This window comes from Hypanus sabinus, chromosome 3 (assembly GCF_030144855.1).
Source record: "Hypanus sabinus isolate sHypSab1 chromosome 3, sHypSab1.hap1, whole genome shotgun sequence".
NCBI lineage: Eukaryota > Metazoa > Chordata > Chondrichthyes > Myliobatiformes > Dasyatidae > Hypanus > Hypanus sabinus.
This window is the reverse complement of record NC_082708.1, coordinates 161,950,651-162,189,924: the sequence shown is the minus strand read 5'-3', so window position 1 is coordinate 162,189,924 and position 239,274 is coordinate 161,950,651. Positions and strand designations below refer to the sequence as shown.

The following is a 239,274-nucleotide window of genomic DNA, read 5'->3' as shown; positions in this document are numbered from 1 at the left end:
TTCCCTCCAGGAATAATTAAGAAAGGGAGGGTTTAATCTAAGAATAAGGGGCATTCATTTATGAGAATATTTCTTCTGAGAAAGTCTTTGGAACTGCTTGCAAGAAACGGCTATAGAGACAGTCACTCTTTGTACATTTCTGGCCCATGAATCAAGGCTAGGAATGTGTGATCAGCTGTTATCCCATTGAATGGGCTCTGAGGGCTCAACTACTGTTCTCACATCTTATGGTTTCATTTCCAGGTTGTTTTAGATTTTGCTCTGATGTATTACAGAACGAAGCCGTGATATTCATGTTAACCTACTATTATGACACCTCGCTTTGCAAAAAAAAAAGTTGCCATCAGTGCAATGTATTCCGGGAAACCAATTATCCTGATTCCATCTCCTGTTTGCCACCTGGCGGCGCTCTAGAGGCATTTCTATGCAATGGCCGAGCTCTCTGTCGGCACTCCAAACATGCGCATGCGCTGGGAATTTGTACTCTTATCAGCCCTCTGAAGCTACGCCTGCGCAATGGGTGCACGCCCCCCCCCCCCACCGCAGAAGGCGGCGAGCGGAGCGGCAGAAGCCGAAGTTCTGTGTGAGTGCATCGGTGGCCGTTTCCCTGGCGGATTGTGCGGCAGATACGTGCGCAGCCTCGGGGCGGGAAGTAGTTCCGGCAGCCGCCATCTTGTGGCGAAAGATAACGGCGCTGCAGCTACCGGACAGAGTCCGCACCGAATCCGCGCTCCGGCCCCACGGGCTGGGGGAGCCGAGCAGCCGCGGCACCGGCGGCACCCACAGTAGTTAGCCGCCCTGATTCGCCCTACTCGTCAGTCCCGACAAAGAGCGGGAGGTGCCGAACCGCGGGATGGCAATGAAGCGGATTACCAAGGTAGAGAGACGGGGCCGGGCCTGGAGCGTGGGGGGGGGGGGGTGATGCGGGCCCAGACTCGATGCTTTCCCTCACACTCGGGCAGCGGGGAGACCAGGCCGCCGACTCCGCTTCTCCCAGGCTCGGTGGGTATTGTCACTTTGCCCAGGAATTGCGGGAGATGTTGCGTCGGGAACGAGAAGTGAGCGATTACTGCTGTCGGCAGTGTCCTTGTCCATTGAACCCCGGCACAGACCCCTCGTCTGGCCTCCCACCCCACCCTCGACTCATCACATTCCACCTCCTTCCTTTCGCCCCCTCACCTCACCTACATGTCTGTATTCTAGCCCTCATCACCACTCCTGTCTCCTTATCTATTGTTTTCTTTTTTGCCTCTCACATCTGGGCATTAGTTTATTTTAATTCACCTCATTCCCTTCCCCCCATATCCTGGTAAGGTACCAAAGATCTCCAGGGAATATCCAATGAAAGATCTCTTGAAGCTGCAATGTTAACTTTGTTTCTTTCTCCACAGATGCTGCCTGACGAAGTGTATTTCCAGTTTTTTCCTGATTCTCTTGCATATTTCTGACACCTGCAACATTGTTATCTTGGGAAATCCGTATGTAATAATGACCAACCCAAGAAATTCTGCAGGTGCCGGAAATCTAAAGCAACATATATAAAATGCTGGAGGAGCTCAGCAATTCAGACAGCATCCATGGAAGTGAATAGCTAATTGATGTTTCAGGCCAAGACCCCTTGTCATGTTTGTTCATTTCTATGGATGCTGCCTGACCTAATGAGTTCCTGCAGCATTTTGTGTATAAGGCAAAACATTATATTGAAGCCAATCAAAAAAATGCATTAACTTCCTCTTGAATCAGAGCTGAAGTATAGAGTTCAGTTAATATCTTGCTTTCAGGAACTTGTTCCTGCTGTTTTTTTAATTACTTGGTATGAAGGATTAGATCAAACGTTTGTCTACAAGGAGTGACCCATAGACTGTAGAAATTGATTCAGTTTTGCCAGTGCATTGAGCATTATTTCATCTATATTTCGGTTTGCTTGCACTTTCTGAGTGGATAAGGTTGCTTTCAATTTGGGTTAAAAGATTTTGGTATGGTCTATCTTGGTTTTCTAAGGGTAGTATTGGATCTTACTTTGTAATTTAATATCTAATTTATTTGAATTTTTAACTTCATTATAAACCCTTGCAAAAACTGGTTACAGCTTGAAATTGCGATAATTTTTGAAGTGAGCAGTAATGTGGAAATTAAGGATTTTTGGATTACTTTGATGTTTTATTATAGAAAAAATATTCACAGTAAATACCTAAAAGTCTTTTAGGCTTATCAGTTTGATTCCCTTAGTGGATTTTGTGTCTTTTCAACTACTTTGAATAAAAATGTAGCAGAACCCATGTGTCAAGTCAACTGTTTCAGCAGATCATGGGTAATATTTTGCTTCAGTACCACTTTCTTGAAATAATCCCATGTCCCTGAATTTCCCTTAAATTTAAAAAAATCAGTTGATCTCTTGAATGTATTCATAGACTGAGTGGCCGCAAACTTGGGGAAGGAATTCTGAAGATACAGTAGCTTCTGGGTAAAGATTTTTCTTGTTATTGCTGTACCTGTCCTAAGCCTGATAGGGATTTTGTATGTTCCTCTGAGATCTCCTCTCATCTAATATCTGCAAAGTATAGATTTTAGCTTCTCTATCGTTTCCTGAACTTTTCTACCATCACTTAAATATTTATGAACTATTATGGAATTTAAACAAACCTGCCTGGCTTCTACAGAAGTATTATAACCAAACAATTGAAGAGAATGAGAAAATTGCATTTGTGCAGTATTAAGTTCATGTAAAAAAAAAGGTCAAACAAGTGTGATTGTGTTTCCATACTAATAGAGCATAAGTAGGTTATGTAGTCCTTTGCAGCTACTAGATTTTCCCAATATTCCTCAATTTTGTGATTTTGTCTTAACTCATTTTGAACATGTACTGGCAGATTAATTAGCTGTTGGAAATCACATCTCAGAGTTCTATGTAGAAATGAATCAAAGGCAGAAACAATCAGGATAGACAGGAGCAAATATGAGGAAATCTGCAGATGCTGGAAATTCAAGCAACACACATAAAATGCTGGTGGAATGCAGCAGGCCAGGCAGCATCTATAGGAAGAAGCACTGTCGAGGTTTTGGGCCGAGACCCTTCGTCAGGACTAACTGAAAGGAAAGAGGACAGATTAGGAGAATGGGCAAAGATATGGCAGCTGGAATAGTGTTGGGAAGTGTACGGACATGCACTTTGGTAGAAGAAATGAAAAGGTTGATTATTTTCTAAATGGAGAGAAAATACATATAACTGAAGTGCAAAGAGGCTTGGCAGTTCTTGTGCAGGATTCCCTAAAGGTTAATTTGCAGGTTGAGTCTGTAGTGAGTAAGGCAGATGTTAGCATTCATATCAAGAGGTCTAGAATATAAAAGCAAGAATATAATATTAAGACTTTTATAAAACACTGGTGAGGCCTCACTTGGAGTATGAGCAGTTTTGGTCCCCTTATCTTAGAAAGGATATACTGAAACTGGAGAGGGTTCAAAGGAGGTTCACGAAAATGATTCCAGGATTGAATGGCTTGTCATATGAAGAGTGTTTGATGGCTCTAGGCCTGTATTCACAGAATTCAGAAGAATGGGGGATGACCTCATAAGACCTGTTGAATGGTGAAAGGCCTCAATAGAGTAGATGTGGAGAGGTTGTTTCCTATGTTGGGAGAGTCTAAGACCAAAGGGGCTTCCTTTTAGAAGGGAGATGAGGAATTTATAATATATATGTGGAATTCTTTGCCACAGGCAGCTGTTGAGGTCGTCTTTATGTATATTTAAGGTACATGTTGATAGATTCTTGATTGGTCAGGGCATGAAGGGATACGGGGAGAAGGCTGAAGTTTGGGGCTGAGGGGTAAATAGATCAGCCATGATGAAATGGTGGAGCAGACTCGATGGGCCAAATGGCCTAATTCTGCTCCTATAGCATATGGAAGTTAATAGGCTTGTGAGAGAGAATAAGTGCAGAACTGAAGGGAAATGAAAGATGATTTGGTTGAAAAATTGGATGGTCTAATTAATGGTGATAGAAGACAAATTTGGCTTGTAGATATTGAAGAAGATTGTAAAACCTACGTAGAGCAGCTTTCAGTGAGTCACAGTGCACTCCTGTAGAGTTGTTGTTCCAGGTCCTTGGTCAGGCAGGAATTAATTCTAGCCCCAACCAACCTACATATAAAGCAAATGGCAGGATCCTTTGAGCACTAATGAACAGAAGAATCTTTGAGTGCAAATTTGCAACCAAAGTAGATAGGACGATGAAGGTGAACAGTATCTTGTCTTCATCAGTCGGGGTATGGAGTATAAAAGTCAATAAACCATATTGCGGCTAAGTTAGTATTTGACTTTTCTGCCCTGGAAAAAGATTTTGATTATCTAACCTATGTCTCTCATATTATCCTTCCATCACGTTGCCCCTGAGACTCCGACATCCAAGTCTGTTCAGTCTCTCCTTGTAGTTAATGTACTTAAATTTAGGCAACATCTTGGTGAACCTCATTCCGCTCTCTCTCCACATTCTTCCTGTAATGTGGCAACCAGAACTACACACAGTGCTCCAAATGTGGTCTTACCAAAGTTCTATACAGCTGTAACGCGAGAGAATATGAAACACAAGCTGAATTTAATTGGACACTAAGGTACAAATTATCACTGGTTGTATCTCAAAAGGAAGTTCAGAAGAGGGAAGGAGTTGAGAGCTGGAGACTGCATTTTGTGTGCCATACCACCAGTATTTAAATAGCAATGTTGAAAGAGCGGTGAGAATTCTCAGGCTGTGAAGAGACAAAGAATAATAGTGAGGTAGGGCTGTGGTCCCCAACCATCGGGTCGCAAAGCATATACTACCGGGCTGCGAGAAAACTGATTTGGCGATATGAGACAGCTGCACCTTTCCTCATTCCCTGTCACGCCCACTGTTGAACAGGAGGTCATTACGCATGTGCAGTTATTACCTACAAGAGGTCATCAGTCACCTAAATGTAGTGATACCCTCATGCCAGGGATCACTGGTTGGCCTCAGGTAACTGGTGGCCTCGTGCGGCCGGCAGGAAGTGCTGTTGCTACTGGCCTGGAACACAGACAGATGGGCGCCGCCTCTAAACCTGTTTAGCAACTAAATGTTCGTGGGAAACCCGGTGCTAAAATATTCACAGACGACCTAATTCAGGCTCAAGGTTTCGTAAGTAGTAGAGCAGCTACCTCGCTGTGATCTACTGCAAGTCATCCCTCGAGACAAACTTTTGTCAGCCGATCCTACAAGGAGGGCATGCCCTCTGTCGCACTCCTCGCTCGGTCAATCACTCTCTATGGACTGCAACCGCTGCAGCCCCGTACGGGGACTTCCGGCCCTTACCTTGTCTTCAATGTGTGTTGCAATGATTTTATATGTTCATACAAGGAAAATATGCGCCGTGTGTTTAATATCCAAAAGTTATTTAAAATATTATGATGCTATTGACTTATAAGTGAGTTGCAATTGATTTATCACTATTCATGCGAGGAAAATATGCGCTGTGTGTTTAATATTACATTCATTAGATAAACCCTTTTAGAAACAAAATTGAGTGTATTAATTAGCCACTTGTAGTTGACTTATTACCTATATTCCGGTTGTGATTAACACCCCCGGTTGGCCGGTCCGCAAGAATATTGTCGATATTAAACCGGTCCACTGTGCAAAAAAGGTTAAAAGGTTGGTGACCCCTGAGGTAGGGCACTGCCATTCTGCTTGTATATGGTGCTGGATTTTCTAGTCCTCTTTGACTGTGGTAAGACACATCTGTGGTTATGACCCTGAACTGTAATTCCGAAGTTGTGATTTTCAGCCATTTTAGATTTTCTGAAAATTTGCTGCCTTTGCTACTCCAGGTAGTGGTTTCCATAACATAGAACTTTTTCTTTGAAATTAAAATCCCACTGTTCCCAGGTGTGTGATATACCAACATCAGATTTGTGTACATGTATTTCGAAATCCTTTTTTTTTAGCTGAATTCTGTTCATTCATGCTTTAAGGTAATCAAAAAAAATCAGAATCAGGTTTATTGTCACTGACCTAAGTGATGAAAACTGTAGCAGCAGTATGCCTGTAACAAATTGTTAAAACAGCCTTTAGTAATTTGTTATAGACATTACAAGTTACTATAATTCATAATCAAAATAAATACTTATTAGTCTATATTGGTCAGGGACAGCCATGGATGCTGTGTCCTAGTTGTCTACGTTGTTTGTGCAGTGCCATCAGTTGGTATGCAAACCAGGGCAGAACAATATTGAGAACAAGCTGTTGCCCATGCAGCTGGTGAATCCAAAGGAATGGCAGAGACTGATACCGTTTGGCACCAGTGGTGTCACAGGAGTTGCAAGTCATCGTTGAATTCAGTGTAGGACTGCCTTAGTGACTCCAGCTCCAAATTTTCCCCTTGGGGGTTTACTCCCAATGCCTTTCTCATGAGTGGGTATAGCTGCAAGGCTATGGAGGTTTGAATTAAGTGTTTTCTTTCTGGTTGAACTTCCAAGCCCTATCTGCCAGAACAACTGGTTTTAAGCCACCAATAACCAACCTTTGTGCCTTCTTTTGTCAGTAGAAATAGTTCCGCTGGGCTTAGCTAAGCCATGTGCGAAGGCCAGGAGCTAGACTTGGTGTCAATGGCTATTTGAGACGCCCACCATTTAAATAGTGAGCTTATCCCTACTAACCCCATCTCAGTTACAACAACCTTAAGGTTGGGGGAAGGGTAGTGAGGATAAGTCCCACTACCTATTAAATGCTTGCAATAGTGCACATCACAAATAAATAGGTACTACAAAGGAGTTTTTGGAATACCTTTAAACTCAAGCCACTTCAAACTGCGTCATCTCCTGTTTCCACTGCAATAAATTTGACTTTGATTTCCCCATTTGCCTTTCTCCTTTTAACTTTGCTGCTATCCCATATCCATACTACAGGCATGGCATCATGCTTCTAATTTCAAAAATAACTTCATAACAATGAATTTAAAAAGAATAACAATCTGTCAGTGATGAACAGGTATTGAAAGAAATGACCATGGACCTGGCAGAATACAAGTTCTGTTACTGCTTTATACTGGCTAATCAATATCACAAATTCACAGGATGAATTTCTAATATAGTAGCTTTAAAATTTCTGACAAGCAATGTCCAACAAGCACTTTTACAGACTTGATTTTTTAAAAAATTACTGAACTGTAACTTTTCATTTTTAAATCTAGGAGCTAAGTGATTTGGCTCGTGATCCTCCAGCACAGTGTTCTGCAGGCCCAGTTGGCGATGATGGTGAGTATTTTAGATGAACTGTATGTTAATAAAGCAAATTGTACTGACAATAGTATTATTTAAAATCAATTTTTAAAAAAGATTGCTCAGTGGAAGCATCCAGTGCTTAAGAGCCATGCACAATTCCATCAGATATTTTACTCTTGGTTTTTATGTTTACCTCCCGAATCCTCACCATATCCATTAGTGACGTGTGTAGTTCATGTGAAGTTATACCTTCACTAACAATCTTCAGTGAAGAATAAAAAGCTATTGCTCCTTCAGATCTGCAGCAAATTTAGGAACTTTTACTTGGGTTGGGTCAGTCAGCACTTGGTGGAAAAGTATTGATTTGGGTAGGTTTTGATGTGACAATTTTGTTGGTGAGTTTTGACAGATGTTTAAGGATCTCGCAAGTTACATAACCTACTTTCAAATCACGAGCTAGCTCTAAAACCACTTGTATGAGTTTTCATCAGCCAGAAAGCAGTTAGTATCGTTTGAGTCTTCGATGCACATATCTTTTCCAAATTTTCAGTTTGCAAGCCCACCAATATATTTAAATTGTAAAATGTATCTATTCTGCTGGTCTTCCAAGACACTCAATTGTGTGTACAGGCAATACACTTTTGTAACATTAAATAATTTTGAAGAATTTAGGACCTGTAATGCTTTGAATTGTTTAAAAAAGGTATACCAATTAATATTTTAATTCTTATCTTCTGAAGTTCTGGTGTCTCAGGTGGTTCTTGCAGTTTGGAGGATGGCAGATATAACCACACTTTCAGAAATGCAGGATTGAGAAAAGATATTTATTTTATTTAGCGATACAGCACGGAATAGGTCCTTCCCTCCTTTGAGCCACGCCAGCCCAGCAGCCGCACAACACAGATTTAACCCTAACCTAATCGCAGGATAATTTACAATGACTATTTAACCTACCCAGTACTTTGGACTGTGGGAGGAAACCACAGCACCCAGGGTAAACCCACGCATTCCATAGGGATGACGTACAGAGACTTTTTACAAAATGGTGCCAGAATTGAATTCCAAACTCTGGAATGCCCCAAGCTGCAATAGCATCACGCTAACTGCTCCAGTACCATGGACGGTAGTCCTCACTTATTTGTTTACCATCAGTAGCGGGGAGAAATAAGTCATCAGTAAGAGGTGTAAGAAAATAATACCTAGAAAAGAATATTAGGATTTGGCAGCTACTGTATTGAAATACTTTGAGGATATCCTAATAGAGTTTAAAATAAAAGTGAACTAATCTAGGTGGCGTATTCGGATTTTAAGAAGGGTTTCAATATGATCCCATGCAGGAGATTGGCCAACAAGATTAAAGCACACAATACTGAGGGTAATGTCTTGGCATGGATTGAGAATTAGTTGACAGACCAATTAAGAGGGGCTTGGAAGGATATGGTCTGGATGAAAGTGTATGGGATGAGACAAAAGACCAGGTCAGCATAGACTGACTGGGCCAAAAGGCCCATTTCAGTGTTGTATTATTTAATGGGATTACCTGTGTTTGTCTTGGATTGAAGGGTGTGTCCAGCAGTGTAACACAGCAATTGGGGACAGTTTTAGAAAATGGTTTTGAAGTAGAAAATCAGCTCAGATTCTGTCTTCACTTTCAGCACTGCTTTTAGCTTTCTGGATATACCACTAAACTTGTCACCTAACTCTTGGAGTCTGTGGGCTCCAAATTAACACATCAATAATTGAGATGTGCAATTATGTCTAAAGTTACATTGTTTTTGGAATTTATGGGAAGATTTTTAATGCTATATTTTGAAGATTGTTGATTTAAAGTTGCCCATTTTCCAAAGGCAAACAGTTGTCAATCTTTGTGTTGTTAGTAGTTTTGTACTGATTTGTACCTGACATTCAGCTGGATTACAAGTTTAACCAATTTTCAGTTTAAGTGTCTCTGAGAGCAGACCCTTTGAGCAGCAATGTCTGTGCTGACCATGACATCTAATGCAAGCTAATTCTATTTGCCTATAGATGGGCTACATCTCTAGATGGCTTGCCAGTTCACGTTTGTCTAAATGCCTCTTAAATATTGCTATTGTATCTGCTGCCATCCCCAGCAGTGTGTTCCAGGCACCTTGCTGTCTTTGTATATTAAAATTACTTGCTTCATAAATCTCCATTGAACCCATCCCCATCCTCACCCCCACTCCACCTGAAACTGTTCTCTACTATTTGACATTTCTACCGTATCTATGCCTCTCATAATTTTATATACCTCTATCGGCTCTCTTTAGAAGGCCATTTCAACACACATGGGTATTAGATAAAGCAGCCTATGGGATTGTTGCCTCAATGCCAGAGATTCTGATTCAATCCTGTCCTTGGGTGTTGTCCTTACGATGTTTGTATGGTCTCCTTGTGACTGCATGAGATTCTTCTGGTTGGTCCAGTTTCCCTGCCACTGCCCAACCTCCATGTATGCAGGTTGGTAGAAAAATTGGTGTCTCTAAATTGTTCCTAACATGTAGGTGATTTGTATAATCTAGGGAAGGTTGAGGGAGTGTTTGGAGAATAAAATAATCAGATTATTGTAAAATTTGTGATGGTTGGTGTGGACTTGATGCACCAAAGACCCTGTTTCAGTGCTGTATTACTCTGGGACTTTGGAAAGTTCCAGAGTGTTGAACTTAATCTTCAATGTGTGAAGAAATTGGGCCTCTGTGATAGTGGAAACTAAATGCTGCAGGTAATGTCTGCAAACTAATCTTCATCTGAATAGTTCCAAAGAGCTTAGCATTCTGTGAGTAATTTGGGCCTATGAAATGGCAGGTTCTGAGCTTCTAAAGTTGTCTTCTGGAGAATGTGTTCTGAGGCAATTTGAGTGAAGTTATGGGAGCTATGGCTTTCTGAAGGTGGCTTATTATTTGAGGTGGATTTAAGTTTTAGTGCAGTTCCTTTTGACTGAAGTAAAAATCAGGTCTAGCATTCTTTCACCTAAAAATTTGAAAATGCTCATAGCAGGTCAGGTTGTATCTATGGAGAGGGAAACTAAATTAACATTTCGAGTTGAAGTATGTAGATTAGATTAATATATCATGTTCTTTTATGGTTTTTTTTTGGGGGGGGGATTGATATGGGCAGTCCCTCCATCATCATTTCAAATGTATAGAACAGAGTAATTAAACAATTGTGGACAGGCAAGAAATGAAAGTTTATCGCAGCTGGATGGGAATACAAATACAAAGCCTTAGCCTTATGAAATGGCAAGACTTGAGGGGCTGAACAGTTTACACTTGCTCTCAATTGATATGCTTTGTGTTATTGTAGATCAATATGTTGAATGGCAAACTAGTGACTTGAATTAGAATTAATTACTTGATTCAGAATTCCTTGGGTTATTTTCGTTTTGCATCTTCTAGAAGCTTTGGATGTGGTATTTCAGATCTTCAACAAAAATAACATATCTAACGTAATGCTTCTTGGTATATAGGGTTATATTAAGGAGAAAAAGATCTTGACACTACTAGGTCATAACAAGTTACAGTTCATAATTCTGGCTTGGGCAGGACCACCTGAAGTATTTAACACACAAATCTTAGTTGACAATAGTTTCCTTTTATGTATGGATTTCACAGTGGTACAGTGATGTGCATTTTGGAGATTTATTTGGCTGATTGAGGCCTTTTTCATTACCTCTACTTTGGTTACACTATATGCCGCTTATAGTTGAGCCAGCCTGTCCACTTAGTTCTGTCCTTCGAAATGCATTTATTACATTTTACTTATAGGCATGAATTTGCTGGGTTGGATTTTAATTTTTTTTTCCATTGTAAGGTTTCAGTCTTAAATTTGTCTGCTCAAATTCTAAATTAATTCCTGCATTCTGGCTTTGTTACACTTACTGATTCTGGTTTGGTGAGTGTTTTTTAAGCTGTCCCTTGTTGGTTATCAGCCATCATCGACTTGGAGAAAAATGAAAGTTAGTGTGCCCATTTTTAACCACCTTGCAGCAATGTGTTTTTGTTAGTATGACTTTAGACCAAAATAAAGGTAGAAAATCTGGAAATATTCAGTGCGTCAGGCGGAAACTGTAGAAAGTGTTGAAGACTCATCTCTTTCATAGATACTACCAGATCGTCTGGTGATTTCCAGTTTGCTTCTCAGTTTTATTTTATCTGCCTTTAGGCTAAGCTTTGATTATCAAATGTAATTGTATAAATGTATTAATTTGTTTTTTTTTTCTGTTTTTGATTTAAATAATCAATTTTTCTTTCTTCTTTAGCATTTCACTGGCAAGCAACAATCATGGGACCTGTAAGTATTTGTTCAAAGTTTGATAATACAGATTTTTATTGTTTGAAGGATTATAAAATTAGTTTTATTTTTCTCTGTAGAATGACAGTCCATATCAGGGTGGAGTCTTTTTCTTGACAATTCACTTTCCTACAGACTATCCATTTAAACCACCTAAGGCAAGTACAGCTGTTGTCGCCTATTATGATTAATTGTTAAAGTGTTGTCATATTTTGTACTACTTGAGCACTGACAGATTTAATTAATAAATTTAAAGATTTGAATGATAATTGGTTTTTCCCCCAAGCAAACTGCCAGGTCAAGGAACATGGAATTTCCTCTTTGCCTAGCCACTGATTCACATCTGAATGTCTACCCCTTGTGCATTTTGATAAATTAGAGGAAATACATTTCACATTACTATGTCCTTTAGGGAAGTTGTTGAACTATAAAATTAACTTTGAAGGTAGATAGTATACTTTCAAATGATTTGCATCTACCTTTTCAATTCATCTTTAAAAATGCAGACACAAACTATTTAACCTTTCTTAATAGGACAACCCTCTAATCTCAGGAATTTCCTAGTGAATTTCTAATGCAATATCTTTTTTTTTGGATAAGGGACCAAATCAATACACAGTATTATTCCAAGTGAGGTCTCACTAAAATACTGTGAAATTGCAACAAAACCTCTCCAGTTTTACATTCCAACCCAGTTGCAACCTGTCTGTCTTCACCATGTTAGACTAGGTTCATGCAGTAAAACACCTAAACCCCTCCGGGTTTCATTCACTTACAATTTCTCCCCATTCAGATAATATTCTACCTTTTGATTTCTCTTCAAAGTTCAGAATCTTTGAACTTCAAAGTAAATTTGTTATCAAAGTCCATGTATGTCACCATACACTATCCTGAGATTCATTTGCTTGCAGGCATTCTCAGTAAATAGAAAGAAACAACAGAATCAAATGAAAAACTGCACACGACAGAGACAGATAAATAACTAATGTGCAAAAGACAACAAACTGCAAATACAAAAAGAAAAGAAAAACTAATAAGTATCGAGAACACAAATTGTTGTGTTCTTAAAAGTGAGCCCGTAGGTTGTGGAATCAGTTCAGTATTGGGATGAGTGAAGTTATCCCCTCTGGTTCAAGAGCTTTTGTTGAGGAGTAATAACTGTTTCTGAAGTTGGTGGTGTGGTACTTGAGGCTCCTGTACCTCTTGGCAGCAGTTTGAAGAGAGCACGGCCTGGATGGTGGAGACCCTTTATGAAGAATGCTGCTTTCCTGTGACAGTACTTACTGTAGATGTGCTCAGTAGTGGGAAGGCCTTTACCTGTGATGGATAATGGTCTATCCGCTACTTCTTGTAGTTTTTTTTTCCCCCCATTCAAGAGCACTGGTGTTCACACACCAGGCTGCGGTGCAGCCAGTCAGTATATTGTCTTTTGTGCATCTGTAGAAGTTTGTCAGCATTTTAGATTGGATGCTGAATCTGTGCCAATTTCTAAGAAAGTAGAGATGTTGCAGTTACATGCTGGACCCAAAACAAATTCTCTGAAATGATAATGCTGAGGAAGTTGACTCTTTCCACCTCGAATCCTCTGGTATGAACTGGCGCATGAACTTCCAGTTGCTGACATTGACTAAAAGGTGGTGGTTATGGCACCATTCAGACAGACTTTCAATCTCCGCTGCAATGCCAAAAAAGTATTAAGCCCCTTTGAAGTTTTCATGTTTGATTGTTTTACAACATTGAATCACAATGGATTTAATTTGGCTTTTTTGACACTGATCAAAAAAGACTCTTGTGTCAAAGTGAGAATAAATTTTTACAAATTGGTCTAAATTTATTACAATTATTAAACACAAATAATTGATTGCATAATTACTCCTTTCAAGTTAGTATTTACAAGATGCTCCTTTGGCAGCAATTACAGCCTTGAGTGTGTGTGGATAGGTCTCCTGTCAGTTATGCACATTTGGACACTGCAATTTCCCCATATTCTTCTTAAAAAAACTGCTCAAGTTCTGTTAGATTGCAGGGGGATCGTGAGTGAACAGCCCTTTACCAGTCCAGCCACAGATTCTCAATTGGATTGATGTCTGGACTCTGACTTGGTCACTCCGGGACATTAACATTTTGTTTTTAAACCATTCTTATGTAGCTTTGGCTTTATGCTTGGGGTCATTGTCTTGTTGAAAAATAGATCTTCTCCCAAGTTGCAGTTCTCTTGCAAACTGAATCAGGTTTTCTTCTGGGATTTCCCTGTAATTTGCTGCATTCATTTTGCCCTCTACCTTCACCAGCCTTCCAGGGCCTGCTGCAGTGAAGTACCCCACAGTGTGATGGGCCTCATAGTAGGGATGGGGTGTTTTTGATGATGAGCAGTGTTTGGCTTGCACCAAACATAGGGTTTAGTCTGTTGGTCAAAAATCAATTATTTTGTGTTTTTAGAGTTAGTTTGGATTGCTCTATAGAGATTTGTTTTCACTTTGACACAAAAGAGTCTTTTTCTGTTAATCAGTATAAAAAAAAGCCAAATGAAATCCACTGATTGATTCAATGTTGTAAAACAATATAACACGAAAACTTCTAAGGGGTGAATACTTTTTGTAAGCACTGTATATGGAGGGCTGAATTAGTTTTAGTTTGGTGTTTGACACTGATTGAAATGCTCCATTTTCACTTTTGAGTGAATCATTGCTCATTGTGTTATTCCAAAAATTGTATGAGGTAAACTTAAATTGTGTTGTTATGTACCTTATCAACTGAAAAAAAATTCTATGATTTTTTTATGCTTTCAGGTTGCATTTACAACAAGAATTTATCACCCAAATATTAACAGTAATGGCAGCATCTGCCTTGATATTCTAAGATCACAGTGGTCCCCTGCATTAACTATTTCTAAAGGTACAGTGACATTAAGTTTTTTGCACATTTCAGACCAAATGACTGTCTTCTCCTGAACCCAAGGGGTGTCAGGATTTAAAGTTGATCAATCAACTAGGCTATTAGCTGCACTTTGTATTTTAGTTTTTTTGAATGTGTGTTTTATTGTAAGGGCAGATTTTGTTAGTCACTGATTGTCCTTGAAAGAATGGCAATGAGTTTTGATAGCAAAAGCCATGGGACATAGATTTATAAAGAAAATTTTGTACACCTCAGTTAAGCCTCTTCTGCTCCAGTGGTAAAAAGCTCGAGCTATCTGACCTTTCCTTGCAGGGTGCTTGGCAACATTGTTCTACACTCAGTGGCCACTTTATTGGATACACCTGTACACCTTGCTAATGCAAATATCTAATCAACTCAATGCATAAAAGCATGCTGACATAGTCAAGAGATTCAGTTGTTCACCCCAAACAATAAGCATCCAGTGAGCAGCATTTCTGTCGGCAAAAATGCTTTGTTAATGAGAGAGATCAGAGGAGAATGGCTAGACGGGTTCGAGCTGACGGGAAGGTGACAGTAACTCAAATAACCTCTTGTTACAACACAAAGTGTGCCAAAGAGCATCTTTGAATGTACAACATGTTGAAATAAATGGGCTACAACAGGCAAGTTACACTGGGTTCCACTCCTGTACCTAATAAAGTGGCCACCTAGTGTATCTCTCCTTTGACTTGGTGTGTTTACTTGTAGTGTGGTGACCACTGCGTACAGCTGTGATCTAATCAGTGTTGTGTTATGGCTCTTTCATAATCTCCCTGCTCTTGTGTTCAGTGCCTTAACTGATAGAAGTCATATGCCTTTTTAACCACCTTACTGATTTGTTCTGCTACTTTAAAGATCTGTGGTGTCTATGCCACTCATTAAATTCCCTGCAGTTATTCCCTTTGTTGCTTCAATCTCCTTATCCACCATCACATAGAAGTAGACCCTTTGTTTCTCCTCCTCACCCCACTCTCCACCCAGAGTGTTCATACCAGCCTTTTTGCCCATCAACACTGATCCTATTTTTACACATTAGGTCTGTATCCACAATATGTTGCCTATTCAACTGTCTGTCTAAATGCCTCAGCTGCCAGCTCTGGTAATGTGTTCCACTCCATGAAAAATAAATAAAATGAACCCATCAGATCCCCTTTAAAATAATTCATAGCTTAAAACTCTGCCCTCTGGGTCTGGAGATATTTGAAGGGGAAATGTTTCCCATTATATACTTCTATCAGATGTTTCTCCTCACTTCTACCCACACCCTTTTTCAGTGTACTCTTCAGTAAAGGAAATAAACCATGTACATCCAACCTCTCCTCACAGTTGAAAGGCTCCATCGTTGCAGGCCAAGTTTCTTCAGCAACCTTCCAATATAATCATATCCTTTCTCTTAGGTTGGTGAACTGCACAAGGACTCTAGCTGTGGCCTACTTTGTACAGCTATTTCATTACCTCACTACCGTTAAATTCTATGCCACAGCAAATAAAGGCAATACCCTGTATGGTACCTTGTTTGTATGTGCTGTTACCTTTTGGCATCTTTTAACATTTACTTGGAGGTTCTTCAGTTCATCTGTACTCTGTGGGACCCATTCATTCGTGGTGTGTGTATACCTGCCTCGTTAGTGCTTCCAAAACTTGGGTTGAAAATTGTGCAGTGTTGAGCTTCATTTGTCATTTTTCTGTCCCTAAATCAATATAATTGTATATCCAAAGAATACCCTTTGGCTGTCCATAATACCACCAATCATCATGTCAGCTGTAGGGGATAAGATTATTAAGTTCACAATTACATCTTGATTTTAATGTCTATATCAAACTTGGGGTCACAGCGTCAACCTCTGTGATTTGCCAGTGGTCATCAATTGCAATTGAATAAATAGCCTTTGTGTATTGTTAAGCTAATTTCAAATCTAATTTGTTCAAACCGCATTAAACATAGTCATAGAGCACTACAGCCCTTTGGCTTATCCAATCCATGCTGATCTATTATTCTGCCTCATCTCGTCGACCTGAACCGTAGTCCTCCTTACCCCTCCCAACCATGTACCTATCCAGATTTCTCTTAAATGTTGAAATCAAACCTGCATCCACTACTTCCACTGGCACACACTCACCACACCCGAGTGAAGAAGCTTCACTATTCCTATTCCCCTTAAATATTTCACTTTTCACCCTTAACCCATGACTTATAGTTCTCGTCTAACCCATCATCAGTAGAAAAAGCCTGCTTACATTTATGCTATCTGTTGCAGTCTATGATGCAGTAACAACTATAAGTTGGAATGAGTTGAAGCTTGAAGAGGGAATTAGATGAGATACTCTCATACATCTGTTTTTGGAAAGTGGATGCTGTAGAGGAAACTTTCAAATAGCTGAATAAAAATGATGAATGCGTGTTACGTTTGCTGTATATTTCCACCCTATTTTTGTTGTGAATGCCTAAGCTCTTGTATTGTTTTTTCAAAATGCTGTTTGTTTGTCAATATCAAGAGGTCTATAAAAGAGGTCCAACACACGAAATAGCTGCTGGAGCTCAGCAGGTCAGGCAGCATCTGTGAGGGGAATAAACAGTTTTGGGCAAGACTTTTCACGGGGACTGAAGGGATAGAAACCAGAATAAAAAAGGTGGGGGGAGGGGAGGAGATGTACAGACTGCCAGTGATGTAAAAGGAGCTCTAGTACAGGATTCTCTAAAGGTTAACTTGCAAGTTGAGTCAGTAGTAAGGAATTCAAATTGAATGTTAGCATTCATTTCAAGAGGATTAGAATTAAAAAAGCTAGGATGTAATGCTAAGACTTTATACGGCATTGGTCGGACCACATTTTGATAATTGAGAGTAGTTTTGGGCCCCTTATCTAAGGGAGAATGTGCTGGCATTAGAGTCCAGAGGTGGTTTATAAAAACAATCCTGGGAATGAAAGGGTTAATGTATGAGGAGCCTGTACTTGCTGGAATTTAGAAAAATGATTGGGGAATTATATTGAAACTTGCAGAATATTGACAGGCCTAGATAGTGGATGAAGACAGGATGTTTCACATAGTGGGAGAATCTAGCACCAGAGGGTACAGCCTCAGAATAGAAGGACATCACTTTAGGGCAGTGATGAGGAGAAATTTTTTTAGCCAGAAGGTGATAGAGTTCATTTCCACAGATGGCTGCAGAGGTGAAGTCATTGGCTATGTTTAAAGCAGAGGCTGATAGGTTCTTGATTTTTTAAGGATGTCAAAGATTACAGGGAGAAGGCAGGAGAATGGCATTGGAAGGGAAAATAAATCAGCCATGATCAACTGGCTGAATATACTTGATGGACCAAAAGGCCTAATTCTGCTCCTTTGTCTTATGGTCTTGTACAATACTCATAGTTCCACTTAGTCATGTCCTCAAAAGCATTCAAGGAAATTCAGGCAGGAAACCTTAACAAGGCCTCCTGATCATTGCTGTTCAATTCCTGCTCCTTTAAATACATATTGATCCTGCCCCTCAGCATTTTGTCCAATAATTTCTTTGTCATTTATGTTTTGTGACTAGCTTTAGTTACTTGGCTTATACCGACTTCACATCCTGATAGAGATAACTTTGCTGCCTTCTAGTCATCTGATATGAGTTAGAGAAGATATGAAGACATTTGTCAGTACCAGCAATCTGCTCCCATGCTGATCATACTACCCTGCAATACAACGGCCCTTTGGATTTTTCCAACTTTAGGTCTGCTAAGAGATTCAGTGCCTCCTTTTTGGTAGAATTCCATTGTCCTCTTTATGAAATTTTCCAACTGCAATGTCTTACTCCATAGTAAATCTATTTTGATCAAATAATCACAACCCTAGCTCTCTGTTAGTACTAGATTGTCATTGTAAATTTTTGTGTTTAATTCTACTTGGTAAGAATCTAACAGGATATATACAAGCAGTAATGTTAAAATTGGAGTTGTCAGGTTTGAGCACTTTTTAGTTCAACTAACCAGTTAGCTAAGGAACTTTATATTGTAATTTGAACCTGAGCGATATCAGAAGTATACAGATGATGCGTTAATTAGCCATGCTAAATTGCCTGTATTGTGTAGTTGAGTAGAAGAGTCTGAGGGGTAATTCATGGAATGTTCAAAGAATAACGTGGGTTGGGTGTTTGGTGTTGCAGACTTGGGCTGCAGGGCCTGTTTCCATGCTGCATCTCTGAAAATCAATGTTATATAGTGTTTTCTCATCTAATTTACTATTCCACAATCACACAGTTTTTACTTATCCATTTGTAGCAATGGTGCCATTAATTTATAGATCTTTCATTTAATAATTTCCCACTTGGGATCAATAAAGTACTTATTATTATTAAATTCAGTGCCTCAGTCCCATGTTTGTGGGGTGAGGAGAAAGAAATATAAATAAATATAGCTGCAACAGTGAAAAAAACAGTAAATTTTCAAGTTTTAACATGTTGGTAATTTTTCATCTTGGTCCTCTTTAGTTTATTCTGAACTACAATGGCCTTCTGAATATCATGCTGCTCTATATAAATTTTCCTTGCAAAGCTGGTTAGATTTCTTTGAGTAAGGTAATTTCAATTAGAGCAAAATGAATGTTTGAGGTATAAGGTAAAATACATTGGTTGAAGAACAAACCCTAAATTTCTTGTTACTTCTTTTCCAGTTCTATTGTCCATTTGTTCACTCTTATGTGATCCAAACCCTGACGACCCACTAGTGCCAGAGATTGCACGTATCTACAAAACAGATAGAGAAAAGTAAGTATCTAAATATCCCAGTTTTGCAAAGCATAGGTGACTGATTAGCTTGGGTTCTGTGACATTTTTTCCAAGTTTATTTATTCAGAAAATGTGGCAGAGCTTGTAGATCACACTAATTGGTTTGGAGTTGTATACATAGGCTGAACTGAATTAGGATGGCAGATTTTCTTCCTAGGGTTGACCTTGTGGGATTATAATATAGATTTAATTATTAGAATTTTCTGCTAGAATTTGAAGTTGCATCACTGGAACAATGATCCAGAGCTTACTTGGGCTACATATTAACATGATGCGTAGAAACCGAAAAGATGCTGTTACTGAATAAAACAGGCCTTTTTTTTACTCCAGGGAAGTAAAGCATTATGCGGAACAGGTATGAAAATGGAGTTGAGGCTAAGGTTATATTAGCTTCTCACACACAAAATGCTGGAGGGACTCAGCAGGCCAGGCAGCCTGCTGAGTTCCTCCAGCATTTTGTGTATGTTGCTTGGATTTCCAGCAACTGTAGATTTTCTTGTGTTTGTGATCATATTAGCTCAATTTTTTTTTAAATGGTAGACAGGGCTTTAGAGTCACATGTACTACTTCTAATATGCAGAGAACAGAGGGATATAGGCCATATGCAGGCAGAAGGGATAATATGGTCATTAGCTTAATTAGATTGGCACATTATTATGGGCTGAAGTGCCTGTTCCTATGCTGTACTGTTCTTCGTTCCTTTTACTTGTGCTCTGAGGAGAAGCATGTGACTTTGTAGGTACTAGTCAGTATAACTTTGGGTGAGTAAGAGATTTTGGAGACTTTATCTGTAAAAATGAATGCTATTGTTTCTTGCCAGGGTTCCCAGCCTTTTAGGTGCCATGGACCCCTAACATAAACCGACGGGTCCATGAACCCCAGATTGGGAACCTCTGTTAGTGGTTTATGAGGCAGTCTTTATTCTAGTACAGTAGAGATAATTAAGTGATCAGGACCTGTCATAACTCTCCTGTATTTACAAACCCCATTTCCAGAAAAGTTGGGATATTTTCCGAAATGCAATAAAAACAAAAATCTGTGATATGTTAATTCAAGTGAACCCTTATTTAACTGACAAAAGTACAAAGAAAAGATTTTCAATAGTTTCACTGATCAATTTAATTGTATTTTGTAAATATACACATTTAGAATTTGATGGCTGCAACACAAAAGTTGGGACAGAATTAAAATAAGATTGAAAAGTGCACAGAATATTCAAGTAACACCGGTTTGGAAGACTCCACATTAAGCAGGCTAATTGGTAGCAGGTGAGGTATCATGACTGGGTATAAAAGTAGCGTCCATCAAAGGCTCAGTCTTTGCAAGCAAGGATGGGTCATGGCTCACCCCTTTGTGCCAAAATTCGTGAGAGAATTGTTAGTCAGTTCAAAAGGAACATTTCCCAACGCAAGATTGCAGAGAACTTAAACATCTACAGTACATAATACTGTGAAAAGATTCAGAGAATTCAGAGACGTCTCAGTGTGTAAAGGGCAAGGTCGGAAACCACTGTTGAATGCGCGTGATCTTTGAGCCCTCAGGCGGCACTGCCTAAGAAACCGTCATGCGACTGTGACAATTATAGCCACCTGGGCTCGGGAGTACTTTGGAAAACCATTGTCACTTAACACAGTCCATTGCTGCGTCCAGAAATGCAACTTGAAACTCTATTACGCAAGGAGGAAGCCATACATCAACTCTATGCAGAAACACCGGTGAGTTCTCTGGGCCCGAGCTCATCTCAGATGGACTGAAAGACTGGAACCGTGTGCTGTGGTCAGATGAGTCCACATTTCAGCTAGTTTTCGGAAAAAACGGGCGTCGAGTCCTCCGTGCCAAAGATGAAAACGACCATCCTGATTGTTATAAGCAGAAGGTGCAAAAGCCAGCATCTCTGATGGTATGGGGGTGCATCAGTGCCCACGGCATGGGTGAGTTGCATGTATGTGAAGGTACCATTGACTCTGAGGTGTATATTAGGATTTTAGAGAGACATATGTTGCCATCAAGGCGACGTCTCTTCCCAGGACATCCATGCTTATTTCAGCAGGATAATGCCAGACCACATTCTGCACAGGCTGCACCAGCGTGGCTTTGTAGACACAGAGTGCGTGTGCTTGACTGGCCTGCTGCCAGTCCAGATCTGTCTCCTATTGAAAATGTATGGCGCATCATGAAGAAGAGAATCAGACAACGGAGACCACAGACTGATGAGCAGTTGAAGTCTTCTATCAAGCAAGAATGGACAAAATTTCCAATTGCAAATCTTTTACAATTAGTATCCTCAGTTCCAAAACGATTAAAAGGTGTTATTAAAAGGAAAGGTGATGTAACACAATGGTAAACATGCCTCTGTCCCAACTTTTGTTGGGTGTGTTGCAGCTATCAAATTCTAAATTTTTGTATATTTACAAAATACAATTAAGTTGGTCAGTAAAACTATTGAAAATCTTTTCTTTGTACTTTTGTCAGTTAAATAAAGGTTCACGTGAATTTTGTTTTTATTGCATTTTGGAAAATATCCCAACTTTTCTGGAAATGGGGGTTTTTATATACTTTAGTACTACATTAGTAAATGGTGTATTAACCAAATATCCTCAATACCTTTCTAAGTAGGGGCAGTTGTGGTTCATGTGTTGAAGTAAGATCTGTGGATTCCAAGTCTGCTGTCCATTGTTCAAGTTTAGCCTGGCACCTCTGCTAGTATTATGGGTTTCCGCCTATATTCCTTGCTAAAGAACCCAGGAAAGTTATGACGGGTCCTGAACTCTTAATCACCTTTATTAGAATAAAGACTGCCTCTCAAACCGCTAACTATTTCCCAATCTTGGGCCTGTGAACTCCTCAGTTTATGGTAGGGGTGCATGGCATAAAAAAGGCTAGGAACCCTGGCACTACAAGCGAGGCCACTTGCTTTTTCACTTTATTTCCCTGAATACCTAAACACAAAGATTAAGAGTAGGAGTAGCCCTTTAAGCTTGTTCTGCTATTCATCAAGATGATTTCTTATCTAGGTCAGCATCATTGCTATTTTATTTATCAGAAATCCTTTTGATCATTTTTTAAGGGAATTCAATGATCAAACCAACACAACTCTTCAACAACTGTTCACCCTTGTATAACTGTATCTCAGTATTAAATGACCTACCCTTTTACTTGGTCATTGAGTTATAGAATTATACATCATGTTAACAGGCTCTTCAGCCTAACTCATCTATGCTGAACAAAGTGCCTACCTATGCTAGTCCATTTGCTCATGTTTGGGCCGTATATCTCTGAACATTTCCTATCTGTGTACCTGTGCAAATATCTTTTAAATGTAATTGTACCTGCATCTGTGTATAGGCTGAAGGACCTGTTCCTATGCTGTACTAGTACCTGCAAAGGATCACATACCTCTCATAAGAGTACATGTATTATATGTAGAATAGTACGGCATAGGAACAGCACTTTCAGCCATAATGTTGTGCCAAAATAGTTGGCTTAATTTACCCATCACCCTGTGTGTAGAGAAAGTTGTTTCTCAGATTCCCTTTAAATATTTTTACCTCAGTTTGTTAAAGATTCATCTGTTAATTGCTGGAGGCTGGCTATTGGGAGAATTGTGTCTAGCCAGGAAATTCTCTAATGTCTACTCTTCCCATCAAATCAGCCCCCACTTTTCCACATCACCCTCTCCAAATTAAAGAATATACATATTGCCATTGTTAACAGGTGTTTTGGGATAATCCCCTCTGTTACGGTATACCTTCCAAATTCAGGTTGTTTTTGTGTACTATGAAGAGAGATTGCACACTACTGCTTTGACTGATCAAAATTTAGACCATTATCTCAATATAGAAGTCCTCCAGCTGATGTTCATTGCCATTACATAATCCTGGCACTGAGGTATAAACAGTCCATCCATAGAGGAATGTTGGCTGAATTGAAAAACAAGAGTGACCCTATGGCAATTAGTTGTTGGAATGTTTTCCTCTCTCTCCTTAATCTCCTTACCTGCCCATCACCTCCCTCTAGTGCTCCTCCCTTTCCCTTTCTTCCATGGTCTTCTGTCCTCTCCTATCAGATCTCCCTTCTTCAAGCCTTTATTTCTTTCGCCAATCACCTTATCTCTCTACTTCATCCATTTTCTCTCTCTCCCAGTTTCACCTATCACCTGCCACCTTGTACTTCATCCCCTTTCCCCACCACCTTATTCTATTTGTTGACTTTTTTTCATTTCTACCAAATCTGAGTCTTTATTCTTTGGTGATGGGAGGAGATTTTAACTGCAGGTTAGACCCAGTCTTAGACCAATCATCTTCCAAACTAGTGTCTCTTAACAAATCAGTTTTGTTTATTCAGTCTTTTTATTGAAATGTGGTATTGTTGATGTTTGGCATTTCTTACATCCTTTAGATAGGGAGTATTCGTTTATTTCCCCATGTTCATCATACATATTCCAGGATTGTTTATTTTAATATATTAATAGATGATTTCATCAGTTCATTCCTGTTAATATAAAGAAATTGCTGTTTCAGAATCACACTCCTGTATTTCTATCTTTAAATCTCCCTGGTTTTCCTCAAACAGACAGAATTTGGCATTTTAATACAACTTTGTTATCTGCTAAGGAATTTTTTAAATTTCTAGAGAGGCATTTTTTTTTTGAAGAGAATAATAAGGAAGAGACTTCTAATATTGTATGAAACACTTTCAAGGCCTATATTAGAGGACAAATGGTTTCTTATACTGCAAGTGTTAAGAATAAAGCTATTAAAGAATTGAATTAGCCAATCAATTGAAACAATTTGATCAAAAATATGCTATAGTTCCAGATCCTGTTTTATATAAAAGATGTGTTGAAGTTAAAAGTAAATATGATCTTCTGTTAACATATCCAATTGAAACTCAACTTCTTAAAGATAAAACTCAATTTTACATTCACAGAGAGAAATCAGGCAAAGTATTGGCCAACCAATTTAAAAACTTCAGTAGCTAAACGACAAATTAAAGAAATTTGCAAAACTAATGGTGATAGGACAACTGATCACTCTGAAATAAAAGTCTGCCTTTTATAAAAACCCTACTTAAATGTGGATAGTTGCTGTTTTATCAATGCTTCATTGGCTTAACTAAGCAAATTATGTAGTGATTCTTAAACATACTCCTTCATGACTCATGGGGAAATATGTAAGACAGAACTGATGAAGGTGGGTTTAAGTCTGAAAAATAGTTTCATTTCTGGTGGTGAGATGGGAAATAAGCAAGTGGGAGACAGCAGACCAGGCCATGCCTGTGGAAGGAGAAACAGGTAATGTTTCAGGTTGAAGAGGGAAAACATTTTTTTTAAATTGCAAATAATGTGAGTGGAGGGGTAGCTAGGCCAAAAGTAATATCTAAAGGGTGAGACCAGAATTAGGAATAAGTAGCAGCTAAGATGTTTAATAACAACAATTTGATAACATAAATAAATATAAAATATTAAAAATGGATATGCCCATCATGTGGAACTGTTACTGGAGAGAGAAAACCTGAGTTAATGTGAAAGATCACATGGTAGAAATGGCCAGTTATGATAAGGGAGAATTACTGAAACATTTGTACAGTTATTATGAGTTAACTGGACTAAAAAGTATAGAAGAGTTTGAACAAGATCAAGCTTGTGTTGTACAAGCTTTAAGAGTTTTAAATTTCCCTCTTGCCTTTGGTAACTAATTTGCCTACTCTTTCATGCTGATTTGCATTTTGTCTTTCTGTTAAGAATTTACGGAGGAATGTTATAAAGAGACAGATCTATGAATGTCACTTTAAATATCTGCTTAAAAAGGGGTGCATTTGTATTTTGGCTGGTTTCTTGAATCTGAAAGTTCTCAAGCATAAGTTAGACATTTTAACCTTGAGAAACCAATCTAATCAGAACAAATATTTATTTTCATTGTTAACATCAGGAAAATTTTGATTCCACATTGAATAAAAGATTCCAGTTAATTTTAACAAGGTTCCTGCAACAGAATAGGAATTTGTCATACCTTGAAATAGTTGAAATGGGCTTTGCTACATTGCCTGCAGACTTCATAATCACTTTTCAATGCAGGTAAAAAATTGTATTTTATCCATCAAATATGTGTGCTTAGTTGTTTATACTACAAAGCTAACCCATTTGGCATACTTTCCCGGATGCTTAAAATATGCCACCTACTCTGCCTCTGACTAGTGATGGAAAGTAGGATATCCTTGTATATAATTTCCCCAGAATTTGTGTTCAGACTTGCCTGGGTAGTCCACGGAAAGCCTAGTTGATGCTTCATTATTAACTTGTCCTCTAATATTTGTTTTGTTGTTATAAGGGTCAAGAAAAAATTTGTCCTCATCTCCCTCCTGCTCTTTTTCTTTTAGCACATAGCCATGTACACAAACTATTGTGTTTGTATACACACTACTTAAACCATGCTGATAAATTGCAAAAGAAACTGGCCTTTGATTTGAACAATTTGCGGTCAGAACCTACAGCTCAAACCTACCCATTTGCAACCTAGGATTTTTCCCCAAGAATTTGCAAAGCAGCCACAGAAAGGAGGTAGACCTATTCAGTCTTAATGTGTTTTGGTGTCTGATTACTTTGGACAGCTTGGATGGTCATGGATGCTTTCACAGAAATGACAAGGAATGTTATCAAGATTTGTGATTGCATGATGTTGTAGATGCTACAGATTAGTATGTTGGTACTGTATTCAGTTTGGCTCCTGAACCTCTTTTGATGTACTGGACAGGTGAAACCTGTTCTTTGGGTTTGGGAATTCAACTTGTATGATATTGGATGTTGACTTTTCTCTATTCCCAAGAATGATTTAAATAAACAGGACTTTGGGGTGGAAGGAATTTTTTAGCCAGCTTACTAAAGATAACCTTGTTAACTTTAACAAGGTTCCTGCAACCCTGTAGTTGACACAACACTTCAAATTAGGCCTCATCTACGTCTTATTCTAGAGATTTGTCAGTAACTGTAGGACTTGCTTGCGTGGTGAGCAGTAGGACACTGAGGAGTGTGGTGGAACAAAGGGGTCTGGGAATATAGATCCATAATTCCTTGAAAGTGGCGTCACAGGTAGGTAGGGTCATAGAGAAAACTTTTGGCATTGGCCTTCATAAATCAAAGTATTGAGTGCAGGAGATGAGATGTTGAAGTTGTAAAAGATGTTGGTGAGGCCTAATTTGGAGTGTTGTGTCACCTACCTACAGGAAAGATGTCAATAAGATTGAAAGTGCAGAAAAAAAATTACAGTTGCGTTGCTGGGACTTGAAGACCTAAGTTCCAGGGAAAGGTTGAATAAGTTTGGACTTCAGGAAATTTGAAGAATGAGGGGAGGTTTGACAAGTACAGTGCTGTGCAAAAGTCGTAGGCACATGTATATAGCTTGGTTGCCTAGGACTTCTCACAGTACTATAGTAATGCGTGCACTGTACTGCCACAAAAAAAAAACAAATGTAATGATGTGAGTGATGATAAACCTGATACTGGTCTCTATTGTGGACTGAGAGTGGGAAAGGGGATAGGAAGAGGGGAATCATTGTTGGGGAAGGGAGAGGGGAGGAAGCGGTAAGCACAAGAGGGGCATTCTGTAGTGATCAATAAACCAATTGTTTGGAATCAAATGACTTTGTCTTGGGGCTGAGTGTGTCTACACTCACACCACCCCCAGCCACTGGCACTCCTCTGCAATCTGTCCCGCAGTGCTTCATCCTTGCCATTCCCAACATACTTTTCTCCACCAGATTTACTAATCCACTCTCTGCTCTTTGTTGATAAATACAAAACTATGCAAAAGTATTGAGAACCCTAGGTATAAATATACAAAATTATGATAGGTATAGATAGGGTAAATATGAGCTTCTTTCACAATCTCCATCAGCACAGGTGGACCACAAGGCCATGTGCTTAGCCCCACTTGACACTATGACTTTGTGGTTAAGCACATCTTCAATGCCATATTTAAGTTTGTGCGGCCTTTTATTGTGTAACACTTACCCAAAAGGCTGGTATATGTCTAGGGGAAACGGAGTTCCAGCAACTCACCAACCCACCTCCCGTACACGCAGGTGCTATGAGAATCGAGTTTATGCCTCGCACCCGCCAACAGTATCAAACCCACAACAAATACCGTTATGAAATACACTTTAAAGAGTTTACTAAAATTAAAAGAGTAGTAGGCAATACAATATATATAAAAGGAAAAAACCAAAAGGTGCCCACTTATCAAAGTTCAGTCTGTTTAGTGCACTCGTTGGAGCTCAATCAACGAACCAATCGACCCATCCGACCGCCACGCCGTCGCACCTGGGACCACCCCGGTGGTCTTACAAGCAGTCCAGCACACGTCCACCTTCCTCGGCGTCTTCCTCGACCTCTCCTTCACACCAAAAACCCGCGAAAGCCCCTCCCCCAAGTTCCCAGCATCACAAGACACAATAACATTCCCCATTGATTAACAAATGAATACAATTACCATATCAGCCATTCTGAAGCGAAACAACGGCGAGAGAAACACTTATCCGACAAAGAAGCATTCCTGCTCGTAATAAACCAAAGAAGCCATTTTGAGTAACATACACAGGACATTGTACAATTGATTGTATTGAGTATGCCTGCAAGAAAATGAATCTCAGGGTTGTATATAGTGATGCTATATGTATTTCGATAAATTTACTTAGGACTGCATTACTCTATGACCATGATAAGATGTGGAATGAAGTTAAATAGCATGCAGCATAGAAATAGGCCAGTTTTGTCCAGTTAGTCCATGTAAACATTTGAGCCTCTCCCATTGTTTCTTATCTAATTATTTTAGTGTTATCCCGTTGCTTTTCTTCCCTCTGTTTACACAATGTCTCCTTAAATGAATGCATCCCTGCTTTTTATTTACTTCAGGAGCTATTTCTTAAATCTCAGTCAGTCGCTGGGTAAGGGTTTATGAATTCCTTATCTGGTTCCTTGATTACTGTTTCATTTTATATTTTTGTTTTTTGCTCCTCTAAATGGGAACCACTTTTAGTATGAGTTCTATCAAAAGTTACAATATCAATTAGCATGATAGAGTGGCACTATTTCAGCACTGGCAAACTGGGTTCAATTTCACTGCAGTTGGAGTAAGGAATTTGTCCATTCTCTCTGTGCATCTCGTTTGGGTGCTCCTGTTTATTTCATTCCAAAGAGTGAATTTGGGCTAGTAGGTTAATTAGTCATATGGGTGTAATAGGGCTGCATTACTCTTGGAGCTAGAAATGCCTGTTTTCAAGAGGAGAGAAGACTCCAATCTACTTATCCTTTTTGAACAGTCACAATTCTAGTCGCATTTTAAAAAATCTTGTTTGCACTTTACATTAACCTAACAAGGTTTAATTATTTTCAATCACTTTCGAAATGAATTTTGATAGTGATTGTTTCTACTGCTTTACTAACCTTTTCCCACTGCAATATATGTATTTGTTCTTTTGCACCCTGTTCAGATTCTTGCTTTAGAATTAGCATGTAACCTTCCTGTTTTTTCCTACTAAAAATGGAATTTCTCTCATTTGTCATGTGGAATTTCATCCTGATAGGTGGTAATTTATTTCAAGAGCAGTAAGGACATAGAGTAAATGGGTGGGACCTGAGGCGGTTAGCACAATGCTATTGCAGCTTGTGAGTGTCTTGAGTTCAATTCCCAATGATCTCTGTGTAAGAAGTTTGTATGTCCTTCCTGTGAGCACGTGGGTTTCCTCCCACAGTCCAAAGATGTACCAGTTAGTAAGTCAATTGGTAACTATAAATTGTGTGATTAGGCTGGTGTTAAGTAGGTTGGTTGCTGGGTGGGGCAACTCTTTGGGCCAGAAGGGGCTGTTCCATGCTTTATCTCTGAATAAATTAAAAAATAAAATGTCGATGTACAAGGAGACCTTGGGATTTGCAAGCACTTAATCGCTGAAAGTTATGACAGGGTTGATAGAGTAAAGACGAGAGTATTTGGTGTACTTGTTTTCATAGGCTGAGTCATTGCATATAAGAGTTGTGGAGTCATTTTGCAGCTATATAAAACACCAATTAGAGTGCACTTATGTGTTACTGTATACAGTTGTTGTCATATACTACAGGAAGTAAATGGTAACAATAGGGAGTGCAAAAGAGATCCAGCAGCAAATGTCTGGAATGGAGGACTAGTTTTAAGAAGAGATTGGGTAAGCTGGGTTTATTGTGACTGGTACATAGAATGGGGGGTGGGGCGGGTGGCAGGTAAACTTGCTGGATATTGATAAAATTGAGGCGTTGAGATAGGTTAGAAAGTTGATTTTCCCCCCCACCCCAGGTAAGGGGATCCAGAGCTGGAAATCATGGTCTTAATGTGAGAGAGGAATAATTAAAGAGATCTGAGGGGTAAGCGTTTTGTGTGTTGCTCAAATTTCCAGTATCTGCAGATTTTCTCTTGTTTGAGAAGATGGCGAATTGTTGTGGGTGAAGGACAGTGGAACCTCTGGACTTCTTGACATGCATTTCCTAGCTGTAATGCTATTGCTTTACAAATTACTCTGCTGAAGTAGGACATGGCTGTGAAGACATCTCAATCTGAAGAAATAGGATACCCACACAAAATACTAGAGGAACTCAGCAGGCCAGGCAACATCTATGGAAAAGAGTAAACCGTTGACGTTTCGGGGCAAAACCCTTCATCAGGACTCAATGATGAAGGGTCTTGGCCTGAAGCATTGACTATTTACTCTTTTCCATAGATGCTACCTGGCCTTCTGAGTTCCTCTAGCATTTTGTGTGTGTTGCTTTGACTTCCAGTATCTGCAGATTTTCTCGTCAAACAGCATACACAGATGCTTTTCTGATCATTGTGGGATTTTCAACCAGGCCAGCTTCAAGAAATCTCTGAATTACTGTCGCCAGCGCATCACCTGTGGAATCAGAGGAGCCAACATACTTGCCTATTGTTAGGCCACCATCAAGTATGCTTACTGTGCCATCCCATACCCACACTTTTGGAAAATCTAATTACCTGGCTGTAATTCTACTCCCTGCATGTAGGCAGAGACTAAAAACTGCATTACCAATGATGACGACCAAGAAAATATGGTCAAGGGAGGTGGAGGAGTGCTTACAGGACTGCTTTGAATTGGTGAACTGGACAATATTCAGGGATTTGTCTTCAAATCTGAATGAATACGCCACAGATGTCACTGACTTTTGTGGATGAGTATGTGCCTTCAAGAAAGTACCGGACATGCCCAAACCAAAAGCCGTGAATGAAACGGGATTCATAGTTTGTTGAAGGTTAGATCTGTAGCATTCAAGACTGAAGATCCAGGACTATCCAAGAAGCCGAGGTACAACCTATGAAAACCTTGCACTGACATCTGTAATACCAAGGAATTAATTGTGGACTTCAGGAAGGAGTAATTGAGGGAACACACCAGTCCTCATCGAGGGATCAGCAGTGGAGTGAGCAATTTCAAGTTCCTGGGTATCAATATCTCTGAAGATTATCCTGAGCCCAACATTGATACAATTACAAAGACTGCGGCTATATTTCATTAGGAGTTTGAGGAAAATTAGTATGTCACCGAAGATGCTGTCAAATTTTTGCAGATGTGGAGAGCTGACAACTGGTTGTGTTACCATATGGTATTGAGGGGCCACTGTACGTGATTGGAAAAAGCTGCATGAAGTTGTTAATTCAGCTAGCTCTATCATGGGCATTAGCCTCCCCAGAATCGAGGACACATGAAAAAGGCAATGCCTCAGAAGTGTGGCATCTATCATTAAGAGCACCTGTCACGCAGGATATGCCCTTTGGAGCGTGAAGACACACATTCAATGTATCAGGAACAGCTTTTTCCCCTCCGCCATCAGATTTCTGAATGGACCATGAATCCATAAACACGGCCTTAATATTTTGTTTTACGTTTAATTTTTTTAAATATTCTTACTGTAATTTAGTTTTTAAATTATGTATTGCAATGTACTCATACTGTAAAACAACAAATTTCACCACATATACCAGTCATATTAAATTTAATGCTGAAGAGGAAGTGTTGGAACTTTCAGCTTTTATCTTTTTATAATAGTATGGTAGATCAAAATTCTGTCTTGAACTGAGAGATTACAATATCATAAAAGGAAGCAGTGGGGTGATTTTAGAAATGGAATCTAATCAATTCTTTCTGTTGTGAAAATAATTATCAGAATTAATTTATCTATTTTGCTAACCTGTTAAATGAGGGTCTAATTTGAATGAGGGTGTAATACACTGAATTCACTGTGGTTTGTGTGAATATTTCTAAGTTAACATAGGTCTGAAATCTGCTAGCCATTTGGGATTTTTGGTAATGTAGTCTATTTTGCATGTTGCAGGGCTTTGAGCAGTTAGGTACAATGTATTTGTCATTAAGACTTGCTGGGGATTACTTTGACATGTGACCTTATTTGATTTTTGATCACTAGAATTCAACTTGTTGGCTTTAGTTGGTTCAAATTGGCAGTACAAAGAAACAGACTAAATTATATGCAGTTAGGGAAACACCCTCTAAGTTCACCTTGTCAAGACCCTCCTCAGGATTCTATGTTGCAGTCATCACACATCACCTCATTGAATGCAAACCTAGCCTCCATTCATCTCCCATTATAGGAATAACTTAGAAATCTGTATTGCTTCCAATGAATTTGCATCATTAAATATGGAGACCACCATCTTAGGTATGCTCTGACCATTGCCTTTCATAACTGGCATCACCACTCTGCTTTTTATTAATGAATTGAGAATTTGTAACTTTACAGAAAATACCGGAGTGGGGAATACGGTAATTATATTTGTGTTGGCAGACTGTAACTAATGGGATTATCCAGGGATTTGTACTTAGGACCCCATTTCACTGTCTGTATCCATGTTTGTTGAAGGGGCTACCAAATGTCATATTCTCAGGTTGTTGTCAAAAGCAGATAGGATTATGAGGAGGGAGGATGATGTAAGAAGGCTGCAAGGGCATATAAAAGAACTAAGTGGATGAGACCATGGACAGATGTATAGGAAAATGTGAGATCATTCACTTTGCTTCATTTAACAAAAAAGTAAATTATTTTAATAGTGTTTGATTGGGTGGTGTTGCCATACAAAAAGAACTTAGCTGTATGTGCCTACAAATCACGGAATATCAACATCATTTGCATTTGCACCAAGTGATTAATAAGGCAAATAATTAACCATTTGTGTGGTACATTTCAGCCTTTAGGTCAAGAGTGTAGCAGTGTTAAATATGAAGTTGAGCAAGTACAATCCTCCTAAGGACTGGACTGAAATTGTAATGCAGGGATTCTCACGTTAATAAAAAAACAATGCTGGAGGAACTCAGCAGGTCAGGCAGCATCTGGGAAGGGAAATAAGCAGTCGACATTTCATATCATCTGGGACTGACGTCGTCAGCCAGCATTTAGTGTGTTGCTTCAGATTTCTAGCATCTGCGATCTTGTGTCTCCATTCTCAGGTAAAATCAAGCTTTTAAGGTTTGAGGAAGGTTTCCAAAATTCCAAGAATTGGGTTAAGTTAGCATTGTCTTCATTGTCACTGTTGGAATGTATTTACGATGCACAGATGGCAATTCAGTCTATTGAACCAACTCTGACTCAAACCAATTCAGTTCTATATCCTGATTATTTTCTTGTAGCCCGTTCTCCATACCCACTTATTCCCCTATGAATCCACTATGATAATTTACAGCTGGCACTTAACGTAAGTGTTTAGGTTGTGGGAGAAAAACAGAGCCCCTGGGGAAATTCACATTGTCGCAGGGAGCACGTGCAAACTCCACATATGGCATCAGTATCTACTGCTCTGCACTACAGTGCCAGTAATGTGGGTTCAATTCCACTGCTGTCCGTAAGAAGATATTGTTTTCCCCATGACCGCATGGGTTTCCAGCCACATTTCAAAGATACGTGGGTTAGTAGGCTAATTCGCTACGTGGGTGTAATTGCAGCCTGTTATTGTACTTTCTCTGAAGATAAAAAGGAAAATCAAACTTTAGAATTGTATGTTTTGGTGTTTGAAGAAATATCTGATTCAGGCACTATGATGGTCCATGGCCAAACTGGTTAAGTTCCTTGTTTCAAAAATAAAGTTGAGAAGGTCTTTCTATTGGTTGGGCTTTATAAGGTGCTGGTGAGACTACACCTTGAGTGTTGTGAACAGTTTTGGGTTCATCTAAGAAAAGATGTGCTGTCATTGGAGATGGTTCAGAGGCGGTTCACAAGGAGATTTCAAGGCTAAAAAGGTTATCATACGAGGAACGTTTGTACTAGGTTGGTACTCGCTGGAATTTAGAAGGATGGGGGGGGGTGGAATCTCATTGAAACCCTTTGAATGTTGAGAGGCCAATACAGTGTAGATGTTGAAGGGACATTTCCCATGGTGGGTGAGTCTAGAACAAAAGGGCACAGCCTCGGGATAGAGGGGCATCTATTTAAAATAGATGTGGAGAAATTTCTGTAGCCAGGGTGTGTGAATTTGTGGAATTTATTACCACAGGGAGCTGCGGAGGCCAGGTCATTGGGTATATTTAAGGCAGAGCTTGATAGGTTCTTGATTGGACGTAGCATCAAAGGTTACACGGAATGGGGCTGAGGAGTGGGGAGAAAAAAGATCAGCCATGATTGAATGGCGGAGCAGACTCGATGGGCCGAATGGCTTAATTCTACTCCTATATCTTATGATGAGGGGGGAAATGATTGGAACGAAAGTGAAACCGTTTTCAGGGATTCTCAATAGAAATTATGTGTTGAGTTTGTTGAATGGTAGCCTTGTATAATTATCATTTGCAAATGGTCAAATATACAACTAGTTGTAATAAGCCACATTACTTTTGTGTGTAGATGCTGCTCATTTACATTGAAGAGTAATTTTTCTTTTATCTTTATTGAAGTTGTTTTTTCATTTCATTTTTTGGAGATGAACATACAATGTCTTACTCACCTTTTGTCCATCCTGCATAAACATGATCAAAACCTTAAGCTACAATTGAAGTCAGCAACAGAAGCTTAAGAATATTTCCCTGTGTGCCCCTAATGTGCCCTTACAGTTTGCTGAATAGATGATTTCCTCCTTATCTGTTGGTACTTAAACATGCTTCACTTCCTTGATGTGCTTTTGTGTTAATGGCCAATGTCAGTTTTTTTTTGTCTTGTTGTGAATAGTGTCTCTGTTTTCCATACAAGTGCATCAATATGTAAATTAATGCCTCTCCTTTTTATTTGCAGGTACAACAAAACAGCTCGGGAATGGACTCACAAATATGCAATGTGAAACCTGATACCTTGGAGTTCAAATATCTTGCATCATAGCTGGAATAAACTTTTAAATTACTGATTTATGATTTTACTATTTGGCTGCCCCCTTGTAAGATCACATCTTTCATACCCCTCTTCCCATCCCTTAACCTTATCCTCTCCTCATTCCTCCTCCTTCTCCTCCACCCCCATTCACATGTTCTTGTGAGAAGGCAGTTTAGTACTTCGTGCTTGGAAAGACCACTGGATTTCTAATGTAGTTTCATCAATCATCTGAAATTTTGACCTCCTTTATATATGGAGCATGTGTTAAGTGGCCAATACCTTCATAATAACTTGGTTATGAGATTAAAACCATTCTGTATTGAAATAAGTGCTGATTTTTACCTGAAATTAAATGGGTCAAATTCTTTTCTTTAAAGATTGCTGTATTAATGGGGCAGCATCTTTCATTTTCCCCTGATAAAATAGTATTTGAGTCTATTTACTTCATGCTCATAACTTTGTTATGAATGGTGGATTGGTTCAGAACGTTATAACGTCGACATTAATTAAAATATATGCTGTATTTTATGCATGTTAATAAAAGGAATGACTTAAGGTTTTTGTTGGTTTTACGCAGAATGGAAATGGAAGTTACTGTCTCTTAATCTTCCTCCCCAAGCGAACAAACTCAAATCATTTTGTAAATTTCATTTACAGTGCTACTTTTTACAAAACAAAATGCAACTATCAGTTGATCTGTTTACCACAACACTTCTACATGGCACTGAGTAATGGTTCTCATTTCACGGTAGACCGATCAACTAATAGCTTGTATTCATTGGGTTTTTCTTTTAATAAAGTTGCATAAACCAATGTTTGAGCAGCCTGGATGAATGGAGTACAACCTTTTAAGGTACAGCTATGTTGAAGTGATGATAACTTTAATTGGTAGCTTTTCAAGGTTATTTATGAAAACAGTTTTGCCAAACAATTTAAATCAGTAGTTTTAAATGCTTTAGTGCTCAATCTTGGTTCTCTGAGCACTCTATATAGTGTCCATGTTCACATAGGACTACAATGATTATTTTTAGTTGAAATTTTAAATTAAAATATAGTTCCAGAAATTAGTCAGCTTAGTTTGAATTTGAGTATGGGTTGAATGATGTGTAACATGCAGACATCTGCAGCTATAAATTATTTTATATACTTAAAGCTATCTTGTGGGATTGTTGCTAATGTTTACAGTCAGTTTTGTTGAGAGACTAGCTGTTATATAATTTTAAATATTGGAAGCCAGAAACTGTAATTGAAATGAATATGTCCCCATCTTAAACATAGTTTCTCATTTTTTTGACATTTGTTTACAATCTTAAGACTTTTGTGATTTCATTCTTTTAAGAGAAAGAAGGGTTAATTATGAAAATCAATGTGCTTCAATTTTCAAACTTTTCAGTGTGTAGATGTAATTCGTAAGAATTTAGAATGATTTTTATATAAACTAAATTTCAAGGCAGTAATTAATGTTACTACAATAAAGTTACAGCAAGAGTTTAAAACTAGAAGGAATTCTGGACTACAGCAAAATTGGATTTCACTTTCAAACTTTTTAAATGATTAGCCTTAATTTTCTAGAGTTTTAACTTGCATTTCTGATTTTATTCTGTTCTAGCAGTTGAGTCTATTGTTTGATGTAAACTTGGCTCTTGTTTCAGACATTTAATCTTGCTGGAATATTTGTTGATTTTTAAATTTATGAACAATTCTGAAGGAGGTGGACTGTGAAAAGGCGACATGGTAGTTTACAGTAGCAATTGACAATTTCTCCCATGTGGTAAGTATCCCTAGTGCAAATCCAGAGAGCGCTCTACACATATAATAAATTGCACTTTAGTATTCTACAATTCTATACAACATCAAGTACAATGAAATATTTTGGTGACATCTTGGGCTTAAATTACTTGATTTGTTCGAATCAGGCTAAATTTGTCAAATGTATGGTATTTTAATTCCTTGCAGTCTGTGATTCTTGCAAGACTCAGCATCCTCTTTTCATTGTTTTACATGATGCCAACAATTTGCTTTGGGCCGAATTAATTTCTTCCCTACCCACCTCCACCCTCCTAAACTGACGATTGTCTATAACCCTATTTCATATCTTCCTTATTTTGGTACCAAACCACTAGTGATACAAGGCTGGCTTCTGATAATTTGAAAGCTGAATGATAGATTAGTGGCTCTGCTAATTTCAGGATGATGATTTGACCGATCAGTTGTTTGTTTTTCTATTTCACTTGACCACTTGCACTCACTTTTGGAAATCCATTTTTCCATCTTGTGTGGAGAAAAGGTTTTCAGATATACCCTCAATCAGAGAACTTGGTACTTAAAATTGTGTGTTTGCATGTGCGCACACAGGTGCTGTCCATAAAACAGTACAACACAGGAACAGGCCCCTTGGCCCACAGTGTAGTGCCAAACCAGCTAAAAAGCAAATCAAAAATGCCCAATCCCTCGTACCTATACAATGTCCATATTCCTCCATCTTCCTTGCATCTATGTGCCTATCCAAATGTATCTTTCTTTCCACATTTCCATCAGAACTAGTATGTTACTGACACCATAGTTGGATTGTGTGCTTGGAATGAGGTGGTGAAGTGAAAAGGGTTCTACACATCACTGAAGTTATGAACTGAAATACACAATTGGACTTGATGCATAAACAAAGAGAAGCTGAGCCATTTAAAGTTGAACTGTGTTAGGCATACTTTAAAATAAAACCTGTGTGTGAGTGAGTACTTTTGTTATTTGTAGAATAAAGTGGAAAATGTTGCTGAAGACCAGTAGGGGTTATCTTGTGGCAGAGTGTCCAGATTGAATCCAAGTATTCAAATCAGTTATTAAATGTTATTGTAACTCAGACCTGTGAAGAAATCGTATATTATGGTAGTCCAAAAACGAGCTCTCAGCCATCCATAACTCTTATTAACCTAAGGTATAGAAAAACTAAATACTTGTGCGTGTACTTGTAATTTTGTCATAAACTATTTTCATATTATTTGTTACTCTTGAATTTCTAGTATAAATCAGTTAAATCTATTTTAAGTCATGTGCCTTGAGTTTTAAATCTGCATCATTCAGGTGACCAAGAGTTTTAATTTTTAGGATTAGGAAATGCTGGGATGGTTAGTATCTGTGCACATAAATGTAGTTATCATTTGAGGTGAAGGTCTCAGATCTGAAGCAGTCACTTTTCAGTGCCTCCAGTTCATTTTAAAATGTTTTGATGTGGGTTATTTTAACAGAATTTCAATGGAACATTATTCTGAAATGTTAACATTAATGCTACCCCTGTTTAATCTCACAGTTCCAGTATCTGCAGCATGTTTCCCTAATTTATTAGATTTGATACAGTAGACTGAAAGAGGAATACTTGATCCTGCTGGATTTTAATAACTACCTTGTATTTCAAGCTTTGTAACATGCTGGGATTTCTTGAACCATGGAAACTTTGGTTTTCAGTCCTTTCCTCTCCACCATTTGCTTTTGTAATATTGCCTATCTAATTTCAAGTAACCAACATTTTCTTTAATCAAGGGATAGAAACAATCATCTTGCTTGCCATGTAATCTCCCAGCTCTAATCTAGGGACTACACCAGATTGTAATCGTTTGACCATAAAAAGTAAAATATGGCTGATGTTAGAAATTTGAGATAATTATGGAGGTGCATGCCAGTAGTAGTTAGATAAAACAGCATAAATGGAAAGATTTCTTATCAATCTGAAACAGTCACACCTGAAATGCTAACTGACCATTTACTGTTTTGATTCTTACTTCACACACCCCTAATCCTATCTTTACAGCCATTAGTTGCTGAAATATTACTTCTGTATTCCAATAATTCTTCTGGCTGCTAAATTTGTACTTATCCCAAACATTGAAGTTGACACTTTGCACCAGCCCCATTTGCCTATCTCCCTAAGCTTGCACTATGTACCTGCTAGTCCACGTGATTAAAATTCTTGTCCGAATTTTCAGATCTCTACACCATCACACACTCTGGACCTAATGGTTCTCTTGCTCATTTCTTCCAGGCCTTGACTAACAACCATGCTTTCACCTGTATGAATCCTAAACATGAATAACATCATCATCATCTCTCCCCTCCAAAAGAAAAATCTTCCCCTCTATAAATTCTGTTCATGTGAATATTGAATTGTTCAATGATGTACTTTTTCCAGGCAATTTTAATAGGTAATGAATTGGACTGAACCCATTCAACAAAAACTGCTGTTAAAGCTGCATTAAATATGTTCTAATAAAAGATTCATGTGCAAATTATTCAAGTAGAACCATGATCACAAACTAAATTGTTTTGTGCTACTTGCTTCTGTTTTTGTGCCATTCATCCCTCATTTCCCATATGAAAGTAAAAATATTAAATCATGATGCTGAAAATCTATGACCGTTTCACTCTAAATTTTAAAATAGGCCTGCCCTTGATCTCTTTAAAGATTATGGAATTTTATAGTAAAGGTTGTTATTGAATCCATTGACGCTGTGCTGTGTCTGAAAAGGAGCTATTGCATTTGTCTGTTCCCTGTACTTGGTGTTTACTTATAGAAAATACCTATTTGGGAATTAATAATCTTTTCATGAGATCATAGCTATCAACAGTATACTCATGCTGCTTGATTTTCTTTAAATGTGACTCCACCATGGATATCCAGTCTGAATTCCATGGAGCAAAGTCATATTTGAAAAGTATTGTAGTATTGATCTGTCAATATTTAAATAGTTTTAAATTTAATTTTAAAAGATGTGGGACAACTTTATGCAAGTAATACACCTACATGGGATCTGCTAACTCAGTTTTCAATGTATTTGGACTGGAGAATAGTAAACGATTATTAAACTTCATAAATCTAAGAAAGCAGGAGGGTATTTATCTCATGTATGCTGAGTGATGTGTACTTGTTTTAAAGAAGTCAATAGAGAAACTAATTTTGTAAATTTTTTTGCAAAGTTATTTTGTATCATAATAAAAACATGACAACCTGATTCATATCCATGTAGATTTCTATTCCATGTAGTTTATAACGGCTACTGTTTAATTTCAGTAAGTGATGCAGGAAACGTTCATTAAAGAGCTAAGATCATGGTTTGTGTCAATAGTTCATTGTATACAAAAAAATACATCTGCAGGCACAGCTATCCTTTTGGTTCCTTACATTTCGATCACATACCATAGCATGATCACTAACAGACGGGTGAAGCTGCAATTGTGTTTTAGCATTAAAGGAGTAATGGCGTTCTCTCCCAGTGTTCACTCGCAAATCCACGCCGGTACCCTGATCGTCACGAGTTACAAGCGAATGTCCAAGGTCGGGGCAAGGCCTATTCCAGAATGATGGGCCGAGGGAGTGCCGCACGGTGGGAGGGCCGAGGGAGCATCGCACTGTGGCGCAGGAAGAGCGACCTCGCGTCTGACGTTTCACTAGCCGCTCGGCCTTGGCACCATTCCGTGCGCACGGTGGCGAGGCCGAACGCTTACGGTGATGCCGGCGCCGTGCCCAAGCGTGATCACTCTGCTGCTTGCTGCCGCCACCGCCACCGCCGTACACGCCCAGCTCTACAGCCTGAGTGGAAGCTTCTGGGAGGTCCGCAACGGTAACGGAAGCGTGCGCACGCCCGCCACGGTTCCCGGGAACGTCCACAGCGCGCTGCTTCATGGCGGCGTTATTCAGGTGAGGTCCCATCGTCTGATCCCGGTGCGGGGAGGATGGGAAGGTTTTGGGCATGTGTTCCCACTGGAGGGAACACAGTGGTGGAGGGCGACGGGGCCGGTCGGTGCAGGGAATGGCCGGTATTGAGGATGAGGGCAGTTGGGGGGGGAGGGGGGAGTTTCCAGTGTAGGTTGTTAAGGTGAGGTGGGGAGTGACCAGTGCTAGGGGTTAGAGCAGTTTCGGGAATGACCGGTGTTGAGGGTTAGAGTGATGCTTGTGTTAGTGTGGGGTGTCCAGTGCCGGTGGTTAGGATGGTAGTGGGGAGTGATCTATGCTCGGGAACAAATTTCACGTCACATGCCGATGATAATAAACCTGACTCTAGCAGTGTTGGGAGTGACCAGTGCTGAGGGTGGGGTGGGGAAGAGCATATGGGGTGGGGTATGTGCTTAGAAGGGGAACAAATCTCCACCAGGATTGAGTCAACTCTGGTTGGGCAGGGTAACAATAAGTGGTATCTGAGGTGCAGCCCTGTGGATAGCACTCATTTTTGAGTCACAAGTCTGCAAGTGGTTGCACAATCTGCAGAATGTAATTTAGCAAATGTTACTGTTCTGTGGGCCATATCGGTGGATTTCAGATCAAACTGCAAAAGCAAGCCTCATCTGAGTTTTTAAATATACTCCTGGTGCTCAGCCTCTGAGCAGGTTCAGACTCCATTCCTTATACCTCCCTAAAGCTATTCAGGCACAACTTTACAGAATATTCTCCTCTTACTGGGTGACTTTAGCTTTTGGTACTCTCAAGGAGGTGTGGGATCCAAGGGAACATTGCTTTGTGGATCCAGAACTGGCTTGCCCACAGAAGACAGAGTGGTTGTATTCTGCATGGAGGTCGGTCACCAGTGGTGTGCCTCAGAGATCTGTTCTGGGACCCTTATGTTTGTGATTTTTATAAATGACCCAGATGAGGAAGTGGAGGGGTGGGTTAGTAAGTTTGCTGATGACGCAGAGTTTGGAGGTGTTGTGGATAGTGTGGAGGGCTGTCAGAGATTACAGCGAGACATTGATAGGATACAAAACTGGGCTGAGAAGTGGCAGATAGAGTTCAACCCAGATAAGTATGAAGTGGTTCATTTTGGTAGGTCAAGTATGATGACAGAATATAGTATTAATGGTAAGACTTGGTAGTGTGGAGGATCGGAGGGATCTTGGGGTCCGAGTCCGTAGGACACTCAAAGCAGTTGCGCAGGTTGACTCTTTGGCTAAGAAGGTAGATGGTGTATTGGCCTTCATCAATCATGGAATTGAATTTAGGAGCCGAGGGAACAAAGCTTAGCAGTTTAAGAAAGGAGCTCCATGGCTTCTTCAGGGCAGTTAAAGATGGTGATAGATACTGACCTCAACTGTTAAAAACATAATGTGTCTCAGAGGGTAGCACTTTCACCATTGAGCTAGAACTTTTAAGGATATAGAAAACACAAGATGCTATCTTGTTTTGTACTGTTGCGAGTGCTTAATTACCAACAACTGTATCTAACAGCATTTTGGGTGTACTCACTCCTCAACTTCCTGTAGATCAAGAAAACATCTGACACTCGCCTTCTCTGGGACATTTAGTGATGGGCAATTAAATTTGGGCTTGGATTGTAAAGTCCACATCCTATAATTAAAAATTATTAAAGCCCTTGGCTTGCTCAAGGTAATTGCATTAAGCCAGGGGTTCCCAACCTGGGGTCCATGGACCCCTTAGTTAATGGTAAGAGTCCATGGCATTAAAAAGGTTGAGAACCCCTGCATTAAGATCTTGTGACACTTTTTGGAAAATTTTTATCAAGATGTCAGTAAACTCTAAAGTACTTCACATTGAATCAAGTATTTTTGAAGTCTTGTCACAATCACAACTTGGTAGCTGATTTCAGGCAGTATGTAAGAGAATTAAAAGGACAGCATGAAGTTGTTTTGATCATAAACAGGGAGTTAAACTTTTAGTAATGAAAATGGAACCGATTAAGTCTTGCACAATATTTGTCCTCCTTCTCTTCCTCCCTCCCCAACTCCAAAACAGAGACCATAAGATATAGGTTCCCATCCTTTTATTATGCCATGAACCTCTACCATGGGCGGACCCCAGACTGGGGCCCCTGCCATAAGACATAGGAGCAGAATAGTGTTTACTCCGCAATTGCATCATGGCTGATTTATTAACCCCCTCAATCCCATTCTCCTGCCTTCTCTCTGTAATATTTGACACCCTTATTAATCAAGAACCTATCATCCTCCACTTTAAATATACTTCCACAACTGTTGGCAATAAATTCCACAGATTCACCACTCTCTGGCTAAAGAAATTCCTCATCACTTTCCTAAAGAGATGTCCGTGTATTCTGGTTCTCAAATAAACATTCTCTCCACACCCACTTTATCTTGGCCTTTCAATGGGATTCAATGTGATTCCCCCCTCATTCAGAGAATGTCAGTATTCTATTGTGTGTGTCAGGAAAAGTTTCAGGCCTTAGCCCAATACATATAGAGTAACACATCACAGTAACAAGTCAATTTTGCCCATCTGCACTAATCCCATTTGCTCATTTTAGGACTGATTTCTTCAATGCCTTGCCTATTTTAGTGCTTGTCTTTCACTCCCACAGAGAGTCAGTAATCAACTTGGGAATAGGTGGATTTAAGGGAAGGTTGGATAGGTGGCGGGAAATAAAGGAATGAAACCATTTGCTGAAATGAGTGAGATAAAGAAAACAGGAGTGGGGAGAGTTGCCTGGATTATGACCATTATCACAAACTTGTGTAGGCACTGTGAATTCTTTAAGTATTTAATTACCTTTACTAAACAAGCAGTGTGCTAGAAGAACTCATCAGGTCAAGCAGCATGTGTGGAAGGAATAGAATTATTGACTTCTTGGGTCAAAACCATCAGGACTGAAATGATTTTCCCAGGAAGAACGGACATAGGCAAACCTGACATTTATTAACCATTTTGAACTGAACTCAAGACGGTGGCTACCTCAAATTGCTGCCGTCTCGATGACAGTGCTGCTGCAGTATTGCAGGGCAGGGAGATCTCAGCACCTGTACCCATTAAACTGCATGCTGTAGGCTCAGGAGATGATGTCCTGCATTTAGAGATAATCTTAAATACAACTGGCTTCAGTTCATTTTTGAAGAATAATCATTAGGTGCTAAAAAAGAAAAGCTTTTTATGTATAGAAATCTTACTCTTGTTTTTTGAATTATAGGATCCCTACTATAGGTTTAATGATGTGGCCTACAGATGGATTGCTTTGGACAACTGGACCTACAGCCGGACTTTCACATTGCCTCCTGATGTGAGGTTGGTTGGTTTAGTAGGGTGAAAGATGCATTTCCTCAAAACTGAGTACCTTCTGAGAGTGGGTGATAAGATGTCCTAGAATTTGATATATAATGGCAAATACTGCAACTGAGATGTTGTAATACTTAACGAAAACCAGAAAATACTGGGAATGCTGAACATTTCTGAATAGGGAAATACATTCAAAGCACTGAGCTATATACGTTAACTTCAGACAAGTGCAATTAAATCTAGAAATCAAGATGGTGGAAATTTGAGATAAAAGCTGAACTCTGAAAATGCCCAGCAGGTCAGGCCACATTAAGGGGATCTGTTAAGACCATAAGTCATAGGAGCAGAATTAGGCCATTTGGCCCTTCACGTCTGCCCCACCATTCGATCATGGTTGATCCTTTATTTCCCCTCCTTAGCCTCACTCCCTGTAACCTTTGATGCCATGGTCAATCAAGAACCTATTAATCAAAATACACCCAACGACCTGGCCTCCAAAGCTGCCTGTGGTAAAAATTCCACGAATTCATCACCCTCTGGCTAAAGAAATTTTTCCACATCTCTGTTTTAAATGGATGCCCCTGAGGCTGTGCCCTCTTGTCCTAGACACGTCTCACCATGTTTAACATCTTTTCCACATCTACTCTGTTGAGGCCTTTCAACATTCGAAAGGTTTCAATGAGATCCCTCCTTGCCCATCTAAATTCCAGTGAGTAAAGGCCCGGAACCATCACATGTTCCTCATATGATCACCCTTTCATTCCCGGAAACATCCTTGTGAACCTCCTCTGAACCCTCTTCCAGCACATCTTTTCTTAGATAAGGAACCCAAAACTATTCACAATACTCAAGGTGAGTCCTCAGCATTGCCTTATTAAGACTCAGCATCACATTCCTGCTTGTATATTCTTGATCTCTTGAAATGAACATAACATTGCATTTGTCTTCCTCACCACTGACTCAACCTGCAAGTTAACCTTTAGACTTTTCTGCACAGGGACTTCCAAGCCCTCTTGCATCTTAGAATTTTGTATTTTCTCCCCATTTAGAAAATAGTCTACACATTTATTTCTTCTCCAAAGTGCATGAATCTGCATTTTCCAACATTGTATTTCATTTGCTAGTTTCTTGCCCATTCTACTAATCGGTTATCATCACTGGCGCACCTCAGGGGTGTGTGCTTAGCTCGCTGCTCTACTCTCTATATACCCATGACTGTGTGGCTAGGCATAGCTCAAAGACCATCTATAAATTTGCTGATGATACAGCCATTGTTGGTAGAATCTCAGGTGGTGACAAGAGGGCATACAAGAGTGAGATATGCCAACTAGTGGAGTGGTGCTGCAGCAACAAACTGGCACTCAACGTCATTAAGACAAAAGAGCTGATTGTGGACTTCAGGAAGGGTAAGACAAAGGAACAAATACCAATCCTCATAGAGGGAGCAGAAGAGCAGAGAGTGAGTAGTTTCAAGTTCCTGGGTGTCAAGATCTCTGAGGATCTAACCAGGGCCCAACATATCGATGTAGTTATAAAGAAGACATGACAGTGGCTACACTTTATTAGGAGTTAAAAGAGATTTGGCATGTCAACAAATACACTCAAAAACTTCTATAGATGTACTGTGGAGAGCATTCTGAGAGGCTGCATCACTGTCTGGTGTGGAGGGTGGGGGCTACTGCACAGGACCGAAAGAAGCTGCAGAGGGTTATATATCTAGTCAGCTCCATCTTGGACACTAGCCTACAAAGTACTCAGGACATCTTCAGGGAGCGGTGTCTCAGAAAGGCAGCATTAATTATTAGGGACCTCCTTAATGAAAAGGCATGCCCTTTTCTCACTGTTACCATCAGGTAGGAGGTACAGAATCCTGAAGGCACACACTCAGTGATTCAGGAACAGCTTCTTCCCCTCTGCCATCCGATTCCTAAATTGACGATGAACCCTTGTTCACTACCTCACTTAAATTTTTTAATATACAGCATTTCTGTTTATTTTTGCATGTTTTTAAACCTATTCAATGTACGTATACTGTCATTGATTTACTTTTTTTTCAAACTTTTTTTTCTTTATTATGTATTGCATTGAACTGCTGCTGCTAAATTAACAAATTTCATGTCACATGCCGGTGATAATAAACCTGATTCTGATAACAAAGCTATCCATTTCATCATCTAAATCATTGACATACAGCATAAAAAGCAGCAGTCCCAACACCGACTGCAGCCAATAGTCACTGGCAGCCAACCAAAAGTGGATTGTTTTATTCCCTCTTGCTGACTCCTTCCTATAACCCAATGCTGTAACCATACTAGTAACTTTCTTGTAATATCATGGGCTCTTAACTTGGTCAGCAGCCTCATGTGTGGCACATTGTCAAAGGCCTTCTGAAAATCCAAATGTACAACATCCACCGCATCCCCTTTATCTATCCTAATTTTAATCTCCTCAAAGAGTTCCAAATGGTTTGTCAGGCAAGATTTCCCCTTAAGGAAACCACGCTGACTTTGTCCTATCTTGTCTTGTGTCACCAAGTAAATGACTCCAACATCTTCCTAACCACGGAGGTCAGGCTAACTGGTCTATAATTTCCTTTCTGCTGCCTCCCTCCTTTCTGAAAGAGTGGAGTGACATTTACAATTTTCCAGTCCTCCAGAATCACGCCAGAGTCCAGTGTTTCTGGAAAGATCTTTACTAATGCCTCCACAATCTCTTATGGTCTTATCAGCCAACAAACAAAAATTGTCCTAGAAAATTTTTTGATTTTTGCTAAGCCATGATTCTTAAAAAAGTTACACGTCCCTATTCTTAGACTCATCTCAGGTGTAGTTTTAACAGCAAGAATCCCATGACAGGAGATAGAAAGGAGGTCCCTTCAGTGCTTGGGGCTGATTCAAACACTCATCTCCCCCCCCCCCCCCCCCACATTGCTTATCCACCAGCCTCTCCTCACCGATTCTCATCTTCATTCTTCTTCCTCAGCCCACTCCCCACCCTTAGAACATTTAAGGTCTGTATAATGTCTTATCATTTCTTTGTTTTAACAGGAAGTGGAAGAGAATAAACCTAGTCTGTGATGGTCTTGACACTGCTGCTACAATCCTTATCAATAATGTTACAATTGGAACATCTAATAACATGTTTCACAGATACGTGAGTGAACCCGCACAAAACTTATTTAGCATCAACAGGCCATATTGAGAATTTTTAACTAGTAATAAAAATATTTTCTTTTGAGTTACACACACAAAATGCTGGAGGAATTCAGCAGGCCAGGCAGCATCTATGGATAAAAGTACAGTTGATAATTCAGGCTGAAACCCTTCAGCAGGAATTTTCAGTTACAATTGTTTTGTTAATTAGTAAAATATTCAGGCAAATGCTTTATTCAAATCATGCCAGATGATTTGAACCTGGAGATGATGTCCTGCGTTTATTTCCAGGATAAATGCTTACTATTTCCAACAAGCCATCAAGAAAAGAACTTAGTTTCTTTCTTCAAGTTTATTTGGCATCAATAATTTGAAGGGAATTTTGTGTACAATATTGTTAAAAGTACTTCAAAGACTGAACTGTTTGTAAATATTAAACCTTAATATTCATGCATTTTAACATCTTTGATTTTGGTTCATTCATCATTTTAGACTTTCGATTCTACTAACGTGATTAAGGAACAAAACTACATTGAGGTGCGCTTTTTATCAGCAATTTCTTATGCAGCACAGCAGAATGCTCAGCACAAGGCATACTCAGTGCCTCCTGACTGCCCTCCACCTCAGCAAAATGGCGAATGTCATGTCAACTTTGTGAGAAAGGTGATCATGAGGCTCTGAGAATTGGCAACATTTTGTCTTTTGTTTTAGGATTCAAGCTTTTGATCTTTATAATGTGTTATCTGGAGAGTAAATATTTTCAGTCCATCTTTGTGTGATGAAATCTGTTTTCTCCAGCTCCTGCTAAAGTCCGGAATCGGAATCAGAATCACTGACTCATATGACTTGAAAGTTATTGTTTATCAGGAATGGTACAGTGCAAAGACATAAAATCACTATAAATTACAAAAATAAATAAATAATCCAAAAAAGGTAGAATGGGGTTCATGGACCGTTTAGAAATCTGTGGAGGGAAGAAGCTGTTTTCAAACCATTGAGTGTGGTCTTCAGGCTCAAAGAAATAAATAGACGTATGTAGATTAACAAATTTCTTGTTTATGCAAATTAAACAATGAGGAAACATGAAGTTAAATTTAAGTTGAAAATGTGCAGATTATGTGTAAGGACAAAGGAAGCAGATGCTGCAGTTATCTCTCAGTGCTCACCTGTTCTGCATTGAATCTATTTTAAAATCCTACGCCTTTGTGTAGATTTTGTTAGCGAGATCAATATAATTCAGTCAAAAGGAGAAGTTGAGAATGCAAGAAATAAATTAGAAATACTGATAAAACTGTGACTGGTGAGTTAACAAAGCAAGGACAGACACAAGAGTCTGCAGATGCTGGTACTTGAAGCAACCAACAGTCTACTGGAGGAGCAACACAATTTGTTGGAGGAACATCAACAATCAATATGAATGCATAAAGAGAGACTGAGAATAAGATTGGTTCTAGAGATGAGTGGAGAGATTGAGTGGAGTGGAACTGTATTTCCTTCTGTTTACACGAAAGAGAGTAGATCTCACTGATGTTTACAAAATTCTGATTGGCATGAGAGGCTTCATGCAGGAAGGATGTTTGAGGAGTGCAGAACCAGGGGTCATAGTCTCACAGTAATTGTAAGCCATTTGTATCCAAGGTGAGGAGAAATTTCTTCGCTTGAAAGGCAGTGAGACTTCTAAGTGTTCTGTGGAAGATCAGTTGTTGAGTTCATTTGAAACAATGATTATTTCTAGATGTTAGGGGATCATAGAGTATGGGCAACACACACAAAATGCTGGAGAAACTCAGCAGGCCAGGCAGCATCTACGGAAAAAGTACAGTCGACATTTTGGGCTGAGACCCTTTGGCAGGACTGGAGAAAAAAAGATGAGTAAATTTAAAAGGTGAGAGAGAGAAACACAAGGTGATCAGTGAAACTTTGAGGGGGAGGGGTGATAAAGAGCTGGGAAGTTGATTAGTGAAAGAGATACAGGGCTGGAGAAGGGGGAGTCTGATATGAGAAGACAGAAGCCCATGGAAGAAAGAAAAGGGAGGGAGGAGCACCAGAGAGAGGCGATGGGCAGGCAAGGAGATAAGGTGAGAGAGGGAAAAGGAGATGGGGTGGGGGTGGTGGCATTACCAGAAGTTCAAGAAGTTGATGCTCATATCATTGGGCTGGAGGCTACCCAGATGGAATATAAGATGTTGTTCCTCTGACTTGAGTGTGGCCTCATCTTGACAGTAGAGAAGTCCATGGATTCACATATTGGAATGGGAATAGGATGTGGAATTAAAATGGGTGGTCACTGGGAGATCCCACTTCTGGCGGACAGAGTGTAGGTGCTTGGCAAAGCGGTCTCTCAATCTATGTGGGGTCTCACCGATATACAGGAGGCTACTGGTACTGGGAGCACCAGACACGGTATATGACCCCAACAGACTCTGAGGTGAAGTGTCGCCTCACCTGGAAGGACTATTTGGGACTCTGAATGGTGGTGAGGGAGTAAGTGTAGGGGCAAGTGTAGTACTTATTCCGCTTGCAAGGATAAGTTCCAGGAGGGAGATCAGTGGCAAGGGATGAATGGACAAAGGAGTCGCATAGGGAGTGATCCCTGCGGAAAGCAGAAAGGTAGGGGAGGGAAAGATGTGCTTGGTGGTGGGATCCCATTGGAGATGGCAGAAGTTCCGGAGTTTCGCTAGATGGAGGAGAGTGGCTACGTGGAACAGTCTATCTTTCAAGCCTACACTGGCTACTGTCCCCAATTTTCCTACTTCAACAGAACTTCTGCTATCTCCAATGGGATACCAGCACCAAGTATGTCTTTCTGCACCCCCCCCCCCCACTATCTGCTTTCCACAGGGATCGCCTCCTACGTGACTCCCTTGTCCATTCGTCCTTCCCCACTGATCTCCCTTCTGATACTTATCTTTGCAAGCGGAACAAGTGCTCTGGTGTGGCCCCCTGTAAATTGGTAATGCCCGACGTTTCGCCAAGCTTCTATGCTCTGTACACCAGAAAAAGCAGGATCTCACAGTGGCCACCCATTTTAAATCCACTTCCTATTCCTATTCTGATATGTCAATCCATGGCTTCCTTTACTGTCGAAGTGAGTCCACACTCAGGTTGGAAGAGACAACACCTTATGTTTTGTCTCGGTAGCCTCCAACCTTATGGTAGGAACACTGATTTCTCAAACTTCTGGTAATTCCCCCCCCACCACCCCTCTCCTTCACCATTCCCCATTTTCTCTCTCACCTTATCTCCTTCCCTACCCATCGCCTTCCTCTGGTGCTCCTTCTCCCCCCCCCCTTCTTCCAGGGTCTTCTGTCTTCTCCTATTAGATACCTCCTTCTCCAGTCCAGTATCTCTTTCACCAATGAACTTCCCAGCTCTTTTACTTTATCCCTCCCCTCCCTGGTTTCACCTATCACCTTGTGTTTCTCCCTCTCCTCCCCCACCTTTTAAAATCTATTCCTCATTTTTTTCCCCAGTCCTGCTGAAGGGTTTTGGCCCAAAATGTTGACTGCACATTTATCCATAGATACTGCCTGGCCTGCTTTTTCTCCAGCATTTTGTGCATGTTGCTTGGATTTCCAACATCTGCATAAACAAGAGAAAATGGGTATAGTGCTGGAGAAAATCAGCTGCGATCTTGTTGAATGATGGACCAGCTGAAGGGCTGAAGTGGCTACTGCTCCTATGTTCTTATGGCTATCTCTTATGTTCTTACTGTAGGTAACTGAAATCTTTGTTCTTAACATTAGTTGACTTCTTTTATCTGCCTTTCATTTTTTACCGGGGCTTGGCTAAAATGAAATGGTAATAGTTTTAATAACCTAGAAATTATAGCCTATTCAAACACAGAATCAAAATTTCTACAGCAAGATTTCCACTCTTCAATGTTGGCTCAGGTATTTACACGTGGCACCTCAATACATCTTAAATATTTGCCATGTACCCTTCATTGTGCCTTAAGCAACAGAGCGTCCAAATTGTTACTCCACATTCTGGCATCTGCATTCTCTTTTACTGTGCTGAAACTCCTTGGATGTGGAAACTGACAATGGGGCTTGTCATTTTTCTCTAACATTTTGTAGATGTTTTGACAGACGAAAGAATACTTTTTAATAGGTATTGATGTGCTTGCTGTGAATCACGCTTATGCCGACCTGAAATTGTAAAGATATAAATTAAATGATTTTAAAGGGAAATAGCAAAGCAAGGGATTGGAACTGAGAAGATATCATGAAAGACAGCTGTCTAATTCTAAAGTTAGATCATCTATTTTAAACTATTTACAAAGGCTGTTTACTGATCTGCTGCCAAAATATTGTTTTAATCGTTCATGCAATGGAAGGTTTGCATTTAAGTGTCTATGCAAAGACTATGTAGGATACCAAAGTATTATAACATAGAACGTAGACATATAGAGCACATTTACAGGCCCTTCATCCCACAATGTTGTGCTGACAATGTAACCTACCCTAGAAACTAGCTAGAATCTCTCTACCATATAGCCCTCTAAGAGGCTCTTAAAAGACCCTATTGTATCTGTCTCCATCACTGTTGCCGGCAGTGCATTCCACACACCCACCACTCTCTGTGTGAAAAACTTACCTGTGACATCACCTCTGTACCTACTTCCAAGCACCTTAAAACTGTGCCCCCTCGTGTTAGCCATTTCAGCCCTGGAAAAAGCCTCTGGCTATCCACATGATCAATGCCTCTCATCATCTTATACACCTCTATCAAAGCACATCTCATCTTCTGTTATTCCGAGGAGAAAAGGCCAAGTTCACTCAACCTATTTTCATAAGGCATGCTCTCCAATCCAGGTAACATCCTTGTAAATCTCCTCTGCCCTCTTTCTATAATATCCACATCCTTCCTGTCGTGAGGTGACCAGAACGGAACACAGTATCCAAGTGGGGTCGAACCAACTTGTAGATAACTGTAACATTGCCTCACAGCTCTTGAACTTTATCCCACAGTTGATGAATGCCAACACACCATATGCCTTCTTAACAACACAGTCATCCTGTGCAGCAGCTTTGAGTGTCCTGTGGACACAGACCCCAAGATCTCTCTGATCCTCCACATTGCCAAGAGTCTTATCATTAATATTATATTCTGCCTTCAAATTTGACCTTCCAAAATGAACCACTTCACACTTATTAGGGTTGAACTACATCTGCCACTTCTCCGCCCAGTTCCGCATCCCAACAATGTCCAGCTGTAACCTCTGACAACCCTCCAGACTATCCACAACACCCCTCAACCTTTCTGTCATCAGCAAACTTACTAAACCACCCTTGTACTTCTTCAACCAAGTCATTTATAAAAATCATGAAGAGGAGGGGTCCCAGAACAGATCTCTGCAGAACAGCACTGGTGGGCGACCTCCAGGCAGAATAAGAACAATCACCTTTTGCCTTCTTTGGGAAAGCAATTCTGCATCCACAAAGCCAGGTCTCCTTGCATTTCTTACTTTCTTAATGAGCCTTGCATGGGGAACCTTATCAAATGTCTTACTGAAATCTATATTCACTACATCCACTGCTCTACCTTCAGCAATGTGTTTTTATAAATCCTCTAAGAATTCAATCAGGCTCCTAAGGCACAACCTGCCCTTGACAAAGCTATGCTGACTATATTGGCAGGGATTGATATTTACTGCTGAATTGATACTACTGAGTGGCTTCATGACAGTGATAAGGGCCAATAGTCTTTAACTGCAGTATTGTGCTAAAGTCTTAGACATATATACTGTTGAAAGCTAGGGTGCTAGGCTTTTGAACAGTATTATCTTCGTCAACGTGAAGCAGAGAGCAAGTTTGTAAATTTGGCAGGAGTAAAAGATGTTGGGAATGGCAAGGGTGGAGTGCCTTGGAAGGGGTGTGGGATAGGTGGCAGAGAAGGAGTGTCAAGGTCGGTGGGTGGTGTGAACAGACACACCCAATTCTGGGACACCAGGCAAGGTAATTTGATTCCAAACAATTGGTTTATTTATCATTACAGAATGTCTCTCTGGTGCTTATTGTTCCCTCCCCTCTCCCTTCCCCTTTTCCCAACCATGATTCCCCTCTCCCTGTTCCCTTTCCACTCTCAGCCCACAATAGAGACCCATATCAGAATCAGGTTTATCATTACTCACCTAGCTCATGATATTTTTTTTAGTGGCTACGGTACTGTGCAAAAGTCTTTATTTATGATTTTGTTAAAATAAGTGAGGAATAGGCCCTTCCAGCCCTTTGAACTGCACTCCCCCAGCAATCTCCCGACTTAATCCTATGCTAATCACGGGACATTTTACAGTGAACAATTAACCTACCAGCAGGTACATCTTTGGACTGTGGGTGGAAACTGGAGCACCCAGAAGAAATTTGCATGGTCATGGGGAGAATGTACAGGCAGCAGAGGGAATTGAACCCCGGTCACCTGTATTGTAAAGTGTTTTGCTTACCACTACGCAACCAGGCCGCCACATATATATGTGCCCAAGACTTTTGCACAGTACTGTATGTTAAAGAAATCCAGTGAACTTCTCAATATAAGGTGCAGCATAAGCTAATGTGAGGAGCATTTTATTTGTGCCAGACAGTGGATTGGACCATTTGGAGCACTCCGAATGCTGCAGGCTCCTTGTGAACTGAGCTCTGAAATCGACAGAGTTTGTTTTACAACCTGAGCAATTCTTTCCCACTGTGGAGGTTTACTGGTCGGTGGTTCCTGAAGGCAGTAGTACTAATGATAGGCTTATTTATAGAGGCAGAGCTTGAAGTTCTTGTAGGGGGATGGGAAATTCTTTCTCAGCTACATATAAAAGCCCTTCTAGTTCCCTGGAAAAAATCAGAAGTATTTCTGTGACAGGCAATATGATCTTGAATATATGGTCTGAGGTTATGTTTGGAATGATTCCGTGTCACTGGTTTAAAGTAGCTGTTAGAGCCACTCAGTGTGTCAAATACTTTCTATTTATATTGCACAAGAAATTCTGCAGATGCTAGAAATCTTGAGCAACACTCACAAAATGCTGGAGGAACTCAGCTGGACAGGCTGGTCAGGAGTATAATACACAGGACCCAACGAAGGGTCTCTGCCCAAGATGTTGTCTATTTATTCCACTCCATAGATGCTGCCTGAGTTGCTGAGTTCCTCCAGCATTTTGTGTGTGTTGCTATTTATATGGTGTCTTGTCACTTCCCACAGAAGCATCCCAAAAAAATTCACACTTCGTTAGTTTCTGAAACATGGCCACTGTTATATCTTTGAAATCCAACTTTTTAACGTTAATACAGCTCTTTTACTGTTTAGAAAATTTTTGAGGGTTGAGAAACATTTGACCGGACCACCTTTCAAATAGTACTTTAGGATCTTCATGTGAACATGGTTTCAAAGCAGCATCACTGAACTGAACTATCCACCTGAGTTATATATTCAGAACCAGTGGGGATAACTTCACTTGCCCCATCACTGAACTGTTCCCACAACCTATGGACTCACTTTCAAGGACTTTTCATCTCATGTTCTCAATATTTAGTTTTTATTATTTTTTTTCCTTTTGTATTTGCACAGTTTTGCACATTGATTGTTTGTCCATCCTGGTAGGTTCAGTCTTTCTTTGATTATAATATGCTTCTTGGATTTACTGAATATGTTTGCAAGAAAGCAAATCTTAGGGTTGTATGTGGTGACATATATGTACTTTGATAATAAACTTACTTTGAATTTGTGCAGGTTTCCCTAAAGGTTAACTTGCAGGTTGAGTCAGTGGTAAGGAAGACAAATGCAATGTTAGCATTAATTTCAAGAGGACTAGATTATAAAAAGGAAGAATGTAATGCTGATTGGTCAGACTGTGTTTGGAGTATTGTGAACAGTTTTGGGCCTCTTATCTAAGAAAGGACTTAGTGGCATTGGAATGGGTCCAGAAGAGGTTCACAAGAATGATCCTGGGATTAAAAGGGTTAAAGTATGAGGAGCGTTTCATGGTTCTGGGCCTGTACTTGCTGGAGTTTAGAAGAATGAAGGGTATCCCATTGAAACCTATGGAATATTGACAGGCTTAGAAAGAGTGGACATGGAAAGGATGTTTCCTGTAGTTGGGGAGTGTAGGACCAAAGAGCACAGCCTCAGAATAGAGAGATATCCATTTAGGACAGATGAGGAGGAACTTCTTTAGCTAGAGCTGAGGAATCTGTGGAATTCACAGCCCCAGATGACTGTGGAGCCCAAGATATTGGGTGTATTTAAAGCCAGGTTGAAAGGTTCTTGATTAGTGAGGGCATCAAAGGTTACAGGGAGAATGCAGGAGAATGGGATTGAGAGGAATAATAAATCAGCCATGATGTAATTGCTGAGCAGATTCGATGGATTCTGCTCCTCTGTCTTATGGTTGTATGCCAATAGTGCGCCTGCCGGTCAGCAGCCTGAGCTTGGACAATGTTTGGGATTGGAGTGATGGATTCAGTGTATTAACTGAGTCTTTGAAACAGGCCCAGACGGAGTCAGTACCACATCCTGTGAACTGTGATAATGTAGTGCTGAGCAGCTCAGAATACACTACAGCATTTTAACCACATAATCTGGTTTATGTATAAAGTAACTCATAAATATGTAAACACTTCCCTCTGTTCTCTAACAAGTGACTAAAGCATAGTCTGGTTTTTCCTTCTCATTTTAACCAACAAATGCTTAAGAAGTTTAAAGTTTGAATGGCCTGAGCCCGTGCTGTTGGCTGTGTAATGGATGTACACTGGATGAATATGAATGGAGCAAGGAAATGCAGTGAGTGAATGCTGATGATTTATGTTGCATATTTCTGCATCATCCTCAGGAACAGTGCTCTTTCAGCTGGGACTGGGGCCCGTCCTTCCCTACACAAGGCATTTGGAAAGATATACGGATTGAGGCTTACAACATCTGCCACTTGACGTATCTCACGGCAACCTCTGTTTATGGTATGGGTATTGCCAGTTTCTGAATGAGGTTTGAAGCCAGTTTTTCTGTTTGAGTTTATTTAAGCTATTTAGTTGTTCCAAATTACTGAATAGCAAAAAATAATTAAGCCCGAGAGCCTCCAAGGCCTTTGACTTACTATGGCAAAGATGGCATGCCCAGCTGGCCTTACAGAATCCAACTCATGAACATCTGGAGACTGGCATCTAAATTGGGAGAGCTGTTTGAGATCCTGGCCGACTAATGCCCTGATGTGTTGTTGGTAACCATGTTTTTTAGATTCATCTGCCTGTGTGCAACACTGTATTTTCTTCTTCTTTGCTGCTTAATTTTTCATCGCTATTCGCAACTGGATAGTGTAACCACTGTAGTTTGTCCTTTCCTCTTTTATTCTCCTTGTCTCACCAACTCTATCACACTATCTCTATGCCCTCTCCCCCGCCTTCTCCCTCTCTTTACCACCCACACATTCCTACCACTGGTTCTCCTCTCCACCTTCCTCCCCTACCAGTTTCATCTTCTTCAGCTGCTTGTTATTTCCATCTATCCTCTCCCAGCATCTTATATCATTCCCACTCTCCCCCACATACCCCACCTGCCTATCACCACCCCCACCCCATGGATCCACCTGTCAGCTCTTGCCCCTCTTTGTTTTCAACCCTGATGAAGGTTCTTGACCTGTATACGAAACCCCTACTGTCCATTTCCCTCCATAGATGCTGCCTGACCTGCTGTGTTCCTCTAGCACAGGCATGGGCAAACTCCATATGCGGCCCATTAAGCTTTTTAATCCGGCCTGCAGAACTTGATGAAATTATATTAATAAACCTTGTTAATGTTTTTTCCCCACAATTCTGGCATTTTCCCAATAGATGACGCACTCTATATACATTTGTGGCGACCCATTTCCTGGCACATCCGAACCGGCTCACAATTAGCCAGCGTTCCGGCTAAGGGAGATAGCCTGCGGGGATTTGTGAGCACAGAGCTTTGGAGCCTCTGCGCAGGGGGGCAGGTTGAGGGAGGCTTAAAAGTGAGGCTGGGGATTTCGAATAAAGTTTTTCTCTTCGACTGCAGTTACCGACTCTGTGTCGTAATTTTAGCGCTGCATGTAGAACACCGCTACACATTGACCTTTGTTGAGGTGCAGCGTATTACTCCACATTTGCGCTTTACTCTTTGTTCGGCTCGACCTATTTGTGTGAACAGGCGTTCAGCGTCATGAACATCAACAAAGCCAGCCACAGATCCAAGTTAACTGACCAACACCTCAGATCCATCCTGAGAATCGCCACAACAAAACTAAATCCAGACTTTGATGCGCTGGCTAAAAAGGGAGACCAACAACACTGTTCCCACTGAAATTAAAAATAAGTTTCTTCGTTGTGTTATGTAAAAAATGCATTTGAAAATATTTTTTTCAATAAGCCTTACATGTTACATGTCATTTCTGTTAAGTGATGGACATGAGTAGTGCGCAGGTGCACGTACGTTCTCAAAATAAAAAATGCGCTCCAGATCAAACAACGCGCTCCGCATACTGGCGCGCTGTCACTGTTCTGTCTTTGTGCGGGTCGTTGTTGAGTTTTGGCACAGGGGACAATTGAATAAGAAGGAGCAGGACAAGTAGACCTGCATCTCCTACCGTTTTTGAAATAAAGGCAGGCAGGAGGAGAGTGATGATGATAATATCTTGAAGGATAACAGAATTTTCAGTGCTTTAAAATAATAACTGTTACTATTAAAAAAAGCTGTATTTTATTCATTTAATTTTCAGTGTTTTAAAAGTCATTTCAATAAATAGCTAAATACCATGGGACTTCAAAGGCAGATATTTTGTTGTAATGCATTTGTTCATTTTCAATTGAAATTAAAGCACATGTTTTCTACATATCCCATGATATTTTATTTTCTCTTATGAGGTGTATTACCAAAACACTTCGTCCATCTGCTCCTGGTCCGGCCCCCCTGTCAAATTTTAGAACCCTTTGTGGCCCTCAAGTCAAAAAGTTTGCCCACCCCTGCTCTAGCACTTTGTCTGTTGCTCACAACTGAATGTGAAAGGACTGCAGATCTTTGAATCAATTCATTTGATAGTGAATTCTGTAACATGCTGCATGTGCTTAGCACAGATTGTAGAACTATGTTGTGTAGGCTAGCACTTATTGTGAGATGTCAGGTCTGATACTGTACGATCCTGAGGGGGCGTGACATGGATGGAGAGATGATGGTTCTTATTATGACAGGTCTTAGAACAAAGGTTTATGGTTAAATGCCCATTTGGAGCTGGGCAAAATTATTTCCTTCACAAATCTTTGAAACTCTTCCTTGTGGTAGTGGAAGCAGAAACTTTGACAGTCAAAGTCAAAGCTTATTGTCACGTGAATTCACAGACAGATAAGGAAGCATAATGTGACCAGTCAGCTCATGGAGTCTGCTCCACCATTCCATCATGGCTGATTTATTCTCCCTCTCAACCCCATTCTCCTGCCTTTTCCCCATGACCTTTGATGCCCTTACTAATCAAGAACCTATCAGCCTCTACTTTAAATATACTCAAGTGCTTCCACAGCTGTCTGTGGCAATGAATTCCACAAAGCAGCACCACCTGGTTAAAGAAACTCTTCCTTACATTTGCTCTAAAGGGATGTCTTAGTATTTGTTGCTATGCCCTCTGGTCCTAGACTCCCCCACTATAGGAAACATCCTCTCCACACCTATTCTATCTAGGTCTTTTAATACAGTATTCAAGATTACAACATAGTTGCAGTGAAAAATTTCCTTGCAGCAGCATCACCTAGCATGAGAAACACAGCATTCACAATAGAAATAAAAACTATACACAATTTTTGCAAGAAAGAAGAGAATTGGAACAAAAAATAAACTCCATTGTAGTGCAAAGTGGTGATATTGTTGCTATATTGACGTAGTGATTAGGGTTGTACAGATTGGTTCAAGAACTGGAAGTGCTCACTCCTGATTTTACCGAGTTTGGGCCTAGGTTCCAGTACAATGGAAAATGACTAATCACAAAATGAGCTTTTTCATGAATAAATATTGTTGAATTGTTACCAAAGTAGCCAAATTCGCCAGTATAAAGAAATGTATTTGTTTCCATCTACAGATAAGACAAAACAGAAGTGGTCTGTGGAAATAGAGAGCTTTTATGATATTGTTTCCTCAATGCCGGTTGAAGGTGAATTGACTGCCAACATTCCCTCTCTACACACACATCAAATTTACAAAATACTTCTTGGGAAGGGAAAAGAGAGCAGCAGTAAAGTCAGACTGTACATTAATCAGGTAAGATGTTTATTATTGGATACATGATTTGGGAAAATGAACCTTATTAGATCACAGTATTACCCTGTGAAGATTAGCAATAGTGAAATGGCAGTGGTATGCCGTCGGCTTCAACATTTCAGAATTTGCAACTGGTGCCCATCGTTGGAATCTATGTTCACTGTTCATTGGGGATCCTTTATTTAGAACTGAGGCTGGTGACTATCATATTGATCAGCTGCAGCACCTAGATGGCTTTAGGGTAGTAATGATTCTTTCTCTTTGTTCCTCTGTATCAGAATCAGATTTAATACCACTGACTCATACAATGTGAAATCTGTTGTTTTGCGGCAGCAGTACAGCTCAAAGCCATAAAAATTAATATAAATTATGTACAAAACAAACAGTGCAAAAATAAAGCAAGGTACTGTTTATGGATGCATGGGACAATCAGGAATATGATGGTTGAGGAGAAGAAACAGTCCCCTAACTGTTGAGTTTTCAAGCTTCTCTACTAGAAGAAGGGGCCATTTCCTGGGTGCTGAGGTTCCTTCATGATGGATGCTATCTTTTTGAGCCACTGCCTCTTGAAAATGAATCTATGGCTATTTCTTGAGCTGCAGGCTGATTTTCTGTCACAGTGCTGACTGTTTCAGTGATGATTGTATCTCATGCCTTCAAGTGCCAAGGCAATAGCTGTCATCCAGATTGTTGGAGGGTTGAAGTGTGTATATAGTCTATAGCATTGTTTGTAATGTCTGTACATCAGAATAACCAAAAGGTTCACGTTATGTTTTTACTGAATAAGGAAGAGAGACTTGCCAACATCACCAGCAGATCCTGTTCTACTGTGAATTACTTGTATGTCAACAATTCCTTATTTTCTTTCATAATGCTTACATTATCACACTGGCTGTAGCACTGTGGAGTCTCAGGCATGAAGCTGTTGGTAGGATCAATATGGCAACAACCCGTCACTAGAAAGCTGGATAAACCATTGAGAGGGAAAGGGGACACTAGCAAGGGTAGAAGGAGGCATGTGTGGGGGCACAGAGGCTAGTTTGAGCAGATGGACTGAATACTGAGTTTCTTTGTCCTGATGAATTGAGCACAAACAAACACCCAGCATGAAATACCAGCTTTGTGTCAGGAGTGGTCAAAGCAAACACAGACACTATTCCTTCTTGCTGAAGTCTGGTCACAATGTCAGATTTATTACTGTGGTTGTGCGCATCATTCTTGATTAGAATGCGTAGATGCATAAAGTTATAATCTCTCCACACTCACCTTTTTTTCCAGAATGCAACTATTCATCCTTGGTGGCCCCATGGATATGGCAATCAGACTGGTTACAACATGACTGTAACTGTCACTGTCGCAGGAGAGTATCACATTGAAAAGTCCATCATGGTCAGCTAATGTTATTTGAATATTTGTAAAATTCTTCATAGTCTGTTGGGTGAGGTTTTGTGAAAGCTTTTGATGAATATAATCTTTCTCTGGGTGAACACATTTTAAAGTACAATACTTTGGTCATCAATCAATAAATCAGTTTTGACATTTTGATTTCATTTTCTGAAATAGGAAAAGAAGTAATTCCCAAATCAAACTCTCGACTGTAACACTCTCAACAGTTAAAGTCTAGGACATAACCAAGGCAAAATCAGAATCAGGTTTAATATCACTGAGATATGTTGTGAACTTTGTTGTTTTGGGGCAGCATTACATTGCAATACAGTGGATTCCATTTAATTGTTTCACATCAAGACCAGTATATTTTTGCCCAGTTAAGCAGCTGCCCCAATTTGTTGAAGTTTCATGGAAATAGTTCAAAGGTATAAAAATCATAAACTACTGTTCAACTGAGTACAGTACAAATTTATGTTTTTAAATGAAATACAAAGCAAGTTAGAACACTACTAATTCCTCTACAGTACCATAAGACTGTGTATTAGTTCCTAATAGTTTTTGATGCAGGTATTCATCTGCCATGTTCTTGTGATTGACTGTAAATGAATAAAATCAGCTCAGATACCTAATGCAAATAATGGACTGTCCTCATACAGTTCTTTTGACAATTAGATCCTCCAAATTTTCATCTTCATTGCAACATTCAAGATTATAGTCGATACCTTGAAATTCTTCATAATTCCTAACTTGTTGAAGTAGTGAAATTGTTTTGTTTTTATTTTCACTCCTGGCTGTTTCTGGCATCTCCAAGCCTGAATGCTTGAAACTGCAGTGAATAAAACAGTTCCAAGTTGTCTGACTGCTTATTTCTCGCCAACTATCAGTGACAAAAAATCACTTCTTTTTGACACAACTGACGCTATTTAAAAAAAACTGATTGCTCTAAGCACAGTGTATTGTCTAGGCAAATACAACACAACTGGCGCTAATTAGAAACTGTACGGCAACAGTCTCCTGTCCCAGTTAAGTAGCATAGTGCCCTAAATAAACAAAGGGACCCGGGCTATTTTCTTGATGTAGATTTTGTTCTTTAAGAGTTGTCCCAAATATATTGGCTGCCCCAATTAACCAATGGTCCAATTACCTGGAATCCACTGTACATAATAAAAAACTATAAATTATAGTAAGAAATATGTATATCGATTAGGATCAGTGTACGTTCCCTAAACTTACCCTTCCTGAAGTCCACAATCAATTCCTTGGTCTTACTGACATTGTGTATGAGGTTGTTTATTGTGACACCACTCAACCAGCTGATGTATCTCGCTCCTGTACTCCTTGTCACCATCTGAAAATCTGCCAACAATAGTTGTGTCATCAGCAAATGTGTAGATGGCGCTTGGGCTGTGCCTAGCCATACTGTTGTGGGTGTAGAGGGAGTAGAGCTGTGGGCTAAGCACACACCCTTGAGGTGTGCCAGTGTTGATTGTCAGTGTCAATAATCAATAATCTTGTTTTATGTTTTGGACAAGTGAGTTTTGGTGACATAATTAGGAGTACCAAGTGTAGAAAGGGTGTATGCCAATTAAATACTCAGCAATTTAGGTTTGTGCTTGGTAGTCCCAACTATAAGTCACCATAACTCACCAGTCCAAAACATAAATGAAGCTTATTGACTATTGACACTACAAAACTAAAACAGGCCCTTCAGCTCATCTACTCCATGGCAAACTGTATTGCCGTCTTGTCCCATTGATCCTCACCTGGATACATTGTCCAACAGATCACAGCTCCAAGTTCTCCCAGGTAGCTTTGAAGTATAACGTGGGCTTTTACAACACCATTTCAAGCTGTCAGTTCCACTGTTCTTTGATTGTAATATATTTTGTGTACTTCCTTCTCAATCTTACACATCTTATTTCAAATTTGCTAATTGATCTTTCAACCAAATTATACATTAACCTGCCTGCTTTTAACATCTTTGTGTGAATCAGTAGAAGATAATCCTGTTGCAGCGACATGGTTGGGATTTGAACTTTAACTTGGCTGTGGGGGATTCATGAATCAGTCTTCTAAATCTTGTAAAGAACTAGTTTGAAATCACGTTATGTTCTATAACAGTTATCAAATTGATAATTGTATTCCGTTTTTGAACCAGTTGAGACTTTTCAATGTGTTTTCTCCAGGTCTATTTTAGGACTGTAGAGCTGATTCAAGAACCTGTACCAGGATCTCCTGGTTTAAGCTTCTATTTTAAAATCAATGGGCTCCCTATATTCATCAAAGGTTCGAACTGGATTCCTGCAGATGCATTTTTGGACAGAGTGACATTTAATGTGTAAGTTTTTAAAAAATTTCAAGGTGAATATTAACTGTAACATTGCTAATTTAAATAAATGTAGCAAGGTCAGTAGGTTGGGCAATGTGTGTGGAAAGAGAAACAATTAACATTTTAGGTTAAAGGCCCTTCGTCAGAACTGGAATAGAGAAAATTAGTATCAAGCTGCATCAATGTACAGATGGGACAACAGGGGTTTAGACCAGGGTTGTTCTGGGAATAAACTATAAATGAGGCCATCTGGTTGATGGGTTAATGGAAGTAATTAAAGAAAGAAACCTATGGTCATAAAAGCTCTAAAATCATGTTGATCCCTGAGGATGCAGCACGCACAGACTGAGGTAGGGTTCTGTTGGGCATGGCTCAGTTAACTAGGCTCTGTGCGATTTAAAAATCAGGCCATGGATCAAATAACCAGGCTCAATGCATTGTAAACATTAGGGCTTTGGCATTTCAGCAAAGGGATAGATTTCTAGAGGAGCCAATGTTTTTAGTTTTTTAGTTGGATCAAATACATTTTTAAGTATTTAATTTTCAATATGTTCTACTCTTCTTATTACTGCCAAAAGTTCAAAGTAAAATTTATTTTCAGAGTACATGCATATCACCAGATACAACCCTGAGATTCTTTTTCCTGCAGGCATACTTAGCAAATCTATAGAACAGTAACTGTAAACATGATCAATGGACAGCAAACTATACAAATGTGGATATAAATGAATAGCAATAAATAATGAGCATGAGATAAGATAAAAGAATCCTTACACAAGTGTAGTTATTTCCTTTTGTTCAAGAGCGTGATGGTTGAGGGGTGGTAATTGTTCTTGAACCAGATGGTTTGAGTCCTGAGGACCCTGTACATAGAAACATAGAAAACCTACAGCACCATACAGGCCCTTTGGCCCACAAAGTTGTGCCGAACACGTCCCTACCTTAGAAATTACTAGGCTTACCTATAGCCTTCTATTTTTCTATGCTGCATTACCTATCCAAAAGTCTATTAAAAGACCCTCACATCATGCAGGATTAACTGCTCTCCCACCCCTGCTTAGTCTGTACGTGGGTTTGGTTTGTTTGAGTCGCAGCTACATTGCTCATAATCCTCCAAGTGTGATCTGACCAATACTTTATAAAGTCTCATTATCATTGAGATACTTGACATGAAATTTGTTGTTTTGCAGCTGCACTACAGTACAAAAACAAAAAATACTGTGAATTATAAACTAAAATAGTGCAAATTAAAAGGAATAACAAAGTAGTGGTCAAGGGTTTATCGGTGGCTTAGAAATCTGATGCTTGAAGATTGTTCCCGAACTGTTGGGTGTGGATCTTCAGGTTCCTGCACCCCCTCTCCCTAATGATAGCAATGGAAAGAGTGCATGTCTGGGACGATGAGGGATAGAAGAGTTGAATTCCAGCAGGTTTCACCCCTGTCATGGATGGCTCTGTAAGACATCTTGCTTCCTTTGAACCTGATGTCAACAAGCAGCTTGAGTAATTGTTCTGTAAAATCTCTGCCTTTGTCAATCATTGAGGATAAATCCAACTCTCTTATATTTTCTGTGACCTCTATTTTGTTGCATCAATTGTCGTATTTGCCTTCCTTGTTTCCACTCCAGACTTGTGAGTTCTGAGTGAGCTCATGGGAGCAGTTTGGGATCTGCAGACCGTACCACAGATGGGTCAGGAGGTGCTTGATAGGTGGATACCTTGTAAAATGGCGCACTCCTTCCATAAATTAGATTGCAAAGAAAATTTATGAGTATGCTGTCAGGACTCGAGGGCTTGGATTATCAGGGGAAGTTGGGCAGGCTATGACATTATTCCCTGCAACGTAAGAGACTGAGAAAAGACCTTATAGATTTGTTTTAATTATGGGGTGTAGATCAGGTAAATGCACGCAGTATTTAAAATTTGAAGACATAGGTTTAAGGTGATAGGAACCTGAGGGGAAATTTCTTAATGCAAAGGGTGGTGAGTATTTTGAATAAGTGCCAGAGAAAGCAGTTGAGATGAGTTCAATATCAGCAATTACATGATATTTGAATAAGTAAGTATATAAGAAAGGTTTAGAGGAATATGGACTAAATTAGGCAGATGCAATTAGCTTGGGTAAATGGGGCAATCGGACTGAAGGGGCTGTTTGTATGTTGTGTGTCTACAACTGGGAAACAACTGTTTTGGACCTCTTAGCAAAGGAGGACTAAAAGATTGATTAAGAAAGACAAGATAATACAAGGGGGTGACTGGCAAGAAACACAAAAAGGGACTTTAAGAGCTTCTTCGGGAGTGTAAAAAGGAGAAGACTGGTAGGGGCAGATAGGGGTCCTAATGGGGACTAAATAAATGGCAGAGGAATAAAGCGACAACTTCATCTTTGTCTTTGCCTCAAACTTGCCGGGAATATTAGAGAACCAGAGGTTTAACGGAATGAGGAAGGAAGTGTTCATGAAATTACACCAGAGAAGTTAGTGAGCTTAAAGGCAGAAAAATCCAAAGGCTCTGTAGCTCTACATCTCTGAGAAGGCTTTAGCAAACACTGGTTATCATCTTACAAAATTCTTTAGATTAAATACATCTTGGAAAAATATGAAATTATCATCTTTGCACAAGATAGAAAAGCAGTTTTTTTTAATAGTGAGAGATTGGGTCCTATGAATGTTCAAAAGGATCTGATTGTACTGGTATTGAGAAGGCCAACATACAGGTGCAACGTGTGATTAGAAGTCAATTTCCACAAGGAAGGAAGTCTCACTGCCATTACATGGGATAATGATGAGATTGCATTGGAGTATTGTGGAAAGGATGAGAAATGTGTCTAGGAAAATTTCATGAGAGTCCTGCTCAGGAGGGCACAATACCAGACCTTCTCTTAGGGAATGGGGCAGGGCAGGTAACCAAAGAGGCAGTCAGGGAGCACTTTGACTCAAGTGACCATAACTGTATTAGATTAAGAGTAATGGAAAAGGATAGGACAGGTCCACGGATTAGGATACTAAACTGGAACAGAGCTAATTTTGGGAGAACTAGGCAGGATCTAACACAGGTCAGTTTCTGTTTAGAGAGAAAGGAACAAATAGCAAGTGGTTGGCTTTTAAGAGTATTATCAAGAGTCCAGGAGCAGCGTCTTCTTGTTAGGAAGAAGGGTAAACCTGGTATATTAGGGAACTTTGGCTGACAAGATATTGAGACTCTGGTCCAGAAAAAGAAGGATGCGTACATTGAGTTTAGGAGGTTGGGGAGGATGAATTGCTTGACTGTGAAAAGATTAAGAACACTATTAAAAGAGAAACCAAAAGAGCAAAATGGGTATCTGATGGATCCAGCAGGGAAGATCAAAGAAAACCCCAAGAGCTACATGAAGTGTAAAAGGGTTGCAGGGAAGAGAATAGGTCCCCTTGGAGATCAGCAGGGCATTGAGGGCAGCCTATGTCTTGAGCTGTTGAATATGGATATGGGTGGGATTTTTAATGAATAGTTCTCCTTGGTATATACTGAAGAGAAAATAGTGGTTGCTCAAGAAATAATGGAAACAAGTGGTGATGTTTCAGAGGACATTTATATTACCAGGGAGGATGTATTTGCAGCCATACAGCACATTAGGTGGATAAATCCCCAGGATATGAATAAATTTATCTTGCTTAACAAGATAAAATCCCATGGCATTACAGGAATGAGACTGGCGTGAATAGAGAAATGGCTGACAGGCAGGAGGCAGTGAGTGGGAATAAAGGAGGCCTATTCATTTTGGTAAAAGGAACAAAAGTGAAGACTATTATCTAAATAGGGCGAAAATTCAAACATCAAAGTGCAAAGAGACTTAAGGGGCCTTGTGCAAGACTCCCAGAAGGTTAATTTACTGGTTGACTCTGTGGTAAAGAAGGAAATTATCTCAGAAAGGATGTGTTGTCTTTGGAGAGAGTCCAGAGGAGCTTCACGAGAATGATTCTGGGAATGAAGGGGTTAACATATGAGGAGCCTTTGGCAGCTTTGGGCCTGTACTCACCGGAATTTATAAGAATGTGTGGGGGGGGGGGGGGGGGTGGAATCTCATTGAGACCTACTGAATGTTGTAAGGACTAGATAAGGTAGATGTGGATAGAATGTTCCCTATGTAGGGGGTGTCCAGAATTAGCAGACACAGCCTGAAAATTGAAGGGTGACCCTTTAGAACAGAAGTAGGAGGATTTTTTTGGCCAGAGAGTTAGTGAATCTTTGGAATGATCTGCCATAGACAGCTGTGGAGGACAAGGCCGTGGGTATATTTAAAGTGAAAATTGATAGTTTCCTGATTGTTCAGGGCATCAAAGGATATGGTGAAAAGGCAAGTGTATGGGGTTGAGTGGGACCTGGGATCAGCCATGATGGAATGGTGGAGCAGACTCAGTGGGCTGAATGGCCTAATTCTGCTCATATGTCTTGTATTATGGAGTGCATCCTCGCACTTTGCGAGTGGCTAGAGGAGAAATTGCAGAGGGCTTTGCAGTGATATTTGCTTCATTGTTAGCCACTGTGAAATTCTCAAGGACTGGAAGGTAGTTAATGTTCCATTCTTTAAGAAGGTTAGCAAGGACAAGTTAAGGAATTGTAGGCCAGTCTGTCTCAATCATTAGTGTGGAAGTTCCAGAAGAAATTCTGAAAGGACAGGATCTACTAACACTTTAATATCCGGAGTCTGATTGTGAGGAATCAGCTGGTTTTGTGATTGGATGTTGCCAGGACTAAAGGCCCTGAGTTATAGGGAAAGGTTGGCCAGGCTCTGTTTTTATTTCTTGAAGCATGGGAGAATGAGAGCTGACTTTATAGATGTTTATAAAATCATGAGGAGTATACATGAGGTAGATGGGAGCAGTCTTTATGCCTAAGTAGAGGCATTCAGAACTAGACAGCATAGGGTGAGAGGTGGAAGACTTAAAACAGACTTGAGGAGAAAGTTTCTCCTTGCAGAGGGTGGTAGGTATATAGAATGAGTTACCAGAGGAACTGGTTGAAGCAGATGCAGTTGTGTTATTTAAGAAGCACAAGATAAGCACATGCAGGGGCGGAGCTTAGAGGGCTCTGGGCCAAATGTAGGAAATTGGGATTAGATGGGTGGACATTTTGGTTGGCATGGACTCATTAGGCTGAAGGGCCTATATCTGTGTTGTATTGATCTATGACTCTTCTTATAATTCAAGTCCTCCAATCCTTGCAACGCCCTTATGAATATTTTCGGCACCTTTCTAGCCTAATTGCATGTCCTATGGTGGCCAGAACTCTTCACAATATAAGATTAATATTTAGGAAGCATAAATGTGAGTAACAGAATCATTATCATTTGCTTATAATACTGAAATGCAGGGAGGAATTCAGGAAATAATCACTGCAAAAAAGGTACTGAGCACGTTGTTAGAATGTGGGCTGATAAGTCTAGAACTGAGTGGTCTAGTAAAACCCGAAATGTACATTGGTGAATCAGTACTCTTAATTTTTTGCAGCTTGATTATACTATTGACAACAGCTTGCATCATTTTGCTGATGATTGAGATAGACTAATTGGATGATAATTGACTGGATTGAATTTACATACAGTACTTGTTGGATAGATTGACATGTTGTAACCGCACTGGAACTATTGAATAGAGGAGCAACTAGTTCTGGTGTGCAGGTCTTCTGTACCACAGCTGGGATGTTATCAAGTCCTTTAGCCTTCCTGCATCCAGTGCACTCAGCCATTTTATTGAAGTCATCTGGTGTGAACTGAATTGCCTGAAACCGGACTTATGCATCCCTTGCTGCTGGGAGAATCGGTTCTTTTCCACTTGTATGGGACTTCACAGATTTAGCAATGAGCAATGAGTTGCAGTGTGAAGCATGCAGATCATCAGTGTTTTGTTGTGAAGTGCTGCCAAACATGTTTTGAAGTGTTTTGTGTTTTTGTAAGTTTTCACAAAGTGATTGAAAATAAATCAAGTTCCTGTTTGCTTTTCCGACACCTCCCTACCCTTTCTTGATCTTTCTGTCTCCATCTCTGGAGAAGGCTTATCTATTGATATCTACTATAAGCCTACAGACTCTCACAGCTACCTGGACTATTCCTCTTCCCACCCTGTCTCTTGCAAAAATGCCATCCCCTTCCCACAATTCCTCCATCTCCACTGCATCTGCTCTCAGGATGCTTTTTATTCCAGGACGAAGGAGATGTCTTCCTTTTTTAAACAAAGGTACTTCCCTTCTTCCACCAACAACTCTGTTCTCAAACGCATCTCTCCCATTTCCTGCACATCTGCCCTCACCCCACTCGGGATAGAGTTACCCTTGTCTTCACCTACCACCCCATCAGCCTCAAGGTCCAACATATAATTCTCCATAATTTCAGCCACCTCCAATGGGATCCCACTACCAAGCACATCTTTCCCTCCCCCTCTCTGCTTTCCGTAAGGATCATTCAGGGCCCCAGACAGTCCTTCCAGGTGAGGCGACACCTCACCTGTGAGTCGGCTAGTGTGGTATACTGCGTCCGGTGCTCCCAGTGTGGCCTCCTATATATTGGTGAGGCCTAACGCAGACTGAGAGGCCGTTTCGCTGAACACCTACACTCTGTCCACCAGAGAAAGCACGATCTCCCAGTGGCCACACATTTTAATTCCACGTCCCATTCCCATTCTGATATGTCTATCCATGGCCTCCTCTACTGTCAAGATGAAGCCACACTCAGGTTGGAGGAACAACGCCTTATATTCTGTCTGGGTAGCCTCCAACCTGAATATTGACTTCTCTGACTTCCTTTAATGCCCCTCCTCCCATTCTTACCTCAGCTCTGATTTATTTATTTTCCCCCCTCCCCTTTTTGTTCTGTCTCTGCCCATCACTCTGCCTGTTCTTCATCTTCCTCTGGTGCTCCCCTCCCCCTTTCTTTCTCCCTAGGCCTCCCATCCCATGATCTTTTCCCTTCTCTAGCTCTGTATCCCTTTTTCCAAACACCTTTCCAGCTCTTAGTTTCACCCCAACCCCTCCGGTCTTCTCCTATCATTTTGTATTTTCCCCTCCCACTCCTACTTTCAAATCTCTTACTATCTTTTCTTTCAGTTAGTCCTGACGAAGGGTCTCGGCCTGAAACGTCGACAATGCAGCTTCTTCCTATAGATGCTGCCGGGTCTGCTGTGTTCCACCAGCATTTTGTGTGTGTTTCCTGTTTGCTTTATCAAAGTATTCTCTTCAAATATTCAAGGAGCTTGGATGGTTTTGTTGCCTTATTTGGTTGCTTGGTGCTGGTATCAATCCATATTTCAGATACTCCACACTATATTGTTTACACTTTTGTGTGTGTTTCCTGTTTGCTTTATCAAAGTATTCTCTTCAAATATTCAAGGAGCTTGGATGGTTTTGTTGCCTTATTTGGTTGCTTGGTGCTGGTATCAATCCATATTTCAGATACTCCACACTATATTGTTTACACTTGATTTTCATTTGGTCTGTTTCTGCCGTTTTTGTTACAGAGTAACAACCACAGTCATTTGCTTATTGTTTAAGTCCTACTTCAAGCTCTGCAATCAATAAAGGGGAAACTTGTGATGTCATCATAGCTTAGGCAAGTCAGATACGAGAGAAAATCTGCAGATGCTAAAAATCCAAACAACACACACAAAATGCTGGAAGAACTCAGCAGGCCATACAGCATCTATGGAAAAGAGTAAATTGTTGACATTTCAAACTGAAATCCGGATGAAGAGTCTTTGCTTGCAGCATCGATTGTTTACTCTTCCATAAATGCTGCCTGGCACGCTAAGTTCCTCCAACATTTTATGTGTGTTGCATGCCTCAAGCAAGACCTGAATCTTTGCCTGAAAGTACATAAAGTAGGGCAGCAATATCTTGGTTGGGCCGTGGGATAGAGAAATGTGGTGAAAACCATTCGAAAGGGCCAATTCTGAAATTTACCCATTGAATGCCATCCCCTAATTCACAGGAATTACATCATTGTGTGATTAGAATATGGGAATGGTGCCAGCTAAGTAGTGACTAGCAATAATGTGTGGGCTAGGCCCTGGAATAACACTGTTTCTTCAGTCCAGATTTCTCTTGAATGTATATTACCAAAACGTTACATTGCTTTTCAATAAATATAATGCACTTCAAGCAAAGTCTAAGAGAACAAGAGATGAGGTGATCATACTGAAGATCAAATGCTTATAATAAGTAATTTATTTCTTAAGTTAGGCCTGTAATCCTTCAAATGTCCCCCTTGCTACCAAGTCCCCCCCCCCATTGCTACCCCCAGGGAGTGGGAGACAATATCGCCCATTTTGGGAGCGCCTGATTTAGAGTCTAATGTATTTTTGCAGATGTGCATCAGCGATCTATTTATGCTGAGTTATTAAATGTGTCCTAATACTTCCTTGTTGTGAAATTAACAGATTACAGAACTTGTTACAGTCTACAGTTGATGCCAATATGAACACTTTACGGGTATGGGGAGGAGGCATTTATGAACAAGATGAATTTTATGAGCTGTGTGATAAATTGGGGATCATGGTAAGAAGATTACTGTTTTTCTTTATTTGAGTACCTGAACAAGGTGCTCAGAATCCTAGAATCAGATAAGATTAACTTTAATGATCACATTTACATCAAAACACACAGTGCATCGTTTGCATCAATGACTAACACAGTCCACACCACGCTCACAGCTTCCTAACCCTAACCTGTAAAGCTCTGGAGTATGGGAGAAAACCTGAGGACCTGGAGGAAACACATGCAGTCACGGAGAGAACGTACAGAGAGCAATGGAAATTGAATCCCTATTGGTGATTACTGGCACTGTAAAGTGTTGTGCTAACTGCTACACCATTGCTGCCAAGCAGCACACAGGGGCAATGTCTGGCCATGCCTGTGCGAGCTCCTTGAGGGTAGCCCTCCTCCCACCTTTTCCTCAAGCTCTGCAGTTTCTCCCCCTGAGAATCTGTTAATTTCCTTTTTTCGAATGACTGAATCTGCTTCAGCTCCCTTCCAGTGTGAATCCCAGGTCATCTCTTTCACTGGTTCTTTTGCCAGTTCCTGTAAACATGTGTCTCAATCTTTCCAGCTGTGGAAATTCATTTTGTCCAAACCCTTAGTGATTTTTATCAAATCTGCTCTCAGTCTGTCGGCTGCAGGGCCAGCTCCTCCAATATATTACATCACTGGGCGCACTCTTCTACCCCCTAGGACTTTCTCATGTGTTGACCAGAAGTAGCTCTAGTACCCTGATTACAATTTCACTCATACTATGTAGAGGTTCAACAAAATTTCCTTGTTTTTGTACACTATCTTTATTATTAAGCTCTGAATTCTTTCTGACTTTTTGGAACATAGGATATTACAGCACAGGAACAGACTCTTCGCTCTATAATATCTGTGCCAACCATTATGCCAGTATAAACTAATTCCATTTGCCTGCACAGGGTTTCTATCCCTTCATTTCTCTCACTGTTTCATGTTTTGTCCAATGCTGCTTGAACACTGAAATTGTATCTGCTTCCACCACTTCTGGCTGCATGTTCCAGGCACCTACCACTCTCTATGTGAAGAAAAAAGCTTGTTCCATAAATCTATAAATCTGTTTCATAAATTCCCCCTTTTCTGCTTAAAACCATGCCCTCTAGTATTTGAATTTTCAATCCACTCTGCTATCTACAAAACCTGGTGCACACCTGGATCTCTGTTCCACCATTCACTTTAGAAATGCCTCCCTTAGATAGTTATCTTTATTGTTCTTCCTACCATAATGTATCACCTTGTGCGTTCTGCCCATTACATCAAATTGTCCATGTCTGCCTGAAGTGTGTGCTTGTCATTGTGCAATATGCTAACTGTGTTCTCGTAATCTGCAAATTTCGAAATGGTAATTGGTCTTGGTGTATTGTTGTCACGTGTGCTAAGACACGGTGAAAAACCTTTGTTTGCATGCCATCCAGACAGATCATTGCACACATAATGGTGCTCTGTGCCCTCAATTACTCATTATTTATAAAAATCAAGAACCATGCTGGTGCTTGTCCAAGTCCTTGGACATCAGTGAATAACTTAGTCCATTTGGAAACTGACTGTCCTCCAATAATTCTGCTGCTTCCAATGTAGGTTTCCTATCCCTGCTGTCACTACCTCACTGTATTCAAGTTTACTGACAAGTTTCCTTCGTGGCACATCCCAAAGCAGGCTTTCAGGTCAGATTGGGAATCAAATTCTATTTTCAAGTTTTGGGACATTGTAAACTGTTGAAAGATGAGCAAATGTGGAAGGTGTTACGTATTCAGGCAACAATAAATATATGAGTTCGGCAAGGGTTTCTTATAACAAACAACACGTTTATTAAACACCGAAAACAAACCCCCCAAAAGTAAACAAACACTACCGTAACCGGAAACAGCTGCTGAGCGGCTGTTCAAACAGTTCGTAAAGTGATATTCCAAAGCAGTTCTTTAAAGTGGTATTCCAAAACAGTTCTTAAAGTGATATTGCCAAAAGTTCGATATGCTCACAGTCCATTTAAAAGGAGAGACTTTACAGGACGATTTAGGTTCTCTTTCACGTCGCTTGCTTCGATCCCCGACGTCGAACTTCCCACGAAGAATTTACGAAACAGAACGGCTTAAAGGCACTGACTTTTCCTTCCTCACTATCCTCAATCCTTTCTGGTAAACCCAGGGATTAACACGAAGATAGTCAACGAAATCCTTCCAAATAAGGATCAAACAAAGGTCGCCCCCGTTTCACCGTAGAAAGCGATTCCCCTCGATCTTTAACTTCCAACTTTGAATCTTCACTCTCCTCTAATTCTCAAACTAACAGAATCATAAAGAACCTGCTGGCAATGACCTTTTAAACTTTAGGCATTAAATAAAAACTTCATCCTTCAACTAAACTGCGTCATCACTTCAAACACGCAGTGGCATGAAGTCAACCTGGCAAATCCAGCCACGAACTGCCCCTCCTCACAGGGTGGGGTCTACCTTTTATAACCTGTAAAAAAAAACCCGTCACATGATCTCTACTGGCGGGAAAATGACGTCATTCCACCATCACCTCAAGTCCAGTACAGCTTCAACCCCAGTCACATGACAAGGGCACCACTGTCATGTGTCACAAGTACGTAACACCTCCCTCCAAAAAAACATTTTTGGTCTGACAAGAACAAAAATTTTTAACAATTGCTTACAAGAAAAACAAAGGTATAAATTTTATAACATACACAATACACAACACCATCATATAACAGCTTATAAGTCACAATACAGTAGGAGTGTTACAATTGAAAAAAAAACCACTCCATAAAAAAAATTACAGTGCACATTCAACATCGAGATAGACAATCAGCAACCACATTATCTTTACCTTTAATATGAGTCATCACAATATTGTACTCTTGTAACATCAAACTCCAATTTAATAACCTTCTGTTTTTGTTTTTCATCTTACTCAGAAAAACTAACGGATTATGATCAGTGTAAACAATAAGTGGTTTCTGATTTGTACTAACATATACCTCAAAATATTCCAAAGCTAAAACAAGAGATAACAATTCTTTCTCTATTGTTGAATAATTTCTTTGATGCTTATTAAATTTCTTAGAAAAGTAAGCTACTGGATGATCAACCTCATCACCCTCATTCCTTTGCATTAATACTGCTCCTGCAGCCTCATCACTAGCATCCACAGCCAATGAAAAAGGTTTTCCAAAGTCAGGTGCCTTAAGCACAGGTTGTTGACATATCATTGTTTTCAATTTTTCAAATGCTTCTTGACAAGGCACCATCCATACAAACTTCTCATTCTTCCGCAGAAGGTTAGTTAATGGAAGGGCAACATTAACAAAATTCTTACAAAATTTCCGATAATATCCTACCATTCCCAAAAACCTTCTGAGAGTTTCTTTCCCCGTTGGAGTGGGAATCTCTAAAATTGCCTGAACTTTTGCCTGAACAGGAGCTACCTTACCTTGACCCACAACATAACCAAGGTAAGTCACAGTGGCATGTCCAAATTCACTCTTAGCTAAATTAATAGTTAAGTTAGCTTTTGAAAGCCTTTCAAACAATTTCTCCATCGCAATAATGTGTGCTTCCCAAGTATCATTTCCTGTCACTAAATCATCAATATAAGCATCAGTATCTTTCAATCCCTGAATCACAAAGTTAATCATCCTCTGGAAAGTACCTGGGGCATTCTTCATCCCAAATGGAAGAACATTATACTCATATAACCCAGATGGAGTTACAAATGCAGAAATCTCTCTACCTCTGTCCGTTAATGGAACTCACCAATACCCTTTCAATAAATCAATCTTTGTAAGGAACTTTGCCTTTCCAACTTTATCTACACAATCATCTACTCTAGGAATTGGATATGCATCTGTTTTCGTTACAGCATTCACCTTCCTATGATCCGTACAAAACCTAATACTACCATCTGGCTTTGGCACCATAACACATGGCGAACTCCAATTCGAGTTAGAATGTCTAATGATATTATTCTCTAACATATATTCAATTTCTTTCTCAGCAAGTTCACATTTTTCCTTGTTCATCCTATATGGATGTTGTTTAATAGGTTTGGCATCCCCAACATCTACATCATGTGAAGCTATAGTAGTCCTTCTCGGAACATCTGGAAACAACTCCCTATATTTAAAAATCAACTCCTTCATCTGTTGTCTCTGCTCTAACTGTAAATGTGCTAATTTTTCATCAATATTTTCCAGAATGGTTGAATTTGGTAACCTAACAGAAACAATGTTGGATTTAGAATGAAAGTCACATGAATCATCTATCATGTTCCTAGTTAAATCAAACTCATTCTCACTAACCACAACAGTCACAGTATCAGATTGTTTCTCAAAATACGGTTTCAACATATTTATATGGCAAAGTTGTGTTGACCTTCTATGATCTGGAGTTTTTACCACGTAATCCACATCATTGATTTTAGACACAATTTCATAAGGACCATGAAATCTAGCTTGTAAAGGATTTGTCTGCACTGGGAAAAGAACCAACACCTTATCTCCAGGCTTAAACATCCTCATCCTAGCGTCTTTATCATACCAAGTCTTCATTTTCTCCTGAGCCAACTTTAAATTTTCCTTAGCTAAGCTACAAGCTTTATGTAACTTGTCCTTAAATTTCAACACATAGTCCAACAAATTAGTGTGTACTTCCTTATTAATCCACTGTTCTTTCAACAAAGCTAAAGGTCCTCTAACTCTATGCCCAAACACAAGTTCAAATGGACTAAAACCTAAAGATTCCTGTACCGATTCCCTTACTGCAAATAAAAGTAAGTTTATACCCTCATTCCAGTCACTTTCATTTTCCACACAAAATGTCCTAATCATTTTCTTGAGGGTAGAATGAAACCTCTCCAAGGCACCCTGCGATTCTGGATGGTATGCAGAGGAAGTGATATGCTTAGCTCCCAATTTATAAACTATCTGTTGAAACAATCCAGACATAAAATTACTGCCTTGATCAGTCTGTATCTCCTTAGGTAATCCAAAATAAGTAAAAAAATTTATAAGGGCCTTTGTCACAGTCTTAGCTTTTATATTCCTAAGTGGTACTGCCTCTGGAAACCTAGAAGAAGTACACATGATAGTCAACAAATACTGATAACCAGATTTTGTCTTTGGTAATGGACCAACACAATCTACAATAACTTTAGAAAATGGTTCACCAAATGCTGGGATAGGTTGTAATGGAGCTACTGGTGTAACCTGATTTGGTTTACCCACAATTTGACAAGTATGGCACGTTTTACAAAACATCGCCACATCTTTTCTTAGACCAGGCCAGTAAAAATGTTTTAAAATCTTGTCCACAGTTTTCCTTACCCCTTGATGTCCACCTAAAGGCACACTATGAGCTAAAGTCAAAATCTCATTTCGATAAGCTTTTGGAACAACTACCTGGTAAACAACATTCCAATCCTCACTTGCAGGAATTGTAGGCGATCTCCACTTCCTCATCAACACTCCCTTTTCCAAGTAATATCCTACTGGCACCTTATCAATTTCACTATCTAGTAAAACCTGCTCTTTTAATTTTATAATCTCAGAGTCTCTATTCTGCTCTGCTATCATCTCCTTCCGAGACAAAGATAAATCTTTATAGTCAGACTTACTCCCAGAATCTTGTTCAAACAACGAAGATAAGAAAGTCTCTGACACATCCTCAAAACTCGAATCCTGAGTTGAACAGTCCTGAATAACAACCTCATTCTGCGCATCAATCTTTTTAGCCATAGCTCTAGTCACAACACAGGAAGAATCTGTGTTAGAATTCAACTCTGATTCCTCTGACTCCATTGTCAAATGCACTTCAGGAAAAACTTGTCCACCTGCCAAGTCATTACCTAACAATAAAGAAATACCCTTCACAGGTAAGCTATGCTGTAATCCTACTTTAACAAATCCAGTAACTAACCCCGACTTTAAATTTACTTTATGTAAATGTACAGGCATAAAATCACTTCCAACACCTCTTATGTAATTTACCTCACCAGTATCAGACTCTTCATTAAACTTCAACACACTGTCTAACATCAATGATTGAGAAGCACCAGTATCCCTAAGGATTTTTATTGGCACCAGAGTAGGTCCTTCCTTCAAGGATACAAACCCTTCAGTTATAAAATGATCATATCCCTTTCTAAATTGGTCAGACTCTAACAAAGCCTCATTTGTTTTTATCAAACCCTGTAACTTTACAGGTTCTTCAGTATGTTGCACACAAGCATCTGGAACTGCTTCCTTCTCTTTCTTTCTCAATTTGAAACAGTTAGCTATTACATGGCCAGGCTTCTTACAATAGTTACAAGTAAGACCAAACTGTCTTTCCTTCACAGGCTTTCCTTTCTCATCAACTTTCTCATTAACCTCCGATTTAATTTCAAATTTACCTGGAGTCTCCGTGTTATTTTTCCTCTTAAAAATTCTGCCCTGAGGAAATTTGTTCTTATGGATCAAAACATACTCATCAGCTAATTTAGCACAGTCCTGCAATTTATCAGTATCCTTCTCATTTAAGTAGGTCCTTACTTCAACAGGAATGCTTCTTTTAAATTCCTCCATTAAAATCAGCTCTCTCAATGTATCATAGTCCCCATTTACATTTTTAGAAGAAACCCATCTCTCAAAACACATAACTTTATCATAGGCAAATTCCACATAAGTTTTTTCCACAGACTTTTTCAAACTTCTGAATCTTTCCCTATATGCTTCTGGGACTAACTCATATGCGTTTAAAATATGACTCTTTACAATATCATAATCAAGAGCTTGTGCAGCTATTAAAGCTGTGTAAACTTGTTGTGCTTTGCCTTTAATTACACTCTGTTACAACACTGACCATTTATCTTTCGGCCACTCTGACATCCGAGCAATAGTTTCAAAATGTTGAAAGTACCTTTCCACTTCTGTTTCACTAAATGGAGGGACCAATTTAATTTCTTGACTAGCAACAAACGTGTTTTTAGAACCAGAAGACTGATTTCCTCCATTGCATATGCAAATTCTCTCTTCTTTTGTTCCATCTCCAATTTACACCTCTCCAAATCAGCTTTACTTTGTTACAATTTCATTTGTTCGATTTGCAACTGCATCTCCAGATTACTTATTTGAAACGACTCTAAAATCGATTCATCAAAACACCCGAATCCACATAGTGTGACGCGATTTTTCTCTGTATCACAGCCTTAGAAGTAGTTTGCAAAATACCTTTAAGTCGCAATCTACTAGCTAGCTCAAACACCTCAGTTTTTTCCGCCTTCGCCAACACCTCCGCAGCTGGCGAAGCCAGAAACTCATCAATATTCATTGCTGCCGAATACCACAACAAGCCAAACAAAAGAACCGAGTAATCCCCGTTTCCAAAACACCAATTTAAAAGTCAGCAAGCATGTAAACTCAAAAGATTCAATCCCGGACGAGCCCCCATATTTAATGTTACATATTCAGGCAACAATAAATATATGAGTTCGGCAAGGGTTTCTTATAACAAACAACACGTTTATTAAACACAGAAAACAAACCCCCCAAAAGTAAACAAACACTACCGTAACTGGAAACAGCTGCTGAGCGGCTGTTCAAACAGTTCGTAAAGTGATATTCCAAAGCAGTTCTTTAAAGTGGTATTGCCAAAACAGTTCTTAAAGTGATATTGCCAAAAGTTCGATATGCTCACAGTCCATTTAAAAGGAGAGACTTTACAGGACGATTTAGGTTCTCTTTCACGTCGCTTGCTTCGATCCCCGACGTCGAACTTCCCACGAAGAATTTACGAAACAGAACGGCTTAAAGGCACTGACCTTTCCTTCCTCACTATCCTCAATCCTTTCTGGTAAACCCAGGGATTAACACGAAGATAGTCAACGAAATCCTTCCAAATAAGGATCAAACAAAGGTCGCCCCCGTTTCACCGTAGAAAGCGATTCCCCTCGATCTTTAACTTCCAACTTTGAATCTTCACTCTCCTCTAATTCTCAAACTAACAGAATCATAAAGAACCTGCTGGCAATGACCTTTTAAACTTTAGGCATTAAATAAAAACTTCATCCTTCAACTAAACTGCGTCATCACTTCAAACACGCAGTGGCATGAAGTCAACCTGCAAATCCAGCCACGAACTGCCCCTCCTCACAGGGTGGGGTCTACCTTTTATAACCTGTAAAAAAAAAACCCGTCACATTATCTCTACTGGCGGGAAAATGACGTCATTCCACCATCACCTCAAGTCCAGTACAGCTTCAACCCCAGTCATTACTTGTTTTGACAAGAATGTTTTTGTTCTTGAATTAATGCTTATCTAACCTTGAGCAAGAGTCATTGAACTCTAGAAATTGTCTTTGTTCAGAGTGCTTTGAGCCAAAATTGAAGATTGCAGCTCCTTATCAGCGAATAGCCTTTCACCCTTGTCCATTCTGTAATCATGGCCAGATATGCTTGAAGATCTGATTCTGAAACTTGTTACTGGAGCTGACCACAGGGGCTAATGAAAGTGAGTTTTAACCAGTACTCTGCCTTTTTCCTCCATGTCTTTTTTAGATCTGGCAGGATTTCATGTTTGCTTGTGCACTTTATCCAACCAACAAAAAGTTTGTTGATTCAGTCAGGGGAGAAATTGTTCACCAGGTAAGGGGAAGAAATTATTTACTGCTTCAATTTAAATATTCTTTTAGAATGTGATGTTATTTGTATTATTTACTGCTAACTATAATGTCTGAAGAGGAGGCAAGCCATTGCTTCTCTAATTTTGATAATACAACAAGCCCCTTATCATTTGCCTGGATGTAGTGATTACATTATTGCTGTTGCAGAGCTATTGATACCCAGTATCAGCAGGACACTGGAACAACAAACAGTTAGATGGAGGAACACAGTGGGTTGAGCAGTATTTGTGGAAGGAAAGGAAATGTTGACACTTCAGGTCCAGTCCTAATGCAAGATTTTGACATGAAACATGATTCCTTTCCTCCCACAGATGCTGCTCGACCTGCTGATTTCCTCCAGCAGATAGTTTGTTGCTCCAGACTCCACCATCTGCAGCACCTTGTGGCTTCATCAGCAGAACAGTACTGGCCCATTGAAGTTGTACCAATTCTTTACAGAGCAGTTTCCATTCCAAATCAGGTTAAGCTCTATTCCACAGTTGTATGAAGAAGCTTGGGTTTGTGCTTCAGGTAGTAGCAAGAGGTACAAAAGTATTCCATAGACCATAAGATATAGGAGCAGAATTAGGCTCCGCTATTTCATCATGGCTGATCCATTTTTCTTCTCAGGCCCAATCTCCAGCCTTCTCCCCGTATCCTTCATGCCCTGACCAATCAAGAATCTATCAACCTCTGCCTTAAATATACATAAGGACTTGGCCTCCACAGCTGCCTGTGGCAAAGAATTCCACAGATTCACCACTCTCTGGCTAAAGAAATTTCTCCTCATCTCCATTCTAAAATGATGATTCTCTATTCTGAGGCTATGTCCTCTGGTCTCGGACACTCCCACCAGAGGAAACATCCTCTCCACATCTACTCTATCAAGGTCTTACGCCATTCAATAGAATTCAGTCAGGTAACACGTCTTCCTTCTGAATCGCAGAGCTATCAAGTGCTCTTCATATAACAACCCATTCAATGCTGGTATCATTTTTGTGAGCATCCTTCGAATCCTCTTCAGTTTCAGCTCATCTGTTTCTAAGATCAGGTACCCAGAATTGCTCACCATACTCCAAGTGAGGCCTCACCAGTGCTTTATAAAGCCTCAACATTACATCCTTGCTTTTATATTCTAGTCATCTGAAATAAATGCTAATATTGCATTTGCCTTCTTCACCACAGACTCGACCTGCAAATTAACTTTTAGGGAATCATGCACAAGAACTCCCAAATCTCTTTGTGGCTCAGAATTTTGTATTTTCTCTCCATTTAGAAAATAGTCAGCCCTTTCATTTCTTCTACCAAAGTGCATGACCATACACTTCCTGACACTGTATTCCATCCACCACTTCTTTGCCCATTCTCCTAATTTGTCTGAGTCCTTCTGTAGCCTCTCTGCTTCCTCAAAACTAGCTGCCCCTCCACCTATCTTCAGATACTGTCTTGGATTGGTTGTTGAACAAAAGTCCTACCTCTTCTGGTGGTTGTGAAATATCAGAAGTCATTATTTGTAGAAGAAGAGGAAATTCTGTCCAGCTTCCCTGCTTAGGAGTCCCCCAGAGACCCGTTCTTTTGGTCTTGAGCCTCTATTTTTTGCCCATTGGTAAGACCACCATCTTTTGCACATGAGCAAGCACACGAATGCACAATGATACTAATACACATGTGCACACAGTTGCGTAGACATGGACTCACATGCATGCACACACACGGATGATCTCTGGAGGGGCAGTGATGGACTCTGGGTGAGCTACAGCAGCTTTCAAAGACAAGGTCCACTGCTTCCATTTCACTGCCTCCTTCACTCTTTTTCACCAGTTATTTGTTGCTCTTTTAATCATCTTCCTTTTCCTGCACCACCTTGCCTTCACCTCATTCTTTACCCCTTTAACCCTCCTTCCCACTGTTGTAAATTTAAAACAGTCATTATTGTACTTAATCTCTATAATCCCATATAACCTTATAACAATTACAGCATGGAAACAGGCCACTTTGGCCCTTCTAGTCCGTGCCGACGTTTACACTCACCTAGTCCCACTGACCTGCACTCAACCCATAACCCTCTATTCCTTTCCTGTCCATATACCTATCCAATTTTACTTTAAATGACAATATCGAATCTGCCTCTACCACTTCTACTGGAAGCTCATTCCACACTGCTGCCACTGAGAAAAGAAATTCCCCCTCGTGCTACCCTTACACTTTTGCCCCCTAACTCTCAAATCATGTCCTCTTGTTTGAATCTCCCCTACTGTCAATGGAAAAAGCCTATCCACGTCAACTCGATCTATGCCCCTCATTATTTTAAATACCTCTATCAAGTCTTCCCTCAACCTTCTACTCTCCAAAGAATAAAGACCTAACTTGTTCAGCCTTTCTCTGTAACTTAGGTGCTGAAACCCGGGTAACATCCTAGTAAATCTCCTCTGTACTCTCTCTATTTTGTTGACATCTTTCCTATAATTTGGTGACCAGAACTGTACGCAATACTCCAAATTCAGCCTTACCAATGCCTTGTACAATTATGACATTACATCCAACTCCTATACTCAATGCTCTGATTTATAAAGGCCAGCATACCAAAAGCTTTCTTCACCACCCTATCCACATGAAATTCTACTTTCAGGGAACTATGCACCATTACTCCTAGATCACTCTGTTCTACTGCATTCTTCAATGCCCTACCATTTACCATGTATGCCCTATTTTGATTATTCCTACCAAAATGTAGCACCTCACATTTATCAGCATTAAACTCCATCTGCCATTGTTCAGCCCACTCTTCTAACTGGCCTAAATCTCTCTGCAAGCTTTGAAAACCTACTTCATTATCCACAACGCCACCTACCTTAGTATCATCTGCATACTTACTAATCCAATTTACCACCCCATCATCCAGATCATTAATGTATATGACAAACAACGGTGGACCCAGTACAGATCCCTGAGGCACACCACTTGTCATCAGCCTCCAACCTGACAAACAGTTATCCACCACTACTCTCTGGCATCTCCCATCCAGCCACTGTTGAATCCATTTTACTACTTCTCCCCACCTCACATTCCTTGTTCCTCTGACTCTACGCTCTTATCCTTATTCCCAGTAATCCTGGCTACAGTCTGGGAATACTTCCCTTTGCCTTCCTGCCTCCTCTCCAAGCAGGGTTTGGGCTCATTCCCGACGCTGACTGAATTGAGATAGTAGCCAGTAATTCTCTGTTGCCTCAATGAAGTGCTGCGGTACTCTCCAAATGGAAGTTGTTTACTGAGCTTTATACGTGTGCTAGGGGAGTTCTAAAGGACCCAGTGTACTCTGTCAGCTGATGAATAAAAATGAACCTGGCTCTGCTTCCCTGAGCAGATCCTATCCTTGAGGGTCACAGTTCTGTAAGTCACGGAGTGAGAGACTTGAAGTTCACTCCAATGATTATCCAGATTGACAAGGAGCTTCAACAGGAACAGGAATAATGGAAGTAGCACATTATAAAAGTGGCAGACAAATCCTAACCTGAAACAGCATACGGTATTGCAATATGGAATGATAATCATGTTGACTACTGTCCACTTAAAGCTTGTGTTACTTTTTTGCACCCACATTGTAGGACCAATGCTCGCATATTTTAGGGCTTTACTTCAACATGAAGCTCCCTTTCTTTTCCCACTCTGCCTCCATCTGCCTTCCAGCCAAACATCTAAATGTACCAAGGGAAAGTCACCTGTTGGTTCAATATTGGTTTTTTTCCACTTTCACATATTCCTATCCACTACAGTTGCAGTCTTTAACTCTTTTTTCAGTTTCTAATTTGGTCTTTGACTAAATTAAAATTTAAAACAAAAAGAAAATGTTGCAGCAGGTTCGGCAGCATTTGTAAAGAGAGAATAATCGAAGTGTTGTTTCAAGTTGATGATCTATCATTAACTTAATAGACCTCAGTGTTAAAACTCTATTATTCTTTTGTCACAGATACTGCTATTCTATTTTGTTTCAGATTTCCTACATTTCCACTTTTCTCTTTTGCATTTAAGATTGTTTGTTTTTGTCTTTAGATCTGGAGATTAAAATCCCATCCATCCATCATAATCTGGAGTGGAAACAATGAGAATGAGGCTGCACTTGCAGTTAACTGGTTCCATGTTTCACCATCAAACATGACACTGTACTTGGATGACTATGTACAACTCTATGTCAATACGATTAGAGAAATAGTACTTCAGGTAAGAAATATATTTAGACAGCTACTCGTTTACTTACTGGACACTGCCTGGCATCTAAGAAATGTTATCAAAAATTTAAATCTGTAAAAACATGTTTTAGGCTGCATAACCTGTTATGAATTTCTGAAAACATGAGGGACTAGTTTATCAGCATTTGTGTGTTTTCTATTTAAGGGGCACTTTACTTTCTGGTTTATAGAATCTGAAGGCATGCGTATGAAGATAGATATATTGAATTGTAAATGAAAGCAGGGGGCACAGTCAGTGTTTGGAAGAACAGGTACAAGAAGTTCTCCTCCAAACATCTTCCACCAATTGAGAACATACTGTAATCTATCCTCTAGTGTCTTTTTTCCCCAAACTTTGCAGTTTCCTATTTGATTCCTGGGCAACGTAGACTGTTGTAATGTAGAATATTGTAACTCCTTGGTGTCCTGTAGTCCCCTGGTTCCTCAGTGCTCTATTCAGTCACAAGGTGATCTACACCTGCTTCCCATTTCATTCACTGTTTTATCTGTATTCAACTATTAAATATAAGTTTTGAAATTTGATATTGTTCAAGTCTTTAAACATGCAAAAGTTGACAATGATTGTCGTAGGAGTAGGCTGTTAGAAAGAAGTTTACTTTCCTGATTATGTATTTTAAATCTCCAAAATGACTTCCTGAATCAGTGTATGAAGCCAGGATAGAGAGATTGAAAGCAGATACAAAGCAGCCTTGAAGCTCAACATCGACACAACCCTCCTCCTGAGTCCCCATTCTCCTCTCATTTGCTCAACTTCTCTTCCACTTGTCCTATTCTTCACTTTCCTTTCTTATCAGATTCCATAGTGAGACTAGCTTGGATGGCATGGACCAGCTGGGCCAAAGGGTATGCATGCATAATGTAGAATTATAAACTTACAAATTCACAAGTGAGCTTAGTAAATTCAGAAAAGTAGTTTTTACAGATAAGTTTTAAACAGTTTGGGCTCAGTTCCTCTTTGATTTTCCAATGTATGTAATTTTATTCAGCATTAAAAAGATTTTACCAGAATATGTTTCACAGCTCTTGTAGAACATAGAACAGTACAGCATATTACAGGCCCTTCTGCCCACAATGTTGTGCCGACCCTCAAACCCTGCTTCCCATATAACACCCCACCTTAAATTCCTCCATATACCTGTCTAGTAGTCTCTTAAACTTCGCTAGTGTATCTGCCTCCACTACTGACTCAGGCAGTGCATTCCACGCACCAACCACTCTCTGAGTGAAAAACCTTCCTCTGATATCCCCCTTGAACTTCCCTCCCCTTACCTTAAAGCCATGTCCTCTTGTACTGAGCAGTGGTGCCCCGGGGAAGAGGCACTGGCTGACCACTCTGTCTATTCCTCTTAATATCTTGTACACCTCTATCATGTCTCCTCTCATCCTCCTCCTCTCCAAAGAGTAAAGCCCTAGCTCCCTTAATCTCTGACCATAATCCATACTCTCTAAACCTGGCAGCATCCTGGTAAATCTCCTCTGTACCCTTTCCAATGCTTCCACATCCTTCCTATACTGAGGTGACCAGAACTGGACACAGTACTCCAAGTGTGGCCTAACTAGAGTTTTATAGAGCTGCATCATTACATTGAGACTCTTAAACTCTGTCCCTCGACTTACGAAAGCTAACACCCTGTAGGCTTTCTTAACTACCCTATCTACCTGTGAGGCAACTTTCAGGGATCTGTGGACATGTACCCCCAGATCCCTCTGTTCCTCCGCACTACCAAGTATCCTGCCATTTACTTTGTACTTGTGTAACAGTTTACAATTTATTACAACACCTACGTCAGGATGCTGTTCATCAAATGCTGCTCAGCATTTAATACCATCATTCCCACAATCCTAATTGAGGAGTTGCAGAACCTGGGCCTTTGTACGCTCTGTAACTGGATCCTCGACTTCCTAACCAGAAGACCACAGTTTGTGCGGATTGGTAATAACGTATCCTCCTCACTGACGATCAACACTGGCGCACCTCAGGGGTGTGTGCTTAGCCCACTGCTCTACTCTCTATATACACATGACTGTGTGTCTAGGTGTAACTCAACAACCATCTATAAATTTGCTGATGATACAACCATTGTTGGTAGAATCTCAGGTGGTGATGAGAGGGTGTACAGGAGTGAGATATGCCAACTAGTGGAGTGGTGCTGCAGCAACAACCTGGCACTCAACATCAGAAAGACAAAAGAGCTGATTGTGGACTTCAGGAAGGGTAAGATGAAGGAACACATACCAATCCTCATAGAGGGATCAGAAGTGGAGAGAGTGAGCAGCTTCAAATTCCTGGGTGTCAAGATCTCTGAGGATCTAACCGGGTCCCAACATATCAATGCAGTTATAAAGAAGGCAAGACAGTGGCTATACTTTATTAGGAGTTTGAAGAGATTTGGCATGTCAACAAATACACTCAAAAACTTCTATAGTTGTACCATGGAGAGCATTCTGACAGGCTGCATCATTCTCTGGTATGGAGGGGCTACTGCACAGGACCAAAAGAAGCTGCAGATGGTTGTAAATCTAGTCAGCTCCATCTTGGGCACTAGCCTACAAAGTACCCAGGACACCTTTAGGGAGCAGTGTCTCAGAAAGGCAGTGTCCATTATTAAGGATCTCCAGCACCCAGGACATGCTCTTTTCTTAGGTAGGAGATACAGAAGTCTGAAGGTACACACTCAGCAATTCAGGAACAGCTTCTTCCCCTCTGCCATCCGATTCCTAAATGGACATTGAACCCATGAACACTACCTCACTTTTTTTTTAATATACATTGTTTTTTGCACATTTTAAAAAATCTATTCAATATACATAATTGATTTACTTGTTTATTATGTTTTATTTTATTTATTATTATTTTCTCTCTCTCTGCTTGATTTTGTATTGCATTGAACTGCTGCTGCTAAGTTAACAAATTTCACGTCACATGCTGGTGATAATAACCCTGATTCTGAAATGTAATTCTGACGGACTTTATTTACATTATGAATTTTACAAGGATTGGTTGTGTGCATCTGCAGTTTATTTAGCTCCTTTTATAAGACTCCACATCATTACTTTGCTGGGCATTTAAATCATAGGTAAATTAATTCCTGAGGGAAAATAAAGTTAAAGAACAGCATAAGCTGAATGGTAGAAATAAACACCAGCAGAGACTCAGTGCTCAGAGTCTTAGAGTTCTACAGCCTGCCTTTTTGCCCGTCTAGACTCATCACATTGACCTGTGTGAAGACCATGTTGTCAATAACTTGCCTATTTAAGTGTCTGTCTTAATGCTTCATAATCATAGTAATTGCATCTGATTTTATTATAATCTCGGACAGCACTTTCTAGGTTCTAACTACTCTATCAACTACTTTCCCCTTAGTTTGTCTTTCAAAACTCCTTTCCCCCACTTTAGACTATAAGACATAGGAGCAGAATTAGGCCTTGTAGCCTATCAAGTCTACTCTGCTATTCAATCATGGCTAATCCTTTCCCCCCGTTCACAGCCCTATTCCCCGGCCTTCACCCCATAACCTTTCCAATCAAGGCCCTAACAAGCTCTGCCTTAAATACACCCATGACCTGGTATTTAACTGAAGTACACCCAACAAATCAACGACTTTAAATCTGGGTCCTCTTGTTTTTCCTACCACAGAAAAAAGATTCTGATTACGTACTTCTCTACCTTATATACTGTATGTTTCATTGCACTTCATTGCCAGGTCACCGTCTGCCCCAAACGCTTAGCTTCCTATTGTCCAGGGAAAGCAAACCTAATCTCTTCCCATAACTAAAACTTTCAAGTCCAGGCAACTTCCTGGTGAATGTCTTCTGCACTCCGTCCAGCAACTTAATCATATGCTTCCTTTTGCATGCAGTCTAGAAAATGCAGCTTAACCATGTTTTTGTAAAGTTGTAACGACACTTATCTTCTACGCTGCAACCTATGAAGGCAGTCATGTGCCCTCTTGACCACTCGTGTCTACCTGTGTGACCACTTCTAGGGAATTATGGAATTAGACTACCATTCGTAAATATTCCTTAGCACCTTGCCGTTCCTTAGTATCCTACTCTTATTTAGTTTCTCAAAATGTATCACCTCTCATTTGTTGTGATTAAATTCCATTTGCCAACTTTTCACCTGATCCATATGCTGCTGTGGCCTTAGACAACCTTTTTCGTATTCCACACCAATGTTCATGTCATTCCTAAACTTGGTGATCGCACATTCACATCTAGGTCATTAATATGGATCACAAACAGCAGGGGTTCCGTATTAAACCTGGTGGTACACTGTTAGTCACACAGCAGTCCCGTCAGAAATGACCCCTGCTTCCTAACACCAAGCCAATTTTGGACTGAACTAGCCAAGTCACCTTGGATCCCATGTGCTTGGCAGTAAAGTTCTATCAGTCCTAACAATAAGTAAAACAAGCTGCACAATTAGTTTGCAGAGACACAATGACAGGTGGAATTGTGGACTATGTAGAAGGTTATCAAAGGATACAGTGTGATTAGATAAGTTATGAATATGGGTAGAGAAATGGCAGATGAAGCTAAATCTGAGCAAGTGTGAGGTGTTGCACTTTGCTGTAAAATATCAGGGGAGAGTATACTGTTAATGACAGGACTTTTAACAGCATTGATGTACAGAGAGAGCTCGTAGTTGAAGTCCAGCTATATAAAACTTTTGTTAGGACACACCTGGAATATTGTGTGCAATTCTGATCACCCCATTACAGACAGGCTGTGGAGGCTTTGGGAAGTGGATGGAAGGGTTTTAGTACAATGTTTACACACACAAACAAGCTGGAGGAACTCAGCAGGTCAGGCAGCATCCGTTGAAACGAGCAGTTAGCGGATGCTGCCCAACCTGCTGAGTTCATCCAGCTTGTTTGTATGTGCTGATTTGACCACAACATCTGCAGTGTACTTTGTGTTTAGTATGATGGTGCCTGGTTTAGAAAGCATGGGCTGAAGGAGAGGTTGGACATACTGGGGTTGTTTTCTCTGGAGCGTCAAAGACTTGAGGGGAAAGAAGTATATAAAATAATACAAAGTATAGACAGAGTAAACATTCAGAATGTTTTTCTACTAAAGGGTATAGTCTACTACTAAAGGGTATAGTTTTAAGGTGAGAGGAGAGAAAGATCAAAGGAGATGGGCAGGACAGGATTTTACACAGAGATTGGTGGGTGCCTGGAACAGACTGCCATCCGTAGTGGTATAACTGGCTATGATATTGGTGTTTAAGTGACTCTTAGATGCATGAATATGCAGGATATGGATCATGTGCAGGCAGAAGAAATTTAGTTTAACTTGGTGCAGTCATTGTGAGCAAAAAGATTTGTTCCTGCACTTTACTGATATATGTTCAATTACTTTAATATACTTTGGTTACTTAGTAACAGTCTTTGGGAAGCAGTGAGTGATTCTATATATAAACTCATGTAATAAAGAATGTGAACATCTCTCACACTAGTTTGATAAGGTGGAAAACATCATATTAAATTGGAACGTGTACTGGGCTTGGGGCCAAGGCAACAAAATCAGGGTTCTTAATGAGGGAAATATCAGTAATTCAGTAACCTAATAGAATGCATAGAATACAGGCAAGCATATTTAAATTCTCTTGAGTGAGCTGCATGTCTCAGATAATATTCAGCTATATCAGCATGGAAGAAGGTTGCTTGATCTGAGCAATGTATACCTTGTGTTGTTTTCCAGTCATGAAAATTAGGTAATGTTCGAAAAATAGACGGTGTTTGCAACAGGCACAAACCTAAAACAAAACATGGTGTAATGTTTGGTGCTTTGTGTCATTGGTGAGTTGACTGCATGGATTTATAAATAGATTTATGGGAAGAAGTTAAACAGGAACTACATTCCAACGTACCTGTTACCTTTCTGTGTTCTCAAGTATTTGCAAATATCTTCCTTGTAGCCCTTGTATCTGTAAAACCTTCATTCCATAGCTGATTAAGCCAGTGGCAGTAAAGGCAGTTTAATCCACCATGCATAACTGGTTGCTCTCAGTCAGATTTCAAGTCATTATTGTTGCTTTTAAGCAATATGACTTACTATTTTTATTGTTAATTTAATCCCATGCTGGCTAATTATGAAGTGAGCATTGATCATTGTGTAAGGGTATAGCTTGGGTTCTGAATCTGTCTGAGGCCTCTGTCAGTCAAGAGTTGACCATGGATATTGCATCCTAGCTGTCTAGATATGCAAGCCTGGGCAGTACGACATGGAGAACAAGCTGTTGCCCATGTAGCAAGCTCCCCCTCTCCACGCATCTGAAGAACCCAAAGGAGTGGCAGAGGCTGATACAGATTGGTACCAGCAGCGTCGCAGGGGTTGCCAGTCAGCACTGAACTCGATGTCGGATTGCCTTAGGGACTCCAGCTCTGGATTCTTCCCTTGGGGTTTACTCCTAAAGGCTTCTCCAAGTGCATATAGCTGCAAGGTAGGGGTGGTTTGAGATCAGAGTTTTCCTTCTCCTAGATGAGCTGCCAACAACAGCTGATGAGCCCCATCTGCCTGAATCTACTGGTCTTAAGGCACCAGTAACCTGCCTTTGCACCTTTTCCTGTCAGTAGAAGCAGTTCCGCTGGGCTTAGTAGCTAAATCACACATGAAGGCCAGGAGCTAGACTTAGTTGTCAGAGGCTATTTGAGGCACATGCCATTGTGAGCATTTAATAGGTAGTGGAAGCTTGTTCCCATTACCATCCCCAACTATAACAACCTTGAGTTATTATTAAGCTTTAACGAGTTTTTATAAATGGCAGATTACAGTCGGCCCTTCTTATCTACATATTCCGTATGCGCAAATTCAACCAACTGCGAATCGAGAAAACCCGGAAGTGCTATTCCAACATTCGTTGCTCGAGCATTGTTCGCCTCGCATCTTGTTCGTTCGCTACTTTGTTCCTGTGAAAAAATGGCTCCTAAAAAGCAATTACATGGTCAAAGCAAATCCTCAAAGGCTAAGAGGGAGCATAAAGTTTAAGGCTAGTAAGGGATGGCTGGCTGGCTATGTAAAGCACTACAGCCTCAAGAATGTAAAGATCATGGGAGAATCGGCATCATTCGTTCACTGCTTGTGTTGTGAGTGAGAGGAAGGTGTACAGTTTTTTTCTTGGCAATATTCCCTAAACATTATAGTATAACAACTATTTACATAGCATTTACATTGTATTAGGTGTTATAAATAATCTAGAGATGATTTAAAGTATGCGGGAGGATGTGTGTAGGTTACATGCAAATACTACGCCATTTTATATACGGGCCTTGAGCATTCGTGTTTTTTGGGAGGTCCAGGAACCAATCCCTCGCGGATAAGGAGGGCCGACTGTATAAAGGTACACACTAGGCATAATCTTGTTTTATTGAAAAGTGGTGTAATCAATTCTCCTTTCAACCTCCATTACTGCTCTTGCAACCTTCCGTCTGTAATTTTTTGTGACCCCAAAGCTCAGGCCTGCTGTCCCCGTGGTGCCTGGCACCACATAGATATAGAAAGACTGCTGACTGGTTAATTGATGACCAGTCCCACTAGTCTTGGAAACGCTAATGTGAAGAAAATTCAGACAGTATGTAATTGGCCCTTGACAGGATCCAGTACATTGATGCCCATGGTAATGGTGGATCGGACTGCCTGCTAATGAAGTTGTGTCCAAAGGTGAAATTCCCTCCTCTCATTCCAGACAGTAGATGTCTGGCAATTGGCAGCTACTTCATTGAAGGGCTGATGAAGCTTCCTGCTCCCCTCCAGCACTCGTTGTATTAGCAAGCCTTGTAATGCAAGGCTGTGTGCTCACTACTTCTACAGTAGTTCCTATTTCAATGATATTTATTTCAACAACATAACGTCCATCAACCTGAGATAAAGAGTGGTGTGGTAAGTCTATACACAGAAGTCTTCTGTACTGCGGCTCATAACGTTTCTGAGCCATTTCACAGACTTCCAGAGAAACATGGTCCTCTGTTGAGGCTATGGATACAAACAGGGTTCTGCCAGTGTACGATTTACACAACATCTGCAAGAGATTTAAACACATGTAAAAACATGTAATAATGATCATCAGTAATAGATAATGATATAGAAACATATAAAATTATGACAAAGGTAAATAAGATAGAAGTAGGAAAGTTGTTTCCACTGGTAGGTGAGATTAGAATTGGGGGATATGGTCTCAGGATTTGAGGGTGTAGTTTTAGAATGGAGATGAGGAGGAACTGGTTTTCTCCAGAGAGTGGTGAATCTGTGGCATTCTCTGCCCATTGAAGCAGTGGAGGCTACCTCAGTAAACATATTTAAGACAAGGTTGGATAGATTTTTGTATAGCGAGGGAATTAAGGGTTCTGGGGAAAAGACAAGTTGGTGGAGATGAGCCCATGGCCAGATCAGCCATGATCTTATTGAATGGCAGAGCAGGCTCAATGGGCCAGATGATCGACTCCTGCTCCTGTTTCTTATGTTCTAATGTTAGGTACCTTTGGCAGCATGTGATGGTGAGACAGTATTTGCTGCTCTATTTCATTCAGATATTTTAATGTGATTTTTCCAGTTGAGTTGGAATGGGCTCAACAGGATAAACAAACCCCTGGGAGCAGGAGGAAGCCATTCAACACTTTAAGCCACAAGGCTGTGTGCTTAGCCACTGCTCTACACTCATGACTGTGTGGCCAGACATAGCTCAAATACCATCTATAAATTTGCTGATGATACAAGCATTGTTAGCAGAATTTCAGATGATGACAAAAGGGCGTTTAGGAACAAGATATAAAAGTTAGATGAGTGGTGCCGCAGCAACAGTCTTGCACTCAACATCAACGAGACTAAAGAGCTGATTGTGGACTTCAGAAAGGGTAAAACGAGGGATCACAAACCAATCCTCAAAGAGGGATCAGAAGTGGAGAGAGTCAGCAATTTCAAGCTCTGGATGTTAATATCTCTGATGAACCTAACTTGGACCCAACATATTGATGCAGCTATAAAGTAGTTATATCTCATTAGGAGTTTGAGGAGACTTGGTTTGTCAACTAAAACACTTGAAAACTTCTTCAAATGTATTGTGGAGAGTACTCTGACTGGCTGCATCACTGTCCGGTATGGTGGGGGGGCGGGGGGAGGTGGTGGTGGTGTTGCATAGCTACTGCAGAAGATCAAAGTAAGTTGCAGAAACTTGTAACATTGGTCAGTTCTATCATGGGTACCAGCCTCCATAGTATCCAAGACATCGTCAAGGAGCGATAACTTAGGAAGGCAGCATCCGTCATTAAGGATCCTCACCACTCAGGACATGCTCTTTTCACACTGTTGCCATCGCAAGGGAGCTATAGAAGCCTGAAAACACACATTCAGTGATTCAGGAACAGATTCTTCCCCTCCACCACTCGATTTCTAAATGGACATTGAATCTATGAATGCTATCTCACTACTTTTCTATTTCTATATTTTGCACTACTTTAAAAGACATATGTATACTTAATGTAACTCAGTTTCTTGTCTATATTTATGTCATTGTACTACTGCCATAATGTAAACAAATTTCATGACATATGCCAGTGATATTAAACCTGATTTTGATTCAGATCACTGAAATGGTATTCTCAGTTTATTTTCTTCCAAGCCCTTATCAGCCTTGCCTAACAAAATTCCAGAGTCTTTTTGTGATGTTTTCACTTGCCTGGTGGTAAAGGTCCTCACACTCTGTGTGACAAAGAGCTTCCTAATCACTTCAATGTCCTGGCTCTAATTTAAAGGTTCAGCTTCTTCCTAGGCTCCCTGTATCTAGGCAAATAGTTTGTTTTCTCACTATGTCGGTTCCTTTGATCATCCTAAATATCTTCTGTAAATCATCTCACAACATTCTAACAGTCACTATATTCACTACACAATATGTTTGCTCTTTTAGGAAATTTTTAAACGTTTTTCTCTGGCATCCAAATTTTATTTATGGTGGGATATTTTCAGCCCCAGAGCTTTGTTGAAAGAGAAGAAACAGCAAGGTTGACTGGGTGACCAAATCAGTCTCAGTGCTAGTTTGTGTGGGCTTCATTCAGATTCATACACATGATTCATCTGGCTGTTTTGAGAAGGTTGAGCTAATACCTCACATTAGCTAATACTAACGTGGTTGTCCTTGAAATGTGGTGCATCATGAGGTAGTACCCAGCATGTCAGGCAGCATCTGTGGGGGGTCAAGGGATGCTAGACGTTTCAGGTATAGATCATACATCAGGACCGAGAGTGCAGAGTGGAGAGAGCCACCATAAAGAGTTCAGAGGGAAAGGTGAGGCAGGGGCTAGCATGTTAGAGGTAGAATCAGGCGAGGAAGGAGATGATGGGCAGCTGGAATCAGGGAGAGGAGAGTGGAGGTGGAGCCAGGCTGGAATTACAGCATCTTCAGTCTCTCGTAGCTCAATTTCACATCAGGGCTTGTTTCTTGAAGAATCAAGGAATGATTTACCATTTGAAGTTGTAGTAAGCCAATATAGTATTTTTAGAAAAGAAAAATATACTTGATGTGAAAATAAAACAGAAAATACAGGAAAACACAACAAATCAGGAAGCATTTGTCTGAGAATTTCAGACAAATGGCCACTTATTAGAACCACCAACTTTGATTTTCTCTGCACTGATGTCCCCAATCTCTGAATATCACCAATTTTCCTTTTGGTACTTTTATGATTGATAAACACTTACTTAGAGTAATTGTTTGACTAACACTTGAAATCTGTTCTCAGGAGGATAGAAATCGCCCATATATTACCTCAAGTCCCACCAATGGGGAGGAATCGGTTCAGGAGCACTGGGTTGCCAAGAACCCATATGATGACCACTATGGTGATGTTCATTATTATAATTACAACAAAGACTGCTTGGACTGGACATATTTTCCAAAGCCAAGATTTGCATCTGAATATGGCTTCCAGTCTTGGCCTTCCTTCTCAACACTGGAAAGGGTTTGTGATATCACCTTTGTTGTTGCATGAATGAAGTCACCGGAGAGCTTACTGTTTGCTATTGTTGTTAAAAGTACTTGCTGTTTAAAACAATTTTTAAGCCCCCAGGGTGTGTTGAAATCACTTCACTTATAAAACCTTTTCTTCAGAAATCTAAAATACCCTTTGAAGGCCAATGCCAGCAATTTAGTGGTATATCTATAGCTGCCTTTCTTCTGTTTCATACAAAAGTAGTTATTAATTTTAAACAAACATCAGTTTTTCTGTGCAGAAGCAATGAATCCTGTTGCTATGTAATGAGAATCTTGTGAAACAGCTGGGTGATTCACTCTTTTAGTATCACACATGAAGCAATTTATGATCAGAGTGATAGGGTCATAGAACAGACTCATAGAAACATAGAAAATAGGTGCAGGGTAGGCCATTCGGCCCTTTGAGCCTGCACCGCCATTCAGTATGATCATGGCTGATCATCCAACTCAGAACCCTGTACCTGCTTTCTCTCCATACCCCCTGATCCCATTAGCCACAAGGGCCATATCTAACTTCCTCTTAAATATAGCCAAAGAACCGGCCTCAATTGTTTCCTGTGGCAGAGAATTCCACAGATTCACCACTCTCTGTGTGAAGAAGTTTTCCCTCAACTCAGTCCCAAAAGGTTTCCCCTTTATCCTTAAACTGTGACCCCTCGTTCTGGACTTCCTCAACATCGGAAACAATCTTCCTGCATCTAGCCTGTCCAATCTCTTTAGAATTTTATATATTTCAATAAGATCCCCCCCTCAATCTTCTAAATTCCACTGAGTATAAACCTTGACGATCCAGTCTTTCTTCATATGAAAGTCCTGCCATCCCAGGAATCAACCTGGTGAACCTTCTCTGTACTCCCTCTATGGCAAGAATGTCTTTCCTTAGATTAGGGGACCAAAACTGCACACAATATTCTAGGTGCGGTCTCACCAAGAACTTATACAACTGCAGTAGAACCTCCCTGCTCCTGTTCTTAAATCCTTTTGCTATGAATGCCAACATACCATTTGCCTTTTTCACCGCCTGCTGTACCTGCATGCCCACCTTCAATGACTGGTGTACAATGACACCCAGGTCTCATTGCATCTCCCCTTTTCCTAATCGGCCACCATTCAGATAATAATCTATTTTCCTGTTCTTGCAACCAAAGTGATAACCTCACATTTATCCACATTAAATTGCATCTGCCATGAATTTGCCCACTCACCTAACCTATCCAAGTCACCTTGCATCCTCTTAGCATCCTCCTCACAGCTAACACCGCCGCCCAGCTTCATGTCATCCGCAAACTTGGAGATGCTGCATTTAATTCCCTCGTCTAAATCATTAATTTATATTGTAAACAACTGGGGTCCCAGCACTGAGCCTTGCGATACCCCACTAGTCACTGCCTGCCATTCTGAAAAGGTCCTGTTTACTCCCACTCTTTGCTTCCTGTCTGCCAATCAATTCTCTATCCACATCAATACCATACCTCCAATACCGTGTGCTTTAAGTTTGCACACTAATCTCCTGTGTGGGACCTTGGCAAAAGCCTTTTGAAAATCTAAATATACCACATCCACTGGCTCTCCCCATCCACTCTACTAGTTAAATCTTCAAAAAATTCTGTAAGATTTGTCAGACATGATTTTCCTTTCACAAATCCATGCTGACTTTGTCCGATGATTTCACCTCTTTCCAAATGTGCTGTTATCACATCTTTGATAACCGACTCTAGCATTTTCCCCACCGCCGATGTCAGACTAACCAGTCTATAATTCCCCGGTTTCTCTCTCCCTCCTTTTTTAAAAAGTGGGGTTACATTAGCCACCCTCCAATCCTCAGGAACTAATCCAGAATCTAAGGAGTTTTGAAAAATTATCACTAATGCATCCACTATTTCTTGGGCTACTTCCTTAAGCACTCTGGGATGCAGACCATCTGGCCCTGGGGATTTATCTGCCTTTAATCCCTTCAATTTACCTAACACCACTTCCCTGCTAACATGTATTTCCCTCAGTTCCATCTCACAAGACCCTCGGTCCCTTACTATTTCTAGAAGATTATTTATGTCCTTCTTAGTGAAGACAGAACCAAAGCAGTTATTCAATTGGTCTGCCATGACTTTGTTCCCTATGATCAATTCACCTGTTTCTGACTGTAAAGGACCTACATTTGTCTTGACTCAGATGATCAATTTTCTATACTGATTGTAAGAGCCGGTGCTTTCTAATGTTTTAGCTGCTCTGACTTTGCTAAGATATGAAAATTAAAAATCTGTAGATAATGGAAATCTGAAAAGAAAACAGAAGATAAGAAAAGCATTTATCAGGTCAGGCAGCATCTGTAGAAAGTGAAAGAGTGTTAAAGTTTCAAGTCAAGATCCTTATCAGTATCTACAGTTGATGCTTCAGGTATGTAAATGCTAGTTAGTAACCAGATCTTTTTTCATGGGTTTGTAATAATTGGAATCATGGAAGTGGATGCTCATATTCACGCAATGACCTGTTGTCTTGCTAAACATTTCTCCACCTCCTCCGTTGACAGCTGTGTCACCACTGCTCCTGATGTTAATCTGTACAAATGCTCACACACTTAAATATTCAGGCTCTCACATTCATACAATCTTGTGCATGTATACACAAGGTTAGAACATCTCCCATATTTATGCTAATGTATTTGCTTACACACAAAATGCTTGCACATGCACATTTTCCAAAACTTCAACATGCGCTCTTGGCTAATATATTAATCTGAATTATTGGGTGATAATAAAATAAATTGATAAGACATTATGTGGCATTAGTTGTACCACTAGGTAAGCTAAATCAGTGCAGGTTGAGGTCTGGAGGTGTGAATTTCTCACTGGTTCAAAGTTATGTTCATTAGTTTACCTCCCTTGGTGACTTAATCTTCAAGGTATGTGAAAAACCAGGCCAATTCAGGTTTGTGCTGTTCCCAGTGCATTTTTTTTAAAAGCTAACTAGTTAGAAAACTACTAGAAATCTTCCCCATGTCCTTTTATTTAAAATAGTTCTCATATTAAAAGAAAACAACAGTGTTGCCACGTTACAATCTAAGATTTCCATGTTAACTTCATTGTTAGAGGAGCAGCAGTATGTTGCATCATTGAGGAAAAGCGAGTGTTCCTAAAATATCTTTTCTTGTTGACCAGGTTTCTTCTGCTGAAGACTGGAATTTCAACAGTTCTTTTGTTAATCACCGACAGCACCAAACTGCTGGCAATGCATTGTTCCTGAAGCAAATCCAACTCCACTTTAAACTTCCTCAGTCAAAAGATCCCCTCCAAAACTTCAAAAATACACTCTACCTTTCTCAGGTTAGACCAATCACTCCAGTGTATCAGGATAATAGTGTTTGGAATATTGCAATTACAAAAATAGATTTCATTTTTGTTAAATGTGATTCTGGAAATCTTGTGCGACACACACAAAATGCTGGACAGTCAACGTTATGGGCTGAGACCCTTCATCAGGACTGTAAAAGAAGGGGGGGGGGGGAGGGAAGGCATACAAGCTGGCAAGTGAGACCAGGCAAGGTGGTGAGTGGGTGGGGGGAATGAAGGAAAAAGTAAGGTGATATGTGGAAGAGGTAAAGGGCTGAAGGAGGAATTTGATAGGAGAGACAGTGGACCTTCAAAGAAAGGGAGAGGGGCACCAGAGGGAGGTGATGGGCAGGTGAGGAGAAGAGAAGGGGTGGGAGGGGAACTAGACTGGGGAATGGAAAAGGAGAGAAGGGGCAGGGGGAGAAATTACTGCAAATTAGAGAAATCTATCAGTTTGGAGACTACAGAGACGGAACATGAGGTGTTGCTCTTCCAACCCGAGTACTGCCGCTTCACAGCAATAGGGGAGGTGACAGACTGATTTGTCAGAACGGGAAAGGGAAATCAAATTGAAATGGGGGCTACCGGGAAACCCCATATTTTGTGCCAGGTGGAGCAAAGGTGCTTGATGAAGCAGTCCCTTACTCTACATCGGGTCTTACTGATGGAGTCTTACTAGAGGAGTCTGCACTGTAAGCACAGGATACAATAGATGACCCCAGTAGACTCACAGTTGAAGTGTTGCCTCACCCAGAATGACTATGAGGAAAGAAATATAGGGGTAGGTATAGCTGTAAATTAGTGGGGACGGATAACTGATGAAGGGAGTCATGTCGAGAGAGATCTCTTAAGAAAAGCAGAGATTGGGCATATGGGAAAGATGTGCTTGGTGGTAGGATCCTGTTGGAGATGGCGTAAGTTACGAAGAATGATGTGTTGGATATGGAGGCTCATGGGATGGTAGGTAAGGACAAGGGGAACCCTATTCCTGTTGTGATGGCAGAAGGATGGAGTGAGGCCAGATGTGTGGGAAATGGAGATGTGAGTGAGGGCAACATTGATGGTGGTGGAAGGGAAACCCTTTTCTTTGAAAGAAGAAAACATCTCAGTTGTTCTGAAATGGAAAGCCTCATCTGAGAACAGATGCAGTAGAGATAGAAGGACTGAGAAAAGGAATAGCATTTTTATAAGAGACAGGATGGGAAGGGATTTAGTCATGATAGCTGTGAGAGTTGGTGAGCTTGTAAAAAAAACATCAGTAGATTGTCTGTCTCCAGAGGTGAAGACGAAAATTGAGAAAGGGGAGAGAGGTGTCAAGAGATGGACCAAGTAAATTTGATGGCAGTGTGGAAGTTGATGAAATTGATGAGTTCATTTTGGGCACAGGAAACAGCATCAATGCAGTTGTCAGTTTTATTATTTCTGTTATCACGATTGTAAGTTTATAATTGTATCTGCATAATACTGAAACTGGAATAGAAACGCAAGTTAAAGTGAAGAAGCGAAAGAGGGTTTATTGATGTTCAGTACAGCCACTGAGAACTCAGACACAGAGTTCAAGATCACATATTTGCATTTATTGGTTTGAGGAGCTAATCACATTAAGAAAGTAAATAGTAAAGCTGAGAATACCAGGAGTTACTGGCACATTTCTGTGGTAGTTCTGTAAGAATTAGAATGGTCATTGCAACTTCTTATAGTCTCAGCTTCTGGATGTCACCCATTCTTGGTAGGGCTTGATGCATAATACCAGGCCATAAGAGGAGTGCATAAGCGCAGTCTTGGAAAGCTGATACAGTTCCTTGCACAGCTGCAAGTGCATGCCGATTAGCAAGTTAAGAAATAGGACTGCCCGCGGTACGAAGGAGCACGGCAGTCAACTGAACACATACTGTGGACGGACTTTGTAAGAATGTGAATTGTTTCCCTTTGATGGATTAAGCAGAACTAATAGTCAGAGGAATCTTAAATTTTAGTGGGTGTTGCTTTTCCGTGGGTTTCAGTGGAAGTGATGTCTCTGTTTTAATCCTTCAAAATCTGAAAAGCTTGGACTGAAGGGAGGAATTTGGGAGTTGAGATTAGGATAATTCAAACTAGTGACTAAGTCTTTTTTGATTTGATAACATTGATGAGATGTTTGCAGATTCTAAATCTGGCCTCATTTGCAAACAGGTGATGCAAGCACAATGTGTAAAAACACAGACCGAATTTTATCGGCGAAGTCAGAGTGAAGTCATTGATGGGAAAGGTTTTACAATGGGCGCATTGTACTGGCAGCTCAATGATATCTGGCAAGCCCCCTCCTGGGCCTCCATTGGTATGAACCCTCCAATAACAAATGTCATCTTTTCAGCCACTGTAAGCTGTTTTCATACAAAGAAATAAGAATGTTGAAATGTCAGCTTTGTACAGGTGGTCTGAAACATTAAATTGAGTGGATATCCCAAGGTTGGATGAGTGAATCCATTTTCACAGCACTTTTCATTGTCTTACACATCCAAACATGCTGTTCAGAGAGTGAGGTACATTTTAAAGTAGAGCTCTATTGGCCACACACAGTAATGTGATAATGACCAGATAGATATTCCATTTCAGTGGTGTTACCTAGAGGTAAAGGACTGACATTGCAGCAGGGAGATCTCACAGTAGAGAAATGTGCAAGATCTTTATTCCCTATCTGTGATTAACAAGCCTTAGATTAACATTATATGAAAAATCTGTACTCTGCATTCAGGGTACTGTTTGTATTGCCAGTGTAGATTTTTAAGGAAAGCTCTCAAGTCTGTGGAGTGGGTTTGGAGTCACAGCTGTCCCTGGATGACTGGGAATCCCATCTAAAAATGCACAGGTATTTTGTTTTTCTCTTGTTCATGGGCTACTCTCTGAGATTCCTTCTTGCTAGCTAGTCTAGTTTAGGCTACTCTAAATATTCCTGAACAGAAACTACTGGAACTACACACTTATGATGATGGAAATTTGTTAAAGATTAACAAGAACTGCATGTGATATATTATTTGCTTAAATGAATAAACTATAAGGTACAGTCTAAAATTAAACTTTGTGCCACATGAATTTATGAGACTTTAAAATATACATGCTATCTTAGAGCAAGTCTAAGTTTGAGAAGTGATTTCCCCTTTGGTTTCAGATTTGCAATTTAATTCTTGTAAGCTAATTGCCACTTCCTAATAAGGGAAATAATCCCATGCAATGAAGTAGATATCTTTACTGTTTGAATATTTGAAATCAGTTCCTTGCTTTGGAATGTTGAGGTACCAGTTGTAAAAGGGCCTGTTGCACTGCTTTCATCTTAACTCAGCTCATTAGTATGTGCCACTGGTGTCTGAGAGCAGCAAGATACCAGGAAATTTCCCCTCCATCTGAGCCTAGAAAATCCTTAGCCTCAAAGTGACCTTTATGATCCAAGATAAAGAATCACTGAGCAGAGACAGACAGAAGTGTTGGGTGAAATGTGGTCTGATTGATCATGAGCAACCATTCCCACAGTCTTCAGTGAATTGATGTACGGAGGGTCTTGGCTTCCAAGTTCAAACCTCCCTGGAAGTAGTAATGCATATAAATGGAGGGCCGATGATGGGTGGCGTACTAACCTTCGTCACTAGGGGCAGAGTGCAAGAATGAGGAAGTTATGTTGTAGCTGAGGCCACACTTAGACAATTGTGTGCAGTCCTGGTCACAACTCTGTTGGAAGGATGTAGAGACTTTGGAAAGGGTGCAGAAAAGCTTCATCAGCATGATGTCTGGATTAGAAGGTACGAGCTTTTCTATTATTTTGTCATATCTGTGGCAGAATAAGCGCTCTAGAATTAATAAAATCCATCTCCAAAAATCTAAAAAAGAGGGTGGCATGGCTTTATCTAACTTTCGTTTATATTATTGGGCAGCTAATATACGTTGTGCTACCTTCTGGTCTTTCTTTCATGGCCAACCCGAGTGCCCTAACTGGGTGGCGATGGAGCTGAGCTCCACTAAAGAATTACCTATCTCTGCACTCCCGAGTAGTCTGCCCAGATCAATAGCTAATCCTCTTGTTAGACACACTTTGCGTATATGGGCTCAGATCAGAAAATGCTATGGTTTCCAGGGGTTTTCCGTTTCCAGCCCTATTGCTCATAATCACCTTTTTTTACCTACTACATACGATTCAGCATTCCAGGTTTGGTATAGGAAGGGCATTAGACATTTTGAAGATCTTTTCATTGATAATCGCTTTGCTTCTTTTCAGCAGCTCTCTGTTAAGTTCAATCTCCCCAATGCTCATTTTTTCAGATATCTCCAAATCCGACACTTTATTGCTCCTTTAATTCCTAACTTTCCTGAAATGCCTGCGAGAAATGCTATGGACCTATTTCTTTCCATGAATCCACTAGGTAAAGGCTTAATATCAATCATCCAAGATAAACTAGCAGCCTTACGACAGGCCCCCATGGATAAAATCAAAATGGCCTGGGAGCAGGATTTAAATATCTCCTTATCTGAGGAGAGCTGGGATTGAGTTCTCAAATCGGTTAACTCAACCTCTCTTTGTGCTCGCCACTGCCTTTTATAGTTTAAGATTGTTCATAGAGCCCATTTGTCTAAATCTAAACTATCTCGATTCTACCTTAGCGTTAGTCCGCTCTGTGATAAATGCAAGAGGGGCGTGGCCTCTCTCATCCATATGTACTGGTTCTGTCCTAGCTTGGAGAAATTCTGGAAAGATGTCTTCACTACGTTATCGTGTATTCTGAATCAGCACCTAGAACCAAACCCCTTAATTGCTCTGTTCGGTTTTTGGGGTGAGACAGATTTATGTCTGGGTCTGACCAAATGCCGAATATTATCCTTTGCCTCTCTCCTGGCTAGACGCTTGATCCTCCTCAGATGGAGAGATGTTACCCCGCCCACTCATGCTCTATGGCTTAACGACATCATGGCCTGTTTGGACCTCGAAAAAATTCATTATTCAGTTCTCAATTCGGATCTAAAGTTCCATAAGGTCTGGGGACCTTTTATCGAGTACTTTCATAACCTTCCTCTTGACTAGGGTTTTTTTTTCTTTTCGGTCCCTTGCTTTCAGCTCCTTTTTTTTTGTGGTAGAAGGCATTATTATCCTCTGTTGCTGAGTGTATTCACAGTCTGGGAGTTTGGCTGTTCTGACTTATACTCTCTATATTGTGTTGTGGTTGGTCTGGAGTTGCTGTTGTTTTTTCTTGTGTTATGGGGCTTGGGGAGGACACTAAGCTTACTTGTCTTTAATTTAGGTGCTTTTTTTTTGCTAAATTCTCTTCCTTTGTAGCATATTGTTATTGTATGCTTAATTTTGCACTGTTTTAATGTTCCTCATTGGGATTTGGGGTTTTTAATTTGTAAAATGTTTTGAAAAACTAATTAAAAAAATTTTAAAAAAAAGAAGGTACGAGCTTTAAGAAGAGGTTGGATAAACTTGGGTTGTTGTTCCTCCCCTGGCCATTCATTGGCATCAGCTGGTCTGGGGCATTTTGGACCCCTCTCCCAAGTTATCTTTCCAAATACACAAAATTTAAAGCTTTACCTTCGACAGAATTTGACCACCATTAAAAATATAACTCATTCTAAAGGAACCCAAAGTGATGCTGGACAGTTCTGGGAATGTTGTACGTTGGAGCTGTTGTCTTTCCAATGGGACTTCATACCAAAGCCTGTCATATGTACATAAAAGGTGTCATGTTACTCTGTTGAATTACTCCCAGTGTTATGGCATGTCCATCACAAACCCATTCCCAGTGAGTCCACCACTGACCCAGAGCCGAGGAGGGTGAAGAAGATAAAATAGCAATAATTAAAGCCTTTAGACAGACACATGAAGAGTCAGGCAATGCAGGGATATAGACCCTGGGGGTAGATGGAATTAGTTTGAATGGCATCATGGTCAGCACGGACAAGGTGCATCGAAGGGCTTGTTTGAGCACTGTACCTTTCTACATTCTTAATTGAGATGTGCAGAGTTATGAAAAGCTGGATAGACCATAAGACATAGGAGTAGAATTAGGCCATTTAGGCCATCGAGTCTGCTCCGCCATTTAATCGCAGCTGATCTTTTTTTACCTCTTCATCCCCATTCCCCGACCTTCTTCCTGTAACCTTTAATGCTGTGTCCAATCAAGAATTTATCAAGCTCTGCCTTAGATACACCCAACAACCTGGCTGTCTCAGCTGCCTGTGGTAATTAAATCCACAAATTCCCCACCCCCTGGCTGAAGAAATTTCTCTGCATCTCTGTTTTAAATGGATGCCCCTCTGTCCTGAGGCTGTACCCTCTTGCTCTAGACTCCCCCACCATGGGAAGCATCCTTTCCACATCTACTCTGCCTAGGCCTTTCAACATTCGAAAAGTTTCAATGAGATTCCCCCCCCCCCCCCTTCTAAATTCCAGCAAGTACAGGCGCAGAGCTATCAAATGTTCCTTGTATGATAACCCTTTCATTCCCAGAATCATCCTTGTGAACCTCCTCTGGACCCTCTCCAATGCCAGCACACCGTTTCTTAGATAAAGAGCCCAGAACTGTTCACAATACTCAAGGTCAGGCCTCACCAGTGTCTTATAAAACTTCAGCATCACATCCCTGCTCTTGTATTCTAAACCTCTTGAAATTAATGCTAACAGTACATTTGCTTTCCTCATCACCAACTCTACCTGCAAGTTAACCTTTAGGGTGTTCTGCACAAAGACCCAAGTCCCTCTGATTCTCAGATTTTTGTATATTTACCCCAGTTAGAAAATAATCTGCACATTTATTTCTTCTACCAAAGTGCATGACCATGCATTTTCCAATGTTGTATTTCATTTGCCACTTTCTTGCCCATTCTCCTAATCTGTCTCAGTCCTTCTGCATCCTTCCTGTTTCCTCAACACTACCTGCTCCTCCACCAATCTTCATATCATCTTCAAACTTGGCAACAAAGCCATCTATTCCATCATCTAAATCATTGACTTACAGCATAAAAAGAAGTGGTCCCAACACCAATCCACGCAGAACACCAGTAGTCACTTTCAGTCAACCTGAAAAGGATCCTTCTATTCCCATTCGCTACCTCCTACCAATCAGCCAATGTTCTAACAATGCTAGTAACTTTCCTGTAATGCCATAGGCTCTTAATTTAGTTTGCAGCCTCGTGTGGCACTTTGTCAATGGCCCTCTGAGAGTCCAAATATACAACATCCACTGCAACCCTTTTAACTCTCCTATGTGTAATCTCCTCAAAGAATTCCAACAGGTTCGTCAGGCAAGATTTTCCCTTAAGGAAACTATGTTGACTATGCCCTATCTTGTCCTGTGTCACCAGTTTACTCCATCCTTAACAATTGACTCCAACATCTTCCCAACCACTGAGGTCAGTCAAACTGGTCTATAATTTCCTTTCTGCTGCCTTCCTCCTTTCTTAAAGAGTGGAGTGACATTTTCAATTTTACAGTCCTCTGGCACCACTGCCAGAATTTAATGATCTTGAATTCTGGCATGGTGCAGTTCATCTGGTGCAGGTGACTTATGTACCCTTATGTCTTTCAGCTTTTGAGCACCTTCTCCCTTGTAATAGTAACTGCACTCACTCCTCTTCCCTCACATCTTTCAACATCTGGTACACTGCTAGTGTCTCCCATGGTGAAAACTGATGAAAAATATTCATTTAGTTCATCCACCCCGTTATTATTTATCTGGCCTCATTTTCTAGAGGTCCTATAACAACTCTCATTTCTCTTTTATTTTTTTTTACATACTTGAAAAAGCTTTTACTATCTACTTTGATATTGTTTGCTTGCTTGCTTTCATATTCGTCAGTACTGACGAAGGGTCTCGGCACGAAACGTTGACATTACTTCTTCCTTTAGATGCTGCCTGGCCTGCTGTGTTTCACCAGCATTCTGTGTGTGGTGCTTGCTTTCATATTTAATATTTTCCTTCCTAATAATTCTTTTAGTTGCTCTCTGTAGGGTTTTAAAAGCTTCCCAATTCTCTGTCTTCCCATTAATTTTTGCTTTGTTGGATGCTCTCTCTTTGACTTCCCTTGTCTGGCACTGTTGTAGGCATTCAACAAACCCACTCTCTTGTTGAAGTCTGCTATGACTACCATAACGTTGCCCTTTTGATATGTCTTTTCTACTTCCTGTAGTAATCTGTGGTCCACATCCCAGCTACTGTTGGGAGGCCTGTATATAACTGCCAACAGGGTTCTTTCACCCTTGCAGTTTCTTAACTCAACCTACGAAGTTTCAACATCTTTCAATCCTGTGTCACATCGTTCTACTGATTTGATGCCATTCTTTCCTAGCAGAGCCATGCCAACCCCTCTGCCTACCTTCCTATTCCTTCGATAACAACGTGTAACCTTGGACATTCAGCTTCCAACTTCAACCATCCTTCAGCCATGATTCAGTGATGGCTACAACATCATACCTGACTTGAGCAGAGGGGTCAGTAATTTGGAGGAAATGTTTAAGTTCATAGGACTGGAGGTGTTGAGGTGTTTTCCTCTCAGTTTATGATGGGAGTCTATTGAAAAGGTGTAAGACAGGAACCCTCAAGCCAGCTAAAGCAAGTCATGTGAAAAGAATTTGAAGAGCTGTGAGTGAGAGTAAGCCTTAACAGCTCCATTTTTAAACAACATAGACACAGTGGACTGAATGGCCCTGTGCTTCATAAATCTCCTTAATCTCACTATTGTATTGGTAAAAATTGTTTTAATGACAATTTAAAAAATCTTTGTTCTTTCAAATCATGATTTCAAAGCAAACTAATGTATATCAAGTTCCAGTTATAGATAATCATTAGACTGATCTGTGGAAATGTTTGTTCTTTTCCTTCCCAGAGTACGGTGGTAAATGGAAGATGCTTCATTACTTTGCACAGAATTTCTTTGCTCCTGTTCTGCCAGTAGCTTTTGAAGACCAAGGTACACTGATAATCTATGGAATTTCTGATCTATCCAAAGACCTCCAACTTGTTCTTCAGGTATGTTTAGACTAGAAAGCTATTGGTTCAGGTTAAGTTACTACTGGCTACCACTTTGTACATTAATCCCAGTAGAGATTTCTGACTACTTTGGTTTCTGGTTTCCTGATGTAAGATTGCTTTTCTGACTGGAAATCTATGACCAGTGGTGTACTGCAGGGATAGATGGTGGATTGTTGTTTGTCATAGATAAAAAGAAAACTTGGATAAAATGGATTCTGATTTTGATGAGTAAGTCTGTTGATGTCACAAAGTTTTTGGAGTTGTAGATAACAAAGATAGCTGTCTAAGAATATAGAGGTCAACTGGAAAATTGGACAGTGTGATGTGAAATAGAATTTAATCCAAACAAATCTAAGGTAATGCACTTTGGGAAGTTAGATGTCAGGATGACACAGAGTAAATTTCAGGGATTTCAGGAGTGTTAAACTTTATGCTAGAAGAACTCAGTTGGTTATGCAACATCTCTGGGAGGAAAGAAATTGTCAACTTTTATGTACAGAGAGACCTTGCTTGCTGAAAGTGGTGACATAGGTGGGGCACCGAATTTAAAAGTTGGGTCATTACAGTTGTACAAAACATTGGGTAGACCACTCTTAAGAGTATTGTATACAGTTCTGGTCACATACTACAGACAGGATGTGGTAACAAGAGAGAGCAAAAGAGGTTCATCAGGACTGTAGTTTTAAGCAGGGATTGGATAAACTGGGTTTATGCTGAGTATCCCCCCACTGGGGATAACTGTGTCTTCCCCCCCACACTTTGGTAACTGTCTCTCTTCTTCACACATGAGGACCTGCCAGTGCTCCTATTACTGATGGGTAGTATGCTTTTAATGCAGCTCTTGTGTGCTGAGGTCCTGTGGTGTTGTTTCACATCTCTGTAATCGGAAATTGACAGGAAACATTCTAGTCCTGTTACAGCCACAGGCGGAATCACTTTGCTTATTCAGCCTCAACCGTAACAACGTGCACTGCCTTGGAATTGAATAAGTGGAATTCATAGACAGAAGTAAGTTATTGACTCAGCCAGTGGGTGATTCTCAGCAAAGTATACTTTTCTTCATGAAGGTCACTTGAGAGATTGCCTACTGCATCTCTGAGATGAGGAGACTTGCCAATATAATGCTCCTGAAACGGAATACGTTGCAGTGATGGTTTTGTTTAATTCTGAACATGTTTGTTGTGTAGGTTCAGCTTTACCAGTGGAGTCTCATGGAACCAGCATGTGTTTTCCACACCAAACCCTTCACATTAAAGGCAAGCAGTGCAGCCCCCATGTACAAGGAACTGACGGTTGATTTGCTGAAGCGTTGTAGCTGCAGCCGATCTCACTGTGTCGTCACCTTTTACCTTGAGGCTAACAGCCAGCAGCTGGGACCAGCTAATTATTACCTGCTGACATCTTTCAAGGATGCTCAGACACTGAGAAAGCCACAAATTAATGTAAGTAACTACAACGTACATCATCACTCACTCGTACCTCACAGACAGGTAAATTATCCATTTTGCTGATGAATTACATTCAGTGGCCACTTTATTTGGTACCACCTGTGCCTAATAAATTGCCCACTGAGTGAATGTTTGTAGTCTTCTGCAGATGCAGCCCATCCACTTCAAGGTTCATTCAGAGATGTTGTTATTCACACCAGTATTGTGATGCATGGTTATCTGGTTACTATTGCCTTCCTGTCGCATTCCCATCAGCTTGAACCAGTCTAGCCATTCTCCTTTGACCTTTCTCATTAACAAGGCATTTTCGCATTCTGTCTCATTTCTTCCCCATTCTGATGTTTAGTCAGACAACAACTAAACCTCTTGACCATGTCTTTGTGCTTTTATGCATTGAGTTGCTGCTGCTATGTTATTGGCTGATTAGATATTTGCATGTGTACATTTGTACGTAATAAAGTGGACACTAGGTATATGAGTGTGGGGACATCTCAGTCAAGACCAAGTTATCCAAAGGCACCTGTCTCTATGGATTAGGACAACACTATATACTAGCAAGGATTTAGAAAGTTTATCACTCGTTAAGTCCTTCCCTGGTCTAAAAACACAACAGATCACACTCATCTGAATTAAATTTCATTTGCCTTTCCTTGGCCCACTTTCTGCCTGCTTGTAGCTGCACCCTGGCACTGTACTACAGCTGGGAATAGTGGGGTATACATTGAAATTGGAGGGGTGTACAGGGTTTACAGGATTATGGGAATGGGGCAGTGGGTTACATGGGGAATTGTGGAGTTATAGCCAGATGTGGTAAGGCATATGTGGGTGGTGAAGTATACATGGGGCATTTTGTGCAAACACAGATCAGAGTTTCCCAAAAATACACTAAGAGATTATTATATCTGTGTATTTGTCCCATGAGCAAGTTTTACATCTTGAGTTCCATTGTTTCCTAGGTCACCATAAGCCAGCAAGGGGACATATACATGATTAATCTACAGACCAACAGTATCGCTCCTTACGTCTGGTTGGATGTTGGGGACATCTCAGGGAGGTTCAGTGACAATGGCTTCCTGATGTGGGAGAAGAACAAGCAGCTATCCTTCATCCCGTGGAGTTCCACCAGCATGTCCAAACTGAGGAAGTCTCTGACCATCTACACCCTCCAAGATGTATACTAACCGTTCACATCTTCAGGTTGATTCTCCCAATAACTGAATGAACATCTGTCTGTGTGAGTAATGGTCACCACACTCAGGACACTGTTGTTAATGTCAGTTGAAATCAATGAATATTGGACTGTGATGTACATTCATTATGGTGGGCCATTCATCTAGTTTCTTTCAAGAAAGGGTGCATTCAAACCAAAGACAAATCAGGAAGTCAGGATTGAAACTTTCAACTCAGGATCTTTTGATAACTTTTAATAATTTGGATTTGACTCCTGCCAGAATAACAAACATTGCTGTGGTCTCTCTGATTTTGACAATATTGCAACATACCTTTATTGATACAACTTCTATGCTGCAGAATTTTTGCTCACTTCTGTATTATTGGTTGAAGCCCATCTCAGAAATATTATTATACTTTTTATAAATCTGTGCTTCAATTTTGTTCATATGTGGCCTCTCTGAATGGGTGAACTAAGGCAACATCATCGCCAGAATTCATGAATTTTCGGATCAAACTAATTGTTTAAAAAGACAATATTTAATTTGAAAATATTGAGGAAGAATTTGTTTTCTCATGTTAACAGTTCTGCAAATCTAATTTCATTTCAAGGATGCACTGATTAAATTTATATTTACATATTCATATTGAGCATCATGGTGTATAGAAATCTTGCTTATTGAAATATACCTAATGAATTGGAGGGCTTGAGGAGAGTATGGATAGTCTGGGACTGCTTTCACTGGAGTGAAGGAGGCTAAGGGATGACCTTATAGAAGTTTATAAAATCATGAGGTGGATTATCAGTCATTAGTCTGAAATGTGTGTCAGGGCCCAGAGTATAGCAAGGGTAAGGGGCCAGGATCTGGAACAGGCACCTGGAATTTGCCAGGGTGGGTGGTGCATGTGGTGACAACCAGAATTGGGATCCTGAGATCATAGATTCCTGCCCCCTTTAAACTCACCAAGTTCACTGGAAAATTTATTAGTGAAATGTAAAGAACATGAAATAAACTGTGTATTAATAGAATAAGGTCAATTTGTCTGGAAATCTACCGGCAATCCCAGGCATTCTGAATTATTTTAATTTTTATCCCCTGTAGTAGTTTCCTCTAGTGTAGTGTTAACTTCGTTCATCACAATGGCAAGTCATGACTTTACTACTTGGTATGTATCTGAATACTTCACTCCCAAAAGAACACAGTTTATTTGAATTATAGGTTATACAGCATGGAAACAGTTCCGTTTGGCCCAACCTGTTTATTCCAACCAAGATTCCATTCTAAACTAATCCCGTTTGACCAATGGCTTTCTAAACCGTTCCTGTATGTTATGAAAGTTGTTAATGTATTTATCTCAATCACTTCCTCTAACATCTCATTCCAAATACTCAGTGAAAATGTTGCCTCTCAAATTAATTTTAAATCTTTCCTCTCTCACCTTAAAATTTTCCATTTTTTGTTCCCATATCTTGGGAAAAAGATTGTGTGCATTCATCCCATCAATGCCCCTCATGATTTTATACACCTTTATAAGGTCACCCCTCAGATCCTATGCTCCAGTGAAAGAAGTTCTAACCTGCTCAACTGCCCTTTATAACTTAGTCCGTCTAGACCCGTCAACATCCTCATGGAGCTCCTCTGTATTCTTTCCAGCTGAACACAGTATTGAAATGCAGCCTCACCAATGTCTTGTGCAGCTGCAACATAACATCCCAACTTCTATACTCAGACTGATGAAGGCCAACGTGCCAAAAGTTTTCCTTCATCATGTGACACCACATTCAGAGAACTAGGTACTTTTAACTGCCTGGTCTCTCTGTTCTACAACCTTCCCCAAGGCCTGACTGTTCTTCGCGAAAGTCCAACATTGATACAGGCATTCCTCGGGTTACGAACGAGTTCCGTTCCTGAGTCCGTCTTTAAGTTGGATTTGTATGTAAGTCGGAACAGGTACATCCGGTATTATTTAGCATCAGTTAGTCAAACGTTTGTCTTAGTATATAGTATATATTTGACCTTTCTATGCATATAAAACACTTAAGAAACATATGTATTTCAATAATTAAACCACTGCATTGCTAGTAATAATTGTAGCTTTTATCAGGGCAGGGCCTTTCACATGCTCTATTATTCACTTTATCCTTTACCTGTATCCTTTAAAGTTGTTCTGATCGTTGACCGACTGTAGCCTAACGCGTTTCCAATGACTGATGGCATTTCACCTCTTTCCAATCGCTTTATTATTTCCAGTTCATTTTCAGTCGTGATCGCTTTCCGTCAACGGAACAGTAAAATGCAGATTCAGCAGCAGCCACAGATCCTCTGCTGCCCCAGGTCCTGAAGTCCACCCACACTGAGACAGGTTAAATGGGACAAGTGGGGGCGGTGCTGACTGGAAAAGGGGGATGTCAAGGTGAATCTTGCTAAGAAATATTTAAGCCAAATGCAAAGTTATTTCTCAACACAGTGTTAACGGCAATGACTTAAAATGGCGGACGGTGTCATGATCCGATTTAAAATGGTGGACGGCGTTCTCTTCCCTATGTTCGTAAGTACGAGTTGTTTATAAGTCAGACGTTTGTAACTCGGGGACCACCTATATGTCATTCCAAAATGCATCATGTCGTACTTTGCTGAATGAAACCCCATTTACCATTCCTCAGCTCACTTGCCCAGCTAATCAGGATCCCACTGTAAATCCTGATGCCAAACGTTTGTTTGTTCTGCTTAAAATATATGAAATAGTAGGAAAAGCCAAATCAGTTGCTTGTGTCTGCTCCACCATTCAAAAATATCATGATTGCCATTTTCCTGAACTAACTATATTTTTTGATTCCATTAATATGTATGATCTGCTTTGGATACACTCAATGCCTATGCCTCTCTCAACTTGAGAATTCCATGATTCACCACCATCAGGTAAAGAAATTTGTTCCTATCTTAGTCCTGAATCTTGAATGGCTGACCACGTCTTTCTGAGACAGTGACCCTGTTTCTGGACTCCCCACCAAAGCAACGACAGCACCAGCTCCAAACCCTGTAAGAAATTAATACGTTTCAATAAAATCATCTTTTACTCTTCTTAAACTCATAGCGCCTGGTTCCAATCTGTTAAATTGTCCTCACAATACCAGGAGCCAATTTGATGACCTTTACTGCACACACGTCTGCTATGCTTTAGAGGAGACCAGTCTTGTCAAGCCAGAGCAGTGTACCTGCAACAAAGGCCAACACAGCAATTACTTTTCTGCTGGTTAACTGTCGATGATCAATCTACAAGGATGTTAATCACTGAGAGGGGTTCTGAAGTGGCTTGGACCTTAAACATTAACTCGATTTCTCTCCACAGGTGCTGCTTGAACTGCTGGACATTTCCAGCATTTTATTTTGCTTTAAAGATTTAAACAATCCTGAGACTTGTGCAGATCCTCAAACCCAAGTTCAGAAATGAAGATTGCTATAGTCATTGATTGGTTTTAATTGTTTATTTAAAAAAAGCTTATCATTTCAAAGTACCTATTTCAAGCAAAAATATAAATTTTGGAACTCCTGCTGCTGGCAGTATTTACAGGATCAGTTTGGAATGTGTAAATGATTAATGGTGAGCTGCTCCTGTATGAAAACTCCAGTTCTTTATAAAGACAATCTGCAGTTTGGCTCATCAAGAATCCAGAACCCCCAATACACACTAGTTCTTAGCAGAAATAAACAGCTCCAAGGAAGGTGACGGAGGAGAGACCCAAAGGCGAGACTTTGTTTAGCAGATCTGTGTACAGTGCTCTCACAAAATCCAGAGCAGAGGTTCCCAACCCAGGGTCCACGGACCCCTCAGTTAATGGTAGGGGCCTATGGCAAAAAAAGAGAGGTTGCCAACCCCGGCTCTAGAGCCAATGACGTTTCTGAAACAGACACTGTTGTAATACAGGAACTACTGCGGTCAAAGCATGCACAGCAAGATCCCAGAAACAGTGCTGTGATAGCGACCACATTGTCTGTTTTAGATCTTGGCAGGAGACTGAGAAAGTCTCCTCTGATCTCTGCAACAGTACCCCAGAAACTTGTGCATCTGCCAACACCTTGGTACACCCTCAGTACTGCACTGGGAATGACAGACTGCCTTCTGCACCCAGGTTGTAGGATGGAAATATTGGCAGCCTCAGTAATATGTTGGCCTGAACATATTTTAAAATAAAAATAATAATAAAGCTGAGTGTGCCGGGTATATTCCATAGTTTTGAGAACTTAATTAATTTGAAGCACTGGCTTTCAGATATTTAAAATAATTATGCCTTAAGGCAATAATCAAACTGAAACCACAGTGACGGTCTGGGTTTGAATAGAATTTCTCTCATTCCAGTAAGTTCAGGTAATTGGTGGAGATTAGCTTGTTGGCCACTTGTCAGGGCTCACATTTTCAAAGAAGTTTCGTTGTTGAAAGACTCCGATGTCAGATGGCTGAGTTTCCTAAATGAGGTTTCCACACCGCTGTCGTACACGCTGTCACAGTCCTGGGACTTGGCGTCAACCTGTAAAGCTGGGTGAGAGCAGTGAGAGGTTTCAATTCTTTACTTGAAAGCCTGTGCAAAAACTCAACACCTTTAATTGTTCTGATTTAGTAGAATACGATTAACATTTCGACTCATCTTGAATCAAAAACCAGTGATTATTTTAAACACGCTGTTCTCAATTTGATGCAGAATCAGAATCAGGTTTATTATCACTGTTGTGACATGCGTTGTTTGTGGCAGCAGAACAGGGCAATATATAAATATGCTTTAAAATATAAGAAAAAATATACACATTAAATAAGTAGTACAAAAAGAGAACAAAAATGGTGAGGTAGTGTTCATGGGTTCATTGTCTGTTAAATTTGATAATGAAGAGGAAGAAGCTGTTCCTAAAATGTTGAGTGTGTGCATTCTTAATTTTTGTTAAAAATCTTTTAGGATGCAAGTATTCCTACTAATGATGATCTGAGACAAGTGTTAGGGATGATAAACTATTCACTGTTAAGAGAATGCAGCGGTCAGCACTTGATGGAACGCTGCACACAAGATTTATACAGCCTGTGATTAAAACCTGATCACTGAAGATCCCTTCCTTTCCTGTGATATCAGCTGTCCATGGCACAGAAAAATCAGTATTAACCCTGCTGCAGGAAAGTTTTAGTTCTTTTCACAAACTTACTTAAAGTCAAAGTAAATTTATTATCAAAGCATGTATATGACTATACTACTCTGAGATTCATTTACTTGCAGGAATTCACATGAGCAAAGACTGAGAAGCAACCGATGTGCAAAAGACAAGCTGCAAATACACACACAATAAATAAATAAATAAATACTGAGAACATGAGTTGATATAATCACAGACAGGAATTTGTATACTTTGGAAAGAAAACAACAGATCTTGCTTTTTTGTAAAAAACATAGCGTTGGGGAAGGAGTAGTGCTTGATAATTGTTCCTTTACTGCCAGGAACTGGGTTTGTATCGATTACAACCTGAGAGAATAAAATGCCCTCTTCCTGGATCCAACCCCAGCCAGGAGATCTCTTAACAGGAGAACCAATAAGAGAAGTTCAGCAGAATGACTGTAATGAGAGGGATTGCCATTGACAAAGGCGTGGTTGCAGCACAGGAAAGGAAGGTTTATTTTGTATCAAAGCCAGTGATTATACATCACTGATTTGATAAACATTTCAATGAATCAGCTGTGGAGTTTTCACTGTTCGTCACTGAACATGTTATGATTGAACTGTAAAAATGGAGGGAATGAAGGGGATAGGGTAGTTAACAGGAGGAATTCAGTGTGATTCAGGTTAAACAAGTAAATTTTTGGAAAAGCAGAGATGTTTAATGAATTGTAGGAAAATACTTCAGCCCAGCAGTCTCTATTCTTCAGCAGGGATAATTCCCAGTAGATTTCTGTAATAATTTACCAAGTGTTTGGTGGGGTGGGGTTGGTCAGACAGCTTAAAATACAGTAGACAATTAAACCCTAGTATTGTCAGCAAACCTGCTGAGAAAGCAAAAACCTACAGATACTAAAGTTCTGCGATAAACAGAGAGAAGGGCAGTGTTGATGCTTCAGGTCAGTGACTCACCAACAGTGCCTTTGGTGTTTGGTGGACTATAACCCCCACCTGAATTTCCCCTTAGAGATATGTGGCCTCTGGTCTCCAGGTCCCTCAACTCCACACAGTCCTCCCCAAGAACCACAGGCAGGACTATACCAGGAAACTCTTGTTTTCACTTGAACCTGTCATACACAGCAGCTTTCTTCTCTCCTTAATGCCATAAATTCTCAACCAGCCCCATCCCACTTCTGTTGGATGCCTCTGATACTCTCCCCACCCTTTGACAGCCCAACCATGCTACCTCCATCATGGAGACCCACCATCACCTGCACTTCCATCCCACATCAGGAGGCTGTGATAGCCTCCATTTCTTCCTTGAACAGAGTTCTGGCTACTACCCCCAGCTCCCTCAAAAAAACATGCTTAGCTGACATCAGTGAATGATTCCTATGTCTCTAGATCAAGGTGTTGATGGGAGAAATTGTATGGGCTCAAGCCAAAGCCATCTCTTAGCAACATGCACAAAATGAGCTCAGTCTCTACCCTCACCTATCAGAAACACAGAAAACCTACAGCACAATACAGGCCCTTTGGCCCACAAAGCTGTGCCAAACATGTCCTTACCTTAAAGCTACCTATGCTTATCCATAGCCCTCTAATTTTCTAAGCTCCAAGTAGCCATCCCCAGGAGTCTCTTAAAAGACCCTATGTTTCCTCCTCCACCACCGCTGCTAGCAGCCCATTCCACGCACTCACCACTCTGCGTAAAAAAAACTTACCCCTGACATCTCCTCTGTACCTACTTGTAAGCACCTTAAACCTATACCCTCTTGTGCTAGCTCTGGGAAAAAGCCTCTGACTATCCAAATGATCAATGCCTCTCATTATCTTGTACACACCTTATCAGGTCACCTCTCATCCTCCATTGCACTAAGGAGAAAAGGCCGAGTTCACTCAACCTATTCTCATAAGGCATGCTCCCCAATCCAGGCAACATCTTTGTAAATCTCCTCTGCACCCTTTCTATGGTTTCCACGTCCTTCCTGTAGTGAGGCGACCAGAACTGAGCACAGTACTCCAAGTGGGGTCTGACCAGGGTCCTATATAGCTGCAACATTACCTCTCGGCTCTTGCACCATATGCCTTCTTAACCACAGAGTCAACCTGAACAGCAGCTTTGAGTGTCTTATGGACTCGGACCCCAAGATCCCCCTGATCCTCCGCACTGCTAAGAGTCCTGCCATTAATGCTATATTCTGCCATCATACTTGACCTACCAAAATGAACCACCTCACACTTATCTGGGTTGAACTCCATCTGCCACTTCTCAGCCCAGTTTTGCATCCCACCAATGTCCCGTTGTAACCTCTGACAGCCCTCCACACTATCCACAACACCTCCAAGCTTTGTGTCATCAGCAAACTTGCTCACCTCCTCATCCAGGTCATTTATAAAAATCACAGAGAGTAGGCATCCCAGAACAGATCCCTGAGGCAAACCATTGGTCCAGAATGTGACCTGTTTACAACCACCTTCCGTGGGCAAGCCAGTTCTGGATCCACACAGCAATGTCCCCTTGGATCCCATGCCTCCTTACTTTCTCAATAAGTCTTGCATGGGGTATCTTATCAAATGCCTTGCTGAAATCCGTATACACTACATCTACAGCTCTTCCTTCATCAATGTATTTAGGCACATCCTCAAAAAATTCAATCAGGCTCGTAAGGCATGACCTGCCTTTGACAAAGCCATGCTGACTATTCCTAATTATATTATGCCTCTCCAAATGTTCATAATTCCTGCTCTCAGGATCTTCTCTATCAACTTACCAACCACTGAAGTAAGACTCAATGGACAATAATTTCCTGGGCTATCCCTACTCCCTTTCTTGAATAAGAGAACAACAATAACCCTCCAATCTTCCGGAACTTCTCCTGTCCTCATTGATGATGCAAAGATCATCGCCAGAGGCTCAGCAATCTCCTTCCTCGCTTCCCACAGTAGCCTGGGGTACATCCTGTCTGGTCCCGGTGACTTATCCAACTTGATGCTTTCCAAAAGCTCCAGCACATCCTCTTCCTTAATATCTATATGCTAAAGCTTTTCAGTCCGCTGCAAGTCATCCCTACAATCACTAAGATCCTTTTCCAAAGTGAATACTGAAGCAAAGTATTCATTAAGTACCTCTGCCTTCTCCTCCGGTTCCATACACACTTTTCCATTGTCACACTTGATTGATCCTATTCTCTCACATCTTATCCTCTTGTTCTTCACATACTTTTAGAATGCCTTGGGGTTTTCCTTAATCCTGTCCACCAAGGGCTTCTCATGACCCCTTCTGGCTCTCCTAATTTCATTCTTAAGCTCCTTCCTGCTAGCTTTATAATTTTCTAGATCTCTATCATTACCTAGTTTTTTTGAACCTTTCCTTCTTGACTAGATTTACAACAGCCTTGGTACACCACGGTTCCTGTATCCTACCATCCTTTCCCTGTCTCATTGGAATGTACCTATGCAGAACACCACGCAAATATCCCCTGAACATTTGCCACATTTCTTCTGTATATTTCCCTGAGAACATCTGTTTCCAATTTATGCTTCCAAGTTCCTGCCTGATAGCCTCATATTTCCCCTTACTCCAGTTAAACCTTTCCCTAACTTGTCTGTTCCTATCCTTCTCCAATGCTATGGTTAAGGAGATATTCTTGATACACCAGTGACTACGTCGGTATGGCTTCATGCACTTACTTCAAAATTATATCACTTTGTAGCCAATTTCCACCCTGCTTTCCCCATTGTACAGGCTATCTCCCTCTCTCCCCTTACCTTATCTTTTTCCTAGACCCCTCTTCCACCTTCACTCATACTACTTTCCCAGAGGTGCCACACCTGTCCTTTCACCTCTTTTCTTCCACTAAAACATTAACTCTGTCTGTATCTCCACAGATGCTGCCTGACCTGCTGTGTGTTTCCAGCATTTACTGTTTTTATTTCAGATATCCAGAAGTTTTCTAGATTTTTAAATCACATTAGAGGCTACTGTTAAAACACATCCATAAGGATGCCAGGCATAACAAAGATGCAGTTAATAATGGGTTGCACTGAACAGTTCAGCTGTTTCTGTTGAGCCAATAAAATCTTCCATCAAGCTACATTAAAGGAATCTGGGCAGGGAAGCAGTCCCGATCAGAGCTTGGTTCAGAGGAGGAAAGAGAGGTGGTTTCTGGAGGGAGTCCAGGCAGTTCAAAACACAGTATCAATGGAAACAGAATGTTGGGGATGATGACTGAAGGATAGATGAAGAATGAGGAAATGACGAGATGGAATCTCTGAGCATAGGGGTTCGACTGGATTACAGAATTAGGATAGGGGTGTGATTTCTGATTTCCCCTTTCCCCACTGAAGTTAACTTTGGAAATATTCAGTGGTCTTTTCAATCATAAACCAGTTTAATAGAACATAAAGCATTAAGCACAGTACAGGCCCTTCAAGCCCATGATGCTATGCCAACCTTTTAACCTACTCCAAGATCAATGTAACCCTTCCCTCACACATGCCCCCCCCCCTCTATTTTTCTTTCATTCATGTGCCTAAGGGTCTCTTAAGCAATGTTAGTGCTTAAAGGAGGTGAGGGGTTGAAGGAGAAAGGTTTGATCTGGTGTTCAGTAATTAAAGGGGATCATTCAGAATACTCAACACACAAGTGAAGGTGGTTTGCTTACTGTTTTGCTCAGCAAGGGATGATGAATTCAACTCTTCATTCACTTTTGTGGTTGCTGATTTGGCCATTGCTTTACCAAGTACTGCCACTGCTTCTCTGTAACCCATGGTCTTCAGTGATTCCAGAATCTCCAACTGTGTACCACCAGATACCTGCATTGTGCAAGGAGATTAACAAGGGTCAACACCATTTGCAAGGCAGTAACTTCAATAACAGTGGGGAGTGAGGAGTGGGAACACGGACAACTGGGAATCTTCTTGCTGATGAGAAGTGTGACCAATGAACAGCATGTGTCAGGATGGTAATACAACTTTATTCTAATGATGCCCAGCCCAACAACCCATCAATCATATTGTGCCAGTCCTAAGAGTTCTCCACAACACTGCAGATGTCAGTGTTTGTGGAGGGCAGATTCAGCTCACCTCGTAGTTATCCAGCAGGGATTTTGCAGGAGAATGGCTGAGTTTAAAGACATTAATCAAGATACCAAGACCCAGTTTCTGTGCTAGAGTCATCCAGTTCAGGCCTGGTTCAGTCACTTCCAGTAGTTTGCACAACTCCAGCCTCGTTTCTATGTCCAGTTGTCCTAGGTCACCTGTTAGACAGAAACATGCCAGAAGTCAGTGCAATGTCAGCATCACATCACCCTGCAGAATGTTCCAAAGGATGCATTAGAGATACAAAAACTTCTCGAGCTTTTTCTCCTCACTGGAGCACTGATGAAAGAAATTTCATGGGTGTCCCTGCCCAAAATGTTCCATGCTTCTTCCCCTCCTCCAGCACCAGTGTGGTGAGTGACAGTGAATGGTGTGACTAGATCAGCTTTTGGAGACAAATTCTACTCTTCCAGTGTGCAGATGGTCAAAGTAAGTCAAGTTAAGTATTGTCATATGCACTGGTACAATGAAATACCTACTTGCAGCTAGATCACAGATAACATCAGATATGCATTCAAAAGAAAAAATACAAATTATGCATGAGTTTTACAAGAAGGAACTCAAAACAAAAATGTTCATTTCAGTACAAGGTGATCAAGATAGTCATAACATGGCTAGACTAGTGATTCGAATTCTGCTGTTGATTCAAGAACAGAACGGTTGAAGGATAGTAACTGTTCTCAAACATGTGGAAATAAGATCAGATCTTGAGAATTGCAACGTTTTGATTTTCTTTCACAAGAGATATATGAGCATGAACTGAGAGAAGCACAGAAATCAGGAATGAGTGATTGGCTGACCCAAGGTGGCAGAGACTTACATAAGGGAGAAAAAATAATTGTTAATCCAGATCCAGAGCAGCAGAAAAAATAAAATTCAATAAGATAGAGAATGCAATAATAATAAAATTTGAAATTTGATAGGGAGGAAGTAAAGTCTGACCTAGCAGTATTTCAGTGGAGTAAAGGAAATTGCAGTGGTAAGAGAGAGGAGTTGGCCAAAGTAAACTGCAAGGAGATGCTGGCAGGGATGACAGCAGAGCAGCAATGACGTGAGTTTCTGGGAAAAATGAGGAAGATTCAGGATAGATGTAAACAAAGTAATACTCAAATGGCAAGAGGAAAACTGTGGCTGACAAGGGAAGTCAAAGCTAATGTAAAAGCAAAAAGGAGGGCATACAACAGAAAAAAAATTGGACTCTGCAATGATGCCAGAGGACCGGAGAACTGCAAATGTCACTCCACTCTTTAAAAAAGGAAGGAAGGCAGCAGAAAGAGAATTATAGACCAGTTAGCCTGACCTCAGTGGTTGGGAAGATGTTGGATGACAAAGTCAGCATGGTTCCCCTAAGGGAAGATCCTGCATGACGAATGTGTTGGAATTCTTTGAGGAGATTACATGTAGGACAGATAAAGGGGATGCAGTGGATATTGTATATTTGAATTTTCAGAAGGCTTTTGACTAGGTGCCACACATGAGGCTGCTTAACAAGAGCCCATGGCATGATAGGAAAGTTACTGGCATGATTAGAGCATTGTCCTATTCGCAGGAGGCAGCGAGTGGGTATAAAAGGATCCTTTTATGGTTGGTTGAATGTGACTGGTGGTATTCTGCAGGGGTCGATGTTGGGATCACTTCTGTTCATGCTGTATATCAATGATTTAGATGATGGAATAGGTGGCTTTGTTGCCAAATTTGCAGATGATATGAAGATTAGTGGACGGGCAGGTAGTGTTGAGGAAACAGGTAGGATGTAGGAGGTCTTAGGAGAATGGGCAAGAAAGTGGCAAATGAAATACAATTTTGGAAACTGCATGGTTTTGCACTTTGGTAGAAGAAAAAAATGTACAGACTATTTTCTAAACGGGGAGAAATTCCAAAAATCTGAGTTTCAAAGGGAGTCCTTGTGCAAAACACCCTAAAGGTTAACTTGCATGTAGAGTTGGTTGTGAGGAAGGCAAATGCAATGTTAGCATTCATTTCGAAAGGGATGTGATACTGAGGATTTACAAGTCCCTGGTGAGGCCCCACCTTGATTACTGTGAACAGTTCTGGGCTCCTTATCTTAGAAAAGATGTACTAGCATTGGAGAGGGTCCAGCAGAGCTTCACGAGGATAATTCTGGGAAAGAAAAGGTTATCATACGAGAATGTTTGATAGTTCTGGGTCTGTACTCACTAGAATTTAGAAGGATGGAGGGGGGGGGGATATCATTGAAACCTTTTGAATATTAAAAGGCCTAGACAGAGTAGATGTGGAAAGGATGGTGAGGGAGTCAGGGGGTCTTGGACAAGAGGGCACAGCCCCAGAATTGAGGGGTGTCCATTTAAAACAGAGATGCAGAGAAACCAATTTAGCCTGAGGGTGGTGAATTTCTGGAACTTACTAACACAGGCAGCTGTGGAAACCAGGTTGCTGGATGTATTTAAGGCAGACCTTGATAGGTTCTTGATTGCACACAGCATCAAAGGTTGCAGGGAGAAGACAGGGGAGTGGGGCTGAGGAGGGGTAAAAAAGATCAGCTATGATTGAATGGTGGAGCAGATTCAATGGGCCAGATGCCCCAATTCTGCTCCTATGTCTTACGGTCTAAAAACACAATAAATATAAATTCATAGATAGATTATATACATAAATTGATTGTACTGTATGTACATAAAGTGACGCTCAGCACAGGGATGTCTGTACATAAACTGACCGACAGGAAATGATAAACAATGGTGGTTGGGGATGTGGAGAGATGGGCTATTGGGTGGAGGTGTTGATTAGCCTTATTACTTTGGGAAAATAACTTTTTGAGACTGGTGGTACTGGCATGGATGCTATAGCCTCCTCACTCATGGGAGTGGGACAAACAGGCCATGAACAGGGTGGGTGGGATCCTTCATGATATTATTGGCCCTCTTCCAGCACCTTTTGGTATACATGTGTCCTTGATAGCGGGTAAGCTGATGCACTGGGCAGCTGTAGACCCTTTGTGTCTGCCAGAGTGCAGCTTCCATACCTCTATCACCTCGGGGTCAGAGAATGTTGAATCTTTGTGGGTGGAGTTAAGAATCTGCAAGGGTAAAAATAATATTATGGGAATCATATATAGGCCTCCAAATAGTAGCCAAGATGTGGGGTTGAGATTGCAAAGTGAGCTGGAAAAGGCATGTAATAAGGATAATGAGATAATTGTAATGGGGGACTTCAACAGGCAAGGGGAGTGGGAAAATCAGGTTGGTATTGGATCGCAAGAGAAGGAATTTGTTGAATGCCTACGAGATGGCTTTTAAGAACAGTTTGTGCTCGAGCCTACTTGGGGAAAGGTTATCTTAGATTGGGTGTTGTGCAATAACCCTGCTCTTATTAGGGAGCTTAATGTAAAGGAACTCTTAGGAGACATTGATCATAATATGATTGAATTTATCCTGCAATTTGAGACGGAGAAGCACAAGTCCCATATATAGGTATCACAATGGAGTAAAGGGAATTACAGAGGTATGAGAGAGGAGCTTGCCCAGGTGGACTGGAGGAGGATACTGGTGGGGATGACGGCAGAACAAAGATGGCTAAAGTTTCTGGGAATAGTTTACAAGGCATGGGATAGCTATGTCCCGTAGAAGAAGTTGTTTTCAAATGGCAGGAATAGGCCACCGTGGCTGACAAGGGATATTATGGACTGCATAAAAGCCAAGGAAAGGGCATATAAGGTAACAAAAGTAAATGGAAAGTTAGATTATTGGGAAGCTTTTAAAGTCCAGCAAAAGCTATAAGAAAGGAAAAGCTGAAATATGAGGGCAAACTAGGCAATAATATAAAGCAGGATACCAAAAGTGTTTTCAGATATATAAAGAGTAAAAAGGAGGTGAGATTTGATTTTGGAGCACTGGAAAATGATGCTGGTGAGATAGTAATAGGGGAGAAAGAAACAGCAGATAAAAATTAATGGGTACTTTGCAACTGTCTTCACCGTGGAGGATACTAGCAGTGTGCCAGAGGTCTGTGAGTGTCAAGGAGCAGGAGTAAGTGCCATTGCTATCACAAAGGATAGCAAACTCAAAAGCTCTTAAGGTGGATAAGCCACTTGGACCAGATGGACTACATCCCAGTCCTGAGCAAGGTTGCTGGAGAGATAACTGATGCATTGGTGATGATCTTTCAAGAATCACTTTATTCTGGCATAGTCCCGGAGAACTGGAAGATTGCAAATGTCACTCCACTCTTTAAGAAGGGAGGAAGGCAGAGGAAAGGAAATTATAAGTCAGTTAGCCTCACCTCAGTGGTTTGGAAAGCGTGGAGTCTATTATTAAGGATGAGGTTTTTGGGTACTTGAAGACTAATGATGAAGTCAGTCAAAGTCAGCATGACTTCTGTAAAGGGAAATCTTTCACATTGTTTGTCAATGATTTAATTAATGGAATTGATGGCTTTGTGGCAAAGTTTGCAGATGATAGGAAGATAGGTGGAGGGGTAGGTAATGCTGAGAAATCAAATGGATTGCAGCAGGACTTAGACAAATTGGAAGAATGGGCAAAAAAGTGGCAGATGGAATTCAGTGTTGAGAAATGTATGATAATGCATTTTCGTAAAAGGAACAATAGTGTGGACTATTATCTAAATGGGGAGAAGGTTCAAACAACAGAGGTGCAGAGGGATTTAGGAGTCCTCGTGCAAGACTCCCAGAAATTAATTTACAAGTTGAATCTTGTGGTAAAGCAGGCAAATGAAATGTTGGCATTTATTTCAAGGGAATAGAATATAAAAGCAAGAAAATAATGCTGAGCCTTTATAAGGCACTAGCCAAGTTGCACTTAAGAGTATTGTCAACAGTTTAGGGCCCTATATCTCAGGAAGGACGTGTTGTTACTGAGAGAGAATCCAGAGGATGTTTCTGGGAAGGAAGGGGTTAACATATGAGGAGCATTTGGCAGCTTTGTGCCTGTGCTACTGAAATTTCGATGAATGCATGGAGGTCTCATTGAAACCTACTGAATGTTGAAAGGACTAGATAGGGTAGATGTAGAGAGGATATTTCCTGTGGGGGGGGGGGAGGGTATCTGGACCTAAAGGGCACTGCCTCAAAATCGAGGGGTGACCTTTTAGTACAGAGTTAAGGAGGTATTCTTTTAGCCAGAGAGTGGTGAATCTGTGGAATGCTCTGCCACAGACTGCAGTGGAGGCCAAGTCTGTGGATATACTTAAGGTGGAAGTTGATCATTTCCTGATTGGTCAGGGCATCAAAGGATATGGCGAGATTGCAGGTGTATGGTGTTGAGTGGGATCCAGAATCAGCCATGATGGAATGGCAGAGCAGACTCGATGGGCTGAATGGCCTAATTCTGCTCTTATGTCTTATAGTTTTATGCAATGTTGCAGCTTGTTAGGATGCTCTTTACTGTGTATTTGTAGAATGGCACAAGTACAGATTTGCATAATCTATCTCTCCTCAGAAAGTAGAGATATGATCTACAGATGACCAATAGAGGAACAAAACAGAATGCTGTTGTAAAACTGGGAGGCAAGGGCATGACAGGGTTAAAGAGAGAGTAGGAACTGATTGATAGAGTAGAAGATCAGACAATGTGGAATTATTCACTGGGTAAGGAGAACAGAGAAACAATAATGATATTTACTGATGTTTGGGGTCCCAGTGAAATAAAATCACAGGAGCAGGAAGCATTTGTCAAGGTCAGTGCCTAAAGTCCAACTTTTGGTTATGCAATGAGACCAGCAGTTAATGAGAGTTGGGCTAGAACCTTTCTCACCTGTTCACTGAGGTCATTTTACCTCCCAGGTCTTTCCTGCACTAACCCCATACTTCTTGATTCCTTTAAGATCCAAAAAACCTGTCCATCTCCTCAGGGACCAAGTCCCCACAGCCTCGGAACATCTACTGAAGAGATTTTTTTTCTCAGTTAAGTCTTGAGCTGCTGGTCCCTGGCTCTGAGACTGCTACTCTTAGTTCTAGACAGCCCAGCTAGGGAAGCATCAACCTGGCCTCTACTGTCAAGATCCTTTAATATTTCCATACACATTCAGTGGCCACTTTATTAGGTACACCTGCTTAATAATTTAAATATCTAATCAGTCAGTCATATAGTTGCAACTCAGACATGGTCAAGAGGTTCAGTAGTTGTTCAGACCGAACACTAGAATGGGATGAAATGTGATCTAAGTGATTTTGACCATGGAATGATTGTCGGTGCCTGAAAGGGTGGATTGAGTACCTCAGAAACTGCTGATCTCTTGGTGTTTTCACACACGTCTCTAAAGTTTACAGAGAATGGTGTGAAAAATGAAAAACATCCTGTGAGTGGCAGTTCTATGATTAGAAAATGCCTTGTTAATGAGAGGGGTCAGAGGAGAATGGCAACTCGGTTTATGCCGACGGGAAGGCGACAGTAACTAAATTAACCACATGATACAAAGTGGTGAGTAGGAGAGGTTCTCTGAACATGCAACATGTCGAACCTTGAAGTGCGTGGGCTACGGCAGCAGACGACTGTGAGCATACACTCAGTGTCCACTTGATTAGGTACATGGGATAGCTAATGAGATGTCTACTGAGTGTATTTCAATGCGATCCTCTCATTCTTCAGAGCAAGTACTACCTTGTCTTCCTAATGAGAAGACCAACATGAACAACTCTGCTGAATAGGTCACGTTATTCGGATGCCCAACTTGCATCTTCCCAGATAGTTTAGAAAGGAAATGTTTCAAAGGTAACATCAAAATCAGCCTGAAGAAATCCAGCATTACATCTAAAAGCTGGGAAGACATTGCACTCAATAGATACACCTGGAGGAAATCTGATCAAGAGGGAGCTGTGCCGCAGAGAACAAGCAGCAGCAGCAGCTAAAGAAGAGACTAAACAACCAAAAGACCCAACCACTGACCACAGCCATCACTTACTCGTCCCCACACTACAACAGATCGGCCTCTACAGCCACCTGAGGACCCACTCGTGGACGACCCCTCAGGAGAACATCAAACTCAACTCGAGTGATTGCATTACTACTCCTAGGATACATCCCAAACTTTCCAGGTCAGGAACAATCTGACCCTTTATTATACCCTCTCTATTCAAGGAGGTCTCAAGGTCTTCTTCAATTGCACTCAAATCCTCTTGTAACAATGACCAAAACTCTGCTCCCCTTCCTGATGTCTGCTGAACATCATGCTAACTTGCAGTAACTTGTGTACAGTCCTGGCAATCTATCAGCATTAATTTCTCCAGTACTGATACACCTCAACCACCCAATTCTCCACTATTTCCAGAGGAGTTCTCTCTTCTATGAAGACAGACAAAATATTGGTTAAATTTCCTGGCTAATTCTTTACCCCACATAATTCCTCCAGCATCAGTGGGCAAGGGACCCACCTGTGTTGTTTTTTTACGTAGCTCAGTCTAGTTTTTGTACTGTGTCATGTAACACCATGGTCCTGAAAAAACGTCGTCTCATTTTCACTATGTACTGTACCAGCAGTTATGGTCGAAATGTCAGTAAAAAGTGACATGACTTGACGAACTTCGTCCGAACTTTTCCTTCCATAGGTTGAAGAGACAGATCGGAAGAAGCTCTATTTCTGCACAACTTGCCTTAGGGAGGAGGCACAATGAAGGTCTGCTGGGTTTGATTCCTGGGACCAGGAGCTCCAGGACAACCAGCTTGCACTCTTGCGAGCTCAGAGCGAAAGCCAGACTTGCCTCTCATTAGGAAAGGGATTGACAGGGTGTGTCTCCAGAAACAGACAACGGATGTGATCCCTCTTACTGAGCAGACATTCAGCACTCAGAGTTAGATTGGACCAAGTGCAGGAGTCACTTCCTCTGAGAGGAAGGTGGTGAGCTACGGTTAATCCTGATGGACTCTGTTCCTCATCCTGTTGACCAGAACTTTGGATGGAGTCAGAAAATATTGAAGGATTGCAGAAATAAAGGATTACCTTGTGGGAAAGGAGCAACAGACTCAGCTTTGGATTGGTACGGTTTGCCTGTTAGGATGTCATAAACCTGGAACAAAAGGTAAATCGATAAATTAGTTAATGAGACCGAATTCCCGACTCCCTGAAGTTACACCAGGCAAAGGAACCAGAGAGAGGACGAGGGAATTATTTTTTCAAATGTAATGAGTGGCTCTCATCTGGGATCCAGGCTGTTGGGAACATTCAGAGGGAAAATCTATGCCTTGTTGAAAGAGAAAAGGTGCAGGGTTATAAGAGGGAACAGTGAAGGGGGTGAGAGGAGTGAGGAGAGGAAACAAGGAGTGAGGAGAACAGGGGGAGCTGGGAGTGGGGAGGGAGGTTGAATTGGTTCTGACCATTTTGAGGTGACCCGAGATTGTCAGATTGTGCTGCGTGCTTTAGATATACACGCAGTGGTCACTTTATTAGGTACATCTGTGCAGCCGGTCGTTAAAGCAAATATTAGACAATAATGTGGCAGCAACTCAAAATATAAAAGCATGCAGGCATGATCAAGAGGTTCAGTTGTTTTCCACATCAAAGATCAGAATGGGGAAGAAATGTGACCTAAGTGACTTTGACTGTTTGGTGCCAGACAGAGTGGTTTGAGTATCTCAGAAACTGCTGATCTTCTGGGGTTTTCATGCACAACAGTCTCTAGAGTTTACTGAGAGTGGTGTGAAAAACACAGAGACATCCAGTAAGCAGCTGTTCTGTGGACGAAAATGCCTTGTGAATGAGGGAGGTCAGAGGAGAATGGCCAGACTGGTTCAAGCTGACAGAATGGCAACAGTAACTCTAATAACCACATTTTACAACAGTGATATGCAGAAAAGCATCTGAATGCATAATACATGAAACCTGGAAGTGGATGGTCTACAGCAGAAGACAATGGCCATGATCACTCAATGATCACTTTATTAAGTGCAGGAGGCCATTGAAACCATCCGATTCTTTCCTCCAGTCACCCAAGTTCTCACCTCCTCTGTGGCCGACATGTCCAGAGGTGTGGTTCCACGGAAGATTCCTTCGTCATCGGCATCTTCGAGGTGTTCATCACTTCTGTCATCCAGCGGTTCATGGTTCTCAATTAGTGGGTCTGCACCTGGACGTTGCAGAGCATTTTACAAGAAACTTACTACACTGACAACAACAAAGACATTTAAAATGAACAACATCATGAGGATCCCTGGATACTCAGCCTCATGGCCCTCGGCTACTGACCCCTCAGGCTGACCACAAAGGAAAAACTTCTTCTCCCAGAGAGTTGTGGGGGTCTGGAATGCACTGCCTCGGAAGGCAGTGGAGGCCAATTCTCTGGATGCTTTCAAGAAGGAGCTAGATAGGTATCTTATGGATAGGGGAATCAAGGGATATGGAGACAAGGCAGGAACTGGGTATTGATAGTAGATGATCAGCCATGATCTCAGAATGGCGGTGCAGGCTCGAAGGGCCGAATGGTCTACTTCTGCACCTATTGTCTAAATCTTTTTCCCTCAGCAATAGTTTTATTGTTTTTTTTAAATCAAGAAAGCATAGTACAAAGGAGGTTTGTGCAGTACATGACAAATGTACAATTCACATCTATGAAAGAAATGCACCCATAGTACAATCATGCTTTGGTTGCCTCCCTGCCCCGACCTACCCCTCCCAATCCCCATCTCCAAGCCATCATTACATTCGCAAAAAGGGTTAAACAGAACCCTAATCCTCACAGAGCTGCATTGGTACAGAGAAGGTGTGTTTTCCTAACATGAACTGTTGTATATTTACCCGTCTGAGTTCGGAGAATTTTACCGGAGAATGCTGAAAGTCAGGGAGTTATGTGCAGAGGAAAGGAAGAAGGGATGAACCTTTAGTTTGGCTGGGAATTCTGAAAATATTCAAGCAAGGGTCCCCACATCTTTTGGAACTTTTTGTCCGAATTGAGGATTGAGTAGTGGATCTTCTCAAGGTGTAGTCTGGACATGATGTCCCTGAGCCACTGAGCGTGGGTGGGCGGGGCAGCATCCCTCCACCTGAGCAAGACTGCGCGCCTGGCCAACAGAGGCAAAAGACAGTATGTGACATTTGGTTGGACTTAGGTGTGTGTCCCCCTCTCTGGAGGTGCCAAAAAGAGCAATCAAAGGGTTGGGTTCCACATTGTAATTAAGTATTTGGGATACAGTTTGGAAAACATCTCTCCAGTATTTTTCCAAGCCAGGGCATGTCCAGTACACGTGAATAAGGGAAGCCTCGCCCCTTTTGCATTTGTCGCAACAAATATCTGAGTAAATGCGAGATAATTTAGTTTTAGACATATGGGCCCTGTGTACGACCTTGAACTGTAACAGGCAGTGGTGGGCACATAGAGGTTGAGTTAACTAACTTGAGAATTGAATCCCATACATCGTCTGACAGTGAAAAACTTAAATCTTGCTCCCAGGCAGTTTTAATTTTGTCGGGGGGGGGGGGGGCTCACCTCAGAACTGCTAGCTTGTCACAAATAGTAGATATTTGACCTTAACGCAATGGATTCATGCAGAGGAACATATCAACGACATTTATGTCGGAAGTTCAGGGAAGTTTGACAACAAAGAGCTGATAAAATGTCTAATTTGCAAATATCTGAAGAAATGAGTGTTGGGTAAGCTAAACTTTGCAGATAATTGTTCAAATGATGCAAAGCAGTTGTCTATAAAAAAAAATCTTTACAACACCTGATGCGCTTTCTATACCAGTCTTGAACTGTTGGATCACGTACAGAAGGCTGGAAGAGGTGATTATGTAGAATAGGACTTGAAAGAGAGAAGCCATAGAGACCACTATACTTACTGAACTGAACCGAACCCATACTCTCAGGGTGTGCCAGATAACAGGATTAGCAATTGGTTTAGGCTTAAGAAGAGGGAGTGCAGATCCAAGAAGGGCAGAAATAAAGACATTCTTAATAGAGTTCAGCTCCATTGCCACCCATATTGGACAGTCACACTGGTCGTGGAAATGAGACCAAAAGACCAGAGCGTATGTTAGCTGCTCAGTATTATAAGCAGAAATTGGGCAGAGTCAGGCCCTCGACACGTCTAGATTTTTGAAGATGGACGTTATTCAGTCGGGGACGCTTGCCCTTCCATATGTAGGATGATATGACTGAGACTAGCAAGTCAAAGAAGGCTTTAGGAATGAAAATTGGTATGGATTGAAGAAATACAAGATTTAGGAAGGATGTTCATTTTGACAACATTAATTTGGCCCATCAGGGACATGGACAGGCTCTATTTTGTATGATTTAACAAATTAGTGAAATTTTCTCCAAAAAGACATTGAAAATTCCTTGTTACTGTGACGCCAAGGTAAGTAAATTGGTTATTCACTACCTTAAAAGGGAGGTTATGGAACTTTGAGGCTTGTGCTTCTCCATTTATTGGAAAAAGTTCACTCTTGTGTAAATTAAGTTTATATCCTGAAAGCAGGCTAAACTTGTTAAGGAGTGAGACCGTGGTGGGTAAGGAGGTGATCGGGTTTGATATAAAAAGTAAAAGATCGTCAGCATAAAGGGAAACTTTGTGCTCACCTCCCTCCAAATCCCCGTCAAATCTGCACAACTGAGGAATGCAGTCGCCAGTGGCTCTATGGCCAGATCGAAAAGTAATGGGCTTAAGGGACACCCTTGGTGGGTTCCATGTTTGAGATTGAAAGGTTGAGATTGCTGAGAGTTGGTGAAAACAGAGGTTGTGGGACACAAATATAACAGTTTAATTGATGACACAAATCTTTGCCTACTTACCCGCTGCCATCAATAAGGCACAAAGTTTGGTTGCGCCTCTCCCCGCAGCTATGTGAAGAGCGGTCGATCCATCAAATGTGGTTGCATCAACATCTGTACTCGCCTGAAGACCAAAGCACACACGCGATGTCAACACACTGGCTGTTCACAGATTGGTCACTGTAGTGTCAAACCAGGGCTGTGTGAGTCACTGTGAAGTGTTTTTGGGAATCTTGAAATTGTGAATGGATCAGAGAAATGCAATTCCTTCTATATGCTCCATACAGCTCCGTAGAAGTTAGATCTTTTGTGATGTTCTGGGGAGGGCATGGTCAACAGTCCTCCCCTGAATTTCTAATGACCAGCACTGTTTATTGTTAAGATGCTTTTGTGGGATTACGGCGGGAAGTTCCACTTCATTTACTGTTACATTTTAGTTTGGGTTGTACAGTTAGTCACTTGTATATTTGTGGGTCATCTAACTGTAACCAGGGTGTGTGATGGTCACCTCCCCTGTCTGTATGAGACTGGTTGGGTTCACTCTCCGGGTCACGGTGCCCAGTCTGTTTTGTGTTGTTTGTGGGTCACCAAATGTTCGCCTATATTATATATACTTACACACACATATACAGACCACAGGATAGAACTTGTCACACAGTAAATGGCAGGGCACTGGAGGGTATTGTGGAACAGAGTGACCTAGGTACATTGTTCCTGAAAGTGGTGACGCAGTTAGAGAGGTACTGACCTCCACCTGTTGACTCATGGCTGCTGAGACCCCTCACAGTGACCCTCGGCTACTGATCCCTTAGTGACCTTCAACTACTGACCTAGAACATGGTGACCCTCAGCAACTGACCCCTCACAGTGACCATCAGCTACTGACCCCTCACAGTGACCATCGGCTACTGACACCCTTCACAGTAACCTCGACTACTGACCTCTCATGGTCATCCTCGACTACTGAAACCAAACGTTGACCCTCGACTACTTAATCCTCACAGACACCTAAGCTACTAATCCCTCACGCTGACCCTCAGCTACTGGCCCCTCACGATGCACCTCAGCCACTGTGCCCTTATGTTAACTCTCGGCTACTGACCCACTCACACTGACCCCTCACGGTGGATGCCTGACAGGTGCAAGTTCACACTGTGAGACCCCTCACAGTGACCCTCGGCTACTGACCCCTCAGTGACCTTCAACTACTGACCTCGAACATGGTGACCCCCAGCAGCTGACCCCTCACAGTGACCATCGGCTGTAAGGTGATGGTTCGTGCCACAGAGCAGCAGAAAGCTGGATGTGGCAGACATATGGAGGGGTCCTGGGGCAGGGCTTCCAGGGGTGATGTGGAGGGGACCGATGGCTGTTTGCCTGCACTGTAAACCACAGCACAAGCCAACACACATGCCCACAGTACTCTCAGAGTTGAATTTATCCACAGACTGGTTGAGGGTGCCAGTGTACAGTAACTGACCCTGGTTATCAGGTCATTATAACGTAGCTGTCTGTGGGAGTTTGCTGTGCATGAGGTGACTGCGACGTTGGCTGGTGAGCGCCATGATGCTATTGAGGTGCTATACAAATGCGTTGTTTGTCCTGCTGCACTGACCTCAAGGAGAAGGTTTCCGACCAGCGAGATGCTCTCCTGTTCGACGGAAAGGTGCAGTGCGGTGCGCCCCGAGCGCTGTTCCGGGGTGTTCACATCCACTCCAGCTGCCAGCAGCTGCCTCAGGGCAGACAGGCTGTTGGCCAACACTGCCAGGTGGATGGCACTGAACCCTGTGGATAACACAGCAGGCTGTTACATGCTGGCCACTCCACCCTCGATCCTCCAGCAAACTTTCAAGGCATAACAGACACCACAAGCCCTTGGAATGAGCCCACTAACAGCACCTCTACAAAATCTTCCCACCAGCCTCTGTCCCACCCCTCCCTCTTATGTTCTTAATGAACAAAGTTTAATCAATGACTACAATATTAAAACATAAACATTTATACAACTGCAGCAAACTGTCAGGCCAGCAGAAAAGGTCTGTGGCCATCACTCCAGGACTTGTATGTGTCCAGGACAAAGGTGAGGACAGAAAAATATCATTGTGAACGTTATCCACCCTGCAAACTGCCTTTTCCAAAAGCTTCCTTCTGAAAAGCACTATAGGGCTATTGAAACAAAAACTTCACGCCAGCTTAAAAGTTTCTACCTTCAGGCAGTTAATCTGATCAACCATTCGAGTTAGCCCCCCACCATCTATAACCGTTGCCACTGCACTGTAAACACTTTATTACAATGCTGTTTATACGTTGTAAATGCAGTACGTGCTGGTTTTATGTAATATGCATATTTTATTCCATATCCATCATTTCACTTCTAACTTTATTTTTATATGCAGTAGATTTTTGTTAAGTGGGACACATCAGGACTAGTACATTTTGGCCTAATTAAGTGGCTGCCCCAATTAGCAGAATTTTCATAGTTAAAATAGTTAAAAGGTATAAAAAGCCAAACTGAGTAACAAATTAAATATCTAAATGAAATACATAACAAATTAGAAAACTACCAATATGTTGTTCACTCACCACTGAGATAGGATAAAGCCAAAACTTGAAATACTCCATTATTCAATAAAACAAGTAAATACAAATGTCAAACTCAAAAATTCAACTGTATATCCCAAAGCACGACTTTTTCAATGGTTTACCCAAAGAACATTCAAGATGGTGTTGGGAACAATAATCAATTAATGGAAGTCAGGCCGAGATTAGTTGTCAGTTGACCAATATGCGTTGGTTGTTTCAGCTCATTGTAACACAATAATTACTGCAGTATTACAAATCTGTATTAGTTCCTAATAGTTATTGGTGGAGGAATTCATCCAGTGGCTGCGACGAACAAAATCAGTGCAAACACCTAGTGCAGATAATGGACTGCCTTCATACAATGCTCTCGATGATTGAATACTCCAAATCTTCATTTTCATTGTAACATTCAAGATGATTGTTGATACCTTCAAATTCTTTGTGGTTCCTAACTTGTTGGAGTAGTGAAATTGTATCGTTTCACTCCCGGCTGTTTCTGGCATCTTCAAGCCAGAATGCTTTGAAACCACACTGAGCAAAACAGTTCTGAATTGTCTTACTTCTCATTTCTCGGCAAATATCAGGGACAAAAATCACTGCTTTTTGAACACAAACACACACAACTGATGCCGTTTAAAAACTGTTGACTCGAAGCACGACGTAGCGTCTAGTGGCCACACAAGTCCATGCTACTAATGCTAGTTAGATCCTGTTCGGCAACAATCTCCTGTGCCAATTAAGTTACATAGTGTCCCAAATAAATAATGGGAATCCTGGCTATTTTCTTGATTAGTTTTCGTTTTTTTTTAAACAGTTGTCCCAAATAAACGGCTGTCCCAATTAACTAGAATCCCACGTAGTTCTTATTCTTTATAACTGCTGAGTATTCTTTTTTGTTGCACCAATACACCATGACAAGTTCCTAATACATATAAATGTATATGGCGAATAAAACTGTTCCTTGACATACACTGTACAAAAGTCTTTGACACATTTAGATAAATAAGACTTTTGCACAGTACTGTAGTAATTTTGTATTGTGCTGTATTGTTGCCGCTGATGTGCAAAAAACAAATTTCATGACATAGGTGAGTGATGATAAACCTGATTCTGATATGGGTCTCTATCGTGAACTGAAATGGGAAGGGGGCAGAGAGAGGGTATCGTGGTTGGGAAAAGGGGAGGGAGCGGGAAGCACCAGAGAAACACTCTGTAATGATCAATAAACCCATTCTTTGGTATCAAATGACTGCCTGGTTTCTCATGGCTGGGTGTATTTGCATCCATGCCAACACCCCCCCTACCCCTGGCACTCCTCCTTTGCCACATAACCCACACCCCTCCCAGGGGCACTCCACCCTCACCATTCCCAACATCCTTTGCTCCCGACAGATTTAGATGCTCCACTCCACTGACAGTATTGTGCAAAAGTCTTGGGCACCCTAGCTTAGGTGTGTGTGTGTATTATGTATATATCTAAGATTTTTGGACAGTAGTGTACAGTATTTCAGTCTACATAAAATATACTATTTACAGTTTCAAATTAAAATACTGCTCTTACTACCAACAACACGTTTGAGCTCCATTGGGACTCACCATTCCCATAATTCCCCTTTTGTACCCACAGATACCACCAGATGCACCTTCTCCAGGGACACCTGGACATCCCTCCCTCTTACTGTTACACCCTGGGAAACATCCCTCTTTCCTTTCAGGGGCTTCATCTGAAATGTCAGCATAGGTCTTCTGCCCCACTAGACAAAGCTCAAGCCCCTGAGTTCTTCACACACAGGGTGATGGGTACATGAATCAAGTTGCCAGAGGAAATAAGACCATAAGACCTAGGAGCAGAATTAGGCCATTTGGCCCATTGAGTCTGCTCCACCATTCAATAAAGGCTGATCCTTATTTCCCCTCCTCAGCCCCACTCCTCGGCTTCTACCCGTAACCTTGGATACCATGGGCAAACAAAAACATATCAATCTCCGTCTTAAACGCACCCAACAACCTGGACCCCACAGCTGCCTGTGGTAACAAATTCCGCACATTCACCATCCTCTGACTAAAGAAATTTCTCTGCAGCACTATTTTAAATGGACATCCCTCTATCCTGCGGCTATAACCCCTTGTCCTGGACTCACCCACCATAGGAAACATTCAAAAAAGGTTTCAATGAGATCCCAACTCATCCTTCTAAATCCCAGTGAGTACAGGCCCAAAGCCATCAAATATTCCTCATATGATAACCCTTTCATTCCTGGAATCATCCTTGTGAACCTCCTCTGAATCCCCTCCAATGCCTGCTCATCTTCTCTTGTTCACAATTCTCATGGTGAGGTCTTGCCAGTGCCTTCTAAAGCCTCAGCATCACATCCCTGCTCTTATATTCCACACCTTTTGAATCAAATGCTAACATTGCATTTGCCTTCCTCACCACTGACTCTTAACCTTCAGGATGTTCTGCACAAGGACTCCCAAGTCATTTTGCATCTGAAATTTTTGGACTTTCTCCCTGTTCAGAAAATAATCTGCGCATTTATTTCTTCTACCAAAGTGCATGACCATGCATGTTCCAACACTATTTCATTTGCCACTTCCTTGCCCATACTCCTAATCTGTCTAAGTCCTTCTGCAGTCTTCCTATTTCCTCAACACTACCTGCTCCTCCACCAATCTTCATATCATCTGCAAACTTGGCAACAAAGCCATCTATTCCATCATCTAAATCATTGATATACGTACAGGAGAAAAAGAAGCAGTTCTGACACTGACCCCTGTGGTCACTTTCAGCCAACAAGAAAAGGATCCTTTTACTCACACTTGCTCCCTCCTACTAATCAGCCAATGATCTCTCCATGCTAGTAACTTTTCTGTAGTACCATGGGTTCTTAACTTGCTAAGCAGCCTCATTTGTGGCACCTTGTCAAAGGCCTTCTGAAAATCCAAATATACAACATTCATTACATCCCCTTTATGTATCCTACTTGTAATCCCCTCAAAGAATTCCAACAGGTTCATCAGGCAGAATTTTCCCTGAAGGAAACCATGCTGACTTTGTACTATCTTGTCCTGTGTCACCAAGTGCTCCATCATCTCATCCTTAACAATTGACTCTAACATTTTCCCAACCACTGAGGTCAGGCTAACTGGTCTATAATTTCCTTTCTGCTGCCTTCCTCCTTTCTTAAAGTGAAGTGACATTCAATTTTCCAGTCCTCTGGCACCATGCCAGAGTTCAATGATCTTGAAAGATCATTACTAATGCCTCCACAATCTCTACTAGTACTTCTTTCAGAAGCCTAAGGTGCAGTTCATCTGGTCCAGGTGATGTATATACCCTTATGTCTTTCAGCTTTTTGAGCACCTTCTACCTTGTAATAGTAACTGCACTCCTCTTCCGTCACACCCTTCAGCAGTGTCTTCCACAGTGAAGACAGTTGCAAAATACTCATTTAGTTCATCTGCCATCTCCTTGTCCCCTGTTATTATTTCTCTGGCCTCATTTTCTAGTCGTTCTATATCCACTCTCATCTCTCTTCTACTTTTTATACACTTGAAAAAACATTTTCTATCTACCTTGATATTGTTTGCTTTCATATTTCATCTTTTCCCTCCTAATAATTCTTTTAGTTGCTTTCTATAGGTTTTTAAAAGCTTCCCAATCCTCTGTCTTTCCACTAATTTTTGCTTTGTTGTATGCCCTCTCTTTTGCTTTTAAATTAGTCTTGTCTTCCCTTGTCAGCCATGATTGTACTATTTTGTCATTTGAGTATTCCTTTGTTTTTGGAATACATCTATCCTGCACCTTCATCTTTTCTCCCAGAAACTCAAGCCATTGCTACTCTGCTGTCATCCCTGCCAGCATCTCCTTCTAATTTACTTCAGCCAACTCCTCTCTTATACCATGGTACTTTATGCCACCGAAATACTACTGGATCAGTCTTTACTTTCTCCCTATCAAATTTCATGTTGAACTCTATATTGTGATAACTGCCTCCTAAGGTTTCCTTTACTTTAAGCTCCCTAATCACCTCTGATTCATTACATAATACTCAATCCAGTATTGCTGATCCCCTAGTAGGTTCAACAAGCTGCTCTAAAAAGCTATCTTGTAGGCATTCAACAAACTCACTCTCTTTAGATTCATTACCAACCTGATTTTCCCAACCAACCTGCATGTTAAAATCTGCCATGACTATCATTCCATTGCCCTTTGACACACCTTTTCTATTTCCCATTGTAATCTGTGGTCCACATCCCAGCTACTGTTGGGAGGCCTGTATATAACTGCCACTGGGGTCCTCTTACCCTTGCAGTTTCTTAACTCAACCCACAATTATACAACATCTCCCGATCCCATGTCACATCTTTCTAATGATTTGATGCCATTCTTTACCAGCAGAGTCACGACACTCCCTCTGCCTACCCTTCTATCCCTCAAATACAACATGTAACCTTGGACATTCAGCTCCCAACTACAACCATCCTTCAGCCACGATTCAGCAATGGCCACAACATTATACCTGGCAATCTGAAATAGTGCAACAAGATCATCCACCTTAATTCTTACACAGTGCTCTGTGTACTGAGATATAACACCTTGAGTACAGTATTTGCTACCCTTTTTGATTCTGCATCCCTAATGCCCTGCTGGCTGCAATTTGTCCCATCACCTGCCTCCCCTCCCTGACCGACTGACTGCCTGCTATTTTTGCTTTTTTTAAAACTATCTGTCCTATCCTGAGTCCTTTCACTCTGGTTCCCATCCCCCTGCCAAATTAGCTTAAACCCTCCCCAACAGCTTTAACAAACCTGCCCGCAAGAAAATATCGGTCTGAGAAATGGTAGAGCTAGGTGTAATTACATTGTTTAAAGACATTCGGAGAAGTACATGGATAGAAAAGGAGCAACACACACAGTTCTGGAGAAACTCAGCAAGTCAGGCAGCATCTAGTTTGAGGAATATATTCAATGTTTTAGGCTGAGACCCTCCTCAAGGTTTAAGGGAATGTGGGTCAAGCCCAGGGAAATGGGACTAGTTCAAGCAAGCAACTTGGTCAGCACGGACAAGTTGGGCCGAAGGGTCTGCTTCTCTGCTGTACAACTCTACTGGGATCACCAGCCACCCGAGGCAGAGGACCGGATAAATCAATACAGAACCATTCCTGCCAAAGTGTCCACATCAGGAAAACCCATAACAATCCCGTTGAACTGTAGGTCTTTTGTCCCAGATGAGAAAGTCCAGCAGGTTTGCCCTGACTGTGCTGTCAGCTTAAGTACAACCACTTGATAAACAGGGTTGCCTCTTCCTTCAGCCACGTGCTTGCCTTTAAATCGTAAGTGCCCCTATATGTCACACACAGTAACTGCCTTCTCTGTGGGTGGCTACAGCTCCAGGGGCTGAATTAATTCTTTAATTTTCCCTGTTTTACACTGGCTGTACATTGGGCAACAGTGTTTGTAGTAGCACAGGCTCCGGGGGCTGGAGTTCGACCCAGCTAACAGTGAAGTGGTTCATTTTGGTAGGTCAAATATGATGGCAGAATATAGTATTAATGGTAAGACTCTTGGCATTGTGGAGGATCAGAGGGATCTTGAGATCCAAGTCCATAGGACACTCAAAGCAGCTGCGCAGGTTGACTCTGTGGTTAAGAAGGCATACAGAGTATTGGCCTTTATTAATCATGGAATTGAATTTAGGAGCCGAGAGGTAATGTTACAGCTATATAGGACCCTGGTCAGACCCCACGTGGAGTACTGTGCTCAGTTCTGGTCGCCTCACTACAGGAAGGATGTGGAAGCCATAGAAAGGGTGCAGAGGAGATTTACAAGGATGTTGCCTGGATTGGGGAGCATGACTTGAGAGAATAGGTTGAGTGAACTTGGCCTTTTTTCCTTGGAGTAATGGAGGATGAGAGCTGACCTAATGGAAGTGTATAAGATGATGAGGGGCATTGATCGTGTGGATAGTCAGAGGCTTTTTCCCAGGGCTGAAGTGGCTGCCACAAGAGGACACAGGTTTAAGGTGCTTGGAAGAAGGTACAGAGGAGATATCAGGGGTAAGTTTTTTACTCAGAGAGTGGTGAGCGTGTGGAATGGGCTGCTGGAAATGATGGTGGAGGCAGATATGATAGGGTCTTTTAAGAGACTTTTGAGTAGGTACATGGAGCTTAGAAAAATTGAGGGCTATGGGTAAGCTAGTAATTTCTAAGATAGGGACATGTTCGGCACAACTTTGTGGACCGATGGGCCTGTATTGTGCTGTAGGTTTTCTATGTTTCTCCCCAGAGGCTTGAACTTCACCAGTAATTAGTGGCTTTAAGTTTGAATGTGGCACAACAAATTCACTGGAAGGAAAGTACCAAGCTGCGGTGGATAAACATTGGAAAAGTACTGCCACGGCGTATGAAATTTCAGCAAGGAGAATGAAATGACAGCAATCAGCCATGACTACACATGCACAGCCAGCGCTCATGAGCTCAGATCTCAAGACCATAAGACGCAGAAGCAAAATTAGGTCATTCAGCCCATCCGGTCTGATCATCACTATCCCTCTCAACCCCACTCTTCTGCCTTCTCCCCTTTGCTTTTTATGCCTCTACTCATCAGGAGCCTCACAAGGGTGTTGGTGAGGGCCTAGTTTGGAGTATTCTGTGCAGCTTTGCTCACTTACCTACAGGAAAGATATGAATAAGATTGAAAGAGTACAGAGAACATTAGAAATGTCTAGCCTCGTTCTAGGAGAACCTCTTTGACTTGACTTGAACAGCCTTGAATCTTTATCCAAGTGAAGAAACACCACAAAGCATTTTACTTTCATGGTTATTATATTATGTGGTGTAAAGTTTATAAAAAACACAAATAAATATAGAAACTTTGTCACTCATTTGGCCTCCTGAGGGGACGTTGGTCCAGGGGCTTCCCAACACTATCCCTCTATGAGCAGCTGGCAGAAGAAGCCTCGTCTGTGGTCCTTCTCCACAGACCCTTAGCACAGCTGCACTGAGTTTAACTGTGTGTCCCTGGGAACGGCCCAGAGATCAGATGCTGGGGAGGAACTGGGGCAGAGACCCTTGCACACGTCTCTACGTACTCCTTGCAAAAATATAGGTGACGTTGTCTTTCCAACCACAGCCAGCCTGAGGGCAGCGAGTATTGAGGATGATACATCATCTGGACAGGAACAAACCGACTGTGAGGCTCCTGTTCACTGCCAGCCTGGTGCTTGTTGGTGAGATCTTGTGATGAGGCACTCTGCCAAATGGTTTGGGTTCATCACATCCCACTGAGATGACCACTACCTGATGGACTTGCAGCCAAAGGTATTTAGTAAGTACCTTTCACAAAGGATGGGCAGTGCAGCAACATCCAACCGCCTGGGACACTGCACAGTAACAGGAGCCAGGCCTACCTTCTGCAACAGCAGGGACAGCTAGAACCTCAGTAATGCTTCTGCAGTCTGACTCAAGCTGGCTTCAATTATACTGGTGCCCAAGAAGAATATGGTAACATGCCTCAATGACCTTCATCCAGTAATATTTATATCCACCCTGATGAAAAGCTTTGAGAGGCAACTCCTGCCTGAGGAGCGACTCAGATCCCCTGCAATTTGCCTATGGCCACAACAGGTCAACAGCGGATGCCATTTCATTAACTCTTCACTTAATCCCAGAACAACGGGGCAGCGAAGATTCCTACATCATTAACAACTGTTCTGCATTCAATACTATCATCCCCTCAAAACTAATCAAAAAACTTCAAGGCCTTGGCCTAAACACTCACATGCAGGCCCCAGTCAGTTCAGATTAGCAAGAACATCTCTGCCACAACCATCATCGGAACAGGGACACCACAAGGCTGTGCATTTTGCCCCCAGCTCTACTCGCCTTACACTTATGACTGTGAGGCTAAGAACAACTTTGATGCCATGTTCAAGTTTACTGATGACACCACTTGTCGAGGGCTGATCAAAGGTGGTGACAAATCAGCATATAGGAGGAAGACTGAAAATCTGGCTGAGTGGTTCCACAGCAACGGAGTGGTGATTATTGACTTCAGGAGGAGGAAACGGAGGTCCATGAGCCAGTCCTCATTGGGAAGTCAGAGGTGGAGAGGGTCAGCAACTTTAAGTTCCTCAGTGTTATCACTACACAGGACCTGTCCTAAGACCAGCATTTAAGTACCATTACAAAGAAGGCAGGACCATTTCTCTATTTCATTAAAAGATTGCATAGATTTGGCTTGTCATCAAACTTCTATAGACACGCAGCGGAGAGTACACTGAATTGATCGCATCGTGGCTTGGAATGGGAACACCGATAAGCTTGAATGGAAAAGCCTACAAGAATTAGTGGATACGGCCCAGTCCATCAAAGGTAAAGGCCTCCCCACCATTGAGCATGTTTACAAGGAGTGCTGTCGCAGGGAAGCAGCGACCATCAGCAAGGACACCCCCACCCCTACCATCATCCAGACCATGCTCTCTTCTCGCTGCTGCCATCAGGAAGGAAGTCCAGGAGCCTCAGGACCCACACCACCAAGTTCAGGAACAGTTATTACCCCTCAACCATCAGACTCGAATCAGAGAGGATAACCTCACTCATCCCAACACTGAACTGATCCCACAAACTATGGATTCGCTCTTAAGGGCTCTACAACTTGTGTCCTGAATATTTATTGCTCGCTTGTTAGTTTTTTGTTTATTTCTTATTTGAATTTTTTTTTTGTAATTGCCGCTTGTTGTCTTTTGCACATTGGTCATTTGTCCATCTTTGTCGCATGTAGTTTTCATTGATTCTATCGTGTTTCCTTTTACTGACTGTAAATGTCACCAGGAAAGTGTTGTATATGGTGGCATATATGTACTTTGATAATAAATTTACATTGAACTTTGATGCAGTGCCCATGTCCACTCACCACCTGATACGAGGTATTTCTATTCTTTCTTACAAAGCTATATGCTTTTGATTTTCTAGTACAAGCTCTCCCCCTACAAAATACATTTGTGATGCATAAGCCAAGCTTTAATGCTACTTCCTGACCACAAGGTGATGCAGCATTTTTAAGGTCCATCTCCTTTAAGTTCCTATTATCATCTCTGGAAAGCAGATAATTCATGTTCACTTTCTATGTTGTTTGTCTGCAGCTTTGATTTTGGTGATATCCTCTGCCCCGAAGTCTTATTTGAACACATTTAAAAAAGGAAACCGTGCTGCTATTCACCATCTAGCCAAGAGGCCATTTCTGAAACTAACCACAAGGTGTTGCTATGGAGGTGGCTGGGAGCTTTGGGGAAAGTCCCAGAGGCAGAACAGAACAAGGCCCCACCTCACCCCATTCCTGGCATGGGAGGATGTGATTGGAGAGGATGCACTAGGATACTCCTGTGATATTTCAGTTATGGCAGGATACTCTGGGTTTGGTTTCCCTGGAAAGGAGGCTGAGTAGTTCTTGATAGAGATGTACAGAATTATGAAAGATATAAATGGGTAGATAGCAGAAAATGTTTTCCCACAGCAAAGCTCTAGTCCCTGTAGCAGAGCAACACCATGATCACTTTGCACTAAAATAGACCTCCCCTTACTAATTGTGTTCTTTCTCATAAAACTGTGTATAATTTATGTTTTTCTTCTTCATTTCTAGGTTATGTGAATGGGCCTTACATTTTAGGTGCTGCAATTCATTGCACCTGTGTGTACGTGTGATTGCACATTTGACAGTAAACCTGACATTGACATTGAACTCCAGAGGGCAGAGGTTGAGGGTAAACGGTTTAGAGGCAATCTGAGGGGCAAACTTTTCTCCCAAATGGGAACTGGATTCTCATACACACTAGCTAAGAGGGTGCTGGGGACAGAGATTTGGAAATGAGTTAGTTACAATGGTCAGCATGAACATAGTGGGACAAATGGCCTGTTCCTATATCCAAGAGTCCTTTAATGGGGCCTCATCCTTATTTAATACCAGGGGTCCTTTCAATCTAGTCTGTCAGCACAGTAGTTTTCTGTTCTAACTATCACCATGTGAGACACTCTCCCTCTGGGTCCTCACACAACTCCTGCAAACATTTGGGGCAAAGTTCATGGAGTTATTGGTGCTGGAGCTGTCACAGAGATTCAGCTTTCCGATTCTTTTATTTATCACATGTACAACAAAACATGCATCATTTGCGTTAACGACCAACACACCCAAGGATGTGCTGGAGGCAGTTTGCAAGCATTGTCATGCAGACTGGCACCAATGTAGCATTCCCGAAGCAGGACTCCTGTCCCAGGTGTGGTGCAAGGCACACTGGGCAACTCCAAAAGCAGCCACTCCTACACGGCACACACCACCAAACCCACAGCCTAGAGTGGTGATGCTTTCGAATTACAGGGAACTCATGCAGGTGGAGAAAGTGGACTAAGCACTCCAAAAATTCCAATGGGAATCCCAAATGACCTTCCTTTCCTGGGCAAAGTCCTCAAACCCACCTTACTGCACAACGGTGTGGTCATATTTTGCCCTTAACCCCACCGTAGTGGGTCATGTCTCAAAGAACGATAGGTAGGACATAGTCTAGGGACAACAACTTTTCCCTCGATGTCAGCAGAATGAAAGAGCTGGTTATTGACTTCAGGGAAAGGAGTGTTGTATCCCTGTATGTATCAATGCTGACTGACAATTTCAAGTCTCATTTATTTCTTCTCCCCCCTTCTGATGGGGCAGAAACTTCAGAACACGTACTGCCAGGCTGAAGGACTGATTGTGTCCCTTTGTTCTAAGAGCACCGGACAGACCTCCGAGACAATAAAGAGGAATTCTTGACCTTACAATCTACATTGCACCTTACCGCCTTTCTCTGTAACATGGAACCTTTGGCCCAATTCCTGGGATGTCCAAAACGCCAAAACCTGAAGATGCCCGAATTTTCCATTGTGGTCAGTGGTCAGCACTCCAGGTTTTACCTTACCCCTTGTCTAAGCCAAGTTGCCATCTCTAAACCTCACCCTCCTAGTCTGATATGGACCCCATTCCACCTCCCCCTCCCTCCCACACCGTGATATCTCCACATACTGGACCAGGAGCTTTGTTGAAGCTAGGATACACAGGTTAACATCTTCCCACCAACACCTGCTTCTCTGAAGTGGTGAAGCATCCTGGTCTGTTCTGGCCACTCTCCTAACCTTACTTTGCACTGCACAGTGCAGACACATCTGGGCCAAGTGCAGCACTGAAACTGAGAGATGTCCCAGGCTGGGAACCGGGTGTGTGTCAACATCCCCACTGTCCAAAGTTCAAAGTAAGTTTATTATCCAAATACATATATGTCACCATATACAACCCTGAGATTTATTTTCTTGCGGGCATACTCATAAATCCGTCAAATGAAAGAACACACCAAACTAATGTGCAAAAGACAATAAGCCATCCAAGTACAAAAAGAAAGATATATTCATAATAAATAAATAAGCAATAAATAAGCATCAATCCTTGAAAGTCCTTGAAATGAGATGAAGAGTCCTTGAAAGTGAGTCCATTGCTTGTGGGAACATTTCAATGATGGGGCAAGTGAATTTGAGGGAAGTTATCCCCTTTGGTTCAAGAGCCTGAAGTTGAGGGGTAGAAACTGTTCCTGAACCTGGCGGTGTGAGTCCCGAAGCTCCTGTACCACCTTCCTGAGTGTAGCAGCAAGGAGACAGTATGTCCTAAGTGATGGGGGTCCCTGATGGTGGATGCTGCTTTCCTGCAACAATGCTCCATGTAGATGTGCTTAACAGTGGGGAGGGCTTTACCCATGATGGACTGGGTTGTATCCACTACTTTTTGTAGAATTTTCCTTTCAAGGACATCGGTGTTTCCATACCAGGCTGTGATGCAGCCAGTCAATATACTCTCCAGCACACATCTATAGAGGCTTGTCAAAGTTTTAGACGTCATGCCGAACCTTCGCAATCCATGAACCCCAAGCGGAGTTACCTTCCTCTACACTCAGACTCGCTCCTTCCCCCTTTGGCTTCACAGCTTAGTCCAGTGTGAGTGAAAACCGCTCTCACCCGGGACCAGGTGGTTTCATCACCCTTCTCTGGATCCGACCCCCTCTCTTCCCCCAGCTTTCCCTTCCTTCGCCCTGCATCCAAGGCCCCTCTTTTCCCCATTTCCCACCAGCCAGCTACCCTCTCCTACTTCTGCCCTCCTGGAATCCATCCTTCCCTCTGAGATCCAGCAACCACCTTTTCTCCCATGCCCGCCTGCTGTCCAGCCATCTCTTCATGTCCCAATCAATTCCATCAGATCCTTTCAATCTTTCTGAGCCTTTCCGTTACTGAAGCCTTGCGAAGCCATCAAAACTTTAAATGCAGCTAACTTACAGACCGTTAAGCCAATTAAAACCATGCCCAGGGTCAAACCTGAGAGCATCAGTGGAGAATTGTAGAAAGTAGAACACTTTCACAGTCTCACTATACCCTGCATTCCGCTCTCCCACCTACGACCTCGATGTACTGACGTGATGACGCGATCCTTATGGACGGTATGCAAAACAAAGTTTTTACAGAGCCTGCAATAAACAAGTTTCTGATTGTCAGAGACCAGCTGCCCCACACCCAGCCCAGCGCTCAGTGCCCGTACACACCTGCGTTGTTTGGAAGGGGTAGAAGATCCATCACAGCCTTGTTCTTTCCTCTCAGCAGCACACTGAGCACCTTGACATCCCCCTGCTCTGCGGCCAGGTGAAGAACAGAGTTGCTGTGGCAGTCCAGCAGGGTGGGATCAGCCCCGGCCTGCAGCAACAGCTCCACCACCTCCGCCTGCCCGGTTATAACAGCCAGGTGCAGCGGAGTCTGAAAAGAGAAGCAGCCGTCAGGCAGGGTTACGGAACGCCGGCAGTCTGCCCTGCGGGAGGAGATCTCCTCTGCCTGTGGTCGGGCTGGGAATGGTGGAGTCCAGCTTTAGCCCTGGACTAGGAGCAGCACATTCCTGAGAACTGAGTTGAACCCTCTCTGGCCACGGGCTGACCTCAAGCAAAGGGAGAAGGTTGTGATCAACCATCCTGGCCTCAGGACCGCCCCAGGACGGTGTCCTCGACCCGGCCACCTTCAGCTGCTTCATCAATGACCCTCCTCCCGTCATGAGGTCAAACTGGGGTCATTCATGGACTTTGGCACAATGTTAATTCCATTCCCAACACCTCAGTATATGAAGCAGCCCACTCCTGCGTCCAGCAAGACTTGGGTGACATTCAGGGGAGTGTTCCCGCACACAAGGTGCCAGGCAGTGGTTGTCTCCAACGAAAGATAATCTACCCATTTGCCCGTGGCTCTCCAGGACATGCCCATTATTGAATCCAGTGTTTGGCAGTCACCACCGGCCAGTCACGGAAACCCTGTAAGAGCAGGCCAGGGGATGGACATCCGAGTAACTCAGCTCCTGATACCACCAGGCAGTTCAGCCCTCTGCAAGTCAAGAGTGTGGTGCAACAGTCTTCTTGCCTGGGCAAATGTTGCACCACTGACACTGACCGAGAAGCTGGACACCTCCCCGGACAAATGAGCTGGCTTGACTGGTGTCTCACCCCCACCTCCCCAAACACTTATTCCTGAACGAAAGAAATGCAGACAGCTGAAATGAAACAGAAAGTGCTGGAAACACTCAGCAGGTCAGTTAGCTTCTGTGGAGAGAGAAACCGTTCATGTTTCAGGCTGAAAACCCACCAGAGCTCATCCTGGTTGAACATTTTCTGTGCAGGGGGTACGTTTGAAGGAGATGTCCTGGGCAGGTTTTTACTGTGTTGGGGTGCTGGAGGAGGCAGGCACGACTCAGACAATTAGAAAGGATCATGCACGGACGGAAGAGATTATTTTAGTGACACGTTGGTTACTAAGTTAATTAGTTTGGCACAAGATGGTTCTCAGAGTTGGATACAGACAAGCATGTACCTGATAGAGATCGTTTCTCATGTTGATGATGTCCTGGCCAGGGAGGCTGACGATAACATGCAGAAGGTGTTGCACCACAGCTGGCTGGAGGTGAATGATTGCTAGATGTAGTGCCCTGATATTTCAGAAGAGAAAACAAGGTTCAATAACACGGCCCTTCTGACAAAGGATTTATGCCTCTCAGTAACTAGCACGCGCTGTTTCCGCAGTACTGGTCTTCCCATGTCCGGCTTCACATTTCCTGACACATTCCATCCTTTCTTATTGTGGTTAGAAAATCCATGTAACAGTGAAGTTGAACAAACAGTTGCTATGTCCCACTAACCATCAGAAACCATGTGTTTGCTGACACAGGATCCACACACCCTCCTTATTTCCTCCTGTTCCTGTGAGATATGACTGAGCCTGAGCAAGGACAGGCATCTGTCTAACATGGTCACACTGACCGGATGTCTGTCCCATTACACTGACTAGACGTCTGTCCCATCACAATGACTGGACGTCTGTCCCATCACACTGACCGGGCATCTGTCTAACGTGGTCACATTGACCAGACGTCTGTCCCAGCACAATGACTGGACGTCTGTCCCATCACACTGACCGGACGTCTGTCCCATCACACTGACCGGACCTCTGTCCCATCACATTGACCGGACATCTGTCTAACGTGGTCACACTGACCGGATGTCTATTCCATCACACTGACCGGACGTCTGTCCCATTACACTGACCGGACATCTGTCTAACGTGGTCACACTGACCGGACGTCTATTCCATCACACTGACCAGACGTCTGTCCCATTACACTGACCGGACGTCTGTCTAACGTGGTCACACTGACCAGATGTCTGTCCCATCACACTGACCGGACGTCTGTCTCATTACACTGACCGGACATCTGTCTAACGTGGTCACACTGACCAGACGTCTGTCCCATCACACTGACCAGACGTCTGTCCCATTACACTGACCGGACATCTCTCTAACGTGGTCACACTGACCGGGTGTCTGTCCTGTCAGACTGACCGGACGTCTGTCTAATGTGGTCACACTGACCAGACGTCTGTCCCGTCAGTCTGACCAGACGTCTGTCCCATTACACTGACCAGACATCTGTCTAACGTGGTCACACTGACCGGGTGTCTGTCCTGTCAGACTGACCGGACGTCTGTCTAATGTGGTCACACTGACCAGATGTCTATCCCATCACACTGACCGGACATCTCTCCCATCAAACTGACCAGACATTTGTCCCATTACACTGACTGGACATCTGTCTAACGTGGTCACACTGACCGGACGTCTGTCTAATGTGGTCACACTGACCAGACGTCTGTCCTGTTAGACTGACCGGGCATCTGTCTAATGTGGTCTCACTGGCCGGGAATTTGTCTAATAAGGTCTCACAACCAGGCATCTGCCCCTTTCACACTGACAGAGCACCTGTCCTATCACACTGGCCGGGCGTCTGTTTCTCACTGCACAGATACTGCCTGACCTGCTCTCTCCTTTGAACATCGTTTAGCCCATCCCGAATCTGAATCAGACCTTCCTTTGCCGAAATGACAGCAGCTTCTTTGTCCTTGGTAGACTGAGCTTTCATTTCTACCTTGGCTCTGCTCTCTGGTGTATTCCACCCTCTTCCTTTTCACATGTGCAGAGAATATTTTTGGCCCTTCGAACACTTGCTGCCGTCCTTTCTCAAGCACTCTCATTACCTTTCATTTCCTTTTTTTGTTGTCCTATTGATCTTCCTGTTACCACCCCAGTTCTCACTTGTGCAAACACCCTGACATCTGTCAGCGAGCTTTACTGTGTGTGACTCGGGAGGGTGGCAGGGTTGGGGGGGGTACAATACCAGGGTGGGGGAGGGGGTTACAGAACCAGGGCAGTCAGACAGTCAGTGAAGGGGTTGGGGGACACGTAAGGCTGAATGAAGGGACAGACAGGGCCAGGTTAACAAACATGAGTGGACTTAAGTGTAGTTGTTTCAGTGCGAGGAGTATTTTGGAGAAGGCAGATGAACTCAGAGGCTGGATCAGTATAGGGAACTACGACTTGGCTGAGAGTACGGCAGACTGGTAGCTCAGTGTTCCAGGATTCAGATGTTTCTGACACAATAGAGAGAGGTGTGGCACTTAGAAATAACATCCTGGAGGGCACATTCCGTGAGGCAGGGTGATACAGTTGAGGAAGGGTGCAATCTCATTAATTTTTATACTGGTGGCTCCCCCCATAACCAGACAGAGATAGAAGACCAGGTAAGCAGCTGACGGAGGGTTGTGAAACCCAGATGCTGTGCCTGACCATGTCGTTAGACCCTGTAGGAAAGCATTGGCAGGGGTATTTTACGTCTCCCTGCTTCAGGCTGTGGTACCCTCCTGCTTTAAGAACACCTCTATCATCTTGGTACTCAAGTACGAACAAGATAACATGTCCTATGTTGAACATTTGGACTATAATAAGACATTTGGCCAGGCCCCTCATGTAGGCTGATTTAGAACATGAAGGCATGTGGAATCCATGGTGACTTGGCCGACTGGATTCAAAACTGGCTCGGCCAGAGAAGACAGAATGTTATCCTAACTAGAGAATTCTGACCAGCTGTGACTTCTGTACATATACATACATAAATAAACATAAAAGTTTGCAGATGACATAAAATAGTGAGGCAGGTTCAGCAGGATAGAGACCATTTGGAAATAAGGACAGAAAAGGGACAGGTGGACAGGTTTAAGGCAGACAAGTCTGAGGAGTTGTATGTTGGGAGATCAAATACAAGAGGGAACTGTACAGAAAATGGCAGGATCTTTAGGAGCATTGACATTCAGTGGGATCCAGGGGTTTACATTCATATATTCCAGAAAGTGGCAACACAAGGAGACAGGGTGATAATGAAGGTGTCGGGGAAACTTGGCTTCAGGGTTGAGGTATCTAGTGTAAAATGGTGAGAAGGCAGGTGCATGGGGTTGAGTGGGATCCAGGATCTGCCATGATGGAATGGCGGCGCAGACTCGATGGGCTGAATGGCCTAATTTGCTCCTATGTCTTCTGGTAAAAGTTAGTGAGGAATGCTGTAGCTGTACAGAACAAGCCACATTTGGAGTACCGTTTGCAGTTCTGGTCACCACACTACAGGAAGGACATGGGGGATTTGGAAGGGGTGCAGAAGCTCATCAAGATGCTGCCTGGATTAGAGATTATTAGCCAGAAGAAAAGGTTGGACAAGTTTTCCGAGAGTGCCAGAGGCTGAGGGGTCTCCTGTTACAAGAGTATAGAATTCTGAAAGGGTAGTCAGCCTTTCTCCCAGGACGAAATGTCAAACACTAGAGGCATACAGCTTCAAGGAAAGCTGGGGGACGTTTAAAAGAGACTTTGGATGCAAGTATTCAGTAGATAGTGCTGGGTGCCTGGAACATGCTGACAAGGGCTGGTGGTAGAAACAGATACAATCACAACATTTAGATAGACTCGTGAACCGGCAGGGAATGGAGGAATATATGACTGTGTAGGCAGATAGAATTAGTTTAATTTGACATCACGGTCAGTATAGACACTGTGCCGTACTGTTCTCTGTTCTTTCTGCAGCCTGATGCAGTAGATTTATAATGCAATAACTAATTTCAAAAATTACCCGTGAAGTGCTGACTGAATCAAAACTCCAAATAATCATTGAGCTTTCTGGAGCAGCAGGGACATAAAGATGATACTGCCCAGCATATTAAAAGACAGCCTTGACTCCTGTATCTTAATTAGAGAAACGTTGCTAGTTTGTGTCTTGGTATTGCCCAAAAGAGTGACTAGACCGGTGATAGGCTCATGCTGGTACCAAGGACCACCAGCAATTGATGTCATGCTCTGTGGGAGGGGCCTCCCAGATTCATTCAGATTTTCCCTGAGGGCGCTTTCTCTGGGGCTCTCATCACCCCGACGTAAAATGGAGGATTTTAGATGTGCAAGAAATCATGAGTTACATGCAGGAGAACGGCTCGTGATTTGGCCATGATCAGATGAGATCAAGGGGCGGCGTTAAGATCCGGGGCAAAGGCAAGGGTCATGGGGTGATGGGGAATGTCGAGGTGGCGGAATGACTCTCCTCCCAGCTCCCACCTCTCCTTTCCGGTCCTCAGACGACTTACGCGTCTCCGTTCTGGTCCTGGGCAGCAGTGAGGTGACGCTGCACCGCCAGCAACATCCTGGTGTCTCCCGACATCGAGTAGTCCAGTAGGGCTCTCGCATGCCTCTCCGCCAAGTCCAGAGCTTTCTCCAGGAACAACAGATCTGGAAGCAAAAAGCAAACAGCCGGGGGGGGGTGGGGTCAGCACCTGCAACGTTGACATGGCTCATCACCCACCGACTTTCACAGAAAGTCAGCCTCTGACAGAGAGGGAGCATCAGTCATAAAGCGGGTGGGCAAAAAGGGGTTAGACGCAGAACTACTTCTTTCATAGAGTACTACAGCAGAGAAACAGGCCTTTTGGCCCATCTAACCTAAGCTGACCGAATCTTCTGCCGAGTGCCACCTACCTGCATCCAGACCACATCCCTCCGTACCCCTCCCACCCAAGCTTCTCTTCAACATGACGACTGAACCCACCATCTATCACCTTGAGCATGATCGACACGAGCGACACCTCCTGAATGGAGAAGATTGCCGTTGAGTATTCCACCTCTCACCCTAAACCTACGGCCTCTGGGTCAGAGGCCTTTCTTTACAGGACTGCCAGTAGCAGCAACAGTGAAAGGCAGGAAGTAGGATGGTGGAGTTCACTGCTCTGTGATGTTTGTTTTTCATTGATTGACAGGAAGTGGGTTTGCTGGTGAAGTGGGGGGGCAGCTCACTGCTCAACCTGAAATACTCTGGAGAAGCGAGGGGAGGGCCACCTTCAGCCTGTGCAGTCTATGAGGGGAAGGTGCTCCGACAGTAATGTCCAGGGGCACGTCCCAGGATTTGGACCCAGTGACAGTGAAGGGCCAGCGTTACTTCACCAAGTCAGGGTGCTACACAGCTTGAGCAAGAGCTGCAGGTGCAGGTGCTCCGCTACCCCCTGCCCTCGCCTACGGAGGTCACGAGTTGGGTGGCACGGTCGCATCGCGGCTAGCGCAGCGCTGTCCTTGCAGTTCCCACTGCTGTCTCCACTTTCTCCCCATGACTGTGCGGGCTTCCTCTGCCATCCTCCCATAGCCCAAAGTACAGGTTCGGACTAAAGAGATGCAGCATATCAGAAGCATGGCGAGTGACACTTGCGAACCGTCCCCAACACATCCTCGGACCACGTTGGTTGTTGACGCAAAACAAAAATATTTTGCTGTATGTTTCAATGTACGTGGGGTAAAGGAAGTGAGTCTTTAACTCAGGACAGAGCGGGCTGCTGTGCTCCGACTGGTGTCGAGCTTATCGAGGGTCTTTGGAGCCGCGCTCACTCAGGCAAGCGGAGGGGGCTCTGTCACACTCCGCACTATGCCTCGCAGATGCTGGAAGGACATTGGGATGTCAGGAGGGAAGTTACTCACTAATGGATTCCCAGTTCCTGACTGTCTAGTCGTGGTCAGTGATGAGCCTAGGCTGTTGATAGTGGGACTCAGGAACACCAGAGAACGTGACCAAACTCTCCCTCATTCCTTCAGTGAGCAAGTTAAGCCAAGCACAAAATTCTAAATGAGACCCTGAGTATCATTACCCAGACAGAAGAACCTACTTGGGTCCTGAGGCGGCTGGTTCAGTCTGGGGGAGGTGATGTCGGCCTCTGTCGAGGTGTCTCCAGGCTGTGTGGTGGGTTGGTGGGAAGATGTGGAGCTCTCCTCTGGAGGGTGTCCAACACGGGGAGACGGCGAGCTCTCTGATAGGGACTGTCCAGGCTCCACTGCGGCTACAGATAACACAAGTTCTTCAATGGCTGCACCAGAAGGATAGAGTGGCCCACCCAAAGCCACCAACCTGTACACCCACCATGCACCAGCTGCTCACCCACTCTACACCCACCCAACACCTGTCCAATCCCAGACTGCTCCTCCCCTTCCACAGCTTCATCCTCCACCACAGACTGGCCCAATCCTCCATCCCCTTCTCGACTGGGACCTTCGTAACCGGTGAGAAGGTCCAGGACACACACTACACACAGGTCCAGGTACAGGATGTTTGGATGCACTGAGGCCCAACACCCAGAACAGGACCCAGTCAAATCACCCAGCAGAGTGGCCCTCGCAGTCCCAGCCACTGACTGGCCCCAGCGCAAGGAGTGGTCCAAATCACCTGGAAAAACGGGCCAGAGTTTGGACAGCTCCACTCCTTCCAACAGTCTTCCCTGTAGTCAGCCCCAGAACCGAGACAATCGTAGTAAACTTCCACATTCTCCACCACAGTGACATCCCTCCTGAACTGAGGGGCCCCATGCTGGCCAGAACTCTCCAGTACTCCATTGTCCCATTGCACTCCACACACTTCCTCTGCACCATTGTCCCACCAAATCCACATGTCCTGCCCCCTGCAGCAAAGACCCGGCCAATCAGTCTCCCTTGGATATCAGTGATTACCATGTTTCATGCCCGGACTGGAGTTGGTGGTTCCTGGAGGGTAAGCGTAATTTCCAAAGTTGGTGTATCCTTGAAATCCTGTGAAGTAATTGGAACCTATATATATAGATTGGGGAAAAAAACGACATGATTGAAGAAAGTTGTGTCTATCCCTTCTCACAATCGACATATTCTTGTGAAATGTGGTCACTAGCAGTGGACAACGTCACAGCAAAACCTTAGAAACACCACGTTCAGACTTCCACATAGAACCGTTAACATCCCGACAGCCATTGGACCCTGGGCTTCCTATGTTCTGGATGTGGGAGCTTGTCTGCTTGTCTGGCCCTCACGCCAAACGTTAAACAGTCACACTGAAGGGAAACAGGCCCTTCAGCCCAACGGCTCCATGCAATCCTGTGGCGATGCTCACCGAGAGCACACCTTTCACCAGCTGGCTGCCTTGATCAAAGAGTCAACTCTTTAGAACAAAAGCACACAAGGAATATTCTTCTCCGGATGTTAGTACCAGCGTTTCCATTCATTGAAATGGACTGACAGTAGTTCTAGGCACGCTAGTCACTGAGTTAATCAAAATGGAAACAGATCCTTCGGCCCATCTCATCCATGCTTACCAAGGTCTACTTAAATGGAACAATCTGGGGTTAACAGAGGATAAATCACAAGGACAGATTCTCTCTCCCACATTGAAAGGTTTCCCCATGTACAAATCCACCCAGGACCTACACATGAAAATGCATCTCTTCACATTTCTCTGAAGTACATTAATCTGCACCATGTACTCACCCCCACCGGCTCCACCCCCTCCTCCGTAAAGTCCTCCACCTGACCCTGCTCCACCTCCAAAGTGATCTGAGAAATTTGGCAAAAGCTTCAGTCGTTTCCTCTGTACTTCCTCCTTATCTGTGGGGCAGGAAGTGCACACGTTGTAGATTAACTAGCCTCCCGTGCTGAGGCAGGGCCTCCACACATAAATCACTGAAGACAAGCAATTCATAACGGCAAAGGTGTTTCCACTCAGCTAGGCCACAATGGGGAGGAGTTAGGAGAGGGGTGAAAGGGAAAGAGTGGGGAGAACGGGAGAAGAGAGGGATGGAAGACAGAGAGGCTGTGAAGGGAGCAGGGAAGAGGGGGAGGGAGTAGTAGGAGAGGGGTAAGAAAAAGGAGTGTTGGGATAGGGGATACGGTGGAGGGGAGGGGAGGAAAAGGGGACCAGAGAATGGGTGAGAGGGGTGTGAGAAGGGTGAAGGGGGGGAGGAGGGAGAGGGGGAGACTGAAATGTTATTTTTTTGTTTAAGTTTTTCTTTCCTAAAAATATTGCACTATTTTTATCATATCAGCAAGGAAGATGTGGATCGAACATCCTGAGGGAGGTGCATCTGAGAGCAGCGGTGAGAATGGACGAAAGTCACCTTTAATTAGCGGGTAGTACGTGAAGGGCTTTGGTTCACTTGTCTCGTTGTCGGATTTCCTGCGAAGTTGGACAAACACACTGGCAGGCTTGGAAATGTCCACATCCCGGTACTTTGGAGTTTTAAAGACGATAGCGAACTGGGAGAGAGAGGAATGTAGTACGTTTTACTTTCATCGCGTTAATGGTCCCCCGGAACCCAGACAATATTTATTTATTGAGACAGAGAGCAGAAAGGCTTTTCCGGCCTTTCGAGCTGCACCGCCAGCAACCCCCCAATTCAACCCCAGCCTAATCACGGGACTATTTACAATGACCAATTAACCTACCAACCAGTACGACTTTGGAGTGTGGGAGGAAACCGGAGCAACAGGAGCACTCACTGCCAGCACTGATCTCCTTTAGGTTTGTGTACTGAAGAATGACATAAACAATCCTGAACCTCAAATTCTGATCTTGTTTTCCCTTGTTCTCACTAAATGCACCATTGCAATGAAATGCCCTGTATGGAAGGCACGCAAACCAAAGGTATTCACTGCACCTCAGTACGTGTGACAATCATAGCCCACTTCAACTATTTACCCAGCCAGTTTCTCTGCACATAGGATGGAAAAGCAGGGGCACAGCACATACCACTGGAGTGATAGTCACACCACTGCTCTCTCCTGACAGCTGTGATGAAAGCGAGACCACTGCCAGCCCCTCTGCCTCTCTGAGAAGGTGCAGGGGTGTCTGTGAGATTCTCCTGACTGTAGCACATATCAGACTCTGCTGTGCAGGCTGTCCTGAGGGGCACACACTGAGACAAGTACCAACGGCTACTGGACAACCATCAACTCGGGGAAAGACAGTCCTGGCCGGAAGCTCACAGGTCTTCCTGAGCAAGGTGTTGTCCACAACTGAAGCTACACATTGGCTAGTCTCTGGGCCAGGGTCACCTGCTGTGGGAGGTTCTGAAGCTGGGTGCAGTTGGGTTGCAAATAACTGCCAACTCCCAATGCACTCACTTTTAATAAATGCATTATAAATAATGCCATTTAAGAGGGCCTTGGACATGTGGATGACAGTGAAATGGAGGGACGGCTTAGGTTGATCTGGGAGTATGATAAAAGCTCAGGACAACATTGTGGTCCAAAGGACCTGTAATACACTGTTCTACGTTCTAGGTAGAATAATGTAACTCGTAATGAAAATCTTACCATGAATGTTCCATATTAATTAATTTGAAAGTCAAACTATAACTAAAGTATATTTTGAAATCATGTAAAACCTGGGCCCCCATTCATTAAGACCACTGTCGATCCTCAATCTCAATACCACTTCCCTGCCTATCTCTTGAAAGCTGGATATCTATGGTTCCCTACTGTGAGCAAACTCAGATCAAGCATTCACAGTTACAGAACAAAGAACATTACAAGCACAGTACAAAGAACATTACAAGCACAGTACAGCCCACAATGTTGTGCCAACCTTTTAACCTACTCTAAAATCAATTTAACCCATTCCCTCCAACAAAGCCCGCCATTTTTTTTATCATCAATGTGTCTATCTGAGAGTCTCTTTAAAGCCCCTGAAGTATCTGGCTCTACCACCACCACCCCTCCCCCCCACTGGCAGGCATTCCAAATGCCCTCCACTGACCTCTGACATCTCCCTATACTTTCCTCCAATCACCTTAAAATATGCCCTCTTGTATTAGCCACATCTGCCTCGGTGAAAAGTCTCTGGCTGTCCACTTGATCTATGCTTACTATCATTTTGTATACTTCTATCAAGTCACCTCTCACCCTCCTTTACTCCAAAGCTCACGCAACCCTTTGTGGGGAAGAGAATTCCAAAACGGCATTGCCCTCTGAGTGATGGAATTTCTCCACACCTCAGTTCGCCCCTTATTCTGAGACTGTGTCCTTTCCTCAGACAGAGAAACATCCTCCCATCCTTTCAAAAGAGCCTTATTAAAGTTTAACTGAGATTGCTAGAGGATCCTGTCCCCCCCCCCCCTCTCTCTCTCTCACACACACACACAGCAAATGTCACTGGGATGGTTCTGATGAAACTGTACCGCAATCCTTCTGCGGCAACTTAAGTAAGGAAACCAAAACTGAACACAGTTCTCCTGGGTGTAGTCAAACCAAGGTCCTACATAATTACAATACTCCTTCCTTCTCGAATGAAGATCAATATATCACTGGCTAATTACTTATTTGTGTTTTCAGTGCCTTGTGTTCGCACCCTACATCAATGTTAACCAGTGTGCCTCAGTGCGGAGGAGCCCCCATTTCTCCACATTTTATCCTACCCTCTATGTTCTCGGCCACACCTCAGCTCTTTTACACAGGTCCAACTGGAACTTGGACTTTAATCTGGGGATAGCTCAGAGAATGGTGGAAGAGGTTCTTGACCACTGTGAGATGCTAGGAGTTACTGTGTGAAGACTAGAGTGGTTAGAAAGATGCTGAAGTCCATTATTAAGGATAAGGTCTGGGGTACTTGGAGGAACATGATAAAATAGGGTGCAGTCAGCACAGCTTTCTTAAGGGAAATCTTGCCTGACAAATCTTATGGAATTCTTTGAGGAAATAACAGACAGAATAGATATTTAAAAAAAGTCACTGGATGTTGTTTCCTTGGACTTTCAGAAGGCCTTTGACAAGGTACCGCACATGAGACTGCTCGACGTGTTAAGAGCCCATGGTATTACAAGCATGGATAGAACGTTTGCTGACTGGCAGGAAGCAAAGAGTGGAAATAAAGAAGACTATTCTGATTGGCTGCTGGTGACTTGTGGTGTTCCACAGGGGTCAGTATTGTGACAGCTTCTTTTTACATTATATGTCAACAATTTGAATGACTGAATTGAGGCTTTGTGGCCAAGTTTGCAGACGACATAAAGCTAGGTGGAAGGGCCAGCAGTGTTGAGGGAGAAAGCAGTCTACAGAAGGACAGATTGGGAGAATGGGCAAGTAACTGGCAGATAGAAGTGTTTGGTCATGCATTTTGGTAGAAGGAATAAAGGAATGGTCTGTTTTCTGAATGGAGAGAAAATTCAGAAATCAGAGGTGCGAAGGGACTTGTGCAGGATTCCCTAAAGTTTAATTTTCAGGTTGAGTCTGTCGTGGAGACAATATAAAAGCAAGGACGTAATGTGAGGTTTTATAAGGCATTGCTCAAACCACAGTTGGAATATTGTAAGCAATTTTGGGCCCATAATCAAAGAAAAGATGTGTTGGCATTAGAGAGGGTCCAGAGGAGGTTTGTGAGGTTTACTTATGAGGAACATTTGATGGTTCTGGGCCTGTACTCACTGGAGTTCAGAACATGGGAAGGGGAGGGAATCTCTTTGAAACCTTTTGAATACTGAAAAGTCTTGATAGACTGGATGTGGAGAGGATGTTTCCTAAAGTGGAGTAATCTAAGACCAAAGGGCACAGCCTCATTATAGAGAGATGTCCATTTAGAACAGAGATGAGGAGGGTATGAGTCTGTGAAATTCATTGCCATAGACAGCTGTGAGGTCATACCTTGTTACATACCCGTGACACGTGACAGTGGTGTACTTGTCATGTGACAGGTGTTGAAGCTATACTGGACTTGAGGTAATGGTCTTCTTGTGATGGAGTGACGTCATTTTCCCGCCAGTAGAGGTCATGTGACAGGTTTTTTTTTACAGGGTATAAAAGGAGGACCTCTCCCTGTGAGGAGGGGCAGTTCATGGCTGGATTTGTCATGTTGACTTAATGCCACTGCGTGATTTAATGTTATGACGCAGTTTAGTTGAAAGATGGAGTTTTATTTAATGCCTAAAGTTTAAAAGGTCATTGCCAGCAGTTTCTTTATAATACTGCTAGTTGAGAATTAGTGGAGAGTGAAGATCGGAGTTTGGGAGTTAAAAGATCGAGGAAAGTCGATTTCAACGATGAAACAGGTTCGACCTTGTTTGATCCTCATTCGGAAGGATTTCGTTGACTGTGCTCGTGTTAATCCCTGTGAATAGCAGAAAGGATTGAGTACAGTTTTGTAAAGGAAAGGTCAGTGCCTTTAAGCCATTTCATTTTTCCATCTCCGTAAATTCTTCGTGGGAAGTAGTTCGACTGGGAATCGCAACAACACGACGTGAAAGAGAATTTAAATCGTCTTAAAAAGTCCCACCCTTAAATGGACTGTAAGCATTTTGAACTTTTGCAATACTACTTTGAAGAACTGTTTTTGCAACATCGCTTTAAGAACTGTTTAAGCTGCCGCACAGCAGCTGATTTCCGGTTACGTTAGTGATTTGTTAACATTTGGAGGTTTGTTTTTCAGTGTTTAATAAATGTTTTGTTTGTTATCAAAACCCTGCCTCACTCATATATTTATTGTTGCTGAATTCGTAACACTCTGGGTATATTTAAAGCAGAGGTTGACAGTTTCTTGATTAGTCAGGGTGTTAAGGGTTACTGGAGAAGGCAGGAAAATGGGGTTGAGAGGGATAATAAATCGGCCACAGTGCAATGGCAGAGCAGACTCGATTGGTCCAACTCTGCTCCTACATCTTATGGTCCAATGATTAACACTGTTAATGCACTCTGGCTTCAGCAGTTGTGTGACAGACCAATTAACACTGGTTAACTCTGCTCAAAGTTAGAGCTGGGACTCATTCACAGACCAGCAGCACTGGACCACCATTGAGGTTAAAGCCCAGAAAGCCCTCAGGGGTCAGGAGAAATCAAAATGTCACTCACCTGTCGATGAACATCTGTTGGACCAAAGTTCCCAAATGCTTCCCAAATCCCTCCATTTTCATCCTCTTCATAGAAGCGAACTTGGATGTCATCTGGATAGAGATGGTACAGCAGAAGACTGGGACTGAGAATATTGTTCGTCAGTTGTTCAACAGCAGGAACACAGTCAATCAGTGGCCCTTCAGCCCATCGTCTGTGGCAGTTCCTGGGACAGCATGCCCATCAGCCCATCCACCTCCCCCATTTCCCTACAGCTCTGCAGCCTACTCTCTCACATTTTTCCACCAACACCCCCCACCTTCCTCATGCCACCCACTTACCCTCTCAGAGCTATTTACAGCAACCAGTTGATCTTACGATGTGGGAGGGACTGGGAAACCCCACGCAGCCGTGAGGAAATTCCTGCAAACTCCTCAGGAACAGCACACAAGAGCCGGAGGCAGCAGAACTACCTGCTGATTAGAACCTGGTGCTAACCACAGCGGCGTACAGTTAGCGGAATACTATTACAGTGTCAGCTGCAAGATCGATTCCTGCAGCCGTCAATAAGGAGCTGGTACATAGTCCCTCCGTGTGTTCCGGTTTCCGCCCACATTCCAAAGGTGCACGGGTTAGACTTAGTGAGTTGTGGCCATGCTACGTTGGGGCCAAGAGCACAGTGACACCTGCAGACTGCCCAGCGCAATCATTGCTGATTTCATTTGAAGCAAACAACGCATTTCACCGTTTTGACGTAAGTGGACAAATAAAGCTCATCTTTAATCTATTGACAAAGTGGCAACACGTTATGGGACATTCCAAGCCAATAACATGCAGCATAACTCCTTTTAAATATTGCAGGAGCTGAAGTGACTCTGGTGTTGGGGTGGAGAAATTGATCCTTTGGAGCTACAGAACTTTGAGCCTGCTGTGGATGTCCGGGGCAGGTGATGAACAGGGGATTTTGTTCCTACTTCAGGGGATTTATTGGTTCACATCTTCCCTTTCAGAAACTTTAGGCAAATGTATTACTTTTGGATTCCACTACTGAATCATAACAAAATGGCAGGAAAACAAAATAATGCAGATGCTGAAAACGCTGGGACTCGTCATCGATGGAGCAAGAACAGGAAACAATGTCATTGGAGATATACTCAGAATCAGATTTATTGACACCGATGTACCGTAGGTCAGATGGGAGCGGATGGGGCACGTCAGCCTACCTTGGCAGCTCATCTAGGAGAAGGAAAACTCTGGTCTCAATCCTCCACTATCTTGTTGCTATACCCACTCGTGTGGAAGGCTTCGGGAGTAAACCCTGAGGGCAAAATCTGTAGCTGGAGTCCCGAAGGCAGTCCTACTTTGAGTTCAACACTGACTGACAACTCCTGTGACGCTGCTGGTGTTAAACTATATCGGTCTCCGCCGTTCCTCTGGGTTCACCAGTTGTGTGGAGAGGAAGAGCTTGCTACACAGGCAACAGCTTGCTCTCCATATTATACTGCCCGTGCCTGTGAATCTAGACAACTAGGACACAATATCCATGGTCAACTCTGACCAGTGGAGGCCTCACACTTAGATAGTGTAGGTGATGAGATTTGCTGGATGGTGACAGCAGGACAGGGCAGGACATAAAACATTACCAGTGGCAAACGAGGAATAGTGAGGTAGAGTTCACGGGCTCACATACCGCTCAGAAATCCGGCGGCAGAGCGGTAGAAGTTGTTCCCGAGGTGGAGAGTGTTCAGAGTCCTGGCTTGCAGCTTGCAGATGGTGGATGCAGTGAAAGGACTGCACTTGTGGCTCACTCAATCCTGGAGCCCGTCCGGACCTGTGGCTCCCCTGGTTTGACAGCATGGCAGAGTGAGGCCACACCGGCCCGCGAGGTGACAGACTGAGGGATGAACTGATGGTCCGCAGCACCTCACGGAGTTGCCAGGTCTGTCCTGAGTCTGTGTCACCCCTTTCCCCTGCTCAGGATCGAGGGAGAGTTGCTTCCACTCCAGTTTTTAGAGGCCAGGGGTAATTGGCCACCTCCTGCCCAACGTCTGAGCTCCTGAGCTCTAATCACAGTGTCCATCACTGTCAGGAGTGTCCACAAGGGTCCAGAATCCCAGGTCCCAGTTATCACGAGTGTAGTCCACACGTTATGACAGGGGGTGCTCTCAGTGTGAAGACAGGACTGTGGCACCACAACGGTCCCCTCTACCAGTACTCGCAGGGACAGAAGTATCTACCACAGGGAGACGGGTGAGCACAGGCCCCAGTGTGTTTGTCCCTGTTGCTGCAAACCCAGTCGGTCTCTCATTCTCCTGGACCCAGACTCTTGGGTCAGTAGTGGCATCATCACCCCACTCAGTGATGGATACTGAGGTGCCCACCCAGGGGACATTCTGTGTCGCAGCTGCTCTCAGTGTGCTGTCCAAGAGGGGACTTATTGCCTTGCCACAAGTGCCATGGTCTTTGATCCAGTTCAGCCAGCAGGCCCCAGGTGTTGTGAGAAGGACTTTGCCAAGCGTGAACTTGGTCCTGAGGTCCTCACCCAGCCTTATTCAGTATCTGTCTCTGTTCATCTGGGCCACTTCAGAGAAGCTGCTCACAATCCCAGGTCCTCATTAAAGTTGGAACTTCCAAGGATTTGTCCTTCCAGGGTCACAGAGCATGCTATGAGTTCCGTTATGGACAATGTGCACATAGTTCCTGTAAGCTGCCAAAATTGCCTGATGTCATTACTGGGGAAACCCACAATCGTCAGGGTCAGTTCCTCAAATCCGCCAGTCCTGACCAATCAGGAGCAAGGCTGTCCTTTCGGTTGGAGAATAAACTCACCACTCAGATTCCAAACAAGGAACTGCACAAGATAGTCAGGCCCTCACATCCAATCCATAGTGCTGGCAACAGCAAGTATCTGTGTATAGCAGCACCTTCCTCAGAGTAAAAGTCCCCGAGGTATTTCAAGAGAGAAATCTCAGACAAAACGGGCCAGTGAGCTGCAGAGGAAACTGACAGGAAGCAGGAAGTCAAAGAGCCAACAAAAACTGTAATTAAAAAATATGAGCGAGTTTGAGGGAGGGAATTCTGGAGCACGGCGCCCACGAAAGGCCTATCTGCTGAGGGAATGATTGCACTGGGGGGTGGGGGGGAGCCAAGAGATAGAACCGAAGGTATACCTAGCCTGGAGAGGGTTACAGAGATAGGGAGGGGTGTAGGGATGGAGGGGGTTACAGAGACAAGGAGGGGTGTAGGGGATGGAGGGGATTAAATGTTAGGGCTGGAGGGAGCAATAGAGACAGGGTGAAGGAGCCTGCAGGGATTACAGAGATAGGGAGAAGTGTAGGGGCCAGAGGGGTTACAGAGACAAGGAGGGGGTGTAGGGCTGGAGGGCGGTTACTGAGATAGGGAGGGGTGTAGGGGCTGGAGGGATTACAGAGACAAGGAGGGGTGTAGGGGATGGAGGGGGTTTCAGAGGCAAGGAGGGGTGTAGGGGATGGAAAGGGTTACTGAGACAAGGAGGGGTGTAGGGGATGGAGAGGGTTTCAGAGGCAAGGAGGGGTGTAGGGGATGGAGAGGGTTTCAGAGGCAAGGAGGGGTGTAGGGGATGGAGGGGGTTTCAGAGGCAAGGAGGGGTGTAGGGGATGGAGAGGGTTTCAGAGACAAGGAGAGGTGTAGGGGATGGAAGGGGTTACAGAGAGAGGGAGGTGTAGGGGCCAGAGGGTGTTAAATGATAGGGCAGGCTGGTAGGGCTGGAGGGAGCAATAGAGACAGGGTGTAGGAGCCTGAGGGGATTACAGTGATAGGGAGAAGTGTAGGGGCTGGAGGGATTACAGAGACAAGGAGGGGTGTAGGGGATGGAGGGGGTTTCAGAGACAAGGAGGGGTGTAGGGGATGGAGGGGGTTTCAGAGACAAGGAGGGGTGTAGGGGATGGAGGGGATTAAATGGTAGGGCTGGAGGGAGCAATAGAGACAGGGTGTAGGAGCCTGAGGGGATTACAGTGATAGGGAGAAGTGTAGGGGCTGGAGGGATTACAGAGACAAGGAGGGGTGTAGGGGATGGAGGGGGTTTCAGAGGCAAGGAGGGGTGTAGGGGATGGAGAGGGTTTCAGAGACAAGGAGGGGTGTAGGGGATGGAAGGGGTTACAGAGAGAGGGAGGTGTAGGGGCCAGAGGGTGTTAAATGATAGGGCAGGCTGGTAGGGCTGGAGGGAGCAATAGAGACAGGGTGTAGGAGCCTGAGGGGATTACAGAGATAGGGAGGGGTGTAGGGGATGGAGGGGGTTTCAGAGGCAAGGAGGGGTGTAGGGGATGGAGGGGATTAAATGTTAGGGCTGGAGGGAGCAATAGAGACAGGGTGAAGGAGCCTGAGGGGATTACAGTGATAGGGAGGAGTGTAGGGGCCAGAGGGGTTACAGAGACAAGGAGGGGTGTAGGGGATGGAGGGGGTTTCAGAGGCAAGGAGGGGTGTAGGGGATGGAGGGGATTAAATGGTAGGGCTGGAGGGAGCAATAGAGACAGGGTGTAGGAGCCTGAGGGGATTACAGAGATAGGGAGAAGTGTAGGGGCCAGAGGGTGTTAAATGATAGGGCAGGCTGGTAGGGCTGGAGGGAGCAATAGAGACAGGGTGTAGGAGCCTGAGGGGATTACAGTGATAGGGAGGAGTGTAGGGGATGGAGGGGGTTTCAGAGGCAAGGAGGGGTGTAGGGGATGGAGGGGGTTTCAGAGGCAAGGAGGGGTGTAGGGGATGGAGGGGATTAAATGTTAGGGCTGGAGGGAGCAATAGAGACAGGGTGTAGGAGCCTGAGGGGATTACAGTGATAGGGAGAAGTGTAGGGGCCAGAGGGATTACAGAGACAAGGAGGGGTGTAGGGGATGGAGGGGGTTTCAGAGGCAAGGAGGGGTGTAGGGGATGGAGGGGATTAAATGTTAGGGCTGGAGGGAGCAATAGAGACAGGGTGTAGGAGCCTGAGGGGATTACAGAGATAGGGAGAAGTGTAGGGGCCAGAGGGGTTACAGAGACAAGGAGGGGTGTAGGGGATGGAGGGGGTTTCAGAGGCTAGGAGGGGTGTAGGGGATGGAGGGGGTTTCAGAGGCAAGGAGGGGTGTAGGGGATGGAGGGGGTTTCAGAGGCAAGGAGGGGTGTAGGGGATGGAGGGGATTAAATGTTAGGGCTGGAGGGAGCAATAGAGACAGGGTGTAGGAGCCTGAGGGGATTACAGAGATAGGGAGAAGTGTAGGAGCCTGAGGGGATTACAGAGATAGGGAGGAATGAGGAAGTGTAGACATCTGAAAGCCAGGATGATCATTCTAATACTGAGCATTCGTATTTCCACGAGGTCAGGGGTTGATGAATGCGGAGGCAGGTAAGGTGTGAGACCCTGTGCCCCTGATGTTAACCACACTTTCATGATACTGACCTGTCTCCTGTCGTCTCCCAGCATATGGTGTCTCTGGAACCAATCAGTTCACCAGTATTGAATGTTTACCACTGCATGCCCAGCGCTAAATGAAACTCACCTTTCTGGACTTTATCACAAAGCAGGTAGACCTCATCGCCCCCGCTAACACACCCAGCCGTTCGATCCATCCGTACTATCCTCAGGTTCGATGCGTTCGGTGCCTCTGAAACATTTGAACAGAAGGTCAGTACTCTGAGATCTCAAGGCAGATTTGCCTGTCTCTGGGGGAATGTGTCTTGTCATGACCGATACGCTGGGTAAAGCTCACACTGTAAAACACCAGCACTGTACTCCCATTGCACCCACAGTTTCAGGACAGCCATGAAACAGAGTCACTCAGCAAAATGGCAGCCAGTCTGTGCGCAGCAAGCTCCCACTAACAGGATCATAGCACTGACTAAAGGGATGTGTTCTGGTGAGGGTGACTGGGGTATAATCGTTATTAGGAATGTTGATAGCCCAGAGGAGCCGACTAGTGAAAGCCTTCACATCCCTGAGACAGCAGGAGAAAGTTTAACATTCAGCAGAATGACTGTATTCCCAGGGCAGCACCCTCCCTCAGCACTACCATGGGCACACCAGCACTGTTCTGTGCCTTGCTCTCTAGCGGGAATGTATTTTACCCAGCACTGTGGGTCGATGTGGAGGCTGGTTACTGACAGCAGTCTTGGCCCTTAATACATAGGAGCAGAATTCAGCCATCTTGCCCAGCGGCTGCTCCACCATTTCATCATGATGGGTTTATTTTCCCTCTCAGTCCCGTTTTCCTGACTTCTACCCATAACCTTTGACACTCTTACTAATTCAGCTCTGCATTAAATATACCCAATGACTTGGCCTCTACAGATATCTGTGGCAATGAATTCCAGTTCAAGTTCAATTTCAATTTTATTGCATCTGTTTGCACAGATACACACTAAACACACACACACACACACACACACACACACACACTATAATATTTTATATATAAAAATTTAAGAAAACAAATGAAACAATGCAACACACACAAAATACTGATGGAACACAGCAGCATCTATAAGAAGAAGCACTGTCGATGTTTCAGGCCGAGACCCTTCGTCAGGACAAACTGAAAGAAGAGATAGTAAGAGATTTGAAAGTGGGAGGGGGAGGGGGAGATCAGAAATGATAGGAGAGGACAGGAGGGGGAGCGATGAAGCTAAGAGCTGGAAAGGTGATTGGCAAAAGGGATACACAGCTGGAGAAGGGAGAGGATGATGGGACGGGAGGCCTAGGGAGGGGAGCACCAGAGGGAGATGGAGAGCAGGGGGGGAGGAGGGAGAGAGAGAGAGAGAGAGAGAGAGAGAGAGAGAAATAATAAATGAACGAACAAATAAATAAATAAATAAATAAGGGATGGGGTAAGAAGGGGAGGAGAGGCATTAACAGAAGTGAGAGAAATAAATGTTTAAGCCATCGGGTTGGAGGCTACCCAGATGGAATATAAGGTGTTGTTCCTCCAACCTGAGTGTGGCTTCACCTTGACAGTAGAGGAGGCCATGGATAGACATGTCAGAATGGGAATGGGACGTGGAATTAAAATTTGTGGCCACTGGGAATTTATTTATTTGTTTGTTCATTTATTATTTTCCCCTTTTTTCTCTCCCTGTCCCTCTCACAATCACTCCTTGCCTGCTCTCCATCTCCCTCTGGTGCTCCCCTCCCTAGGCCTCCCGTCCCATGATCCTCTCCCTTCTCCAGCTGCGTATCCCTTTTGCCAATCACCTTTCCAGCTCTTAGCTTCATCGCTCCCCCTCCTGTCCTCTCCTATCGTTTTGGATCTCCCCCTCCCCCTCTCAAATCTCTTACTATCTCTTTTTTCAGTTTGTCCTGACGAAGGGACCCGGCCCGAAACATCGACTGTACTTCTTCCTATAGATGCTGCCTGGCCTGCTACGTTCCACCGGCATTTTGTGTGTGTTGCTTGAATTTCCAGCATCCGCAGATTTCCTCGTGTTTGTGAAATGGAACAATGCTTCTCCAGACCCTGGTGTACCCACAATACATATATCACACTGAGGGTTATGTTTTGTAACTGCAAAATATAAAACTGATTGAAAGAACAACACGGAGCTGGGGATAAATTATGTACATTTTGTTTTTACTGTTGCGAAGCACGCACTTATGATGTCAAGGCATAATGACGTATGCTATTCACGTGCTTTTATATATAACCTGTAATGAATTATGTAAGCAACAAAGGAAGCATAATCAAACAACATTATTCAATTATCACTGAAATATTAAATACACAACACTCCTTCCTGCTTGGCTATAAACTCCAACACTATATAGCAAGCAGCTCAACTCAAACGTGTAACTGTACTGCTCTCTAGTATACTGTATATATTGACCACGTGACAGGACAGACTTGTGGCTATGAAAGAGGCCTCCTCCGTCCGTGGCGGCTGTAGCGGTTGTCCCTTAGACTACAAGAAGAGGGTGTGACAGCTCTGGACATCTTTCTTTATTAACAATTGACTGTGCTCCTCAACTGAGATGTGATGTGTGGTTTCCAGACAACAGCAGATGCAACCTCCAAGGTGTAGGAGAGTGATCCAGTTCTGTCCTTAATCTTTCCAAGTGCCCACTTTTGGCCAACTTTCCTCAGCTGATCTCTGTAGTCTCTCGCCAGGTCTACTTGTCCAGGAGTGAAGCTCCTGGTTAAGATGATTTTCCCATTTTAAGATGGTGCTGGTGGCTCACGAAACAAAGAAAGCAACTAAATACTTTGTTGCCCACACTTTTTCTGGCAAATGATCATCGTAAGTAATAGTCTGTAACTTCCTTTTTGACTTGGAGGCAATTTGATGTGGCAGAACCGAGGCAAGGTGAGGTGGCAGGTCCATTGCTGACAGCATGGAAGAGTGTGAAAGGTCGGGCACAGGTTGAATCATAACTGTGGGGTCCAGGCTCAACAGTGCTACTGAACACGATGTTCAGACAGAGATTTATAGGCCGAATTGAGGTGGCAAAGTCCTGCCTATCCAAGCGGCAGAGTCTGTTGTTTGGACAGAGCTTCACAGGCCAAATCGAGGCAGCGAAGTCCAGCATTTCCAAGTGGCAGAACCTGTTGTTCAGACAGAGATTTACTGGCCAGCAAAGTCCTGCACATCCAACCGGTAGAACCTGTTGTTCAGATGGAGAAGGTCAGGGTGGCGAGGAGCAAGCCGGTTCAGATCACTGTTCCAAGCGGTCAAACCCGATGTTTGGACAGAGCTTTAAGTGCCAGACCAGATTGAAAAGGTCTGGGTGTAGGGGCCCAAGGCAAGGGGGGACTGGTTCAGATCGCTGCTCCATGACATTTATTCAGCTCTGTGCTGAACTATGGGACTGTCTCGCAGACTTCGGTTCAGAAACACTATTTGCTTACAGTTACTATTTGCATGTTTTTTTTGTCATTGCACATTGGGTGTTTGACGGTCTTTTTATGGGTTATTTTATTCTTTCTTTTGTGGGTTCTTTTTTATGGTGTAATGACCTGGTTCATATTTTTACTGTTATGCTGTATGTATTTCATTTAGCAGTTCTGTACGAGCAGTCTGTTCTATTTTCAGCTTGTCTGGATTATTGTTGAAGATAAGGGATGAGGAGAAATGTGTGCCACCCAATTAGGATGGTTGAATTAAGGGGGGGGGGTTCTCTGGTGAGGGACAGTAAGGTTGGGCCTGGGGCTTTGCTCGAGAAGAGATGAAGAGGGTAGACGCAGGAGAGAAGAGGTATAAGATTCAACCCAGAGAGGGAACACGATTTGACGAAGCCAGGGGCGAAATTGATTGAGGATTGGTGACTATGGGGAAACTTTGAGCTGTTCAATTAAAATGGGCCCTCTTATTTATTTTTTGTTCTTTTCTTTACTAACCCTTTAGTCAAAATAAGATTTATAAATATAATCTTTAATCATATGCGGTGTATTGTCTGTTATTTCATGGCACTAATCTGTAAAGGGGCAGCAAATTACACAGCAAACTGGGGCTTGGGGTGGGATTACAACTCAATCTCGCAAGTTTATACAGTTTTTATTGAAGAAATTATTCAGTGTGCACATATTGTTCTCTGGGCAAAAATTGCACAAGATTTTTGCACACACTGGTCATTACAAATTAGAGGGAACACTGTGGTTGATGATTGGTAGTGAGGGTAAAGTTTCTCCCATATAAGTAGTGGTTGAAATGTTTTAGATCCTAAACCAGACTCAAGGCCTCTCTGAGCAATTTTTCTTTGCGGCAGTAAGAGAACGTGATGCAAAGGCTATGGAGAGTTCACATCCATCACTAATAACATGTGACATGACTACACCTTTACTGTTGGGCAAGGCATCACAGACAAGCTTCACTGGACAATGTGGATCATATCTGTCAGTACGGTGTCTGACGTCATCATTTCCTTTACCTTTTAGAAAGCCACCCCACACTGCTTTGTCCATTGCCATTTCGTCCCGATCTGTAGTAATGAGTTCAAGGGGTGCAGCACAGTAGCCAGGCTTGGCAGGAACCTGTTAGAGTAATTGACAGATACTAAAAAGGACCACAACTTTGACAGATCCTTTGGCCTTGGGGGATCCATAATTGTTTGAATTTTCTCAGCATACTTGTGTAATGCTCGTGCGTCACTGGTGTGACCACAGTGAGCGATGCTTGGTTTAAAGAAATGTTGTGTCGTACTCTGAGCCCATAATCTTTGTAACACAGTCTTTAGATTTTGGAGATGTTCTTTGTCATCCTCACTGGTAACAGTGATGTCATCCCTGCGCAGTCCATTTATTTCTGTCTGCCCAACATGCTCTTTGTATGTGTCCTACTTTGTTGGATTTTCCGCAAGTTTCACCTTTAAACCTGCATTGGTCTGGTGTATGTGAGCCCCTGTCAAAATGGTAATGCGATTTGTTCAGCAAGGCAGGTTTCTGTTTTGATGTCGCAATTTTGTACATGCTTACTTTCATTCCCGATTGCAACTCCATTGAGTCACTGGCTGCTATTTCCATTGATACAGCAATTTCAGCTGCTCTTTTCAAATGTAAGCTGTGCTTCAGTTAAGAGTCGACTTTAAATGTTTTCTTCTAAGATACACAATCTAAATGATCTCTCAGTACATCATTAAGCCCATTACTGAACTGGAAATGCTCAGACAATTTCTTCAATTCAGCCACGTAAGCTGAAATAGACTCCCCTTCCTTTTGATTCCATTTATGAAACTTAAAGCGTTCTGCAATCAACAATGGTTTTGGTTTTAAATGTTTCTGATTATTTCCATGATATCTGCAAAGCTCATTCCAGCTAGTTTGGTTGGAGCAGTCAAACTTCTAAGCAAACTGTAAGATTTTCCAACCATTACACTCAGCAAAACTGGCACTCAGTTCTCATTTGCTCCAAAACACTGCGTAATTCATTGAATGTACATGACTCAGTTATCTCCTATGCAGTCAAATGCATCTATCTTTCCAATGTAGACAACCATTTCTGCTTTTTAAAAATTTATTATTTTATCATCATCTTGCACTGTTTATGAGCCCATGAATTTCCTCCATTTTCTGCCTTTTAAAAAATTTGATCGTTTCTCTCTCCCTCTTCTGAAAAAATGTGTGCTGCGCCTCTTTTATACTCAGTGTTTCCCTCCTCTTGTGAAGAGTGTGCGCTGTGCTTTTTTAAAATCTCGAATGTCACAAACAGAGGCGGCAGTGCCCAGTGATCCACTCAGTGCCGTTTCCTATTTTCTGTAGGGCCTTGTGGCCTGAAGTCCTGCAGACTGCGTACCACACAATGGCGCAGCCAGACAGAACACCCTTGATGGTGCTCCTACAGTAAGTTATTAGGATGGGGCCAGGAAGCCTTGTACACCATAATCTCTGCTGCAAGTGTAGACACTGCTGTGCCTTCTTGACTAACAAGGAGCTGTTGTGGGTCCAGGTTAGACTGTCTGTTTTGTGCACACCAAGAAACTTGATACTCTTCACTCTCTCCAGTGACGTTCAGTGGAGAGTGGTCGACATGTGCCTTCCTGAATTTCACAATCATCTTTTTTGTCCTGTTCATGTTGAGACTCAGGCTGTTGTTCACACACCATTTGACAAACCTCTCTAACTCCTCTCTGTATGCTTACTCATTATTGTTGCTGATGAGGCCAAGCACTGTCGTATCATCAGCGAGCTTGATGACGTGGTTTCAGCTGGTTCTGGCAATGCAGTTGTGAGTCAGCGGCATGAACAGCAGCAGCCTGGATCCACGGATTCACCACTCTCTAACTAAAGAAATCACTCCTCATCTCTGTTCTAAAGGAACGTTTTCTACCCAGGCTGTGCCTTCTGGTCCGAGACTCTTCCACTATAACATCCTCTCCACATCCACTCTGTCCAACCCTTTCAATATTCGGTAGGCTTCCCATTCCATTCTAGGCTACCCCCCCCATTCTTCTAAACTCCAGTAAGTACAGACCCAGAGCCGTCAAATGCTCCTCACACATTAACCCCTCAGTGTTACAATGAAAGACTAGTCACTTCTGAGTTGGGACTCTAATTTCCAGGGTTGATTCTGGCCTGACCCCAGGAGTTCCTTCTGTCTGAGAACTGAGACTGGTACAGAAACAAACCACTGCAGCCCACTGTCAGTCAGGCCCTTCAGCCCAACTCATCCATGCTGACCAAGATGCCAATCTAAGCTAGTCCCAGTTGCCTACACTTGGCCCATATCCCTGTAAACCTTTCCTGTCCTTGGACCTACACACACGGAATGCTGAGGAGCCCAGTGGGTCAGACAGCTTCGGTGGAGGCAAATGAATTGTGGACACCTTTGGATAAGACTCCTCATCAGGACTGGAAAGGAAGAGGCGAGGGGAGGGAGAGGTGCTTGAGGTTGCAGTGATAGATGAATTCAGGTAAGGAGGGGAAGGCAAGAGGGTTGTGGAAGGGGTTGGAAGGGGAATGATGTGATTGGTGGGAGGTAATAGATGGAAGAGGCAAAGAGCTGAAAACAAGAAATCTGATAGGAGAAGACCGCAGACCACGGAGGACAGAGGATAGGGATCGAAGGGAACTATTGTAGCTGGAGGACTGTGATCAGTGGTGTTCCACAGGGATCTGTACTGGGACCTCTGCTGCTTGTGATGTATATAAATGACCTGGATGAAAATGTAGATGGGTGGGTTAGCAAGTTTGCAGATGATACGAAAAGTGGTGGTGTCGAGAGCACAGAAGACTGGCAAAGAATACAGCGGAATAAAGATCAGTTGTACATATGGGTGGAGAAATGGCAGATGGAGTTTAACCCACAGATGGAGTGATGCACAATGTAAAGAGACATGATGGGTAGAGGGATCCTGTGGTCCAAGTTCATAGCTCCCTGAAAATAGCAACACAGGTTGATAGAATGGTTAAGACGGCATAGGGCATGTTTGCCTTTATTAGTCAAGGCATTAAGTTCGAAAGTCAGGAAGTTATGTTGCAGCTTTATAAAACTCTAATTAGATCGCATCTGGAGTATTACATATTGTTCCTGCCACTCTGTTATAAGAAGGATGTTCAGGCTTTGGAAATGATGCAGAAAAGATTTACTAGGAAGGTGCCTGGATTAGAGGGCATGTGCTATAACGAGAGCTCAGATGAAGGTGGTTGTTTTCTCTGGAGTGGTAGAGGCTGACAGGAGATCTGATAGAAACTTATAAGATTATGAGAAGCACAGACTAGAAAGACATCATCTTTTCCCCAGGATTGAAATGTCTTAATACCAGAGGGCATGCATTTGTGGTGAGGGGGGAATGTTCAAAGGAGATGTGAGCGGCAGGTTTATTTATACAGAGAGCAGTGGGTGTCTGGGGTGCATTGCCTGGGATGGTGGAAGAGGCATATACATTAGCAAGCAATACACACAAAATGCTGGGAGGAACTCAGCAGGCCAGGCAGCATCAGTGGAAAAAAAGTACAGTCGACATTTCGGGCCGAGACCCTTCGGCAGGACTGGAGAGAAAAGGCTGAGGAGTAGATTTAAAAGGTGGGGGGAGGGAGAGAGAAACGCTATAGGTGAAATTTGGAGGGGGAGGGATGGAGTAAAGAGATAGGAAGTTGATTGGTGAGATGAGGTGAGAGAGGGAAAAGGGGATGGGAAATGGAGGTGGGGGCGGGTTGGGGGGCATTACCAGAAATTTGAGAAATCGATATTCATGCTGTCAGGTTAGAGGATGTCCAAATGGAATATAAGGTGTTGTTCCTCCAACCTATGTGTGGCCTCATCATGACAGTGGAGGAGGCCATGGATGGACATATTGGAATGGGAATGGGAAATAGAATTAAAATGGGTGGCCACTGGGAGATCCTGCTTCTTCTGGCAGATGGAACATAGATACTCGATGAAGCAGTCTCCCAATCGATGTTGGGTCTCACTGATATACAGGAAGCCACACCAGGAGCACCAGACACAGTAAATGACCCCAACAGGTGAAGTGTCAGTGGTGGTGAGGGAGGGAGGTGTAGGGGCAGGAGTAGCACTCGTTCCGCTTGCAAGGATAAGTACCAGGAGGGAGATCAGTGGGGGGGGGGGGGAAACAAATGGACAAGGGAGTTGTGTAAGGAGCGATCCCTGCGGAAAGTAGAAAGTGGGGGGGGGGGGGGAGGGAAAGATGTGCTCTGTGGTGAGATCCCGTTAGAGGTGGTGGAAGTTACGGAGAATTACATGCTGGACGTGAAAGCTGGTGGGGTGGAACCCTATCCCTGGTAAGGTGGCAGGAGGATAGGGTATGAGCAGATGTGCATGAAATGGAAGAAACGCTGTTAAGGGCAGCATTGATGGTGGAGGAAAGGAAACCCCTTTCTTTGAAAAAGGAGGACATTTCCTTATTTCTAGAATGAAAAGCTTCATCCTGAGAGCAGATGCTGTGGAGATGGAGGAATTGACAAAAGGGGATGGCGTTTTTACAAGTATTATGGTGGGATGAGGTGTAGTCCAGGTAGTTGTGAGAGTCTGTGGGTTTGTAATAGATATCGGTGGATAAGCTGTCTCCGGAGATAGAGACAGTGAGATTGAGGAAGGGAAGGGAGGTGTCTGAAATGGACCAAGTGAATTTGAGGGTGGGGTGGAAGTTGGAGGCAAAGTGAATGAAGTTGACAAGTTCAGCATGGGTGCAGGAAGCAGTGCCAATGCAGTCGTCAATATAACGTAGGAAAAGTGCGGGACGGTCACCAGTGTAGGTTTGGAACATGGACTGTAGCCGACAAGCAGGCAGGCATATCTGGGACCCATGCGAGTGCCCATGGCTACCCCTTTTGTTTGAAGGAAGTGGGAGGAGCCAAAGGAGAAACTATTTAGAGTGAGGACCAGTTCTGCTCTGTGGAGGAGAGTGGTGGTGGAGGGGAACTGGTTAGGTCTGGCGCCCAGAAAACAACAGAGAGCTTCCTGGTGGGGGTGGAGGTCCGTAGTAAAAATGGGGCCAGGGAACTTGAAATCCTTGAAAAGATCAAGAGTGTGTGATGTGTCACGGATGTAGGTGGGAAGGGACTGAACCAGGGGGATAAAACAGAGTCGAGGTATGCCGATATGAGCTAAAACAATGGGTCTACCTGGACAAGTGGGTTTCTAAGTGTTGGGTAGGAGGTAGAAACGGTGGCTGCAGGAACTATGAGATTGGTGGCAGTGGATAGGAGATCCCCAGAGTCTATAAGGTCGGTGATGGTGTGGGAGATGATGGCCTGGTGTTCCTTTGTGGGGTCCTGTTCGAGGAGTAAGTAAGAGGAGGTGTCTGAGAGTTGGTGCTGGGCCTCGGCAAGGTGGAGGTCAGTACGCCAGGCTACTTACTACAGGCACCTCCCTTATCTGCGGGTTTGATGGTGAATTGCGTGTGCGCGCGTGTGTGTGTGCGCCCTTAACTCCTGGTCGGGGCACCATCATGACAAGCTTTTTGCACCAATCTTTTTGGTGTTTGCTCATTGTACGGCGTGTCTTTGCCCATCCCTCTCCAGGTTTTTTTTTAATGAGATTGAGTTGATAGCTCAACAATCAACCCAAGCACAGATGGAGAGCGAGCAAGGGAGGCGGCCGGATTCAAACCGCGAAGTCCAGCGCTGATGCCGCTACGCCACCAGCCGGAGTGTGTGTTGCTTGGATTTACAGCATCTGCAGATCTTCTCTTGTTTGTGGTTTGACATACATGAGCGATTTTTCAGGGATGTTTAGATAAGCATGTGAATGTGAGGGAGATGTAAGGACATGGACGTTGTGTAGGCAGAAGGGATGAGTTTAGTTGGCCGTTTGGTTACTAATTTAATTAGTTTAGTACAACATTGTGGCCTACTCCTGTGCTGTACTGTTGTATGCGCCACCTGAACAATTTCCTCTCATCATTGTTACAGATAGTCACTGCCCTCTGTGTAAAGTTATGGCCCCTCTAGACCCCTTTAAATCTTTCTGCTCTCATATTAATCCTGTGCCCTTGAGGTTTTGATTCTCTCTAGCTAGCAAACTGCCCATTCACCATACCTAGGCCACTTGTGATTTTATGCACCTCTAAGAGGTCACTTCTCAGTCCCTTACTTTTGATGAATAAAGTCCTAGCCTGCCCATCCTCTCCAAATAACTCAGTCCCTCGAGTCTAGGCAACATTCTCAGAAATCTGCGATTTTCCAGCTTTATTATATCTATCTTATAATGGGTAACCAAAGCTCAATAAAATACCCCAAGTGCAGCCACAAAATGTCTTGTGCAACAGCAGCATAACGTGCCAAATTCCATGCTTACTGCCCTGACTGATGAAGGCTAACATACCAAAAGTCCTTTTCACCACCCTGTCTACCTTTAATTCATCTGCATTCCTGTCTGTTCTGCAGCACTCCCCAGGGCTCCACCATTCCTCGTGAAAGTCCAAGCCTCATTTGTATCCACACAATGCAACGCCTCACACTTATCTTCAATAAAAACCGTTTGGCGTTTTACTGCCTACTGACTCAGCTGATCAAGAACACCCTGCGATTTTGGCAACCCTCTCATTGTCAACAATAGCATCTATTTCATATTGGTCCAGTCTGATGTCAGTCCGCGGCGAGGAACAATGAAACGAAAGCCCTTTAATTTTCATAATACCCTTTCATTTACACTCTCTCTCCTCAATACTGTACTGTCCTTTCTCCTTGTTGTTACTGCAATGTTCTCTCAGCCCCTCCCAGAACTGTGACCCTCTTTCCTTCACCCACACTGTAACATTCTCTCTCCCTAGGGGTCTCTCCATCTCTGGCACACTCCTCTCACATTCCAATCTAATGTCGGGGAGACTTTTGTGTTTCCAGCACTTTGACTAAACTGTGCTGTTAACCCAGTGACTGCAATACTTGAGGTGACTGGGAGTTACAAGTGAGTAATAAAGGCTTCAGTTAAAAAGTGACAGTAAGTTTCCATTACTGAGGAAAGAACGGCGATGACTTTCAGTTTTGGTGAACTACCAGTCCAAAGGTTGCTCATCCTGAACAAAGACTCCCCCATGGAGACATGTGGAAAACCCCAGCTGTCCATGGGCTTCTAGCTGCAGGTTTGTCCCTGTTTCCACCTGGCACCAACAAACATATTCCGCCAGGAGGCTGTAACACAACTGGCTTTTCAATACACTAAGATTGAGAGTGTTTTCTGTCTGGCCCTCACATCCTCCCTGTCTCTGTTGGCCCTCCGTCTTCAAGCAGATTTTGGCACTGGTTAGTAGTGGGCAGCTGACCACCAACTTTGCAAGGGACGCGCGTGCGCTCGCACACACACACACGCACGCACGCACCCGCACACAGACAGACACACACACACACTATTGTACTCCATCTGGGTAGCTCACCGCCACCCCTGCAGTCCACCAGTAACAGAATGTACTGCTGAAACTACCCTAGCTGGTCACATCACGCGTTGCTATGGCAATCTGGATTTGCAGGAACTGAAGAAGCTTCAGAGAGTAGTGGACTCGGCAGAATACATCACAGGCACACCCCTCCCCACCATCGGTGGTATCTAGTGGTCTCACCAAGACAACAGCCATCATCAAAGGTCCCTGGTACCCGGGCCATGCCATCTTCCTGCAGCTACCATCAGGTCAAGTAGCTTGAGGTTTCACAACTCCAGATTCAAGAACAGCTACTTCCCTTCAACCATTCAGATCCTAAACCAAACGGCAAAGCCCTAATCCTGAGCTCAGTGTAGCAGCTCTTTGATCTCTTCGCACTAAAATGGACTTTGTTTTTCTTCTGTTCTTTGGTGTATACTTTATGTTTGATTTACGTTTTCCTGGTGAACGTTCTGTATCTGACGCCCTATGCCTGTGATGCCGCTGCAAATAAATTTTTCATTGCACTTCCCCCACTAACTCACAGCCTCCACTGACCATCACTACATAAAGCCCCACTGATCATCACTGCCCCTGCTCCTCACTAACCCTGCCCCAATGACTATCACTGCCCCTGCCCCACTGACCACCACTGCCCCTGCCCCACTGACCATAACTGGACCCAGTAACCACAATTACCTCCACCATCCATCGTTGCTCACAGCCCCACGAACCATCACTGTCCCCTCTGACCTTCACAGCCCAATGCCCCCACCACCCACCATTGCCCAGTGGGACCACACGTGGAGCCAGCGTTAAGGACTGACCCCAGACCCAGAGTCTCCACCTTCTGCTAAACTGCGGTGATACTGGACACACCCACTCGGCTCTTGTGCAGCAGTCTGGGCCTGGGGCAGTGCCCGGCTCCAGCGGGACGTTCTCCCTGGCTCTCCCGCTTCCGGAAGGCGGGAGTTCAGCAGCTCACCTTCACCCCCATGCACCGAGCGACCAGCACACCCCCCCTCCCCATTCTGGCCTGTAACTCACTGCTGTCATAGATGGGGTCGGAGATGACAGGCTCCAGCTTGCGGGTGAACCGGCAACTGCTGTCGGGCAGGAGGGCGGTGAACATGAGGCGGACCACACTCAGATCCATTTCCTTCGCCTGCTGGATGGACGCACTGTGGATCAGCTCCTTCTCCCGCTCTGCAAACAGTAAAACAGGCCCAGTCACCGCAGACCGCTCAGAAACAACCCCCGTCCCCAACATTGGGCCCATCAGGCCCGTGCTTTCCCCCGTAACTGACCTGTCAGCTCCATCGGGCCGTAGCCATCGCTGTGACGGTGGTTGAGCTCCGGGTGAATCACCACACCGTTGTTGTAACCCATCAGGTAGGCCTGCATCATCCTCTGCTCCAGGGTGCTGGCCACATTCTTCTTGGTCACGTGGAGGATGCCAAGGTTTGGGAACCTGCAGAGGTGACAGCCGTCAGGGGTGGGGAGGCAGATTGCCTTCAACACCCTCCCCCGGACCACCCACTCACCATTCCTGGGGCCACCCACACCCCTCCCAGGAATACTCACACCCTCCCCTCCCCAAGACCACTCACACCCTCCCCTCCCCGAGACCACCCACACCCTCCCCTCTCTGTCCACCTGCACCCTCCCCTCCCCAAGACCACTCACACCCTCCCCTCCCCGAGACCACCCACACCCTCCCCTCTCTGTCCACCTGCACCCTCCCCTCTGAGACCACCCACACCCCCCCCAGGAATACTCACACCCTCCCCTCCCCAAGACCACTCACACCCCCCCCCAAGGAATACTCACACCCTCTCTGTCCACCTGCACCCTCCCCTCTGAGACCACCCACACCCCCCCCCAAGGAATACTCACACCCTCCCCTCCCCGAGACCACCCCCACCCTCCCCTCTCTGTGACCACTCATACCCTCCCCTCCCCGAGACCACCCCCACCCTCCCCTCTCCGAGACCACCTACCCCCCCAAGGAATACTCACACCCTCCCCTCCCCGAGACCACCCCCACCCTCCCCTCTCTGAGACCACCCACCCCCCCAGGAATACTCACACCCTCCCCTCCCTGAGACCACCCCCCCCTCCTCTCTCCGAGACCACCTGCATCCTCCCCTCCCCTCCCCGAGATCATCCCCACCCTCCCCTCTCCGAGACCACCCACACCCCCCCCAGGAATACTCACACCCTCCCCTCTCCGAGACCACCTGCATCCTCCCCTCCCCTCCCCGAGATCATCCCCACCCTCCCCTCTCCGAGACCACCCACACCCTCCCCAGGAATACTCACACCCTCCCCTCTCCGAGACCACCTGCATCCTCCCCTCCCCTCCCCTCCTCCAGACCACCCCCACCCTCCCCTTTCTGAGACCACCCACACCTTCCCCAGGTATACTCACACCCTCCCCTCTCCGAGACCACCCACAACCCCCCCAGGAATACTCACACCCTCCCCTCTCCAAGACTACCTGCATCCTCCCCTCCCCAGGAATACTCACACCCTCCCCTCTCCAAGACTACCTGCATCCTCCCCTCCCCAGGAATACTCACACCCTCCCCTCCCCAAGACCACCTGTACCCTCCCTCTCCAAGACCACCCACAACCCCCCCCCCCCCCAGGAATACTCACACCCTCCCCTCTTCGAGACCACCTGCATCCTCCCCTCCCCAGGAATACTCACACCATCTTCTTTCTGGGACCACCCTTACTTTCCCTGAAACCCCCTCACCACTCGTCCCGAGACCACCCAAACTGTCCTCTTTCCTGGTCCACCCACACACTCCCCAGGGCCCCAACACACCATTCCTAAGACCACTCAAACCTTTCTCGTTCCAGGACCACCCGCACTCTTCCTCCTCACCCTCCCATGTCCTTCCCCTCCCCGGGACGCCCACACCTTTTCCCTGGGAAACCCCAGGGAACCCCGTGCACCCCTTCCCTCCGCAGGAACAGTCTGACTGGCAGGAGTCAAAGAGGAAATAAAAGGGGCCTTTTCTGGTTGGCCACTGGTGACTGGTGGCATTCTGCAGGGGTTGGAACCACTTCTTTTCACGTTAAATGTCAATAATTTGAATGATGGAATTGATGGCTTTCTGGCCGTTTTCGAATGACAGGTGGAGGGGCAGGTCATGTTGAGGTGTCGGGAAGTGTATCTTCATGCACTTTAGTAGAAGGAATAAAGGCAAAGGGGTGAGCAAATTGAGAAATCAGAGGTGCAAAGGGACTTGGGAGTCCTCATGCAGGATTCCCTGAAGGTTAACTCACACGTTGAGTTGGTGGTAAGGAAGGCAAGTTTAATGTTAGCATGCATTTCAAGAGGACTAGAATATAAAAGCAAGGACATAATGCCGAGGCTTTATAAGGTGTTGGTCAGGCTGCATTTGAGCAGTTTTGGGCCCCTTAGCAAAGAAAGGACGTTCTGGCATTGGAGAGTTGAGAGGAAGTTTACGAGAATCACCCCAGGAATGCAAGGGTCAACGTATGTGGTGCTTTTGATGGCTCTGGGTTCATATTCGCAGGAGCTTAGAAGAATGAAGGGATATCTCATTGAAACCTATTGAATATTGGAAGGCCTAGATAGAGCAGATATGATGTCTCCTATAGTGGGGGAGTCTAGGACCAGAGGCCACAGCCTCAGAAGAGAAGGACGTCCCTTTGGAACAGAGATGAGGAGGAATTTCTTTAGCCAGAGAGTGGTGAATCTGCGGAATTCATTGCTGAGTACGGCTGTGGAGGCCAAATCATTGGGTATATTTAAAATGGAAGTTGATAGGTTCTTGATTAGTAAGGGCATCAAAGGTTACTGGGAGAAGGCAGGGAGAATGGGGTAGAGGGGACTAATAAATCAGCCATGATAGAATGGTGGGGCAGAGTAACTGTGGGAGAGTGGGTGAGGCTGACAAGGGTTGAGGAATAGGGATTTGAGGAAGATCAGATGTGAGGGAGAGAGGGTGAGGGGTTGAGGAAGACATGCAAGAAACTAGGTAACTGAGTATGGGAGGGATGGGGCAAGGGAGATTGGCAAGAGAGTGGGGAAGGCTGCAGCAGGAGTGGGGACAAGGGAGATTGGGTACATGGGGCAAGAGGTGTGGGGTTAGCTGGAAAATGCTTTGTAAGAGTCAGCAGGGGCATGATAGGCCGAAAGTCTCTTCCACACCGTCATCTTCAATGAGAAGCAGGTCCAATTGCCCAGGCGGCAGAGGGTACTGAGGGAGGAGCACATAACGATTTCACTCACTGGTGAGGGGATGGAAGGTGGAAATGGAGAGTTGAGAGGATGGAGGGGTTTTGATGGGGGAGAGGGGAAGGATGAAGAAAGGTGGGCAGGAGCAGGGTTTTGGTGGGGAAAGAAAGAGCTGAAAGGGGTAAGGGAGTATGTGGAGAAGAGGGAATGAGGTGAAGAGGAGGGAATGTGGGAGGGGTAAGGAGGGGCTTGGTACTGAGGGGTAATTGGGACAGGGTAAGGATAGGGAAGTGGGGTTTGCTACTGGGGTTAATGTACTGAGGTTGGGGATTGGATTGAAGACTTTGTATCATATAGGATGATCCTTGTAACAGAGGAACCTTGAATCTGTGACATTCCCGAGGCAACCATCCCTAGGGTCAGAGAGGGCCCACCAGCAGAGGACTCACGTTGTCGTCATCTCCTTGGGGCCAACCTGCACCACACAGATCCCCTTCTCGCACTGCTTGCCCACCAGGCTGTGAGCGTGGAGGTGAACCGTGTCCCGACCAGAGGTCACCAGCTGAACCACTATCTTGGCGTGCCCGACATAGTTACAGATCTGAACAGGAGAAGAGTGAATGAATGAATGAAGGCACAGAGTGCCGGCGTTATCTCGAGTGTGGAGCATCGACAGGGAACAGAATCCATGTCACTTCTGAGAGCCGGTCTCATTATCCCAATCTCTTAATGAGTAAGTGTCATCTGGTTCTTGAACCTTACCCTCTGACACAAGTTAAGATCTGTGTTAAGATTTTCCCACTTCTTATAGGAGACAGTGAGAAGTGTTGGAGGGCTGATATTCTGGATGGAGGTGACTGGAAGTGTTCCACAAGGATTTTGTTGGGTCTACTACTTGTGTTATGCATCAATGATTTGGAGAAGATATCAAGACTGAAAGAGCTGTAAAGGATTATTAAAGAATACAGTAGGAATAGATCAGTTACAGATAGGGGCTGAGAAATGGCAGATAGAGTTTAATCTGATGAGGGTGAGATGTTGCACTTTGGGAATGTCAAATGGAAGGGGAAAGTATACCATTCAGGGAAGGTCCTTTAGTAGCACTGAGGTACAGGACCATAAATCACTGGAAGTAACTACACAAATGAACAAGGTAGCAACGAAAGCCTACGAGGAGTGATTGATAGGTTTGTGGCCTAGGTAGAAGGAGTCAATTTTAGAAAACCTAGCACATTCAGTTTAACATAGTCCCCTCCTACATGTACACACTTAGTCCAGTGGTCGTGGAGCAAACAAATCCCTTCTTTGCAGAAGTGGTCCACAGCAGGGGTGATTGATAAGTTTGTGGCCTAAAGTAGAAGGAGATGAATTATTAACTTCAAACGCTGCATTATCACTCAAAGAGTTGACCTGCACATCATGTAACAAGAGTGTCTTGGACCTCCAGGTGGTCCACAGCAGGGGTGATTGATAAGTTCGTGGCCCAAGGTAGAAGGAGACGAGTTATACAGCTCTCGTTACATGCACGTGCAATTCAACTCTTTGACTGAAAATGCAGAAAGTTCGGTCTCATCTCCTTCTACCTTAGGCCATGAACTTATCAATCACCCCTGCTGTGGACCACTTCTGGAGGTCCAAGATGCCGACTTCTACAAAGAAGGGATCCGTATGCTTCACGACGGCTGGACTAAGAGTGCAAATGTAGGAAAAACAAACGTGCTAGGTTTTCTAAAATGGACTCCTTCTACCTTAGGCCACAAACTTATCAATCACCCCTGGTATGGCATTCTTGTCTCCACTGGGAGGAGTATTTAGCAGAAGTGTAAGAAAGTCATGCAAAGCTTTGTTCACACCACATGCCATACTCTGTGCACTTCTGGTCACCCCGTTGTAGGAAGGATGTGAAGAGTGTGGCCAGGGTGCAGAAGAGCTTTTCCAGGCTGCCTGGATTAGGGAGAAGGAGCTAGAAGGAAATATCGGACAAACTCGAACATTACAGGCTGAGGGGAAACCCTGGAGTTTTTTTAAAATTATGAGAGGCATAGATAGGGTAGACAGTCAGAATCTTCTTCCTGGGGTAGAAAATGTCAAACACCAGAGAACATGCTTTTAGTTTAGAAAGGGTGATGTTGAAAGATGACGTGAGGGACAAGTTATTTTTTATGCTTAAAGTGATCGATGCCTGGAATGGGTTACCCAGGACAGTAGTGGAAGCAGACAGTCTAGAGGAGTGTAAGAGGCTTTTCGACAGACACATGAATAGGGACTAGAGGATATAGATTGAGATATTTAGGATAAATAGGCATCAAGACCAACACAGTATCATGGGCCAAGTGCCTGACCAATGCTGTACTTTTCTCTATTCTAATAGGCTGATCTACAATCAGTGAATCACACATTGTACACATTGTCTTAGAACCATTAAAAACTTACAAACCAAATGCTATTCAGCCCACCATGGCTGTGCAGGTTCGGAGGAATTCCTCGGTCTAATCCCACCTTCCAGCCCTGAAGGTCACAACTCTTCAAGTACAAGAGTGAGGGTTTCTGCCTCCCCATCCTCTCAGCAATGAGCTCCAAAACCGCACTCCCCCCGGACTGAAACAATGCCCCCCCACCCCTGCCCGGACTCTCTGTAAAGCTGCTCCAACACAAAGACCATGGGCAGCACACACAGAACGGAGGAGCTCAGCAGGCCAGGCAGCATCTGGGGGGGAAAAAAAAGTATAGTCGGCGTTTCAGGCAGGACTGGAGAAAAAAAGCCAAGGAGTAGATTGAAAGGTGGGGGGAGGAACGCCAGGTGACAGGTGAAACTTGGAGGGAGAGGGACTAAACAAAGAGCTGGGAAATTGGTGAAAGAGATAGAAGGCCATGGAAGAGAGAAAAGGGAGGGGGGGAGGAGCACCAGAGGGAGGCGATGGACGGGCAGTGAGATAACATGAGAGAGGGACAAGAACATGGGAAATAATGAAGGCGGTAGGGTGGAGGCATTACTGGAAGTTTGAGAAATCAATGTTCACGCCGTCAGGTTGGAGGCTACCCAAACAGAATATAAGTTGTTGTTCCTCCAACCTAAGTGTGGCCTCATCCTGACGGCCAGGGATGGGCATAGCAGAATGGGAATGGGAAGTAGAATTAAAATGGGTGGCCACCCTGCTACTTGTACCAGACTTTGTCCCGCCCTGTTACTTGTAAAAAATGCCATCCCCTTCTCTCAATTCCTCCATCTCCACCGCATCTGCTCTCAGGATGAGGCTTTTCATTCTAGAACAAAGGAGATGTCCACTTTTTTCAAAGAAAGAGGCTTCACTTCCTCCACCATCAACTCTGCCCTCAACTGACCCTCTTCTATTTCATGCATGTGTGCTTACTCCATCCTCCCGCCACGCTACCATGTCCTTACCTACCACCCCACCAGCCTCCGCAACCAGCACACAATTCTCTGAAACTTCTGCCACCTCCCGCTGGATCCCACCACCAAACACATCTTTCCCTCCCCGACTTTCTGTTTTCCACAGGGATCGCTACCTATGCGACTCCCTTGTCCATTCATCCCTCCCCACTTATCTCCCTCCCAGCACTTAACCTTGCAAGTGGAACAAGTGCTACACCTGCTCCTACACCTCCTCCATCACTACCATTCAGGGTCCCAAATATTCCTTCCAGGTGAGGCGACACTTCACCTGTGAGTCTGTTGGGGTGATGTACTGTGTTCAGTGCTCCCGGTGTAGCCTCTCCTATATCAGTGTGACCCAATATAGATTGGGAGATCGCTTCGCCGAGCATCCATGTTCCATCTACTAGAACAAGCGGGATCTCCCAGTGGCCACCCATTTTAATTCCACTTTCCATTCCCATTCTGATATGTCCATCCATGGCCTCCCCCACTGTCGGGATAAGGCCACACTTAGGTTGGAAGAGCAACACCTTATATTCCATTTGGGTAGCCTCCAACCTGATGGCATGAACATTGATTTCTCAAACTTCCAGTAATGCCTCCACCCTACCCCCTTCATCATTTCCCATCCCCTTGTCCCTCACTGTTATCTCACTGCCCATTGCCTCCCTCTGGTGCTCCTTTCTCTTTCTCTTTCTTCCCCTTTCTCTTTCTTCCATGGCCTTCTGTCTCTTTCGCCAATCAACTTCCCAGCTCTTAACTTCATCCGTCCCTCCCAAATTTCAACTATCCCCTGGCGTTTCTCTCTCCCCTCCTTCCACCTTTCAAACCTACACCTCGGCTTTTTTTCTCCACACCTACCGAAAGGTTTCGGACTGGAACGTCAATTGTACTTTTTTCCACAGATGCTCCCTGGCCTGCTGAGTTCCTCCAGCATTTTGTGTGTGTGTGTGGTGCTTGGATTTCCAGTATCCGCAGACTCTTTCTTGTTTGCGACAAAGATTATGGGTGTAACTGTACACCCATCTACAGGAGAGGGGGACATGAGTTCAAGTGTAGTGTCTCTCCACAATGGACTACTAAGTACTCGTCCACAGTAGATATTGCACATCAGTGAAAGAACTGAATTTGTAGTACCTTCCCACACCTGGAATTTTCACCTTAGGAAAAGTAGGATGGGGCCTGTCTGAACAGGAAAACCACAAGGACCTGATTTAGGGGGTTTCATCTGGTGTGCTCTCACTGTTGCTTGGCAGAACCCCCCCCCCCACCATACACACTGCAGTCAGTCCACACACACACACACTCCAGGGAATGAGGAAGAATCATTCTGCTATTTCTGGTGTTGTTTCAGAGAGCAGAACTCGCTGTTGTCCAAACATGTTCACATAATATTTAACTTTCTGCTTGCATCTCCACCAAAAATGATGGGAGTAGATTAATTATCAGGTCTAATACCACCCACAGATGTTTAACAATTGTCTCTCACCCCTCCCCCCATTTAAAAGTAACATCAGGGTAATTACAGACCCATTCAGAAACCTGTCATAAAATGTAATTCAATGAAGCCCCACTCACAGATGGGGAACTTCCACATTTCATCAGAAAGCACCCTCCCAGCCTGGCAGAACGTCCCTAGCTTTGAAAACATTGCATTAGCTTGCAGTTCTGTGAAGACTCAGACTGACTGCCTTCAGTCACGTGGCCACATTACGTATCTTGGAAATAACAGGGAATTCCCCACACTAACTGCGTCCATTGCTCGTGAAAATAGGACAGAAATGAAGAGCAGTAAAAATTTTGTTTTCAGCCAGCTTCAACCACAAACCCATGGAAAAAAGTTTTTAGGAGCTGTGCCATTAAGTACAGGAAGGGAATATTGCATTCAGCAAGAGTCGGTGATTGCAAACTAGAACACTTTCAGCTTCAACTCAACCTAGCTACAATCAACAACTTCTGTGAATTGACAAAAATAAAATACAGGATAGATATCAACAAGATTGAAAGAATACAGAGAAAATTTACAAGGATGAAGCTGGATCTTGAGGGAAAGTTTGAATAGGTTAAGACTTTATTCCCAGTACAGGAGAATAAGGGGAGATTTGATAGTGGTATACAAAGGTAAATGCAAGCAGACTTTTTCCATTGAGACAAGAATTACAGTCATGGGTTCAGGGTAAAAGGGGAAATGTTTCAGAGGAACATGAGGGCGAACTTCTTCACTCAGAGGGAGGTGAGAGTGTGGAACGAGCTGTCAGCACCAGTGGTGGATCCAGATCTGATTTCAACATTTAAAAGAAATTTAGATAAACACTTGGATGGTAGGGGTACAGAGAGATGTGATCGGGTTGCAGGTCGATGGGACTGGGCAGAATTATAGTTTGACATGAACTAGATGGGCTGAAGGGCCTGTTTCTGTGCTGTAGTGTTGTAAGACTCCGAAACTCACAAAGCAGGAACTGGTGTTCAAGAGCAACACACACACACACACACACACACACACACACACACACACACACACACACACACACACAAAATGCAGGAGGAACTCAGCAGGCCAGGCTGCTTCTATGGAAAGGAATAAACAGTCGACATTTCAAGCTCAGACCCATCATCAGTACTGGAAAAGAAGGGAGAACCATGCCACCCTCCCCTCCCCCGTAATCTCTATTCCTTTGACTACATGCCAGCTTCTACTTCATCCCCTTCTCCCAAACTTCTTACTCGGGCATCTTTCCCCTTCCTTTCCAGTCCTGATGAAGGGTCTTGGCGTGAAATGTCATCTGATTATTCCTCTCCCTGCATGCTGCCTGACCTGCTGAATTCCTCCAGCATCTTGTGAGTGTGTTGTACTGGCTCATCCTGCCAATGAAGGAGACCTAAGATCAAATCCCCCAGCAGCTGGGAGCTAATTGACAATGATAGTGACTACAAAGCTGCCAGAACGTTGTATAAACCCACGATCCACCTTGTTTCCCCACTGTGGCCTACACACCACTCCGCTCCTTTGCCACCTGCTCTCGTGTGAGGTCCCAGGGGCAGTGAGTATGACACTCTGCCACATCAAATGAACAAGCAAGTGAAAAAAACAGACAAGGAAAAGATCTTTCAAGCGCTTTCCATTGATTATGCCGATTCCCTCCTCTTCACTACCCAACCGCAGCCGATCCTTCGGCCCACCATGTGTATGCTGTATCCACCTCCACTGAAACCATTTCCCAGCACTCGACCCTTGGGAGCAGCTGGCAGTTATCACAAGCCCTGGTTATGTGACCACTGACAACAGGCAGACAATCTCTGAAGAATATTGCTAATGACTGGGATCACCTGTCTTGTAAAGACACTGCCCAGAAGGCAATGGCAACTCACTCCAGCAGAAGTAGTCATGGTCATGGAAAGACCACGATTGCCCACATACAACATGGCACATCACGAACAAGAGTCTTTGGCTGGCCGCCCATGTTTGACTCAGGTTTGACCCATGGACTGCAGTGACCCCTACACAAATATCACAAAATCCCATCTTTGTCTACAGCTATAAACACCAGAGTCTCGTTTCCTGGCCTCACCGACGACACACCGGCCACAGCGGCAAATCATCAACTCATGTACCTGTTAAAACCTGATGCGGAAAAGCAGCAGGAACTCGAAAATCGATTCAAATGTTTTTAAAAATTAAACCAGGCTCAGCATAGGATTGGCACAGATCCCTGTAGCTTTGCTCATCATTTCCCCGATCCCTTGGAGGAAGAGTGAAGAATTTAAAAAAATTTATTTACAGATACTGCACGGAACAAACCCTTTGGGTTGCGCTGCCCAGTGACCCATCAATTTAACCCTAGCCTGATCACGGGAAAATTTACAATGACCAACAAACCTGCTAACAGATAGGTCTTCGGACTGTGGGAGGAAACCAGAGCACCCGGAGGAAAGCCACGTGAGGAAACATCCAACCCTACTTACAGAGGGTGCCAGAATTGAACTCCGACCTCTGACTGTCATTACGCTAACTGCTATGCTACTGTGTCGTCCCCAACACAATCTGGACATCAGTCTCTAGAATCCAGAGTTATACAGTGCAGGAACTTTAATACAAGCCAACTTTACTAGACTGTCCATTAGCCGATCCCATTTACCAGTATTTTGTGTGTAGCCCATTAATAATTCCAGACTGATCACCCTTTCTTGAACTAGTAATTGTTTTGACATCTCTCCCTCTCTCTCTCTCTCTCTCTCTCTCATTCTTGGGGCAATTTCACTGACAAAGGGTACTTTATTTATAAAAAGGAATTATATTGTGCAAAGCAGCATCTCCTACATGGCTTTTCTGCATTCAGCTTTGGTAACTAACACTGCAGGTAAGGGAGAGCACATCGATATGATGCATTTCAACTTCCAGAAGGCCTTCAAGTAAGACACTGCACACAGGATGTTATTAAATAAAATTAGAGTGGATGATATTAGTATGGAGTGATGACTGTTTAACTGACAGAAAAGTAGAAGTAGGAATGAACGGGTCATTTCCAGTTCAGAAGCTGTGTGCTGCCCTGGAGATGGAGTTAACAATCTGTATCACTGAATTGGATAGAGAGACCAAGTGCCACACGTCCACGGCTCTTGACATTACTAAACTGGGTGCCAGCATGGATTGTTAGGAAGATACAGAGGAGCATCAGGGGGACATTGATAGGTAAAGTGAATGGGTAAGGTTGCAACACTTAATCACACACTGGCTACAGTACTAATGTGGGCAAATGGAATTAGTGTAGATGGGCAAGATCAGCATCCACCACTGATGCCATCCAAACCTCTTCCTGTCAGAGATCACTTTGTTGAGAAAACTGAGGAAGAAGTAGTGGCCATGACTGTCTCAAGAGATGCAGATTCATTCTTCTAAATAATAAAACTAACACAAGCAAAACTCTACTGCCTGGAAACCTGGACTATCCAAACATCACCTTATACCCAAGGTCACAATGCTCAACCATGAGCTTCCTGGTTTAAACTTCCTAGCATCATTCTTAAGCTCCGACTAATTTCCTCTTTCACACTTGTTGAGAAACATCCCAGCCTCAAAGATCACATTTGCATCTGTGCTAAATTTAATTCTATCATCAGAGTAATCCACCCACCAGCTACCAACTCACTCTCTCAGTTGAGAAATATCCAAAGAAATAGTCTGAAAAGGTCTTTACATTTTGAGATAATATCTTTGAGACAAATTTTAAAAACTATTAACAAATTCTGTTTGCCTTGGTGGTTTTTCCACTTGTAAACTGATGAATGTGAAATGCTGATTTTAATTCTTTTGTACTAATGGACCAGGTCACTGGAACTAATCAGATGAGTTTCACATGCCACATTAAGTTTAACATACAAGGATTACGAACACCTTGCTGGTTTTAACATTCAAATAATGACCTTAACAGCAGGATAGGTCTTCTTGTTTTTCTCACTGGAAGCCCCAGGTAGTCCTCCATGTGATGGGCCTTCACACCCATAGCGGAAACGAAATCCTCTCTAGAGAAATTATCAATGACAACATTAGCACAATTGTGAAAGTCATATCTCAAAACGACTTTTTAACATCACCAGAAAAAAATTCCAAGGGACAGAACTAATCTTTGAACGAGGAGCAGAACTGACCAGGGATTGTTGGCATGACTTTGCTGAGGGGATGTCCAGTACATGGACTTTGGTAGCCCTTTGACATGGTCAAACATGGTAGCCCTTTGACATGGTCAAACATGATAGGTTGGTCCAAAGGTTGCATCTAAGGTTAGTTGGCAAACTGGAGCCAAAAATTGTCTTGGTAAAAGGAGGAAGTGGGCATTGACCGAAGGTCAGGTTTGTGATTAGATACCTATGACCAGTTATTTAATCAGAGCTGGAACTCTGTGACAGTTTGTTGTACAAATAAATAATCTAATTGTGAATTAGGCAGTACGATTACTAATGACACAAAGACTGGTGATATTGTAGATAGCGAGGAAGTAAGACTTTGGCTACAGGTGAAATGGCTGGAGGACTGGCACAGAGAATTTAAATGTGAACAAAGTAAGGTGTTACACTTGATAAGACAAGAATACATAGTGGATAGTGGATGGTAAGAGCAACAGGAGTACTGAGGTACAGAGGGGCCTTTATTTACACATCCAAGGAACACCCCCCCCCCCCCAAAGGCAGCAACATAGATAGGTATAGAGGATTTTTGCCTTCATGGGAGAGGGATTATAATACAACATGATCAAACATTATTTAGGCCATGGCTAGAGTTCTATGTGCAGTTCTATTCATCACACTATAGCAAGGATGAGAGAGTGTAATGGAAATTTACCAACAGTGTTCCCTAGGATGGCTCCTTTCAGCTAGGAATGACAGGAGTGGCTAGGTTTTGCTCCACCTGGAGTAGAGGAGGGAACCGATGAAGGCATACAGAACTATGAATAGAATAGACAATAAGGAACTTCCCAGCTCAGCGGAGGTGAGGGGGAAATTTAAGTTAAGAGGTACAGTGCAAGTTTTTTTTTTACACAATTTCAGATGGTGTGCTCTCCACAGAGCCCTGATCTCAACATCATCGAGGATGTCTGCGATTACCTGGAGAGACAGAAGCAAGCAAGACAGCCACAGTCTGCAGAACTGGCAAGTTCTCCAAGATGCTTGGAACAACCTAACGGCCGATTTTCTTACAAAATTGCACAACAATGTACCTAAGAGAATTGATGTGGATTTCAAGGTGAAGGATGGTCACACCAAATATTGATTTGATTCCGTCTTTTTAATATTTACTGCTCTTTCTAGTATTTTTTGATATTTTGAAACTTAACATTTCATTATTTTTAGCAGAGAAAGAGGGCTTGAGAGACTGAGTGAGGGGAGATGGAGAAGAGGTAGGGGAATGGAGAGAGAAGGGCAATGGGGAGGGAGGGGGATGGGGATTGAGGAGGGAGAGAGGGATCCAGGGGGAGTGTAAAGTATTAATCTGGGCTGCATTAACAAGAAGTAGTAAAAGCTGAAAAGAAATGAGATAATATCTGGAGATGCAAACGTCGACATTACACTGCTGACATTTGTCACACACATTAACTTCCTTCCTACTGTGGATATTTGCCAGCACTACAAACCCAATGTTTCGAAAAGACTGTCATTTACTGACACTGCTAAGCTAATATCAAGGACTTGTGGTTACCTTGTGGTTGTAAATGATCAAATAGGACTGGCTGATCTTAAAAAACGTGAGCAATTTTAAAAAAATTACCAAGAAGTTTGTGAATAACAACTGGTTCTATTTGTCACTCTCTCTTTCCCAGAGTGGTTCCAGTGTGGTAGTCGCTGATAAGGCAGTGTGAGCTCAGCAAATATCTCAGAGACACCTTCCCCTAGCAGGCGGGCATCAGTCAGGACACTCTCAATGGCAGCGAGGTCTGAGAAAGACCAGGAAGGAGTCAGCAACTTGCCCTCTTTATGGAAAGGAAGAGGGCTTGTTAAATTCCTGCTGATTCTCAGAACCTGGATTCAAGTCAGGGCTTTTCCAGCTGTATTAACCTAGAAATATCCTTCAAAGCTTCAGCACATTCCTGTGGGTACAGTTCCTCAGTGCTGGATATCGAACAGGTGAGGCTAAAAGCAAGGTTCAACTTATCAACTCAATAATCCTGTTGTGCTCCTGATCCCAGTCTCCCTTCAGCCTGATGTGATGGACTTTACTCCTTGCTCATTTCCCAATCCAGGGAGAGTGGGACAGCTGTTTCCAGCAACTTGGGGCTTGTCACACAACCTGAAATGCTTCTCCTTAGTCCTTATACACCTCAACACTTTTCCTCAAGGGAACATCTAAAGTCCCTGTAAGAAAGTTCATAGCTTAGAAAGCAGGGTCACAGAACACTGGAAGAGACCAGTCAGCCGGTCGAGCGTGTGCGGACCCTCCAATCAGTCCCACTGCCTTGCTCTCTCCCCAGTTCCCTTTTGCTTCCACCACCTCTGCCAGCGGCTCTTAGCTCCCAGCCGTTCACTGAATAATTACTTCAAAATTTTATACCTTCTCCCAGGAAATCGTGTCCTCTGGGTCACTGTTCCTCCTGGAGTGGTGTCCACAAAAACATTTCATGACTGCAGCTTTTCCTCTCAGCGGGGGCTATTTACCCATTGAGTCTGCACCCGCTCTCTACCAGACAACTCACTACTTCCACTGCCTCTCCCTTTCTCTCCAGACATTTCTCCATCATACACTTATCCAACTCCCTCGGCTAGGTCACAGAGGAGCTTAACCCTACCACAACTGCAACTTTTCCTCATGTCTGTCTTCATTTTCATCTCCTCCTTTGTATACCCATGACCTCTAATTCTTCATTACTCCGCCACTGGGAACAGCCTCCCAAATGGCGTAACCAACAATCTGCTGTAGTTCCTTTCCTCCTACAGATGCTGCTCGACCTACTGAGTTCCTCACTATCCAGGATATGCCCCCTTCTCATTACTACCATCAGGGAGGAGGTACAGGAACTCTAAGATATACACTCAATGTTTCAAGAACAGCTTCTTCCCCTCCACCATCAGATTTCTGAACGGTCTGTGAACACTGCCTCCCTACTCCTCTTTTGCACTATTTGATTTAACTTACTTCCTGCTGTAACTTATTGTATTTTTTACGTCTTGCACTGTACTTCCACCACAAGAACAACAAATTTCATGGCACACGTCAGTAAGAAACCTGATTCTGAAACTAATTCCTCCAGCAGATTGTTTATTGCTCCAGATTCCAGCATCTGCAGTCTCTGTGTCTGTATCAAATCGACATGGTTGGCACAGACATAGTGAGCCAAAGGGCCTATATCCCTAGGTGTTACATTTTGTGTACTAGGTTTCATGTTGTGTTCTATCCACTCTCTCCAGTCCATTCAACGTTTAATATATTTCTATCAATTCGCCCACAACCTACTCATCCCAAAGGAAAAAAGTTTATGCTGCCCTGAACCCTGCTTGTACCTGCAGCCCCTGATCCTGGGAACCATCCCTGTAACTGTTTTCTGGACTCCCTTGAAAATCTTCACATCTTTCCCCAAATGACGCACAAGAACTGAAGATGCCACTCGAGTTATAGATCCTAGAGCAACTGTAGCATGGATACAAGCCCAATAAGTTCATGCCAACACCAGTTAGTTCCAATTCCCTGAATTAGGCCCATATCCCTCTAAGCCCCACCCCTCCATGTAGCTATCCAAGCATTTTTTTAAAATAATACTATTGCACCTGCCTCAACCACTTCTTTTGGCGCTTTTTCCATCACTCTCTGGGTGAAAAAAGTTGTCTCTCAGGTCCCTTTTAAAACCTTCTCCTCTCTCCTTAAACCTATGCCCCCTTGTTTTGGACTCCCTACCCTGGGGAAGGGACCAGAGTAAGAATCAGGTTTAATATCATTGACATGTGTCATGAAATTTGTTGTTTGTTGGCAACAGCACAGTGCAATACATAAAAACACAAATTACAGGAAGAAATATACAGACAGTATGAAATATATTAAATAAGTAGTGCATGAAGAGAGCAAAGATAAGTGAATTAGTGTTCATGGGTTCAATGTCCGTTCAGACATCTGACGATGGAGGAGAAGAAGCTGCTCCTAAGTCATTCATTGTGTTCTCCAGATCACTGTACCTCCTCCCTGATGGTAGCGCTGAGCAGAGGGCATGCCCTACGTAATGAGGGTCCTTAATGATGGATGCCGCCTTTTTGAGGCATTACCTGCTCAGTGGCCCTTCCGTATCAGACGGTGATGTAACCAGTTAGAATGCTCTCCACAGTACATCTGTAGAAATTTGCTACAATCTTTGGTGACATACCAAATCTCCTCAAACTCCTAATGAAATATAACTGTTGAGATGCCTTCTTTGTAACTGCATCAATACCCTGCGCCCAGAGGAGATCTTCAGAGATGTTGACACCCAGGAACTTGAAACTGCTCACTCCACTGCTGATCCCTCAATGAGAACTGGTGTGTGTTCCCCTGTCTAACCCTTTCTGAAGTCCACAATCAGTTCCTTGGTCTTACTGACATTGAGTGTGAGGTTGTTGGTACAGCAACACTCAACCAGCTGACCTACTGTATCTCTCTCTAATACTATCTACCTTATATATGCCTCCTATAACATTAAACAATTCTATGCAATTGACCCTATGTTCCAAGGAATAAAGACCTAATTTGGCCAACTTCTCTCTTTAACCCAGACCTTCTAGTCTAGACAGTATCCTCACAATTTTTTTCTGCAGACTTGCCAGCGGAACCACATCTTTCCTACTACAGGATAGCAAAAACAGTACACAGTGCTCTAGGTGCAGCCTTACCAACAACATATATAATCGTGACATAATGTGCCAGCTTCCTATAGTCAATTCCTTGACTGACGAAGACCAGTATGCTAAATACATTTTTTAAACCACTCTGTGGCACTCCTATCAATGAACAACACACTTGTATGCTTTAGCCTCTCTGTTCTATTACACTCACTCTGGCCTACCATTCACACTGTAAACCCTACACTTCCCAAACTGCAGCATCTCACTCTAATCTGTATTGAAATCCATTTGGTTGGCCCACTCCCCTAAATGATCAAGAACCCCCTATAATCTATGATAACCTTCACTGTCAACAACACCTCCTAATTAACCAGTGTTTCATAAGATTCAGCTTATTTCTCTGTTTTAACACACTATGCCTCTACTGATAAAGCCCAGAATTGTCCCTGCCTTACTGATCATTTTCTCAATCTGCCCTGGCACTATTCGTTAATTATGTACCTATGTCACCAGCACCCCCTTCCATCATTTTTGAACAGTACCTTTTATTCTACATTGACATTCCTTATTATTTTTACCAAAGTGCATCACTTCATATTTTCCTGCACTAAACTTCATTTGCCATGTATCCGCCCGTTCCACCAACTCAATTCATCACAATGCTCCTAGACCAGGGGTCGGCAACCCGCGGCTCTTTCATCTCTGTGCTGCGACTCCCTGTAGCTTTGGAAAATAAACGATGAGTATTTAATTAAAATGTATTTTATGTTAGTTTGTTAGTCTTTGAAATGTAATTCTAAATTTGAAGATTATGGTGATCTTGTACGATCTAAATAAGACGTGTTTTTGTCGCTATTAATATACGTCACCACTGCCAATGCCTGACACCCGGGAGTGCGCGATTTCTTTAATTTTTCGATCCAAGGTAGGCTAACTATGGAGAATTCTAAAAAAAGAAAAGTGACTGAAGAAAACAGAACGTTTAATGATAGGTGGGCAGATTCATTTGCTTTCACTGCTGACGAGACTGGTTTACCAGTATGCTTAATATGCAATGAGAAACTAGCAAACAACAAAAATTCAAATGTCACAAGACATTTCCAGAATAAACACGCAGCCTTTGCTCAAAAATATCCGGATGGAGATGAGAGAAAAAAAGCCGTTTCAGAACTGATGCGGAAGGTTGATCTGAGCAAAAATCATTTCAAGAAATGGATGAAGTCTGGAAAATCAACTACATATGCTAGTTTTGTTGCCGCTCAGGAAATAGTCAGGCACGGGAAGCAGTGTCCAGAGGGAAGGTGCTGAAACGTTTTGTCGCATGTCTGGAAGAAGTGAAAACTTTCCTGGGCAGCAAAGGGCTCACCTTTCCTCAGCTAGAACAGCCAGAGTGGCTGGAAAAGCTACACTTCATGGGAGACATGACAGCGCACCTGAACACGCTGAACACAGCTCTTCAGGGGAAAGGACGCACAGCCCTGCACATGTTGGAGGATGTTTTGGCATTCGAGCACAAGTTGACAGTGCTTGCCAGAGATTTACAGAAAGGCACCTTGTCTCACTTCCCCAATTTGAGAGAGTTCAAACAAGCTCACGACATGATAAATTCGGAGTATTTACATTCTGCAATCATCGCAATGCAAACATCGTTTGGGAAACGCTTCTGTGAGTTCAGAGAGGAAAAAAACACATTATCCTTCCCGGTCACTCCCCTAAGCATCGATCCATCCCTACTGAATACGACTGCATTGGCAGGTGTGAGTCAACCTGATCTTGAGATGGAACTGGCTGACATAGCCGACAAAGACATATGGGTGTCCAAGTTTAGACGCTTGACAGCAGACCTTGAAGATGTTGCCCATCAGAAGGCCGTTCTTGCTCAGAATCACAAATGGAGTGATATTGAAAACCTCCCCAAACCGGACAAACTTGTGTTCGAAACATGGAATGCTAATCCCGACTTTTATGTAAACATTAAAAAGTATGCGCTTGGAGTCCTGTCGATCTTTGGATCCACATATGTATGTGAGCAGGTGTTCTCCAACATGAACTTTATTAAAAACAAACATCGCGCACGCCTCACAGATGACAGCTTGCGATCCTGTGTAAAGATGAAGGTGACATCATACAGCCCTGATGAGCAGACGCTGTGCGCTGAGGTCCAGGAGCAGAAATCCCATTAACCAAGTATGATAAATATTTTAATTGCCTATTATTTTACGTATATTCATATTTTTTCATTGTTCAGTGAAATAGTCCTTTTATTTTCAGGTTGACAGCTGGCTGACGTTATTTTTGGTTTGCTGCTGGCAGACAATTTAAGTTCGGCGTTTTTCATAAATACAAGAAGGACTCAAATAGACATTGAGTATTTTACTTAAAAGTAACCTTCAACCCAACGTCTTATTTTCGGAGTTCAAAATGTTATTGCTGCATGTAGAAATGTAATTTTGTTTTCTCTGCAGGAGTTCATCGATTTCATAAATGCAACACATTATAGTTTGTTTATACATAGCATAAAGGCAAAAAAAAACGTTGTATGCAGTGTTATTTCATTTTAAACGGGTTTTGTGGCTCCCAGTGTTTTCTTTTCTGTGGGAAACGGGTCCAAATGGCTCTTTCAGTGGTAAAGGTTGCCGACCCCTGTCCTAGACTGTTCCAGTAAATCTATTCCCCACTCTCCCCAAGGCTCAACGTCCCTTCCTAATGGGACGACCCTGAAGTGGACGTGACTGCTGCTGGAACCTTTCACAGACTTCTTGGGCACGATTTTTAAAAAGTTGGCCCACGTTTTTAAAGAAAAGTCAGTCCTCATTCAGACATCATGGGATTGCGCGAGGGGGGAAGGGACATGTTGAGGCAGGGGACATGCTGAGGGAGTGGTCTTGCTGGGTAGGAGGGAGGCACTAAGGGAAGGACTGTGCTGAGGAAAGGGGACCATGTCAGGGGAAGGGATCTGTGCTTGAGTAGGAGATGCCGCAGGGGGAGAAATACAACTTGAGGAGATGAGTGGACTGGGGCAGGGACTGCACTGGGGCGGAGGGGTGCTTGGTGGAGGAAGAGGCATGTTGGGAAAGGGGAGGGGACACCCTGGGGGAGATGGGGGGGATGCATTGGGAGACTTGAGGCGAAAGGGAGTGAGCATGCTAGGGGACTGGAGGGGTTTGCAATGGAGGGAAAGGAGGGGATGGACTGGAGGAGTAGAGAGGAGATGCTGGGAGAGGATAGGATATGTACTGAAGGGAGGGGAATGGTCTCACTGGGTTGTGGAGAGGGACAGATGAGGATTCTGTCTTGGACAGTGAAAGCTCCTTCACGTGTTGTCTGGTAACTAAGGAAGCAACATGCTTTGCCAGCAGACAGAAAGGAGACTGTGTACCCAGAGAGATCTCCCGTACCTGTTTGGGCTGCTCGAGAATCTGAAGGTAAGGTCCATCAGCTGGAAGGAAAGAGAAATCAAGTGATTACCACAGGCAGAAAACAGACTTACTGGATGTACATCTCGTGCACCAGACAGACTGGAATCTAATTACAGAACACCAGTGGAAAGTCCCATGCCAACAGGGGAAAGCACTCAAAAAGCTAAACACCAAATACTGGAAATCCATACTGAAGAAAATGCAGGAGACACGCAGCATGTCCACCCTTGCAACAGTGGGGAAAGAGGCAATGGAAAGACCAACACTGTCCCTCCCTCCAGGAAAAGGAGGCTGACGGGTTGACTGGGAGGTAGTTACACCTATGATACAGGACACAGGTGACTGTCAGGAGAGGGGAAGGGGACAGACAGCCATCTACCCACGTACTGCACCTTAGATGTAACTACCGCCCTGTTTTACCTGTCAATCAATAGGCAGGGTGCTCCTGCGGCTGTTCCCCTCAGTAACAAGTATATTGTTTTGGATACTATTGTGGTGGGGTGGGGTGGGGTGGGAGACGACCGAGGAGAGGAAAGCCACAGTAGTCAGGGTCTTTGGCACTGAATCTGGCTCTGTGACTCAGGATGGAAGGGGGGAGAAGAGGCAGGCTGTAGTGATCATGGGTTCACTAGTCAGGGGAACAGACAGCAGGTTCTGCGGACAAGAATGAGGTTCCTCTTGGGTGCCAGGTCAGGGACATCTCAGATCGAATCCACAGTATTCTTAAGTGGGAGAGTGAGCAGCCAGAGATTATGGTTCACGTTGGTACCAGTGACATAGGCGGGAGAGGTGACGAGGTCCTGCAAAGTGAGTTCAGGGAGTTAGGTGCTAAGTTAAAGGACAGGATCTCCAGGATGCTGATCTCAGTATTGCTACCTATGCCACATGCTAGTGCGGCTAGAAATAGGAAGATTATAGAGTTTAGATGGCTTCAGATATTTGGATTATTGGGCTCTCTTTCAGGGAAGGTAGGACCTGTACAAAAGGGACTGTTTACAGCTGAACTGGAAGGGTTCTAATATCCTTACAGGAAGGTTTGCTAGTGCTGCACTGGAGGGTTTAAACTAGAGCTGAAGGGGAACAGGAATCAGAGTGCCGGGGCAGCTAATGGAGCAGTTGTAGGCAAAGAGGATTTTAAGTCTACTTACTAAGTCAGGAATACAAAGGTTGAGCGTGGTGGCACAACTGTTCCGAGTTGCGTCTATTTCAATGTGAGGAGTTTTCTAGGTAAGGCGGATGAGCTTGGAGCATGGGTCAGCATGTAGAATTATATTATTGCCATTAGTGAGCTGCTGGTTACAGGAGGGGCAGGACTGACAACGTTCCAAGGTTCTATTGTTAGACAAGACAGTGGGAGAGATATTAAAAAGGGGAGGGATGGCATTACTAGTCAGGGAAAATGTCTTGGCAATGCTCAGACAGTACTGTCTGAAGGGTTGGTCCAGACTACTGAGGCTGTGTTAGTGGAACTAACGAATTGGAAAGGGATTACATTATGGACTACCCAATAGGCAATGGGATTTACAGAAGCAAATTTTGTAGAGAAATAGCCAACAGTTGCAAGAAAAATAAGGTTGTGATAGTTGGTGATTTCCACATAGTGGCTGGAATTCCCATACTATCAAAAGGACTAGATGGGATAGAGTTCATCAAATAAAGTTTCTAATTAGTGAGGTCTGAATTCAAGAGTATGACACTGGATCTCCTATTGGGGAACAAGACACGGCAGGTGTCTAAAGTGTACTGCTTGTAGTGGAACATTTTGGATCCAGTGATTATAATTCCATTAGTTTCAAGATAATTATGAAGAAAGATAGGACTGGTCCTCGGGTTGAGATTCTAAATTGAAGAAAGGGTAATCTTGATGACACCGGAAAGGATCTGGCAGGTGTGGAATGGGATAGGCAGCTTTCTGGCAAATAAATGGGACCCTTCAGAAGTGAAATACTGAGAGTAGAGAGATTGGATGTTCCTATTAGAATAATAGGCTAGGCTGACAGGTTCAGGGAACCTTGGTTTTCAAGTGTACTGAGGTTAAGAAGGAGGTGGCAGATATAGCCAGCAAGGACAAATGGTTTACTTGCCGAGTATAAGGAATGCAAGAGAACACATAAGAGGGAAATAAGGAGGGCTGTAAGAATGTATTAGGTTCTTCAGAGAGATGAGGTGAAGGAGAATACCAAGGGCTTCTACAGATATATCAAGAGCAAAAGGATGGCAAAAGCCAAAGAGTGGGCATATAACAGAGCACAAATTAATAGAAAGTTAGAGGATTGGAAAGCTTTTAAATACCAACAGAAGGCTACTACTGAAAAGTAATTAAGGTAAAGATAAGAGTACGAAAGTAAGCTATCCAATTATATTAAAGAGGACACAAAAAGTTTCTTCAGATACATAAAGCATAAGAGAGGTGAGAGTGGATATTGGACCTCTGGAAACAATGCTGGAGAGGTAGTAATGGTGGACAAGGAAATGGCAAATGAACTGAATAAATATTTTGCATCAGTCTTCACTGTGGAAGACACTAGCAATATGGTGGAAATTCCAGATGTCAAGGGTCATAAAGTGTGTGTAGTTATCATTACTAGGGAGAACTAAAAGATCTGAAGATAGTCAAGTCACCTGGACCGGATGGAGTACCACCCAGCGTTCTGAAAGAGGTGGCTGAAGAGATCGTGGATGCAACAGTAATGATCTTTCAAGAATCAATTGATTCTGGAATGGCTCTGGAGGAATGAAAAATTGTAAATGCCACTCCAAGAAGGGAGAGAGGCAGGAGAAAGAAAATAATAGGCCAAACACGAGGAAATCTGCAGATGCTGGAAATTCAAACAACGCACACAAAATGCTGGTGGAACACAGCAGGCCAGGCAGCATCTATAGGAAGAAGCACTGTCGACATTTCGGGCCGAGATCCTTCGTCAGGACTAACTGAAAGGAAAGATACTAAGAGATTTGAAAGTAGTGGGGGGAGGGGGAAATGTGAAATGATAGGGGAAGACCGGAGGAGGTGGGATGAAGCTAAGAGCTGGAAAGGTGAATGGCAAAAGGGATACAGAGCTGGAGAAGGGAAAGGATCATGGGACGGGAGGCCTAGAGAGAAAGAAAGGGGGAGGGGGAGCACCAGAGGGAGATGGAGAACAGGCAGAGTGACGGGCAGAGAGAGAGAAAAAAAACAAACAACTAAATATGTCAGGGATGGGGCCAGTTATAGGCCAGTTAGTCTGACCTCAGAGGTTGGGAAGATATTGGAGTTGATTGTTAAGGATGTGGTTTCAGGATACTTGTAGGCACATGGTAAAATAGGCTGTAGTCTGCATAGTTTCCTCAAGGGAAAATCTTGCCTGATAAATCTGTTGGAATTCTTTGAAGAAATAACAAACAAGATAGACAAAGGAGAATCAGTTGATGTTGTGTATTTGGATTTTCAGAAGGCCTTTGACAATCTGCCACACGAGGCTGCTTTACAAGCTACAAGCCCATTGTATTATAGGACAGATTCTAGCATGGATAAAGCAGTGGCTGATTGGCAGGAGGCAAAGAGTGGGAATAAAGGGAGTCTTTTCTGGTTGGCTGCCTCTGACTGGTGGTGTTCCACAGGGGTCTGTGTAGGGATCAATTCGTTTTATGTTATATGTTAATGATTTGGATAATGGAATTGACAGTTTTGTTGCAAAGTTTGAAGACAATATGAAGATAGCTGGAGGACAGGTAGTTTTGAGGAAGTACAGAGGCTACAGAAGAACTACGATAGATTATGAGAATGGGCAAAGTAGTGACAGATGCAATAAAGTGTCGGGAAGTGTATGGATAAGCACTTTGGTAGAAAAAAATGAAGGAGTTAACTATTTTCTAAATAGAGAAAAAATTACAAAAACCTGATACACAAAGGGAGTTGGGAATCTTTGTGCAGGATTCCCTGAAGGTTAATTTACAGGCTGAGTTTGTGGTGAGGAAGGCAAATGCAACGTTTGCATTCATTTCAAGAGGACTAGAATATAAAAGCAAGGACATAATGTTGAGGCTTTATAAAGCATTGACGAGGCCTCACTTTGTGTATTGTGAGCTGGTTTGGGCCCCTTATCTCAGAAAGGATGTGCTGAAACTGGAGAGGGTTTAATGAAAACGATTCCTAGTTTGAACTATTTGTCATATGAAGAGCATTTAATGGCTCTAGGCCTGCATTCACTAGAATTCAGAAGAATGAAGGATGACCTCATTGAAACCTATCAAAAGGTAAAAGGCCTTGACAGAATGGGAGAGGATGTTTCCTATAGTGGGAGAGACAAAGACCCGAGGACACAGCCTCAGAATAGAGGGGTGTTCTTTTAGAACGGAGATGAGGAGGAATTTCTTTAGCCAGACAGTGGTGAACCTGTGGAATTCTTTGCCACAAACAGCTGTGGAGGCCAAGTCTTTATGTATAGTTAAGGCAAAGGTTGATAGATTCTTGACTGGTCAGGGCATGAAGGGTTACGGGGAGTGTGCAGGAGATTGGGGCTGTGAGGAAAAATGGATCAACCTTGATGAAATGGTGGAGCAGACTCAATGGGCCAAATGGCCCAATTCTGCTCTGAAGTCTTATGGACTTATGGACAAAATTGGTCCCTCTGAAGATCAGCGTGGTCATCTATGCATACAGCTGAAAGAAATGGGGGAGATTTTAAACTTATTTTTTTGTATCTGTATTTACTTGGGAGATGGACGAGGGTCTATAGAAGTGAGGCAAAGCAGTAGTGCGGTTATGGACCATATACAGATTACAGAGGAGGAGGTGCTTGCTGCTTTGAGGCAAGTTAGGGTGAATAAATCCCCAGGGCCTGACAAGGTGTTCCCTTGGATCTTGTGGAGGTAAGTTCAGAAATTGCAGGGATCCTGGCCAAGGTATTTAAAATGTCCTTAGCCACAGGTGAGGTGCTAGAAGACTGGAGGATTGTCAATGTTGTTCCAGAAAGGCTATATAAATAAGCTGGGAAATTTTAGGCCAGTGAGGCTGATGTCAGTAGTGGGTAAATTACTGGGAGGTATGCTAAGGGACCAGATATACAGTACAAGTATTTTGAATGGACAAGACCTGATTAGGGATGGTCAACATTGCTTTGTTTGTGGAGGTCTTGCCCAACCAATCTCATAGCTTTTCAAGGAGGTTACCAAGAAGGTTGAAGGAAAGACAGTGGACTTTAGTAAGGCACTTGACAAGGTCCCATGTCTCAGGTTGGACTAAAAGGTTTAGTCACTCAGCATTCAGAATAAAAGTAGTAAACTGGATTAAACATTGGTTTCATGGGAGAAGCCAGAGAATGGTAGTAGATGGTTGCATCTGATTGGAAACCTGTGACTCATGGTGTGCTGTCCCATCGCTGACCCATCCGTCACTGACCTAATGACCTCCTGTACCTCCCGTCACTGACCCACTCCATCATTGTCTCACTGTTTGTGACCTACCCGTCGCTGATCCATTGACTCACCTCGTCACTGACCTATCCATCACTCATCACTGACCCATCACCAATACTGACCCACTCCATCATTTGCACCTTGTCCCTGACCTACCCTTCACTGACCCATTGACCGACCTTGTCACCAACTCTCACTTCAATGACACCCTAGTTACTAACTTCTGACCCTCCCTGCAATTGTCTCACCTCATCCCTGACCTACCCTGTCACCGAACTCCCCTTCCCACCCCGGTTACCGACCCATTCTGTAAAATTCAGGCCGCTCACTGGTTTTGGAGGTTCATCGCCCAACCCAAGCCCCGATCAGCCTGATCTCACTGAGCTCAGATCACCCTAAGCCACCCAGCACAGGGACTGGACCTTCAGCCTGACATCCATGGCTGTCCTCAATGCTCATTCTTTTCCCCTTGCCTGGTCCATAACTTTCCAGGTGTTGCCAGTTCAAGTGCTTATCCTGACACTCCGCAAACTTGAGTCTCTGCTTCAGGTTCCAGACAGCTACCAGGAGCACCCAGCTAAACCTCATACAATTGACAGCACCAGCAGTCCGACGTGTCTCCGAGCTTTGAGAACTGAGTCACCATTCTCTGAATCTCAGCCTATTTTCCCACAGTGGAAATATTTAGTGAAATTTCACCGAAAGCTGAGATAAGAAACAGCTAGGTGTCTGTGAACAAAACCAGCTCTTCAATCTGTGTGAAACAGAAGATGAGAATGTGAAAATCTCAAAAGATTCTGTAGTCTCGTCATCAAATGGACAGTGAGAAGCAGAATCCAGATATGTCAGGATGTTATGGCGTTCCGAAATCTGCTGCAAAGAAAGGAAAGTATGGGGAGGAGTAGGTGGGGGGGAGGGAGGGGAGCGGATTTGTGTGAGAGAGAGATGGAGTAAATGAGAGACGCGCAGAGGAAGGGCGAGTGAGAGAAAGAGGGGCAAGGGGGCAGAGGTAGAAGCCATGCTCATTGAAGGTTCTGAATGCTCAGAGGCGAAAGACAGACGACCTGTAAGGCTTCCACTGGGGAGTCAGCCCACTAGAGGGGTTGTGGGAGGTGGAGGGAGATTGACATTCTTTAGCACAAACAGCTGCACCCTGTTAACTTCTGACATTTCATAGTATCACTGCGTTGGACAGTGCTGAAATGGCGTGTACTCACGTGTGTGTAGAGGCGTGTCTGCAGCACCACTGGCAGGGTTGAACATGACTCCGGAGATGTCCAGTGCTGCTGTGTAGTCGTCAATGTAGATCTACACAAGGTAACGAGGACAAAGGGAGTTAACACAGGAGAACAGGAGCCGCTGAGCAGAGCTCACTGCCACCACTTCACCTTCACTCAAGAGCGCAGGAGAGAAATCCTGGGATTACAGGCGAGGATAAGGTCAAACGCTGCCCAAATACTGAGCAAAGTATTGGTCAAACAGCTGGATCCCACCACCACAACTTCCCACATCTGGATCCACACCTGGATCCCACTGAGCATTCCTGTCATCAATCCTACTGACCAATCCCCATCCACCACATCTGGATCCCCACAGACTTTTTCTCATCCGGATCCCACCCACCGCACTTCACCTCTGGATCCCCAAATTGGTTATTCCTCACGTCTGAATCCCACCCAACGCCCCCACATCAGGATCCCACCATTCCTTACACCTGGATCCCACCTGCCATTGCCAAAGCCACTCCCTTGCTGTTTGCCACATGTGGAATCCGTACACCACTCTCCCTGTCTGGATCCCCACCGACTATTCCACACACCCGGTTCTTGGTTCTCATATAGAGGAAAACTCCTTTCCCTTAACATCTTAATATTTTTCAATCAAATCCCTTCTCCCTCCTCTAAACCCCACCAGATACAAACCCAGCCTGTCTAACCTCTACCCTGGAGAACCTGCCCACTCCAAGTATCGGCCTAATAAATGGAATTGCTTCCAACTAATTAATGCCTTTCTTTTAAAACAACCAATCCCTATGACACCGAAACACCACCTTATTACTTCTGTATTCAATTTCCCAGCAAGAAACTTTTGCTTTTGAATTACTCCCTGTCCCCTAGTACTAGTGGTTCATGAATCACAGGTACCCAGACACCTCCACACTTACAGCAGTTCAACCTCTCTCTGCTCTAGCTCTCCAGCCACATTGGGGAAGCCCTCTGCCCACTCCCCACCCTATCAATGTTCCCTACCCACACCATCAATGTTCCTCACCCACAGCCTCACCCCATCAATACCTTCTCTATATCCTCTTTACGACTCACTTTCCTGAGCTTGCTTCTCTTCCTAGGTTTAGATGACAGTTAATGTCTTGTAACACTAACTGTTTGCTTTCCGCACGCACTGTCTGCCCTGTTAACAGTTTCCAGCTTTTCTTACTTTTGATGAGTCACCAGCAAACTGTACCTGTGGTGTGCACTGTCTGTTATACACATCATAAATGATCAAACGGTTCAGTCGTTGTTCAGACCAAACAACAAAATGAGGAAGAAATGTGATCAAAGTGATTTTGACCGTGGAATGATTGTTGACGTCAGACAGGGTGGTTTGAATATCTCAGAAACTGCTGATCTCCTGGAGTTTTCACTCCCATCAGTCTCTACAGCAGGCACTCCCAAACTTTTTGTATGCTATGGACCAATACCATTAAGCACGGGGTCTGTGACCCCAGGTTGGAAACCCTGCTTTAGATTTTACAGGGAAATGAGGCGAGAAACAAAAGAAAACTTTCAATAAGTGGTCTGAACAACAATGAACTTCTTGGCCATGTCTGCATGCTTTTATGCATTGAGTTGCTGCCACATGATTGGCTAATTAGATAGTTACATTAATGAGTAAGTGTACAGGTGTACCCAATAAAGTTTGCGACTGAGTATAGACAGACTGAATGTGTTGAAGACCGACAAATGGAGTTTAACGGGAGAAGGTGGATATTCGTAAGAGATAGACAGTTTGAAACTGAGTGAAATCCAGTGGGATCGTGGTGCTCTTATTACAAGAATCACAAAAAAAAATTAACTCTAACACCTGGTTATTAGAAGACAAACAGCATTTTGAGCTTTATTGTGAAGGGGTTGGTGTTTGTTGCAATGATATTAGTGAGACCTCAGCTGGTATGAAGTTTTGATCTCCTTACCCATAAAGAGGTAGCATGGCACTGCAGCTAGTCTCAAGGAGATTCAGCAGGGTGGTTCCTGGAATCAGATGGTTGTCCTATCGAGAGAGGCTGGACAGTTTGAGTCTGTATTCCATGCAGTTTAGAAGAATGAGGGGTGACTGAACTCAAACATACAAGCTCCTAAGGGGGCTTGACAGGGGAGATGTTAGGATATCTTCACCAGTGGGAGAGTTACAAACAAGGAGCCATGAGGGGCTGATTCTTCTAAACTGTGAAATTTTCTTTTCTCATAGAGGGCGGCAAACTTTTGGAATTCTCCACCCCTGAGGTGGAGGAAGCAGGATCCTATAACCACTAAAGTGGAGGGGGCTAAAGATTTGATAGGCTGAAGAATAGAAGGGATGTGGTGAAATGGCACAGAAGAGGAACATACAGAAACTGCACTGCAGTGGATCGGAGGTGCTACAAGGGTTAGTAAAACTGCCAACGCATCACTGGCACCCACCTACCTGCCATCAGGACATATATACAGAAGGGGGCCAGAAAATGGCCAGTAACTTCATGAAGGATTGCTCATGGATTGCTTGTACCACTCCCATCAGGGAAGAGGCTATGCAGCATCCACGACAGGACCAACAGACTCAGGAACTATTAATTCCCCCAAGCAACATGGCTATTGAACACCTCAAGCCATGAACCCACCCCACACCTCCCCCATCACCACAACGTACATTCACCATGCCTCACTTTATGTACAGACATTCAGTCTGTGTATATCACAATTACTTGTTACCTATTTATTGAGACACCACACAGAACAGACCCTTCTGGCCTACGAGCCATGCCACCCAGCAATCTCTCGACTTGATCCCAGCCTAATCACGAGACAACTTGCAATGACCAAATAAGCTGTGGGAGGAAACCAGAGCACCCAGAAGAAATCCCTGTGGTCACAGGGAGAACGTACAAACTCCTAACAGACTGCGGCGGTTATTGCACCCGAATTGCAGGCACTGTAATAGCGTTATGCTAACCGCCTCGCTACCGTACCGGTTTCTTTTATACTTATTGTGTTTTTTATGCTGCATTGGATCCGGGGTAACAATCATTTCATTCTCCCCTATACTTGAGTACTGAAAAATAACAATAAATAATCTTGAATCTTGAAGTCAGCATAGATCAGCCATGATCATATTGAATGGTGGGATAGGCTTGTGGGGCCAAGTGGTCTCTCTGCTCCCATTTTCTTGTGATTCTATGTGTTATCTCAAGTATTTCTCAGAGCTCTGTCTTGACGTCATTAATTAATCATTTCTGATGTTCAGCTCACTGGCCTGTAGTTTCCTGCTTTATCTCTCCCTCTCTTTTGAACAATGGAATTATATTTATCATTTTCCAACTTCTCCAAAACCCGGGAACTTTGAGAATTAAAACCAGTCCAACAACTTCCTCAAACACAAGGAAATCTGCAGATGCTGGGAATTCAAGGGACACAGAGCTGGAGAAGGGAGAGGATCGTGGGACGGGAGGCCTAGGGAGAAAGAAAGAGGAAGGGGAGCACCAGAGGGAGATGGAGAACAGGCAAGGAGTGATTGTGAGAGGGGCAGAGAGAGAAAAAAGGGGGGGGGGAATAGATAAATAAGGGATGGGGTAAGAAGGGGAGGAGGGGCATTAACGGAAGTTATAGAAATCAGTGTTCATGCCATCAGGTTGGAGGCTACCCAGACAGAATATCAGGTGTTGTTCCTCCAACCTGAGTGTGGCTTCATCTTGACAGTAGAGGAGGCCATGGATAGATATATCAGAATGGGAATGGGATGTGGAATTAAAATGTGTGGCCACTGGGAGATGCTGCATTCTCTGGTGGACTGACCTCCAACATGATGGCATGATTTCTTTAACTTCCGTTGATGCCCCTCCTCCCCTTCTTACCCCATCCATTATTTATCTATTCCCCCCTTTTTTCTCTCTGTCCCTCTCACAATCACTCCTTGCCTGTTCTCCATCTCCCTCTGGTCCTCCCCTTCCCTCTTCTTTCTCCTGAGGCCTCCCATCCCACGATCCTCCCCCTTCTCCAGCTCTGTGTCCCTTGAATTCCCAGCATCTGCAGATTTCCTTGTGTTTGAGGAAGTTGTTGCACTGGTTTTAATTCTCAAAGTTCCTGGGTTTTGGAGAAGTTGGAGAGTGATAAATGTAATTCCATTGTTCAAAAGAGAGGGAGAGAAAAAGCAGGAAACTACAGGCCAGTGAGCTCTGTATCCCTTTTGCCAACCTCCTTTCTAGCTCTTAGCTTCATCCCTCCCCCTCCTGTCTTCTCCTATCATTTTGTATTTCCTCTTCCCCCTCCCCATCCCACTTTCAAATCTCTTACTATCTTTTCTTTCAGTTAGTCCTGACGAAGTGTCTCGGCTCGAAACGTCGACAGTGCTTCTTCCTATAGATGCTGCCTGGCCTGCTGCGTTCCATCAGCATTTTGTGTGTGTTGCATTAACTCCCTCACTCACCACTTTTGTCAGCCACAGCTCCAACAATTCACACTGGGCTATTGTCCTCAGGTTTGTCCCTCCCGCCAATTTTGGAGCAATTGGGGAAAATCTAGTAAAAGTTGTTTGGGTGAGCTTGTTTGAAAAAGGAACAAATGGCAAGGGGTGGAGGGGGCAAGGCTTTTTGGAGAATCTAGGAGCAGTGTGTTACTGTTAGAGTGAACCCTAAACCCTGGCAAGTGTAGGGAACCTTGGCTGATGAGATATTGAGGCTCTAGTCAAGAAAATGAAAGCATACATTGGGTTTAGGAGGATTTGGAATAAAGTGAACCCCTTTGAGTATAAAAAAAACATTAAGAACACTAAGTGGGAAATCAGGAGGGCAAAGAGGGTATGAGATGTTCTGGCAGGTAAGGTTAAGGAAAATACAATAGAGGTTCTATAGCCATATTAAAAGAACGTCTAGAGAGAGGTCTACAAAGAATGTCTGGGACCAGCAGTACTGCCTATATCTTGAACTGCAGGATGTTTAAAGGATATTTGTTTACTGAAGAGGAAATCATGGCTGCTCAAGACAGTAAAGGGAACCAAGTACAAATATTTTGGAGGGCATTTGTATAATCTGGGAGGATGTACTTGCAGCCTTACAGTGCATTAAGGTGATTAGATTCCCAAGGCTTGACCAGGTGCATCCTTAGACTGTGTGAGAGACCAGAAAGGAGAGTGCAGTGACCTTTGTGGAGATACTTGTTTCATTATTAGCCACTGGGACAGTTCCTGAAATGACTTCTGTTGCTTAAAGGTAGCAAGAAGCCAAAGAATTACAGGCTAGTCAGCCCGACACCAGTAGTGGGAAAGTTACTGACGAATTCTGGGGGACAAGATCTACCAGCATTTGGATAGACAGTCTGCTTAGAAAGAATTGCTTTGTGCATGGGAAGTCATCCTTAAAGTACTTTTTAAAGGTTTTTGAAGCAGTAATCAAGAAGGTACACGAGGATGGGGCAGTGGATGTTGTATGTTTGGACTTTAGTAAGGCCTTCGAGGATCTGATGGTAGGGTTGTCTGGAAGGTTGGGTCCCATGGAATCCAGGAAGAGCTAATTAGGTGGATTCAAAATTTGTCTCAAATGTGGAAAGCAGAGGGTGGTTGAAAGCTTTCTCAGAATGGGGGCTGGTGACTAGTGTAGTGTTATGAATGCACCACAGCTCTGAGGAGCCGAAGGGGCGGGGGAGCCCCCTCCTTTGTGAGAATTGCAAGAGCATTATTGGGTTGGCTCAGAGGACCCAGGAAATGAGAGAGATCTGGCCATTGTCTCCTGGAGACCACGTTTGTGGATTGGGGACTATGCTACGTACAAGCCCTCAAGCAAAGTGGGCTGGTTGAGAGAGGGATTGCATCATCCCAACCTGATTGACATCTGAGACCCTGTGAGGAAGTATAAAAGAGGGTCTGGGGGAACAACCCCTTCAGACGCACCAGAAGAAACGCTAACGATCCCGTAGTAGCGGGAAGCCATTTGAAGGAAGCCACGTGCGTTCGGTTCCCTCGCCTGGGGGCCGGTGGCAGGTACCACAGAAACGATTTTCTTGAACTAACAACAGGGAACCAACTTTCCCGATTCAACGGATTTGCTTCATAAAAGACCCGGGCAAGTTTCTTTTCTCACAAATCTCTCTCTCTCCAACAAGTGAAAACCCAGCGGTCCCCAAAGGCTGAAGCCTGCAGGAACTGAGTGACTTTTATATTTCCATCGAACAATATATTATCCCCTAGACAAACGATTGAGCTATTTCTTATTGATGATTATTATTATACCCGCACTTTTAGATTGAGTATTGATGACGTATATTATCTGAATGTTTGTATTAATCTTATTTTTGTGCCCCTTTATAAATAAAGACTTTTAAAAATAGTGCCATCAGACTTCAACGGACCTCTCAATCTTTGCCGGTAAGTGATCCAGTTACAGGGTTCGTAACAATAGCAAGGGTCAGTGTTGGGACCTTTATTCATTATTTATAAATGAACAGCATGCAAATGTATTAAGGGTCAATCAGTAAACTTGCAAATAACATGAAATAAGGAGGATAAGGATAAAGAAGCTTATCACAGACTACTGGGGAATCTTTAGTCTGGGAAGTGTACAGGGGGTGGAAAATAAATGTCAGTACAGATGAGAGTGAAGTAATGCATGTTGGAAAGTTAAACCAGTGTAGGATTTGTACAATGAATGGTTGAGCATTGGGGAGTGTAGTGGAATGGAGGGCTTAGCAGCACAAGTACATAGTTCAGTGTCGCAGGTAAACGGGATGGTGAAAAGTGACTACACACCGGTCTTCATCAGTCAGGGAATTCAGTTTAGGAGTTGGGATATCATGGTGCAGTTGTATAAGTTGTTGGTGAGGCCACACTTGGAGAACTGGAAAGCTTTGGTCACTTTCTTATAGGAAAGACACGGTTGAACTAGAAGGAGTGCGGAAAAGATTTACAAGCGTGTTGCCAGGACTAGGGGGCTTGAGTTATATGGAGGGAATGCAGGACTAGGTCACTTCTCCTAGGAATATAGGAGAATGAAGGGTGACCTTACGGAAGTTTGAGGCATTGATACTGTGGATGTTTACCATCTTCTCCCCAGTGAAAACTGGCATGGATTTAGGGTGAGAGGGGAAAGATTTAAAAGGGGGCCGATGAGCAACTTTTTCTCATGGAGGTTGGTGAGTATACGGAACGAGCTGCCAGAGGAAGTGGTTGAGGCAGATATTGAAGAAGCACTTGGATAGGTTCATGGAGGGCAGGACATAGAGGGGTATGGACTGAATGCAGAGTTAGGATTAGCTCAGTGGGCACTGTGTTTGGCATGGTTCACTGGGCCAAAGGGGCCTGTATTTGTACTAAACTGTTCTGTGACTCAATGAACAACCCTTATCGTATTTCCCCCAGTTCAGTTCATTGCCCACGTAGCTTAAGGTTAAAATACTCACTCTGACTATTGTTCTCTTTGTCAAAATTCAGTCACAATATGATTAACTATTCCCTGGGAAGTCCTTCACTCTGAAGTCACCCTTTGCTCTGAGAACATCACAAAATCCTGCCCCACGTATGGGATTTCCCTCATTTAATCACTGCTCCTTTCTGAGAAGGTCCTGTTATCTCTTCCTTTAAACTTGATCATGCGGTGTAGTTACTATAGGAGCCTGCGCCCGACTCTCACCAGTCTTCCCCCACTATCTCACCCACCCAACCACTTCCACTTTAGGTTTCCTGGCTGTGGACACCTTTCTCTTCTGCTCAAAAATTTCATACGCCACCACCCCTCTCCCCCAAGATGCTGCTTGACCTGCTAAGCTCCTCCAGTACATTGCTCCAGGTTCCATATCTGCAGTCTCCTGTGATCATCACAGACCAGGTTTGACCCAGCAGGAAAGCACAGCCTGCTTTGGCTCAGTCCTGATTTCCCACATCAGCTGATGCTGACAAGTTGGCCAACCAGTAATGGAACACACAAAATTCTTGAGGAATTCAGCAGGTCAGGCAGTATCCATGCAAGGTCAATGATCTGGGCTGATACCTTACATCATGACTGAAAAGGAAGGGGGGAAGAAGCCAGAATAAGGTGGTGTGGGGGGAGGGGGAGGAGTACAAGCTGGCAGCTGATAGGTGAAGCCAGGTGAGGGTCAAGGTGGGTGGGGGATGAAGCGAGAAGTCGGGAGGTGACCGCTGGAAAAGGTGAAGGGCTGAAGAAGGAATTTGATAGGAGAGGCAAGTGGACGATGCGAAAAAGGGAAGAGGAGCACTAGAGGGATGTGACAGGCAGGTGAGGAGAAGAGGTGAGAAGCTAGACTTGGGGAATGGAGAAAGAAAAGAGGGAGGGGGAAAGGAATTGCCAGAAGTTAGAGAAATTGATGTTACGCCATCAGGTCGGAGGCGACCTAGAAAGATATGAGATGTTGCTCCTTCAGAATCTCTTGCATTGGTGATGGAAGAGTTATTACTTTGCTATACTCTCCAAATCCACCAGAAATTGTACTCCGTGGGTCATTTTCCTGATGCAGTCAACATTCGGAGTGTGGTCTAACCAGTTAACTGGGAAAATGTAAATATCACACCCCAACCACGCGCTTTTATAATCCACGTGGACACGCAAACTCCTCACAATTACATCTCTTCAACTTGGCATGGCAGAAAACCAAACTTCTCGGCACGGGACATTTGATCCATCACCCATGCTGCCTCTAAAGGAGCTCCAAATCACCCCCATCTCCCACTCCTTCCCATAGGCTCCTCTTCATTCATTTCCCAACTCCTATTATTAAAGCTGCTCCCCACAACTCTTCCAGTCAGCATGTCCCAGATCAGAACAGGTAGAGCCATAGATGTAGTGTATATGGATTTCAGCAAGGCATTTGATAAGATACCCCATGCAAGGCTTATTGAGAAAGTAAGGAGGCATGGGATCCAAAGGAACATTGCTTTGTGGATCCAAGACTGGCTTGCCCACAGAGGGCAAAGAGTGGTTGTAGACGGGTCATATTCTGCATGGAGGTTGGTCACCAGTGGAGTGCCTCAGGGATCTGTTCTGGGGCCCCTACTCTTTGTGATTTTTATAAATGACCTGGATGAAGAAGTAGAGGGATGGGTTAGTAAGTTTACTGATAACACAAAGGTTGGGGGTGTTGTGGTTAGTGTGGAGGCCTGTCAGAGGTTACAGTGGGACATTGATAGGATGAAAAACTGGGCTGAGAAATGGCAGGTGGAGTTCAACCCAGATAAGTGTGAGGTGGTTCATTTTGGTAGGTCAAATATGATGGCATTAATGGTAAGACTCTTGGCAGTGTTGAGGATCAGAGGGATCTTGGGGTCCGAGTCCATAGAACACTCAAAGCTGCTATGCAGGTTGACTCTGTGGCATATGGTGCATCGGCCTTCATCAATCATGGGATTGAGTTTAAGAGCTGAGAGGTAATGTTGCAGCTATGTAGGACATTGGTCAGACCCCACTTGGAGTACTGTGCTCAGTTCTGGTCGCCTCACAATAGGAAGGATGTGGAAACCATAGAAAGGGTGCAGAGGAGGTTTACAAGGATGTTGCCTGGATTGGGGAGCATGTCTTATGAGAATAGGTTGAGTGAACTCGGCCTTTTCTCCATGGAGCGACAGAGGATGAGAGGTGACCTGATGGAGGTGTATAAGATGATGAGAGGCATTGATTGTGTGGATAGTCAGAGGCTTTTCCCCAGGGCTGAGATGGCTAGCACGAGAGGGCACAGTTTTAAGGTGCTTGGAAGTAGGTACAGAGGAGATGTCAGGGGTAAGTTTTCTTACACAGAGAATGGTAAGTGCATGGGATGGTCTGCCAGTGGCGGTGGTGGAGGCAGAAATGATAGGGTCTTTTAAGAGACTCCTGGATGGCTACATGGAGCTTATAAGAATAGAGGGCTATGGGTAAAGCCTAGGTAGTTCTAAGCTAGGGACATGTTTAGCACAGCTTTGTTGGCCAAAGGGCCTGTATTGTGTTGTATGTTTCCTATGTTTCTACATCCTCACCTGTGGACAAATTATCTCCCTTCCCCTCTCCTTCCTAAGCTGATTTCCTTCTCTCTCCCTCCTCTGGAGCAGCCCCCATTACTTTGCTCTGTAAAATTTATCAGTAGATCTCTACTGGGAAGAAAGATGATGGAATTCCTGAAGCTTGTTTCACTCTTAAACCTCAGACTGCACAGTTTTCAAAGCTCCACTTAAGGATGGATGAATTAGCTGAAGGAAGATAAATCATATAAGACCCCAATTCATATTGTCAACACAATCAATTGCGATTATAAGCTTGAAATCTCCAGTACTTACATTGTTCATACGGTAGTTGCCCTCTTCTGCCATGATGAGCCTAAAAACAGAAGCAAAATAAATTGATTAATACAAATAGAACCTGAGCAATCAGGCCATAGTCAACATTCAGGCAGAAGTTTAGAACTAAGAACACCACTCCTCACATAGCTAGAGAGCCAGCTACAAAACTCAATGGGAATTCGCTGCATTCTCCGAGCAGCTTTCTACCTTGAGACATCCCGAGGATTGTTCTGCCAATGAAGGATAGCGATTTGCTGTAGTGACAAGGTAGGATGTGCAATAGTGCACAGCAATATCCCACTGACAGTGGTCGGTGAACTGACCAGTGTGATGTTAGTTGGCTGATTGATACTGGCCCAGACACCGGGGAGAACTGCCCTGCCCTGGCCCTGGACTGCAACACAGGACCGGAAACAAGTGAGGGAGCTGAGACTTGGGTAACATCTCAGGAAGCTTCCCCCCACCCCCCCCACATTGGCTCCTGCCATGCGAGGCACTGCCCAGATCCCGTACTCACACTAATGAACTGAGTGATTCTGAGAATCAACAAGGTCTCCCAGCCACAGCCCCCAACCCATCCACCATCCTCAGATTCTGAAAATGAATAAAGAGAAACAAAGGAGGGGAGTATCTCTGTAGCAACGTTAGCACTGGAAAAGTCACAGGCTAATTTAACTTAGTTTTCTGACTGATGGGCTAGAACTGGCGAAGATTTGTAGTGGTTACACTTGCTGACCTGTTGTGGAGCTGGTGGGTTTGGGAGATGGTACACACTGTGGCCTCTGTGCACTGTGCACTGGTGATGGAGGGAGGGAGGCTGCGTCTGACTTTTGGGTAGGGTGCTGATCAAACCATTCTTTTGCCCTGCTCTTGTACGGGTAAATGGAGAGTAATCCATCTGGCTCCCAATGCACCCTGCTAGTTGGTTAAATGGAAGCTGGAAGTAGAACTCCAAGTCAGGTTCACAGCCCCACAGAGTATATGTGTAACTTCTTGACTTCCCACAACGGACTTCACTGAATCCCTTACTCAACCCCTCCCCTCCAACAACAGCAGGTGTGGGGGCTTAACACTGGGGAGATTACCTCTTCAACTGTAACAGTGACCCACAGATGTGCCTCAATACCCCCACTTGAAAGTTGACATGGGTGCTTTACAATGATTACCACCAGAGGAGCGGGGAACTGAGTGAGGGCTATACATTGTGGGAGGGGTAATCTGTAGCTTGGTCTCAATCCCATTGTCCTCAACTGCACCTCCCAGCCCTGCTGTCCAAACTATCTTAGTCTTATTCAATGATTCAGCATCCACATCTCTCTAGAGGAGAGGGACAACTGAGAAAGAAGGAATTCCTCATCTGGATATTTTGAAGATATGCTGTGTCCCCCAGCATTAGTCACCATTCACTTGCCCTGCAGAACAGGATTGGAGAGATGGATGGGACTGAAGCTAAGAAGTCACTTTCAAACCTCTACAACTCATGTTCACAGTGTTATTTATTTATTCTCTATTGCAGAATTTGAATTCTTTTGCACATTGGTTGTTTGTCAGAGTTTATGTATAGTTTTCATGATTTCTTTAATTTTCTGTAATTGCCTGAAAGAAAATGAATCTCAAGGTATAATATCATAAATGTACTTTGATGATGAATTTCCTTTGACTTTGAAACAGAAGGGATCCCCGAAGCAACTTGGTTGAAATGTTCAGCATCATTGTCCTGCCTTTGCTCTACCTCAACAGCAAGGCATCTCATCATCGCCTTCCTGAGTGTAGTAGACTTGCCTCAACAACAACGGGAAAATCCCCAAGAATGGAAAATGAATTGGGAATAAAAGTCGTTGTGGATAAAGCATGAAAAGGTTTTGCCTGAAGGAATACATTATGTAGACCCTCAGTGAGGGAGGGCGTTCTGAGTGTTTTGTCAGAAGTTAATGAAGTGGCAACACTGACAGAAGACACATTAAACACTGGAAAGTTCAAAGTTCAAAGAATGTATATTTTATACAACCACGAGATTTGTCTCCTTACAGGTAACCACAAAACAAAGGAACCCAACTAAACTCATTTAAAAAAAAGACCGTCTCACAGCCAGCGTGCAGAAAAATATAAGTAGGCAAATAACATTCAGAAACTGAGGTCACAAAAGTGAACCCACTGCCACAAAACCAGTCACACTGATCCAGGAGCCTGTTAGATGCAGGCCACAACCTCAGGTCAGTGCAGAGATGAGTAAACCTCACCAAGCAGTGAGCTAAATACTGCCCTGTCCCTCTCCTGCGGCCCTGACACAATGACCTTTTCAATCTGGCCCAGCACTCGCGGGCCATCCCACGCTCTCGGACCAGGCCCTGCCGCTTTGATATGCTCTCAGGCCCAGCATCCACCACTCCAATTTGACCCACACCCCACCTTTCCAATCCGGCCCAGTGCTTAAATCGGTCAAAACATCGGCATATTCCTCGCTCTCAGGCCTGGGTCTCACCGCCTCAACTCTGCCTTGCCTTGGTTCTGCCACTCTGAAATGCCTCCATGTCCGCCCCAGCAACGGCCAGGCACCGGCTTGTTCCCTGCTCTTGGAGCCAAGCCACAACAACTCGATTCGGCTCATACACACAACGCCCCAACCCCAACCAGAAATGAGTGTTCAAAGTAAATTTATTAACAAAGTATGTACGTGTTTTTTATTTTTATTTAGAGATGCAGAGCAGAACGGGCCCTCCCAGCCCAATGAGCTGTGACAGCCAGCGACCCAGCTACGTAGTTAACCCCAGCCTGATCACAAAACAATTTACAATGACCAATTAATCTACTAACCGGTACACCTTTGGAATGTGGGAGGATTTGGAGCATCCGGCGAAAACCCATACTGTCACGGGAAGAACATACACACTCCTTAAAGACGGTGCCAGAATTGAACACTGAACTTGGATGCCAAGCTGTAAGAGCATCATGCTAACTGCCACGCTACCAAGGCGCCATATACTACCTTAAAATTAATTTCCTTGCAGGCATTTACAGGAAAATGAACACAACAGAATTTATGAAAAACTATACACAATGACTGACAAACAACCAATGAGGTAAAAGAAGTCAAATTGTACAAATTAATAAATAGTACTGAAAGCAAGAGTTTTCAGTCCTCAAGTAGAGTCCTTGAAAGTGAGTCAGTAGGGAGTGGAATCAGTTCAGGGTTAAGTGAGTGTAGTTAATCATGCCATTTCAGACGCCTGATGGTTGAAGGGAAACAATTGTTCCTGAACCTGGTGATGTTAGGACAAGCTCCCGCACCTACTGTCTGATGACAATAAAGAAGAGAACATGGCCTGGATGGTGGGGGTCGATGACGACAGATGCTGCTTTCCTGTGGCAGCGCACCTTGTATACGTGCTCGGTGGTAGGGTGGCCAATAACAACAATAATAAATAAACAATAAATAAATATTGAGAACATAAGATGAAGAGTCCTTGAAAGTGAGCCTGTAGGTTGTGGGAACAGATCCTTGTTAGGTGAGTAAAGTTATCCTCTCTGGTTCAAGAGACTGATGGTTGAGGGTTAATAACTATTCCTGAACCTGGTGGTGTGGGTCCTGAGTCTCCTGCATCTCCTTCCTGATGCCAGCAGCTAGATGAGAGCATAGCTTGGATAGTGGGGGTCCTTGATGATGGATGCTACTTTCTTGGGACTGCACTCCATGTAGGTGTGCTCAATGGGTGGAATGGCTTTACCTGTGGTGGACTGGGCTGTATCAACTACTCTTGAAGGTATTGAAGGGATTTGGTGTTTCCATAGTATGCCGCGATGCAACCAAGTCAATACACATCCAGAGAAGGTTGTCAAAGTTTTTGATGACATGCCAAATCTTCGCAGAAGTCTAAGAAAATAGATGTTACTGTGCTTTCTTCTTCATAATGTCACCTAAGTGTTGGACCCTGGACAGATTCTCAGAAATTATAACAATAAGGAATTTAAAGTTGCTGACCCTCTCCACCTCTAATTCCCCGATGAGGACTGGCTCGTCGACCTCCAGCTACCTCCTCCTGTACTCAATAATCATCTCCTTGATCTTGATGACATTGAGTGAGAGGTTGTTGCTGCGGCACCACTCAGCCAGATTTTCAATCTCCCTCCCGTATGTTGATTCGTCACCAACTTTGATTCAGCCAATGGCAGTGGTATCATCAGCAAACTTAAATAGGGCGTTAGAGCTGTGCGTAGCTTCATGGTCATAAGTATAAAGTGAGTAGAACAGGGGGCTAAGCTCCCAGCCTTGTGGTGAACCTTTGCTAATGATGATTGTGGAGCTGTTGTTGCCAAGCCAAACAAACCGAAATCTGCAAGTGAGAAAATCAAGAATTCAGTTGCATAAGGACGTATTGAGGCCAAGGTCTTGGAGCTTATTGATTAGTTTTGAGGGGTTGACGGTATTGAATGCCGAGCTGCACTTAGTGAGGAACATCCAGATATACGCACTTTCATTGTCCAGAAGTTCCAGAGTTGAGTGAGGAGCCAATGAACTGGTATCTGCTGTGGACCTGATGTGGCGGTAGGCAAACTGGAGTGGGTCCCAATCACTCCTCAGGCAAGAATTGATATGTTTCATTGCCAACCTCTCAAGGCACTTCGTCACAGTGGATGTACTATAAGTGCTACTGGATGCTAGTCATTGAGGCGGGTTACCATGTTTTTCATAGGCACCAGTATAATTGAAGCCCGCTTGAAGCAAATGGGAACCTCAGATGGCCAAAGAGAGAGGTTAAAGATCTCATTGAACACTCCAGCCAGTTGATCAGCACAGGTTTTTAGAACTTGGCCCGCTATCCCATCTGTGCCAGACGCTTTCTGTGCGTTCATCCTCCTGAAGGATGCCCTGACATCAGGCTCAGAGACTGAAATCACAAGGTCGTCGAGGGCTGTAGAAGTTGTGAAGTTGCCTCCATGTTTTGACTGTCAAAGGGACATCCCTCTCAACCAGAGGGCAGACTCAGAATAGAGGGACATCCCTTTACAACAGAGAGGAGAAGGAATTTCTTTCGCCAGAGGGAGGTAAATCTGTGGAATTCCTTGCCACAGACAACTGTGAAGGCCAAGTCATTGGCAACATTTAAAGTTTCTTAGTAAAGGTTTTGGGGAGAAGGCAGAAGAATGGGGTTGAGAAGGATAATATATCAGCCATGGAGGAATGGTGCAGCAGACTCAATGGGTGTAATGACCTAATTCTGCTCCTATGATTTTAAAAAAGGAGCAAGACTTCAAATTCAATGTGAACATGGCTGATCTATGCTGGCCTCGTCACCTTTTGTTCCAGTTCCCCACAGCACTCAGTTCCTCAATCTTTTAAACCTCGAAATTTAAATATAATCCAAAAATCTGTCCTCTTCCACCCTCAGAGATTCACCACCCTGAGAAAAAATTACTGCAGGCCTCAGCTTTCATTGACCAGCTTCTTATCTTGTAGTTATGTCCCTCAGATAACCCTTTTTCATCTAAACTCCTGTAAGTACCGATCCTGGCCCTGCTGGGTGTTCCAACATGGTCTGATTGTGATGATGAAGCTGTGGGGTGGGATCTGGTTGTACTGGAGTAATGTGTTGTTAGTGTGGGATGAAGGGTGAAAGAGCTTCTGCTGGAGACTTACTTCAGACAGCCTGAGATAAATAGAAACATTGAAAATAGGTGCAGGAGTAGGCCATTCGGCCCTTTGAGCCTGCACTGCCATTCAGTATGATCATGGCTGATCATCCAACTCAAAACCCTGTACCTGCTTTCTCTCCATACCCCCGATCCCTTTAGCCACAAGGGCCATATCTAACTTCCTCTTAAATATAGCCAATGAACCGGCCTCAACTGTTTCCTGTGGCAGAGAATTCCACAGATTCACGACTCCCTGTGTAAAGAAGTTTTTCCTCATCTCGGTCCTAAAAGGCTTCCCCTTTATCCTTAAACTGTGACCCCTCGTTCTGGACTTCCCCAACATCGGAAACAATCTTCCTGCATCTAACCTGTCCAATCCCTTTAGAATTTTATATGTCTCAATCTTCTAAATTCCAGTGAGTATAAGCCTAGTTGATCCAGTCTTTCTTCATATGAAAGTCCTGCCATCCCAAGAATCAATCTGGTGAACCTTCTTTGTATAGCAAGAATGTCTTTCCTCAGATTAGGGGACCAAAACTGCACACAATATTCTAGGTGCGGTCTCACCAAGGCCTTGTACAACTGCAGTAGAACCTCCCTGCTCCTGTACTCAAATCCTTTTGCTATGAATGCCAACATACCATTTGCCTTTTTCACTGCCTGCTGTACCTGCATGCCCACCTTCAATGTCTGGTGTACAATGACATCCAGGTCTCGTTGCAACTCCCCTTTTCCTAATCGGCCACCTTTCAGATAATAATCTGTTTTCCTGTTCTTGCAACCAAAGTGGATAACCTCACATTTATCCACATTAAATTGCTTCTGCCATGAATTTGCTCACTCACCTAACCTATCCAAGTCACCCTGCATCCTCTTAGCATCCTCTTCACAGCTAACACCGCCGCCCGGCTTCATGTCATCCGCAAACTTGGAGATGATGCATTTAATTCCCTCCTCTAAATCATTAAGATATAAACAACTGGGGTCCCAGCACTGAGCCTTGCGGTACCCCACTAGTCACTGCCTGCCATTCTGAAAAGGTCCCGTTTACTCCCACTCTTTGCTTCCTGTCTGCCAACCAATTCTCTATCCACATCAATACCATACCCCCAATACTGTGTGCTTTAAGTTTGCACAGTAATCTCCTGTGTGGGACCTTGTCAAAAGCCTTTTGAAAATCTAAATATACCACATCCACTGGCTCTCCCCTATCCACTCTACTAGTTACATCTTCAAAAAATTCTATAAGATTCCTCAGACATGATTTTCCTTTCACAAATCCATGCTGACTTTTACTTTTCACCTAACTACTTTTTGCTTCTACCCTCATTTTACACCCCCCCCCATCCCCGTCTCTCTGCACTTGTTCCCATCCCCCTGCCACATTGTCAAATGAATAAATGTCAAAAAAAAGCCCTGCATTTCCAAACTGCTTTCACAGCTTTGGACATCCCAGGTACCCCTACAACCAATGAGGTCCCCATGATGTGTAACCACAGTTGTAATAAACTCATAGCACAACAGAACCTGCAGAAACCAGTCACCCCATTGTGTATGCTTAGGTAGCAGTGTAGCAGGAGTTAAACTTCCACTGCTGCCTGTAAAGAGTTTGTATGTTCTCCCCAGGTGCTCCAGTTTCATTCCAAAGACGTGCTGGTTAGTAAGTCGTGGGCATGCCATGTTGGTGCCAGAAGCTAGTGACACTTGCAGGCTGCCCCCGGCACATCCACGGCGTGTTTCGGTTGTGATGCAAATTATGCTTTTCACTGTATATTTCATTGTTTCTGTAATGAATAAAGTTAATCTAATCTAATTAAATTCATCCCTGTTCATTCAGTCTGACAGAAGCAGGCTAGTCAGCCTAACAATAACCTTGAGGTTGTTTTCAGAGGTGGGCTAGTGTATGCCCTTCTTGTAATACTCAAGTCTTCCTCCATGGGGGATTGAAGCCTTGGACTCCAAGTCTCCAATCCCCAAGCTTGTCCAATCATCTGCATTGTGCAAATCAGCACTGCTGTGGGAGGAGAGTCCCTTGGGAAAGGAATAGATTCAAGGACATGCTCAAAGTCTGCTTGTGGAAATGCACCCTCTCCAATGACACCTAGGAATATCTGCTCTGTGTCCATTCAACGCAGAGAAGCAGCAGTGGGATTGAGAACCTTGTATCTGTGCAGTAGGTACACACAGAGACAGTGAACATGGTGGGAAAGAGCTGTTACTCTCAGCACATCCTGCTATACTGTGGCAGAGTCTGTGATTCCCACATGGGCTCCATCACACTCAGAAGCCACAGAAGCAGAGGAAGCAATTCACCTTCAGTTCCAAATGAGTCCGAGGAACAGTTGTCTTCAGGCCCTGGATCAGCTCCTGATGAATCCACAGGATCTAAATCTACGAATAAACTAAACTTGGTGCCCTCTCATCCCATAAGGTCCCACAGAACTGGAGAGTGTGCGATATTGTCCCTTTATTTAAGGGCAAAAAGGACAAATCTGCAAAACATAGGCTGGTGAAGATTCTTAAAGACAGGATCTATTTGCATTTGGAAAAGCATGGACTTATTAGGGATAGTTATCACAGCTTTGTGTGGGCTGAGTCCTGTCTCACAGATTTAATTTAGTATTTTGCAGAGGTGTTAAGCTGATTGACGAGGGTAGGGCAAGCAACATTGTCCGCAAAAACCACAGTAAAATATTTGACAGGATGATCCAGATGATTAAGATATATGGGATTCACTGAATTCGTAGCTAGTTACATAATTGAATTGAATTGACTTTATTACTTACATCCTTCACTTACATGAGTAAAAATCTTTACGTTACATCTCCATCTAAATGTGCAATGTGCAATTTATAGTAATTTGTAATAAACAGTATGTACAACAGGACAGTTAGTATAGCATAGAAATACAATTGTGTCAGCACAAGTCTGAGGGCCTGTTGGAAGAAGCTGTCCCAGAGCCTATGGTCTTGGCTTTTATGCCGCGGTACTGTTTCCCGGATGGTAGCAGCTGGAACAGTTTATTGTTGGGGTGACTCAGCTCCCTAGTGATCCTTTGGGCCCTTTTTACGCACCTGTCTCTGTATTGACTTGTTTATAGTGATGGAGGAGTGTTTCTCTGACTGGAGAAACCTGTTGTTCCTCAAGGATCAGAGCTGAGACCTCAGTTTGTGATTATAAATGGTTTGGAAGAAGATGTCCGTGGCCTGTTCGGTAAGTGTGTAGATGACAGGAAAATTGGTGGAAAACAGAACAGTGCAGCACAAGAGTGAACCCTTCGGACAACCGTGTCTGCCCTGAATACAATCGAATTCTCTTCTGCCTGTATAAAATCCATCTCTCTCCATTCCCTGCGTACTCGTGATTCTATCCAAAAATCTTGTAAATGCAACTACCTGCTTCCTATCCAGGCACCCGCCACTCTTTACGTGTATATATTATAAAACGACTTGTCTCCTTTCAGCTGATCTGCAATGGCACTCAAACTGCATTTTGTTTTAAAAACACAGCAGGTGAGTTCCCATTCCTGAAGCAGCCGGCTGGCTGTTCTACGACATTCGCCAGGCACTGCTTGGAAGATGGCACCTCGGGGTGCAGCCCGGTGGACAACCGATTCCCGGCTGGCGTTGCCGACTGAGATGCTGCGGGAGAAGGACCATCAGGATGATGGACAGAGGTCTCTGTAGTCAAGTGGTCACACTCTCTCTCTCGATGGGGGGGGGGGGGGGGGAGTTTGCTGCCGATTCTCGAGTCGGAGAATCTTGGAATAAAAACCTATGCGGCAGACCGTAACACTATAACAACGATGGTCAGCCCCAGCCCCTCTTTTGCTGTGAAATGGGTGATACATCTCTGTCCCTTGACAGAGAGAGAGAGAGAGAGAGAGAGACAGATAGGGAGCCCGTGGCATGTCGCACTGTCGGGTAAACAATAGTTTTTGTCGACATTGGTCTCTCTTTGGGTGCTTGGCTGTTGTTTGCTGGACGGTGGGTGATGAGGAGCAGAGGGAAGGGGGTTGGTTGTTACCTCGATGCTTGTAGCTGCTTGTGAGGGGAAAGGGGGAAGGGGGGGAACGAGGGCCTTGGAGTTCTGACAATTTTGTCATTCATTCTTTTGGGGTTCTCTGTTTTCCACGGATGTCTGTGACAGGTATCTCAGGTAGGATTCTGTATACATACTCCGATAATAAACGGAACCATTTGATATGAACATCCTCTTTTACTTGACATTTTTACTCTGTGAAAAGTTCCTGGATTATCTGCCCTATCTTTGCCTCTTGTAATCTATTAAGTCTCCCCTCAGCCTCCAGAAAATATAAACCAAGTTTGTCCAAGCTTTCCTTACAGCTCACAGTCTCTAACACAGGAAGCATCCTCTCCAAAGTCTTCACATTCTTCCTGTCATAAGGCTGCCAGAACTGAATGCATTACTCTGAGTGCGAACCAACCAAAATTTAATACAGCTGCAACATGAATCCCTGATATTTATACTGCCCCAAATCAATGGCTAATACAAGAAGACATATTTTCAAGATGATTGGAGGATGTCAGAGGTAAGTTGTTTACACAGAGTGGTGGGTGCATGGAACGTTCTGTCAGGCGTAGCGGTAGAGACAGGTACATCAGTGCATTTGGGAAGCTATTAGATACACCGTACTTTTCCTTACCTTCTCGACCACCCTATCTACTGACGTGGCCACATTCAGTGAGTTATTGCTAATTTCTCTACCTTGAATTCCTGATCTATCTATATCCTGCTGTATCATCTGACCACCCCCACTATGCACAATCTCCACTTGAGAATTCAGAATTGGCTTCTCAATAGAAGACAGAGAGTATGGTGGAGGGGTGTTACTCTAGCAGGGGGACCATGACCAGTAATGTTCCACAGGGGCCAGTTCTGTATCCATAATATGAAAATGAAGGTGTGTGGGTTCGTAAGATTGCAGGTGACACACAGATTGGTGGAGTTGTGGACAGCATACAGGACTATCAAAAGATTCAGCGGGATATAGATCAGTTACAAATATGGGCAGAGAAATGGCAGATGGAGTTTAATTTGAACAAGTGTGAGGTGTTGCACTTTGGGAGGTCAAATGTAAGGGGTAGGTATACAGTTAATGGCCGTGCGCCAGGGAGCCTTGACGTATGATGGATCTTGGGTTTCAAGTCCATAGCTCCTAAAAATGGCCATGCAAGTAGACAGTGAGTAAAGGCAGCTTATGGTGTACTGTACTTGCCTTCATTCGTCAGAACACTGAGTAAACGAGTTGGGATGTTATGTTACTGCTATACAGAACTTTGGTTTGCCCCATGTGGAGCACTGTCTGCAGTTCTGGTTGTTTCATTACAAAGAGGATGTGGAGGTTTAGCAGAGGGACATGAACAGGCAGGGCTTGGAGGGATGTAGATCACGTACTGGTAGGCCGGCCATGTTCAGTAGACATAGCGGGCTGAAAGGCCTGTAGCTATGCAGTGTTATAAGATTCTGAGCCTTTTAACAAATCGATATTACGTAGAAAGAAAGCAACACCAACCTTTAGAAAACTGTCACTAATTCCAAGGAAACTGAATGGAGTCAGTGTGACTTTACCTGCACTCGACCAAGCAATGAAGAATTTATGGCAAATTAGTGTACATTGGTGGTGTGCGGGAATTCAGCGCCATGACTACAGCATCAGCATGGGTATCATGGCAGTTGCTTAAGAGATCATGGGCTCATCTTTATTGTATTAGAGACCTACTCAACTGCATTGTCATTAATATAGATGACAAACACTAGGGAGTCAGCATCGACCCCTGTGGCACACCACTGGTCACAGGCCTCCAATCTGAGGAACAGCCCAGCTCCAACACCATCTGCTTCCCTCTGTCACCCTCATTCTGGTGTCCAAATGTCGAGCTCCCATGTTATCTGACCAGCCTACCATTTAGGGGTCGTCAAAGACCTTGTTAAAGTCAACGTAGATGTCTACCGCCCTGCCCTCATCAATCCTCCTGTTCACCTGTTTCATGAGACATGACTTCCCACTCACAAAGCCAAGATGACTATCTCTAATCGGTTCTTGCAAATAGATCATGTCCCTCAGAATTTCCACCAGTAACTTTCACACCTCTGATGTTTGACTCACAGACATTTTCCCTGGCTTGTCCCCACAGACCTTATTAAATAAAAACACTGCATTATTCACCCTCCAGTCATCCTGCACCTGCCTGAGGCTAATGATGATACAAATCTCTCTCCCAGGGTTCCAGCAACTTCTTCCCTGGCTTCTCACAACGTCCTAGGATACACTCGGCTGCACCCTTTCTGTGTAATGGACCTCCTCTTTATATTGTAGATGTGTTTCAGGACATTGCTGTTCCCTTCCCCAACTCACTGGCTTCAAAGTCATTCTTCACTGTAAATACAGACCAGATGCATTTAAGATTTCACCTATCTCCTGTAACTTCACACATAGATAACCACACTTATCACCTGTCCCCTCTTGAGTTACCCTGTCATGCTTATATTTGATCATCTGTTAGCTCCTTCGTCACAAATTCAGAATCTCAAAGCCTTCCTCCAAGACTCACAAAGTGAGGCATCTGACCAGGGGCTACAGAGAGGTCGCCCAGATCTCACTGTGAGGAACGTTGCCATTAAGGACCTCCTCACCGCCCTCCTCCTACACCGAAATAACGTCAGTTGTGTGTGTTTGTGTTCAAACAGCAGTGACTTTTGTCACTGATAGTTGGGGACAAATAAGCAGCAAGACAATTCAGAACTATTTTACTCACTGCAGTTTCAAGCATTCAGGCCTGGAGATGCCAGAGAGGGCCGGGTGTGAAAATGAAGCAATTTCACTATTTCAACAAGTTAAGAACTACGAAGAGTTTGAAGGTATGGACCATCATCTTAAAAGACGCACCAACAGCGATGCCCTGCAGAAAGTTCATGAAGCTATTTCTTCTTTCAGATATGATTCTACTGCTAAGCTGGAACCTGTGATTTATATTCCGATGATGTGTTTTGCGCCGTCTGAGCGATCTGGTGCTTTGCTGTCTCCGAGGGAGTTTGGTAAGGTTTGGAGTAAGGTTTGTGCAGCCTAGAGGCCTGGAAGCATGGAGACGGGTCACGAGCCCATGACCGACTCCACTGCTTCTCTCTGACTGAGGCGTTGAGCGAGGTTAAAATTGACGAGGACAACAGCAGAGGATGGGTGGGTGTTCAGCACCATCTGCCTGTATTTGACTGTTCTCACTCTCACTCGCTGCTGTCAGATGAAAGTGCAGGAGTCTTGGGTCTACATTTCAGGGATCGTTCAGCGAGGCTGTGGACTCAGTTTGGAGGACTTTTGGGTTTATGTTACATGTGTTGCCGGTTTGCTGGTTTTGAGTGGTTTGAACGGGACGATCAATAGACAATAGGTGCAGGAGTAGGCCATTCGGCCCTTTGAGCCAGCACCGCCATTCACTGTGATCATGGCTGATCATCCACAATCAGTACCCCGTTCCTGCCTTCTCCCCGTGTCCCTTGACTCCGCTATCTTTAAGAACTCTATCTAACTTTCTTGAAAGCATCCAGAGAATTAGCCTCCACTGCCTTCTGAGGCAGAGCATTCCACAGATCCACAACTCTCTGGGTGAAAAAGTTTTTCCTCAACTCCGTTCTAAATGGCCTACCGCTTATTCTTAAACTGTGGCCTCTGATTCTGGACTCCTAACATCGGGAACATGTTTCCTGCCTCTAGCATGTCCAATCCCTTAATAATCTTATATGTTTCAATCAGATCCCTTCTCATCCTTCTAAATTCCAGTGTATACAAGCCCAGTAGCTCCAATCTTTCAAATTATGACAGTCCCACCATCCTGGGAATTTACCTCGTGAACCTACACTGCACTCCCTCAATAGCAAGATTGTCCTTCCTCAAATTTGGAGACCAAAACTGCACACAATACTCCAGATGTGGTCTCACCAGGGCCCTGTACAACTGCAGAAGGACCTCTTTGTTCCTGTACTCAACTCCCTTTGTTATGAAGGCCAACACGCCATTAGCTTTCTTCACTGCCTGCTGTACCTGCATGCTTACTTTCAGTGACTGATGTACAAGGACACCTAGATCTCATTGTACTTCCCCTTTTCCTAACTTGACACCATTCAGATAGTAATCTGCCTTCCTGTTCTTGCCACCAAAGTGGATAATCTCACATTTATCCACATTAAACTGCATCTGCCATGCATCTGCCCACTCACCCAACCTGTCCAAGTCACCCTGCATTCTTGTAACATCCTCCTCACATTTCACACTGCCACCCAGCTTTGTGTCGTCTGTAAATCTGCTAATGTTACTTTTAATCGCTTCATCGAGATTACTGTATATTGAAAATAGCTGCGGTCCCAGCACCAAGCCTTGTGGTACCCCACTAGTCACCAGATCAATGCAGACTAGGGCATTTGATAATAAATGTACTTTGTATGTTTGAAAATGAAGAATTGGAGGATGCAATTGTAAATGGGCAGTCCATTAGCTGCAATAGGTCTCCGAACAAAATCAGCACAATCAAAAGAACACAACTCTGCTATGGACGGTCCCAAGCCTGGCTGCGAAAGGAGGTGGGTTGGGCATGGGGTTAGCAACCCCATCCTGTGCTACAGAAAGGTCAAAACCTCAATCCTGGGAGAGAAATTACCTTCAAAGATGGGCTACACCTGGGGACAACTCGAAAGTCTGGTCCAGGACAGAGACTCAGGTGAGCTGCTGTCGGGGCCCAGGAGGGATGATGGGCTTAAGATGAAGAAAAGAAGACGGCAAGAACACTGGATAAATTCCTCTATTGATAACTATTAGGACCTACAGTTTTACAGCACTGTGTAGTACTGTTAGTGTTCTAACTTGTCTGTACTTCATTTAAATAACATATCTTACTACTCAGTTAAATGGCAGTTTGTCTTTTTCATATCTTTTTAACCATTTTCATAAAACCAGCTAATTGGGGCAGCCATTTAATTGGCCACAATGTACAGATGTGTCCCAAATAACTAGAATCCACTACATATAGGTTTGAAGAGATTCAGTACGTCACCAAAGGCTCGAGGACGTTTCTACAGATGTACCATTCAAATCGCTCTGATACGGAGGTGGTGACACACAGCAACAGAAAAGGCTGCAGAGGGTTGTAAAACTCAGCCAGTTCCATCATGGGCACTGGTCTCCCCAGCACTGAGGCCATCTATCAAAGGTGGTGCCTTACATCCATCACGAAGGACCCCCAAAACCCAGGATATGCCCTCTTCTCATTGACCACCTCAGGGAGGAGGTACAGAAAAAAAAGCCTAAAGTCACACACACATTTTCGAAACAGCTTCTTTCCTTCTGCCATCGGATTTCTAAACAGTCCATGAACCCTACTTCACTATATCGCTCTCCTTTGGCGCAATTTATAGTTTATTGTAACTGTTGTAATTTTTAATGTATTGCACCATACTGCTGCCACAAAACAAACTTCATTAACTATATCGGTGATAATAAATCTCACCACTGACTTCCCCCATCAAGGATTGCCATACTTCTTTCTCAAATCTGATTTCCTGCAGAAATTCCTTTGCACCTTAAAGCTGTAATCCTGACCAAGGGTCCACAGCAGACCCACTCTCAGTCAATAGTGGCTGCTTCACTGCCCAGCACAACGCTGCCACGCCTCCAGCAGGCTTCCTGTGGGAGTACGGCTGATCCACAGAGCTAACAGGAAACTCTCCCACCCACATCACCTCGCTCCAGAACCAGGTCACCCAACATTTGCTGAGCCGCAACTCGCAGATGATGCCTGTTCAGAGGCCGAGCTCCAGGCCCTTGTTGGAAGCCGCTCGCTGAGGCAGACAGGAGAGTGGCCTTGCAGCTGTCAGCTCCAAAGCAAAGGTCTTCTAATGCCATGATCCTGATGCACAGTGTCACTGTATGCTGCAGTGGAGAATGCCACAACCACTCAGCAAACATGTCTCTACATTACGACGGAGTCATAACACAAAGAATTATACTCCTCCGTGTTGTGGGATGGATGTAAGACTTAAATAAATTCTAAATAAAGTGCTAACCTATTCAATCTTTCCCTATAATTCAGGTCCTCAATTCCTGGCAACATCCTTGTAAATTTTCACTGTGGTCCTTCAATCATACTGAAATCTTTAATTGTTGATTCTTGTGAATGCTGCTTATCTGATGCTGCGTGCTTCTGATGCTGCTGTAAGCAAGTTTCTCACTGCACCTGTGAATTCACTTACTTGTGCAAATGACCCAAATTACACAGCAAGTTTGCAAATTCTCCCAAATCCACTGGGAGCAATGTCTCCCTGGCCAACGTCCCAGGCAGCAGGTTAGACACAGCTCGCTGCGGTGGGCGGTTCAATGCATGGCCAGCACTGTCTCCGTAACAAGCTCATGGGGAGAGATTAGACAATAGTCAATAGGTGCAGGGGTAGGCCATTTGGCTCTTCGAGCTAGCAGCGCCATTCAATGTGATCGTGGATGATCATCCACAATCAGTACCCCGTTTCTGCCTTCTCCCCATATCCCTTGACTCGACTATCTGTAAGAGCTCTAACTCTTTCTTGAATTGGCCTCCACTGCCTTCTGAGGCAGAGCATTCCACAGATCCACAACTCTCTGGATGAAAAGGTTTTTCCTCAACTCCATTCTAAATGACCTTCCCCTTATTCTTAAACTGTGGCCTCTGGTTCTGGACTCCCCCAACATCAGGAACATGCTTCCTGTCTCTAGCGTGTCCAATCCCTTAATAATCTTATATGTTTCAATCAGATCCCCTCTCATCCTTCTAAATTCCAGTGTATACAAGCCCAGTCACTCCAATCTTTCAACATTTGACCATCCCGCCATCTCGGAAATCAACCTTGTGAACCTACGCTGCACTCCCTCAAAAGCAAGAATGTCCTTCCTCAAATTTGGAGACCAAAACTGAACACAATACTCCAGATTATTGGTCAGACAGAGGAAAAGTTTTAGTGATGTGCTCAGAATCTACTTCAAAAATGCAACATTCCCATGGTCTCCTAGAAATCCATGGTCCATGATCACTTAAACTGGAGAAGAATTTGAGAACTCAGAGAGCACAGAGACAGTCAGGAAGAGTGAACCACCCCATGGACTACTGCCTGCCCCATCAGGCTTTTCCAGACCCTGGGGGCGAGTCTGTGGTTCCCACATTCACCTCAGGGGACAGAGGACCGGAGTGGAGGGGACTGCCCATGAAGAACAGGAGCCAGTTACATATGTGGGGATGGGATTTGAAAAGACCAATGGATAGAGCCTTCTTCACACAGGGTATGCAAGTGGTTAGTTCCAGTCTGTCACTAGATGCCCCTCAGTATCAGAGGGCGAGTGTAACTAAAGTGTCAGTTTGAAGTTACTTTGTATAATACGGATAGGATCACTTCATATCATCAACAGTGTAACTGATTCCAGCAACAATGCAACAGGCTGAGCTCCCAGCGTGGGAGGAGACTCACAAATGGTCCCTTGTTCACCAGTACAAGAACCCAGAAGGAAAACCTCGCATTTGTATAGCAGTCCTTCAACACATCCAAAGTGTGTGTTCAGTAGAAGTGAAGTATAGTTGCATCTGCACTATAGGAAACATAGCAGACAGTCTGTGCACAGCAAGATCCTCCAACATGATAAGTGACTGGATAAGATTATTCAGTGGTATGAATGGGAGTGTGACTTCTGCCCCTAATCCTAAAGGGGTAAGCACCTTGTTAATATAAACATAAGATTCAGTTTCAGAATCTGGCCGTTTTTGGTCAGACAGAGTTTATTGTCCATCTCCAATTGCCCCCGAGAAGGTGGGGGGGGGGGGGTGGGAAGGAGCTGCATTCTTGAGCCAGCACAGTCCGTGTCAGAAGGTCGTAACAGGGTTTAGACACAGTGATAGTGAAGGACCGGCGATGTTTCCCAGTCTCTCTCACATACACACACACACACAAACGCTGGAGGAACTCAGCAGGTCCACAGAGGGGAATAAACAGGTGCCAGTTCGGTCCGAGACCCTTCCTCAGTACTTCCATTTCCAAGTCAGGATGGTGTGTGAGCTGCAGGGGAGCCTGCAGGTGGAAATGCTCCTCTGATCCCACTTCCCTCATGCGTCTTGGGATGTCTGTCAGAGTACCCTGTGTGAGTAACATCAGTTCATTTTGTAGGCAGCACGCAGAACAGCCAAGTGCAGCGGTGGTGGAGGTAGACAGGGAGTGCTTAAGGGGTGGATGGTGTATTGACTGAGCAGACAGTACCCCAACCACCCCTTAAGCACTCCCTCCCTCCGTCCCTCCACTACTTTTCTCTGAAGGAGTTGAACTTCTTAAGAGTTATGGATGCCGCACTTGTTCAAGCCAGCGGAGAATATTCCACTACTCCTGTGCCATGTAGATGGTGGGACGGCCTTACGGTGTCAGGAGGTGAGTCTCTTATTGGGAGATCCCCAGCCTTGACCTACTCGTGTAGCCATGGGATTTGTCTATCTGATCAATGCAATCCCTGTGTTGAGGCAGGGAGAAGTAGGCGATGATACGGTCACTAAAATGTCATGGGTAGGTGATTATAGTCTCTGGTGTAGATGCCCATTGCCTGGTATCTTTGTGGTGAGAATTTTACCTGCCTGGATGTTGTCCAGGCCTTGTAGGTATGGGCTGCTTCATTAACTGAGATACAAAGGGTATGGAACATTGAAGAATCAGTTAACATCTTATGTTGGAAGGAAGGTCATCGATGAAGAAGCTGAAGATGATCTTGGACATCATGGTTTCCGGCAATGAGGTCAAAACACTGGACCTCTTCCCTGTGTGTGGTATGAGCCCAACCAGGAGAGAATATTCACTTTGATGTCCATTGACTTCTTTATCACCAGGGTTCTCAGAAGCTGCGCTCAAACTCTGTTATAATGTCAGGGAAGTCACTATGTCCTGCCAAAGGGTCTTGGCCCGAAATGTCAATTGTACTCTTTCCCATAGATGCAGGCTGGCCTGCTGAGTTCCTCCAGCATTTTGTGTGTGTTGCTCGGGTTTCCAGCATCTGCAGGTTTTCTCATTTGTGATCAGTGCACTGGATCAAGTTCGGACTTGGGCTGTGCCGAGGATTTCTCACTGGGGAGGTTGTTGTTGAGTGAAGTGCCACTGACAACACTGTCGATGACACCCTCCATCACTTACTAACAACACACCGGACAATCTGCACACCACTGGGAGCTCTCAGCTGTTTTGATGTCACAGGGGGTGAATGGGATCGTCAGGAGACAATCAGGGTGAGCCGCTTCTGCTCTGGCAGTATCTCGGGGGGGAAGCCAAGATGGATCGTTCCACTTCTGACTGAACACGGTTGTGAGTGCCTCGACTCCAGCTCACACATGTTGGGTCCTGTGTCATTGAGTATGGGGATGTCCTTGGAGCCTCATCCTCCTGTCCACCACCATTCACAACCAGATGGTTGTCTACAAAGCTTCAACCTGAGCCATTACTGTGGGATACCTCACTCCGTCTATCTGTGTCATACACCACATTCACACAGTCCCACGTAACCCACCTCACCTCACAAGGGTCCAGAATTCCAGATCCCAGTTAGCAGGAGTGTAGTCCACACGTTATGACGGAGGGTGGCCTCAGTGTGAAGACAGGACTGTGGCACCACAGGGACAGCACAATGGTCACTTCTACCACAGGGAGACGGGTGAGGACAGGCCCCAATGTGTTTGTCCCTGTTGCTGCAAACCCAGTCAGTCTCATTCTCCTGGACCCAGACTCTTGGGTCAGTGGTGGCATCATCACCCCACTCAGTGATGGATACTGAGGTCCCCACCCAGGGGACATTCTGTGTCGCAGCTGCTCTCAGTGTTCCTGAAGGAGGAGGAGCCCCAGTTCAGTAGCTCTGGGTGGATGGTGATCAGGAGGGGGTCTCCTTGCCATGGGTAACCTGAAACCAAATGACTTTGTGGCATCAGGAGTCAATGTGGATGACTCCATGGGCTACTCCCTCCCACCCGTATATAACTAAGCCACCGTACCGGTGGGTGTGACAGGACAGACCCAGGGATATGCTGGTGGAATCTGACACGCTGACTGTAAGGTCTGATTCCGAGAGGTCGATTGTGTCCGGCGGTCGCTTGGTGAACCAACACTAGGGATAAACTCCACGACGTCTGTGGGAAGGCTCTGCCGAGTTGGAAATCGGCCTGCAGATGTTCTGAGAGCTCAGTGAGGCTGGGAGTGACCGTAGAGGCTCTGCATCTGTTGCCCCTCTGTTTGAATGTAACAACACCACTGAGTGTTTACAGGACCACCCCAGGGGGCGCTGCATGCTCAACCAGATGAAGAGAGTCTGGAGCCTCAGTTAGGTCAGACTGGGAGAGGACAGCACAGTCCCAGTTCAGGGACAGACCCTTTGACCCACAGTGTCTGCACTGATCGTGATACCAATCAATCTACACTAGTACCAGTGCATTGCGCCCCTGTGCCTCACCTTGCCCTGCCTCATTGAAGGCCTTGGGTCATGAGCCAGGTTGTTTCCATAGTGGCCAGCTTGTCTCTTCCAAATCACATTTAAGTTCCAGTGTCAGTGCTGGATTGTTATCCCCTGGGTCAGTAACCGAACCCTATCCGCCACCGTATCTGCATACCAGATAGGAACAGGAAGCCATTCTTCCCTTTCAGCCGGGTTCCTCTCCGTAATCCCACACAACCAACGTCCCCTGGCTGAGTACGAACAGCGACTCTACAGGTAAAGAATTACTACAAACAGCCCCTCAGCTGCACCCCACTCAGTAATCGGCCCTCTTCCCCACAAGAGAAAGCAGCACCTCAGCATTCCCCACTGAAACTTCAATGGTTTAATATGGTCACCACTTGCTCTAGTTCGGACTCAGCCAGTCCGACTCGATGGGCCGAATGTCTTATGGATCAGAGAAACTCCCCCTCTCTGTTTCACCAGAAAGCTGGCGTGGGCAGCACAGCCCCCAGAATCTCCACTCATTTGTTGAAGTTACTCTTACAGCCGAACCTCAAGTGGGACAAAGCAGTCTACAGTTGACAGAAGGGGAACCCAACACAGAAACATGAAATCAATTCTGCCTCAGCACCGGTTCTGTTCTTCCAGGCAAGAGGTTCCACTAACGTGGTAGTACTCACGTTCGCCCGACCTCCCGGAGGAAAACACCGCGTTATCCCACTTCGTCAATTATCGTAAAGTTCCCTCAACCATCACAGGGCAGCAGAGCCCGACATCAAACAAGCTCCAGATCGGGAGATCGCCCATCGCCTCAACTCCCACCAGCGAGACTTGCCCTCTCTGCCCCGGCAGCCCCCACCCCTCCGCCGGCAGTCCCGCGGGTTTAACTCCTCCCTCTCCGAGGCGTCCACCCCCACCGTCCCTCCGCGCCTGACAGGAGTCTCGGCCCTTTCCCGATGCCCGGAGCGCGCAAAGTCGGTCCGGCCCCGGGCGAAAGAGTGGCGGTCCCCCTCCTTACCGCGGGCTCTCCGGCGCTCGGGCTCGGGGACCAGATGGGACGTTCTCCGGCCTGGGCTGAGCGGGGCGGCCGCTGTCTCAGCGCTCCATGCGCGGCCGCTCAGCGCTTCCTCCCGGCCGGGAAATTCCCCGCCCCGCCCCGCCCCACTCCGGGCAGGAAGCGCGGCTTCGGCCCAGATCCTCTCTGCCCTCCTTCCTCCCCCCACCCCACCACCGGCTGCCTGGCTCCCCCGTCTCGGTCTCAAACCTCACCGGGAAGTCCTGCAAACGGTTCAGAAATGAGACCGGACGAGCTCCTGCGTATGCGAGGTGTCTACGCGCTCAAAATGCTGCATCTGGGGGGAGATGAGCAGTCAACTTTTCGGGCCGAGACCCTCCAGCATTTTGTGTATATTCCTATCAGAAGTTTGTGGTTAAAGTCAAATCCCTTTTCGTTCTCCTCAACTCGGTGAACACGGGCCAAGTTATCCCAATCTCCGATCACAGCTGGTGAATCTTTGCTTCCCTCCCAACAAGGCAAGTCTGGAGCAAGGGGACCAGAACTCCACCTGTGGTTTCCCCTCCTCTGCTCTTGTTCCTGTGGTCAAACCTCATGCAATGGGGCCCAATCCTCTGTGAGCCTTCCCTCCTTACTACACCTAACGTTGCCCTTCAGAGGTCCCTGTGTAAAGACATCAAGTTTCTTTGCAAGTCAATTCCATCAAACATCATTTAATAGTCCTAAACACAAGAGATTAACTTACTGAGAAAAATAAGGCTGCAAGACATAAGAGTAGAATTAGGCCATTCGGCCCATCGAGTCTGCTCCACCATTCCATCATGGATGATCCCAGATCCCACTCAACCCCATACACCTGCCTTCTAGACACATGCCCTGACCAATCAGGAAAAGATCAACTTCCTTAAATATATCCACGGACTTGGCCTCCACTGCAGTCTGTGACAGGGTATTCCACAGATTCACTGGCTAAGAAAAAAATCCTCCTTACCTCTGTTCTAAAAGGTCACCCCTCAATTTTAGAGTCTCTGCTACCCCCACTATAGGAAACATCCTCTCCACATCCACCTTATCTAGTCCTTTCAACATTTGGTAGATTTCAATGAGATCCCACCACATTCTTTTAAATTCCAGTGAGTACAGGCCCAAAGCTGCCAAATGCTCCTCATACGTTAACATCTTCATTCCCAGAATCATCCTCATGAACCTCCTCTAGACTCCAATGACAACACATCCTTTCTGCGATATGGGGCCTAAAACAGTCGACAAGACTCCAGTGCTGCCTGACTAGTGTCTTATAAAGCCTCAGCATTACCTCATTGCTTGTATATTCTATTCCCCTTGAAATAAATGCCAACATTACATTTGCCTTCTTTACCACAGACTCAACCTGTAAATTAACACTCTGGGAGTCTTGCACGAGGACTCCTAAGTCCCTCTGCACATCTGAAGTTTGAATTTTCTCCCTGTTGAGATAATAGTACACAATATTATTCCTTTTACCAAAACACATTAATGTACGTTTTCCAAAACTGTATTCCATCATTTCCCAACATCTGCATTCCAGATTC

The 239,274-nt window shown here is 43.5% G+C and overlaps 3 protein-coding genes across 10 annotated transcripts; 2 read left to right on the top strand and 1 right to left on the bottom strand.

Moving 5' to 3' along the window:
* Positions 1-612: 612 nt before the first annotated feature.
* On the top strand, positions 613-35,373 carry LOC132391845 (ubiquitin-conjugating enzyme E2 D3-like). 3 transcript variants are annotated; one of them, XM_059965525.1, is made up of 8 exons: positions 624-877; positions 2,412-2,464; positions 7,200-7,263; positions 11,507-11,538; positions 11,619-11,696; positions 14,328-14,433; positions 19,106-19,199; positions 34,486-35,373. In XM_059965525.1, exons 4-8 carry the CDS (start codon positions 11,530-11,532, stop codon positions 34,529-34,531), a joined length of 333 nt encoding a protein of 110 aa, XP_059821508.1. In that variant the 5' UTR covers positions 624-877; positions 2,412-2,464; positions 7,200-7,263; positions 11,507-11,529; the 3' UTR covers positions 34,532-35,373. The 3 variants fall into 3 exon arrangements, with proteins under 3 accessions (XP_059821507.1, XP_059821508.1, XP_059821506.1); XM_059965523.1 differs by lacking the exon at positions 2,412-2,464 and having other exon boundaries at positions 626-877; XM_059965524.1 differs by lacking the exons at positions 2,412-2,464; positions 34,486-35,373 and having other exon boundaries at positions 613-877; positions 19,106-19,203.
* Positions 35,374-35,516: 143 nt separating this feature from the next.
* On the top strand, positions 35,517-110,671 carry manba (mannosidase, beta A, lysosomal). Of its 3 annotated transcripts, none has more exons than XM_059965521.1 (17): positions 35,517-40,246; positions 43,479-43,573; positions 46,612-46,717; positions 47,209-47,253; positions 55,535-55,658; positions 58,781-58,959; positions 60,238-60,348; positions 62,535-62,686; positions 71,083-71,200; positions 79,743-79,829; positions 83,897-84,064; positions 94,833-95,051; positions 98,239-98,403; positions 100,582-100,726; positions 107,257-107,399; positions 108,590-108,844; positions 109,807-110,671. In XM_059965521.1, exons 1-17 carry the CDS (start codon positions 40,058-40,060, stop codon positions 110,029-110,031), a joined length of 2,526 nt encoding a protein of 841 aa, XP_059821504.1. In that variant the 5' UTR covers positions 35,517-40,057; the 3' UTR covers positions 110,032-110,671. The 3 variants fall into 3 exon arrangements, with proteins under 3 accessions (XP_059821504.1, XP_059821503.1, XP_059821505.1); XM_059965520.1 differs by having other exon boundaries at positions 47,209-47,379; XM_059965522.1 differs by lacking the exon at positions 47,209-47,253.
* A 2,807-nt stretch (positions 110,672-113,478) lies between these two features.
* LOC132391842 (nuclear factor NF-kappa-B p105 subunit-like) lies at positions 113,479-238,214 on the bottom strand. 4 transcript variants are annotated; one of them, XM_059965518.1, is made up of 24 exons: positions 237,958-238,214; positions 216,570-216,609; positions 206,285-206,375; positions 199,650-199,690; positions 191,380-191,478; positions 183,011-183,162; positions 179,653-179,816; positions 179,393-179,551; positions 166,608-166,712; positions 161,119-161,210; positions 156,399-156,537; positions 155,773-155,889; positions 154,987-155,082; positions 154,152-154,322; positions 152,592-152,733; positions 148,453-148,567; positions 147,150-147,357; positions 133,569-133,738; positions 131,975-132,077; positions 129,189-129,313; positions 128,191-128,257; positions 120,244-120,416; positions 119,823-119,973; positions 113,479-114,556 (listed from the first exon to the last, which is right to left on the bottom strand). In XM_059965518.1, the coding sequence occupies exons 2-24, from the start codon at positions 216,600-216,602 to the stop codon at positions 114,429-114,431; spliced, it is 2,841 nt and encodes a 946-aa protein (XP_059821501.1). In that variant the 5' UTR covers positions 216,603-216,609; positions 237,958-238,214; the 3' UTR covers positions 113,479-114,428. The 4 variants fall into 4 exon arrangements, with proteins under 4 accessions (XP_059821501.1, XP_059821499.1, XP_059821500.1 ...); XM_059965516.1 differs by lacking the exon at positions 237,958-238,214 and adding an exon at positions 237,707-237,839; XM_059965517.1 differs by lacking the exon at positions 237,958-238,214 and adding an exon at positions 237,369-237,425.
* Positions 238,215-239,274: the final 1,060 nt, after the last annotated feature.

What these genes read in the sequence shown, in the direction of transcription:
- LOC132391845 (XM_059965523.1), top strand. Translation starts at nt 854, where the DNA reads ATGGCAATGAAGCGGATTACCAAG. An exon ending in ATCCATTTAAACCACCTAAG is followed by an intron (nt 11,697 to 14,327) that starts GCAAGTACAGCT and finishes TTATGCTTTCAG; the next exon opens with GTTGCATTTACAACAAGAAT. An exon ending in TGCATTAACTATTTCTAAAG is followed by an intron (nt 14,434 to 19,105) that starts GTACAGTGACAT and finishes CTTCTTTTCCAG; the next exon opens with TTCTATTGTCCATTTGTTCA.
- LOC132391842 (XM_059965518.1), bottom strand. Translation starts at nt 216,602, where the DNA reads ATGGCAGAAGAGGGCAACTACCGTATGAACAAT. An exon ending in AGACACGCCTCTACACACAC is followed by an intron (nt 199,691 to 206,284) that starts GTGAGTACACGC and finishes CTTTCCTTCCAG; the next exon opens with CTGATGGACCTTACCTTCAG. An exon ending in ATCCCTTGCTGAGCAAAACA is followed by an intron (nt 114,557 to 119,822) that starts GTAAGCAAACCA and finishes GCTCTCACCCAG; the next exon opens with CTTTACAGGTTGACGCCAAG.
- manba (XM_059965520.1), top strand. Translation starts at nt 40,058, where the DNA reads ATGCCGGCGCCGTGCCCAAGCGTGATCACTCTGCTGCTTGCTGCCGCC. An exon ending in CACGGCAACCTCTGTTTATG is followed by an intron (nt 55,659 to 58,780) that starts GTATGGGTATTG and finishes TTCCATCTACAG; the next exon opens with ATAAGACAAAACAGAAGTGG. An exon ending in GTGATAAATTGGGGATCATG is followed by an intron (nt 71,201 to 79,742) that starts GTAAGAAGATTA and finishes TGTCTTTTTTAG; the next exon opens with ATCTGGCAGGATTTCATGTT.